Source organism: Pseudophryne corroboree, chromosome 12, assembly GCF_028390025.1.
Source record: "Pseudophryne corroboree isolate aPseCor3 chromosome 12, aPseCor3.hap2, whole genome shotgun sequence".
NCBI classification, from domain to species: Eukaryota; Metazoa; Chordata; class Amphibia; order Anura; family Myobatrachidae; genus Pseudophryne; species Pseudophryne corroboree.
Window position 1 is genome coordinate 132,263,404 of NC_086455.1, and position 287,319 is coordinate 132,550,722.

A 287,319-nucleotide genomic window follows, 5' to 3' on the forward strand; every position below is an offset into this window, starting at 1 on the left:
GATTGGGCCTATGTAACTAGGGGCGAGGGGGCTTATGTAACAAGGGGCGAGGGGGCTTATGTAACAAGGGGTGATGGGGCCTATGTAACAAGGAGCGAGGGGGCCTATGTAACAAGGGGCGAGGGGGCCTATGTAACAAGGGGCGTTGGGGCCTATGTAACAAGGGGCGAGGGGGCCACTGTAACAAGGGGCAAGGGGGCCTATGTAACAAGGGGCGAAGGAGCCTATGTTACAAGGGGCGAAGGAGCCTATGTAACAAGGGGCGAGGGGGCCTATGTAACAAGGTACTTTTCAGTTACAAATTTCTAGAGAACATCATTTACTAAACAAGCAACACATACTACAAGACCCTAAACAACAAATGATATACTGTACATATTGGATATTACTGTATATTTCAGAGCCAAACACTTTGGAGAAGAGTTTATCTACATAAACTAAAACAGATTGTCGCACTGTGAAGGTTTAATTTAGACTTCATTCAAATCAACAATTTTTTTCCTATTTGGGTTCTTCATTTAAGCTGCACCACCACCCTATGGAAAATATTTAACTAAAGTCCCCTCTACACAACCAAAGCCTCAGGCCTATTACATGCAGCAGTTTTTTTCCGCATCTCTTCCATTCCTCTTACTGCCCACAACACAAAATGAGCAGCTTAGAACGCAGCTTGAGATTCCTTTTGCCAGTTTAGTATTGCAGAAACAGCAGTCATTAGGGGTCATTCAGATCTGATCGCTGGGCTGCTAATTTAGCTGTCCTGCGTTCAGATAGCAGCCGCCGCCATCGGGAGTGTATATTCGCCGTGCAAGTGTGCATTCATGTGTGTACGCCGAGCTGCTAAAATTCACTGTGTGCAGTCTCTGCGCAGCCCAGGACTTACTCCTACAGTTCGATGAGAACGGGCTGATCGGGGCCGGAGTTGACGTCAGACACCCTCCCTGAAAATGCTTGGGCACGCCTGCGTTTTTCCGGACACTCCCTGTAAATGCTCAGTTGCCACCCACAAAGGTCTCTTCCTGTCAATCATCGTGCGAACGCCCTTGCGATCGGATTTTTCCGACCATCCTGACGCTGATCGGCGATGTCTGTTGCTGTTGTCCGACGCGCGTGCGCATTGCGGTGCATACGCATGCGCAGTTAGGACCTGATCGTCCGCTGTGCAAAAATGCACATCAGTGATCAGATCTGAATGACCCCCATTGTTCACAGAACTAAGGGGAAAGCATAGGTGGTAGTACAGCTTTAAATATTTGCTGTTCTATTTTAGAAATAATTCTCAGAGAATTGTATAACATTGTTAAATTTTGACTTGTTCTTTGTAAAATCAACATTGCATTATCTTAAGCCCCCATAACTGATCCTTATTAGGATAAAGTTTGCATTATGTTAGGTTCATTCTGGATACAACTGGTTGATCATTTCTCTGCAACACAGAGTTGCTACAACAAAATGAAAACAAACCTGTTTTTTTGTTTTATTTTAATATGTAATTTTCTGGTTAAGATTCCTGTTAGTCCACAATCTCATGTTGCAAAAGGGTGTTTTTAGACTCTTCTACATTACAGGTCTTGGCATGTAGCAGTGGCATACTTGCCTACGCTCCCTCATTCTGAAGGAGACTCCCTGAAATAAAAGCAATCTCCCTGACTCCCTGAATAGTCCAGCAATCTCCCTGATTGCACCTTAACCTGCAGCTGTTACATTCTCGGGGGGGATAATTCACAGATACATACATTCAAATGGTATCAATGCCATTTCCCTGCATTGCTTATAAGACACAATGATCCCTATGGCCGCTACATGCATTTTAAATAAAGTTTCTCATGGCCACTTACAGTATATGGAACCACAATACACGAACAAATTCTGAAAAACTATAAGTCTTTTCTTCATCAAGTAGATCTTACTAACTTTGGGGCTTATTTACATTTGGATGTAAGTAATTTTTATGACACGCCTCTCAGATGTAGCCGTACACGTCCGCGCTGATAGGTGTTACTTTCACAATCTCCCTGAAATGCTTTTTCAAAAGTAGGCAAGTATTCGGCAGTGGTCCTTCCAGGATACTAGTATGTAACCTGGTTTATATTTTGCTGTACCCTGTAAATGTCCTGACAAATAACATGGTGAATATGTACTACTGTATGTAAAGAGGCATATTTAATTGTTTGTATTGATGATTTCTCTTACGTCCTAGAGGATGCTGGGGACTCTGTAAGGACCATGGGGATAGACGGGCTACGCAGGAGACATGGGCACTTTAAGAAAGACTTTAGGATTTGGGTGTGCACTGGCTCCTCCCTCTATGCCCCTCCTCCAGACCTCAGTTGATTACTGTGCCCAGAGGAGACTGGGTGCTTTTCAGAAGCTCTCCTGAGTTTCTGACAGAAAGTATTTTGTTAGGTTTTTTATTTTCAGGGAGCCTGCTGGCAACAGACTTCCTGCATCGTGGGACTGAGGAGAGAGAAGCACACCTACGTCTGTGAGTTGAAAGGCTCTGCTTCTTAGGCTACTGGACACCATTAGCTCCAGAGGGATCGGTACGCAGGTCTCATCCTCGCCGTCTGTCCCGGAGCCGCGCCGCCGTCCTCCTCACAGAGCCTGAAGGTAGAAGCCACGTGAGTATGAGAAGTTAGAAGACATCAGAGGCGGCAGAAGACTACACTGTTCTTCACTGAGGTAACGCACAGCACTGCAGCTGTGCGCCATTGCTCCCATTCACCTCACATACTGTGTCACTGTAAGGGTGCAGGGCGCGGGGGGGGGACACGCCCTGGACAGCAAATAAACCTCTCCTGGCAAAAGATGGGTATATACAGCCGGCCACTGTATATACCTACGAGCCCCCGCCAAAGTTTTGTATTTTAGAGCGGGACAGAAGCCCGCCGCCGAGGGGGCGGAGCTTCTCCCTCAGCACTCACCCGCGCCATTTTTTCTCCACAGCACCGCTGAGAGGAAGCTCCGCGGACTCTCCCCTGCTTAGATCACGGTGACAAGAGGGTTTTAAAGTAGAGGGGGGGCACATAATTGGTGAATTGAGTATAAAAGCGCTATCTGGGTAAACATACATATTGTGTTTTTGTCCTGGGTTATTATAGCGCTGGGTGTGTGCTGGCATACTCTCTCTCTGTCTCTCCTTAGGGCCTTGTGGGGGAACTGTCCTCAGATAAGAGGGTTCCCTGAGTGTGTGGTGTGTCGATACGTGTGTGTCGACATGTCTGAGGTAGAAGGCTTTTCGAGGGAGGAGGAGGAGCAAATGAATGTGGTATCGCCGTCGACGGCGCCGACACCTGACTGGATGGATATGTGGAATGTTTTAACTGCCAATGTAAATTTATTACACAAAAGGTTGGATAAAGCTGAAGCTAGGGAACAGTCAGGGAGTCAACCCATGCCTGTACCTATGTCGCAGGGACCTTCGGGGTCCCAAAAGCGCCCACTATCCCAAATAGTTGACACGGATACTGACATGGATTCTGACTCCAGTGTCGAATATGATGATGCAAAATTACAGCCAAAGGTGGCTAAATGTATTCGATATATGATTATTGCAATCAAAGATGTTTTGCATATCACAGAGGAACCCCCTGTCCCTGACACGCGGGTACACATGTATAAGGGAAAGAAAACTGAGATAAATTTCCCCCCCTCTCATGAGCTGAACGAGTTATGTGAAAAAGCTTGGGAATCTCCAGACAAGAAACTGCAGATCCCCAAAAGGATTCTTATGGCGTATCCTTTCCCGCCAACGGACAGGATACGGTGGGAATCATCCCCTAGGGTGGACAAAGCTTTGACACGCTTATCCAAAAAATTAGTGCTGCCTTCCCAAGATACGGCTACCCTCAGGGATCCTGCTGATCGCAAGCAGGAGGTTACCCTGAAGTCCATTTATACACATTCAGGTACCTTACTCAGACCAGCGATTGCGTCGGCATGGGTGTGTAGTGCTGTAGCAGCATGGACAAATACCTTAGCAGCGGAAATTGATACCCTGGATAAGGATTCCATCCTATTGACCCTAGGACATATAAAAGATGCTGTCTTATATATGAGGGATGCACAAAGAGACATTGCTCTATTGGGTTCGAGAATCAACGCTATGTCGATCTCGGCTAGAAGAGTCCTTTGGACCCGCCAATGGACAGGTGATGCTGACTCAAAAAGGCATATGGAGGTTTTACCTAAAAAGGGTGAGGAATTGTTTGGAGAAGGTCTCTCGGACCTGGTCTCCACTGCTACAGCAGGCAATTCTAATTTCTCTATCGTCCTAAGTGGATGCTGGGGTTCCTGAAAGGACCATGGGGAATAGCGGCTCCGCAGGAGACAGGGCACAAAAGTAAAGCTTTTACAGGTCAGGTGGTGTGTACTGGCTCCTCCCCCCATGACCCTCCTCCAGACTCCAGTTAGATTTTTGTGCCCGGCCGAGAAGGGTGCAATTCTAGGTGGCTCTCATAAAGAGCTGCTTAGAGAGTTTAGCTTAGGTTTTTTATTTTACAGTGAGTCCTGCTGGCAACAGGATCACTGCAACGAGGGACAGAGGGGAGAAGAAGTGAACTCACCTGCGTGCAGGATGGATTGGCTTCTTGGCTACTGGACATGAAGCTCCAGAGGGACGATCACAGGTACAGCCTGGATGGTCACCGGAGCCACGCCGCCGGCCCCCTCACAGATGCTGAAGCAAGAAGAGGTCCAGAATCGGCGGCTGAAGACTCCTGCAGTCTTCTTAAGGTAGCGCACAGCACTGCAGCTGTGCGCCATTTTCCTCTCAGCACACTTCACACGGCAGTCACTGAGGGTGCAGGGCGCTGGGGGGGGGCGCCCTGGGAGGCAAATGAAAACCTTTAAAAAGGCTAAAAATACCTCACATATAGCCCCAGAGGCTATATGGAGATATTTACCCCTGCCTAAATGTACTAAATAGCGGGAGACGAGCCCGCCGAAAAAGGGGCGGGGCCTATCTCCTCAGCACACGGCGCCATTTTCTGTCACAGCTCCGCTGGTCAGGAAGGCTCCCAGGTCTCTCCCCTGCACTGCACTACAGAAACAGGGTATAACAGAGAGGGGGGGCAAAATAAATGGCAATATATTAATATAAAAGCAGCTATAAGGGAGCACTTAATCATAAGGCTATCCCTGTCATATATAGCGCTTTTTGGTGTGTGCTGGCAGACTCTCCCTCTGTCTCCCCAAAGGGCTAGTGGGTCCTGTCTTCGTATAGAGCATTCCCTGTGTGTCTGCTGTGTGTCGACATGTATGAGGACGTTATTGGTGTGGAGGCGGAGCAATTGCCAAATATGAGGATGTCACCTCCTAGGGGGTCGACACCAGAATGGATGCCTTTATTTGTGGAATTACGGGATAGCGTCAACTCGCTTAAGCAATCGTTTGCCGACATGAGGCGGCCGGACACTCAATTAGTGCCTGTCCAGGCGCCTCAAACACCGTCAGGGGCTGTAAAACGCCCCTTGCCTCAGTCGGTCGACACAGACCCAGACACAGGCACTGATTCCGGTGGTGAAGGTGACGAATCAACCGTATTTTCCAGTAGGGCCACACGTTATATGATTTTGGCAATAAAGGAGATGTTACATTTAGCTGATACTACAGGTACCACTAAACAGGGTATTATGTGGGGTGTGAAAAAAAAAAAAACTACCAGTAGTTTTTACCGAATCAGAAGAATTAAATGACGTGTGTGATGAAGCGTGGGGTGCCCCGATAAAAAGCTGATAATTTCAAAGAAGTTATTGGCTTTATACCCTTTCCCGCCAGAGGTTAGGGAGCGCTGGGAAACACCTCCTAGGGTGGACAAAGCGCTAACACGCTTATCAAAACAAGTGGCGTTACCCTCTCCTGAGACGGCCGCACTTAAAGATCCATCAGATAGGAGGATGGAAAATATCCAAAAAGGTATATACACACATGCAGGTGTTATACTACGACCAGCTATTGCGACTGCCTGGATGTGCAGTGCTGGGGTAGTTTGGTCAGAGTCCCTGATCGAAAATATTGATACCCTGGACAGGGACAATATTTTACTGTCGTTAGAACAAATAAAGGATGCATTTCTTTATATGCGTGATGCACAGAGAGATATCTGCACACTGGCATCACGGGTAAGTGCTATGTCCATTTCGGCAGAAGAGCTTTATGGACACGACAGTGGACAGGCGATGCGTAGAGGAGTTATTTGGGGTCGGTCTATCGGATTTGGTGGCCACGGCTACGGCCGGGAAATCCACCTTTCTACCTCAAGTCACTCCCCAACAGAAAAAGGCACCGACCTTTCAACCGCAGCCCTTTCGTTCCTTTAAAAATAAGAGAGCAAAGGGCTATTCATATCTGCCACGAGGCAGAGGACGAGGGAAGAGACAGCAACAGGCAGCTCCTTCCCAGGAACAGAAGCCCTCCCCGGCTTCTACAAAAGCCTCAGCATGACGCTGGGGCTTCGCAAGCGGACTCGGGGGCGGTAGGCGGTCGTCTCAAGAATTACAGCGCGCAGTGGGCTCACTCGCAGGTAAATCCCTGGATCCTGCAGATAATATCTCAGGGGTACAGGTTGAAATTAGAGACAGAGCCACCTCGCCGTTTCCTGAAGTCTGCTTTACCAACGTCCCCCTCAGAAAGGGAGACGGTTTTGGAAGCCATTCACAAGCTGTATTCTCAGCAGGTGATAGTCAAGGTACCTCTTCTACAACAAGGGAAGGGGTATTATTCCACTCTTTTTGTGGTACCGAAGCCGGATGGCTCGGTAAGGCCTATTCTAAATCTGAAGTCCTTGAACCTGTACATAAAGAAGTTCAAGTTCAAGATGGAGTCACTCAGAGCAGTGATAGCGAACCTGGAAGAAGGGGACTTTATGGTATCCTTGGACATCAAGGATGCGTATCTCCACGTTCAAATTACCCCTCACACCAGGAGGACCTCAGGTTCGTTGTACAAAACTGTCACTATCAGTTTCAGTCGCTGCCGTTTGGTTTGTCCACGGCACCTCGGGTCTTTACAAAGGTAATGGCCGAGATAATATTTCTTCTTCGAAGAAAAGGCGTATTAATTATCCCATACTTGGACGATCTCCTAATAAGGGCAAGGTCCAGAGAACAGCTAGAGATGGGTTTAGCACTATCTCAAGAGGTGCTAAAGCAGCACGGATGGATTCTGAATATTCCAAAATCCCAATTAATGCCGACAACTCGTCTGCTGTTCCTGGGGATGATTCTGGACACAGTTCAGAAAAAGGTTTTTCTTCCCGAAGAAAAAGCCAAGGAGTTATCTGACCTGGTCAGGAACCTCCTAAAACCAGGAAAGGTGTCTGTACATCAATGCACAAGAGTCCTGGGAAAAAATGGTAGCTTCTTACGAAGCAATCCCTTTCGGCAGATTCCATGCAAAGGGATCTGTTGGACAAATGGTCAGGGTCGCATCTTCAGATGCACCTGCGGATAACCCTGTCGCCGAGGACAAGGGTATCCCTTCTGTGGTGGTTGCAGGAGGCTCATCTATTGGAGGGCCGCAGATTCGGCATGCAGGATTGGATCCTGGTGACCACGGATGCCAGCCTGAGAGGCTGGGGAGCAGTCACACAGGGAAGAAATTTCCAGGGAGTGTGGTCGAGCCTGAAAAAGTCTCTTCACATAAGCATTCTGGAACTAAGAGCAATCTACAATGCTCTAAGCCAGGCGGAACCTCTGCTTCAAGGAAGACCGGTGTTGATCCAGTCGGACAACATCACGGCAGTCGCCCATGTAAACAGACAGGGCGGCACAAGAAGCAGGAGGGCAATGGCAGAAGCTGCCAGGATCCTTCGCTGGGCGGAGAATCACGTGATAGCACTGTCAGCAGTATTCATCCCGGGCGTGGACAACTGGGAAGCAGACTTCCTCAGCAGACACGATCTTCACCCGGGAGAGTGGGGACTTCATCCAGAAGTTTTCCACATGCTATTAAACCGTTGGGTAAAACCAATGGTGGACATGATGGCGTCTCGCCTCAACAAAACACTGGACAGGTATTGCGCCAGGTCAAGAGATCCGCAGGCAATAGCTGTGGACGCGCTGGTAACACCTTGGGTGTACCAGTCGGTATATGTGTTTCCTCCTCTGCCTCTCATACCAAAGGTATTGAGGATTATACGGCAAAGAGGAGTAAGACTAGTGGCTCCGGATTGGCCAAGAAGGGCTTGGTACCCGGAACTTCAAGAGATGGTCACGGACGATCCGTGGCCTCTACTTCTGAGAAGGGACCTGCTTCAGCAGGGTCCTTGTTTTTTTCAAGACTTACCGCGGCTGCGTTTGACGGCATGGCGTTTGAATGCCAGATCCTAAAAGGAAAAGGCATTCCAGAAGAAGTCATTCCTACCTTGATAAAGGCGAGGAAGGAAGTCACCGCGAAGCATTATCGCCGTATTTGGCGAAAATATGTTGCGTGGTGCGAGCAGCGGAGTGCTCCGATGGAGGAATTTCAACTGGGTCGTTTTCCTACATTTCCTGCAATCAGGATTGTCTATGGGTCTCAAATTGGGATCTATTAAGGTTCAAATTTCGGCCCTATCAATATTCTTCCAAAAAGAATTGGCCTCAGTCCCTGAGGTCCAGATTTTTATCAAAGGAGTACTGCATATACAGCCTCCTGTGGTGCCTAAGGTGGCACCGTGGGATCTAAATGTAGTTTTAGATTTCCTCAAATCCAATTGGTTTGAACCACTAAAGAATGTGGATTTGAAATATCTCACATGGAAAGTGACTATGTTACTGGCCCTGGCTTCGGCCGGGAGAGTATCTGAACTGGCGGCTTTGTTTTATAAAAGCCCTTATTTAATTTTCCATTCGACATAGGGCAGAGCTGCGGACGCGTCCGCATTTTCTCCCTAAGGTGGTATCAGCGTTTCACCTGAACCAGCCTATTGTAGTGCCTGCGGCTACAGACGACTTGAAGGACTCCAAGTTGTTGGACGTTGTCAGAGCCTTAAAAATATACATTTAAAGGACGGCTGGAGTCAGCAAATCTGACTCGCTGTTTATACTGTATGCACCCAACAAGTTGGGTGCACCTGCTTCTAAGCAGTCGATTGCTCGTTGGATTTGTAACAAAATTCAACTTGTACATTCTGTGGCAGGCCTGCCACAGCCTAATTCTGTTAAGGCCCATTCCGCAAGGAAGGTGGGCTCATCTTGGGCGGCTGCCCGAGGGGTCTCGGCATTACAACTCTGCCGAGCAGCTACGTGGTCAGGGGAGAACACGTTTGTAAATTTTTACAAATTTGATACCCTGGCAAAGGAGGACCTGGAGTTCTCTCATTCGGTGCTGCAGAGTCATCCGCACTCTCCCGCCCGTTTGGGAGCTTTGGTATAATCCCCATGGTCCTTTCAGGAACCCCAGCATCCACTTAGGACGATAGAGAAAATAAGAATTTACTTACCGATAATTCTATTTCTCGGAGTCCGTAGTGGATGCTGGGCGCCCATCCCAAGTGCGGATTATCTGCAATACTTGTACATAGTTATTGTTAACTAATTCGGGTTATTGTTTAGGAAGCCATCTTTCAGAGGCTCCTCTGTTATCATACTGTTAACTGGGTTTAGATCACAAGTTGTACGGTGTGATTGGTGTGGCTGGTATGAGTCTTACCCGGGATTCAAAATCCTCCCTTATTGTGTACGCTCGTCCGGGCACAGTACCTAACTGGAGTCTGGAGGAGGGTCATGGGGGGAGGAGCCAGTACACACCACCTGACCTGTAAAAGCTTTACTTTTGTGCCCTGTCTCCTGCGGAGCCGCTATTCCCCATGGTCCTTTCAGGAACCCCAGCATCCACTACGGACTCCGAGAAATAGAATTATCGGTAAGTAAATTCTTATTTTTTTGTCTTATATTCCCTCACAACCTAAAAAAGTACTGCATTATCAAATGCAGTCCTTTCGATCAAATAGAAACAAGAAAGGCCGTGGATTGTCCTTTCTTGCCAGAGGTAAGGGTAGAGGGAAAAAGCTGCACAACACAGCTAGTTCCCCTGAATAGAAGTCCTCCCCGGCCTCTGCAAAATCCACCACATGACGCTGGGGCTCCACTAAGGGAGTCCGCCCCAGTGGGGGCACGTCTTCGAATGTTCAGCCACATCTGGGCCCACTCACAGGTGGATCCCTGGGCAATAGAAATTGTTTCCCTTGGTTACGAACTGGAATTCGAAGAGGTGCCTCTTTGCCGGTTTTTCAAATTGGCTCTGCCAACGTCTCCTCAAGAACGGGAGATAGTGTTAAATGCAATCGAAAAATTGTATCTTCAACAGGTGGTGGTCAAGGTTCCCCCGCTTCAACAGGGCAGGGGATATTACTCAACCCTGTTTGTGGTCCCGAAACCGGACGGTTCGGTCAGACCCATTTTAAATTTAAAATCCCTGAACCTATACTTGAAAAGGTTCAAATTCAAGATGGAATCGCTCAGGGCGGTTATCGCCAGCCTGGAAGGGGGAGATTTTATGGTATCTCTGGACATAAAGGATGCATACCTTCATGTTCCCATATATCCCCCTCATCAGGCGTACCTGAGATTTGCGGTACAGGATTGTCATTACCAATTTCAGACGTTGCCGTTTGGGCTTTCCACGGCCCCGAGAATCTTCACCAAGGTAATGGCGGAAATGATGGTGCTCCTGCGCAAGCAAGGTGTCACAATTATCCCGTACTTGGACGATCTCCTCATAAAAGCGAGATCAAGAGAACAATTACTGAACAGCGTGTCACTTTCACTGAAGGTGTTACAGCAACACGGCTGGATTCTCAATATCCCGAAGTCGCAGCTGATTCCTACGACTCGTCTACCCTTCTTGGGCATGATTCTGGATACGGACCAGAAAAGGGTGTATCTGCCGATAGAAAAGGCTCAAGAACTTTGGTTTACGTAATGCCCCAGCAGTCTTTCAAAACTTAGTTAATGAAATCTTCAGAGATATTCTGTACAAGTTTGTGGTTGTCTACTTGGATATCTTAATCTTCTTCCAAGATCTTTTTACTCACCATCAACAAGTCCGGGAGATGCTGAGATGTTGCCGAAGAAATTGTCTCTATGGGAAGCTCTCCAAATGAACCTTCAAAGTCTTTACAATACCCTTCCATGGCTATATCATTTACAGTACTGAACTTCGAATGGATCCAGAGAAGCTCGAGTCTATTAACGGTTGGTGTCTTCCTATGACCCTGAAAGCTATATGATTTATTGGGTTTGCAAATTATTATAGGAAGCTCATATGAGAGTTCTCCTCACTCATAGGTGCCAATCCGTCTCAGTGGTCTGAAGAAGCACTTTCTGCATTGCATTTCCCCAAACAAGCCTACATCTCCGCTCCAGTGTTACATCAGCCCAATATTAACAAGCCATATATTCTTGAGGTGGATGCTTCCACGGTCGGAGTTGGTGCGGTATTATCTCAGATGTTTGAAGATGGAAAACTCCATCCATGTGGGTTCTATGCTCGCAAATTCTTGCCTACCGAGAAAAACTTTTCTGTCTGTGATCAGGAACTTCAAGCTATAAAGTTGGCACTGAAGGAGTGGAGGTATCTCTTTGAGGGTGCACATTTTCCAAAAACTATTTATACAGACCACAAAATTCTGCTTTATTTAAAGTTTGCTCAGTGCCTGAATCCACGGCAAGCCCACTAGGCCCTGTTTTTCTGTAAAATTGTCTTCCGACCTGATTCCCAGAATGTGAAAGCAGATACCTTATCCAGATCCATGGTAGAAGAGGATGAGTCTTCTATCCCAGAAAAACTGACCTATTATTGGGGGTGATTCCGAGTTGTTCGCTCGTTGCCGATTTTCACTATACTGCGATTATCTGCTAACTGCGCATGCGCAATGTTCGCAGAGCGCATGCGCTTAGTTATTTTACACAAAAGTTAGATATTTTACTCACGGCATAACAAAGCTTTTTCATCGCTGTGGTGATCGTAGTGTGATTGACAGGAAGTGGGTGTTTCTGGGCGGAAACTGGACGTTTTATGGGAGTGTGCGGAAAAACGCAGGCGTTCGAGTTCCAAAACGCTGGAGTGGCTGGATAAACGGGGGAGTGGCTGGGCGAACGCTGGGTGTGTTTGTGACGTCAAACCAGGAACGAAAAGGACTGAGCTGGTCGCAATGGCTGAGTAAGTCTGGAGCTACTCAGAAACTGCGGGGTAATCGTTACGAGAAAATTAGCGAAGCTTTCGTTCGCAATTCTGCTATGCTAAGATACACTCCCAGTAGGCGGCTTAGCGTGTGCAATGCTGCTAAAAGCAGCTAGCGAGCGAACAACTTGGAATCACCCCCATTAGTCCTACTGATTTTGCTGCAACCCAAGTTTCTCCAGAACCTCCGCTTGGAATTTTTATTTTTATTTTTTAAAGGTTTTATTGGGCGATTTACAGCAATACACAAAATCGGTATGTTTCACCGGAACAGAAACAAAAGATTATAGTATATGAATATATACAACAAATAAACATTACAGCAATCAAATGAGTAAATCTATTTTTGTTTTTTAAGCAAGGTGACAGAAGTAGAGTGAGAGAAAAGAAAAAGTCCCCTAGACCAATGGTGTGGCCAACCAGCCCAGGGGGATGGGAGAGCAGGAAAAAAGATACAGAAAGTAAAAGGAACAAGAGTGCGGGCAGAAAGGGGGACAAAAAGAAGAGAAGGAGGGGTCCAAGTGGCGGGACCCAGGCAGCCGATACAAAAAGGAGGGTACATAACTTAATTAGCTATAGAATGGGGAGGGGGCATTTTGAGAGGCGAGCCAGGGTGTCCATACTTTATCGAATGCCCTGGCAGATTGCCTAATGAGACTGGTCATATATTCCATCTTATAGACATACCAAATGTAGGCGATGACGGATTGCAAAGATGGTGGGGATGGCAGCCTCCAGGCCTTTGCAATCTGGCATGTCGTAGCAGTAGCTACATGACGTAATAGCTTGTTCTGGTGTTTAGTTAAAGTCGGGAGATATAAAGGTAATAAGAAATATTTAGGATCCAGGGGGATTGGAATAGTGAATAAAAGCGAGAGAAGTTGAACAACATCCTTCCATAAAGGTATTAATTTCGGGCAAGTCCACCAAATATGCATGTACGTCCCCTCAGCAGCACAACCCCTCCAGCAACGGTCTGTAACATCAGGGTACATCGCCTTTAAGCGAGAGGGTACATAATACCAACGGTACAACAGTTTATACACATTTTCCTTTATCCTTACACAGATAGAGCTGGAGTTCGCATTACTCCATATTTCTCCCCATTCCTCCTCATCTAGAGTTGCACCTAGGTCTCTCTCCCAGGCCAATTCTCTGTGATCCTTGGGAGGGGCAGAGCCTTGCAATAGCAGAGCATAGAGGTCAGAAATAAGACCTTTCGTAGGAGAGCGTCTCATACATATATTTTCAAGAGTGGTGAGAGGCCTAGAAGAGAGAGTAGTATGAACCCCGGAGTGGAAGTGCCTGAGTTGGAGGTATCGGAAGAATTCACTATGAGGGAGAGTGTATTGTGTCTAAATCTGAGTAAACAAAGGAAAAGATGAACTAGAGGTGATATCATTGAGATACGCTCCCTCGTTTCCAGAGTAAGAAAGCAGATCTAACCACTCCCGGAGGAAAGGCAGGGTTATGGAACAGCGGTATGAGGGGGGACGGATTAGGGGCCAGCTGATGTTTTCTCACTACAAGGTCCCAAGTATACAAAGAGCGTGCCACCACAGGGTGAGATGAGGTAGCACGAGGGCAGACGGATCTCGGAAGCCATAAGAGGGAAGAAAGCGTAGAGAGTCCCAACTCACCGGTTTCAATAGTTATCCAAACCCTGTCCGTCCCCGAGCCACACCACTGAACACAGGAAGCCATCTGAGCTGCATAGTAATAATACTTAAAATTGGGTATGCCTAAACCTCCACACCAGGAAGGTCGTTGTAACAATGAGAGTTTAATTCTGGGGTGTTTATTGGCCCAAACGAAACGGGAGGTTTGATGCTGTAGGAATTTAAACACGTAGATGGGAATATAGATCGGGGGCGTTTGGAAAAGATATAAAATCCTAGGGAGAACGTTCATCTTTACGGAGTTGGCACGTCCGATCCATGAAATGAAATAAGAGGACCAAGTTTGAGGATCCGCGTGAATTTGGTCCAAAAGTCGTGGGAAATTCGCTTGAAAGAGTTGATGGTGTCTGTGGGTGAAGTAAATACCTAGATATTTGAGTTTTCGGTTATGCCAGGAGAATGGGAAAAGTTGTGTCCTAGACGCAAGGGTAATGTAAAAATCTAGTACTTCTGTCTTAGTAGTATTAATCTTATAACCTGAGTATTGCGAGTAAAGGTCTATCTCAGATAGGAGAGGAGGAAGTGACGATGCTGGGTTAGTAAGAGAAATTAATACATCGTCAGCGTAAAGTGCAATTTTGTGTTCTGTGTGGCCAATTTGAATTCCTTTAATATTCGGGTTGAGACGAACCCTAGCCGCTAAAGGTTCCATAACGAGGGCAAAAATCAAGGGCGAGAGTGGACATCCTTGCCTGGTACCATTAGATATCTCAAAACTTGGGGAGGTGATCCCATTGACCGAGACCCGCGCCGAGGGATTGCGATATGAAGCAGAGACACCATCATAAAACTTACCGGAAAAGCCCATGCGTTGGAGAACAGAGAAGGCGAAAGGCCACGAAATGCGATCAAACGCCTTCTCCGCGTCCAAGGCTAATAACAGGGAAGGGGATTTTCGCTGATGGATAGAGTGGATAACATCAATGGCCCTCCTGGTGTTATCAGAGGCCTGTCGGCCAGGGATAAATCCAACCTGATCGGGATGTGCCAGTTCAGTAAGGAGGGGGGCCAGTCTCAGAGCCAAAATTTTTGCATAAATTTTCAAATCGACATTTAGCAATGAGATAGGCCTATAATTGCCGCACTGGGTGGGGTCTCTGTCAGGTTTAGGGATCACCACAATATCAGCTTGGGTAGTTGCTGGAGCAAAGGATGCGCCCCCTAAGATCTGGTTAAAGAGGACAGTAAGGTGAGGGGCTAATATTTTAGCAAAGTGTTTATAATATTGCGCCGTGAAACAGTCAGGGCCGGGAGCAGCGGAGGACCGCATGGATTTCACGGCTGTTAATGTCTCCTCTACTGAGATATCCTGATTCAGAGTGTCTAATTGAGCTGTGGAAATGTTTGGCAGTGGGGTCGAGGACAGGTAGGAATGTAACTTCTCCGGGTCGAGGGAGGGGGAGTGCACCGAAGTCATCAAGTTATAAAGAGAGCTATAATAGTCCCTAAACTCTTCGACCATATGTTTAGGGTCATAAGTAAAATCATTCAAAGTTCGGGAATACAGTTTGTCAATTGTGCTATTCGCTTGTTTACGTCACAATTTGTTCGCCAGTAGGGAATCTAATTTGTCCGCTTTGTCATAAAATTTCTGATTCAACTTTCGAAGACTAAGGGCCGCACGACGAGACAAAAGCGCATTCAGTTGGCCTTGTAAATTAGTCATTTGCGTAAGTAAAGCAGGGCAGGGAGTTAGCTTATGCTGGGTGGCCAAGGAAGCTATTTGAGATTCTAATAAGTGTATCTCCTGTGTTGCTCTTTTGCGAAGCAAGGAGGTCCGTGCCATAAGAAGACCCCTCAAGGTGGCCTTATGAGCCTCCCAAATTATACCAGAAGAGACATCAGGTGTGTTATTCTCCGTAAAATATTGTTCTATCGCCAGTTGTATTTCCGCGGAAACTGACGGGTTAAGCAACAGGGACTCGTCAAATCGCCATTTGCGAGCAGCGTGTGCAGAATGATATAGATCAATAAGCACATAGACAGCGGAATGGTCAGTCCAAGTGAAGGGGGTTATTCCTGCGTCAGCGATTCTAGAAGCAATGGAGGATGAGATGTGTAACATATCAATCCGGGTGTAGTCAGAAAATAGATAGACAGTCACAATTGCGCACACGTGGCTGCTTTTCTTAGTAGAGGGAATGAAGTTCCACCAACACTTCACAGATATAGATGAACAAAAATAGAATAGAAACCCTCCACATAGAATAGCGCACACATAAAAATACTTATTGATTTGATGGATCTTTCAAAGTCTCGTGTGACCTCAAAAATACAAAAAAGAATGCATATAGTGTTATATCTTTAAAGGATTTCTACTAAGTCTTTATGGGGAAACTCGTACCCTTAACTTTGTCTATCGGATTAATGATAGACAAAAAAGCGTCTGAAACTCCAATTGATCACACAGGGTCCCTCCTCTTAAAGAATCCTCCTTCTGAGACTTTCAACCGTGCCTCCTCAGGATGTTACATGTGAAAACAGAGATTCGCCACCATAGTGTAAAACCATAAATTTATTTTCACAAACAAAGATAAAAATTAGCCTCCCACCCTTATAGGTGGTCTACTAATCGACAAGTAGACAAAACAGTTAAAAACAGCCAAGTTATGACATCTGCAAATATCGGACTCCTACCAGATGGAGTGGTCTATTCTGAAAAATAGACTTTTTCGCAGGATTAATGAAGAGACCTCAGGCGTCCCTGGAAACAGTCCTTCGTCCTGGGTAGTGGTCCTCCGTTCGCAGAGCCCCTCCTCACCAACGCGTTTCAATACACAAGGGTATCTTTCTCAAGGTGTATGGAGGACAAACATCCCAGGGTTTTTATACCCATCTCCTAAAACCTAATAATATCCCTAAAACTAGACATGGATCTCCTACACTTTCCCTATCTCTATACTTCTAATGGTGCGAATCCTCTCCACTAAGTCCGTTACAGTTTTTATAAGTGTTCAGTTTTCCCGCTTTCCGTCCTCCGGTGATGTGTATACATCGCGTCACTGACCGGAAGTGACGTTCCGCAACTCCCGCAACGTCACATCCTTAACCGGAAGTGAGTCGCGCATCTCCGGAGAATGCTCCCCGTCTCTCTCTGCTCATTCTTCACAGTTCCACACTGAAGTTGAGTCTCTTAACATATTGCGGGGGACGATCTCCATAAGGACTGAGTCCATTATTCTATTTCGGAACCGGGATAGTTAGATGTTCCTTAAATGTATAAACACACTGATTACAAACAAAATCATTTCCAGGTTTATATGAAAAATAATTAAATATATCTAAATCCACAAAATTTATATAAATGAATAAAAAGAATAAAAATGAAAAATCAAAGGGAAAGGAAAAAGGAACAGGAACAAAAAGATAGTCGAAGCCACCATTAGCTCCCTTACAGGAACCATTTTAATTCGAAATCCTTGTTAATTCCCTTTGGTACAAGGGTTTCGAATTGATGTATCATCCGCATCTCATTTTTTGCTAATTTCTTGTTGATATCACTATTTCTGGGATCACAGGTGATTTTTCTTAGGCCAAAAAAATTCTTTATATGGTTAACATCACAATTGTGTTTCTCTTTAAAGTGGCTGGAGAGAGCATGTGTCTCTACCCCCTTCTTGATGTTCCGTAGGTGTTCTCCTATCCTTACTTTTAATTGCCTACTTGTTCTACCAATATAAAAGAGATTACACGAACATTCTATACCATAGATTATGTTAGTTGAATTACATGTTATAAATTCCCTGATGTTACATTCTTTTCCATTAATATTGACCTTCTCTTTTTTATTTCCAAAATTATTTTTTACATTCCTACAGCCTATACAATTTGCACATCTGTAAAAACCTTTTGATAGGATTGTAGATGTTTTTGGAGAGCTAGGGTGGAGACTTTTTACTAACTCTGTTTTTAAATTGGGTGCCCTCCGGAATATACATACAGGTGAATCGGGGAGGTCATTTCCAATTACCGGGTCTTTCTTCAATAGATACCAGTGCTTTTTTAAGATCTTTTCTACTTTTTTGTGTTGTGTTGTATACTGGGTGATAAACGCCCATTTAAATTTATCATCATTTCTCTCTTTTGGTCCTCTTTTTTCGAGTAAAGTGTTTCTACTAACTCCGACCACAGTCTCTAAGGAATGTGAAACCTTCTCTTCTTCATACCCACATTTCAGAAAATTACTTTTCATTTCATTAGCTTGTTCCAAAAAGACATCATCATTAGTACAATTACGTCTAAGTCTTTTGAACTGCCCTAATGGTATGCCGTTCAACCAGTTTTGATGGTGACAGCTATTTTTATGTATATATGACCTAGAGTCTGTGTCTTTTACATAATTTCTTGTTTTTATATGTCCTCCTTCAATATATATACTCAAATCAAGAAAGTTAACCTCCTGAGCACTGATATTGAAACTGAGAGAAATATTCTGTTCATTGGTATTGAGATACATACAGAAATCATCCAGGAGGGATCTCTCTCCTCTCCAGACGAAAATAATGTCGTCTATGTACCGTCGCCATGACACCAGGCTCGCCCCGAATGGGTTGTTTGACCATACTTTTTCTTCCTCCCATACGCCCATGAATATATTTTTCAGAATAGACCACTCCATCTGGTAGGAGTCCGATATTTGCAGATGTCATAACTTGGCTGTTTTTAACTGTTTTGTCTACTTGTCGATTAGTAGACCACCTATAAGGGTGGGAGGCTAATTTTTATCTTTGTTTGTGAAAATAAATTTATGGTTTTACACTATGGTGGCGAATCTCTGTTTTCACATGTAACATCCTGAGGAGGCACGGTTGAAAGTCTCAGAAGGAGGATTCTTTAAGAGGAGGGACCCTGTGTGATCAATTGGAGTTTCAGACGCTTTTTTGTCTATCATTAATCCGATAGACAAAGTTAAGGGTACGAGTTTCCCCATAAAGACTTAGTAGAAATGCTTTAAAGATATAACACTATATGCATTCTTTTTTGTTTTTTTGAGGTCACACGAGACTTTGAAAGATCCATCAAATCAATAAGTATTTTTATGTGTGCGCTATTCTATGTGGAGGGTTTCTATTCTATTTTTGTTAATCCGGGTGTAGTGTTGATGTGGGGCTGAGTAGTGAGTATAATCTCTGGCAACAGAGTGACAGAGATGCCACGAGTCCCGTAGGTCATGAAATTTAAGGGAGGCTGCAAGCGTGCATGAAGCTCTAGAGGCTAGGGGGGGACCAGTCCTATCTAATAGGGGGTCAAGAATAGTGTTAAAATCCCCGCCCAATACAATGTGACCCTGTGCAACCCTGCCAATGTGACAAAAGAGGGAGTGAAAAAATTGGGGTTGATCCTGGTTAGGAGCATAGACAGAGATAAGTGTTAAGACTTCAGAGTGGAGGGTACCAATAACCATCAAATACCGACCATCTGAATCCGCTATAGTTTTGGTATGTATAAATGGAATATGGCGATTAATTAAGATTGCAACCCCACGTTTTTTACAATCCGCTGAAGCAAAAAAAGTCTGCGCAAATTGCCTACCACGGAGTTGGGTGTGGGAGCCTGTAAGGTGAGTTTCATGGAGAAAAACTACATCCGCTTTCTCACATCTACAAGCGCCCAGGAGCACCGTCCGTTTTTTGGGGGAGTTGAGGCCGTTTACATTAACGGATAATATCTTTAGGGGCATGGTGGCCTAAGGAGCAGTATCTCATTTAAAATCATGAAAAAGGGGATGCAAAAACAGAGGCCCTCCAGGGCCAAACTGGCCATAAAAAAAGAAGAGCAAGTGAAAGGGCTACCCGGAACCCACCCCAGGGACCAAGAGAGTAGAGAGAATGGGGGGAAAAGAAGGCCACAGAAGGAAAGCAGAGAAAAGCAAGAAGAGAGGAGAAAAAGCCCACTAGGGCAGAAACCCTGTGGAAATGGGGTCCATATCAGGACCGCCAAACAAAGGAAAAACATAATCAATAAAGTCATCAAAGAAGGGAGCATGGGGGTAGGGGTGCGAACCAACATATCAGGCTGTGCGGCCTGACCGAGAACAAATTGGCCGAGACTAGAGATGTATACAACATGGAGATAGAACCTGTGTCAAGAAAGAAGGGAAGGGGGAGGGAGGGGGGGCAGGAAGGAGGTTGATAGGAGGGGGACATCAAAAGGGAATAACGTAATAACATATGGTCCATATATCAGAATAAGGAGCGTAGGACCAAACTGCTAAACAACATTGTGTAACAAAGGACATATAGGCACAGTGTATAATGACATATGTAACAGGTGGAGCCTCTGAAGAACTATCATACAGAGTACCTGAGTTAAACCAAGGGGGTCCACGGAACTGGGACCGAATCAACCAAATCCGCGGAGGTCCCCTAGTAGTAAAAAACAAAACAAAAAAAACAACACACTATTGTCAAGGTATATAGAACATTATGCACAAAATATCAAATCAACCTCTAGGAAGGAACGAAGGAAGTCTGGAAAGCAAAGGATAGTCAATCCAGTCCAGGGGGGATCTCCAGCAAACAAATGCAAAGGCACAGTGAAATCGAAAGAAGGGAGGAGGGCGGAAGATCAGGGGGGGGGGCATCATCACCATCCCTATGGCCAGACACTCTCGACCAGTCCGGCTGTGGCGGGCGGGATCGTTGAGGTTTTGGTGAAGCAGCTGGGTCGGCAGAAGAGGACGTAGATTCCGGGAGAAGATCAAGCTTGTGAAGCAATTCTTGTCCTTGTGCCAGGGTCTTAATAACGTAGTTGTTGCCATTAAAAGTAAGCTGCAACTGGAAGGGGAATCCCCAGCGGTATCAGATTTGGTGTTGGCGTAGAAGCCTAGTAATCGGTTGAAGGTCCCCCCGTTTCTTAATGGTCGAGGGCGCCAAGTCCTGGTAAATTTGCAATTGCATACCCCGGAAGGTTATGTCGGAGGAATCCCGGACAGAAGCAATTATTTTTTCCTTCGAGCGGAAATAATGGAGCCGGGCTATAATGTCCCGAGGAGGTTGTGATGTAGAAGGTTTGGCCCGCAAGGCTCTATGCGCTCTGTCAAAAAGGCAGTCTTCATCAGATAAGTCCGGGACCAAGTGCTGGAAAAGATCTTTCAAGAAGGAGGGCAACGTAGAGTTCTGGACTGACTCCGCCACGTTACGTATTCGCAAGTTATTGTGACGGGACCGGTTCTCTTTATCTTCCTGGCGCTCCTTCAGCGTCTCAACTTCAGTGTGAAGCCTCGAGAGCTCGTGGTCTAAACGCAGTTGTGAGCGACATAAATCATCGGTCTTCGTCTCCAAAGTATCTGTACGGTGTCCAAGCGAGGCAATCTCCCTTTTGAATTCCGAAACAGCATTGGACAATTCCTGTTTGAAGGCTGTTTGCACGCCCTCTAGGAGGCCGGACATTACTGCCTGTATCTGAGGGTCAATACCTAATTCTGAAGAACGTGGGGACGAAGGAGACTCCGGGGAGTGCGCCAAGTTCTGGGAACCCTTAGCCTTGCTGCCGAAGAAGTTTGTGGGAGCCTGAGGGGCCTTCTTGTTCCTTTGTGACATAATGAGGGCCGGTAGGGGAGAGGTCTACCTTTTCCAGTAAAGTTGCAATAGAGAGGGGAAGGGAGTGGCAAGGTAGGGAGAGGTAATGGACACAGGTGAGTTATGAGGCGGTCAGGCCGGCCATGATATATTATTCATCCAGAGACCATTGCACCCACAAGGAGCACCGGGGGCCAGGCTGAGTAGGTAGCTATAACGAAGAGAGTATACCGCAGCAGTGGGTAACAGTGACCACCGGAGGGGGCACTGTATCAAAAATAAACAAGCAGAATACACGCAGGGAAGGTTAATCACTGATCACTGTAGCAAAATAATTATATAACTTGTGCATCTTGGCAGAGGACTGGCATCCCTCCATGGTTTTCCTACAGATGAAAGCCCAATAACCCACAGATGATGAGGAATCGCTTGCTAACGGCAGGCAGTGGGTGTGCAGGAGAAAGGATGGGTTTTCACAGACAGTGGTGCGTTTTATTCAGACCCTGGGACCTCCAGGCCACCCTCTGCCAGGCCAATCAGACAACACTGTGTGGAGTGTGGACACTGTTATATTATATCTGTGCCAGCAAGTGTGGGCACTATTGTAATATCCCCATCTCCAGTGAGCAGTGATCCAGGCTGGGCAGCTCCGGGTGGGGAGGAAGCCAACCCGCACGTCTGTGCAGGCAGGCAGTGAGACCCGTCTCCCAGCGCCGCCTCGCACCCTGACGCTGCGTGCTCAGTACCTTTGATGCCACAGCAGGAGCTTCTGTAGGCGGGGAGCCGAGGGCCGCGGCTCGTCGTGTCCTCCGATGCTCCGATCCAGGTGAGAGGCGGTGAGGGAGCTCGCAGAGAGGCAGGGGGGGAGCCGTAGGCAGCAGCCGCCGCGCGTAAGGTCCCCGGGTCCGTGCAGTGCAAGCACCGCGGCTCCGGCGGGGACCGGGACGCTGCTCGGGCGAGGGTGCACGATACCCGTGACTAGGCACAACGGTGTCAGGCGCAACCCGGGCCCTCTAACGGCCGCTTCCGGTCCGGCTCTGGCGGCAATCGAGGTCCCGGCTGGAGGTAGACGGGAGGGCCGCAACCCGCAGAGGGACAGGAGGTCTCTCCCGGCTCCGCGGACACCTATCCCGATAGCACAACAGGCAGCACCAGGGAGGGGGCACTATATGGGGTGAGACTGGCAGCAGTAAAGGGGTCTAGAGGAGCCTAATTTGCCGGGTGGATACAGAGCCTCAGCGAGAGACATCCAGTCGTGATGGCTGCCAAGCCACGCCCCTCCCGCTTGGAAATTTTTTTGAAGTTCCAGAGCCAAAAGAAATTGCTGACCTGGGCTCATGTCTCTAAGTTTTCCGGTCAAATATCCAGGTTTCCTTAAGACATATATGTTTATCCAGTGAACGTTTTGGTGGTCCAGCATGAAATCAGATGTAAAAGAATTTGTGGCTTCATGTCATAAGTGTGCCCAACATAAAGTCTTCCATCAAGCACCTGCAGGGGATCTACAGTCTCTGTCAATTTCCAGTCGTCCATATTCCCTCGTGTCCATGGACTTCATTACAGACTTACTGCTTTCAAGGGTATTGTACAATCTAGGTGATCATTGATAGATTCTCCAAGATTACCTATTTCATACCTCTCAAAGGGGATGCCACCAGCAGCCCAAGTTATCTCAAGTCTTCCTCTGTGAGATTTTCAGACTGCATGGCCTACCTACACAGATAGTTTCTGATAGGGGTGACCAAGTAGTGGATAGATTCTGGAAAGCCCTATGCTCCGCCTTACAAGTCCAGCTAAAGTTGTCCTCCACATACCAACCCAATCCAATGGGCAATTATGATTATTATAATAAATAGTATTATTTTTATTATTATTAGTAGTAATAGTATTAAATCTACATATACATAATTAGAGATGAGCGGGTTCGGTTCTCTGAGAACCGAACCCTACCGAACATCACGTCCCGAGCCCGTATCCGAGTCCGACTCGGGACTTCCCACCAGACTTGGAAACCAGAACGAGGCAAAATGTCATCATCCCTCTGTCGGATTCTCGCGGGTTTTGGATTCCATATAAGGAGCCGCGCGTCGCCACCATTTTCACTCCAGTCCTGGAGAGTGTAGCAAGAGGATGGTGCTGTGTTGTCCTGCATCAGTCCAGTGGTGGTGTCCCTGTGCTGCTGTATAAGTCAAGTGATACTTCCGTATAAGTCCAGTGATACTGCCATATAAGTCCAGTGATACTGCCGTATATGTCCAGTGGTACTGCCATATAAGTACAGTTATACTGCCATATAAATCCAGTCCAATGGTACTGCCATATAAGTCCAGTAATACTGCAGTATATGTCCAGTGGTACTGCCGTGTAAGTCCAGTCCAGTGGTACTGCTGTATAAGTCCAGTGGTACTGCCATATAAGTCCAGTGATACTGCCATATAAATCCAGTCCAGTGGTACTGCCATATAAGTCCAGTGGTACTGCCGTATAAGTCCAGTGATACTGCCACATATGTACAGTGGTACTGCCATATAAGTCCAGTGATACTGCCATATAAGTCCAGTGATACTGCTATATAAATCCATTCCAGTGGTACTTCCATAAAAGGTACTGCCATAAAAGTTCAGTGGTACTGCCGTATATGTCCAGTGGTACTGCCATATAAGTCCAGTGGTACTGCCGTATAAGTCAGTGATACTGGCGTATATGTCCAGTGATACTGCTGTATATGTCCAGTGGTACTGCCATATAAGTCCAGTGATACTGCCGTATATGTCCAGTGGTACTGCCATATAAGTCCAGTGATACTGCCGTATATGTCCAGTGGTACTGTCGTATAAGTCCAGTCCAGTGGTACTGCCGTATAAGTCCAGTGATGCTGCCGTATATGTCCAGTGGTACTGCCATATAAGTCCAGTGATACTGCCGTATAAGTCCAGTGATACTGCCATATAAGTCCAGTCCAGTGGCGCTGCCATATAAATTCAGTGGTGCTGTCATGTGCTGTACATTATTTACTCCAAATAAAGGGGTTATTAATATTTAATCCTAATAATTTTTACAGGGTTTGCTCTGTGTGGTATAGAAGTACACTCCTCTGTGCTGCATATTGTTATATAACTCCAGAAAAATAATGGAGAACAAAAATTTGAAGGATAAAATAGGGAAAGATCAAGAACTACGTCCTCCTACTGCTGCTGCTGCCACTGCTTTTGTTGCTGCTGGGAGTCGATCGTCATCCCAGAGGGGAAGTTGGAAGACCACATGTACTACTTCAACTAAGCATTTGACTATCCAAAAGTCCTTTGCGAGGATGATGAAATATGACAGCAGTCATCCTGTTGCAAAGCGGATAACTGAGGCCTTGACAGCTATGTTGGTGTTAGATGTGCGTCTGGTATCCGCCATTAGCGCAGTGGGATTTAGACAATTGATGGAGGTAGTGTGTCCTCTGTGCCAAATCCCACCTAGATTCCACTTCACTAGGAAAGCGATTCCCGTACTGTACAGGGACATTAAGAAAAGTGTCCCGAAAAATGCGGTTGTACCCAGTGTCCACTTAACCACGGACATGTGGACAAGTGGAGCAGTGCAAACTAAGGACTACATGACTGTGACAGCCCACTGGGTAGATGTATTGCTTCCCGCAGCAACAACAGCAGTGGCACCAGGAGCAGCATCTTACAAATGCCAACTCGTTCCTAGACAGGCTATGCTGTGTATCACCGGTTTCCGTAAGAGGCACACCGCTGGCAAACTATTACGGAAAGTGTGGGACATCATCGCACGATGGCTTACCCCACTTTGACTCTCCTGGGGATTTGTGGTATCGGACACACCACCAATATTGTGCGTGCATTACATCTGGGCAAATTCCAGCACGTCCCATATTTTGCACATACAATTAATTTGGTGGTGCAGAATTTTTTGAGAAATGACAGGAGAGTGCAGGAGATGCTGTCGGTGGCCCGAAAAATTGCAGGCCACTTTCGACATTCAGCCACTGCGTGCCACTCCTAGAAGGGCCAGGTGTTTGTGCCGCACACTTGTGTCGCTTAGCTTAGTCATACAGCAACCTCGGTGAACCTCTTTTTTACTTCTTTGCATGATGTTCTGTTTGGGGACTAGTTTTTTTAAGTGTCACCCTGTCTGCTACTGCAGTGCCACTCCTAGATGGGCCAGGTGTTTGTGCAGCACACTTGTGTCACTTAGCTTAGTCATACAGCGACTTTGGTGCAACTTTTAGGCCTAAAAACAATATTGTGAGGTGTGAGGTGTTCAGAATACACTGGAAATGAGTGGAAATGAATGTTATTGAGGTTAATAATACTGTAGGATCAAACTTACCCCCAAATTCTGTGATTTTAGCTATTTTTATGTTTTTTTTCCAAAAATCATCCAGATCCAAAACCAAAACCCAAAAAGGTGGTTTTGTTAAAACCTATCCAGATCCAAAACACGAGCGGGGATCCAGATTCAAAACCAAAACACAAAAAGTGCCCGCCGCACATCCATACTTGCCTACTCTCCCGGAATGGACAGGAGGCTCCCGAAAATCGGGTGACCCTCCCGGCCCCACGGAAGAGCAGACAAGTCTCCCGGTTTTTAAGTTAGCCCCTGCCCGGCCACCCACTTTGAGAGTAAAGTGGGCGGTCTGGACAGTAGATGACGCGATTCAACAAGAATCGTGTCATCATAGTCACGCCCCTGCTGTAAAATGCCGGTTATAGCGGCATTACAGAGCGGGGGGCGTGGTTTAATGGTGTAACTCTGCAACCCCGCCCTCGTTCCGCCTCTGCCCCTCCTCCGCCAAGCCCCGTTCCGCCTCCTCCCCGCCCCCTCCTCTCGTCATTTTCCAGCCCAGCCCCTCCATTGAGCCGTCCTGGCAGCTCTCTCCCGGAGAGAGCTGCCAGAAAGTAGGTAAGTATGCGCACATCTCTATACATAATTAACTACGAGTTTGAAAATGTATTTTAAGGGGAGTAATTACCGCAGGGTAATTGATCCCCCTGGGCTTTTCAGTGAGTCCCTGAAGGCAGGCCACAGGCTGCACTAAACTGGGATTTCATTTTGTGTCTGACCTGAAAAGAAATCCCTGATAAATAGCCTGTTTTCGAGTGCCGCGCCAGTGTTAACACAAGGATTGTTATTGCCCGAAAACAGATTAACAGGTGAGAAAAAGGGGCTCTAATTAAATAGGCATTTAAGTTCATGGCTACCTCCCTTTTGCCCCCACTGTTAAATTGATGGGGCTAATTGAATTCCCCCCTATGAGTCTTTGCAGTAAACATACAGACAAAATCATCTTTATTGCCAAGTATATCAGTAAATAATACACAAGGAAATTGTTTCCGATAACCACAGCTCTCAGACAGAAAAAAAAAGAGGAAAAGAAGAAAAGAAAATACAACGTGACATAAACGGGTGGTCTTCAGTATGCCGACTAACGGGATCCCGGCGCGCAGTATACCGGCGCCGGAATCCCGACAGCCGGCATACCGACACTTATTCTCCCTCGTGGGGGTCCACGACCCCCCTGGAGGGAGAATAAAATAGCAGCATGGCGAGCGCAGCGAGCCCGCCAGGGGCTCATTTGCGCTCGCCACACTGTTGGTAAGCCGGCGGTCGGGCTCCCGAGCCCGACATACCATACTGAACCCGACATAAACATAGAGAAGGGAACATAATGGATGCTTGAATACATTGTTCGAGTGCGAAAATTAGTAGACTAAGCAAGTGTCGAGTTGACCAAGATAGTCGCTTGGGGAAAGAAACTGTTCCTGTGTCTAGCAGTTCTCACGAGTGGCAGGCTGTACCGTCTTCCTGATGGCAGCTGCCGAAACAAGTCATGAGTGGGGTGGGAGTGGTCATTAAGTAATAGCCAGACAGATCTTTTATAATCAGTAATAATTAATAAATAATATATAAAAAATAGTCATAAAGTCACAATAATGTCCTTCAATCCAAAACAATAAAATATCAGAATAAAAACAAAAATTAAAAATAAATTCCTTCTGAAATAAATAGCAGTCTGGTTCCTTTAATAACTGGTCCCTTAAATCCTGTTTTCATCACGTGAGTCCCTCCAGTGTCAGCAACACCTCCGAATAGACTGTAAGAAGAGAGATACCATAGTGTAAAACCTGTAAGATTTCTTAAGTAAACAAATAACAAATGTAAACATGGAAAACAAAGGTACAATAGTCTGGTACTGCTAATAACCTTCTTAGAAACGCACAATGATGAGCATGCAGAGGTCTACCCCTATAAAGCAATATCACCTTCCATTCAGTGATGTTATCTACTTACACAGGTGGTAAAAAGCAGCAGCAGAGCCCACACCAACTCGTTTCAACTTTCAACTGTGGGGTCGTTATCATGGTGTACCTGCGTTTAAGGAACCAGATACCTGTATTTATAGGGGTCATTCCGAGTTGTTCGCTCGCTAGCAGTTTTTAGCAGCCGTGGAAACGCTATGCCGCCTCCCTCTGGGAGTGTATTTTAGCTTAGCAGAAGTGCAAACGAAAGGATCGCAGAGTGACTACAAAAAAAGATTGTGCAGTTTTAGAGTAGCTCCAGACCTACTCCTAGCTTGCGATCACTTCAGACTGTTTAGTTCCGGATTTGACGTCACAAACGCCCTGCGTTCTCCCAGCCACGCCTGCGTTTTTCCTGGCACGCCTGCGTTTTTTCGAACACTCCCTGAAAACGGTCAGTTGACACCCAGAAACGACCACTTCATGTCAATCACTCTGCGGCCAGAAGTGCGACTGAAAAGCTTCGTTAGACCTATTGTAAAACTGCTTCGGCCGTTGTGAAAGTACGTTGCGCAAGCGCATTGCGCTGCATACGCATGCGCAGTAGTGCCAGTTTTTTGCTTCATCGGTGCGCAGCGAACATTTTCAGCTAGCGATCAACTCGGAATGACCCCCCTAGTGTAGTCCATTATCTCATCATACATAAAAACGGGATCCGGTCTGAAGATCGACAGTATCTAGGTCGACAATGTTTAGGTCGACCACTATAGGTCGACAGTCACTAGGTCGACATGGATGGAAGGTCGACAGGGTTTCTAGGTCGACAGGTCTAAAGGTCGACATGAGTTTTTCACATTTTTTTCTTTTTTTAAATTTTTTCATACTTAACGATCCACGTGGACTACGATTGGAATGGTAATCTGTGCCGAGCGAAGCGAAGGCACCATGCCCGAAGCATGGCGAGCGAAGCGAGCCATGCGAGGGGACGCGGTGCACTAATTTGGGATCCCGGTCACTCTACGAAGAAAACGACACCAAAAATAAATAAATCCTCATGTCGACCTTTAGACCTGTCGACCTAGCACATGTCGACCTAGAAACCCTGTCGACCTTCCATCCATGTCGACCTATTGACTGTCAACCTATAGTGGTCGACCTAAACATTGTCGACCTAGATACTGTCGATTTGATGAACCACACCACATAAAAACATACAATTTGGCCCTCATTCCGAGTTGTTCGCTCGGTATTTTTCATCGCATCGCAGTGAAAATCCGCTTAGTACGCATGCGCAATGTTCGCACTGCGACTGCGCCAAGTAACTTTACTATGAAGAAAGTATTTTTACTCACGGCTTTTTCCTCGCTCCGGCGATCGTAATGTGATTGACAGGAAATGGGTGTTACTGGGCGGAAACACGGCGTTTCAGGGGCGTGTGGCTGAAAACGCTACCGTTTCCGGAAAAAACGCAGGAGTGGCCGGTGAAATGGTGGGAGTGCCTGGGCGAACGCTGGGTGTGTTTGTGACGTCAACCAGGAACGACAAGCACTGAAATGATCGCACAGGCAGAGTAAGTCTGGAGCTACTCAAACTGCTAACTCGTTTGTAATCGCAATATTGCGCGTACGTCGGTCGCAATTTTAAGAAGCTAAGATTCACTCCCAGTAGGCGGCGGCTTAGCGTGTGTAACTCTGCTACATTCGCCTTGCGAGCGATCAACTCGGAATGAGGGCCTTTGATCTTTTTAATGATTTTATAAGTAATCTTTTTGAAGGTCCATGAATAATAAATCAACAATATATGTAAATATATGTAAGACAGGGTTAAGAAAAGAGACCATAAATGGCTGGAAGCGCTCATGCGTTCCACCTATTTGGAATAGATGCCGGTTCCGCCAGAAGTCACATGTTCCGGTAACATTTTCCTATTGATTCTCTGCACCTTCTGACCAGAAGTCATCATGGGTTTCACGACTTCCGCCGGAGGAGGGAGGCGCAGAGCATCTATATGAATATTATAGAGGAACATGAAGCAGCATGCAATCCAAGTACAGTAGGTGGAACGCAGGAACGATTCCAGACATTTTTAATCTCTAAAAAAACAGTTTTCTTCACTATTACTGATTATAAAAGATCCGTCTGACTATTCCTTACCCTAGTGAGAGAGCGCTTGATTCTAGTTATCTGTATGGCCAATGTAATAGACAAAACCAGTGCTTCTGGCTTCCAATTTCCAATCATAAACTATGTGAACAAGCAGAAGCAAATCCTAACCCTCACCACATAACTGAACCTAAGGATGACATATAAAGACAATTCACTTAATTTAATATGGTTTTCTGAATTTCACAATAAGAAACATTTGGCCTAGTAGTGCCATGCAAAAAATTCTTATACCCTAGTGCGCCATGGTACCAAAAAGTTTTGGAACCAGTGGCATAACACCAGGAAAACTGCAAGTCACAAATTAGTTTGCTAATCTAGATCTTTGAGCCCATTGTGGTGTCTGTGGTTTTCCTATTACCGGAAGTATTTCTGTAGCAAAGTTATGTTAAAGATATGTTTAAAGACATTAAGCTTCTACAGTATGTGATTCTATCAGTGTAACTACTGACTGTTTATTTAGATTTGTATAACACCCCCTGTGGCATACCTTGGTGAATGTCATAAACCTAGTGAAGCACGAGGAGGGTATCACCTTGTGTATACCTCTGTGACGGGACGGATGGGAGGAGCTCTAATATATGTATTTTATTTGTGCTGAACACTTGCGAAGACGCCCGCGCAAGTGGAATACCTCTCACACACCCAACAAATCATGCCGGAAGTCACCAATGCAAGATAGCAAGATGATCCTCCAAAATCTGGTAAGTGTTACCTCAATCCAGGAGGTCCATCAAAGCCTGTAATGAACTGTTGTGCTCCCAAACTGAGTAACACTACATAGTTTATAGTACCAAAGTTGAACTGGTCCAAAGGGTTACAGGGGGAAACCCTCGTTGGGCCCCACTGCCTGGGGCCCCAACTCCTCCTCTAGGGATCAGGTTCCAGACTGTGCACTTGAAGCATACATTATACATAAAATTTATGTAACCTTATGTTGCACAGGACTATGGTGTATTCTGTACAGGACATTGCTGTTTTTAATCTGGTACATTATCACGCATGCACTAGCAGTATTTACTATATATATTTATCAAAGCGCCCAACCCATGCTCTCTCTAATGGCTAGCCAAGCCTCTGTGGCAGCTGGCCACACCTCCTCTGGTGACTGGCCACACCCCTAAACTTGACCACTGCATCCCCCTGGTGGGCCCTTCATGCCCCAGTCCAACACTGTATAGTACCATAGTACACTTCAGCCAAGATACAGTTTTAGATATTGGATGGAGAGTTGCGGTGTCGGATAGGGATGTTAGTCCACACACAACGGCACATAACCAGGATTATTGGTTTATGCATATAACAGAGATAACAGCTTGTAGTATATAGAAGATCCTTACACAACCTATTCAGGCGCTAGTATATAAGCACTTTTCTTAAAATGCTTGTATTTAGGAATGGAGACAGACAGCAGAGTGTCCACTGTCTAACAGGTTATTCTTTAACGTCTTCATCTCTGGCGCTGTTTTTTATATATTTAACAACTTTGTCATTGCATGCAATTACAAACATAGGGGGTAATTCTGAGTTGATCGCAGCAGCAAGTTTGTTAGCAATTGGGCAAAACCATGTGCACTGCAGGGGGGGCAGATATAACATGTGCACAGAGAGTTAGATTTCGGTGCGGTATTTTGTTTCTGTGCAGGGTAAATACTGGCTGCTTTATTTTTCACTGCAATCTCCACCCAAATCTAACTCTCTCTGCAAATGTTATATCTCCCCCCCCTTCCCCCTTCAGTGCATATGGTTTTGCCCATTAGCTATCAAATTTGCTGCTGCGATCAGATCTAAAGGTCATACACACTGGGTGATTTTGAGCTGAAAGCAGCTTACTTTTGGTGTGTTGAGCTGCTTTCAGCTCAAAGCCGCCCAGTGTGTATGCATAAGCGATGAGCGCTGATGCGCGCTCCCGCTTCATCGCTGGCGAGGTGAGCGGCTTTCCATAGCGTCCTGCTATGGAAAGCCGCTCACCCCCGCTGACATCGCTGGGCAGGGGTGAAAAGCGCTCAGCGTGTATGCACCTTAAATTAGGCCCAAAGTCTTTCTGTATGAGTGCTTCATTTATTTTAGTGTTCTATGCTTTGGCTCTGGCTGCCTGCTTCAGACCGTATATACTCCTCCGGAGTTTGCACACTAGGAGGGTAGTTCAGAGATGAACGTAGCCATGCGTCTGTATGCAGCTGCTGCATCCATCTGGTCTCGTGCGTGACCCTTCTCCTTGCGGTCGCATCCTGGAGGGATGCAGCCGCAAGGTTATTGACAGCAGTGGGCGTTTGGAGGGGTGGCGTTTTGGCAAGTTGTGGGTGTAGCAGGCCAAATGGGGGCATGTCAGCAGTGTTTTCATGGTTGACCCCTGCCTGCACAGCCTGGCTGCGCTGAAAGGCGGTCCAGCGCCATTTTTGAATGATGTCACGCAGCTGCTCCGAAACAAAAATGCATGTTTTAAGAGGCACTCAGGCTGCTGATGTGCTATGATGTTAGTGATGTTTCTGCAATCATGCGGCGCCATACGCAAATGATGCAATCGCGATGGGCGTCCTTTTGCACGGGTTAGCTTCTGCCCAGAAAATCGCATATAATCACATATAATTGCAATTGCATACAGCAAATCATTGCAACGGGAGTAGAAAGGACAACCCCACCTGAATGACCTTCGCAATGCTACTGCATCTCCTGCTGTCTTGCATTCATCTCTGAATCAGGTCCTCCAAGGTCATACTGAGGGTAGTGTCTGCCTCTAGCTTGTGGGATGCCTGGAAAGGAACCAAATGCGTCCCCAGCTTCCGGCCACAGCAGAAGTGCCATGGTACTGCACTATGGGGGTAATTCAGGGGTGTGGTTCATCAAATCGACAGTGTCTAGGTCGACAATGTTTAGGTCGACCACTATAGGTCGACAGTAACTAGGTCGACATGGATGGAAGGTCGACAGGGTTTCTAGGTCGACATGTGCTAGGTCGACAGGTCTAAAGGTCGTCATGAGGATTTTTTTTTTTTTTGGGTGTCGTTTTCTTCGTAGAGTGACCGGGATCCCAAATTAGTGCACCGCGTCCCCTCGCATGGCTCGCTTCACTCGCCATGCTTCGGGCATGGTGCCTTCGCTCCGCTACTGCTTCGCTCGGCACACTTTACCGTTCCAACCGTAGTCCACGTGGATCGTTAAGTATGAAAAAATCGCCCCCCCCAAAAAAAGTGAAAAACTCATGTCGACCTTTAGACCTGTCGACCTAGCACATGTTGACCTAGAAACCCTGTCGACCTTCCATCCATGTCGACCTAGTGACTGTCGACCTATGGTGGTCGACCTAAACATTGTCGACCTAGACACTGTCGATCTTCAGACCGGATCCCGTAATTCAGACCTGATCGCTGTTGTGCGAATTTGCAAGGAGGCTGATTATCGTTCGAATGCGCATGCGTACGGATCATAATACGCAAGCGCAAGGCCAAACTGCAAAAAAAATCCTGCATCTTTTTTGATCGCTAGGCGTACGCAAGTTGATAGACAGGAAGCCGGCGTTTGTGGGTGGTAACTGGCTGTTTTCTGGGAATGTAAGGAAAAACGCAGGTGTTCCCAAGCATTTTCAGGGAGGGTGTGTGAGCTCCGGCTCCAATCAGCCTGTTTCTTTTACACTGTAGGAGTAGGTCCTGGGCTACGCACAGACTGCACAGACTGGAAAAATCATTAGATGGCGAGTTAGTTGCGAATGGATTTGCAGCTGCCCGGCGTTTGCAAAGCTTTTCGCACGGGGTGAGTATTCACTCTGTCTGGGTGGTCACTATCTGATCGCAGACCTCTGCAAATTCACAGAGGAGCGGTCAGGTCTGAATCAGGCCCTCTGTACAGTATGTCCTTGAGAAGTGTCTCATAAATATATGAAAAATGTGTTCTGATCTCAAAACATAATTTGTCTATTAAATCGATTGGTATAAACAGCCTGAGGTAGCAGGCAATTTACCTGTGAAACGCGTTACACTATTGTTTATGCATGGCCTATACTGATGAGCCGTATGTGAATTGATGGCCATCTTTTCGTGTTAGAAAGAAGAAAATTCCCCGCGCTCACTATAAACAAAGTCAGAGCATGTATGTATGTATGTATATATAAATAAATAAATTTATTGTAAATATTTTTCAAAATATAAAAAATATATATAAAAAGAATAGTATGTGTATATAGTAAGTAAAGGTCCTAATACCGGTATACAAAACAAACACACACACTGAGGGTGGTCTTCAGAATGCCGACTGACGGGATCCCGGCGCACAGTATACCGGCGGCGGAATCCCGACAGTCGGCATACCGACACTTATTCTCCCTCGTGGGGGTCCACGACCCCCCTGGAGGGAGAATAAAATAGCGTGACGCCCGTAGCGCGCCACCGTGCCCGTAGCGTGGCGAGCGCAGCGAGCCCGCAAGGGGCTCATTTGCACTCGCCACACTGTCGGTAAGCCGGCGGTCGGGCTCCCGGCGCCGGTATGCTGGTCGCCGGGAGCCCGACCGCCGGCATACCATAGTGAACCCATACACTAACAATACAAAACAACATATAATAGATGATTGCCGGACAGATACGCATCAGCGTTTTACTCTGTCTATGAATTTTATGCTCCTATATCCCAAGTACACTGTTTCCAGTGCTTCTGTTGTTTAAGCGTGGCAATACATGCTGAAAACAAAGTCTCCTCAGTGGCATGACAGAAGAGTCCTTATTGGGAAGGGGAAGTCCTTTCAAAGAAGGATGTCTGCCAGCAGACTGATCAGCTGTTAGTGACGGCGGTAGGTCATAGCATGCTCACTTGCAAGAGAGTCCTGCTAGGCTGATGGCCAGATGAGGCCGGTGATTCTTTTTTTGTCATTACAACTTGTTTTTTTTTATTTTGTATCAGGTGTGGGAGGAGGGGCCAATGGTCAGTAAATTGTGGCGGTGGAGGGGGGCTGAGGTTAGTACTGCTTTGGCAGTCAGGAGGCCCTAACATGACGGGGGCAGTGTGTCACGCTTGGCGTAAGTTGGGGTTCCGACAACCGAGTTTTGACTGAAGGGACAGCTACCTGTGAGGAGAGTAAACGAGGTGGCTGAATGTAATTCCTCCTCATGGGGTGGAAGCCAAACTAAGTGTTAACGTTGGCCGGAGGGCGTAAAGAAAAGGAGGACTTCGTAGGAAGATAACTGTAGTTTTAATGAATAATCAGGCTGTACACAAATATTAGAGAAATAGAAGAAACTGGAAGAATTGGTTAAATGACTTGAAGAGTGAAGCTGACAAGAAGAACTGAAGACTGTGTTTTATGATTAAAAGACGAGACTGAAGTACTTGGACTTTGAAGAAATGAAGACGTGGTTTATGATTAAAAGACGAGACTGAAGTACTTGGACTTTGAAGAAATTAAGACGTGGTTTATGATTAAAAGACGAGGCTGAAGTACTTGGACTTTGAAGAAATGAAGACGTGGTTTGTGATTGAAAGATGAGGCTGAAGAACTTGGACTTTGAAGAAATGAAGACTGTGGTTTGTGATTGAAAGACAAGGCTGAAGAACTTGGACTTTGAAGAAATGAAGACTGTGGTTTGTGATTGAAAGACAAGGCTGAAGAACTTGGACTTTGAAGAAATAAAGACCGTGGTTTGTGATTGAAAGACGAGGCTGAAGAACTTGGACTTTGAAGAAATGAAGACGTCTGCGGGAACCGCCGTTAGTACCTGGAGCTCCTCTACGACCTGGGACCCCGTGAGTGCTTCCACGAGTGGCAACGGACTTAGACAGCAGGACTGCAGCAGCGTTTAGGTAACCGATGGATGAGAGCAACCAGAGCAACCAGGACTAGGGAACCAGAAGTAACCTGGGTGTCACGATCCGGGTATCTGGACGCCATTTCTTACCCATCAGATGCCTCCTAAGGCTGGCTCAGCGCTCCAGGACCGGATCCCATCTGTTATCCTGATGTGTACATTCCTGTATCCTCTCCTGTCACTCTGGGACGCTGTCACAGTAAACGCCATATTACACCTGGCATGGCGTCTCCCGCGGCCTCCGCCGCCGTCCCTGAACTTCTGCATGCAGAGTGTCTGAGTGGCGATTACGTCAGCCGCGGCCTCCGCTGTGTCCGCGTGGTTAGATGTGCATCTGTCAGCCTGGCGCCTCCTGTCTCCGGTGGCCGGCGCCGCCATTACTGTTTTCATTACCACATGGATTACAAACCAAACTTCCCTCCAAGTGTCTGCATGGGCGCAGCCATCTTGGATTCTGTCAGCTGATCATTTCCACCAATCTGTTCTCAGTATTGATAATCTGCATAATTGCCTAGCCAATCCCTTCCTTGCTGCAGGTATAAATACACTGTGCCTGAGCAAGGAAGGCGTCAGTGCTTTGGTTGTCAAACCTAGTTCCTGTTTGTCTCTCTCCTGTGATTGTCTTCCAGGTTCCAGCTCCTGTCTCAAGACTTCCACCATAGAGACCCGCACCAGCATTCCACCTGCGGTGTAGCCTGACTCTCCAATCCATTGTGGATTCATCTGTTTCCAGCTACAATATTACCTGCTTCCAGCTCAGCTTCCAGCAGAGTACAGCTTCCCTTAAAGGGCCGGTGTCCTTTCTACACTTTACCACTCTCCACCGGTATTATTATTTCTCCGCTCTCAAGTTCTACATTTCAGTTCATATTTCATCGCTCCCAAGTTCATTTATTATTTAACTGGTTCCAGCCAGTATCCACTCCGTGCTAACAACAGTCTGGTTCCAGCCAGTATCCACAGCAGCTGTTTTATCTTCAGCAACCCAGCTTTTCCTGGAACACCAGCTGGCACAATCCTGGGTTATCTCCATTGCTACAGTCGGGCCTGGTAAGGACTTTCCATCTAGAAGATCATAAGAACTATCTCACACTACCAGTGCCCTGTGGCTCCTGCCATCCTGTAGTACCCAGGAACTGTATTTATTCTTTGCTGACTTTTACGTTTTCTTTTACTGCTGCTGTGTTGCGGAGTTGTCATAATAAACATCATTGACTTTTATCCAAGTTGTCGTGGTCACGCCTTCGGGCAGTTATTATTCATGTTACTTACATGTCCAGGGGTCTGATACAACCTCCCAGGTTCCGGTACATCTCAGCCCCTACAACTGAGGCTGCCTCCCGTCAGCTCAGGCCCTCAGTTGTGACAGTAAGCACTGACCTAATGAATCCAGCCGGAGACCAGGATCAAGCGGCCAGTCCGATGCAAGAACTGGCAGCCCGACTAGAACATCAGGAGGCTGCACAGGGCCACATCATCCGCTGTCTCCAGGATCTCTCTACTCGGCTGGATGGGATTCAGACAACTCTCCGTGGATCAGGCGCGTCTGGTGCGTCAACCACAGTGACTCCAGCTATAACCCCACCCACCTTACCCATTTCTGCTCCACGTCTTCATCTTCCAACGCCAGCAAAATTTGACGGATCTCCAAGATTCTGCAGGGGATTTCTCAACCAGTGTGAGATTCAGTTTGAGCTACAACCTGGCAATTTTCCCAGTGACCGTACAAAAATTGCCTACATTATTTCTCTTCTCAGTGGCTCAGCCCTTGATTGGGCATCACCGTTATGGGAGAGGTCCGACACCCTGCTATCTTCCTACACTGCCTTCGTGTCAACATTCAGGCGCATCTTCGACGAGCCAGGCCGGGTAACCTCAGCTTCATCCGAGATTCTCCGTTTACGCCAGGGGTCACGTACTGTAGGACAATATCTGATACAGTTCCAGATCCTGGCATCCGAACTGGCATGGAACGACGAGGCCCTGTATGCTGCATTCTGGCATGGCTTATCTGAGCGTATTAAAGATGAGTTAGCAACCAGAGACTTACCTTCTAAGTTAGATGAGCTAATCTCACTCTGCACGAAAGTTGATTTACGTTTCAGAGAGAGAGCAACTGAGCGTGGAAGATCATCTGCTCCAAAATCTTCTGCTCCTCCTCCTCGTCAACTGTCACCATCTAAAGATGAGCCCATGCAACTTGGCCGTTCCCGTTTAACTCCTGCTGAGCGCCGAAGACGTCTCTCCGAGTTTCTCTGTCTCTATTGTGCAGCTCCGTCTCACACCATTAATGCCTGTCCCAAACGTCCGGGAAACTCCAAATCCTAGCTCGCCAAGGAGAGGGCCGGCTAGGAGTAATGATCTCCTCTCCATCTCCTCAAGATTGTAATCTCCCAGTCTCGCTTCAAGTTGCTCAACGTTATCGGAACGTCATTGCCCTCCTTGATTCCGGAGCAGCTGGGAACTTTATTACCGAAGCCTATGTTAAACGGTGGTCCCTACCCACCGAGAGACTTCCTTCGTCCATTTCTTTAACTGCCGTGGATGGCAGCAAAATTTTTGATGCAGTTATTTCTTTAAGGACTCTACCAGTTCGTCTGAGAGTGGGAGTTCTTCATTCCGAACTTATTTCTTTTTTAGTGATTCCAAGAGCCACACATCCTGTGGTCCTGGGCCTTCCATGGCTCCGTCTTCACAATCCTACAATTGATTGGACGACTACGCAAATCCTGGCATGGGGTTCCTCCTGTGCTGAGACATGTTTGTTTAAAGTATTGCCTGTCTGTTCTTCCTCCCCCAGGTCGTCTGATGTTCCACCTCCTCCATATCAAGATTTCACGGATGTGTTCAGTAAAGCTTCTGCAGATATCCTTCCTCCTCATAGAGAATGGGACTGTCCGATTGATCTCGTTCCAGGGAAGGTTCCACCTCGAGGCCGAACTTATCCGTTGTCTCTGCCTGAGACGCATTCTATGGAGGAATATATTAAAGAGAACCTAGCAAAGGGGTTCATTCGACCTTCTTCTTCTCCAGCCGGCGCAGGCTTCTTTTTTGTAAAAAAGAAAGATGGTGGTCTGCGGCCGTGCATCGACTACAGAGGTTTGAACGACATTACCATCAAGAACCGTTATCCTTTACCCCTGATTACTGAGCTCTTTGACAGAGTTAGCGGAGCTACCATCTTTTCAAAGCTGGACTTGCGAGGTGCATACAATCTCATCCGGATCCGTGAGGGTGACGAGTGGAAGACCGCCTTTAACACCCGTGACGGACATTATGAGTACCTCGTCATGCCCTTCGGATTGAGCAATGCTCCAGCTGTCTTCCAGCATTTTGTCAATGAGATCTTCAGAGACATTCTATACCGTCATGTCGTGGTCTATCTAGACGATATCCTCATTTTTGCCAACGATTTAGAGGAACATCGTTTTTGGGTTAAAGAGGTTCTGTACCGTCTCCGTGTCAATCATCTCTATTGCAAATTAGAAAAATGCGTCTTTGAAGTCAAGTCCATTCCGTTTCTAGGGTACATTGTGTCCGGTTCCGGACTAGAGATGGATCCTGAGAAACTACAAGCAATCCAAAATTGGCCGGTACCCTTAACCCTCAAAGGGGTCCAGAGGTTCTTAGGGTTCGCCAACTATTACCGAAAGTTTATACGAGACTTTTCCACCATTGTGGCGCCTATTACTGCTTTCACTAAGAAGGGTGCTAACCCGTCCAAGTGGTCTGAAGAAGCCATGCAAGCATTTCATCTTTTAAAACAAAGGTTCATCTCTGCGCCTGTTCTGAAACAGCCTGACATCGACTCTCCTTTCATCTTAGAGGTGGATACCTCCTCCGTTGGAGTAGGAGCGGTGTTATCTCAGAGGGCTAAAGATGGCCATTTACATCCTTGCAGTTTCTTCTCCCGGAAGTTCTCCCCAGCTGAGCGCAACTATGCCATTGGCGACCAGGAGTTGCTAGCCATCAAGCTCGCTCTAGAAGAGTGGAGGTATCTGTTGGAGGGAGCTTCTCATTCAATCACCATACTTACAGACCACAAGAACCTTTTATACCTGAAGGGCGCACAATGTCTCAACCCTCGTCAGGCCAGATGGGCACTTTTCTTTTCCAGGTTCGACTTTAAACTCCAGTTCTGTCCGGGCTCTCAGAATCGCAAGGCCGATGCCCTTTCCCGCTCATGGGAGCAAGAAAATGAGTCAGAGTCTTCAGACAAGCATCCTATTATAAATCCGTTGGCATTCTCCACAGTAGGGATGGACTCTACGCCCCCATCAGGGAAAAGTTTTGTGAAGCCGATGCTAAGGAAGAAGCTCATGCATTGGGCCCATGCTTCCCGTTTTGCCGGACATACAGGTATCCAAAAAACCCTGGAGTTTATCTCTAGGTCCTATTGGTGGCCAACTCTGAAAAAGGACGTCTTGGAGTTTATTGCATCTTGCCCAAAGTGTGCCCAACATAAAGTATCCCGCCAGTCGCCTGCGGGGCAACTGGTTCCACTATCCGTTCCCCGTCGACCATGGACCCACTTGTCGATGGATTTCATTACAGACTTACCCATGTGCAACAAGTTCAATACCATCTGGGTGGTAGTTGACCGGTTCACCAAGATGGCACACTTCATTCCTCTCACCGGTCTTCCGTCAGCTTCCAAGTTGGCTCAAGTATTCATACAAGAGATCTTCCGACTCCACGGTCTTCCTGAAGAAATTATCTCAGATCGAGGAGTTCAATTCACAGCCAAATTCTGGCGAAGTTTATGTCAAGTCCTCCAAGTCAAGCTAAAGTTTTCCACGGCTTACCATCCTCAGACCAATGGTCAAACCGAGAGGGTGAATCAGGACTTGGAGGCCTTCCTCCGCATCTATGTGTCCTCCTCTCAAGATGACTGGGTTCAATTACTTCCCTGGGCCGAGTTCTGTCATAACAACCAGTATCATTCTTCATCTGCTTCAACACCATTCTTCACTAACTTTGGATTCCACCCTAAAGTTCCTGAGTTCCAACCGCTTCCAGCAACTTCTGTTCCCGCAGTGGATATCACCTTGCATCAGTTTGCCAATATCTGGAAGAGCGTACGATCAGCTCTGCTCAAGGCATCGTTCAGGTACAAGAAGTTTGCGGATAAGAAGCGTCGAGCAGTTCCTGCTCTCAAGGTGGGTGATCGGGTATGGTTATCCACGAAGAATTTGAGGTTAAGAGTTCCCAGTATGAAGTTTGCACCTCGCTATATCGGTCCTTTCAAGATTGAACAAGTCATCAATCCTGTTGCTTACAGACTCCAGTTGCCTCCCTTCTTAAAAATACCCAGGACATTCCATGTTTCCCTGTTGAAACCGCTGATTTTGAATCGGTTTCATTCCTCACTTCCTCCAACTCCGAAAGTCCAAACTCAACGAGGCGTTGAGTATGAAGTGGCCAAGATCCTGGACTCACGTCACCGTTACGGTCAACTACAATATCTTATTGACTGGAAGGGTTATGGTCCTGAGGAACGTTCATGGACCAATGCTTCTGATGTCCATGCTCCTGCCTTGGTCCGGAGATTCCATTCCAAGTTTCCTCAAAAGCCAAAGAAGTGTCCTGGGGCCACTCCTAAAGGGGGGGGTGCTGTCACGATCCGGGTATCTGGACGCCATTTCTTACCCATCAGATGCCTCCTAAGGCTGGCTCAGCGCTCCAGGACCGGATCCCATCTGTTATCCTGATGTGTACATTCCTGTATCCTCTCCTGTCACTCTGGGACGCTGTCACAGTAAACGCCATATTACACCTGGCATGGCGTCTCCCGCGGCCTCCGCCGCCGTCCCTGAACTTCTGCATGCAGAGTGTCTGAGTGGCGATTACGTCAGCCGCGGCCTCCGCTGTGTCCGCGTGGTTAGATGTGCATCTGTCAGCCTGGCGCCTCCTGTCTCCGGTGGCCGGCGCCGCCATTACTGTTTTCATTACCACATGGATTACAAACCAAACTTCCCTCCAAGTGTCTGCATGGGCGCAGCCATCTTGGATTCTGTCAGCTGATCATTTCCACCAATCTGTTCTCAGTATTGATAATCTGCATAATTGCCTAGCCAATCCCTTCCTTGCTGCAGGTATAAATACACTGTGCCTGAGCAAGGAAGGCGTCAGTGCTTTGGTTGTCAAACCTAGTTCCTGTTTGTTTCTCTCCTGTGATTGTCTTCCAGGTTCCAGCTCCTGTCTCAAGACTTCCACCATAGAGACCCGCACCAGCATTCCACCTGCGGTGTAGCCTGACTCTCCAATCCATTGTGGATTCATCTGTTTCCAGCTACAATATTACCTGCTTCCAGCTCAGCTTCCAGCAGAGTACAGCTTCCCTTAAAGGGCCGGTGTCCTTTCTACACTTTACCACTCTCCACCGGTATTATTATTTCTCCGCTCTCAAGTTCTACATTTCAGTTCATATTTCATCGCTCCCAAGTTAATTTATTATTTAACTGGTTCCAGCCAGTATCCACTCCGTGCTAACAACAGTCTGGTTCCAGCCAGTATCCACAGCAGCTGTTTTATCTTCAGCAACCCAGCTTTTCCTGGAACACCAGCTGGCACAATCCTGGGTTATCTCCATTGCTACAGTCGGGCCTGGTAAGGACTTTCCATCTAGAAGATCATAAGAACTATCTCACACTACCAGTGCCCTGTGGCTCCTGCCATCCTGTAGTACCCAGGAACTGTATTTATTCTTTGCTGACTTTTACGTTTTCTTTTACTGCTGCTGTGTTGCGGAGTTGTCATAATAAACATCATTGACTTTTATCCAAGTTGTCGTGGTCACGCCTTCGGGCAGTTATTATTCATGTTACTTACATGTCCAGGGGTCTGATACAACCTCCCAGGTTCCGGTACATCTCAGCCCCTACAACTGAGGCTGCCTCCCGTCAGCTCAGGCCCTCAGTTGTGACACTGGGAGCACAGAGCTGGAGAACCTTTCACAAGGAGGTAACTTGAAGCACTGGCACTCTCCCTCTTAGCCAGCCCCCTTTTGTAAGGGGAGCACACACAGGATTGGCTGGACACAGATTGGGAACTTCATTGGTAATACTCTGGTCTCCAACATGGCTGCCCCAGCACAGGAGACATACTTAGCTGTTAGCACATAGCTTTAGCCAGCTTCTGTCTCTGACACACTATACTGTGTCACCACTAGAGGACCTTACTGCAGCGATCCCCGCCACAGGAGGACCCGCCGCTAGCAGCTCCCTGCCGCCGCAGCCGCACCAACCAGCGGGACGGTAACCCGCGGGAGCACCCGCCGGAGGTAAGGCTCCGGAGCCTGACACAGTGACATGATGGGGGGCAACCAATAATGTTGTGCCTAGGGGCAGGCTGACCCCTTAATTCGAACCTGCTCATGCTAGCTTCCTCCTCTCACCTCATGCCAGCCTCCTCCACTCTCCTCCTGCTGTCCTCCTCTCCCATTCCCCTCATGCCAGCCTCCTCCTCTCTACTCCTGCTAGCCTCCTCTCTCACTCCCGGCATCCTCATTCTAGCCTCCTCCTCTCCCCTCATGTCAGCCTCATCTCCCACTTCCCTCATGCTAGCCTCCACAGCCCTCATATCACACTTATCACCAACTCCTCGTATGCCAGCTTCTGCCTCCTCACCCACTCCCCTCATTCCTTAGCCTACCGCAGGGCCGGCTCCAGGCACATTCCAATAGAGCGGCCGAACAGGGTGCCACACTTTATGGGCGCTGCTATCTTGCGCCGCCATATTGAAGCCAAGTCCCTACAGCAGCAGCAGTGCCGGTGCTACCCGCTCGGCAAAGTCTGCAAAGCAGGGAGGCGTCGGACTCATGCTCTGCCTCGGCTACTACACCTTGTTGCCGGCTGCCGCAGCCCACGCCTGTCACACTGTATAACAGGCAGCAGCAGCGCCGGCAGCATAAACAGAAGCTCTTCATTGTGATTTCTTATCAGGGCCCTCCCCCTTCCCTCTTATGCCGGCTCCTCCCCGCACCTCCTGTCAAGCTGAATATCAGGCAGACAGCAGCGTCACCCCCACCCCCTTCCCTCCCCCTGTCAGTATAGACACAGCAGTCTCAGCAGTGCCCGCCCCCTCCCCGATCCCCCTTCTCTCCCCTCCCATCAGTGTAATTTTTGGGGCCCGGCATTTTTACTTTTTAATTTGCAGCCACATGCTGTACTGTGGTCAGCCTCATAACAGAGATGGGCAGCCACCTCCCGACGCTGAGCCTGCTTCCTGGCATTAGACAGGAACAGGAAGTCATGTGGTGCACATATGACTGCAAGACTGGAGGAGCCTTCAGACATTAGAGGAGCAGCCCAGCCCGTCTAGCTGCCAGCCATGCCATACAGAGAAGCAGAGACTCAGGTACTTCTGCTAGTACACGGGGAAAGTGGTATATTATTGTGTGCTGGGGAGGGGTGGTGGTATGTTAGTGTGTGCTGGGGAGGGGGGGTGGTATATTAGCATGTGCTGGGGAGGGCGGGTGGTATATTATTGTGTGTTGGGGAGGGGGGTGGTATATTGTGTGTGGGAGAGGAGGTGGTATATTAGTGTGTGCTGGGGAGGGGGGGTGGTATATTGGGTGCGGAAGAGGAGGTGGTATTAGTGTGTGCTGGGGAGGGTGGTGGTATATTAGTGTGTGCTGGGGAGGGGGGTGGTATATTGGCGTGTGCTGGGTAGGGGTGGTGGTATTTTATTGTTTGCTGGGGACATATCATGTGTATCTTGCACTGCTGGGGGCATATCATGTGTATCTGGCACTGTGGGGGCATATCATGGTTTTGTTCATATGTTTGTAAATCCAGTCTTAAGGACACAGAGAAATGTGAGTTCACTGCTGTGCTGTTTATTCCATCACCAACTCCAGACACACTGCACACTGGACCACCCACTTCCCAGCATCCCCCTGGTCCTAGGGACCATCACTGAAGATTCAGGCTTACACAGATTAGTAAGGGAGTGTCTACAAATATTAAGCATTCTAATACACTAACATCACATCCTCTTTTCTTTAAAGATAAGCCCTATATGCTTCAATGCAACAATTAACGTCATATTAAGAACATCATCTAACACGTTTCAATGAGTCTCTCAGGTCTGCGTATTTCCCTTTTGGGTCTTTCATACACAGTCTGTGTTTCATCGACCATGTTGGAACTTTCTAGAATCGTGGTTGGTTCACCATTATCAGGATCATCATACATGTCATCATACATACTTGTTCACACTAAAAATTACAGGACTTTATCCGGGCTTCACCCACTCTGTGGAATGCCCTCCCACGCACAGTAAGACTCGCCTCTAGTCTCCAAACCTTTAAATGTTCCCTGAAAACTCACCTCTTCAGACAAGCCTATCAAATTCCAGACCCACCCACATAACCTTCAGTGCTTCCCTATCTAATTACATCCTCTGTAGAGTATTCATAACATCACATATCTTGTCTTTCTTTAGTCTCACACTCTCCTGACACTTGGCCAACTTTGTGGGGTATCATCATACAACCCATTAAGAACCTAGCAATCTGGTGGACCATTATGCAATAGGTAGCATCTATCCTTGTGTATCTATGCCTATTTCCCTATAGATTGTAAGCTTGCGAGCAGGGACTTCCTACCTCTATGTCTGTCTGTTTTTACCCAGTTTTGTTCTATTACTGTTGTTCTAATTGTAAAGCGCAACGGAATATGCTGCGCTATATAAGAAACTGTTAATAAATAAAAATAAATAAACATGTCAGATGAAGGGTATTCTTCAGTCATGTTGTCTTCATTATGGTTTGGTTGAGATCTTAAATCCTAGAATCGGTTGCACATTTTTATCCACAATCAGTAGAGATGTTTTAAACTGTTGTCCTTTATATTTCAGTGTCACTAAGCATGTACCTTTCACAGGAATTTCCTCCCCAGTGTACCCTGTAACTTTCACTTTGGCTGGATGAATTTTAGGTTTTACTCTAAAAGTCTTATAGTCTTGAAACGATATTAAATTCACCTGCACGCCAGTATCAAGCTTAAAAGGAATGACAATCTCGTTCACAGTTAAAGGGACAATCCATTCTTTCTTATCTGCACTGCAAAGTTCAATGCAATCCACAAAGAATTCCTCTGTTTGTTTATACAGCATGCACATTGGTTGTTTCCCTTTTCATTTTACAGCATTTGGCAAAATGATTAAGTCTACCACATTTCATGCAGGTTTTACCATAAGTAAGGGTACATTTTAGGATTGTGAGCATTTCCACATCTACTACACATTTCCTTATTAGACTGTGGCTTAGACTGCTTCATTCTTGAGAATGGAGGTTTGCTTGGCTCTGTGTTCTGCACTACATGGACAGCAGCATCAACTTCCTTGTGTAACTTTTTGGCTTGAAATCTAGTTATTTCTGCAGATCTGCACATAGTCACTGCCTTTTCTAGTGTTTGGTCTTGCTCTCTCAGCAATCTCTCTCTGAGTCCATTATCAGGTATTCCACAGACAATACGATCTCTAATCAGTGAATCCTTTAAATCACCAAACTCACAGGTTTTACTGAGTGATTGCAGCTCTGTAACATACTGATCAAATCCATCTCCAGACTTCTGATCACGTGTGAAAAACTTATATCTTTCATATGTCACATTTTTCCTTGGCACAAAGTAATCTTCAAACTTTTGCATTATAGAAGATAGCACCATATTCTGCCCCTCATCAAACTGAAAACTATTATAAATGTCCAGCACATCCTCTCCTATCACATGGAGGAAAATGGATGCCTTCGTTTTGTCAGCCTCTGTATCAGCTCCACATGCAGCAAGATATATATTAAACCTTTGCTTAAATCTTTTCCAGTTTTCAGACAAGTTATCAGACATCAGCATGCCGGTTGGAGGAGCTAGTTTATCCATGGTTACTCACTGAAGAGAGTAGCACACGGCATGCTTTGCAGACACTGAGTATCACAGCCTTACAGACTTCTGCAAGATTCTTTCACACTCTGAGAGCACTAGCAGTCCAAGTTAAACTTCTTCTGACACCATGTTTTGTTCATATGTTTGTAAATCCAGTCATAAGGACACAGAGAAATGTGAGTTCACTGCTGTGCTGTTTATTCCATCACCAACTCCAGACACACTGCACACTGGACCACCCACTTCCCAGCATCCCCCTGGTCCTAGGGACCATCACTGAAGATTCAGGCTTACACAGATTAGTAAGGGAGTGTCTACAAATATTAAGCATTCTAATACACTAACATCACAATAATGTGGATCTGGCACTGCTGGGGGCATATCATGTGGATCTGGCACTGCTGGGGGCATATCATGTGTATCTGGCACAGTGGAGGCATCTCATGTATCTGGCACTGCACTGGTGGGGGCATATCATGTGTATCTGGCACTGCACTGCTGGGGGCATATCATGTGTATCTGGCACTGCTGGGGGCATATCATGTGTATCTGGTACTGCACTGCTGGGGGCATATCATGTGTATCTGGCACTGCACTACTGGGGGGCATATTATGTGTATCTGGCACAGCACTACTGTGGGGGCATATCATGTGTATCTGGCTCTGTGGGGACATATAATGTTTATCTGGCACTGTGGGGGCATATAATGTGTATCTGGCACTACACTGTTGGGGGCATATGTGTATCTGGCACTGCTGTGGGCATATGTGTATTTGGCACTACTGGGGGCGTATGTGTATCTGGCACTGCACTACTGGGGTCATTATGAGTCTGACACTATACTGGAGACATGTGTAAGGAACACTACTGTGGGTGTTATGTGTAAGTCTGCTAATTGTATGTGTGTAAAGGGGTTGCGAAAATATATTTATTTATAGTTTGATTATATAAAGTTGCGAGGCCACATCCACTTTTCCAGAAGCGCAACGCGTCTCCACTCCCCCATGGGGGGGGGGGCACTTCCAAATTTTCTCACTCAATGCGTTAGTAGGTCTGGAGCCGGCCCTGGAATACAGCCTCCTTTCACCTTCTGCCAGCCACCTCTCCCATTTCCCTCATGCCAGCATCCTTCTCTCCCCTCATGCCAGCCTCAGCCTCCTCACCCACTCCGCTCATTCCAGCAGCATTCAGCCTCCTCTCCCACTCGACAGTCCTTATGTTGCAGGCACTACTCAGAAATACATTACTTACAGTGGCGCACCCAGGGGGGGTTTCCGAGTACCCAGAAACCCCCCTCCACTAAAAAAAAAAAAAAAAAAAAAAAAAAAAAAAATTTTTTTTTTTTTTTAGCTGCATGAGTATTATTAATGACTGTCTAGCGTCCTCTGCAGCCTGCTGTCTTCCTGGTGGCACTTGCAAGTGCAATAAAAGTTTACTTTTTTTTAATTATAGTACATATATATCCATGTGCCTACATATATACACATGTATATACATACATACATACGTACGTACGTACATACATACATATAAACACACACACACACACACACACACACACACATATGATATATATATATACATGTGTATATATATGTGTACTGTATGTGTGTATATATATATGTATGCATGTTTAATATGCTATGTATATGTGTATATGGATTCACTACGATCTCCCGGCGGCCGGCCTCCCAGCGACCAGCATACCGGTGCCGGGAGGCCGGCCGCCGGCTTACCAACAGTGTGGCGAGCGCAAATGAGACCCTTGCGGGCTCGCTGCGCTCGCCACGCTACGCGCGCCACACTATTCTATTCTACCTCCAGGGGGGTCGTGGACCCCCACGAGGTAGAATAAGTGTCGGTATGCCGGCGGTCAGGCTCCCGGCACCGGTATGCTGGTCGCCGGGAGCCTGACCGCCGGCATACTGAAGACCACCCGTGTATATGTATGTGTGTGTGTATGTGTGTATATATATATATATATATATGTGTGTGTGTAGATATATGTGTATATATATATATATATATATATATAGATCCCAAATAGGTCTGGCACTCTCCCGGCTGGCTTGAAGATACCCCGGTGCCCTCAGTAAAAGTTGTGCAGAAGTCCAAAAGACACAGCGGCACTCGAGGATTTTCGTGAAGTAAATGAGGTTATATTTCAAAAAAGTTACAGATAGCCAACGTTTCGGGGCTTACATGGCCCTTTGTCAAGGTGTATAACGTGAGTGTGTGCTAAAGCTTACCTTATATCCCCGTGGAGTTCATCGCGGTGCAGGTGTGTGAACGGAGCCGTCGGACTTCCGGTCGCGGCTCTGTGACGTCAAACGAGTAGTGCCGGTTGCTATGGTGACCGTGACGCTAATAGCTTCAATAGTGCCTATACGGCGTGTGCATGGAGGGCCGCGTTGCTATGACAACAAAGGCGCTTGTGGCTCGGTGCTTAGACCAGTGTCTCATGTGACCTCCGTGCTGTTGGAAAAAAGTGTGAAAGAATGAGTGCGCAGCGTGTGCTGTCTAGGTACCTGGGAACCACTACTCTGCCGTGGGGCTCGATGGGTGTCAGGTGCAGAGGGATAGATGGATATATCAGAACCTGGTGGACGCCAGAATACTCTAAATATGTCAAGACATGCAATTAGGGCTGATACAGAGTATAGAGAATGGCAATTAATGCCTACTATCTGGTAAAATGACCAGAAGTGCGAATCCCGGGAGGGATGTGGGTAAAAATCCCTTTAAATTGAAACATGCTTCCACCAGGTGCTGACAGCTACAGGAGTGTGGGTGAAATGACAATAAACTGGAGCTGCCACCTATCATCTATAATGTGGGGTAACTCTGGCTGACTGGGCAGGCCTGGGGCATAGATCTAAGTTATATGAAAATGTTCCATGAGAATTTTTCATTCAGCCCTCCTGGGCTGATAGTGCCCAGTTCGAAGATCCATTTGGATTCAATGTGCAGAAGTCTCCGATCTCTGTCTCCTCCTCTGATACTTCGGGGTACGTGATCGATGATCAGATGTCTCAAGTCATTCAGAGAGTGGCCCTTTAGGGCGAAGTGCCTTGCAACGGGTTGTTCAGATGGCTTACCTAATAGGGCCTGCTTAATCGCCGACCTATGGAGAGCCATCCTCTCTCTGAGCGTCCTGATGGATTTGCCCACATACATTAGGTGACACGGGCAAGTGAGTATATACACTATATGAGTAGTGGTGCATGTGACCACGTGCCTGATCTGATAGGACTTCTCTGTGTGCGGATGTTTAAAAGAAGACCCTGTGATCATATTGTTGCAAGTAGTGCATTTGGGGCACTTGTAACACCCTGGGGCCTTTGAGAATAATGTGGAAGGTCGTTGTAGTTCCCTTTGAAACCCCGTGATGTCTGAATGCACTATGATGTCTCTAATGCTTTTGCCTCTGGTGAAGCATAGCATCGGGCGTCTCTCCTTGAACGTGGGGAGTTTTGCGTCTGAGGCTACTATGGGCCACAGGGCTCTGGTCGCCCTCTGGATGACTGGGCTTGCTGTACTGAACTGATTCACGAACGGTATAACTGTCTGGTTCTTGCGTTCAGTAGGTTTTAATAATGTTTCCCTTGGTATCGCCATGATCTCAATCTTCTGTGCCTGGAGCTTTTGGTGGTTGTAACCCCGTTGGATAAATTTGTCAATCAGGACATCTAGTTCTCGGTCCAAGGTAGAGCGGTCACTGATGATCCTGGAGGCCCTGATCATCTGAGACCTAGGTAGCCCCTCCTTCAGTGGTCTAGGATGGTGACTGTTGGCCCTTAATAGAACATTCTTGTCTGTGGGTTTTGTGAACAGGCTGGTGCTTAGAGTTCCTTCCTTAATTGTTATCTCTAACGTCCAGATAGTTTACAGATTCACTACTTATGTTGTACGTATATTTGATGGTAGAGGGTCTCCTGTTGGTTTCCTCTATCACCGCGATGAACTCCACGGGGATATAAGGTAAGCTTTAGCACACACTCACGTTATACACCTTGACAAAGGGGCATGTAAGCCCCGAAACGTTGGCTATCTGTAACTTTTTTGAAATATAACCTCATTTACTTCACGAAAATCCTCGAGTGCCGCTGTGTCTTTTGGACTTCTATATATATATATATATATATGTGTAGATATATATATATATATATATATACACACACAGACACACTAGTTTTACGGACCCAGCATATACTGGGTCACCTCAGTCCCCACCCCCGTGATTGGCTCCGCCCAGTTCTGGAAACCCCCCCATGCAAATCCTGCATTTGCCACTGACTTATATACAGCATCTATCCAAACACCAAATTAATAAAGGTCTGATTGTGTAGACCAGTCATATCCAAACTGCGGCCCTCCAGCTGTTGAGAAACTACACATCCCAGCATGCCCTGACACAGCTTTAGCATTCTCTGACAGCAAAACTGTGTCAGGGCATGCTGGGATATGTAGTTTCACAACAGCTGGAGGGTTGCAGTTTGGACATGCCTGGTGTAGACTAAAAGGGAGTACAGGAGTGCCATAGGCAGCCCAGTGGCCCTGCTGAGTACCAGGGCTCCGTCATAGCTTGCCCTGATCAATTTTAGTTATCAATTGTTAATTTCCATCCCTAGGAACATGAAAAGTAGCAGTATGAGAAAATGGTATTTGCCAATAACAAATATGTGCAGTATGTATCAGGGGCGTTTCTACAGAGGAGGGGGCCCGTGTGCACCTCCGGGTGGGCCCCCTCCTCTGAACAGCGCGGTAGACTCCAGCAATGTGACGGAGGCTACTGCGCAGGTCTCCGGAAACATGGCGCCCGCCATGATCCGGAGACCAATTTGGCTACCGCGCATGCGCGGCGGCCATTTTGGTGGCGATTTCCGCTGCTGCGCCCGCCGCTGGACTCCGGTTAGGTAAGTATTTAAATGGGTGCAATGTGTGCGGTGTGGGCCCCCCCCTGGACCCAGGGGCCCGTGTGCACCGCACCCATTGCACCCATTATAGAAACGCCAATGGTATGTATACATATAAATATAGACAAATGAATAACAAAATGAAATAAAATTATTCAGTAATACAGTACAATAAATTAGCAGCCCTGAGCAAACGGTTCAGTCTAAATCCAAGTGGGCTAAAGGACTTTGCACAAATGTAACCCAAACCGCCCCCTGATGCTTAATCCTAACCTTTTCTCCCGAAGCTTGACCCTAACTACCCCCTAACCTTAAACCCCTCCTACAACCTAACTCCTACCTCCCCCTTAAACCTATCCTTCCGTCCTGCAGCCTAAACCTAACCTCCCTCTAACCCTAACCCCCCCTCTTGTAGCCTAACCCTAACCTCACCCCTACCCCCCCCCCCTTCCGCAGCCTAACCCTTACCACCCCCTGGTGCCTAATCCTAACACCCCCCCCTTCCCCACACCCAGTGCGCTGAATGCTCCCCCTAATGAGGAGGTGGTTCACATAGATGTGACATCATCAGGGGTCCTTTAGCCCACTTGTACTAAGTTCTACCCTGAGCTCACATCAGGCCAGGGGGTCAGTCAGAGTGGGTGCAGGTGGAGCTTAGACAACTCAGCTGATACTGCTACCTTTGCTCACATCAGGTAATTACTGCTGACTAATGCCCTGGAATAGTCTCTACCTGCTGAACACCAACCAATGTTAATTAATGTCCTGGCCTGCTTAATTAAAATTGCAGGTCAAATCGTTTCATCAACTTTAATATAAAACAAATGCAGCTTCCTATTTTGCAAAGCAAATAATAAAAAGTGAAAAGTGCAGCTACTCCTCTGGTCCTGCTCCTCTCAGGATGTCCTCAGTACTGAGCGCTGCTGCTGCCGGGCAGCAAAGCATATTTAGCTGCGGAAGGGCGGCATCGTACTCAGGGAATCATTCTGAGTTGATCGCTAGCTGCTTTCGTTCGCTGCGCAGCGATCAGGCAAAAAAACGGCACTTCCGCGCATGCATATTCGGCGCAATGCGCACGCACGTCGTACTATTACAACGAACGATGTAGTTTCACACAAGGTCTAGCGAAGCTTTTCAGTCGCACTGCTGGCCGCAGAGTGATTGACAGGAAGAGGGCGTTTCTGGGTGTCAACTGACCGTTTTCAGGGAGTGTTCAAAAAAACGCAGGCATGCCAGGAAAAACGCAGGCATGGCTGGGCGAACGCAGGGCGTGTTTGTGATGTCAAAACAGGAACTGAACAGTCTGAAGTGATCGCAAGCGCTGAGTAGGTCTGAAGCTACTCTGAAACTGCACAAAATTATTTTGTAGCCGCTCTGCGATCCTTTCATTCGCACTTCTGCTAAGCTAAAATACACTCCCAGTGGGTGGCGGCATAGCGTTTGCTCGGCTGCTAAAAACTGCTAGCGAGCGATCAACTCGGAATGACCACCTCAGTGTTATGGCCAGGCCCGCCCAGCAGCATCCTTAGCTGCCCGGTAGAGGGCTGACAGGTTGACTGTGTCATGAACCTGATTGTACTTCTCATGTTCTGTGGCTTACCTCAGCATATCATGTAACCCTACAGTTGCTTCAGCTCAGCATGCAAACTGCAATCTGTGTTACTTACTCCTGATTAGCCACCTGAGTAGTACATTTCTCTGTGAGTAATCAGCCAGATCCTTTGTGCAGCATTTTATTATCTACTGTGCTCAGCTTTCTGGTGTTTGGCCTAAAAGTCAGCATCCTCTGCTCATTTTTAAATGTTTAGGCTTCAGTGTTTTCAACAGCCTGCTAGGCATTAATCCACATCAGAGCCTAACTGGGAGTACTGCAGTGACAGGGTCTGATCATCTGACCATGAACTATCCAATCCTGTGCCAACCTGAGACTAAGAGAATCACCTGACTCTATTCACCAGTCTCCAAGCACCAAGAAATATAAGTAGAGAGACCTAAGATTCAGAAGCTGCCAGTTCCTTGAGTCACAGCTCAGTGTGAGCCTAGTAGTTGAGCTCCCTGGCTTCCTGAGCTACCTGAATAGCTGCTCAGCTTCCTCATCACAGCATATCCAGATTTACCGGTACAGCCAATCCCAGTGATCCTGAAGGGCTGCTCAGCTTCATCATCGCAGCATAGCCAAATTCACTGGTACAGCCAATCCCAGATATCCTGAAAGACTGCTCAACTTCATCATCGCAGCATATCCAAATTCAGTGGTACCAATCTGGTTGCTCTCAAGCCTGGTTCCAGTCCAATTGATCTCAAGTCTGGTTCCAGTCCGGTTGCTCTCAAGTCTGGTTCCAGTCTGGTTGCTTCTCAATTCCAGTTCCAGTCCGGTTGCTCTCAAGTCCAGTTCCAGTCCGGTTACCCTCAGCTGGTAGCCAGTTCAGTCCAGCTCATCTTCGGCCGGTAGCCAGTTTGGTCCAGCTCATCTTCGGCTGGTAGTCAGTCTGCTCCAGCTCATCCTCGGCCGGTAGCCAGTCCGGTGCAGCAGTGTATCTCCAGTTGAACCCTGGTCAACATTAATCCTGCTCATTCTCACCAAGTAAGGAGAGTGTAATACTATTATCTACTATATCCATCCAGTTCTCAGTTGGTTAATCCTCTGCTACACTCCTCCCTACTACAGTACATTCACCATCCTGTCATCAACACTAAAGTCCCTGGTGTTCCAGTGGTCAAGATATGGCTCCCTCTGCCGAGGCCCAGGTGTGTCTCCCGGTCAGGGATTGCTCCTTACATCTACATCTCACTGTTTCCCACAGACCAGCAAATTCTACACATAGTTCTCCAGTCACCAGTACAGACTTCACGTAGACTCCAGGTTCACAAAACAAACAGGTCTGACAGACTGACAGCCTTATACTGGTGGCGGGCAGCTGGATAGGTAGGTGTGTTGCTGCAGTTTAAAGAAAAAAAAAATCTCCTAAAGGACAGGGAGGGCACGTGCCTTGGTGACCCCCCCCCCCCCCCCCCCCCGAATCCGTCGCCGATGCCATATATTAATTATATTGAAATAATAATTTAGCTTTTTAATGGCCAAAATATACAGCTGGAAAAATATTCAATCGCCAAGACAGACATTACCAATTTATAGTTCACCTGCGTCTGAAAAGCAATATTTATCCATACTTGTTTATCATTTTACATTTTCAGATGCAGTCTGTGACAAGTAGTATTTTGTGGGTTGGATATGGGATACAGGCAGTAAGGATGTCGGCGGTCAGAATACCAACACCGGCATCCCGACTGCTTGGAATCCCGACAGTGGTGCAGGAGGCAGGTACAGATAATTATAACTCTCCCCCTAACTCTCCCCCCACAGCCTAACCCTCCCTTCACAGCCTATCCCTAACCCTCCCATGCAGCCTAACCCTAAACCTCCCCAGTATACTAACATTCGGGTTTCCCACAGTCGGACAGCGGTGTCGGCATCACTGGCGTGCGCAGCACATTTTATTAGGGGGTGCATGGTCTCAAAGGGTGTGTCTAGCACCGCCTTTTGGGCGTGTCTAGCACCATCTATTGATGGCCAACGCAATATAAAATATCCACCCTTGTACCAATCCTAATAAAGCAGATGCATTGTCAGATGTTGTGGTGTGCACCAAACAAACACCCCTGATGGCACTCACTGCAATTACACTGCTCCTCCTCAGCCTGGTCTGGCTCCCCCTCTCTTTCCCCTGCAAGCTGCAGCAGCTTACTTACAAGTCAGTCACTCACTGACAGTCGCAGACTAGTTCTGCTGCTGCTGGAAAAATGAGTAACGTGTCAATGCTGCTGCCGGCCGTCTGCCAGTATTGAATTTGTCTTCCTAAGAGGAACGCTGGCTGCATGCTGATCCTCATCAGTGGCTGGCGTTGGCATAGCATAGAAGGAGAGAGGTGGGCATGTGACAGGTGGGCATGCGAGCAGCATGACGTAATCACGTCACATCACACTGTTTTTGTACATGGAGTGGAGCTGGGAATTTGAAAGCCGGTGTCAGTGGCACCCTTGATTAACACAGGCGTCCGGTCAGTAATGCAGTCCTGACAGGGTGCAGCGCAGAGGGGACAGTGATCAGCCTGCTCTGATCGGGGTGCCAGACATTAGGGGGTGCCTGTGCGCACCAGGCACCCCCCCTGCGCACACCATTGGTCGGCATTCTGACATGTGTTGGGATTCCGGTGCTGGCATTCTGACTGCCAGGTTCCCAAATGCCGGGATCACAACTACATCCCGTATTTTGATACTTTAACGCTGATATGCTTCTAAAACCTTTGCATATATACAAGGTTGGTATATGTGCATACAGGGTGTACTACGTTATACCGACGTTCGATATCCTGGCGCTCAGCATACTGGCGGTATGCCGGTAGCGGGGCGAGCACAAAAGAGTCCCTTGCTGGCTTACTGCGCTCACTATGCTGCGGGCACGGTGACGCGCTACGAGCGCCACGCTATTTATTCTCCCTCCAGGGGCGTCGTGGACACCCCAAGAGGAAGAATAGTTGTCGGTATGCCGGCTGTCGGGATTCCGGTGGCAGTATGCTGAGCGCCGGGATTACGACAGCCGGCATATTGAATGCCTCCCATGCATACAGTATGTACTATTAGGTTTGTAAAGAGTAGAGATGAGCGGGTTCGGTTTCTCTGAATCCGAACCCGCCCGAACTTCATGGTTTTTTTCACGGGTCCGAGCAGACTCGGATCCTCCCGCCTTGCTCGGTTAACCCGAGCGCGCCCGAACGTCATCATGACGCTGTCGGATTCTCGCGAGACTCGGATTCTATATAAGGAGCCGCGCGTCGCCGCCATTTTCACACGTGCATTGAGATTGATAGGGAGAGGACGTGGCTGGCGTCCTCTCCATTTAGATTATAAGAGAGAGAGATTTACTGGAGCTTAGGACTAGGAGGAGTACTGTAGAAGTGTAGAGAGTGCAGAGAGTTTACTAGTGAGTGACCACCAGACAGTGCAGTTTATTTAATATATCCGTTCTCTGCCTGAAAAAAGCGATACACACAGTGACTCAGTCACATACCATATCTGTGTGCACTGCTCAGGCTCAGCCCAGTGTGCTGCATCATCTATATATATTATATATCTGTCTGACTGCTCAGCTCACACAGCTTATAATTGTGGGGGAGACTGGGGAGCACTGCAGTGCCAGTTATAGGTTATAGCAGGAGCCAGGAGTACATAATATTATATAGTGAGTGACCACCAGACAGTGCAGTTTATTTAATATATCCGTTCTCTGCCTGAAAAAAGCGATACACACAGTGACTCAGTCACATACCATATCTGTGTGCACTGCTCAGGCTCAGCCCAGTGTGCTGCATCATCTATATATATTATATATCTGTCTGACTGCTCAGCTCACACAGCTTATAATTGTGGGGGAGACTGGGGAGCACTGCAGTGCCAGTTATAGGTTATAGCAGGAGCCAGGAGTACATAATATTATATTAAAATTAAACAGTGCACACTTTTGCTGCAGGAGTGCCACTGCCAGTGTGACTGACCAGTGACCTGACCACACTGACCACCAGTATAGTTAGTAGTATACTTATATTGTGATTGCCTGAAAAAGTTAAACACTCGTCGTGTGACTTCACTTGTGTGTTGTTGTTTTTTTTATTCTATAAAAATAAAACTCATTCTGCTGACAGACAGTGTCCAGCAGGTCCGTCATTATATAATATATAATATATACCTGTCCGGCTGCAGTAGTGATATATATATATTTTTTATATCATTTATCATCCAGTCGCAGCAGACACAGTACGGTAGTTCACGGCTGTGGCTACCTCTGTGTCTGCACTCGGCAGGCAGTCCGTCCATAATTGTATACCACCTAACCGTGGTTTTTTTTTCTTCTTTATACATACATACTACTACGACATCTCTTTATCAACCAGTCTATATTAGCAGCAGACACAGTACAGTACGGTAGTTCACGGCTGTGGCTACCTCTGTGTCTGCACTCGGCAGGCAGTCCGTCCATAATTGTATACCACCTAACCGTGGTTTTTTTTTCTTTCTTCTTTATACATACATAGTTACATAGACATCTCTTTATCAACCAGTCTATATTAGCAGCAGACACAGTACAGTACGGTAGTTCACGGCTGTGGCTACCTCTGTGTCTGCACTCGGCAGGCAGTCCGTCCATAATTGTATACCACCTAACCGTGGTTTTTTTTTCTTTCTTCTTTATACATACATAGTTACATAGACATCTCTTTATCAACCAGTCTATATTAGCAGCAGACACAGTACAGTACGGTAGTTCACGGCTGTGGCTACCTCTGTGTCTGCACTCGGCAGGCAGTCCGTCCATAATTGTATACCACCTAACCGTGGTTTTTTTTTCTTTCTTCTTTATACATACATAGTTACATAGACATCTCTTTATCAACCAGTCTATATTAGCAGCAGACACAGTACAGTACGGTAGTTCACGGCTGTGGCTACCTCTGTGTCTGCACTCGGCAGGCAGTCCGTCCATAATTGTATACCACCTAACCGTGGTTTTTTTTTCTTTCTTCTTTATACATACATAGTTACATAGACATCTCTTTATCAACCAGTCTATATTAGCAGCAGACACAGTACAGTACGGTAGTTCACGGCTGTGGCTACCTCTGTGTCTGCACTCGGCAGGCAGTCCGTCCATAATTGTATACCACCTAACCGTGGTTTTTTTTTCTTTCTTCTTTATACATACATACTACTACGACATCTCTTTATCAACCAGTCTATATTATTAGCAGCAGACACAGTACAGTACGGTAGTTCACGGCTGTGGCTACCTCTGTGTCTGCACTCGGCAGGCAGTCCGTCCATAATTGTATACCACCTAACCGTGTTTTTTTTTTCTTTCTTCTTTATACATACATAGTTACATAGACATCTCTTTATCAACCAGTCTATATTAGCAGCAGACACAGTACAGTACGGTAGTTTACGGCTGTGGCTACCTCTGTGTCTGCACTCGGCAGGCAGTCCATAATTGTATACTAGTATCCATCTCCATTGTTTACCTGAGGTGCCTTTTAGTTGTGCCTATTAAAATATGGAGAACAAAAATGTTGAGGTTCCAAAATTAGGGAAAGATCAAGATCCACTTCCACCTCGTGCTGAAGCTGCTGCCACTAGTCATGGCCGAGACGATGAAATGCCAGCAACGTCGTCTGCCAAGGCCGATGCCCAATGTCATAGTACAGAGCATGTCAAATCCAAAACACCAAATATCAGAAAAAAAAGGACTCCAAAACCTAAAATAAAATTGTCGGAGGAGAAGCGTAAACTTGCCAATATGCCATTTACGACACGGAGTGGCAAGGAACGGCTGAGGCCCTGGCCTATGTTCATGGCTAGTGGTTCAGCTTCACATGAGGATGGAAGCACTCAGCCTCTCGCTAGAAAAATGAAAAGACTCAAGCTGGCAAAAGCAGCACAGCAAAGAACTGTGCATTCTTCGAAATCCCAAATCCACAAGGAGAGTCCAATTGTGTCGGTTGCGATGAATGACCTTCCCAACACTGGACGTGAAGAGCATGCGCCTTCCACCATTTGCACGCCCCCTGCAAGTGCTGGAAGGAGCACCCGCAGTCCAGTTCCTGATAGTCAGATTGAAGATGTCAGTGTTGAAGTACACCAGGATGAGGAGGATATGGGTGTTGCTGGCGCTGGGGAGGAAATTGACCAGGAGGATTCTGATGGTGAGGTGGTTTGTTTAAGTCAGGCACCCGGGGAGACACCTGTTGTCCGTGGGAGGAATATGGCCGTTGACATGCCAGGTGAAAATACCAAAAAAATCAGCTCTTCGGTGTGGAGGTATTTCAACAGAAATGCGGACAACAGGTGTCAAGCCGTGTGTTCCCTTTGTCAAGCTGTAATAAGTAGGGGTAAGGACGTTAACCACCTCGGAACATCCTCCCTTATACGTCACCTGCAGCGCATTCATAATAAGTCAGTGACAAGTTCAAAAACTTTGGGTGACAGCGGAAGCAGTCCACTGACCAGTAAATCCCTTCCTCTTGTAACCAAGCTCACGCAAACCACCCCACCAACTCCCTCAGTGTCAATTTCCTCCTTCCCCAGGAATGCCAATAGTCCTGCAGGCCATGTCACTGGCAATTCTGACGATTCCTCTCCTGCCTGGGATTCCTCCGATGCATCCTTGCGTGTAACGCCTACTGCTGCTGGCGCTGCTGTTGTTGCTGCTGGGAGTCGATGGTCATCCCAGAGGGGAAGTCGTAAGCCCACTTGTACTACTTCCAGTAAGCAATTGACTGTTCAACAGTCCTTTGCGAGGAAGATGAAATATCACAGCAGTCATCCTGCTGCAAAGCGGATAACTGAGGCCTTGACAACTATGTTGGTGTTAGACGTGGGTCCGGTATCCGCCGTTAGTTCACAGGGAACTAGACAATTTATTGAGGCAGTGTGCCCCCGTTACCAAATACCATCTAGGTTCCACTTCTCTAGGCAGGCGATACCGAGAATGTACACGGACGTCAGAAAAAGACTCACCAGTGTCCTAAAAAATGCAGTTGTACCCAATGTCCACTTAACCACGGACATGTGGACAAGTGGAGCAGGGCAGGGTCAGGACTATATGACTGTGACAGCCCACTGGGTAGATGTATGGACTCCCGCCGCAAGAACAGCAGCGGCGGCACCAGTAGCAGCATCTCGCAAACGCCAACTCTTTCCTAGGCAGGCTACGCTTTGTATCACCGCTTTCCAGAATACGCACACAGCTGAAAACCTCTTACGGCAACTGAGGAAGATCATCGCGGAATGGCTTACCCCAATTGGACTCTCCTGTGGATTTGTGGCATCGGACAACGCCAGCAATATTGTATGTGCATTAAATATGGGCAAATTCCAGCACGTCCCATGTTTTGCACATACCTTGAATTTGGTGGTGCAGAATTTTTTAAAAAACGACAGGGGCGTGCAAGAGATGCTGTCGGTGGCCAGAAGAATTGCGGGACACTTTCGGCGTACAGGCACCACGTACAGAAGACTGGAGCACCACCAAAAACTACTGAACCTGCCCTGCCATCATCTGAAGCAAGAAGTGGTAACGAGGTGGAATTCAACCCTCTATATGCTTCAGAGGTTGGAGGAGCAGCAAAAGGCCATTCAAGCCTATACAATTGAGCACGATATAGTAGGTGGAATGCACCTGTCTCAAGCGCAGTGGAGAATGATTTCAACGTTGTGCAAGGTTCTGATGCCCTTTGAACTTGCCACACGTGAAGTCAGTTCAGACACTGCCAGCCTGAGTCAGGTCATTCCCCTCATCAGGCTTTTGCAGAAGAAGCTGGAGACATTGAAGGAGGAGCTAACACAGAGCGATTCCGCTAGGCATGTGGGACTTGTGGATGGAGCCCTTAATTCGCTTAACAAGGATTCACGGGTGGTCAATCTGTTGAAATCAGAGCACTACATTTTGGCCACCCTGCTCGATCCTAGATTTAAAGCCTACCTTGGATCTCTCTTTCCGGCAGACACAAGTCTGCTGGGGTTGAAAGACCTGCTGTTGACAAAATTGTCAAGTCAAGCGGAACGCGACCTGTCAACATCTCCTCCTTCACATTCTCCCGCAACTGGGGGTGCGAGGAAAAGGCTCAGAATTCCGAGCCCACCCGCTGGCGGTGATGCAGGGCAGTCTGGAGCGACTGCTGATGCTGACATCTGGTCCGGACTGAAGGACCTGACAACGATTACGGACATGTCGTCTACTGTCACTGCATATGATTCTCTCAACATTGATAGAATGGTGGAGGATTATATGAGTGACCGCATCCAAGTAGGCACGTCACACAGTCCGTACTTATACTGGCAGGAAAAAGAGGCAATTTGGAGGCCCTTGCACAAACTGGCTTTATTCTACCTAAGTTGCCCTCCCACAAGTGTGTACTCCGAAAGAGTGTTTAGTGCCGCCGCTCACCTTGTCAGCAATCGGCGTACGAGGTTACATCCAGAAAATGTGGAGAAGATGATGTTCATTAAAATGAATTATAATCAATTCCTCCGCGGAGACATTGACCAGCAGCAATTGCCTCCACAAAGTACACAGGGAGCTGAGATGGTGGATTCCAGTGGGGACGAATTGATAATCTGTGAGGAGGGGGATGTACACGGTGATATATCGGAGGGTGATGATGAGGTGGACATCTTGCCTCTGTAGAGCCAGTTTGTGCAAGGAGAGATTAATTGCTTCTTTTTTGGGGGGGGTCCAAACCAACCCGTCATATCAGTCACAGTCGTGTGGCAGACCCTGTCACTGAAATGATGGGTTGGTTAAAGTGTGCATGTCCTGTTTTGTTTATACAACATAAGGGTGGGTGGGAGGGCCCAAGGACAATTCCATCTTGCACCTCTTTTTTCTTTTCTTTTTCTTTGCATCATGTGCTGATTGGGGAGGGTTTTTTGGAAGGGACATCCTGCGTGACACTGCAGTGCCACTCCTAAATGGGCCCGGTGTTTGTGTCGGCCACTAGGGTCGCTAATCTTACTCACACAGTCAGCTACCTCATTGCGCCTCTTTTTTTCTTTGCGTCATGTGCTGTTTGGGGAGGGTTTTTTGGAAGGGACATCCTGCGTGACACTGCAGTGCCACTCCTAGATGGGCCCGGTGTTTGTGTCGGCCACTAGGGTCGCTAATCTTACTCACACAGCTACCTCATTGCGCCTCTTTTTTTCTTTGCGTCATGTGCTGTTTGGGGAGGGTTTTTTGGAAGGGCCATCCTGCGTGACACTGCAGTGCCACTCCTAGATGGGCCCGGTGTTTGTGTCGGCCACTAGGGTCGCTAATCTTACTCACACAGCTACCTCATTGCGCCTCTTTTTTTCTTTGCGTCATGTGCTGTTTGGGGAGGGTTTTTTGGAAGGGACATCCTGCGTGACACTGCAGTGCCACTCCTAGATGGGCCCGGTGTTTGTGTCGGCCACTAGGGTCGCTTATCTTACTCACACAGCGACCTCGGTGCAAATTTTAGGACTAAAAATAATATTGTGAGGTGTGAGATATTCAGAATAGACTGAAAATGAGTGTAAATTATGGTTTTTGAGGTTAATAATACTTTGGGATCAAAATGACCCCCAAATTCTATGATTTAAGCTGTTTTTTAGTGTTTTTTGAAAAAAACACCCGAATCCAAAACACACCCGAATCCGACAAAAAAAATTCGGTGAGGTTTTGCCAAAACGCGTTCGAACCCAAAACACGGCCGCGGAACCGAACCCAAAACCAAAACACAAAACCCGAAAAATTTCAGGCGCTCATCTCTAGTAAAGAGTTGATAAAAACAAAACGCTTCTTTACAAAAAGTACATTTTAGGTTTACGTGTCCTTGTAAGCGTTAAAAGATCTGCAGCTTCAACAGAGTTGAAATCTGTGGGAATTGGACAGCAATTTCTCTGGACTCCACCAGCATTTCCAGTTCTGCGACTTGTTGTTATGGAGTTCATGTTGGCAGTGGTTAGTGCTCGGATGTGGGAATCACATGTTGATAGCACCCACACACTCTATTCCCACACAAAGCCTTTTAAACAAACTGGCTTTCAATGTGAATTACTGTGCAGTATAAAATCAAATTGCAAGGACAGAATGCCTCATTATTATTTACGAATCCTGTGGTTCATCTCTGACAGTCATGTCTGATACTTTCTCTTCATCTATTATGGGTCAGAAAAAAGTCAGATCACTGCATGCTGGGCTGTCTGCTGAGTGGTGAGATGCAATGGACTAGAATAGGCAGCGGCAGGACTGCACTGCACACAACATGGGCTGTGTTTTGCATGATCACTAACTGGTCCTGCGGTCAGAGCCGGCCCTAACCAATATGATGCCCTAGGCAAGATTTTGGCTGGTGCCCCCTAGCACCACCGCTAGTTCCGCCTCTGACCCTGCACCCCTTTCCCAGCACCATCACCCCCCACCCATAACAGTCCTTTTTTTTTTTTTTTTCTACCCCCTGTAATTTAAATAAGAACAGTGTGCACATTTGGCCTTACACATATGCCGTACATTATTAGTGCCCTTATACACATAATGACACACATAGTGCCCCTTACACATATGTTACACATTATTAATGCCCTTATACACATAATGACACATGTAGTTCCCAGCGTGAGTCAACTGGCAGCTCTGCTAACGTCGGGTGCCTATTTTTTTATGAAAATGCATCTTATTTGCATTGCTATGTGGCTAGGATACACAAGCAGCTTCTGCTGATTAAAATGATATGTGGCATGCCTATATACTGTGTGCGACTGTGGCTGTATGTGCGTACGAAATGCTACACACAGAATATAGGCATGCCGCATATCATTTTAATCAGCAGAAGCTGCTGGTGCCCCTAGGCATACCAGATGCCCTAGGCAATTGCCTAGTTTGCCTATACCTAGGGCCGGCTCTGCCTGCGGTTGCTCTAGGTTACTAGATTAAGCTACTATAGAAGGAATTCTGGGTAATAGATTGATATGTTTATCTGTCATATCTTTTTTGGCAACACTAATAAATCCTTTAATTTCTTTCTCAGAGAAGAGAAACACAAAGAAAAAAAACACTAATACAATGTCTAGTCATACAGGACCTGTTGTTTCCACAGGTCCAACATCTCATTAAAACACTTTTAAGGAATCTATTGTGTAACTTTGCTTATTTGAGCCTAAGGGGGTCATTCTGACCCAATCGCTCGCTGCAGTTTCTCGCAGCGCAGCGATCGGGTCGAACTGCGCATGTGCCGCAGTGCACCGGCGCATGTCAGCCGCCGTTGCCTAGCGATCGCCTCTGAGACAGATGCAGCCGCTGGGCAGGAGGGGGCTGGACGGCAGCGTTAAGCCGCCATTTAGGAAGGCGCGGTCCAGGCAACGAAGGCGTGGCCGGACCATTGGGGGGGTCCGCGGCGGCTGCGTGATGTCACACGCAGCCGCTGCGGGCCGGGGAGCGACGGGTAGCTCCTGGCCAGCACGCTAAAGGTGCGCTGGTCGGGAGCTTCTCTTGAAGTGCAATGGCATCGTTGCTGTGTGATGCCTTTGTACTTCTGTGGGTGGGTGGTGGTGGGGGGGTGTCACTGACATGTGGGGCGCACTAGCCCTGTTCTGGGCGTCCCCCCGCATGTCAGTGTGAATGATCGTAGCTGTGCTAAATTTAGCACAGCTACGATCAACTCGGAATGACCCCCCAGGTTGTATATTATTAATAAAAATAATAATCATCATCATCATCATAATAATAATACAGAATTGAAATAGATAATAAACAAAGTTTTCTCATACAATCTGAAGAATTATAGCTTTCGAATTTCATGTTTAAAAAAGGGATCAAGGGGTTTTCAATATGTGGGTATGATGGACCTTTAATCACATTTTCTAATGACCAATATAAATTAAATATACTCTACCTTACTTGCACAATCTCCTGAAATGTTTGGGAAAGTCTCTCGGGCCCAGGGAAAGTGGACAAGTCTCCTGCATCCATATGCTTTTCGGGTAAAGTTGGCAGGACAGGGGGCTTAATGAAACTATGAATTGCGTCATTGCTTCTACAGACACTCAGAGTGGGCATCTAAGTCCTTGCACATTCATAGGCACAGAATGTACACCAGGGAAGGACTTTGTAACCGCATTTGCATTAGGTCCTAGACGGGGGTGGTCTTCAGTATTCCGAATGTCGGGATCCCGGCGCACAGTATACCAACGCCAGGATCCCGACACCCGGCATACCGACAGCTATTCTCCCTCATGGGGGTCCACGACCCCCCTGGAGGGAGACTAAAATAGCGTGGCGCGCATCTAGGGGTGTACCATACTACACCCCTAGACGGGCTACCACGAAAAGGCACAGACCCTGCTGAAACAATGTCCACCTGAATGAAGCTCTGAATGAATGACATTTTATCAGTCATTCACAGTTGTAATATATCACTGGTGCCACCACACTAATCACTTGTTGCTGACATGCAACTTCTTAGCTGTGCCGGCTGGTGGTCCTCCATGTCTGCGATGCACCAGGAACCTGGCACATACCTAGAATGTCACATCACTTTTGTCATCTGGCGTTCTAGCTTTCTGTTTGAAAATGCTGTCAAAGGAGATCACTTCAGGGCAACTACAGCTAGGACTCATATATTAGAAGGCCCAATGCAAGGTTTACATTGATAGTCACAAAACTTGAGGAGTAACATGAAATTCTGGTTTCCGAGGGAGGGATAGTTTATAACTTGAGCAGGGGAGCAGACAGCCACGCAGTGCCCAGGTAATGAACAGGGCATGACCTAAAAATGATTGTGGGGTGCCATTCTAATGCAGGGGGCGTGTGGGGGAGGGCACCTGTTTCCTACCTTGCTTGTGGGAAGCGGGTCTCTCCTCCTCAGCCGACGCCATCTTTTCAGTGATATTTGGGAAGATGGCGCATGTGCACAGAGTCTTTGCTTTCCATGTGCGGACGCCATCTTACCGAAGATATCACTGGGTAGATAGTGCCGGTCGTAGGTATAGGTTCCCCGGGAGGAGTGCAGCAGACCCAGGCCCCCGTTGGGCCCATCCAGCAGCCCAGACCCAGGTAATTAGTACCCACTCCCCCACCTCTTGGCACCACTGGGCTTGAGCTATGTTTATGGTTAGCTTTATGTTTGTATTAGAGTCTCAGACCATCCACTGGGTACAATATTCTCTGGTCCTGGACTTCCCACTTAATTTATGATTGCAGTCACCTGTGTTGAACTAATTTACATGGATAACTGCAATTGTGCATTAAGTGGGAAATCCAAGAACAGAGCAGTTTGTACTTGGTGCAAGCTGTGAAGTTGGAGGGTCAGGACTGGAGATTGCACTTAAATGAAGGCTTGTATAATTTATTTTCTTTTTTTAACTCAGTAAGTTATTATTGAAGAAAAAATGGCAGTACATTTTATAGAAAACATTGGCCCTCACTCCGAGTTGATCGCACCAAGCAACTTTTTGTTGCTGGTGCGATCAACTAATCTCCGCCTTTGGGGGGAGTGTATTTTATAGACAATACGCTCATGGAGTTTGGAGGCAAAAGGGAGAAGAGAGATGGGTCGGTAGTTGGAGAGAGGGTTTGGATCAAGGGTAGCTAATGATACTGAACCTGTACATCCTTTTGATGACTGTGAACGCCCTTTAGGGGTAACCATGAGGGTGAGGATAGCAGGAGGAGGCACAGAAAATACACGAGGAGGGGGCAACAATGCAAAAGGAAAGGGACGTGGTGGCAGGCCACCGAAGCAGACCAAAAGTAGTTATCAATTTATCTACACATGAACTATCGACATTAGAGACTTCTATCTAAAGGTCTCTCTTATGTGCCCACCACTTTGATTGATCCGTTTCAGTGGTAGATGTATAAGTTGCGTATACATAGACAGTTAAAACTTAAAGAACATTTTGCAAAAGTCCCTAGTACGATGGAGACTGGTCAAAGCAAATATGTACTTCCACAAGCATTGGCAAAGATACAACCTAGATCAACCTTCGAGCCACAATCATTCAATGCCACCATTAAAATCTTCATGAGAATACTCGAGGTAGAAGTGAAGGACACTCTTGATACACCACAAGCAGGATGACATAATTTCAATAAAGAGGAACACCAAGCCTTGCGCAGATTGGCCAACAGTGATTCCCTTGTATTCCGTTCGGCGTACAAGGGTGGTGCCCTTGTCATCCAGGATAAAATAGAATATATAACAGAAATTCAACGTCAATTGAGTGATACAGTTACATACCCACCACTACCCCAGGATCCCACTAGTTTATTTAAACAAAGGCTTGTTAACATTCTTAAGCAGGCAGTGGATATGGAATTTATCCCGCAGAAATGAATGGATGCTTTGATCCCGTCAAATCCTATAACGCCTATGTTTTATACAGCTCCCAAGTTGCACAAAACTTTGCACAATCCCCCTGGGTGCCCTATAATAGCCTCTACCAAGTCTCTTTTCCAACCAACAGCCATATATTTGGACATATTATTTCAACCGTGCATCTAGGACCATCCTAGGTATTTGTGAGACACCACTGTACTTCTTAATCAACTACAAGAGATTACAGTGGATGGTAGTGAGCTTTGGTTATGTAGTATAGATGTGACCTCACTCTATACGGTCAAACTTCATGACTTGGGACTTCTGGCTGTCGAAGAGTTTATAACGGACCATCCTAAATATGATGGTCCTAATGTGGAATTATGTCTTGAGCTACGAAATTTGATTTTGAACAACAATTTCTTCTTGTCTGACAAGTTTTTCCTGCAGTGTGTTGGCTGTGCGATGGGGTCCAGTGTGGCCCCATCGTACGCCAACATATTCATGTTTGCTTTTGAGCAGGATATATTTTTTTCTGATGATGTAATTTCTAGTCGGATTGTGTACTACACTCGTTTTATAGATGATCTACTTATATTTTGGCGTGGTAGTAAGGAGATGTTTATGTCGGTTATTGAATCACATAATGCCAGAGACCATCCAGTAAAACTAACGTATTCCATCAGCAATGAAAGTATTTTCTGGATGTCCAAATTAAAATTTGCAATCAGCAGATTGTCACTACGTTGTATAGTGAGCCAACAGACAGGAATAATTTATTGCACATGCAGAGTGCCCACTCCACTGCATTTAAAAAGGGACTCCCATACTCTCAGTTTCTGAGAGTGATGAGAGTTACTTCTGACAGAGAGATAGCTATAGTACAGATGAATACCATGGAGCAGAAATTTATTTGTAGGGGATATAATCCCAAATTACTTAGGGATGCTAAGAACAAGGCCCTTAAGCAGGATAGACAAAAACTACTCAAACAAGGCACTGCAAAAAAACGTTTATAGTAAGATGCCATGGGTTACCCGCTACCATAGTGCAAGTGATAGCATTAATAAAATATCTAAAAGCCTGTGGCCTATGATTCAAATTCAAAGCGTCCCTGATTTTAGGATGAAGAACACCCAATTTTTAGCCAGCTATAGAAATGGGTGTAGTCTTAGAGATTACTTAGTAAAAACTAATATTACACAGGATTCGGTGGGCAGTTCATCTAACGCTTTGTCTAGCAAGAAAAGTTGCTTGAGATGTGTATGTACGACCTGCAGCTTTATGATCTCTACGAATAAATTTTTTTTCACTTCACTCGTTATGAAATTAGACATACACTTACGTGAAATACTAGGTTCGTTGTATATCAGATCATATGCCCCTGTGGGCTGTCATACATAGGCAAGACTGAATGTATGTTCAAAGAACGTATGACAGCCCACAGGTCGCTCATTAGGGCAGCTCTTTCTTAAGGAACTAGCGAGCAGCCGGTTGCCAGGCATTTTTGTCCTACCACACATCCACTGACCACACTGAGGTACCGCATGATCGACCATGTCCTCCCCTCTATTCGAGGTGGTGATCAGTCCTTGCGGTTGCTTCAGTGTGAAAGCAGATGGATATATAGGTTGGGCACATTGTCCCCTATGGGACTGAATGAACAGTTAGAGGTCTATTTACTAAGACTTGGATGGAGATAGTCGCTGGAGATAAAGTATCAGCCAATCGGCTCCTGTCATCTTTCAAACACAGCCTGTGGCATGGCAGCTAGGAGCCGATTGGCATCGACTTTATCTACATCCAAGGCTTAGTAATTAGACCCATTAGAGCTATCACACTTTTTATAGCAAACCCCTTGCCGATGCCTGTAGCTACAGTATGTACTGTAGGTACATTTATATATTGCCACGTTACTGCAGTATGATATATTTGCTTTTGGCTATTTGTCTTCTGGTTGGCAATATGTTTCATATTACCTCATCCTGCACTTAGTACTGTGTAATCTTATTTATTTGTATATGCTCATATACCCTTCTACGTGTGAGCATTATATGTATATCATTTTTAGCCAGTGTAGTGTGTATACTGATCTATAGTTACTGTTGTTGAGGAATGTCACCGCATATGGCTGGGTTTACATTATTGGTGTTATATGGTATGCTCCGTTTTTACAGATTTGCATAGAGCAGTAGCAATCCATTGCTATGGTGATGGGAGCACAATAGTGAGTCACAGCTAGTGACGTCACTAACATTGCGCAGCCGGCCAGGTGTTCAGTCCCGCCTCCGGAGACGGCGTTCACATGGTGGAAAGTTTAAAAGGTAAGCTTATTTTTGTATTTTGTTTAGCTTGATGACAGTACAATAAACTAAGCACTGATACGTTGCTGACTATTACTGCTGTAAGAGTCGTTTTTCTGTGTCTGGAGTGCCACACCAACGGATCTTGTATGTATGCTAGTAATTGTGGGGGCACCCGATTTATTGTGGATACAAGGTGGAGAGCCAGACTTTTCTGCATAATTATATACTGTAAGTATGTATATATACTGTGCAAATCGGACTGGTACTCTTCTGGAACTGGGTGCAATTGCTCTGGTGCCCTCTGGAGTTTTGATCTAAATCCCAATGTAAACACTCGGAGACTTGTTTCAAAACAGTAAAAGTGTATTCACATCATACAAAAAGGAACCCAACATTTCGGGCTCACCTGCCCCTTTGTCAAGGTGTGTAACAAATAACAGTAAATCGAAACATACCTTTATAGAAGGTCAGAAACCCGCCAGTGAACCCACGCTGGAGCGTAGGTGCGGTCGTTGTGTCCTGCTTCCGGACCATGATTGGTAACCGTGATGCTGGGCTCAGAGACTGACGGAGCTCTGGGGTCAAATGTGTGTAGTGCTATAAACAAAGAACGAGAATAGAAAAGTGTGCACTCCTAAAACATACAGTCCCTCGCCACAAAGTAGGGCCTCTCAGTATATTTGTAAAGCCGGCTATACATATCGAGGACGAAGTTGACTTAAATAAATAAAGAACTAAAAGTGTGACTGCCAGGAGTTGAATCAAGTGTGTAAAAATGTGAATGAAAAAGTCTGAAAAAATGAACAGGTGTATGAACAGAGTTCCATAGTGTTTTATGGGTATATGCAATTGCGGTCGAATTCCTGAAATTATCGAATTTCGGGACTTTTTCGCCAAAAAAAAAAATTCGACAATGCAATCCAGTACTTTACGCCAAAAAACGGACATTCAAAATTCGACTTTTGGAAATTCGACTTTTGTCAAATTCGACTTTTTTTTACAATGGTACAAATGCTGCAATTCGACCAAAGTCTATTCAATGGAAGTTTGGAAATTCGACAACAGTGCTTTTAGACAGCAAATTCGACATTTTCAATCCGCCACACTTTGGTGGGTGAAACTAATAAAAAAAATTTAAAACATGTTTTTGTGTTTTTTTTATTGATAATAGCATATCTATTTATATTAGGAGGGATTAGGTACTAGGTTTGTATTTTTTGGAGGCACAAGTATTATTTATATATTTTTTAATTTTTTTTTTTTTTGAGAAATAGTAAAATTCTGTCCCCCCCCCCATCCAATGGCTGCGGATGGGGGGCTGATAGCCTTGAGAAAATTGAAAGAATATTGTTTTTTTCCAGTAGTACTACAAGTCCCAGCAAGCCTCCCCCGCAAGCTGGTATTTGGAGAACCACAAGTACCAGCATGCGGGAGAAAAACGGGACCGCTTGTACCTGTAGTACTACTGGGGAAAAAATACCCAAATAAAAACAGGAGACACAACACCGTGAAAGTATAACTTTATTACACAACTGCCAACACACACATACTTACCTATGTTGACCCGCCGACTGACACAGTCTCCGTCGATCCAGGGTACCTGTGAAATAAATAACACTCACCTGATCTCTAGTGTCCAGAGATAAATCCACGTACTTGGCAAAAAAATAACACGACAAACCCGGACCAGCGGACTGAAAGGGGACCCATGTTTACACATGGACCCCTTTCCCCGAATGCAGAGACCCCTTTGTGACTGCTGTCACTGAAAGGTCTCTTAAGCCAATCAGCGTGCACAACGTCCTTGCACTCTGCTGATTGGCTGCACTTCTGAGCTGTCAGACAGCGCATCACAATGCCTCTCCATTATATTCAATGGTGGGAACTTTGCAGTTAGCGGTGAGGTCACCTGGCGAAGGTTTGCGGCATGGTAAATGCATGTTGTATTTTACACAACATGTTTCGCAAACCATTTGCCGATGACTCTTTGTCGCAGTGCTTTAGGATGCGGGAAATGTTCTTCTGCTCTGTTGGTGGGTATGGACGAAGATGATTCCTGGTGGACAGTGTTCCAAAACTTTTTTACTGTTGCCTGTGAGTATACATTTGTATTATCGTGTAAACATAATTGTAATATTCAAAAAAAACAACATCTCTATTCATGTATTTCAGAGTTTTCCGTCCTGTTGATGTACCTTCCCAGGCCTGTTTTTAAAGTTTAGTCCTGTTGACAACTCGTCACCCCGTTTTCTCCTGTTGTTGAGTTTCTGCAAATATTGGACCCTTTTATCCAACTCTACCATGGGCAACCTACTTGTGATGTGGACCTGAGCCTCCGCCATGTAGCAGACAACCCCCCTCAGGTGAGATGTATTGCCCAAAACTTCCTCGTGTCCCAAGTCACCCCGGCATGTCCAAAGTGCAGCCCTCCGGCATTTGCAAAACTGCAAATCCAATCATTCCCTGATACACCAATGCTGGTCAGGAAATGTTTGGATGTGTAGTGACGCAAGTGCCGGGGGATTGCATTTGGGCCCACTGTAACCTGCTTGTGTCGTGTTGATTGTGTACCTCTTCTTTTCAGTACCAGGGTGACACTTTACCATTAGCTGGAACCTCATACTGTTCTCTTCCACAGGTCTTGCTGTGTTTCCTTCCCAAGTGGCGTGGATGTGAAGAGACACACAGTTCCCCTGATGTTCCAAGGGCGACCAACTTCTATACAATTCAACTTTATATCAAATATTTTTTAATAAAAACCACAGAAAACTTCTCTTTTTAAAAATTTATTGAAGAAAAATTGTATTTGATTATTGAAATAAAAATTGAAAGGTAATATAACAAAAAAGTAGTTTGTTATTCTTTATATTCTTTTCTTGTGTAGATAGATATCTGTGGGGAAAAGAAAAAAAGTATATTAAGTAAAGACACTAAAGTCATGTTCATTTCTTTCCCAAGAACATTTGTGGAACCACATAGCCCAGCATGCTGGGCTGTGTGGTTCCACAAAGGCAGGCGGTCCAAAGTGGAATAGTGGCGTGAGTGGTCAGCACTTTGACACGCTAACATTTGTGGAACCACACAGCCCAGCATGACCCATTGCTGGGCTGTGTGGTTCCACAAAGGCAGGCGGTCCAAAGTGGAATAGTGGCGTGAGTGGTCAGCACTTTGACACGCTAACATTTGTGGAACCACACAGCCCAGCATGACCCATTGCTGGGCTGTGTGGTTCCACAAAGGCAGGCGGTCCAAAGTGGAATAGTGGCGTCAGTGGTCAGCACTTTGACACGCTAACATTTGTGGAACCACACAGCCCAGCATGACCCATTGCTGGGCTGTGTGGTTTCACAAAGGTAGGCGGTCCAAAGTTTCTAGAATATATACATTGAAACATTGCTCTACTCACCTTGGTACGCACAACACGAACTTATGCCGTCCACTTCAATTTTCCACCCAATTCTATGAATAAGCCAAAAACACACACTAGTGAATAGTAAATTCACACAACAGTGAAAGCCTATTGTACACCATTACAAAAAGGATTTTTTGGGTAAAAGAGTGGTATCAGAATTGCTCTTTGGCCCATCATACATGTAGCCACAAGGAGCTTTCATCCGTTACCACACGCGCCCGCATACATGCCCGCGCATGTATGCCTACACAAAGCTCCTTGGTAGTACCCGGTCACGGGTGGGGAAGCCCAACAAAGAAAAAACAATAGTAAGAAAAAAAAAAAAACTAATGGGAGGGGTAGAAAGGGATACATGAAAAACATATGAAGTAAATAAAACAATACGACCGGGCTTATGGTGGAAGTCTGTCCGGATCCTGGTGTTCCTCCTGAGTGTGGGGTGTCGATGTCCTGGGAGGCTGGGTAGTACGTTGACTGGGCCTCTGTGCCCATGCGGCTGTAGATGTGGCGGCCGGTGGTGGAGGCATCTGGTGGGTGGGGTACATCCCTGTATATCCCTGGTACATCTGTGACTGTCTGTACTGGGATGGTAGTTGAGGAAGGGTACGAGGCGTCCTTGTGGCTTGTGACGGCGGAAATGGTGGATCACCAGCGTGTTGATGAGCTGGTTCTGGGAGCTTGTCATAGATCATCTGCAGTGTGGTTGCGATGAGCTGTTGGCTGGATGAGGATTGTCGATGGCTCTCCGACATGTTGGTATTGCTGTGTGCCAGACATGTTGTGTTCTCCACGAGCCGGCTCATGGATTCGGCCAGAATGTGAAGGACGTCCATATTCTCCCTATGATCTTCCATTCTGACCTGTAGCATTGTGGCCGTGCTGTCGGCAAGAGCCTTCTGCATTTCAAGCAGACTGTTTGACATCTTCTCCATTGTCCTCTCAATGTTGTCCAGTCTGCTTCCAACAACATTTGTGTAGGTATCCTGGCGGGAAGTAATCTCCGATGCCAGGGTGTGAACCCTCTGAACAGTTGAGGGATTCTGCCCTTCCTGGGCGTCTGCCACCACTTGCATTTGGGTAGCTGAAAAGAAAATTAGAAAATTTAATACACATTCATCATACATTTGTTTGAAGGCTCACAATTCTATTTACTCACACAGGGATGTAGCAACTGCAGCCTGCTGCACTTCCACCTCGTCATCCTCTGACGACTCCTGTAGGAGGAGATCCGGCCTGTAGTAGGAACCAATTCCCGAAGCTAGTCCGCTGCTGGTCCGTGGCACCACTGTTTGCAAAATAAATTTTTGTTTAAGTTAATAAACTATACAAAACTGCACCCCCCCCCCCCACACCCCCAAAAATTAAATACAAACCTTCTCCATCCTGTGGTGCCGCTGCTCCAGGAGCTTCACTTGTCCTCGTATCTGAAGACTTTTCAAGGGTCTGGCTGGATACGTCTGCACGGCTGTCCTCAAACCCAAGAAAAGTCTCATCTGTTAACCCTGTAGACTCAAACAGATCGGGTGATGGGTCCACAAGGGTTGTGTCTTAAGGCTCTTCAGTCACAGTCCCTGAGCTCCTGGAGAGACGACGATCTGGTGATGACCTGCGCGCAGGAGCTGTAGTTTGGCGCCCATCTTGTGGTGTGGTCGCCGACGGTGTATGGCGCACAGGTGAAGTTCTGTGCGCTGATGTCTGGCGCACAGGTGATAGTCTGCGCGCCGACGTCGTCTGGTGCACAGGTGACAAACTGTGCGATGACGATCTGTGGCGCACAGGTGAAGATCTGCGCGCTCCTGATGCTTGCTGCGCAGGTGTCGGCCCGCGCGCTGCTGTCGATGCCTGCTGCGCAGGTGTCGGTCCGCGCGCTGGCGATGTCCTGCGCGCAGGTGATGTCCTCTGGGCAGGCCTGTCTGATAAAAAAATAATCACATTAGCAAGTCCAAAACAATTTTTTCGTTAATACAGCTCATCTGAATTTATTCTTACCATCAGGCCTCCTTTTGGACTGCTTATCTCCCGCCTTCTTCCGTCTTCTGGGCGGTTCTTCCTCCTCGGGAAAGCCAGCAGGACGGCTAGAGTCCACACCTCCGCGAACTCCTTCGACCATGGCAGGGTTCATGTGCCTTCTAATAACATTCTCCCAGGGTAGACACTTCAGGTTGAGAGCCGGTCCACCTCCAATCCCCATCTTCTTTTTGGTCTGTCTGCGGCAATCACTGTACCGCTTCATGCAGTTTCTGGTGCTCCGGCGGTTTCCAGATACTGCAGTGACTTGGCTCGCGATGGCATCCCAGATGCTTCGCTTTGTCCTAGCTGCTGTGGTCTGTGCCCTTGGTCCATACAGAACGTCGTAGGACCTGTCGACACCATCCACTAGAGCACAGTTTTCCGCCTCAGTGTATCTGGGGCCACGCGGCTTTTTCGGTCCTGCATCTTCACCAGAGGCTTCCTCCTCCGACTGCTCCTCTGGCTGGCTTCTTGCCTTTAGGGATTGAAAAAACAAAAAACATGCATTTAATAAGATCGGTATGTATCTGTGAGTGTCAGTATCCCTGGCATTGCGCACATATACCTGTAGGTGTGCATGGCAGTGCGCAAACTAGGGTGGGTCAAGTTGGATGCTATTTGTGTCTGCAGGTGTTGTCAGTACCTTTCTACTAGGCTTTTTCTTAGTCTTCTCATGGGCCCTTGACGACCGCGGCTGGTCACTGCATGCCTGGTCGGTCGTATCCCCCTTCTGGGTCGGCTCCCACTCCTCGTTGCTATGCAGGGATAGATCCGAGTGGGTGGAGGAAAGGGGGGATCGGGGCTGCTTGTCCCTTGACATCTCTGTTTTAAAAAGACAATAATAATAATAATTTATATATATTTAAAAATGTAACACATTACATAATTAAATGCAATCACATCATGCTGCTGGGACCCCAGTTCTCAAGCAGGACCAAAGCACAAAACCAAAAAAAAAAAACCCTGTACAAGCATCCCTGCACATACTGGAAATCAACCATGGCTGACACCCAAAATGGCTGACACACCCAAAATGGCTGACACACCCAAAATGGCTGACACACACTAGCCAAAAAGCATCCCTGCACACTCAGGAGGTACACCAGAGCTAAAAGGGGAGAAAAAAAACATGTTTGGCATACAACCGACACCACATGTCGGCCGCATGGCCGACCAAACTTGCTCCAAATCACCCCAAACTAACCGAAAAGCATCCCTGCACACTCTGGAGGTACACCAGAGCTAAAAGGGGAGGAAAAAACATGTTTGGCATACAACCGACACCACATGTCGGCCGCATGGCCGACCAAACTTGCTCCAAATCACCCCAAACTAACCGAAAAGCATCCCTGCACACTCAGGAGGTACACCAGAGCTAAAAGGGGAGGAAAAAAACATGTTTGGCATACAACCGACACCACATGTCGGCCGCATGGCCGACCAAACTTGCTCCAAATCACCCCAAACTAACCGAAAAGCATCCCTGCACACTCAGGAGGTACACCAGAGCTAAAAGGGGAGGAAAAAAACATGTTTGGCATACAACCGACACCACATGTCGGCCGCATGGCCGACCAAACTTGCTCCAAATCACCCCAAACTAACCGAAAAGCATCCCTGCACACTCAGGAGGTACACCAGAGCTAAAAGGGGAGGAAAAAAACATGTTTGGCATACAACCGACACCACATGTCGGCCGCATGGCCGACCAAACTTGCTCCAAATCACCCCAAACTAACCGAAAAGCATCCCTGCACACTCAGGAGGTACACCAGAGCTAAAAGGGGAGGAAAAAAACATGTTTGGCATACAACCGACACCACATGTCGGCCGCATGGCCGACCAAACTTGCTCCAAATCACCCCAAACTAACCGAAAAGCATCCCTGCACACTCAGGAGGTACACCAGAGCTAAAAGGGGAGGAAAAAAACATGTTTGGCATACAACCGACACCACATGTCGGCCGCATGGCCGACCAAACTTGCTCCATATCACCCCAAACTAACCGAAAAGCATCCCTGCACACTCAGGAGGTACACCAGAGCTAAAAGGGGAGGAAAAAAACATGTTTGGCATACAACCGACACCACATGTCGGCCGCATGGCCGACCAAACTTGCTCCAAATCACCCCAAACTAACCGAAAAGCATCCCTGCACACTCAGGAGGTACACCAGAGCTAAAAGGGGAGGAAAAAAACATGTTTGGCATACAACCGACACCACATGTCGGCCGCATGGCCGACCAAACTTGCTCCAAATCACCCCAAACTAACCGAAAAGCATCCCTGCACACTCAGGAGGTACACCAGAGCTAAAAGGGGAGGGAAAAAACATGTTTGGCATACAACCGACACCACATGTCGGCCGCATGGCCAACCAAACTTGCTCCAAATCACCCCAAACTAACCGAAAAGCATCCCTGCACACTCAGGAGGTACACCAGAGCTAAAAGGGGAGGAAAAAAACATGTTTGGCATACAACCGACACCACATGTCGGCCGCATGGCCGACCAAACTTGCTCCAAATCACCCCAAACTAACCGAAAAGCATCCCTGCACACTCAGGAGGTACACCAGAGCTAAAAGGGGAGGAAAAAAACATGTTTGGCATACAACCGACACCACATGTCGGCCGCATGGCCGACCAAACTTGCTCCAAATCACCCCAAACTAACCGAAAAGCATCCCTGCACACTCAGGAGGTACACCAGAGCTAAAAGGGGAGGAAAAAAACATGTTTGGCATACAACCGACACCACATGTCGGCCGCATGGCCGACCAAACTTGCTCCAAATCACCCCAAACTAACCGAAAAGCATCCCTGCACACTCAGGAGGTACACCAGAGCTAAAAGGGGAGGAAAAAAACATGTTTGGCATACAACCGACACCACATGTCGGCCGCATGGCCGACCAAACTTGCTCCAAATCACCCCAAACTAACCGAAAAGCATCCCTGCACACTCAGGAGGTACACCAGAGCTAAAAGGGGAGGAAAAAAACATGTTTGGCATACAACCGACACCACATGTCGGCCGCATGGCCGACCAAACTTGCTCCAAATCACCCCAAACTAACCGAAAAGCATCCCTGCACACTCAGGAGGTACACCAGAGCTAAAAGGGGAGGAAAAAAACATGTTTGGCATACAACCGACACCACATGTCGATCGCATGGCCGACCAAACTTGCTCCAAATCACCCCAAACTAACCGAAAAGCATCCCTGCACACTCAGGAGGTACACCAGAGCTAAAAGGGGAGGAAAAAAACATGTTTGGCATACAACCGACACCACATGTCGGCCGCATGGCCGACCAAACTTGCTCCATATCACCCCAAACTAACCGAAAAGCATCCCTGCACACTCAGGAGGTACACCAGAGCTAAAAGAGGAGGGAAGAAACATGTTTGACAAACAAACACCACCACATGTCGACCGCATTGCTACCGACACACACTAAAATCAGCCCAAACTAGCCAAAAATCAATCCTGCACATGCTGGAGGTACACCAATGTAAAAGCAAGACCCAAAAAGTAATTTTAAGAAGAAAAAAAAACGTGAAAAACTACTCCAAAACACAAAAATCCACAAAAAAAATGCAGCAAAACAAGCAGGAGCTATACACATACCCAAACACCCCATGTACACCTCATGGCAACCCCCACTACACAAACACATACATGCAACACCAGACCCACATGTGGTACTTACCTACAAATGCTGTAAAAGCTCCGAAAACGTCTCTCCTCCGGGGTAACAGGTATCCTCCTGTCTGTCCTGGAATAAAGCCTGCTGGGGTGTCCAAACGATACCACAGCAAACAACCAATTTGCTAGCTCTGCACCTCCTCACACCTCTCTGCAGGTTCACAAAATGGCTGCAGAGCACGCAGCAAACAAGCCCTAATAAAGGGCTGCTTTCGGCGGGAAGTCGAATTCGGGACGCCCACTACTCGCCGATTGGGCCGTTATCCGCCAAGGAGTGTGTCGAATCCGTTATGCATTGCATATGGTGAATTCATGGTCCCGGCGGCAGGGCTGTGGCTGTCGAGTGCTGCCGAATTTTTAAACGGGCGGAAAAAAGGCGCGATTCGCCCGGGATTGCATATACCCCTTAGTGTTTGTTGCAAAAGAGGCATTAAGAATGTGGTGAAACAAAGTGAAGTACAATTAATATAGATAGCCTAGTGGCATAAAACCACTGGTGTCAACTAAAAAGAAGTGTGTCAATTACTGCAGTACAGTGACGTGCAGTGAGGTCAGTGACTGGTGAGGCACTGACTGATGGTGGCGGCACCCCCCCCCCACACACACACACACACTCTCTCACACACCTATACCCCAGCCCTGCACCTAGCATCCTCCCTCATGAACCCATACTTGCACCCAGCAACCTTGCTCACACACAGGGCTGTTTCTAGCCGATTTGGCTCCCAGTGCGAGATTTAAAAATGCGCCCCCCCCCCCCCATAGAAAAAAAAAGAAAAAGCATGCGCGCGCGCTCCCGGCAAGGGTGTGTGGCCTCATTACAATGGGCGTGGCCTCATCACAGCCACCACATGAAGAAAAAAGGCCCAATTTTACACGGTACGGCAGGCACGAGTCCCCATTTTACACATTACGGCAGGAAAGAGTCCCCATTTTACACAGTACTGCAGGCAAGTGTCCCCATTTTACACAGTACGGCAGGCACGAGTCCCCATTTTACACAGTACGGCAGGCAAGAGTCCCCATTTTACACAGTACGGCAGGCAAGAGTCCCCATTTTACACATTACGGCAGGCACGTGTCCCCATTTTACACAGTACGGCAGGCACGAGTCCCCATTTTACACAGTACGGCAGGCAAGAGTCCCCATTTTACACAGTACGGCAGGCAAGAGTCCCCATTTTACACATTACGGCAGGCACGTGTCCCCATTTTACACAGTACGGAAGGCAAGAGTCCCCATTTTACACATTACGGCAGGAAAGAGTCCCCATTTTACACAGTACGGCAGGCAAGTGTCAAGTGGGGGGGAAGGAAGGGAGAGGGAGGGGGGGGGAGAGAGAGAGACTACTTACATACGAAGAGGATCTTCCCGCTCTTCGGCCCGCCTCTCCTTCCTCGCGCCGGCCGCCTCCTCCTTCCAGCTTGGCTCCCCCCTCCTCTTGTCGTCGGTACTCCTGTTCGGGGAGCGGAGTTTCGCGGGATGACGCGATTGTGTCGTGACGACACGACACAACCGCGTCATTCCGCGAAACTCCGCCCCCCGAGCAGGAGTACTCGGGAAGAGGGGGGGGGGAAGGACCTGAAAAGTGCCGCGGCGGGCGCCCTGAGCGGTTGCACGGCTCGCCCGCTGCAAGAAACGGCACTGCTCACACAGTATACCCCAGCCCTGCACCCAGCAACCTCCCTCATGCACCCATACCTGCACCCAGCAACCTCCCTCACACAATATACCCCAGCCCTGCACACCTGTACCCAAGCCCTACCCCAGTCACCTTTCTCCTCTGTTTCAGCAGTGGGTCTGTCTGGGTCCCGTTCTGACTGAGCAGGAGCAAAGTGTGCATGTCTGCATGAGCGCTGGAAGGGGGCTGCGGCTGCCAGACGAAGAAGAGCCAGCTACATGAGGAGCAGGCAGGGCCGCTGACAGGCCGCCCGGCATAGTTGGGGGCGTGGCCTAATCACGGCCCGTGGCCACGCCCACTTTCCCCCCTTTTCATTTTTTTTTTAATGTAAACCACTGCAGCAGGTACCGCAAGCCTGCAGAGCAGAAACTACGGGACCGGACCAGCGGTATTTCATCCCCGCCAGATCAATCCGCCCCTGGCTGACACTATGACTCCCAGTACAGCACTGACAGTGACAGTCGGATGCAGGTCACGTCAGTGTTGATCTGGTGCCCAATCACATCTGCTTTCAGTGACAGGGGCGTGCTTTCATATGGGCTGAAAGCACGTCCCTGCACTGAGGCACTTGTAAAGGTGCCGCTTACAGTGATTTTTTAATGGGCTTTCTCTATCGTCCTAAGTGGATGCTGGGGTTCCTGAAAGGACCATGGGGAATAGCGGCTCCGCAGGAGACAGGGCACAAAAAAGTAAAGCTTTACTAGGTCAGGTGGTGTGCACTGGCTCCTCCCCCTATGACCCTCCTCCAGACTCCAGTTAGATTTTGTGCCCGAACGAGAAGGGTGCAATCTAGGTGGCTCTCCTAAAGAGCTGCTTAGAGAAAGTTTAGTTTAGGTTTTTTTCTTTACAGTGAGTCCTGCTGGCAACAGGATCACTGCAACGTGGGACTTAGGGGGAAAGTAGTAAACTCACCTGCATGCAGAGTGGATTTGCTGCTTGGCTACTGGACACCATTAGCTCCAGAGGGATCGAACACAGGCCCAGCCGTGGAGTCCGGTCCCGGAGCCGCGCCGCCGACCCCCTTGCAGATGCTGAAGCGTGAAGAGGTCCGGAAACCGGCGGCTGAAGACTCCTCAGTCTTCATAAGGTAGCGCACAGCACTGCAGCTGTGCGCCATTTTCCTCTCAGCACACTTCACTGGGCAGTCACTGAGGGTGCAGAGCGCTGGGGGGGGGCGCTCTGAGAGGCAAATATAAACCTTATACAAGGCTAAAAATACCTCACATATAGCCCATAGGGGCTATATGGAGATATTTAACCCCTGCCTGACTGGAAAAATAGCGGGAGAAGAACCCGCCGAAAAAGGGGCGGGGCCTATCTCCTCAGCACACGGCGCCATTTTCTGTCACAGCTCCGCTGGTCAGGACGGCTCCCAGGTCTCTCCCCTGCACTGCACTACAGAAACAGGGTAAAACAGAGAGGGGGGGCACATTAATGGCTATATATATATATATATTATATATTAAAGCAGCTATAAGGGAGCACTTAATATAAGGATATCCCTTGTATATATAGCGCTTTGTGGTGTGTGCTGGCAGACTCTCCCTCTGTCTCCCCAAAAGGGCTAGTGGGTCCTGTCTTCATTAGAGCATTCCCTGTGAGTTTGCGGTGTGTGTCGGTACGGGGTGTCGACATGTATGAGGACGATATTGGTGTGGAGGCGGAGCAATTGCCAAATATGCAGATGTCACCCCCCAGGGGGTCGACACCAGAATGGATGCCTTTATTTGTGGAATTACGTGATGGTTTATCTTCCCTTAAACAGTCAGTTGAGGACATGAGGCGGCCGGACAATCAATTAATGCCTGTCCAGGCGCCTCAAACACCGTCAGGGGCTGTAAAACGCCCTTTGCCTCAGTCGGTCGACACAGACCCAGACACAGGCACTGATTCCAGTGACGACGGTAGAAATTCAAACGTATTTTCCAGTAGGGCCACACGTTATATGATTTTGGCAATGAAGGAGACGTTACATTTAGCTGATACTACAGATACCGTAAAACAGGGTATTATGTATGGTGTGAAAAAACTACAAACAGTTTTTCCTGAATCAGAAGAATTAAATGACGTGTGTGATGAAGCGTGGGTTGCTCCTGATAAAAAGTTGATAATTTCAAAAAAGTTATTGGCATTATACCCTTTCCCGCCAGAGGTTAGGGCGCGCTGGGAAACACCCCCTAAGGTGGACAAGGCGCTCACACGCTTATCTAAACAAGTGGCGTTACCCTCTCCTGAGACGGCCGCACTTAAGGATCCATCAGATAGAAAGATGGAAGTTATTCAAAAGAATATATACACACATGCAGGTGTTATACTACGACCAGCTATAGCAACTGCCTGGATGTGCAGTGCTGGAGTAGTTTGGTCAGAATCCCTGATTGAAAATATTGATACCCTAGATAGGGACAATGTTTTACTGTCGTTAGAACAAATAAAGGATGCATTTATCTATATGCGTGATGCACAGAGGGATATTTGCACACTGGCATCTCGGGTGAGTGCTATGTCCATTTCAGCCAGAAGAGCCTTATGGACACGACAGTGGACAGGCGATGCGGATTCAAAACGTCACATGGAGGTTTTGCCGTATAAAGGGGAGGAGTTATTTGGAGTTGGTCTATCAGACTTGGTGGCCACGGCTACTGCCGGGAAATCCACTTTTTTACCTCAAGTCACTCCCCAACAGAGAAAGGCACCGACCTTTCAACCGCAGCCTTTTCGCTCCTACAAAAATAAGAGAGCAAAGGGTTTGTCGTACCTGCCACGAGGCAGAGGAAGAGGGAAGAGACACCAACAGGCAGCTCCTTCCCAGGAACAGAAGCCCTCCCCGGCTCCTGCAAAAACCTCAGCATGACGCTGGGGCCTCTCAAGCGGACTCGGGGACAGTGGGCGGCCGTCTCAAAAATTACAGCGCGCAGTGGGCTCACTCGCAGGTAGACCCCTGGATCCTGCAGATAATATCTCAGGGGTACAGGTTGGAATTAGAGACGGATCCTCCTCATCGTTTCCTGAAGTCTGCTTTACCAACCGTCTCTTCCGAAAGGGAGAGGGTGTTGGAAGCCATTCACAAGCTGTACGCTCAGCAGGTGATAGTCAAAGTACCCCTATTACAACAAGGAAAGGGGTATTATTCCACTCTATTTGTGGTACCGAAGCCGGATGGCTCGGTAAGGCCTATTCTAAATCTGAAGTCCTTGAACCTCTACATAAAAAAGTTCAAGTTCAAGATGGAGTCACTCAGAGCAGTGATAGCGAACCTGGAAGAAGGAGACTTTATGGTATCCTTGGACATCAAGGATGCGTATCTACACGTTCCGATTTACCCCGCACACCAGGGGTACCTCAGGTTCATTGTTCAAAACTGTCACTATCAGTTTCAGACGCTGCCGTTCGGATTGTCCACGGCGCCTCGGGTCTTTACCAAGGTAATGGCCGAGATGATGATTCTTCTTCGAAGAAAAGGCGTATTAGTTATCCCATACTTGGACGATCTCCTAATAAGGGCAAGGTCCAGAGAACAGCTGGAGACAGCTTTAGCACTATCTCAAGAGGTGCTAAGACAACACGGGTGGATTCTGAATATTCCAAAATCCCATTTAATCCCGACAACTCGTCTGCTGTTCCTAGGAATGATTCTGGACACGGTTCAGAAAAAGGTTTTCCTTCCAGAGGAAAAAGCCAAGGAGTTATCCGATCTGGTCAGGAACCTCCTAAAACCAGGAAAGGTGTCAGTACATCAATGCACAAGAGTCCTGGGAAAAATGGTGGCTTCTTACGAAGCAATTCCATTCGGCAGATTCCATGCAAGAATATTCCAAAGGGATCTGTTGGACAAATGGTCAGGGTCGCATCTGCAGATGCACCTGCGAATAACCCTGTCACCAAAGACAAGGGTGTCACTTCTGTGGTGGTTGCAGAAGGCTCACCTATTAGAAGGCCGCAGATTCGGCATTCAGGATTGGATCCTGGTGACCACGGACGCCAGCCTGAGAGGCTGGGGAGCAGTCACACAAGGAAGAAACTTCCAGGGAGTATGGACGAGTCTGGAAAAGTCTCTTCACATAAACATTCTGGAACTAAGAGCAATCTACAATGCTCTAAGCCAGGCGGAACTTCTCCTGAAAGGAAAGCCGGTGTTGATTCAGTCGGACAACATCACGGCGGTCGCCCATGTAAACAGGCAGGGCGGCACAAGAAGCAGGAGTGCAATGGCAGAAGCTGCCAAGATTCTTCGCTGGGCGGAGAATCACGTGATAGCACTGTCAGCAGTGTTCATCCCGGGCGTGGACAACTGGGAAGCAGACTTCCTCAGCAGACACGATCTTCATCCGGGAGAGTGGGGTCTACATCCAGAAGTCTTCAACATGTTAATAGACCGTTGGGAAAGACCAATTGTAGACATGATGGCGTCTCGCCTCAACAAGAAACTGGACAAATATTGCGCCAGGTCAAGAGATCCACAGGCAATAGCTGTGGACGCACTGGTAACTCTTTGGGTGTACCAGTCAGTGTATGTGTTTCCTCCTCTGCCGCTCATACCAAAGGTATTGAAGATCATACGGCAAAGAAGAGTAAGAACAATACTAGTGGTTCCGGATTGGCCGAGAAGGACTTGGTATCCGGAACTTCAAGAGATGCTCACGGACGAACCGTGGCCTCTACCTCTGAGAAGGGACCTGCTACAGCAGGGTCCCTGTCTTTTTCAAGACTTACCGCGGCTGCGTTTGACGGCATGGCGGTTGAACGCCAGATCCTAAAAGGGAAAGGCATTCCAGAAGAAGTCATTCCTACCTTGATTAAGGCACGGAAGGAAGTCACCGTGAAACATTATCACCGCATTTGGCGAAAATATGTAGCGTGGTGCGAGGATCGGAGTGTTCCGACGGAGGAATTCCAACTGGGTCGTTTCCTACATTTCCTGCAATCAGGATTATCTATGGGTCTCAAATTGGGATCCATTAAGGTTCAAATTTCGGCCCTGTCAATATTCTTCCAAAAAGAATTGGCCTCTGTCCCTGAGGTCCAGACTTTTGTCAAGGGAGTACTGCATATACAGCCTCCTGTGGTGCCTCCGGTGGCACCGTGGGATCTAAATGTAGTTTTAGATTTCCTCAAATCCCATTGGTTTGAACCATTGAAAAAGGTGGATTTGAAATATCTCACATTGAAAGTGACTATGTTACTAGCCCTGGCCTCTGCCAGGAGAGTATCTGAATTGGCGGCTTTATCTTATAAAAGTCCTTATCTAATCTTCCATTCGGATAGGGCAGAACTGCGGACTCGTCCGCATTTTCTCCCTAAAGTGGTATCAGCATTTCATCTGAACCAACCTATTGTGGTGCCTGCGGCCACTAGCGACTTGGAGGACTCCAAGTTGTTGGACGTTGTCAGAGCCTTACAAATATACATTTCAAGGACGGCTGGAGTCAGAAAATCTGACTCGCTGTTTATATTGTATGCACCCAACAAGTTGGGCGCACCTGCTTCTAAGCAGTCGATTGCTCGTTGGATTTGTAACACAATTCAACTTGCACATTCTGTGGCAGGCCTGCCACAGCCTAAAACTGTAAAAGCCCACTCCACAAGGAAGGTGGGCTCATCTTGGGCGGCTGCCCGAGGGGTCTCGGCATTACAACTCTGCCGAGCAGCTACGTGGTCGGGGGAGAACACGTTTGTAAAATTTTACAAATTTGATACCCTGGCAAAGGAGGACCTGGAGTTCTCTCATTCGGTGCTGCAGAGTCATCCGCACTCTCCCGCCCGTTTGGGAGCTTTGGTATAATCCCCATGGTCCTTTCAGGAACCCCAGCATCCACTTAGGACGATAGAGAAAATAAGAATTTACTTACCGATAATTCTATTTCTCGGAGTCCGTAGTGGATGCTGGGCGCCCATCCCAAGTGCGGATTATCTGCAATACTTGTACATAGTTATTGTTAACTAATTCGGGTTATTGTTAAGGAGCCATCTTTAAGAGGCCCTTTCTGTTATCATACTGTTAACTGGGTTTAGATCACAAGTTGTACGGTGTGATTGGTGTGGCTGGTATGAGTCTTACCCGGGATTCAAAATGCCTCCCTTATTGTGTATGCTCGTCCGGGCACAGTACCTAACTGGAGTCTGGAGGAGGGTCATAGGGGGAGGAGCCAGTGCACACCACCTGACCTAGTAAAGCTTTACTTTTTTGTGCCCTGTCTCCTGCGGAGCCGCTATTCCCCATGGTCCTTTCAGGAACCCCAGCATCCACTACGGACTCCGAGAAATAGAATTATCGGTAAGTAAATTCTTATTTTTACAGCCCGCTTCTTGGCCCCGCCCCCTGCCCACCCCCTGCTTCCGGCAACTTGCAATTGGCAGCGGGAGGCACTGCTCTCGGTGCCTCCGAAATCACTTTAAACAGGTATTTTCTCTGAAAATGAATACCATAATATAAAGAAGATACTTATAACACAGAATATGTGTCATAAGTATCTTCTTTGTATTATTTTAATCACTAATGACAGGGGAGGCACTGCCTCCCCTGCCTCCCCTGACTGCACGTCCCTGCTGCAGTAAGTGTTAGTGCCAAAGAGATGTAAATCCAAAAAACACAAAAGTGAAGGATGAATAAAGGCTCAATATAGCCCGGCTCAAAATTACATTTCCTATAAATAATTTAAAAGTGAATCGACCTTGATATCATAGTCCCTATGCGTCATTTATTGTCTTTTTTTTAAATCTTTTTTGCGTATTCCCTCACTCTTTTCTTTCTTATTTAAAGGGGACCACTCAACATCTTGTACAGTCAGTTAGATATGTATTTTCATGGACACTGGTTTGATTCAGTGTACCCATGGCCATTTGTTCTAATTTTCAGCTTATGGACAGTTGCCCTAAAATTTGGTCAAATATGACATTAGGGGGGAGATTCAAATGTTTGAAAAGTCAGTTGGGAGTCTTTTTTTTCCTATCTAATAGACAGGAAAAAACAGACGCCCAACCGACTTTTCAAACATTTGAATCTCCCCCTAGGAATTAGCAACAGTCCGATACTTTGTCAATAACATTATTTTGCCGCCTTTTTTAATACACTCATGACACACAGGGACAGGGGGGTTGCGGTCGTTAGGTCGACATGCATAAAGTCGACAAGCATTGGGTCGACCACTAGAGGTCGACATGCACTAGGTCGACAGGTTCATTATGTCGACATGTGCAAGGTCGACAGGTCAAAAGTTCGACATGAGTTTTTCACGATTTTTTTCTTCTTAATTTTTTTACCTTTTTCATACTTTACAAACCACGTGGACTACTAATGGGAACGGTAATCTGTGCTGAGCGCAGCGAGGAACCTTGCCCGAAGCATGGCGAGTGAAGCGGTGCACTAATTGGGGTTCCCCGTCACTCTACGAAGAAAACTACACCAAAAAAAGTACAAAAAAGTCGACATTTTGACCTGTAGACCTTGCACTTGTCGACCTAATGACCCTGTCGACCTAGCCACCCTGTCGACCTTTAGTGGTCGACTGAATGCATGTGGACCTAATGTGTGTCGATCCAAAGACCCATACCCGGGACAGGGGCATGGCAGCATGATTTATGTCATCAAGCTCCCACCCAAATCACTAAGTGGGGCAGGGTGGGGTGGGCGGTATGCGGGAGGTTGATTTTTTTCTTGCTGGAGATTGGGAGAATTTCTCAAAATTCTCAAAACTTTGGAATCTCTCCTGGACATTTCAGATGAGATGGCAAGTATGTAATAATATAAAGTCCTTTCACATATGCCAGAAAGAACAGACAGACAAAAATTCAGATTTTTTTTTTTCATCTCCATAGTTCATGAATAGTCCTTAGAAGTATTTTTCGAAAAAACAGACACAACGCTTACAGCTTATTATATGTGTAGATACCAATGTCAGAATTTCCTATTGAAGGTTTTCAGAATGGTTTTAGACATATACATTTTTTTTGGCTTAGAAAAGTTAATGTTGAGAAGGCCCTTCATTTATTATTGGTAGTGGCTAGAGAGCACTTTCTTGTTCATGACCATTTGCGTCTCTCAGCGTGTTTACCTCACATTATGCATCATTGCAGTTTTCACCTTTGTTGCTCATACCATGTGCAATAGTAAAATAATACGTTTCTGCTGATTTTTCCACTCTATCTCATTGCATGAGCTTGATGTTATGTGGTTTTCATTTATATGAACTACTGTTTTCCCTCCAGGTTCACAAACTAGATCATGTGGAAAGTGTTTTATTTAGCACTAGTCTTGGCTTTTAAAGCAGGTAACTTCCTGCTGTTCCTTCCACCAAATTCTCCACTTCTCTTTATCTATAGAGATCACTATTGGGTATCACTCAGATGAAAGATACTGTATATATACGTTAGTATGTCAGGAAAAAAGACTCTGCTTCACCTCACCGCGCGTCACTTGTTTATATTGATACAGTATGTATAGTGTAAATATAAATATATACAGATGGAACCACGCTGCTACATAGCAGACAGGGGCGTGCCTAGGCCCACGTGCGCCTGGCCTCGCCAGCCAGCATAAAGAGATGTTCCCATTCACTTTGAATGGGGCACATGCGCGTCTACAAAGCACGTGCGTTCCACTCGTTCCTGGGAGTCGCGCCTCGCCAGGCGCACTGAGTCGCAGACGGAGCCACTATTAGCGTGGCTCCATCTATACGTACTGTTCTCTTCTTTGACCTACAGATGTAGCCATGTTTATCTTACGGCTATGCGGCGTATTGCATCACGGCATGCTGCATGGGGTGTCAGGCTGCAAATATTTGCAGCTGCATGCCATGTTGCAGCAAGCCGTGTTGCAGCATGATGCATCGCAGCAAAGATAAGCATGGCTACATCTCACTGGTGTATCAATAATGGGTGCAGAATGTGCAGTACATATAGGCCTCTGAGCCCAGGGGGGCCCGCACCGCACACACTGCACCCATTTTTTTTAATACTCACCCCTCCGGATTTCCATGCCGCTATCACTGCACCGTTAAAACCCAGTGAAAATGGCCCAGCCGTCATTTTCACGGAGTTCTGTGTATGCGCAGTAGAGAAATCGCTGGGAAAATGGCCGCCACGCCATTTTCCTAGAGATCTGCGCATGCGCAGTAGAGTCTGCACCCTCTAGTGACCAGACTACTGCGCTCTTGGCGGAGAGGAGGGGGCCCGAACGGAGGAGGAACCATTACAGATGGTTTATTCCAAATTTTGCCATCACAGAAGTTTTTTTTTATCAGACCATACCAAGATAAACAATAAAATATTGGCCCTCATTCCGAGTTGTTCGCTCGCAAGCTGCTTTTAGCAGCTTTGCACACGCTAAGCCGCCGCCTACTGGGAGTGAATCTTAGTATAGTAAAATTGCGAACTAAAGATTCTCAAAATTGCGATTACACACCTCTTAGCAGTTTCTGAGTAGCTTCAAACTTACTCGGCATCTGCGATCAGTTCAGTGCTTGTCGTTCCTGGTTTGACGTCACAAACACACCCAGCGTTCGCCCAGACACTCCTCCGTTTCTTCAGCCACTCCCGCGTTTTTCCCAGAAACGGTAGCGTTTTTTCACACACACCCATAAAACGGCCAGTTTCCGCCCAGAAACACCCACTTCCTGTCAATCACATTACGATCACCAGAACGAAGAAAAAACCGTGAGTAAAATTCCTAACTGCATAGCAAATTTACTTGGCGCAGTCGCACTGCGGACATTGCGCATGCGCATTCGCGACTAATCGCTCCGTTGCGAAAAAAAAATTACGAGCGAACAACTCGAATGACCCCCATGGTGAAGTGGAACCTTGAGGCAGAAAAAGCATTTCAGTGACAAGATTACTGGTAGTGGTAATTTCCCCCAGGTTGCTTATCTATGTGTTTTAAAACCCCAGGGATATTGTGTTGGTTCTGCTGAGAGCTTTTGATAAGAACCAGATTAGGGTTCTGGGGTTGGATGTGAGAAGAGAGGACTCCATCCATTTAGGCCCAGTTCGAGTCTTTGGGCTATTAGCCTCACAGAAGACTAATTATGACTTCCAGCTGTAGGAGTGTGTTAAAAGGCGGTCAGCCTGATCATCTGTCTCTCGCACTGCTTGAGGAAAAGGAAAGGCTCTGTTAGAGAAACCTGCTCTTGAAATCCAGTGCCTGGAAAAAAACTTCTTGTATTGTTTTGTTTGTTTGTTTTTTTCTTTTGTAGTGACCTAGGATATCCTGTGTATAGTTAGCTCTGGACGGCAAGGTATCTATTTTGATGTTTACTTCTATTTTTTTTGCACAATAATACTTGTTGAGGCCAACTGCAACAAACCAGCAGACTTGTATGATCTGTCAGCTGCTGCATCCTGCCACCTACCCTACCCCAGGAGATGGTTCCTGTTCCCCTGACCCTGTTACTATATATATGGTGTCATAAAAAAAGGAGACTATATGTGTAAGATATAAAAAATATTACATCAATTTATTTTACAGAACGAAGCACTAAAACAAAATATCACTAGGTAAAAATAGGCTGTTAGATATCGAATATGCATATAAAACCAGAAGCTTAAAAATACAAAAAATGGAGAAAAAAAAAAAAAAAATATATATATATATAAGAGCACGGAGAGTATATTAAAAAAACAAAAAGAGATCAATATCTTAACTTATGAGGATGAGTTAGATCAAGTGGCACCCGATGATTGTTTTAGTGCTATGTTCTGTAAAGTAAATTGTTGTAATATTTTTATATCTTACACATATAGGTGGTCATTCCGAGTTGTTCGCTCGCTAGCTGCTTTTAGCAGCATTGCAAACGCTAGGCCGCCGCCCTCTGGGAGTGTATCTTACCTTAGCAGAATAGCGACCGAAAGAATAGCAGAATTGCTACTAGAAATTTTCAAGCAGTTTCTGAGTAGCTCCAGACCTACTCCTAGACTGCGATCACCTCAGTCCGTTTAGTTCCTGGTTTGACGTCACAAACACGCCCTGCGTTCAGCCAGCCACTCCCCCGTTTCCCCAGCCACTCCCGCGTTTTTGCCTGACACGCCTGCGTTTTTTAGCACACTCCCGGAAAACGCTCAGTTACCACCCAGAAACGCCCCTTTCCTGTCAATCACTCACCGATCAGCAGTGCGACTGAAAAGCGCCGCACGAACAACAGCAAAACTGATAAGTTTTTAGTTAAATAACTAAGCGCATGCGCGCTGCGTACCATGCGCATTTAGCAGCAAATCGCAGCATAACGAAAATCGGCAACAAGCGAACAACTCGTAATGACCACCATAGTCTCCTATTTTTTATGACACCATTGGTCGCCTAATACCACCTTATCCCCCCCTTTCCAAAATCTATTTTAAGCACCTGTACCAGTGCTTAGTTAATTTAAGTCGTAGCAGACACCGTTTGTTACAGAGGGAGTGTCAACAAGGAGATAATATTTATTATAGTCTGTGGTCCAACTACTAGTTTTTAGTGGATACTGCATCTTGGCGCTGTTGGCTTCCTTTGTACACACACACACACACACACACACACACACACACACACACACACACACATTTTATTTATTTATATATATATATATATATATAATGTGAGAAAATAGAATACCGCGCCACTTGTGAGGTAAAAGAAATATTAGTATAAAAATAATCTATATGACTAAAAGGGTGTAGTACGGCTGACCGGCGGTTAGGAAACCGCTGGTCAGCTTACCGACGCCGGGATCCCGGCAGCATACTGATGCCGGGATCCCAGCGGGGAGGGGCGAGTGCAGCAAGCCCTTGCAGGCTCGCTGCGCTCGCCACGCTGCGGGCTCGGTGGCGACCTACGGTCGCCACGGGTTCTATTCCCACTCTATGGGTGTCGTGAACACCCACGAGTGGAAATAGTCCCTGTTGGTCGGCATGCCGACCATCGGGATAGTGAGCCATCGGGATGGTGGAGGAGGTCATGTGACTGTCGGTCAGCTGACCGCCGGTCACATGAATACCACCCGACTAAAATACCATAAAACACACATCACAATAATATTTGGGTGTCAGCCAACCCCTAAGAAGTACAGTGCAGGTGTAATACTGTGATGTGCATAGAGAAAAAGGGGGATAGGGGTAACGGTGACCCGTGTTGTTTAAAAATATACTATAATAATATAGTTAAAAATACGGAACCTTTAAGAGACAATATTAGTATAAAAAATATAACAATTTTAATATATAACAGTACAGAATAAAAAAATACAAGTAGCAATAAAAAAATTTTTAAAAAATCATCATGGTATATTGCAGGAGGTCAAACTTATCTTAGTATCAATGGAGGTCAGATAAGGGAACTCAACGCATTTCGTCCTTCAGGACTTCATCAAGGGATCACACAGTTGTAGCCCTGGCATGTTAGTTACCAATATTCACGTTCAGTTATATGCACTTATCCTTTTGAAAATGTAATTGTTACAATTATGGGATCATACAAGACTTTTCTATTTTCAACTTTGGAGAAGTTCTGATTCTATCAGTTCACGTACTGTAAGTTGTGAATGTTATTTTTGTCAACACAGTTCTCTAAATGCACATGTGACAGAACTGCACTCTTCCTGCTGATATAAATCTCCAGTCAGTTCTCACCTGTACAGTTGTTGTGAAATGTATGTGAGATTGTGCTGAAAACACTGCATATTTGCATATAGCGATGATGATTTATCTTTAACCCTTTCCTCATAACAGTGGCTCATAGTTAAATTGAAAGTACTAATAATTGTGGCATTATTTTTTATTATTATCATCATCATCATCATCAATAGCCTGTAATGCAGTGGATACTTTAATTGGGAATGAAAATATCCCTGCAAGGTTTCCGAGCGCCCTAGGCAACATTTCGGCCACCACCCCTGCTCCCTCCAATTAATATTATGTCACACATTTGTACCTCAAATTTACTGTATGCCACATTGTGTGAATTATACCATACAACGCCCCCAAAACATTTTTATGCTACATATCTGTGCCCGAATAAGTGTTAGCACACCTACCCTGTCAGGACTCATTAACACACTCATTGCCAGTACTCATTAACCCATACCCACAAGCCCTGCCAGAACTCGTTAAAACCTTACACACACACTGGGGGGAATTCAAATGTTTGAAAAGTCAGTTGGGTGTCTTTTTTCCCCCTGTCTATTAGATAGGAAAAAACAGACTCCCAACTGACTTTTCAAACAACTGAATATCCCCCACTGTCTCACCCTGTCAGCACTCAATGGGGAATATTCAATTGCTTGAAAAGTCAGTTGGGAGTCTGTTTTTTCCTATCTAATAGACAGGAAAAAACAGACACCCAACCAACTTCTCTAACATTTGAATTCCTCCCCAAGAAATCCACCATACCCCCTTCCCCCCCCCCCCCTCCCACATACACACACACTGACCCTGCCAGGTCACATTGACCCCCCCACACCGACTCACCCTGTCAGCACTGAAATACTCCCCCCCACACACTGACTCTGCCAGCACTCAGCTGGCTGGCCTGCGCTTCCGAGATCTGTAAGCTGGAACCAAGGCAGTGCTTCCCCAGTTAAAGCTTGCGGCGCCTGTGAATTAAGCTGCGGCCGCCGTCCCTGAAGTCCCACTGTTTACTTTAATATTGTCTGGCTGTCCCGTCCGGAGCCGTCACTGGTGGATGCAGCTCACTGTGCCAGATACACAAATGCCCCCATAGTGCCAGATATACATTGCCTCACATTGCCAGATACACAAATGCCCCCACTGTGTCAGATATACATTGCCCACCCCCCCCCCAGTGCCAGATACAGAAATGCCCCCACAGTACCAGATATGCCCCCAGTGCCAGATACAGAAATGCCCTCAGTGCCAGATACACATGTCCCCCCAGTGCCAGATACAGAAATGTTCCCACAATGCCAGATATGCTCCCAGTGCCAGATACACATGTCCCCACAATGCCAGATATGCTCCCAGTGCCAGATACACATGTCCCCACAGTGCCAGATATGCCCCCAGTGCCAGATACATATGTCCCCTCAGGGTTGGTTCTATTTCGGAGTGGGAGAAGGGACCTTCTGATGTTTCAAGGGGAGGAGCTACGTCATCATTGGGAGGAGCTACGGCCGAACAGGGTGCCCGAACAGTACCCTCGCGGGCTCGGTGGCTCGCTCCGCTCGCCACCTGATTACTAAAGGTAATAGTTGGTGGCGTGGACAGTAGAGCAACTATCCCGCTGTCCTAGCTCCTCCCTCTTGTGTCGTGGCTCCTCCCCCTGACAGAAAAAGGTCCCTTACTCCCCTTGGATCTAGCATCTACCGTCCCCTCAGTGCCAGATATGCCCCCAGTAGCAGATACACATGTCCCCCCAGTGCCAGATATGCCCCCAGTGCCAGCTACACATGTCCCCACAGTCCCAGATACAGAAATGCCCCCAGTGCCAGATACACATGTCCCCCCAGTGCCAGATATGCCCCCAGTGCCAGATACACATGTCCCCTCAGTGCCAGATATGCCCCCAGTGCCAGATACACATGTCCCCTCAGTGCCAGATATGCCACTAGTGCCAGATACAGAAATGTCCTCACAGTACCAGATATGCCCCCAGTGCCAGATACAGAAATGCCCCCAGTGCCAGATACACATGTCCCCCCCAGTGCCAGATATGCCCCCAGTGCCAGATACAGAAATGTCCCCACAGTGCCAGATATGCTCCCAGTGCCAGATACACATGTCCCCTCAGTGCCAGATATGCCCCCAGTGCCAGATACACATGTCCCCCCACTGCCAGATATGCCCCTAGTGCCAGATACAGATGTTCCCCAAGTGCCATATATGCCCCCAGTGACAGATACACATATCCCCCCAGTGCCAGATAGGCCCCCAGTGCCCCCCTTCCCCTGCTGCTTACCGCTGCTGCTGTCCTGTGTGTGAAGGGAGGAGAGCACAGCGTGCGCCTCTCCTGCCCCTCAGTCTCCAGCGGCGGTGCGGGTGTCTACCTTCAATTCAGAGCCGATCCGTGAGACAATCAAAGCTCGTGGTCCGGTAGCCAATCAGGAGCCTTGGCTGTTGGTCCGCTATCTCTGATTGGCCCATGGGCCGACGCTGACTTGAAGGGAGACACTGAGGGGTAGGAGAGGCGCAAACTGCGCTGTCCTCCCTCAACCAGCAGCGGCGGTGAGCAGCAGCAGAGGGAAGGAGGGAGTTGCGGCCCGTCGACAGTGGGTACGGCGTATCCACAGCTAAATTCTTAAGGGTACGCTGTACCCACCTGTACCTACCCACTTGCACCGCTGCTAAACCCGGTCTGTTTGGGCAGGACATGTGCGATATGCATGAGCGCCCAAACATCAATTGATCCCTGACAATTGTTTGGGCGTCTAAACAGTCCCGTTTAGATGGGATTTTTAGACAGCCAAAACAACGGAATTTCCCCTAGTGTTTTCTGTGGGGGCAATGTATTTTTATTCCTGTGGTGGCTAATGTGTTTTTTTTTTTATTTCTACAGGGGTCAGTGTGTTTATTTTTTTTCATGATGGTGGTCAGTTTGTTTATTTTTATTCTTGTTAAAGCCATTATGTGTATTTTTTTTTCCTGTGTAGGGCCAATGTGCATGTGTCTGTTTTCTTGTTGGGGCTAAAGTGTCGTATTGTTTTCTGTATAGGCCAATGTGTGTGTGTGTGTTTTTCCTGTGGGGGGTAATGCTTGTTTAATTTCCTGTGTGGGCCAGTGTTTTTTAATTGTTCTCTGTAGGGGGCAATGATTTTTATTGTTTCCTGTGGGGGCCAATGTATGTTTTTTTTCCCTATAGGGGCAAATGTGTTTTTAATCTCTGTATGAGTCTGCGTTGTACTGCGCATGTGTCCTGATGTTGTTCGTACAGAGTTAAATTACAGATTCAGATGCACGCACCAAGAAGTGTATTAGAAATGTGTTTGGCTTCCCTTGGCAGTTACCAGACTGGTTGGCTAACCAGACACAGAGGTAACGTAGTATGGGTGTGTTGCTGATAGTGGCTGTGTACAGAAATGCTGAATCACTCGTATTGGCGGCCATACTCAGATGATCTGCACCTAGCATAGGGCTGGTGAAAGTTGCACAAAGCATAATTGCAGCATCTGTGGACACTGACAGTAGATGTCTCAATCCTTGCATATTTGGATGCACGATTGTACACCAGGGAAGTGCACTGTAGCGTCATTAGTATAAATGCACATATGCAACTGGAGCAAAAGACGCAAAGAAGGCCACAACTGTATCCAACTCAGAATCAGACCCTATAAGGGGGGATCTCGCCACCCTTGACAGATCCCACCCCCTTGACAGACCCCGCCCCTATTAGGGCTGCTTACAACAATTTCCCGGCTGGTTTTCCATCCACCCCTGCTGAAATCTATAGTGCACAATGGAAAAAGCCGGATCCACAATGCAATTCAGAAAATCATAACCTACAGTAGACAGCTTGAGCTGATTAATGGGATTTCTCCTAGCCAATGTAACCAGCATTGTAACTCCGCTCAGCACTAGTGGCAGTGCTAAACTAGGGCTTGAAAGGACCACCAGGGTACATGATCCGCTGTACTTTCATACATGCATGTGCATCTATCTATCATGTCGCATCAACTGGGCACATTAGGCCTGATTCAGATCCCGACATTCAGTGGTGTAACCTGGCGCAAACACCCCCCACCCCCTTGTCATTAGAAAAAGGGGCATGGGGTGTGGCTTCACTGCAAGGGGCGCAGCATTGCAGGAAAAGACTACTTTATACCCCAGTTTTGCGACCTGCACGCCCAAACACTGGTCACAACAGGAAAAAAGTAATCCTGCCCCTTACATTATTTGTCATTTTTCCTCCTTATAGTAACGCCCCTTACACATTATGCCACACACCGCAATGTCCCTGACACACTACACCACACACCGCAATGCCCATTAATCATTATGCAACACATTGTAATGCCGAGTTGGGTATATGTGATCGCCGGTCAGTAGACTGACGGTCATAATACCGATGGTGTGATCCCGGCTGCTAGATGGGGGAGTCGAGTGGACCGAAGCCCCTTGCGGGCTCGCTGGGCTCACCACGCATCGGGCTCGGTGGCTCGCTACGCTTGCCACAGGTTCTATTCCCACTCTATGGGTGTCATGGACACCCACAAGTGGGAATAGTCCCTGTTGGTCGGCATGTCGATCGGTGGTATTTTTACATGCCGGGATCCCGGCATCGGTATTGTGACTGCCGGTCACATAAACGCCACCCGTGATGCCCCTTACACATTATGCCACAAACCGCAATGGTCCTTAAACATTGTGCCACATACCATAATGCCCATTACACAAAATGCCACACACTATAATGCCCCTGACACATTATGCCACACACCATAATATATGTGATACATTATGCCACATAGAGTACATAATGCCCCTGAAACATTATACTACATACAGCAATGCCCGTGATACAGTATGCCACACACCGTAATACCTGTGACCCATTATGTCACACACCGCAATGCCCATTATACATTATGCCACACACCACAATGCCCATTATACATAATGCCACACATCGGAATACCTGCCATACATTTTGCCAAACACCACAATGCTCCTGAGACATTATACTACATACTGCAATGCCCGTGATACAGTATACCACACAGTGATGCCTTTGACACATTATGCCACACACCGCAATGCCCATTATACATTATGCCACACACTGCAATGCCCCTGAGATATTATACTACATACCACAATGCCTGTGATACAGTATACCACACACCATAATGCCTGTGACACATTATGCCACACCGCAATGCACAATATACATTATGCCACACAACGCAATGTCAGTGATACAGTAGACCACACACGGTAATGCCTGTGACACATTATGCCACACACCGCATTGCTCATTATACATTATGCCACACACCGCAATGTCAGTGATTCATTATGCCACAAACTGCAATGCCCCTAAGATATTATACTACATACCACAATGCCTGTGATACAGTATGCCACACACCGTAATGCCTGTGACCCATTATGCCACACCGCAATGCCCAATATACATTATGCCACACACCGCAATGTCAGTAATACAGTGTACCACACACTGTAATGCCTGTGACACATTATGCCACACACCACAATGGCCATTATACATTATGCCACGCACCGCAATGTCAATGATATATTATGCCATACAGCGCAATGCCCCTGAGACATTATACCACAATGCCCATGATACATTATGCCACACACCACAATGCCCGAGACGGACGGTGTAATGGTTAGCATTACTGCCTCACAGTACTGAGGTCATGGGTTCGATTCCTACCATGGCCCTAACTGTGCGGAGTTTATGTATTCTCCCCATACTTGCATGGGTTTCCTCCGGGTACTCCGGTTTCCTCCCACAATCCAAAAATATACTGGTAGGTTAATTGGCTCCCAACAAAATGAACCCTAGTGAATGTGTCTGTGTGTACATGTGATAGGGAATCTAGATTGTAAACTCCACTGGGGCAGGGACTGATGTGAATGGGCAAATATTCTTTGTAAAGCGCTGCGTAAATATGTGTGCGCTATGTAAATAACTGGTAATAAATAAATACAGCAATGTCAGTGATACAGTATAAAACACCGTAATGCCTGTGACACATTATGCAACACACCACTATGTCCATTATACATTATGCCACACACCTCAATGTCCGTGATACGTTATGCCACACACTGCAATGCCCATTACACATTATGCCCCACAGTAAGGCTTCTAATAACTTTTACATTACCAGCTCGTTGACAGTGGTTTCATGCTCTTGGTTCCTTGTTCGTTGCCAGGGGGTAATGCTTGTTCTCAGGGGTTTCATGCTCATTTCCAGGGGGTAATGCTTGTTGCCAGGAGTTTCATGTGCTGGATGTCATGCTCATTGCCAGGGGATAATGCTTGTTGCCAGGGGTTTCATGCACTGGGTGTCATGCTCATTGCCAGTTGGTAATACTTTTTGCCAAGGTTTTCATGCACTGGGTGTCATGCTTGTTGCCATGGGGTAATGCTTGTTGACAGGGGTTTCATGCGCTGGGTGTCATGCTCATCACCAAGGGGTTTTCATGCTCGTTGCCAAGGGTGTAAGGCTGCTGCGGCCGTCAACGCTACCCAATGCTATGCGCTCCCGGATTCTGGCTCTGTCAGACGCTAGAGGTCAAGTATGACCTCTAGCATCTGTCTCCTCTCCAGCAGCAGTGGTGAGCCACTCTGGCAGTCTTAGTTACTTGCCATTAGGCAAGGATATTTTTTAAAACTATCTATGTTTCTATATATATATATAAAATAACATTTGTAAAGCCCCCTAAAAAAATCATGTGTTTGACCCCATGACAGACAGGTAGTGCTGAAAAACATGCTGAATTACTAATGTCCCCTGATAATAGAAGCTGTTTAAAATTACCCAAATATTTCCTTTTATGTCATTGAGAATATACATTGTAAATACCAAATTGCTTTCTAACTAATATTTAAAATGCCCGCTCTAATATATACTCTAGACGCCTGCACATCTTATTACCATGTGCCATGAATGTGCGCTATACATCGCAAAGCACTGCATCCCATAAGAGTAAACAATACACCCACACATTATCTGAGTTCCAAAGCTCATTGATGTATATATTTGTTATTAAAAGGATATGTATTCAATAATGTGCTATCTAGTTTGGGGGAGTGTACACATCTAGTCTAAGCGAGGGAACTTTCTCATTCATGATGAGTCACTGGTCAATTCATATGCAAACCAGGTTCAGCCTTGAAGACATCAAAAGGGCTGGCCTGAGTTCCCTGTCCACTACCTGCTTGGCATGTCCATTGTTCTAATAAGAGTGACTTTAGCTTTCATACATTTAATCATAACTACTCATAGCAATGTCCTACAACTTAATAACAAGCATCATATGAATCTACACATTAATCTGGTTACTGTAATACCAAACACGACATGTCTATCTTGCTCTGCTCCAATAATACACATACATGACTTTACTCCATTAAATACATTTTAAAACAGTATGATGTCTGGCGCTTAATATGTTATAATTATGTGCTGTATGAAATATGTGTCGAATCTATCTCTGTGGCATGTCTGTGTAAATGCGTATGTGACCATACATTGCTGTGCTCGCTGCGCATATTTGCAAGCATTGCGACTCATATGTGTGGAGTCTGTATGTTCTCTCTATGTAATATTTTTGACTTTGACAGTCCACAATTTGGCAGTAAACAATAACTGCCAGAAATTATTAACATAAGAAAAATATTTCAGACAATAATCGGTGACCTAGACACAAGTATGTATTCATTTCAGATGTTTGACCATATTTGGGGAAGACAGGGAGGAGGACGAGACATCCTCTATATGCACTCGGCGGTCAAGGGACCACTGGTTGGGTGTGGGACAACATTCAACCTATAGAGTATGCTGGGACAGTGCTTTGGCCTATAATGTCTGATTTGGACGAACATTTCACACATACATGTACCTACGTCTTTGTACACTGATGTTTGGATTCGATTGAGGTTCTGCTGGGTAGATGAAGAAGACACAAACAAATCGTGAAAGTGACATATAAAATTTTCATGATCTACATATTCCTATCATTTTCTGAACATTGTTTCCATTTCTGGAACGTATTCTAGGTCTGTTTAATCATTGAACAAGGGTTATAAGTAGTGTCCTTCCTAGATAACATAAACCTTCGGAGTTCGGGGAGAGTCACTCATAAAACTTTCTTCCACATATATTAATGAGCTCTTTATCTGCTATGTGTGAATAGCCATTCTCTGATTGTTCCTGATTACCTCCCAATTTCCTGAAATTGGTGAGATTTAAACATATTAAGGATTTATCTATGGTACTGGAGGATCTAAAGGCTAGGGGGCCTAGTTATATTATATTCTTTGTCCACCAGTCCCCTCCCCCTTCCGTGTAATTCAAGTACCTCAGCTAACTCTAAAAAAAAATGGCCTAATCCTGAATCTTTTCATCTTAGAGGTACCTGTGAGCACATCCAACATTCCGTTTGGTTTAAGACCTTTACCCACTAGTGAGTGGTAATCACTCAAGGGATGTCTGTCACCTTATTGCTAGACTGACATCTCTGGATGCACTCATCTTCAAATATGGTGTCACAATAACTACAAAATACAGTATTCCTCAGACAATAGCCTATCACGTTACCGCCGAACTCCATAACTACTAGACCTTTGATTTTTCTCTGGCTTTAACAAACTGATCGGTTAATCCTGGGATCCTATAAGGAAATCACTCCTTCCTCCAGAACCAGTTCCAGTCCCACACTCGACTCCTCATAAAAAAAACCTTGCAAAAATAGAATGTCCTGAAAAAAAAATGTTTGTCAGCGGGAAAAGAGAGAAAAGAGAAATAGAACAAAACAACTCTTGTTCATAACAAATCAATTACAATGACTGGTCTTTCTGCAATCCTTTCGTACGCTCAGGTAGTGTTCAACAGTGCCACCTCTCAGTCTTCAAGAAACAGAGTCTCTGGTGATACTTTTGCGATCTCACTCCATTTATGAGTTCCTTCCGGACTACCGACTTTCCTGCAATAGAAATCGTGGACCAAGTCTCTCTCTCGGCTACTTTCACTGGGATAGTGCTGTCAACAAAACTTGATACGGTCCTTCCCACCTGTCTATTAGGCAACCTGAGCGTAAGAACAATCCACAGTCTCTTGGTTCACAATCAAGACAGTTAGTATTTGGCATACCAGCAATCAACAGTTTCAAGTTCTTTTGTCAAGTTCTCAAATGCTGGCTCATCTCGATAAAGTACTGTACTGTCACCTCATTGGTGTATTTCTGATCATTGTGTGGATCAATCATGACATGAGGTTGTCTTCCAAAAAACCCCCAAAAAGACACAAATACCAAAACAAAAACAAAAACAAATTTCAAAGAGGGTGATTCGTTAAGTGAAGATCTGGGAGTGGTTCAGATGCTACATAATACAAGTGGCAGTATCTATGATCACAATAGTACAATTTCAAGCTTTGCTCCTACTTCTAGGGGTACCATTATCTACACCAGTGATTTTCAACCTTTTTTTAGTCACTGCACGCCGAATAATATTTTAAAATTCCCAGGGCACACCATCAGTTCCCCACAGAAAAAAACAAAACAAAACACACATTGGCCCTCACAGTAAAGAAAAATCCACACATACATTGGCCTACACAGTTGCTCCCCACATAAATCATGTTGCTCACACATAAATCAATCACATTTCTCCCCACATAAATCGTATTGCTCCCCACATTAATTATTCACATTGTTCCCCCCCATAAATCCATATAAATCCTTATTCTCCCCACATAAATCTTATTGTTCCCCACAGGAGAAATAAAATAACAAATATTAGCCCCTACCGGTCAGCTGTCCTCCTCCCTGTCCCTCGGTTGCGGGCGTTCATAGTGGAGTGCTGCAAATACTGAGCAGGGGGCGGTTGGGCAGGTGTGGATGTGGGTTGGCAAGGAAAGCTGTGTATGCAGGCGGGAACTGGAAGATGTGTAAGCAGGCAAGTGGGCTGGCTGGGTGGTAGACGCGGCAGCAGTGACCTATGATATCACACCGCCACGTCTTCAAGTCATAGGTCACGGCCGGAGCATAACTGATCCTCTAAAAAGAGCCCGGGCCAACAGTTCACTCTGAAGGTGCAGGACACTGCTCTGGCTCCGCGGCACACCTTGCAACTGGTCGCGGCACACTAGTGTGCCACGGCACACTGGTTGAAAAAGCCAGATCTACACACAAATTTCTGCGCAATTTTTTTCTTTGCGGTAAACACAGCAGTGGCAGGAAATACCTCTACCCAGTTTGAGAAAACATCAGTGCACACCAATACATAACAATAATTCCTAAAGGGTGTTAACTGTACGAAGTCGTTGTGTGTTTGCAATGTAGAGTACCATGAGCATAACTCAAAAATAAATAAATAAGATTTTAAACCTACCGGTAAATCTTTTTCTCCTAGTCCGTAGAGGATGCTGGGGACTCAGTAAGAACCATGGGGGTATAGACGGGCTCCGCAGGAGACATGGGCACTCTAAAGACTTTAGATGGGTGTGCACTGGCTCCTCCCTCTATGCCCCTCCTCCAGACCTCAGTTAGTATCTGTGCCCGGCCAGAGCTGGATGCACCCTAGGGGCTCTCCTGAGCTTCCTAGAAAAGAAAGTATTTGTTAGGTTTTTTATTTTCAGTGAGATCTGCTGGCAACAGACTCACTGCTATGTGGGACTGAGGGGAGAGAAGCGAACCTACCTGCTTGCAGCTAGCTTGGGCTTCTAAGGCTACTGGACACCATTAGCTCCAGAGGGATCGAACACAGGCCCAGTCCTCGGTCGTCTGGTCCCAGAGCCGCGCCGCCGGCCCCCTTGCAGAGCCAGAAGAACGAAGAGAAGTTGAAAATCGGCGGCTGAAGACTCCGGTCTTCATTAAGGTAGCGCACAGCACTGCAGCTGTGCGTCATTGCTCCCTTAGCACACCACACACTCCGGTCACTGATGGGTGCAGAGCGCTGGGGGGCGGCGCCCTGGGCAGCAATTAGATTACCTTACTTGGCGAAAAGCACATAATACAGTCTGATAAACTGTATATGTGCATTAACCCCCACCATTAAAGTACATAAAAGGACAGAAGCCCGCCGCTGAGAGCGCCGGGCCTTCTTCCTCAGCACACCGGCGCCATTTTCTCTTCACAGCTCAGCTGGAAGGAAGCTCCCCAGGCTCTCCCCTGCAGTATCCTGGTACACAAAGGGTAAAAAAGAGAGGGGGGGCACATAAATTTAGGCGCAAAACTGTGTATATAAGCTGCTATAGGGGAAAAATCACTCAGTATAGTGTACATCCCTGTATTATATAGCGCTGTGGTGTGTGCTGGCATACTCTCTCTCTGTCTCTCCAAAGGGCCTGGTGGGGGAACTGTCTTCAAATAGAGCATCCCCTGTGTGTGTGGTGTGTCGGTACGCGTGTGTCGACATGTCTGAGGTAAAAGGCTCCTCTAAGGAGGTGATAGAGCGGATATGTGTGTGGGAGGGTGTCTCCGTCGACAACGCCGACACCTGTTTGGATATGTGTAAGTGCTGAGGTAAAATTATTGCACAAAAGGTTAGGGAACAGAAAGGAAATCTACCCTGGTCTGTCCCTATGTCACAGAGACCTTCAGAGTCTCTCTATGTTCACTATCCAAAATAACAAAGTATCGACACAGAGTTTAACTCCACTGTCGACTACGATAATGCAAAGTTACAGCCAAGAGGGCTAAAAGATATTCAATATATGATTATTGGAATAAAAGCAGATTTGCATATCACTGATGACTCATCTGTCCCTGACACGAGAGTACACATGTTAAGGGGAAGAATGCTGAGGTAAATTTCCCTCCTCTCATGAGGAAAAAGAGCGGGAATCTCCAGACAAGAGACGGCAGCTTCCCACAAGAGAATTCTCAGGCTGTATCCTTTCCCCACTAGGGCCAGGATGTGTTGAGAATCTTCCCCTTGGGTGTCCTGTTTGCACTAGCTATTCTCAGGGATCCTGCAGATAGTCTGCACATTCTAGTATACTACCCAGACCGGCGATTGTATCGGCATGGGTTTATAGCGCTGTGGCAGCGTGGACAGGTACCTTATCAGCAGAGATTGAGACCCTAGTATGCAGGGTACTCCGGCCAGGGGTGACTAGTTGGGTATGTAATGCCAGGGCCGCAGGGACCAGTATAAAAGTGTCCCCCGGCTGTGGCATTATGTACCTGGCTAGTGGAGCCCGGTGCTGGTTTCAAAAATACGGGGGACCCCTACGCTTTTTGTCCCCCGTATTTTTGGAACCAGGACCAGGTGCAGAGCCCGGTGCTGGTTGATGAAATATGGGGGAACCCCTGTCATTTTTCCCCCAATATTTTGACAACCAGGACCGGCTCAAAGACCCCGAGGCTGGTTATGCTTAGGAGGGGGGACCCCACGCAATTTTTTTTAAAGTTTTAACACTAAACAGACCCTTTCCCATAGATAACCATGCACAGATCTCACTGATCCGTGCATGGTTATCCAAACTCGACTGGAAAAAGCAGGTCTATTTTTTTGCTGCTTTTTTTAACGAATCGAAAAAAAACAGACCCGCACTTGAGCACTCAGAGACTAACACCCAAATACGAATGAATAGTGAATGCCCGTATTGTATGAAATAACAGCCGTGTTTGACCGATGGTCTATTCATTCGTATTTCTGAACTTTGCTAATCAAACCATTATGAATAGTCCAAACACTGCCGAGATTGGTGCTTAGTGAATTCCCGGATTGGGACTTAGAAAAAAAACACAAATCGGACAAACTCGAATTCTTAGTAAATTTTGGCCTATGTGTTTAATAATGTGGCTTGTGTTTTCTGTCTAGGGGGTCTATATTGACTATGTGTCCTACTACTCCTACAATCTCTGGCAAAATGCCCTTCCTTCCTACAGGTGTAACATATTATTGACCTTGACTTACCATTAGGGATCTGGGGTTTGGACTGATGGGTCTTTCCTGTATGTGCCAGTATACCTACCGTCCTCAACCTCTCCACCTGTTGTTCTCTGCGCCTAGCACTATTCTTGTGATGTTCAATAGCACACTCTCTAAGATTAGCTACTGTGACCCCTTTCCAATTTTGCAAAGAAGTCTGCACCCTGACCCTCAATGCCTTATTGAGCCCGTCCATTTGCACAGAGACAGCCACCTCCCATTTGCTGAATTAGTGTTTACCAGTGATCTTATCCAGACGGAGAGTTTTCTATTACTGCAAAAGACAACAAAAAAAAAGTTTAACAAGCTTCTAGGTCATGCAAAGTATTCATTCAATCCTTCTCATCCCGTATTAAGGGTCTGTACATGGTCCAACAAACATTTCCGAGCTCATCTTGACTAGGGGCATTACTAGGAATGAATACTTCTTATATGGTAACTAAAAGAAATACCCGGGGGTTACCCTGTCTCTGTCCGCTTTCCTACTGGCAAATACTAATGTGCGGACAGGTTTTTCTCCATTTCTGACGTTAATTTGTTGATTTTTGTTTTATTTTTGGGTTTTACTATGTACACGAATGATACCATACTTACCAGTTCCACTGGTCTCAGCCACTTCCCCCGCAGGCTACTGCTCTTCTTTTACCGGTTGGGTACTCCTCTGTTTTCAGCCATTTCTCATGCACTCAATCAGGTCACCTTCTCCTCCTAAATAAAACTTCAACATTCATTAGTACATATATAGGTTACAGTCATATTTTTCATATTTTTATTATTTTCTATAGTTTGTATGCTGGCCGTAACTGCTTCCACATCTACATATGGCGGTGTACTTGCATTCTCTTTTTTCTTCCTACTTGTTTATTGTTGCTACAAGTTCAAACAGTTCTTATATTTCCATTCTTGTCTTATATGACTTTGGTTAGACATACCACCTGCAATACCTTAGGACAGAGGTTCCCAAACTGTGTGCCGTGGCTCCCTGGGGTGCCTCAGGACACTTGCAGGGGTGCCCTGGGTTGGTGGTCCAGGACCAATTAAAATTATTCATGGACAATATAATAGGCAAAACCAGTGCTGGAGGCTGCCAGTCATAGAATATATGGCCAAACAGAAGCAAATCTTGTCCCTCACCACACAACTAACCCTAAGGATGACATATAAACGTGATCTACTTAATGTAATATTTCTTTCTAAATTTCTCAATAAGAAATTTTTGGCCTAGGGGTGCCGTGAAAAAAAAATCTGATATTCTAGGGCGCAGTGATTCAAAAAAGTTTGGAAACCACTGCCTTAGGATCAAACTCCCCAACCCCTCTTGCTGCCACAGGTTTAAACAATTTGTATGTCTGACCCTTTGTTTTCTGGATTTTAATCAGACATATTCTAATCTTTACGTTCTGCAGTACCTCTGGCTCAAAGCGGCCCACCCTAGGGAATGATACCCTATCTTTGTCAGTCATACGTACCCACTCATTGCAAAAAACTTCCATGTGTGAACCATATTTTTCACACATGATAAACCTTGCTGACCCTTTTGGTCTTTCTTCTTCAGCCTGAACCCTGCACAAACGTCTCTCACTTGAGCAACTGGCTCCCATATTTGTGGGTCTTTTTAATAACTAAAAATTCCCACAAACACCAAAATACTCAATTCAAGTAGACGGTGAAAGTTCTTAGAGCGCTTTCACCCACTCTCGCCCACGTTGGCCGGTACTGCGATACACTGTTGATAGCGGAAAGCAATGTACCCAACTTAGGGCTCCTATCAGACCTTACAGCACCGTAATTTCTTTCGGTGGAGGTTCTGTTGGAATATTTTCCTGAGAGAGGCAGCGAAAAATTCCTTTTCGGTATCTTCCCACTGTCATTTTTTGTAGGGTGAAAAACAGAGAAATTAGATAACTATTGTTCACCCTTTCTAGTGGAAGCCCACCAGGGAGATTTCCCGACGTTATCAAAGAAAAACCCCTTTGTCTATACAATCACGTCTGCGTATGCTTTTCCACAGCGCATATGACACAATGGTATCACGTTGTGCTGTGTAGAACATACGGACATGCGATGCAATCGCACAGCCTATAGATACTAGCAGGGCCGGTTCTTGGGCTTCTAGCGCCCTGGGCGGCCAATAGGGGCGTGCCTTCATACAGGGGGCGTGGTCAGTTACGCCCCCAGTACAGTAGTAGCGCTGCTGAAATGGTCCTCTCCACGAAGGGAAACTAGACGCTACGTGTCTAGTTCCCTTCACAGCGGGGGGCAGCGGCAATGGGACAGAGTGGGCAGCGGGGGGCACAGCAGCAGCGGATCTTGCCATGGTGCGGCGCCCTCCGGAAGGCGGCACCCCGGGCAAAAGTCCTGCTTGCCCGTGGCAAGATCCGCTACTGGATACTAGTTATCTGTATGCCCTATGATTGCTGTAGACCACCTGAAACACCTAGAGATCACTTAGTTGTATGGTACACCTAGACCACTCCAGATCACCTAGACCACCTAGTTCTGATCACGCAAGGTAGCGAACCCTACGCCACCGGGCCTCTACTAACCCAGTGTTTCATGACGGGATCCCGAATTCCCAGGTTCAGCTCCACTCACTCCGCTTTCACTCACTCAAATACACCTTCTTTTTCTGTACAGAAAATTGTTTTACTCCCCTAAGTCAGCAGCTTTATTCCAGAGGTGCTTACAGTTTTTTTAAACTAAATTTAGAGTAACCTGCTTTTGAAATCGGATAGTTATGTGCAATTGTATTAAATGTCTACTATCCCACCTTAATTGAACAAATATCGTGTGCTTTGTACTTAGCGTCCGTATTCTTATGCAACCTTGCGTAACCATGCTACCAGCGTGCCTTTTAATCTCTCACAAGCACAACCCACGCTTGTTCTGTGTAACCCTTTATGACTGGGCCAGACCTGCGTTTTTTTTTCTTTCTTATAATTACTCCCTTAAATACATTTATTTCAAATTTATCTGTATAGCAAACAAATGTTTCCGATTTCACACAGATCTATAATGACTTCTATAATCTATAATTTAAATGATATGATTCAGATTGGATAGCTATCTTGCAGAACATACACTGATATAAATATACACATAATTATAATAATATTATATATATATGTATAATTCACTGGCCTCCTATGAGACACGTTACCTCTTCACTGCCTCTAATTTGCATCTCAAAGATATGTGCTTTTCACTGCTAAAAAAAAAATAGTTACACAGGTTAATTTGCATTTCAATGGCTATACTCCCTAGTAAGCAGACTCTACAAGTCTTGGAAGAAAAGAGAAAAAAAAACAAAACCCAAAACCTCTTTCTCTTTTCTATCTGTGTGCAACCCCCCAGTTGATGTAAGATAATTACGCACAGACAAGAAGGGGAAAACCCCCCCACTTATCTCACCATTTACTCTCACTAGGCCCAATTGAAACTATTTGTAATTGACTATGGCACGGGTTAAATAAATGCATTGGTAACTCATAAATGGTGCTATGAATGTGACAAAGGAAACTGATTGTTCTGAGCAGACTGAAAATCAGCTATTTAGAAAGTGACCTTCCTAAAATGGCCACTGCTCCTCCCCCTTCCACATCCATGAGGTTTACACAAGATGGTGGACAGGCCATGTGGTTAGACCAAAATGGAGGACAAACCATGCGGCTCCTATGTCACAAAGAAATCACAAATTATACAAGCACCAGAAGTTACTTTAGGCCTGAGTTTAAAAAAAAGCTATATCAAGGCTATGCAGCAACTTTTAAATGTATTTTTAAATCTACTTAACAGATAAATAATCCAATCTGAATCAAACACAATATGACTTATTTGAACTTTGTTTTGCAACAATAAAAATACGCTTTAGCATCTTAAATATTATGAGAAACACATTATCCCTTGAATTTCATATCAGCGGCTTACTGATAACACAACAGAACACACGGACATGATTTGTCAGCGTCACGATGCGTCCACCATAAGCTGATCGACCACAGCGTCGCGTTTGTAATGTACAGTGCATCATTAAGACCGTGATATCGCGGACGCAGCCCCCATCTGTAAATACCAAATTGCTTTCTAACAAATATTTAAAATGCCCGCTCTAATATATACTGTAGACACCTGCACATCTTATTACCATGTGCCATGAATGTGCGCTATACATCGCAAAACACTGCATCCCATAAGAGAAAACAATACACCCACACATTATCTGAGTTCCAAAGCTCATTGATGTATATATTTGTTATTAAAAGGATGTGTATTCAATATATCACAATGTACAGTATACATATAGTTACATGGTTACAATTTATACAGTAAGCAGTTAATACAAACTAAATCAAATACATACAGTTACAGGCCAGCAAATACATCACCATATCTTTCTCATATAAATTCTTCCCTCCATATCACTCTTTCTCTCTCTGTAAATAAATACAGGAACTGGTCTGGCAACATCTCCACCATCGTCTGGGACAAAACAGCAACTCCTGTGTGTCTGATCAGCAATGTGCTATCTAGTTTGGGGGAGTGCACACATCTAGTCTAAGGGAGGGAACTTTCTCATTCATGATGAGTCACTGGTCAATTCATATGCAAACCAGGTTCAGCCTTGAAGACATCAAAAGGGCTGGCATGAGTTTCCTGTCCACTACCTGCTTGGAATGTCCATTGTTCTAATAAGAGTGACTTTAGCTTTCATACATTTAATCATAACTACTCATAGCAATGTCCTACAACTTAATAACAAGCATCAAATGAATCTACACATTAATCTGGTTACGGTAATACCAAACATGACATGTCTATCTTGCTCTGCTCCAATAATACACATACATGACGTTACTCCATTAAATACATTTTAAAACCGTATGATGTCTGGCGCTTGATATGTTATAATTATGTGCTGTATGAAATATGTGTCGAATCTAACTCTGTGGCATGTCTGTGTAAATGCGTATGTTACCATATATTGCTGTGCTCGCTGCGCGTATTTGCAAGCATAGCGACTCATATGTGTGGAGTCTGTATGTTCTCTCTATGTAATATTTTTGACTTTGACAACATTTATGAGTCTTTTAAATGATGGTGGAGAATGAAATGAAAACAATACAAATTCTAAAATAAAATAGTAAATCTTCTATATTATGTCAAATTGTAAAACTGATTTTACTCCTAAAACATTTTTGGCTCCATATTATTATGGAGCCCAAAAAGCACCAACAAAAAAATTGGGTTACAGTGATATTAGTTTGTGAACTTTCTCTCCCACCCACCAAATAAATAAATAAATAAATAAATAAATAAACTCAGATGTATCTCAAATAACCTCACAAGAAAGTTTATCTAAAAATAAATAAGTTCTTGTCCTTTCAGTGTAAATAACTGACAATACACAGATTAGCGCAGGACCATCTTTTTGTATGGGCTCAATGGGCACTTGCCCAAGGGCCCCAGGAGTATAAGGGCCCTCGGCTGATAGCTGAGGGTCCCCTCTTTCCAGGGATAACAGATTTTTGACAATCGGCCCTGGGGAACCAGAGATATCCGACTTCATAGCAGTGGTCCCCATCCAAGCCTGTTAATTGCTCTTCCCAGACAAATATCTTGGATTCTGTCTGACTTAGAGTTTTTCTGAGGGTATACTCCAAAAGCTGGGACTCTCCTCTTTTGGAGAACACTGGCAGCTTGTCTCTACTATGTCCAGAACCAAAGATATCAGCCTTCAAGCATCTGGTCCTGCTCCAGTACCAAATGCCTAATATGCAGTTTTATATTTTCGTTGACGGATTGCTCTGGCTCCTGAACTCTGATCCCCAGGTCCTCAGCACCTCCTGATGGGTAGGACTCTCTAGTTTTTTTTGATCCTATTCAAAGCTAAGAAATCTATTTCCAGGAACTGAAGATATCGGCGGTCAAGCAAGAAAATGTTGAATATTAAGCCCACTCCACTGTCCATCCCTCCCCTACGTTTTAAGCGCCCCCTACCACCCTGAAAGTCATGTACTAGGACCCCTTCATTCAGTCCAATGCTCCCTTCTATAGTTTAGTGTTCTCCCTCCCGCCCCATCTGTGCAGTGATGGAGTAATTCGCAGAAATTACTGCTCCAGGTCCTACATGCTGGGCAGAAGATACAGCACCCCTATCGCCCGCAGGACATCAAAGCTCCCACTGATAGCACCCCCACCACTACCACGAGGATGGGTAGGGGGCCCAGTGCACTGCTGTGTCCAGGGGCAAACACTGCTGTTAAGACGGCCCTGGATAAGCCATCACATTAAAACCACCTGCCCAATATTGTGTAGGTCTCCCTCGTGCCACCAAAACAGCCCTGACCCCTCGAGGCATAGACTCTACAAGACATCAAAAAGGTGTCCTGTGTATTTGGCACCAAGACGTTAGCAGTAGATCTTTTACGTCCTATCATTTTCAATAGGTGCCTCCACGGCTCGGACTAGGTTTTCCAGCACATACCACAGATGTGATCTGAAAAACACCTTAAATTGTTTGACATGTTCCTCAAACCGTTCCTGAACAAATTTTGCAGTGTGGCAGGGTGCGTTTTCCTGCTGAAACCACTGCTATCACTGAATACTATCACCAAGAAGGGGTGTACTTGGTCGGCAACAATGTTTACATAGGGTGGAATGTGTCAAAATCAAATCCACATGAATGGCAGGACCCCAGTTTCCCAGCAGGACATTGGCCAGAGCATCACACTGCCTCTGCAGGCTTGCCTTCTTCCCATAGTGTATCCTGGTGCCATCTCTTTCCCAGGTAAATAATGCACACGCACACGGCCGTCTACATGATGTAAAAGAAAACGTGATTAATCAGACCAGGCCACCTTCTTGCATTGCTCCACTGTCCAGTTCTGCTGATTACGTGTCCATTGTAGGCACTTTCGGTGGTGGACAGGAGAAGTTATAAAATACTACTAGTGATAAAAATGTCATAAGTGGAAGGTGGTTGGTGCGTTATCACCTTCCACTTATCACTTCTTTATCACTACTCCAGGCTTTATACATACATGTACATATTACTGACCTTCTTCAAAGTCACTGGTGACATAAACCTTTGGTTTCTGTAGCTGACTGTCAGTGGTGCAAGTAGAAATATTTTCTTAGTGGTACTGAGTGCAGAAAATGGGCGTGGTCATGTGTTGTGAGGGGGCGTGACCACATGCTGCTAGTGGGAGTGGCTACATGATACTAGCGGCGTGGCCACACGACAGCCCCCCTTCTTTTTTACTCTGGAGGCAAGGCTAAACATATATAGTAATGCCTCCAGTATAATAGAAATAAATAGTGATACCTCCAGTATAACAGAAATATATAGTAATGCCCACAATTTAATAACAATATATAGTAATGCCTCCATTATAACAGGAAAATACAGCCACTGTCCCACTCCCAGTAACCCTGACAAAGTGGGAGGAGCCGTCATGCTACCAAGCACAATGGTCTTGTTGCTTTGTGGCACATTATAATTCTGGTAATGTCAAAGTGTGTGGCAGGTGGTACTGAGTACCCGCTGCCAAATTCTTATGGGTACTCCGTACCTGAGCGTACCTGCCTACTTGCACCGCTGCTGACTGTACATCTCTGGGTGGTGGTGGTGTGCCTTCGCTTTCACCTATCTCTGGAGATCCTCATTTTTGCTACACAAGTCTACGGTAATTAAATTAGTCCTTTTAATCTTTTCTCTCTACGCAGAATCTATTTACAAAGTTCTTTTATGGATTTCACTTTACCTGGAAACCCCAAAGCTAACACTTTGTAATTGCTGAGTTACCACTCTTTTAGATCATTTCCATTCTGTCCCACATGGTTCTCACACGTCCAGCTTCTGCATTAATGATTCATTAGTAGGTCAGGCTGACAGCACCTGGATTACATGTGGCTTCTGTTCCTGCACTGCAATTAGCTGTGCTTACACTTACAATTCTCTCTCTGCACCTCACTGGCTTTCAGATCCCTCTCTTGAGTTATAACTCAGGGGATAATTCAGAGTTGATCACAGCAGCAAATTTGTTAGCAGTTGGGGGTCATTCTGAGTTGATCGCTCGCTAGCAACTTTTTGCTGTGCTGCGATCAGATAGTCGCCGCCTATGGGGGAGTGTATTTTTTTCGCTTTGCAAGTGTGCGAACGCTTTTGCAGCCGACGGCACAAAAAAGTTTGTTGCAGTTTCTGAGTAGCTCTGGACTCAGCCGCTGCGATCTCTTCAGACTTTTTGGTCCCGGAATTGACGTCAGACACCCGCCCTGCAAATGCTTGTACACGCCTGCGATTTTCCAAACACTCCCAGAAAACGGTCAGTTGACACCCATAAACGCCCTCTTTCTGTCAATCACCTTGCGATCGTCTGTGCCAATGGATTGTTCGTTAAATCCATTGCCCACCACCGATCCTCTTTGTACATGTACGACGCGCCTGCGCATTGCGGTGCAAACACATGCGCAGTTTTGCCGAGTTTTAACCTGATCGCAGCGCTGCAAAAAGTTGCTAGCGATCGATCAACTCGGAATGACCCCCCCATGTGCACTGCAGGGGGGCAGATATAACATGTGCAGAGAGAGTTAGATTTGGGTGGGGTGTGTTCAAACTGAAATCTAAATTGCAGTGTAAAAATAAAGCAGACCGTATTTACCCTGCACAGAAACAAAATAACCCACCCAAATCCAATAGGCCCGACACACTGGGCGATATCACTCAAAGATATGAACGATCTTGTTCATTAATGAACAAGATACCGTTCATATCTTTGAGTGTGGAGGCTCCAGCGATGAACGATGTCCGGCCCCGCGCTCGTTCATCACTGGTGCCCCGTCGGCTGTGCATGCAGGCCAATATGGACGATCTCGTCCATATTTGCCTGCACTTCTACGGAGCTGTGTGACGGGGGGAGTGAAGTATCCGCCGTCGGGCAGCTCGGCGGCGGATATTTAAATGTGTAGGGCACTTAACACTCCCTGCAAATGTTATATCTGCCCCCCACTGCAGTGCCCAGCTGCTAACAAATTTGCTGCTGCAATCAACTCTGAATTAGGCCCTCAGTGCTGTAGGGGGACTATAAAAAGCACAACCTAATTTAGAGTTGTATAGGGTGCATGAACAAACTGAAGTCTCAAATGCAGTGTAAAAATAAAACAACCCAGTATGTTTGCGCAGCATATGCCCTTCGTGCAAACAAAAACCATTTGTACACCTTTTAGGGAACCATGATTTTGCTCAGCTACAGACTCAGCACCCAGGTAAAATGTGCGCCTAACTCTGATTTAGACTGCTAGAACTTCCTGCTCACACTGACACCACTTTCACACTGATGCTCGATTGTGGGCTGACCATATTATCCCTTTAACCTGGGACAGTCATGAATTACACAGGTTCTGTGGCTGGCTGACTATAAGCCTGCCTTTCACCTGGTTTTAAGCAGCCACAGAACCTGTGTAATTCATGAATGTCCCAGGTTAAAGGGATAATTTGGTCAGCCTAGTTGGGGTTGTTGGTGGGCAACTTCTCCACTGGCTCACTTCTCCACACTTTTCACTGCTTCATGAATAGACCCGTGAATCTGCCCCAATTTGTACCCAGAGAGGGGACTATGGCCCTCATTCTGAGTTGATCGCATGTAGCAACTTTGTGCTGCTTGTGCGATCAACTTGCTGCCGCCTACGGGGGAGTGTATTTTAGCATAGCAGGGCTGCGATCGCTTGTGCAGCCCTGCTATGCATAAAAAGTTTCCTGCAAAACAAGACCAGGGTAAGAGTTACTTACCCTGTGCGACGGATCCAGCGACGAAGGTCCCGGGATTGATGTCAGTCATCCGCCCTCCAAACGCCTGGATCCACCTCACCACGCCTGGAAAATGGTCAGTTGACGCCCCCCGGAACGCCCCCGCCTGTCAGTCTTCATGCGACCACCACTGCGATCAATTTCTGCACTGGCGGCATCGCCGGGCAACGACGTGGTGCGCATTGCAGGCATCGCGCAGCCGCAGTCCCAACCCGTTCGCACCGCAGCGAAGAACCAATGCGTGCGAACAGGTCGGAATGACCCACTATAACTGTCACAAATAGTGTGGCAACTTTGGGTCCAGCAGTGAGGGGCTTATCTATCCACTATGCCGGCTACCTCCCAACATTTCCTGAGTGTAAATTAGAATGGGGGTTGTAGACATTTCAAACTGGGGGTGTCACTGTTAGTGTGACATCCACTGACTGGCATTGTTGCTGCAGTCTAGGGATGGCCATCGGAAAGGCTGGTTTCAACCTTCCCCTTGTGTACTTGCATGCAATGGAATGTGTAAGCCCTGAGACACCCACTTTCAATGGCCATGGATGGTTTAATACTGCCGGCTGTGGTAAATACTCCACCATTGGAGCACAATCGCTCTTATCGTTCTATAAAAGGCACTGTGTCTCCTCTTCAACTCCAGCTATATAAGGCCTCCATCTGACAATGCTGCTGCATTTGTGCATTACACACACCCATGAAATGGCCTCTTTATATTGCGTTCACTGCAGGCCACCTCCCAGTCATTACCCAGGAATGCCCATGACTTTAGCTTGCTGTTCCTAAAGCCAGCAATTCTGTACTCAGCAGAGTCGCACAGTAAGGGAAACGCATGCACATTGGTACTTTCTGGATTTTTTGTGCATGCACAGTTGCAAATAACTGCTCAACTGTGGCATTGTATCCCATTTCTACATCGGCATTGTATCCCATTTCTACATCGGCATTGTATCCCATTTCTGATTCAGGCCCAGAGTTTCTTCTTTGTGGTGAACACAGCTAGAGCGATATCGGCAAACAGCGAAAAGCTTCCAACAAAACCAGTGCAGTCCTGTAACCGAATGGCAAAATCGTCATGATCAGTGCATTTCCATCTTGATGCATCTTTAGACACCACCATCGGTGACTATCAAAACTTGCACCACCCATACGGCAGCTGCAGTTTCTCCATCTGATCTCTTGTGAGAGCCGATGTGCTTATTCAGACGCAGTTGCTTACAGTGGTATGCCCGCATCTGCTTTGCCACCCTCCCCGTTACCTCCCAGAAATGAATTTTGTCCCTGCAACCAAATCTGTTCTGTGTCTCTGAGCACTAACAATCAGGACACAATCGCTGTGGGTAGCATGAACAGACTTAATACTGAGTGTGACATCGACACCTCATGTGACCGGTCTCTGCGTGTGCCAGCCCACAACTATCACACATGCTTGGAGAGACTAGAGAACTACTGCCACCCCCCCATTTATTAATGGAGCCCAACAACTATGTGAAAAGCGGCGTAAGCCCAGGAGGTGTGTGGTATTGAAGGTCGACAGTGTCTAGTTCGACCACTATTGGTTGACAGTAACTAGGTCAACAGGGATTCTAGGTCGACAGGTCAAAAGATTTTTATTTTATTTTTTGGTGTCGTTTTCGCCGTACAGTGACCGGGAACCCCAATAATTGCACCGTGTTCCCTTGCATGGCTCGCCATGCTTCGGGCAAGGTGCCTCACTATGCTACCACTGCGCTGGGCACAGATTACCATTCCCAATCGTAGTCCACGTGGATCGTAAAATATGAAAAAGTTCATTTTTTTTTTAAATTCATGTCGACCTTTTGACCTGCCGACCTAGAGACCCTGCATACCCTCCAACATTTTATACATAAAAATCGGTACAAATTAGAAATGAGGGCGTGACCACAGGTAAAGGGGCGTGGCCACATACCTTTTCCTATACTTTCAATGGAAATTTGGAGAGCCAAGTCGGTACAGACCTTAAAAAAAAAAAAAAAAAGGTACTGTACCTGCCAAAAAGGTACAGTTGGAGGGTATGATCCTGTCGACCTAGTTACTGACGACCAATTGTGGTCAACCTAGACACTGTCGACCTAAGTCTTGTTGACCTAGAGACCGGATACCGCACAGAGGGTAAATTTACTAAGATGGGAGTTCTATTTGAGATGGGATGTTGCCCATAGCAACCAGAGTCCAGGTATTTTAGAAGGTGCTAGATAAATGAGAAGTAGAATCTGATTGGTTGCTATGGGCAACATCCCATTTTAAATAGAACTCCCATCTTAGTAAATTTACCCCCGGGAGTATAACGCTCAGCACTACACGGTAAACTTTCAGATTAAAAGTAAACTAACAGTTATGCCGCAACAAAGACTGCACAGCAATACAAGTAATACAATGAATGTAGGTTTCACGCACATCGTTTCAAAACCTCAATAACCACAGAGTTAAAGGAAAACAGAACAGGGTAACTGGGGTCCAAAGGGATCTCCTGTAACTGCTCAGTCGGGGAGGGAGACATCAGTGCGGAGTGGTGGTCAGAGGAATCCAAGAGAAGAAACCGGATGTGTATGAGGCTGAGCAGCATAAAGTCAGGAGCCTGACACGGCGTGTGTGTGTGAATGGGTTTAGTATAGATGCATTGTGTGTATGTGGGAGGAGTGTGTGTGTGAGAGAGAAGGGGGACGCTGCTGCTGGTGCTGCTGCTGGGAACTTGTCAGAAGTAGCAGGAAGAAATGAAGTGCAATGTTCCAATGTTCTCCGCATTACGAATGATGAATTCTCCTCTAGGGCTGTAATAAGGCAGCGGAGTGCGGGCAGCGCCTGCAGCGTGTCACCTGCTGCACCGACACTTCCACCATGTGTGTGACGGGAGGCACAGGTACGTGGACAGCCGGCCACTGGGAGGTGTGTTTGGGTGGAGACCAGTGAACGGCTCCAGGCTGCTCTCCGTTCCAGGATGGGATACAGGCAGAGTACTGGGACAGCAGATCACTCTGACAGCGGCAGCATCTTCATCATGGGGACCGTTGGCAAGAAGAAAGGGATCCAGTAAGTGTACAGTGTCTTGTAACACATGTCCACACACTGGCACTGCACCAGGCAACACAGGACCACACACTGCACCAGGTAACGCAGGACTACACACTGCACCAGGTAACACAGGACCACACACTGCACCAGGTAACACAGGACCACACACTGCACCAGGTAACACAGGACCACACACTGCACCAGGTAACACAGGACCACACACTGCACCAGGTAACACAGGACCACACACTGCACCAGGTAACACAGGACCACACACTGCACCAGGTAACACAGGACCACACACTGCACCAGGCAACACAGGACCACACACTGCACCAGGCAACACAGGACCACACACTGCACCAGGTAACACAGGACCACACACTGCACCAGGTAATGCAGGACTACACACTGCACCAGGTAACACAGGACCACACACTGCACCAGGTAACACAGGACCACACACTGCACCAGGCAACACAGGACTACACACTGCACCAGGTAATGCAGGACCACACACTGCACCAGGTAACACAGGACCACACACTGCACCAGGTAATGCAGGACTACACACTGCACCAGGTAACACAGGACCACACACTGCACCAAGCAACACAGGACTACACACTGCACCAGGTAATGCAGGACTACACACTGCACCAGGTAACACAGTATCATACACTGCACTATGCAACAGTATCCGTTCACATGGTCGACCATGTCATGGTCGACAGTCATTAGGTCGACCACTATTGGTCGACATTGACATGGTCGACATGGACACATGGTCGACACATGAAAATTGTCGACACATGAAAGGTCGACACATGAAAAGGTCGACATGAGTTTTTTAACTTTTTTTTTTTCTTTTGGGGAACTTTTCCATACTTTACGATCCACGTGGACTACGATTAGAACGGTAATCTGTGCCGAGCGAAGCGGTAGCGGAGCGAAGGCACCATGCCCGAAGCATGGCGAGCGAAGCGAGCCATGCGAGGGGACGCGGTGCACTAATTGGGGTTCCCAGTCACTTTACGCAAAAAACGACACAAAAACTAATGTCGACCTTTTCATGTGTCGACCTTTCATGTGTCGACCATGTGTCAATGACGACCATGTCAATGTCGACCAATAGTGGTCGACCTAATGACTGTCGACCATAACATGGTCGACCATTCATACCGGAACCCTATGCAACACAGGACCACACACTGCATCACGTAGCACAGGACCACACACTGCACCAGGTAGCACAGGACCACACACTGCACCAGGTAGAACGGGACCACACACTGCACCACGTAACACAGGACCACACCAGGTAGAACAGGACCACGCACTGCACCAGGTAGAACAGGACCACGCACGGCACCAGGTAGAACAGGACCACGCACGGCACCATGTAGCACAGGACCACGCACGGCACCAAGTAGCACTGGTCCACACACTGCACCATGTACCACAGATCCACACACTGCACCATGTACCACAGATCCACACACTGCACCAGATACCGCAGGTTCACACACTGTACCAGGTAACGCAGGACCATAAACTGCACTATGTAGCACAGGACCACACACTGCACCAGGTAACACAGGACCACACGGTGCACCAGGTAACGTAGGTCTACACGCTGCACCCCACTGTAACATATTATTATCACACACTGCACCAGGTAGCGCAGGGCCACACACTGCATCATGTAGCACAGGACCACACAGTGCACCAGGTAGCACAGGATCACACACTGCACCATGTAACACGAGACCACACACTGCACCAAGTAGCACCGGACCACACACTGCTCCAGGTAGCGCAGGACCACACACTGCTCCAGGTAGCGCAGGACCACACACTGCTCCAGGTAGCGCAGGACCACACACTGCTCCAGGTAGCGCAGGACCACACACTGCTCCAGGTAGCGCAGGACCACACACTGCTCCAGGTAGCGCAGGACCACACACTGCTCCAGGTAGCGCAGGACCACATACTGCTCCAGGTAACACATTACCACACACTGCACCAGGTAGCGTAGGACCACACTCTGCACCAGGTAACATATTACCACACACTGCACCATGTAGCACAGGACCACACACTGCACCACGAAACATATTACCATAACACTGCGCCAGGTGGCACAGGATCACACACTGCACCAGGTAACACAGGACCACACTGCACCAGGTAACATAGGTCCACACACTGACTGTACCAGGCAACATATTACCACACACATGATACAAGCAACATAGGATGACGCACACCATCAGGCAACATAGGATCACACATTGCACCAAGTAACAAAGGTTCACACACCGCACCAGCCAACATAGCTGCACACACCGCACCAGCCAACATATGTGCACACGCTGAACTATGTAACACAGGTAGAGTTGCACTGCAGCCCCTTCTTAGTGTGTATGGCTGTGCGGCAGTAGTTACATGGAAAGAAATGTTTTTGCTCTGATTGTTCTCTTACATGTTAATGGGAATACATTTTCACAATAGCAAATACATATGAAATCTCTGTACTACACTGAGTGATGTTCCTGTAACTGTAGAGTTTTACTAACAACGTTAAAGTAATAATGTATTTCAATATCCGTAGATGACCAAGTGAAGCTGTGACTAGGTGGGCACCAGTGCGGTCCTCTATAAGCTCCTATTAGCAGGCTTTTACATAAATCACTGTGGTTTTGTTGAAATATAAAGTGACATATCTATTTGTTATACCATCTGGGGTGCATAAATCAGGGTTTAGTTGCCTGAAACGATGACGTTGATGGATTTGGGGAGATATGAGGCAGAATTGGGGCTGAGACCTGAGCTGGACATATCTATGCAATGAAGTAAGTGGGTCAGATGGTTAGGGGGAGCTGTGGGTCGGTAGAGGTGACTAAATTAGGATATGCCAGATACCAATGCATAACATGGAATATGATAGACTATAAAATGTTAATAATATCAGAGTATGTTGTGAGAGTAATATGAGTATTAGATAGGGCATAACATGCATTAAATGAAATTACTCTGGGGAAAGTCGCTCTAGATGGAGACCTTGATAATATAATTTGCAGTGCTCAAGATGAAGACTATATTGTTTTGGGGAACGGTGCTTGCAATATAATTATTTATTTAGGATAATGGTCAGGGTCTGTGTAGAACCAAATATTTATATTTGAATTGATTAACATTTAATTATTATTACCCTTTATTTACATAGACCCACAAAGTATCAGCAGAGCCATATAGAGAGCTAATGCAAACAAAGAAGGATACGGAGTGCATAACATTAGGACACACACAAGCTATATAATTATGCACATACCGTCATAATAACAATAGAGTCAGTGCTGGCTGAGACCTGTACCCTAGCTGATGGGTGTAGCAGACAGCTGCAGGGCCACATGGGGGAGGAAGTGAGGAAAGGATGAGGGAAGAGGATTCTGGTGGGGAGAGAGCTTGCACTCTATAAGGGGGCAGGGTGGAGGTGAATATGTCATGGGGAGTTACATAGCTAATAAATGATGAGATGCCCAAATGCACTGGGAAATATAACCAAGTCCAGTCCATGCTCATTATTTATATTGAGGTCTGAGTCTCTGATTTGTCTGTGAGCACTAGAACTTTCATGATGGTGTGTCGGCCTCTTCATGTACAGCAGGCATGTCCAAGCTGCGGCCCTCCAGCTGTTGTGAAACTACGCATCCCAGCATGCCCTGACACAGCTTTAGCATTCTCTGACAGCAAAACTGTGTCAGGGCATGCTGGGATATGTAGTTTCACAACAGCTGGAGGGCCGCAGTTTGGACATGCTTGATGTACAGTATGTGCTCTTATGTACACAGCAGTGTATTGAGTTTTGTGTTGTGAAGATCAAGTTGTATATGAAAGCAGGAAAGTGAGGTTGTGTTATACAATACATTGAGTGTTGATTAGTGCCATCTAGGGCTTGTTTCCAAAAGCAACATTTCTGTGTGATTCATCTGTGCTTACAAGAACTGTGCATGTAATATTATCTCGCATAAATGCTCTTAAGGGGTTCGTGTTCTTTTCATATATGATTTTGTATTGCCTTGTTTATGAGGGCAATATAAAACATGTTTGCAACTTTTATCAAGGTTGCGGTGCATAAGCTTTTTTTTGGCATGTTGGGAGGTTTTTACTCTCTGTCAATACTGATTGCAAAATGTACCTTTTTAGTTTTGCTTTTGGTCTATTATAAGCCTGTGTCTATCAAACTATTGTTTTTGTTTATTTTCATGTGTTTTATACTTGCGTTAATTGCTTATTTTATATGGTCTTTTACAGTCATTTTATGTCTAAATTATAGAACAGATGCTGTATATAAGTATTTTTTTCCTTGTATTTAGAAAACAAAACACAAGCATAAACAGCAAAAGTTTTTTAATTGCCAGTGAAAACAACTTGGTAGAAACCAAAGATTTAAACCATGAACTACTTTATATTTACGAAGCAGCTGCTTCTGTAAGCAGCAGGTTCTGTGTGTGTTTTATGTCTAAGTTTAAAGCTACACTCGCATTAAGGGGTCAATCTTATTAGGTGGCACTTGCAGAATGTGAGTTGTGATTTGCTGTTTTCTCTGCAAGTTCACATTTTGCAATCCTATTAGAAACTCACATTCAACCAGGCAGAGTTAACTCTGGAATCCCTTGGACACCATCCTAATGATGAATTAGACAATTGGAAGTTTCCAGTTAGCTTAATTAGTCCAATAATTAATTTCCCCCAAATCAACTTTTTTGTTGCTTTGTGTACCTCAAATTTAAATACAGTATTTTTTTTTTAATAATTGCTTTCTATATTTTCTTTTAAACATTTTTTTGAAAGTCAAGTGTGCTGAGCTAGATCGCTCAGCACACATCTCCCCCGTGTGTACGGCCCTATAGTTGTTGGTTCAATTATCTGGATCTTATCCGGACCTCATGGATTTTATACACAGTCCTATGGTCCGGTGGGTGTAGTATGGCTGACCGACGCCAGGATCCCAGCAGTATACCGACGCCGGGATCCCGGCGGGGAGAGGCGAGTGCAGCAAGCCCCTTGCGGGCTCGCTGCGCTCGCCACGCTGCGGGCTCGGTGGCGATCTACGGTCGCCACGGGTTCTATTCCCACTCTATGGGTGTCGTGGACACCCACGAGTGGAAATAGTCCCTGTTGGTCGGCATGCCGACCATCGGGATAGTGGGTGTCGGGAAGCTGCAGGAGGTCATGTGACCGTCGGTCTCCCGACCGTCGGTCACATGAATACCACCCGGTCCGGTACCACGAGTGAGCCATATAACTGCAATTAAAATTTTCGAGGAAAAAAAGTATTGCCTGTTTATGCTCTTCAATTTTTTTCCTTTTATATAAGGATACATATGTACTTAGTCATGACAGAAAATAAGGAGCAACAATGACCATGTACAATGTGGACCCAACATTATGAACTGTTGCAAAGCTTGGTACAAAGACAGACTAACAAACAAAGGAAAGGGGGAGGGGTGCAGAAAACAGGAAGAGGAAGAAATGGCGGAAGGCAGGTCTCCATCTGACAAAATACTGTTCAACCAGAAAATGTGTCGTGTTCTTCATTTTTTTTTTTTTTCATGAAGAATTGAAAAAGCACCTTAAAATTCATATGATTAGCCTGTTTTCTACTACGTTGACAAGGTTGATGTCATGAATGACCATAAAATGCAGCATAAAAATACACACATTAAACATATTGGGGAGAAAAAATGTAAGAAAGCAGACCAAATATGGACTAAAATTAAAGTGATTGCAGATTTATTGTGAGATAATAAAACATGCATGTACTGTGTACCTCAAAAAGAACACACATTTAATCACGTTTAGGTTTCCACAACTCCGTTATTCTACATTAGCATTTTTCTCTAGAATGTAAGGTTTTTTGAATTGTAAAAATCGAATTTAAAATGTAGCTTTCATTTTTTACTCGCCTTAATTTGTCAAAATACTGCATATGTAATGGTGGATTTATGTGCTGATCTCTATGCTGCATTTACAGGTATTTCTAATATAAAAAGATTGAATTGTTAATTCCCTGCTGACTTTAGCTCACGTGGGCTTTGGCTCCCCTCTCAGCTTTACAAGTGAAATCTCCTTCCCAGCCCCTCAACCCCTTTGTATATTTTCAAATATGGCACTTTCTTAGCTCCTTACCACAGGCCGCACTCCATGATTTCACCCCTTTTCAGCGCCTTGGTAAATATCACCTCATGTCCAAAGGGATGATATCTGACATTTGTGACATCCTCATTTATGCTGCTCTTGACAGTGTTTAAGTTGACAGGTAAAGGCAATGGTCGATACACAAACGGTTGACACAAGGTTTTTTTTTTTGGGGTGGGGGGGGGGGGGTGTCTTTGTTTTTCCAGCTTTTGCTTGTTATGTTATCCACGTAGACTACTATTGGGAACAGTACCCTTGCCCGAAGTGTGGTGAGCAAAAGTGAGCCTGTGAGGGTACACGTGTCCACTTACTGTGCTTAGATATGGTTAAACATGCAAAATGACACCCAAAAAAGTCAAACACTTGTCCAGCCTTTTGACCCTGCTGACCTTTTGTACCTGTCAACCGTACCCACTGTTTACCTTTTACCTGTTGTCCTTTGACCTTGTCACCCTAATGCATGTTGACCATATGGGATCAACCTAATGACTGTCTATGTAGACAGTGTAAATCCAGTGGCGCACCCAGGGGGGGGGGGCATCCAGAAACCCCCCTCCACCAAAAAAAAATAATAATATATATATATATATTTTTTTTTTTTTTTAGCTGCATGAGTATTATTTATGGCTGTCTAGCGTCCTCTGCCTCTGTCTTCCTGGTGGCACTTGTAAGTGCTTAATAAAAGTTTACTTTATTTTAATTATAGTACATATATATCCATGTACATACAAATAGACACTGTAGTACAATCAGCGGCACTCAGAGACTGACACAGCTGGAAACAGGTAAATAAAGTACTGGTGCTTTTAATCCATAATAACGGCTGGGTGATCCATGTACATACATATATACACACATGTACATACATATAAACACACACACACATGATATATATATACATGCATATATACGTGTACTGTATGTATGTGTGCGTGTATGTATATTTATATATATATATATATATATATATATGTATGCATGTTTAATATGGTGTGTGTGTATATATATATATATATATATATATATATGTGTGTGTGTGTGTATATACGGTATATATATATATGTGTGTAGATAGAGATATATATATATATATATATATATACACACGCACACACAGACACTCTAGTTTTACGGACCCAGCAAATACTGGGTCACCTCAGTCCCCACCCCCGTGCTTGGCTCCAACCAGTTCTGGAACCCCCCCATGCAAATCCTGCGTTTGCCACTGAAATCTTCTATCATATACTCTCAAATCCTCCTGGGAAGTGGACCTCGACCCTCCCTCTCCCCTCCCCCCCCCCCCCCCCCCCCCCTCCCCCACATCCTGACCAAGAGTCACAGGGCTGAAATGTGAAGCAAATTTCATACAGGGTTAGTGTTTTCTTACAGTGATATTACAGTGTCTGGAGGCATTTATTCAACAGAAACATAACCACCAGCAGAGGAAATGGATTTACAGTTTTGCACATTAAGGGGTAAATTTACTAAAGATGGGATGTTGCCCGTAGCAACCAATCAGATTCTATTTCTCATTTATCTAGCACCTTGTAGAATATAATATCTGGAATCTGATTGATTGGTTGTTATAGGCAACATCCCATCTTAAATAGAACTACCATCTTTAGTAAATTTACCTATAAGGCTCCATTCTCAGTCAAATGCATGCAAGTGCGGACGTCCATGGTAGTGAGATTTACTACCTTATGGCAAAGCTGCATCTACATAGCTTCATAAATGTAGTCGCACCACCCACTGTACTGTATTTCTGTCCTCATTAGCTGCGTGGGTCTGGTTCACGGGGATCTGCTTCCAGTCCATTTATGCAGGGACAATGTTTAGAGACAGCGGTTCTCTGCACAGACACCTGCAATCACCTGCGATGTTGGTAGTGGGTATAAAGAGACGGGGGCTTCTAAACATTGTCCTGGCATAAATGGTCTGGAAGCGGATCCCCGGTCAGCCAGTCCAATGCTGCTTATTAGTATTGTCACTTACACCTACCTCATGCTGGGTGCAAAATTTCAGCTAGAACAGGCCACACCCACAACGTACAAAAGCACAGAAGTCTGGCTGCATTCACAAGACAACCACCTAGTTGACACCCGGCAATGCCCATGTAACAGACCGAGAGAACCAACTGAGCACGGAGCCTTTGTTGCTGTGCATATGCATGGTGCATCACTAGATGTGTCTGCTTTTGGGTTTGCATGCGACTTTAGGATCTAAACATCTGTCTATTCACAGTAGAATATGCAGACATTGCCTTGGTGTAAGGAATATATACAATGTATACTATTTGAGTATATGGAAGGGGGCACACCTTAAAGGGTGTGTTTATATGCTACAAGCAAAGTGGTTTTTAGAAACAGCATTTTCAAGCAGGAGAGGTCTCGGAAAAGGATAGGTACAGACGAAGTTCCTTCCGGGGCTGGAGTAGGTAGAGCAAGAAAACAGCTCAGTAATAAACCGAGCCTTTGGGAATGTTTCTGTCACTACCACTGATACCCCTTTTCCACCCGAGCACCGGGTCTAATCCAGGATGTTTAACCCGGCTACAACCCATGTTGGCCACGCCGTTTCCACTGCACTTCGACACGGGTTATTCCCGGGTCGGATCTGTTTCCACTTAACCCGGGTAAGCTCTGTAAAAGCTATTGATGTCACTCGGGTCTGAAAACACGGGTAATGACCGTTTCCACTGCACTATTACCCGGGTCATTACCGTGTTCAACCCAGGTAGCTACACGGGTAGGATTCCAGGGTCACTTAACCTGTGTTGAGCCATTTCCACTTACTAAAAACCCGTGTTGATGCGTGCCCCCGTGCAAAAACACGGGTAAATGTAATAATAATTTTATTTATATAGCGCTCTTTCTCCAATTGGACTCCAGGTGCTTAACAGATGCATAGCATAATATAGTACAGAAAATAATAAAGTACAGAAAAGCTTTTCATAAAATACAGAAGCATGAAGATACTAAAGGGACAATTATGGGAATGCTTGAGTAAAAAGGAAAGTCTTGAGTCTACTTTTGAAGGATTCTATAGTTGGGGCCTCTCGCACTGTGCGGAGAAGTGAGTTCCAGAGAGTCGGAGCCGCATGACTAAAAGTTCGACTCCCAGATGAATTATGGGAGATTCTAGGTATTGCTAAAAGTCCTTCATCTACAGATCGCAGTAATCGAGTGGGGCAGTATGGGGTCAGAAGATGCTTCAGGTAACTTGGGCCCTGGTCATGTAGTGTTTTGAAACTCAGTAAGCCAATCTTAAAGATGATTCGCCATCTTACAGGCAGCCAGTGAGGGGAGTAGAGTATGGGTGTAATGTGGCTAGAACGGGGCTGGTTGGTTAACAGCCTGGCAGCTGTGTTTTGCACCAGCTGTAAGCGGTGCAATTCTTTTGCTGGGAGACCAAGGTAGAGGGCATTACAGTAGTCTAATTGAGATGATACAAATGCATGGATGACTTTTGGCAGATCATCTGAGGGAATTAAGTGCTTGATTCTGGCAATGATCCTCAGGTGAAAGAATGAGGATTTGATTGTGGCTGATATCTGATGTCAAGCCACAATCCAGGACAGCACCAAGATTCCGCACACGATCAGTGGTTTGTAATTCTGAATCCCCGAGTGTAAGTTCAGTTGGTTGGCTATGCTGCAATGCTGCAGTCTTGTCCTTGGATGTTGCGGTCCTATCATGAGGACCTCTGTTTTATATGGGTTCAGTCGCAGCCAAATAGCACTCATCCACTCCTGGAGTTCAGCTAGACAGCCATTTAGGGTTGCTATTGGGTTATCAGTGCCTGGAGCAAAGGACAAGTACAGTTGTGTATCATCTGCATAGCAGTGGTAGACCAGCCCATGGCGCCTGATTATTTCACCCAGCGGGAGCATGTATACTGCAAAAAGCATGGGGGATAGTATAGAACCTTGTGGGACACCGCATGGCGATGGCACTGGTGGTGATGAGTATAATCCAAACGATACTCTCTGTGACCTGCCTGTGAGAAATGATTTGAACCAGCTTAGGACTGTGCCATCCAGTCCTCAAAAACGTATCAGTCGCTCAATCAGAAGCCCATGGTACACGGTATCAAATGCTGCAGAGAGATCCAAAAGGATTAATATTGAACAGTCACCTCTGTCTCTTGCCATCAGAAGATCATTTAACACACACACCAGGGCTGTTTCAGTGCTATGTCTTCTCCTGAATCCTGATTGGAATGGATCATAAATATCATGGGTTGTCAGGCGGGTTTCCAGTTGAATTGCAACCACTTTGTCAATAACCTTTCCTAGAAAAGGAAGGTTTGATACCGGTCTGTAGTTGGTCATGCAGTCGGGATCTAAATTAGGTTTTTTAAGAAGAGGTCTAAATTTAGCTAGTGGAAAAGGGGTATAAGTGCCAGTGTTTGTCTCTGCAAGGGAATGATGGTGATGCCATATTTTTGAGCCTATAATGAATGTAATTTTACATAAAATAAAGGGCAAAGCTTAATTGAATGCAGCTTGAGAGTCTAGGAAGGCAGCAGTGGAGAAATGTATATCATAGGAGACAAAAAGACTGAGAAATTATGTTTTTTGTTTCACAAGTTTTTGGTTTGTATAGCACGGACTCCCTGATTCCATAGAGCTAGACATTACAATTTTCCAGCTTATGTAAACCAGTGTTTCATAAAGTGACTATTCGTTCTACAATACTTATTACAACGAGGTCTTCTATGATTGTGCCTCTCTATGGATAGATGAGATCAGGCCATTTTGCATGGGTTCTCCAATGTAAGCAAAGATCTGCTTTTATTGACTTGTTTGTTTGCTAAAAGGAAAAAAAGATCTGCTGTATAAAATAAAGGCTGATGTCAGACAAGTTTGTTACAGGAAGGAACAAAAGAGATATCATCCAGAGTAATGTAAAGCTTGATGCCTGCCTTGTCACACCCTTCCTGGTTTTATTTTAGCATTTATCATAACATTACATACCCTCCAACATTTTACACGAAAAAATCGGTACAAATTAGAAAAGAGGACATAACCACGGGTAAAGGCCTATACTTTCAATGGAAGTTTAGTGAGCCAAAAATCGGTACAGACCATAAAAAAAGGTACTGTATACCTCCCAAAATGACCCTCTCCAGGAGGGACAGAATGCTCTGCTCCTGGACTTTTCTCTTAATGGTGCAGATGTATTAACCTGGAGAAGGCATAAGGAAGTGATAAACCAGGGATAAGTGCAAGGTGATAAACGCTCCAGCCAATCAGCTTCTGACTGTTAATTTACATGGTGGAGCTGATTGGCTGGTGCAATTATCACCTTGCGCTTATCACTGGTTTATCACTTCCTTATGCCTTCTCCAGGTTAATACATCTGCCCCAATGTATGATTGCCAACACCTGTTTTGAACAGGTAAATGGATAAGAACGGTGTTTCAGCACAGGTGAGGGCAATCATACATTAAGAGGGAAGTCCAGTAATACCCCTTTCACACCGCAGCTTGTACCCGGTAATTTGCCGTTTTTACTGGCTTCCTAAACGGTTCGAGCTGCGATGTGAAAGGGTCACCTTCAATTTACCGTTTACAAAATACCGGTATTTTGAAACAGTAAAAAAGCAGGGTCCTACCCATTTCAGACCCGTTTAATTGTGCAGTGTGAAAGGGTCTGAAACGGTATTTGCAAGCCCCAGAAGGTGATAGGCTGTCTCCATGTGTGATGTCACCAGGCAGAAGCAGGAAATAAACATTTAAAATGACAACCACTGTTTTGTATGGGTGAAACGGGTTCAGTGTGAAAGGTACCAAAACGGTAATGAAATGGTAATATACTGGTTACAACATGCGATGTGAAGGGGGTTTAACTGCTCAGACCCGTTTTAAGAACCGTTTAAAGAACCGTTTCAAAAGCAGGTTTTGCGATGTGAAAGCAGCATAACAGAGCATTCTGTCCCTCCTGGAGAGGGTCATGTTGGGAGGTATGGTACTGTACCAGGGACGTGCAGTCAGGGGAGGCAGTGCCTCCCCTGTCATTAATGATTAAGATAATACAAAGAAGATGCATATGACATATATTCTGTGTCATATGTATCCTCTTAATATTATTCTTATCATTGCTCCTCTCTTTATGCGTTTGGGAGGCACCGATCGTGGTGCCTCCCGTTGTCTCTGGGGAAAGGTATGGGAGTGGGGGGCGGGCATGGGCGGGGACTAGCCATGGGCAGTAAAAGCCCATTGAAAATATATGGGAAAGCGGCACCATTAGAGGTGCCGCTTTCATACAGGGACGTGCTTTCAACCTATGAAAGCACGTCCCTGTCAGTGAGGCCACAGTGATTGGCCAGCGGATCCGTCACTGGATCCGCTGTCAATCACTGTGTGGGCGACGCTGGCGGAGGAGGTGCGGGCGGATGGATGCGGCGGTGGTGCGGGCGGCGGGATGCGGCGGTGGTGCGGGCGGCGGTGGTGCAGGCAGCGGGTTGCGGCGGCGGTGCGGGCGGCGGAAGTTTACCTTTAGCCTGCAGAGTTTGGCAGCGGAGCAGTACTAGTTTAAAAAATGGCGCCTCAGCGTCATTTTTTAAATTCAAGATGGTCGCCGCGAGCCAATCACGGCTCGCCGCGTCATCGCCCCGCCCCCTCCGGCTGACTTATATAAGTCAGCGCGAGGCAGAGGAGCGTCAGTCCGACGGCGGAGGAGGAGCTGTGAAGAGCTCCTGAAGAAAGAAGACTCCGGAAGTCCTGGATGGGCGGCGGCTATGCAAAAGAGCTTAGCAACCGCCGCCCACCAGGTGAAGACGCTGGAAGCCCTGGGGATGTGGCGCCCCCCAGGTGAAGACGCAGGAAGCCCTGGGAAGGCGGCGGCCACACAAAAGAGCTTAAAGGCCGCCGCCCCCAGGTGAAGATCCAGTTTAATAAAACTTATTTTTAAGACGTGTTGGTGTTTTATTTTAATATTTTCTTTACAGGTGGACTACAGGTGCCAGCGGGCCCTTTATGTCCGGGCATGCTGGCACTTGTGGTTCTCCAAGTGCCAGCATGCTGGGACCTGTAGGCCACCTGGAAAGAACAATATTAACATACAATGAACCCCGCACCCACCGCCACCAGGGGTGCGGATCATAGCACTGGGCTATCAGCCCAGTGCTGGTTATTGCTCGGGAGGGGGGACCCCATTTTTATTTTTTGGGGTTCCCACTTTCCGAGGAGTTCCAACCCCGGGCTGACTGGCTCGGGGGGATGATTAATGTTATGGCAGGGGGACCCCACACTGAGTGTCTCCCCTGCTATGGCATTACTCCCCCTGGCTGGTTCTGCCTAGTGCTGGTTTTACTGATGTGTCGGGGGACCACACTTTTTTTTTTTTTTCGGGGGGGGGGGGGGGCTTGATAGCTGCCAGTGCCTCCCCAACCGTACAGTTGGAGGGTATGACATTATATACTGGACCTTTTCAATGAACCAGATTCACACCCGTGATGGTAGATTTCCTAAAGCTTCTAAAAGAGATTAGTAGTGGTATTGCCTGTAGTAACCAATCAGATTCTGTCTGTCATTTTCTAGACTGCAGTAGAGCAATGATAGCTAGAATCTGTTTGGTTATAACACTTGTCTGTTTTAGAATCTTGAGTAAATCTACCGTCAGTGTCATTTTAAAACAAGATTCCTCTTCTAATCCAAAGAAGCTCCTGTGTTTAAAGACATGTTTACTATAAACTAGATGTTTTCCTAAACCCATTGTGGGTGGGTAACAATGGCGATTTAATGCACATAGCTTTGTTGTTGCACATCAGTTAGTGATAATGGGCCATATTTATCACAATCCACAATTTTAATACAGATGTGATAAATATTTTTCATGCTAATTCGCATTGTGAAAATTTAATATTCCACATGAATGTTCTAAAATCCTCTTGCCAGGGGACAGGCTGTGATAAGGTCCCGTCCTGGTGTAGAGCTGGAAGCACTATGATAGAATAACTCCGTCACGCTGATTTCTGGTACGGGTCCCTGGCAGTCAATGTGCATGTGCAGCCTTCAGCCGGTGCCTGCGTCACCCATAGGCTACTATATCTGGAGATGGTGTTATCTTACTGGGGCCAAACTCCTGAATGCTTTTCATTCTGGAGCTTGGTAAATCCAGCAGCATTGCAGTATATGGGCGCTATCTGCTGCGATCCTGCCATAGTACATCTGGGTTTTGCTAAATATTTGGGGTTGCTCCCCCAAAAATCTGTTTTTGTGGAATATCCTGCTAATATGTAATGATAAATAGGCTCCAAAGTGAGTGTTGCACCTAAAGTCTTAAGGGCCCCACGTCCCATACACTAGAACGATAATGCCCGATTTCATCTGATTTCGACCTTTCGGGGCAATAAATCGGATGAAAAGTGCCAAATCGGATGTGTTTTACATCCGATCCGATGCACGGTCCTGTGAGCATTGGATCGAAGCCCCTAGGTCGTTAGTGCTGCACTCGTGATATGTCGGACCCCGCAGGCATGGCTGGGATCGCATAAGATACATTGTATGCAAAAGGACAGCATACGATGTATCGTATGCGATCCTGCCGCTCGGGAAGCTGCCGGGCGGTTCAAGGGAAATCGCATCTGATTTTAGCTTCCGACATGTCGCTGTAGCGTATGGGGCCCTTTAAACTGGCCATACACCTAAAGATTTATGTGTCAGATCTGGCTGTTCAATTGTCATTTGCTCTCATCCAATACCAGATTTTCATTCTAAAGGTGCATACACACTGAGCGCTTTTCCCCCCTGCCCAGCGATGTCAGCGGGGGTGAGCGGCTTTCCATAGCAGGACGCTATGGAAAGCCGCTCACCCCGCCGTTCATCTACTGGTAATACCAGCAGATGAACGGCGGCCGCCAGCGATGAAGCGGGAGTGCGCATCAGCGCTCATCGTCTGGATATACACACTGGGTGGCTTTGAGCTGAAAGCAGCTCAACACACCAAAAGTGACCCTGCTTTCAGCTCAACATCGCCCAGTGTGTATGGACCTTTAATCAGCCAGATCTGACAGATAAATCTTTAGGTGTATGGCCAGCTCTACAGTGGCTTTGACAAAATGTGGGCAATTTTTAGCACAAAATTGCTTAACTATTTATTTACCAATGTTCACAGTGAGGTTGGTGCTTTTAAAGCAGTAATATCAGCTAAGCTATCTCTATGACAAGCTAGAAACAATAGTCACTGTGTTTTTATAGACTTGCTGCTCTATGCTTTAGTCAGACTTCCTGCTCATGATTAATTCTTCAGCTCGCCGACAAGGAAGTGATACCTACTGTAGCTACTTACTGGATCCTGCACACACAGGTGTGGTGTTTTACAGAAATACTCTGAAACTGCACTGTAATTAAGATCATTATATCATAATGTAATACATTGTAATATCTCATACGCAAAGCATGGGAAAGCCTATTTGTCAAGGCCCATGTGCACGAAAACAAAATAGTCTTTTCTGTGTTTCGGGAGCTTGATATGTTTAGAGCAATTTTTGTATTTTGGATGATATTTCAATTAGCTACATAAGCAACATAACTGATAATGGGGGAATTCAGAGTTGATCGTAGCAGCAAATTTGTTAGCAGTTGGGCAAAACCATGTGCACTGCAAGTGGGGCAGATATAACATGTGCAGAGAGAGTTAGATTTGGGTGAGTCATTTTGTTTCTGTGCAGGGTAAATACTGGCTGCTTTATTTTTACACTGCAAATCAGATTTCAGTTTGAACACACCCCACCCAAATCTAACTCTCTCTGCACATGTTGTATCTGACCCCCACCTCCCCCCGCAGTGCACATGGTTTTGCCCAACTGCTAACAAATTTGCTGCTGTGATCAACTCTGAATTAGGCCCAAGGGCGGTCATTCCGACCCGTTCGCACGCAGCGGTTTGTTGCTGCGGTGCGAACGGGTCCGGAATGCGCATGCGCAGTTGCCCGGCGACAGGTGTCGCCGGGTTACGATGCGGATTACGAAGAAAGCGGCCACAGCGGCGGCCGCAAGAAGATTGACAGAAAGAAGGCGTTCCTGAGCGTCACCAGACCGTTGGCGGCCGTTTTCAGGGAGTGGTGGAGAAAACGCAGGCGTGGTCAAAAGAACGGAGGGCGGATGTCTGACGTCAAAGCCGGGACCTGCATCGCTGGAGCCGTCGCACAGGGTAAGTAGGTCTTAGGCTGGTCTTCTTTTACACACAACTTTTTTAGCTAAGCAGGGCTGCACAAGCGTTCGCAGCTCTGCTAAGCTAAAATGCACTCCCCCATAGGCGTGGACTAGTTGATCGCACCAGCAGCAAAAAGTTGCTGGGTGCAATCAACTCGTAGTGACCACCAAAGTGCATTCATTTCAGACAACCTGGACAACTCCATACATAACCATTATGAATAAACCCACCAACACAGTAGTAGTGTTTCACTGAAAGTTGTATGCTAAGGTTAAATAAAAGGACATTTGGGGTCATTCTGAGTTGATCGCTCGTTAGCTACTTTTAGCAGCCGTGCAAACGAATAGTCGCCGCCCACGGGGGAGTGTATTTTCGCTTTGCAAGTGAGCAAACGCATGTGCAGCCCAGTGGGACAAAAAAAAAACTTTTTTTTTGCGGTTTCTGAGTAGCTCTGGACTTACTCAGCCCTTGTGATCACTTCAGTCTTTTTGGTCCCGGAATTGACGTCAGACACCCGCCCTGCGAATACCTACGTTTTTCCAAACGCCCTCTTCCTGTCAATCTCCTTGCAATCGGCTGTGTGAATGGATTCTTTGTTAAATCCATCGCCTGCCAACGATTCACTTTGTACCCATACGGCGCACCTGCGCATTGCGGTGCATATTCATGCGCTGTAGTAACCTGTTCGCTGCGCTGCAAAAAATGGCAGCGAGCGATCAACTCGGAATGACCCCCATTGTTTGGTGAAAATGTTTCCTTTTTTTTATTATTAGATGTATTTCGGTGGAATTGTATCTTCTGCTTCTTTTGTTTGAAAGTGAAACTTCCTCTTACATGAGAGTCACACATAGGTGGCAGATTACTTCTCTTGTGAGAAATATGTCACTGAAAGGGTAAGTATACTTAAGTCGAATATGTTACTTTAAAACCCCCCAAAAAACATTTGGGCACAAGGCACCCTTGCAGAAAGGACCCCATTTATCAACATATTTTCTCTATCGTCCTAGTGGATGCTGGGGTTCCTGAAAGGACCATGGGGAATAGCGGCTCCGCAGGAGACAGGGCACAAAAAGTAAAGCTTTTCCAGATCAGGTGGTGTGCACTGGCTCCTCCCCCTATGACCCTCCTCCAGACTCTAGTTAGATTTTTGTGCCCGGCCGAGAAGGGTGCAATCTAGGTGGCTCTCCTAAAGAGCTGCTTAGAGAAAGTTTAGCTTAGGTTTTTTATTTTACAGTGAGTCCTGCTGGCAACAGGATCACTGCAACTAGGGACTGAGGGGAGAAGAAGTGAACTCACCTGCGTGCAGGATGGATTGGCTTCTTGGCTACTGGACATTAGCTCCAGAGGGACGATCACAGGTACAGCCTGGATGGTCACCGGAGCCGCGCCGCCGGCCCCCTTGCAGATGCTGAAGTTAGAAGAGGTCCAGAATCGGCGGCTGAAGACTCTGACAGTCTTCTAAAGGTAGCGCACAGCACTGCAGCTGTGCGCCATTTTCCTCTCAGCACACTTCACACGCTGTCACTGAGGGTGCAGGGCGCTGGGGGGGGGCGCCCTGGGAGGCAAATGTAAACCTATATACTGGCTAAAAATACCTCACATATAGCCCCCAGAGGCTATATGGAGATATTTAACCCCTGCCAAACTTCACTAAAGAGCGGGAGACGAGCCCGCCGTAAAAGGGGCGGGGCCTATCTCCTCAGCACACAGCGCCATTTTTTCTCTCACAGAAAGACTGGAGAGAAGGCTCCCAGGCTCTCCCCTGCACTGCACTACAGAAACAGGGTTTAAACAGAGAGGGGGGACACAAATTGGCGATATAAATATATATATAAAGATGCTATTAGGGAGAAACACTTATATAAGGTTGTCCCTATGTAATTATAGCGTTTTTTGGTGTGTGCTGGCAAACTCTCCCTCTGTCTCTCCAAAGGGCTAGTGGGGTCCTGTCCTCTGTCAGAGCATTCCAGGTGTGTGTGCTGTGTGTCGGTACGTGTGTGTCGACATGTATGAGGACGATGCTGGAGGAGGCGGAGAAATTGCCTGTAATGGTGATGTCACTCTCTAGGGAGTCGACACCGGAATGGATGGCTTATTTAGGGAATTACGTGAGAATGTCAACACGCTGCAAGGTCGGTTGACGACATGAGACGGCCGACAAACAATTAGTAACGGTCCAGGCGTCTCAGAAACACCGTCAGGGTTTTTTTATAAAAAACGCCCATTTACCTCAGTCGGTCGACACAGACACAGACACGGACACTGAATCCAGTGTCGACGGTGAATAAACAAACGTATTCCTCATTAGGGCCACACGTTAAGGGCAATGAAGGAGCTGTTACATATTTCTGATACTACAAGTACCACAAAAAAGGGTATTCTGTGGAAGTGAAAAAACTACCTGTAGTTTTTCCTGAATCAGATAAAATAAAATGAAGTGTGTGATGATGCGTGGGTTTACCCCGATAGCAAATATTGGCGTTATACCTTTTCCCGCCAGAAGTTAGGGCGCGTTGGGAAACACCCATTAGGGTGGATACGGCGCTCACACGCTTATCAAGTGGTGTTACCGTCTCCAAATACGGTCGCCCTCAAGGAGCCAGCTGATAGGCAGCTGGAAAAATATCCTAAAAAGTATATACACACAGACGGTGGTTATACTGCGACCAGCGATCGCCATCAGCCTGGAGATGCAGTGCTGGGTTGGCTTGGTCGAATTCCCTGACTAAAAATATTTTATTGATATAGAGCATTTAATAGGATGCATTCTATATATATGTATGCGAGATGCACAGAGGGATATTTGCACTCTGGCATCAAGATAAGTGCGTTGTCCATATCTCCCAGAAGATGTCATGGACACGACAGTGGTCAGGTGATACAGATCCCATACGGCACATGGAAGTATTGCCGTATAAAGGGAAGGAGTTATTTGGGGTCGGTCCGTCGGACCTGGGGGCCACGGCCACAGCTGGGAAATCCAACCTTTTTACCCCAAGTTACATCTCAGCAGAAAAAGACACTGTCTTTTCAGCCTCAATCCTTCCTTTCCCATGTGGGCAAGCGGGCAAAAAGCCAGTCATATCTGCCCAGACATAGAGGAAAGGGAAGTAGACTGCAGCAGGCAGCCCCTTCCCAGGAAAAGAAGCCCTCCACCAGTGGGGGGGTAGTCTCAAGAGTCTCAGCGCGCAGTGGGATCACTCGCAAGTTGACCCCTAGATCATACAAGTATTATCCCAGGGGTACAGATTGGAGAGTCGAGACATTTTTTCCTCGCAGGTTCCTGAAGCCTGCTTTACCAACGGCTCCTTCCGACAAGGAGGCAGTATTGGGAAAAAAATTCACAAGCTGTATTTCCAGCAGGTGATAATCAAAGTACCCCTCCTACAACAAGGAAAAGGGTATTAGTCCTCCACACTATATTGTGGTACTGAAGCCAGACGGCTTGGTGAGACATAGTCTAAATCTGAAATCTTTGAACACTTACATAAAAAGGTTCAAATCAAGATGGAGTCACTCAGAGCAGTGATAGAGAACCGGAAAAAAGGGGACTATATGGTGTCCCTGGACATCAAGGATTACCTCCATGTCCAAATTTGCCCTTCTCAACAAGGGTACCTCTGGTTCGTGATACAGAACTGTCAATATCAGTTTCAGACGCTGCCGTTGAATTATCCACGGCACCCCGGGCCTTTACCAAGGTAATGGCCGAAAAGATGATTCTTAAAAGAAGAAAGGCATCTAAATTATCCCTTACTTGGACGATATCCTGAAAGGGACAAGTTTCCAGAGAACAGTTGGAGGTCGGAAAAGAACTATCTAAAGTAGTTCTACGACAGCACGAGTGGATTCTAAATATTCCAAAAATCGCAGCTGTTTTCCGATGATACGTCTGCTGTTCCTAGGAATGATTCTGGGCATAGTCCAGAAAGAGGTATTTCTCCTGGAGGGGAAAGCCAGGGAGTTATCCGACCTAGTCAGAAACCTCCTAAATCCAGGCCAAGTATCAGTGCATCAATGCACAGGAGTCCTGGGAAAAATGGTGGCTTCTTACGAAGCGATTCCATTCGGCAGATCTCACGCAAAAACTTTTCAGGGGGATTTGCTGGACGAATGGTCCGGATCGCATCTTCAGATGCATCAGCGGATAACCCTGTCTCCAAGGACAAGGGTGTCTCTTCTGTGGGGGCTGCAGAGTGCTCATCTTCTAGAGGGCAGCACATTCAGCATTCAGGACTGTGTTCTGGTGACCACGGATGCCAGCCTGAGAGGCTGGGGAACAGTCACACAAGGAAGAAATTTCCAAGGAAGTGTGGTCAAGTCTGGAGATTTCTCTCCACATGAATATACTGGAGCTAAGGGCAATTTACGATGCTCTGAGCCTAGGAAGACCTCTGCTTCAAAGTCAACCGGTGCTGATCCAGTAGGACATCATCATGGCAGTCGCCCACGTAAACAGACGGGGCGGCACAAGAAGCAGGAGGGCAATGACAGCAAGGATTCTTCGCTGGGCGAAAGATCATGTGATAACACTGTCAGCAGTGTTCATTCCGGGAGTGGACAACTAGGAAGATTTCCTCAGCATAAATGAATTCCACCCGGAAAAGTGGGAACTTCATCTGGAAGTTTCCACATGTTTGTAAACCGTTGGGAAAGACCAAAGGTGGTTATGATGGCGTCCCACATGAAGCGCCAGGTCTAGAGACCCTCAGGCAATAGCTGGGACGCTCTGGTAACACCGTGGGTGTACCAGTCGGTGTATGTGTTCCCTCCTCTGCCTTTCATACCCAGTGTATGGAGAATGATAGGAAGGAGAGGAGTAAGAACTATACTCGTGGTTCCGGTTTGGGCCAAGAAGAACTTGGTACCCGGAACTTCAAGAGATACTAGAAAGGATCTTGATTCAGCAAGAATCATGTCTGTTCCATGACTTACCGCAGCTGCGTTGACGCCAGGGCGGGTGAACGCCGGATCCTAAGGGAAAAAGGCATTCCGGAAGAGGTCATCCCTACCCTGGTCAGAGCCAGGAAGGAGGTGACCGCACAACATTATCACCGCTTAGGTGAAAATATGTTCCATGGTGTGAGGCCAGGAAGGCTCCACGGAAGAATTTCAACTAGGTTAATTCCTACATTTCCTGCAAGCAGGAGTGTATATGGGTCTCAAATTGGGGTCCATTAAGGTTCAAATTTCGACCGGTCGATTTTCTTCCAGAAAGAAATTGGCTTCAGTTCCTGAAGTCCAGAAGTTGTTAAGGGAGTACTGCATATACAACCCCTTTTTGATGTCTCCAGTGGCACTGGGCGATCTCAACGTAGTTTGGGATTCCTAAAATCACATTGTTTTAAACAACTCAAATCTGTGGATTTGATATATCTCACATGGAAAGTGACCATGCTGTTGGTCCTGGCCTCGGCCAGGCGAGTGTCAGAATTGGCGGCTTTATCTCACAAAGCCATATCTGATTGTCCATTCGGACAGAGCAAAGCTGTGGACTCGTCCCCAGTTTCTCCCTAAGGTGGTGTCAGCGTTTCACCTGAACCAGCTTATTGTGGTGCCTGCGGCTACTAGGGACTTGGAGGACTCCAAGTTGCTGGATGTTGTCAGGGCCCTGAAAATATAGTTTCCAGGTCGGCTGGAGTCAGGAAATCTGACTTGCTGTTTATCCTGTATGCACCCAACAAGCTGGGTGCTCCTGCTTCTAAGCAGACTATTGCTCGTTGGATTTGTAGTACACTTCAGCTTGCACATTCTGTGGCAGGCTTGCCACAGCCAAAAATATGTGAATGCCCATTCCACAAGGAAGGTGGGCTCATCTTGGGCGGCTGCCCGAGGGGTCTCGGCATTACAACTCTGCCGAGCAGCTACGTGGTCGGGGGAGAACACGTTTGTAAAATTTTACAAATTTGATACCCTGGCAAAAGAGGACCTGGAGTTCTCTCATTCGGTGCTGCAGAGTCATCCGCACTCTCCCGCCCGTTTGGGAGCTTTGGTATAATCCCCATGGTCCTTTCAGGAACCCCAGCATCCACTAGGACGATAGAGAAAATAAGAATTTACTTACCGATAATTCTATTTCTCGGAGTCCGTAGTGGATGCTGGGCGCCCATCCCAAGTGCGGATTATTCTGCAATACTTGTACATAGTTATTGTTACAAAAATCGGGTTATTGTTGTAGGAAGCCGTCTTTCAGAGGCTCCTTTTGTTATCATACTGTTAACTGGGTTTAGATCACAAGTTGTACGGTGTGATTGGTGTGGCTGGTATGAGTCTTACCCGGGATTCAAAATCCTCCCTTATTGTGTACGCTCGTCCGGGCACAGTACCTAACTGGAGTCTGGAGGAGGGTCATAGGGGGAGGAGCCAGTGCACACCACCTGATCTGGAAAAGCTTTACTTTTTGTGCCCTGTCTCCTGCGGAGCCGCTATTCCCCATGGTCCTTTCAGGAACCCCAGCATCCACTACGGACTCCGAGAAATAGAATTATCGGTAAGTAAATTCTTATTTTCATTCATTTATATATAGATTGCACGCACATGACTCTGCCCATTATTCAGAGTTGGCAAACCAAAAAAGCACACTAATGGGCAAAACCAAGTGCTGTGCAGGCGGGGCAGATGTAACATGTGCAGAGAGAGTTAGATTTGGGTGGGGTGTGTTCAAACTGAAATATAAATTGCAGTGTAAAAATAAAGCAGCCAGTATTTACCCTGCACAGAAATTAAATAACCCACCCAAATCTAACTCTCTGCACATGTTACATCTGCCCCACCTGCAGCACAACATGGTTTTGCCCAACTGCTAACTTTTTTGGTTTTCTAACAACTCTGAATAACACCCATAGTTCTCTAGCTCCAGGTGTCGGCTGTTTCCAGCACTGTTCCTGAGGGTTCCGGTATGAATGGTAGACCATGTTATGGTCGACAGTCATTAGGTCGACCACTATTGGTCGACATTGACATGGTCTACATGGACACATGGTCGACACATGAAAATGGTCGACACATTAAAGGTCGACACATGAAAAGGTCGACATGAGTTTTTTAACTTTTTTTTGGTGTCGTTTTTTGCGTAAAGTGACTGGGAACCCCAATTAGTGCACCGCGTCCCCTCGCATGGCTCGCTTCGCTCGCCATGCTTCGGGCATGGTGCCTTCGCTCCGCTACCGCTTCGCTCGGCACAGATTACCGTTCCAATCGTAGTCCACTTGGATCGTAAAGTATGGAAAAGTTCCCCAAAAGAAAAAAAAAGTTAAAAAACTCATGTCGACCTTTTCATGTGTCGACCTTTCATGTGTCGACCATTTCCATGTGCCCATGTCGACCATGTCAATGTCGACCAATAGTGGTCGACCTAATGACTGTCGACCATAACATGGTCGACCATGTGAACGGATACCGTTCCTGAGTTATCAGCAAGTATCCTGCATACTTCCAGTGCAAGTGTCATCTGCAAAAAATCCTATGTTCTCCTATTGCCTACAACTATTATCAGTGGTCTCCAGTCTCCTGCAAGCGCTCCCGAGTCATACTTGCCGACTTTGCGGCTGCCCCCTCGTCAAAACAAGGGGGGTGGCTTCAGCATATGTGGGCGCACTGCCGAGGTGTGAACTCTTCGTCATGGCCCCACCACCCGCTATAAAATACACAGATTACAGGCTTTGTAAAAGGGATGGGGGGGGGGGGGGGGCTACGGTGCGCGATTTAGCGCAAATTGCATCGCCACCACACCCACTGACTTGGTAAGCGGGCGTGCATCTGCGGGGGAGGGGTGCGGAAAAGTGGATGCCGGCTACGGAAGACTTGCCCTTTTCCCCCCAGAGAGTAGGCAAGTATGTTGTGAGTTCACCTGCAAGCGCTCCTGTTTGTCTATAACTTCTCCTTTCATCTGCAAACACTCATGTGGCTCTACTGGTACTCCAGCTAGTTCCACCTTTACTGCTGCTGTTGCTTTGCAAGGATTCCATGTTTCCATCTAGTGGCTCTCCTCCAGCAAGGGCTCTGCATTACCATTCTGCATCTATCCTCCGCAGTGCTCTGCTACCATCTAACACCTGTTCCACTACTGCCGCCACCATACTGGTACACCAGGTGGATCCAGGCGATTAGGAGACCAATGCCAGAATTCCGACAGCCGGAATACCAGAAGCAAGCTGGTTCCACACAGCAATAATATACAGCAATAACCCTGAGTCACGATGGGTGAGACACGTGGCTTAGTAAGCAGGGATTTCCATAAAAAGGAGTCAGGCTCAGCAGGCTTATCTTATATGCTAGAGGCGGCTACTGCTGGGAAAATACCTTTATAGGAATATACCATACTTTTTTATGTAAGCATAAATGTGAGCTTCTCATTCTTTATGCCACACTGTAGGTACCTAACAGTGGTTCGGATGGGCTGTTTCACACTTGTTTGACTATAGAAACCATTTGTAAATTCACAATCATACTGGTTGGATTTATGCCTTTTTTACTTTTTTTTTTTTTTTATATAAACCATACTGAGGATTCATTGGACTGATCCACACTGCAGAGGAAAAAAGTTTGACGTAACCACTAAATCCCAAATATTTGGAACAAGTTTGGCGCAGAATATAATTACCCTTTATTTGTAACATATGCTATTTCTATCAAGCTGTTGGTGACTTGGGTGGGGTGTTTTTTGCTGCCTTTCACAGTGATAAAGCACCAACCAACCAGCTCCTAGCTGTCATTTTTCAAACCCAGCTTGTAAAGTGTCAGTTAGGAGCTGATTGGTAATTTATCACTGTGAAATGTATCATTTTCTGCAGCGGGGTACATTGGTTTCCACAGGGAAACATCGGGGTGTAGAGTTGGATCTTGATCCAGGCACCAACAGGCTAAAGTTTTAGACTGTCCCAGGATGCATTGGGGCCTCCTCTATAACCCCGCCTCCAGGCACTGTGAGCTCAGTTTTGAGTTGGTGCCTGCAGAAGCAGGTCACTTAACAGGGGGGCTGCACTGGGCAGCCCTGAAAAAACTTTTAGAAGACTTCAAGAGCTGCAACACTTAAATGTCAGGGTGACATTCTGTGCTGAGGCTCCGTCACCCCTCCATCGGCGTTGCATACTCCCGCTAGCTCTGTTCCCGGGTACTTACGGCGGAGATGCTCCGGCTTAGGCACACGGTCACTGACACTCTCCTGGTTTGCGTGGCTGCTACAGAAGGGATGAGGTAAGAGGGTCCCCCAGGCGGGACCCGCCATTAAATCGCATTCCGATCGCAGTCTAAGGAGACGGACTGCGATGCTGGCGTGGCCACTGTAACCGAGCAGGGACCCCACTATATCCACCAGGGCATAGGAGTACAGGTCGGGTGTACTAATGCCCACTTTAATATGACTCCATAGTACCAGGTGGTGAGGCACAGCATAGGGGAGAAGGCGCTTGACCTGTCGCCCCTCCCCCAGTTCCGGCCGCCATCTACTGATGGTGTTCCCGCCCTGGAGCTGCCTCATACTCTCCCTCACTCCCTGACTGAGATGCTGGGTGCCATCTTTTAAGAATAGCTGCGACTGGTCTCCGGGACTGCAGGGCAAGGTCTCCTTTGTGAACCCGCCTATACATCAGCGCCGTAGTTTTACAAGCACTTAAGTAGTCTACATGCCGATAATAAGACAGCGTTAGTTAAGAACAAGTGTATCTGTGCCAGAATATATTGTACAAGTATTCTGATATATACATCCGGTCTCAGACCGTGCATTGTTTTATACACACACACACACACACACACACACACACACACACACACACACACACACACACACACACACACACATTTACTAGTCCAGTGCAGTTTTATTGTCTTACTAAAATAATTATCTGCATCGTCACTGTGACTGTGTGTGCCTGTATCTGCTGTGCGAATTTCACTTTCAGTGTATCCCAGCTTTAGCTATCACTGTATTCTGTACCCTAAGGGACTAAGGGGGGGTCATTCCGAGTTCATCGGTCGCTAGCAACTTTTTGCAGCGCTGCAATCAGGTTAAATCTCTGCAAAACTGCGTATGCACCGCAGTGCGCAGGTGCGTCATATGGGTACAAAGAGGATCGGCGCTGGGCGATGGATTTAACAAATAATCCATTCGCACAGCCGATCGCAAGGTGATTGACAGAGGGCATTTGTGGTTGTCAACTGACCATTTTCTGGGAGTGTTTGGAAAAACGCAGGCGTGTCCAAGCATTTGCAGGGTGGGTGTCTGATGTCAATTCTGGGACCAAAAAGACTGAAGTGATCGCAGCGGCTGAGTAAGTCCAGAGCTACTCAGAAACTGCAAAAAACGTTATTGTGCCGTCGGCTGCAAAAGTTCCGGGACCATCAACGCTGGATTCATCGCACAGGCTAAGTAACTCATACCCTGGTCTTGTTCTGCACAAAACTTTTTTTGCATAGCAGGGCTGCACAAGCGATCGCAGCCTTGCTATGCAAAAAAACACTCCCCCCATAGGCGGCGTCTAGTTGATCGCATGGGCTGCAAAAAGTTGCAGCATGCTATCAACTCGGAATGACCCCCACAAAGCGGATCGTTGCTGAGCGATGGATTTTAGTAAGAATCCATTTGCACAGCCTATCGCAAGGAGATTGACAAGAGCAGGGCATTTGTGGGTGTCAACTGACCGTTTTCTGGGAGTGCTTGGAAAAACGCAGACGTGTCGAAGCTTTTGCAGGGCGAGTGTCTGACGTCAATTCCGGCCCCGGACAGGCTGAAGTGATCGCAAGGGCTGAGTAAGTTCAGAGCTACTCAGAAACTGCACAAAATGTTTTTGTACAGCTCGGCTGCACATGCAATCGCAGGCTTGCAAGGCTAAAATACACTCCTCTATAAGCGGCGACTATCTGTTCGCAGCGCTGCAAAAAACAGCTAGCGAGCGATCAACTCGGAATGACCCCCTTAGTCGCTGGTGTTGTGTACTGTGTGCACTGTCACATACTAGGGGATTTATTCGCAAGTATTGTTCTCTGTCTGGCTGTATCGTACTCCTACGCTCTGCGGTTACATTCACTGAAAATGTCTAACACAAAGGGCAGTAAATCCGTGGATGCTCTTGTATCATGCAGAGCATGCACCAAGGATTTGCATTAGGGGAAGTTTTGTATGACGGTCTGTGTACTATGTGCCATACATCTCCCAGTCAGTCCGCAGCTCCTGTAATCAATCAGGAGCCACCTTGGGCGACGTTCTCATCTATGTTAAATACGCTTGTGACACGCCTTACGCTCCCTATGGGACCTCCTGTGCCATTACAGTCACATATTGTCCCGATGGTAAATCTGCCTTGGGCAGATAATTTGTCTACCCAGTTGTTGCAACTGAATCAATCCTTGGTTATACATAAACCTGCCCCAAGTCACTCTCGTGTCACGGGGTCATATAAGCGGGCTACTTCCTCCTCACAATCCACTAATCTCCCAGAAGATTCTTCTGATGAGGATGGGGAGTATACTGTCCCGTCAAACACTGACACAGTTCCTTCTGACGAGGAATCAATAAAATTGTGATTGACTTAGCGGCTGCTAAGACTGCCTTTCTCCCAAATACTAATACTTCTGCACAGAAGGCAAAAGGTACCACTTTTTTCGCTCCTTTCGACCTCAAGGCAAACCAAAAGGTCAGGCATACCTGAGACAATCTTGTGCTCCCAAAACCACTAAGCCCAAGGCAAAACAATCCTGGACAGCCCGTCGGCCTGCTTCTAAACATGACAAGCCTGCTGCATGATGGGGCGGGCCTCCCCCTGCGGGGCCCCAGGGTGGGAGGCCGACGTCTGCGATTCACCCAGGTCTGTTTGAAGACCACTTCAGACGCATGGGGGCGAGGAAGTTGTCTCTCACAGGTACGCAGTCTCTCTCAAGAGACGTCCCCCTCGCCAGTTCTGCACAACGGTTATCCCTTCGGATCCGTTGAAGGCGCAAGCTCTCCAACTGGTTGTGCGTTCTCTCCTGGATACAGGAGTGGTGGTGCTGGTACCTCTGTCCCAGAGAGGCAGAGGATACCACTCAACCCTGTTTCTAGTTCCGAAACCCAATGGGTCTTTCTGGCCTATACTCGCCCTCAAATCACTGAACAAGTTTGTGAGAGTATTCAAGTTCCGTATAGAAACACTGCGCTCAATTGTACTGGTCATGGAACCCGGAGACTACATGGTATTCCTGGATATACAAGATGCTTAGCTGCATATACCTACTGCCATATCGCATCAGCAATATCTGCGGTTTGCTATTGGCATCCTTCACTATCAATTCCAGGCTCTGCCGTTTGGACTGACAACGGCCCCATGGATCTTCACCAAGGTTATAGCCATGATGACGGCGCATCTGCGTCGCCAGGGAGTCAGGATCCTGCCGTATCTGGATGACTTGCTGATTCTGGCAAACTACCACGATGTCCTCCTCCGTCATCTACAACTGACAGTAAACTTCCATCAAGCCCACGGGTGGCTCATCAACTGGAAGAAATCCTTGCTGGTCCCTGCATGGAGCATGGTGTACCTGGAGGCACTGCTGGACACACACAGTTAACGGCTGTTTCTGTCTCCAGAGAAGGTCCTGAAACTTCAGGACAGAATCGGATACTTCCCCTCCCGCCCAAGAGTGTCGATACACTCAGCGATGCAAGTACTAGGCCTCATGGTGTCGGCGTTCGACATGGTGGAGTACGGTCAATTTCATTCCCGCCCTCTGCAGAGGTTAATCCTTTCCAAGTGTGGCGGCCTACCTCATCGGATCAGGTCTCACATGATCTCCTTGACTTCGGAGGTTCATCTCTCGCTGACTTGGTGGCTACAGGACCAGCAGTTGAGCAGGGGCTGTCCCTTCTGAATCCCCGACTGTGTCCTACTGACTACGGACACCAGTCAGAGGGGTTGGGGTGTGGTGTTGGAGCAACACTCTTTCCAGGGTCGGTGGACCATGGAGGAATCACTCCTCCCGATAAACATTCTGGAATTCCGGGCAGTGTTCAATGCTTTGTCTCTCGCCTTGCCTCTGATACAAATAGGCGTGTTCAAGTACTGTCAGACAACGCCACCACGGTGGCATACATAAACCATCAAGACGGCACTCGAAGTCGCATGGCAATGATGGAAGTGTAAAAAATCCTTTGTTGGGTGGAACGCCATCTGCCGGCAATATCGGCAGTGTTCATTCCGGGAGTCCTCAACTGGGAAGTGGATTTCCTCAGTCGGTAGGACGTACACGCCGGAAAGTGGAATCTTCACTAGTAATAAAAAACAAACCAATTCCTGGCGCTGTAATTGTACAGATTTGTATGCAGCTCTCTCAGGGGAAATTGTTTTTTTGACCCCTTATATTGAAAATTAGAAAAGAAGAACCGAGAAAGCGCTATTCAAATCTGATGTAGATTTTATTTTTATCAATATTACTTAACACACTTGTGTTTAATGCCGGCCGGCACCACATAAAAACACAATACAAATAACAATATTAAACTACAAATATAAAATATTATCTAAAAAGGTGTATATATATGTATGTATATATCTGTTTTTAGCTCTTTCCCTTCTTTTTCCCAAATGCCAACACACGGCTTATAATACCTCAAAGGGACAACAGATTATATATACATATCATACAGGTTTGCTAATAATGGCTCTCACACTTTAATGGTGCTGCACACTGGCCTCATAAACCCCTAATGGATTTTACACATGCATGTTGTTCTCATATACTGCTAAAGTCCATAAGTCCATTTGTCTGGTTAGTAAGGCATATGTTAGTAGCAATATATTAAGCAAAGCCTTGCTTACAGCTTTTATATGGTGTTAAAGCAGTTCATGCAATAATGCTTAATAGCAACAGTCACTGTCCTGCAGTACTCTAAGCAGATAATGAAATGGTATACCATACAGATGCCTCTGTTTAGTTCACAGCGTGATGATCCTCGGCTAGTGCTCCCACCATTCGCCTTTTTTGGAGTAAATCATATATCTGCTGAAACCACAGTGTTTGTGCTCGTCCTCCCGGCCGGTGCTCTCGCCAACAGCCTTATCTGGAGTCCATGGGCAGGTAATTTCACACGCGTTCCCTTGCTTCTGGGGTGTGTAACAGCCAGCCAGCTGATAAGAATTGTTCCGCTGCAGTCTGTTAATGGAGATAATGACAGGAAGTCTTTCAACTCCTAGTGGCAAGTGGGGCTTACCAGATGTAGACCTGATGGCGTGTCGACACAATCACAAAGTTCCGGTCTTCGGATCAAGAACTAGGGATCCTCAAGCAGCCTTCAAGGATGCACTGGCAATTCCATGGAACTTTCGGGTGCCATACGTGTTCCCTCCAGTGTCACTCCTGCCCAGGGTACTGCGGAAGTTCAAACAAGGAGGAATACTACTTCTAGTTGCTCCAGCGTGGCCAAGACAGCATTGGTTCTCAGACCTGCAGGGTCTATCGATAGAGCGTCCTCTTCTACTTCCTCAACGCCCAGACCTCCTCCTCGTTCAGGGCCCTTGTGTCTACCTGGACCTGGCCAGACTGGTTTTGACGGCGTGGCTCTTGAAGCTTCACTCCTAAGGGCCAAAGGAGTCTCCGAGGCGGTTATCGAAACCATGCTGAAGGCCCGCAAACCGGCATCTGCGCGGATTTATTACAGGGTCTGCAATTCTTACTTCACCTGTGTTACGCACACCAGTGCTAACAGGAGTATACCGGTGTATGAACAGAGAGGGAAGCGAAGCAAACAAGCTCACAGACAGTATAACATAACATACAAAGGAGGTGATGGAATAACTAATAAACACAAAGTGAACGGAGAAGCCCAAAGGCTCAGGAATTGGGTGTCTCCCTAGTGTCAGAAATGCTCAGATGGAATAGAGCGGACAATGAAGCGATGTGTAGTGATTTCACATGTGGAGCACCTGAAATGATGTTGCTAAGAGCAACAGGAAAAACCCCAAAGGGTTACCAACGGGTGTGGGAATAAACTCCTTGGTCAGAGATAGAAATATAGACACAAGGAGAGTATCCACAATCCTAACCCCCACTTGCAGGGCACAGGTTCAGCTTACTGCCACCAAACTGACACCTGGACGCCCTGCACAGTGAGGGAGGATTAAGCAAGCAGGTCTGAGAGTACAGCCGCAAACCTGCTGGGTTCACAGAATAGCAAAAGAACCCCAGCAGGTCAAACAACTGACTCCAGTCTTACTGCTAGGTCCGGATTGGCTGAATGAAGTACCGAATCCCAAGGCCTATTCGCAGTAAGCAACAAGTAAATACAAAGTCACACAGTACTAGCTAACTCTCTGGAACTGACTAACAAACAAAGATTCAGCAGCATTTGCCTAGCCTGAGAGGATGGTTTATATAGCAGGTGCTGTCCACGCCCCACTCAGACCTCACAGACTGTGAGCACAAAACCAGCGCCGGATTCCCTGCCGTGCACAGAGCCTGTAACCACTACACAGTAAAAACCCGGACCGGAGTATCAGCTGCGCTCAGGTTACTTCGCTAACACTTGCCTCCCGGTTGCCATGGCGACGTGGCAGCACAGAGCAGGGGATCCTAACAGTACCCCCCCTCTGACGAGGGGTCAAAGAACCCCTACCACCGGGTTTATCGGGGAACTGCGAGAAGAAAGAGCGTATCAGTCTGGGGGCATGAAGATCACAACTGCGCACCCACGACCGCTCCTCCGGGCCATACCCCTTCCAGTGCACCAAAAATGACAGCCGACCCCGAACCATCTTGGAGTCAAGAACCCTTTCAACCACAAACTCCCTCTGACCCCGTATCAGAAGAGGAGAAGGTCTTCCACTGGAAGAAGGATTACTAACCGCCAGTTTTAAAAGGGAACAATGAAATGTTTTATTGATACCCAATGAATGGGGCAGATCTAACTGAAATGCCACCGGATTGATAACCCTGGTGATCTTATAAGGGCCGATGAACCGGGGGCCTAACTTATGAGATGGCTGTCTCAACTTCAAATTCTTGGTGGACAACCAGACGAAGTCTCCTAATTTGAAGCTGCAGGGTCTTCTCCGCTTATCAAAAACCCTTTTGGTCACTAATGACACAGACACAAGGGCTTTCTTCACTTTCCTCCAAATACCCCTAAGGACCGAAACAACAGAGGAACCACCAGGCGTGGAATCCAGGGGGTCAAAAGAATTGGCCTTAGGATGATGCCCATACACACAAAGGAAGGGAGAGATCCTTGTAGCAGAGTGAGCCGCGTTGTTATAGGCAAACTCCGCCATGGACAGATGAGCAACCCAGTCAGTATGACACTTGGAGACATAACACCTGAGGAACTGCTCCAAGGACTGGTTCACCCTCTCAGTCTGCCCATTAGACTGTGGATGGTAGCCTGACGACAAGCTCACAGAAATCTGGAGATCAGAACAAAATGCCCTCCAGAATTTGGTCACAAACTGGGATCCACGGTCAGAGACCACATCAAGTGGCAACCCGTGGAGGCGCACAACATGCTGCATAAATAACTCAGACAGGCGTCTGGCCGATGGCAACCCAACCAGTGGAACGAAATGCGCCATCTTCGAAAACCTGTCAACGACAACCCAAATGGCTGTCATCCCCGAGGATTTGGGCAAGTCCACCACAAAATCCATGGAAATGTGGGTCCATGGCTTAGACGGAATAGAGAGTGGATGTAATGGGCCGACAGGAACCCCTCTAGGAGTTTTATTTCGGGCACAAACGTCACATGCCCGAACCCACTGATCCACATCCCTAGCCACTGAGGGCCACCACACCGCCCTAGACAGCAACTCCCGAGTTCTGGCAATACCCGGATGCCCTGCCGATCTCTTGGCATGGAATTCCAGGAACACTCGCTGTCTTAACCTAGGAGGCACAAACAAGAGACCTACCGGAAGGTCTGGAGGAGCCTGCTCCTGTGCTCTAAGGAATAATGACAAGAGGTCCTGGGTAATGCCCACTTTAATACATGATGGGGACACAATGGGCAATGGCTCCTCAGTGGTCTCTTGAACTGGAGCAAAACTCTGCGAGAGCGCATCAGCCTTGATGTTTTTTGACCCAGGGCGATATGTTATCAAAAAATTAAAGCGAGCAAAAAACAAAGCCCATCGTGCCTGCCTGGCATTGAGCCGCTTCGCTGACTCTAAATATGCCAGATTCTTATGGTCGGTGAGAATTGAGACCACAGACTTAGCCCCCTCAAGCCAGTGTCTCCACTCCCCGAGTGCATCCTTTATAGCCAACAATTCCCAGTTACCCACATCATAATTCATCTCGGCAGACGAAAATTTACGGGAAAAGTAAGCACAGGGATGAAGGCGATTATCAGACACCCCCATCTGAGAGAGCACTGCCCCAATACCTATCTCAGAGGCATCCACTTCTACCACAAAAAAACGCTCTGGATCTGGGTGTCGCAGCACCTTGGCCGAGACAAATGCCCTTTTGAGACGGGCAAAGGCCGCTTTGGCCTCACAAGACCAGTGAGCAACATCCGCCCCTTTCTTAGTGAGTGCCACCAAGGGGGCCACTATAGACGAAAATCCAGCGATAAACCGTCTATAAAAATTTGCAAAGCCCAGAAAACGCTGAAGCGCCTTCAAACTAGTGGGCTGCACCCAATCCAGGACTGCCTGTACATTAGAACCCCCCATTTGGAAACCTTCTGAGGAGATAATATACCCTAGAAATGCGATTTGCTGGACTTCAAACTCGCACTTCTCCAGCTTCGCCCCAAGCTGGTGGTCTCTGAGTTTCTGGAGGACTAAGCGTACGTGCTTCCGATGTTCCTCCAGGGAATGAGAGAAGATTAGGATGTCATCTAGATAAACAACTAAGAATCTATCCAAATATTCCCTGAGCACATCGTTCATGAATTCCTGGAAGACTGCCGGGGCATTAGAGAGCCCAAAAGGCATCACCAAATATTCATAATGCCCTGAGTGGGTATTAAAGGCAGTCTTCCATTCATCCCCCTCTCTTATTCGGATTAGATTGTAAGCACCGCGTAGGTCAATCTTAGAAAAAATGGTGGCAGTGCGAAGCTGGTCAAACAAAACCGAAATGAGAGGCAGTGGGTACGAGTTTTTAATCGTGATACGGTTCAATTCCCTGAAGTCGATGCAGGGTCGCAACAAACCGTCCTTTTTACCCACGAAAAAGAACCCCGACCCAACTGGGGACTGTGAGGGTCTGATAAATCCCTTAGCCAAGTTCTCCCGAATGTACTCTGCCATAGCCTGAGTCTCAGGACGTGACAGGGAGTACAACCTGCTCTTGGGAAGCTTAGCATCCGGCAACAAATCAATGGCACAGTCATAGGGGCGATGGGGAGGTAGTACCTCCGCAACTTTTTTGGAGAACACATCCGCAAAATCTGCATAACATCCTGGCAATCCTGGCAAATTTAGCTGCGAGAGCCTGACTGGAAGGCTCAAGCAACTCCTGAAACAATCACTACCCCAACTAAGAATCTCCCCAGAGACCCAGTCAAATTGAGGGTTATGGGCCCTTAACCAGGATAACCCCAAAACCAATGGGGCAAAAGAACAGACAGTCACATAAAAAGACAATTTTTCAGAGTGTGTGGCTCCAATAAACAAAGGAATTTGGCTGGTGCAGGAGGTAATTTTACCCTGGGACAATGGTTCCCCGTTTAACCCACAGATCTCAATCTCTGATGCCAAAGGTACTGAGGGAACAGAGTGTTCCAGGGCGAATTGACGGTCCATAAAAACCCCATCGGCCCCACTGTCAACAAAGGCCTCAGTCTTGACAGTTTGACCGAGGATCTCCAAAGTCACCGGAATGAGAAAAGTCTTTTTGGGAAATTCTGACTTCTGGCCTGACAGGATATTTCCCATCACCCTCAGGCCCTGAAGTTTTCCGGTTTTTCTGGGCATGATACTACAACATGACCTTTATTCCCACAGTACAAACACAAACCCTGCTGTCTCCTCCGCGTCTTCTCACGCGAGGAGAGGCGGGTAGCCCCAATCTGCATAGGCTCCTCGGAATATTCCTCAGAGTCTGAGGTTCCCTTGGGAAAAAAGGAAACTGCGGTCTCCCTTTCAAGCCTACGCTCTCTCAGCCGTCTATCCACCCGGATGGATAACTGCATGAGCTGATCTAAGCTATCAGGCGAGGGATATTGTACCAGTTGGTCCTTTATCTGGTCAGAAAGGCCCCTTCGGTACTGGTTTCTCAGGGCTGGGTCATTCCACTGGGTATCATGAGCCAACCTCCGAAACTCCGTACTATAAACCTCAGCTGGCCGTCGCCCTTGCTTAAGAACCGTAATCTGAGCCTCGGCTGAAGCCATCTTGTCAGGGTCATCATACAAAATGCCCAGTGCCGTAAAAAAAGCATCAACACTTTTAAGCGACGGACAGTCAGGCTGTAACCCATATGCCCAGACCTGTGGGTCTCCTTGTAGCAAGGAAATCACCATGCCCACCCGCTGAATCTCCGACCCAGAAGACTGGGGCCTAAGCCTGAAATATAGCTTACAGCTCTCCTTGAAACAAAAGAACTGCGAGCGATCTCCAGAAAAACGATCCGGGAGATTTACTTTCGGCTCCTTAACCCCTGAACTTGCCGCTGCTGCTGCGGGAGCTCCGCTAGCGGCCTGCGGGGTGTTCATTTTAATGGACATCTCATTAAATTGTCGAGTCAGGACCTGCACCTGATCGACCACCTGTTGCAAAGTATTTTGAGGGATATGCTCCATATTCCCACAAAATTTCAACAGGAGTAGGGCTGCTGAATATGTTACGCACACCAGTGCTAACAGGAGTATACCGGTGTATGTACAGAGAGGGAAGCGAAGCAAACGAACTCACAGACAGTATAACATAACATACAAAGGAGGTGATGGAATAACTAATAAACACAAAGTGAACGGAGAAGCCCAAAGGCTCAGGAATTGGGTGTCTCCCTAGTGTCAGGAATGCTCAGATGGAATAGAGCGGACAATGAAGCGATGTGTAGTGATTTCACATGTGGAGCACCTGAAATGATGTTGCTAAGAGCAACAGGAAAAACCCCAAAGGGTTACCAACGGGTGTGGGAATAAACTCCTTGGTCAGAGATAGAAATATAGACACAAGGAGAGTATCCACAATCCTAACCCCCACTTGCAGGGCACAGGTTCAGCTTACTGCCACTAAACTGACACCTGGACGCCCTGCACAGTGAGGGAGGATTAAGCAAGCAGGTCTGAGAGTACAGCCGCAAACCTGCTGGGTTCACAGAATAGCAAAAGAACCCCAGCAGGTCAAACAACTGACTCCAGTCTTATTGCTAGGTCCGGATTGGCAGAATGAAGTACCGAATCCCAAGGCCTATTCGCAGTAAGCAACAAGTAAATACAAAGTCACACAGTACTAGCTAACTCTCTGGAACTGACTAACAAACAAAGATTCAGCAGCATTTGCCTAGCCTGAGAGGATGGTTTATATAGCAGGTGCTGTCCACGCCCCACTCAGACCTCACAGACTGTGAGCACAAAACCAGCGCCGGATTCCCTGCCGTGCACAGAGCCTGTAACCACTACACAGTAAAAACCCGGACCGGAGTATCAGCTGCGCTCAGGTTACTTCGCTAACACTTGCCTCCCGGTTGCCATGGCGACGTGGCAGCACAGAGCAGGGGATCCTAACAGTACCCCCCCTCTGACGAGGGGTCAAAGGACCCCTACCACCGGGTTTATCGGGGAACTGCGAGAAGAAAGAGCGTATCAGTCTGGGGGCATGAAGATCACAACTGCGCACCCACGACCGCTCCTCCGGGCCATACCCCTTCCAGTGCACCAAAAATGACAGCCGACCCCGAACCATCTTGGAGTCAAGAACCCTTTCAACCACAAACTCCCTCTGACCCCGTATCAGAAGAGGAGAAGGTCTTCCACTGGAAGAAGGATTACTAACCGCCAGTTTTAAAAGGGAACAATGAAATGTTTTATTGATACCCAATGAACGGGGCAGATCTAACTGAAATGCCACCGGATTGATAACCCTGGTGATCTTATAAGGGCCGATGAACCGGGGGCCTAACTTATGAGATGGCTGTCTCAACTTCAAATTCTTGGTGGACAACCAGACGAAGTCTCCTAATTTGAAGCTGCAGGGTCTTCTCCGCTTATCAAAAACCCTTTTGGTCACTAATGACACAGACACAAGGGCTTTCTTCACTTTCCTCCAAATACCCCTAAGGACCGAAACAACAGAGGAACCACCAGGCGTGGAATCCAGGGGGTCAAAAGAATTGGCCTTAGGATGATGCCCATACACACAAAGGAAGGGAGAGATCCCTGTAGCAGAGTGAGCCGCGTTGTTATAGGCAAACTCCGCCATGGACAGATGAGCAACCCAGTCAGTATGACGCTTGGAGACATAACACCTGAGGAACTGCTCCAAGGACTGGTTCACCCTCTCAGTCTGCCCATTAGACTGTGGATGGTAGCCTGACGACAAGCTCACAGAAATCTGGAGATCAGAACAAAATGCCCTCCAGAATTTGGTCACAAACTGGGATCCACGGTCAGAGACCACATCAAGTGGCAACCCGTGGAGGCGCACAACATGCTGCATAAATAACTCAGACAGGCGTCTGGCCGATGGCAACCCAACCAGTGGAACGAAATGCGCCATCTTCGAAAACCTGTCAACGACAACCCAAATGGCTGTCATCCCCAAGGATTTGGGCAAGTCCACCACAAAATCCATGGAAATGTGGGTCCATGGCTTAGACGGAATAGAGAGTGGATGTAATGGGCCGACAGGAACCCCTCTAGGAGTTTTATTTCGGGCACAAACGTCACATGCCCGAACCCACTGATCCACATCCCTAGCCACTGAGGGCCACCACACCGCCCTAGACAGCAACTCCCGAGTTCTGGCAATACCCGGATGCCCTGCCGATCTCTTGGCATGGAATTCCAGGAACACTCGCTGTCTTAACCTAGGAGGCACAAACAAGAGACCTACCGGAAGGTCTGGAGGAGCCTGCTCCTGTGCTCTAAGGAATAATGACAAGAGGTCCTGGGTAATGCCCACTTTAATACATGATGGGGACACAATGGGCAATGGCTCCTCGGTGGTCTCTTGAACTGGAGCAAAACTCCGCGAGAGCGCATCAGCCTTGATGTTTTTTGACCCAGGGCGATATGTTATCAAAAAATTAAAGCGAGCAAAAAACAAAGCCCATCGTGCCTGCCTGGCATTGAGCCGCTTCGCTGACTCTAAATATGCCAGATTATTATGGTCGGTGAGAATTGAGACCACAAACTTAGCCCCCTCAAGCCAGTGTCTCCACTCCCCGAGTGCATCCTTTATAGCCAACAATTCCCGGTTACCCACATCATAATTCATCTCGGCAGACGAAAATTTACGGGAAAAGTAAGCACAGGGATGAAGGCGATTATCAGACACCCCCATCTGAGAGAGCACTGCCCCAATACCTATCTCAGAGGCATCCACTTCTACCACAAAAGGACGCTCTGGATCTGGGTGTCGCAGCACCTTGGCCGAGACAAATGCCCTTTTGAGACGGGCAAAGGCCGCTTTGGCCTCACAAGACCAGTGAGCAACATCCGCCAAGGGGGCCACTATAGACGAAAATCCAGCGATAAACAGTCTATAAAAATTTGCAAAGCCCAGAAAACGCTGAAGCGCCTTCAAACTAGTGGGCTGCACCCAATCCAGGACTGCCTGTACCTTAGAACCCCCCATTTGGAAACCTTCTGAGGAGATAATATACCCTAGAAATGCGATTTGCTGGACTTCAAACTCGCACTTCTCCAGCTTCGCCCCAAGCTGGTGGTCTCTGAGTTTCTGGAGGACTAAGCGTACGTGCTTCCGATGTTCCTCCAGGGAATGAGAGAAGATTAGGATGTCATCTAGATAAACAACTAAGAATCTATCCAAATATTCCCTGAGCACATCGTTCATGAATTCCTGGAAGACTGCCGGGGCATTAGAGAGCCCAAAAGGCATCACCAAATATTCATAATGCCCTGAGTGGGTATTAAAGGCAGTCTTCCATTCATCCCCCTCTCTTATTCGGATTAGGGCCCTCATTCCGAGTTGTTCGCTCGGTATTTTTCATCGCATCGCAATGAAAATCCGCTTAGTACGCATGCGCAATGTTCGCACTGCGACTGCGCCAAGTAACTTTGCTATGTAGAAAGTAATTTTACTCACGGCTTTTTCATCGCTCCGGCGATCGTAATGTGATTGACAGGAAATGGGTGTTACTGGGCGGAAACACGGCGTTTTAGGGGCGTGTGGCTGAAAACGCTACCGTTTACGGAAAAAACGCAGGAGTGGCCGGAGAAACGGTGGGAGTGCCTGGGCGAACGCTGGGTGTGTTTGTGACGTCAACCAGGAACGACAAGCACTGAACTGATCGCACAGGCAGAGTAAGTCTGAAGCTACTCCAAAACTGCTACGAGGTTTGTGATCGCAATATTGCGATTACTTCGGTCGCACTTTTAAGAAGCTAAGATACACTCCCAGTAGGCGGCGGCTTAGCGTGTGTAACTCTGCTACATTCGCATTGCGACCGATCAACTCGGAATGAGGGCCTAGATTGTAAGCACCGCGTAGGTCAATCTTAGAAAAAATGGTGGCAGTACGAAGCTGGTCAAACAAAACCGAAATGAGAGGCAGTGGGTACGAGTTTTTAATCGTGATACGGTTCAATTCCCTGAAGTCGATGCAGGGTCGCAACGAACCGTCCTTTTTACCCACGAAAAAGAACCCCGACCCAACTGGGGACTGTGAGGGTCTGATAAATCCCTTAGCCAAGTTCTCCCGAATGTACTCTGCCATAGCCTGAGTCTCAGGACGTGACAGGGAGTACAACCTGCTCTTGGGAAACTTAGCATCCGGCAACAAATCAATGGCACAGTCATAGGGGCGATGGGGAGGTAGTACCTCCGCAACTTTTTTGGAGAACACATCCGCAAAATCTGCATAACATCTTGGCAATCCTGGCAAATTTAGCTGCGAGAGCCTGACTGGAAGGCTCAAGCAACTCCTGAAACAATCACTACCCCAACTAAGAATCTCCCCAGAGACCCAGTCAAATTGAGGGTTATGGGCCCTTAACCAGGGTAACCCCAAAACCAATGGGGCAAAAGAACAGACAGTCACATAAAAAGACAATTTTTCAGAGTGTGTGGCTCCAATAAACAAAGGAATTTGGCTGGTGCAGGAGGTAATTTTACCCTGGGACAATGGTTCCCCGTTTAACCCACAGATCTCAATCTCTGATGCCAAAGGTACTGAGGGAACAGAGTGTTCCAGGGCGAATTGACGGTCCATAAAAACCCCATCGGCCCCACTGTCAACAAAGGCCTCAGTCTTGACAGTTTGACCGAGGATCTCCAAAGTCACCGGAATGAGAAAATAAGAATTTACTTACCGATAATTCTATTTCTCGGAGTCCGTAGTGGATGCTGGGGTTCCTGAAAGGACCATGGGGAATAGCGGCTCCGCAGGAGACAGGGCACAAAAAAGTAAAGCTTTACTAGGTCAGGTGGTGTGCACTGGCTCCTCCCCCTATGACCCTCCTCCAGACTCCAGTTAGGTACTGTGCCCGGACGAGCATACACAATAAGGGAGGCATTTTGAATCCCGGGTAAGACTCATACCAGCCACACCAATCACACCGTACAACTTGTGATCTAAACCCAGTTAACAGTATGACAACAGAAAGGGCCTCTTAAAGATGGCTCCTTAACAATAACCCGAATTAGTTAACAATAACTATGTACAAGTATTGCAGATAATCCGCACTTGGGATGGGCGCCCAGCATCCACTACGGACTCCGAGAAATAGAATTATCGGTAAGTAAATTCTTATTTTCTCTATCGTCCTAAGTGGATGCTGGGGTTCCTGAAAGGACCATGGGGATTATACCAAAGCTCCCAAACGGGCGGGAGAGTGCGGATGACTCTGCAGCACCGAATGAGAGAACTCCAGGTCCTCCTTTGCCAGGGTATCAAATTTGTAAAATTTTACAAACGTGTTCTCCCCCGACCACGTAGCTGCTCGGCAGAGTTGTAATGCCGAGACCCCTCGGGCAGCCGCCCAAGATGAGCCCACCTTCCTTGTGGAGTGGGCTTTTACAGTTTTAGGCTGTGGCAGGCCTGCCACAGAATGTGCAAGTTGAATTGTGTTACAAATCCAACGAGCAATCGACTGCTTAGAAGCAGGTGCGCCCAACTTGTTGGGTGCATACAATATAAACAGCGAGTCAGATTTTCTGACTCCAGCCGTTCTTGCAATGTATATTTTTAAGGCTCTGACAACGTCCAACAACTTGGAGTCCTCCAAGTCGCTAGTGGCCGCAGGCACCACAATAGGTTGGTTCAGATGAAATGCTGATACCACTTTAGGGAGAAAATGCGGACGAGTCCGCAGTTCTGCCCTATCCGAATGGAAGATTAGATAAGGACTTTTATAAGATAAAGCCGCCAATTCAGATACTCTCCTGGCAGAGGCCAGGGCTAGTAACATAGTCACTTTCAATGTGAGATATTTCAAATCCACCTTTTTCAATGGTTCAAACCAATGGGATTTGAGGAAATCTAAAACTACATTTAGATCCCACGGTGCCACCGGAGGCACCACAGGAGGCTGTATATGCAGTACTCCCTTGACAAAAGTCTGGACCTCAGGGACAGAGGCCAATTCTTTTTGGAAGAATATTGACAGGGCCGAAATTTGAACCTTAATGGATCCCAATTTGAGACCCATAGATAATCCTGATTGCAGGAAATGTAGGAAACGACCCAGTTGGAATTCCTCCGTCGGAACCCTCCGATCCTCGCACCACGCTACATATTTTCGCCAAATGCGGTGATAATGTTTCACGGTGACTTCCTTCCGTGCCTTAATCAAGGTAGGAATGACTTCTTCTGGAATGCCTTTCCCTTTTAGGATCTGGCGTTCAACCGCCATGCCGTCAAACGCAGCCGCGGTAAGTCTTGAAAAAGACAGGGACCCTGCTGTAGCAGGTCCCTTCTCAGAGGTAGAGGCCACGGTTCGTCCGTGAGCATCTCTTGAAGTTCCGGATACCAAGTCCTTCTCGGCCAATCCGGAACCACTAGTATTGTTCTTACTCTTCTTTGCCGTATGATCTTCAATACCTTTGGTATGAGCGGCAGAGGAGGAAACACATACACTGACTGGTACACCCAAGGAGTTACCAGTGCGTCCACAGCTATTGCCTGTGGATCTCTTGACCTGGCGCAATATTTGTCCAGTTTCTTGTTGAGGCGAGACGCCATCATGTCTACAATTGGTCTTTCCCAACGGTCTATTAACATGTTGAAGACTTCTGGATGTAGACCCCACTCTCCCGGATGAAGATCGTGTCTGCTGAGGAAGTCTGCTTCCCAGTTGTCCACGCCCGGGATGAACACTGCTGACAGTGCTATCACGTGATTCTCCGCCCAGCGAAGAATCTTGGCAGCTTCTGCCATTGCACTCCTGCTTCTTGTGCCGCCCTGCCTGTTTACATGGGCGACCGCCGTGATGTTGTCCGACTGAATCAACACCGGCTTTCCTTGCAGGAGAAGTTCCGCCTGGCTTAGAGCATTGTAGATTGCTCTTAGTTCCAGAATGTTTATGTGAAGAGACTTTTCCAGACTCGTCCATACTCCCTGGAAGTTTCTTCCTTGTGTGACTGCTCCCCAGCCTCTCAGGCTGGCGTCCGTGGTCACCAGGATCCAATCCTGAATGCCGAATCTGCGGCCTTCTAATAGGTGAGCCTTCTGCAACCACCACAGAAGTGACACCCTTGTCTTTGGTGACAGGGTTATTCGCAGGTGCATCTGCAGATGCGACCCTGACCATTTGTCCAACAGATCCCTTTGGAATATTCTTGCATGGAATCTGCCGAATGGAATTGCTTCGTAAGAAGCCACCATTTTTCCCAGGACTCTTGTGCATTGATGTACTGACACTTTTCCTGGTTTTAGGAGGTTCCTGACCAGATCGGATAACTCCTTGGCTTTTTCCTCTGGAAGGAAAACCTTTTTCTGAACCGTGTCCAGAATCATTCCTAGGAACAGCAGACGAGTTGTCGGGATTAAATGGGATTTTGGAATATTCAGAATCCACCCGTGTTGTCTTAGCACCTCTTGAGATAGTGCTAAAGCTGTCTCCAGCTGTTCTCTGGACCTTGCCCTTATTAGGAGATCGTCCAAGTATGGGATAACTAATACGCCTTTTCTTCGAAGAAGAATCATCATCTCGGCCATTACCTTGGTAAAGACCCGAGGCGCCGTGGACAATCCGAACGGCAGCGTCTGAAACTGATAGTGACAGTTTTGAACAATGAACCTGAGGTACCCCTGGTGTGCGGGGTAAATCGGAACGTGTAGATACGCATCCTTGATGTCCAAGGCTACCATAAAGTCCCCTTCTTCCAGGTTCGCTATCACTGCTCTGAGTGACTCCATCTTGAACTTGAACTTTTTTATGTAGAGGTTCAAGGACTTCAGATTTAGAATAGGCCTTACCGAGCCATCCGGCTTCGGTACCACAAATAGAGTGGAATAATACCCCTTTCCTTGTTGTAATAGGGGTACTTTGACTATCACCTGCTGAGCGTACAGCTTGTGAATGGCTTCCAACACCCTCTCCCTTTCGGAAGAGACGGTTGGTAAGGCAGACTTCAGGAAACGATGAGGAGGATCCGTCTCTAATTCCAACCTGTACCCCTGAGATATTATCTGCAGGATCCAGGGGTCTACCTGCGAGTGAGCCCACTGCGCGCTGTAATTTTTGAGACGGCCCCCCACTGTCCCCGAGTCCGCTTGAGAGGCCCCAGCGTCATGCTGAGGTTTTTGCAGGAGCCGGGGAGGGCTTCTGTTCCTGGGAAGGAGCTGCCTGTTGGTGTCTCTTCCCTCTTCCTCTGCCTCGTGGCAGGTACGACAAGCCCTTTGCTCTCTTATTTTTGTAGGAGCGAAAAGGCTGCGGTTGAAAGGTCGGTGCCTTTCTCTGTTGGGGAGTGACTTGAGGTAAAAAAGTGGATTTCCCGGCAGTAGCCGTGGCCACCAAGTCTGATAGACCAACTCCAAATAACTCCTCCCCTTTATACGGCAAAACCTCCATGTGACGTTTTGAATCCGCATCGCCTGTCCACTGTCGTGTCCATAAGGCTCTTCTGGCTGAAATGGACATAGCACTCATCCGAGATGCCAGTGTGCAAATATCCCTCTGTGCATCACGCATATAGATAAATGCATCCTTTATTTGTTCTAACGACAGTAAAACATTGTCCCTATCTAGGGTATCAATATTTTCAATCAGGGATTCTGACCAAACTACTCCAGCACTGCACATCCAGGCAGTTGCTATAGCTGGTCGTAGTATAACACCTGCATGTGTGTATATATTCTTTTGAATAACTTCCATCTTTCTATCTGATGGATCCTTAAGTGCGGCCGTCTCAGGAGAGGGTAACGCCACTTGTTTGGATAAGCGTGTGAGCGCCTTGTCCACCTTAGGGGGTGTTTCCCAGCGCGCCCTAACCTCTGGCGGGAAAGGGTATAATGCCAATAACTTTTTTGAAATTATCAACTTTTTATCAGGAGCAACCCACGCTTCATCACACACGTCATTTAATTCTTCTGATTCAGGAAAAACTGTTTGTAGTTTTTTCACACCATACATAATACCCTGTTTTACGGTATCTGTAGTATCAGCTAAATGTAACGTCTCCTTCATTGCCAAAATCATATAACGTGTGGCCCTACTGGAAAATACGTTTGAATTTCTACCGTCGTCACTGGAATCAGTGCCCGTGTCTGGGTCTGTGTCGACCGACTGAGGCAAAGGGCGTTTTACAGCCCCTGACGGTGTTTGAGGCGCCTGTACAGGCATTAATTGATTGTCCGGCCGCCTCATGTCCTCAACTGACTGTTTAAGGGAAGATAAACCATCACGTAATTCCACAAATAAAGGCATCCATTCTGGTGTCGACCCCCTGGGGGGTGACATCTGCATATTTGGCAATTGCTCCGCCTCCACACCAATATCGTCCTCATACATGTCGACACCACGTACCGACACACACCGCAAACTCACAGGGAATGCTCTAATGAAGACAGGACCCACTAGCCCTTTTGGGGAGACAGAGGGAGAGTCTGCCAGCACACACCACAAAGCGCTATATATACAAGGGATATCCTTATATTAAGTGCTCCCTTATAGCTGCTTTAATATATATATATATAGCCATTAATGTGCCCCCCCTCTCTGTTTTACCCTGTTTCTGTAGTGCAGTGCAGGGGAGAGACCTGGGAGCCGTTCTGACCAGCGGAGCTGTGACAGAAAATGGCGCCGTGTGCTGAGGAGATAGGCCCCGCCCCTTTTTCGGCGGGTTCTTCTCCCGCTATTTTTCCAGTCAGGCAGGGGTTAAATATCTCCATATAGCCCCTATGGGCTATATGTGAGGTATTTTTAGCCTTGTATAAGGTTTATATTTTTGCCTCTCAGAGCGCCCCCCCCCAGCGCTCTGCACCCTCAGTGACTGCCCAGTGAAGTGTGCTGAGAGGAAAATGGCGCACAGCTGCAGTGCTGTGCGCTACCTTATGAAGACTGAGGAGTCTTCAGCCGCCGGTTTCCGGACCTCTTCACGCTTCAGCATCTGCAAGGGGGTCGGCGGCGCGGCTCCGGGACCGGACTCCACGGCTGGGCCTGTGTTCGATCCCTCTGGAGCTAATGGTGTCCAGTAGCCAAGCAGCAAATCCACTCTGCATGCAGGTGAGTTTACTACTTTCCCCCTAAGTCCCACGTTGCAGTGATCCTGTTGCCAGCAGGACTCACTGTAAAGAAAAAAACCTAAACTAAACTTTCTCTAAGCAGCTCTTTAGGAGAGCCACCTAGATTGCACCCTTCTCGTTCGGGCACAAAATCTAACTGGAGTCTGGAGGAGGGTCATAGGGGGAGGAGCCAGTGCACACCACCTGACCTAGTAAAGCTTTACTTTTTTGTGCCCTGTCTCCTGCGGAGCCGCTATTCCCCATGGTCCTTTCAGGAACCCCAGCATCCACTTAGGACGATAGAGAAAAGTCTTTTTGGGAAATTCTGACTTCTGGCCTGACAGGATATTTCCCATCACCCTCAGGCCCTGAAGTTTTCCGGTTTTTCTGGGCATGATACTACAACATGACCTTTATTCCCACAGTACAAACACAAACCCTGCTGTCTCCTCCGCGTCTTCTCACGCGAGGAGAGGCGGGTAGCCCCAATCTGCATAGGCTCCTCGGAATATTCCTCAGAGTCTGAGGTTCCCTTGGGAAAAAAGGAAACTGCGGTCTCCCTTTCAAGCCTACGCTCTCTCAGCCGTCTATCCACCCGGATGGATAACTGCATGAGCTGATCTAAGCTATCAGGCGAGGGATATTGTACCAGTTGGTCCTTTATCTGGTCAGAAAGGCCCCTTCGGTACTGGTTTCTCAGGGCTGGGTCATTCCACTGGGTATCATGAGCCAACCTCCGAAACTCCGTACAATAAACCTCAGCTGGCCGTCGCCCTTGCTTAAGAACCGTAATCTGAGCCTCGGCTGAAGCCATCTTGTCAGGGTCATCATACAAAATGCCCAGTGCCGTAAAAAAAGCATCAACACTTTTAAGCGACGGACAGTCAGGCTGTAACCCATATGCCCAGACCTGTGGGTCTCCTTGTAGCAAGGAAATCACCATGCCCACCCGCTGAATCTCCGACCCAGAAGACTGGGGCCTAAGCCTGAAATATAGCTTACAGCTCTCCTTGAAACAAAAGAACTGCGAGCGATCTCCAGAAAAACGATCCGGGAGATTTACTTTCGGCTCCTTAACCCCTGAACTTGCCGCTGCTGCTGCGGGAGCTCCGCTAGCGGCCTGCGGGGTGTTCATTTTAATGGACATCTCATTAAATTGTCGAGTCAGGACCTGCACCTGATCGACCACCTGTTGCAAAGTATTTTGAGGGATATGCTCCATATTCCCACAAAATTTCAACAGGAGTAGGGCTGCTGAATATGTTACGCACACCAGTGCTAACAGGAGTATACCGGTGTATGTACAGAGAGGGAAGCGAAGCAAATGAACTCACAGACAGTATAACATAACATACAAAGGAGGTGATGGAATAACTAATAAACACAAAGTGAACGGAGAAGCCCAAAGGCTCAGGAATTGGGTGTCTCCCTAGTGTCAGGAATGCTCAGATGGAATAGAGCGGACAATGAAGCGATGTGTAGTGATTTCACATGTGGAGCACCTGAAATGATGTTGCTAAGAGCAACAGGAAAAACCCCAAAGGGTTACCAACGGGTGTGGGAATAAACTCCTAGGTCAGAGATAGAAATATAGACACAAGGAGAGTATCCACAATCCTAACCCCCACTTGCAGGGCACAGGTTCAGCTTACTGCCACTAAACTGACACCTGGACGCCCTGCACAGTGAGGGAGGATTAAGCAAGCAGGTCTGAGAGTACAGCCGCAAACCTGCTGGGTTCACAGAATAGCAAAAGAACCCCAGCAGGTCAAACAACTGACTCCAGTCTTACTGCTAGGTCCGGATTGGCAGAATGAAGTACCGAATCCCAAGGCCTATTCGCAGTCAGCAACAAGTAAATACAAAGTCACACAGTACTAGCTAACTCTCTGGAACTGACTAACAAACAAAGATTCAGCAGCATTTGCCTAGCCTGAGAGGATGGTTTATATAGCAGGTGCTGTCCACGCCCCACTCAGACCTCACAGACTGTGAGCACAAAACCAGCGCCGGATTCCCTGCCGTGCACAGAGCCTGTAACCACTACACAGTAAAAACCCGGACCGGAGTATCAGCTGCGCTCAGGTTACTTCGCTAACACTTGCCTCCCGGTTGCCATGGCGACGTGGCAGCACAGAGCAGGGGATCCTAACAACCTGGTGTGCTGCTAAGAATTACAATGCTTACAAATTCAGTACTTCCAGACTCCTGGCTTTTCTACAACAAGACCTGGATTTAGGCCTTTGTCTGGCCTCCCTCAAGGTTCATATCTCTGTCTTGTCGGTGTGGTTTCAGAGAAAAATTGTGTCTATTCCTGACATACATACTTTCACTCAGGCTGTTTTACGGATTCAGACTCCCTATGTCCCTCCTGTGGCTCCATGGGATCTCTCTGTTGTCCTGAATGCCCTGCAAGAGTCTCCATTTGAACCTCTTGTGTCAGTGGACCTTAAATGGCTCATGGTCAAGGTCCAGTTCCTACTGGCTATTGCCTCTGCTAGAAGGGTGTCAGACCTAGGAGCTTTGTCCTGTTGTCCACCCTTTCTGATATTTCACCGTCCCCAGGCAGTTCTTAGAACTCACCCTGGTTTTTTGTCTAAGGTGGTGTCATCTTTTTACCTTAACCAAGAGATTGTGATTCCTGCCTTTATCTCTTCGGACTTGTCCTCCAAAGAGCTGTCTTTGGATGTGGTACAGGCTCTCCATATTTATGTGGAGAGTACTGCCTCTATCAGAAGGTCAGATGCCCTTTTTGTACTTTTTGGTTTTCACAAACGTGGCTGGCCTGTGAATAAGCAAACCTTGGCCAGATTAGAATGATGATTGCACAAGCCTATGCGCAGGCTGGACTCCCAGCTCCTGCTGCTACCAAAGCCCATTCTACTCAGTCTGTTGGACCTCCTTGGGCGGCCCGCCGTGGCGCGTCCGCTGAACAATTGTGCAAGGCGGCTACGTGGTCCTCAGTGAACATGTTCATTCTATGACTTCAATTCTTCTGCATCCCAGGATGCTTCCTATGGACGCCGGGTTCTTATACCCGCTACGGCGCATCCCCTCCCATGAGGAACTGCTTTAGGACATCCCCAATGTTTCCCTGTGGAAACCAATGTACTTCGCTGCAGAAAAGGAGATTTATGGTAGACTTACCATGGTTAAATCTCTTTCTGCGAGGTACATTGGTTCCACAGGGCGCCCACCCTGACGCACTTAGCTTCTATGGGTTTGTATGGCATTAGCCGCTATTCCCTTCTCCTGTCGTGAGAATGTGGTTCTATGTGACTAACATCTACCTTCTCTTTTACCTGCCCCTGCATTGGACTGGTTAACGAAATTGAGCTCACAGTGCCTGGAGTCGGGATTATAGAGGAGGTCCCAATGCATCCTGGGACAGTCTATAGCTTTAGCCTGTTGGTGCCTGGATCAAGATCCATCTTTACAACCCGATGTTTCCCTGTGGAACCAATGTACCTTGCAGAAACAGATTTAACCATGGTAAGTCCACAATAAATCTCCTTTTTGAAGCTTAGTACATTTCTCCCATAGCATTCTGGGTGCAAGGTGCAGTGCAGGGCCTCCCTTGACCCAGGGACACATGTGCACTGCACAACCTGCACCCATTATAGATATGCGAATGCTTGTGGGCCTCCCCCACTGTGCTTTCAAAAGAGTAGAACACAGGTGTCTTCTAAGCATGCGTGTTGCAGTGCATGCTTGCTCACAAGAGGCCTCCTCTCTTCTCTTTTGTGGTTTCAGTAGGAGGTGGGGATCGACCCAGCATCGCCAGGTATCCCTTACCTCCAGGCACGTAGGCCGAAATACCCTTTGTAGTTCTACACTTGAACTTTCTACCATTATGGGTGGCATAATTCCTTGAAGACCACTTTTGGCCAGACTTATCTGAACAGTAGATGGGTGTATCTGGGTCCCACTGGTTTCTGCCAGTTCTGAGCTGATGGCACAGCTGGATATCTTCCGATTTCAAAGGGAAGTAAGCATGATGTGTCTTTCATCTAATGCACTAAGTTTTCTTGTCCAACTACTGCGTCTACTGTCCTCAACGTTGCTCGTTTCTTTGTGCTTAAATGCTGAGAAATACAGGCAGGTACTTATCCATCATGCAATACCATCAGGGAGGCGTCTGATTGGCTACAAATTTATTCTGCAGCAGGACCTCAAACATACAGCTAATGTCATTGAGAACTATCTTTAGCATAAAGAAGAACAAGGAGTCCTTGAAGTGATGGTATAGCCCACACAGAGCTCTTATCTCAACAGCAACGAAGGCTAGATGTAGTAGTGTGCTCTTGTGGGTGACCTCAATTAACCCTGCAGTCTACTACAGTCCGCAGGATTCCCACCATAGAGTATAATGGAGAGTGCGCTCCTCCATTATACACTATAGCCTCCGCTTGACTGACAGGCCAGGAGTGCTCAGCCAATCAGAAGTGCGCTATGACGTGGCGCTCCCTGATTGGCTGCCGGGTCCTTTAGTGACAGGAGTCACGGGAGGGGTCCCGGCATTCGGGGAAAGAGAAACCATGTGCGTTGGACCGGGTTTCTCTCTCTCTCTTTTTTTTTTTTTAACCCCTGGGATGCCTACAGGGAAGGAAAGAAGAGGACTAGAGAGACAAGGGGTAGGTGAGTATTTTTTTATTTTTATTTTACAGCGATCGTGGATGCTACAGGACTAGTGGATGTGAATGGCTACATTGGATGTAGGTAAGTATGTTTTATTAAAGTTTTACTGACATGGTGTCTGTATGTTTACTGTAATATTTCTTTTGTTGTGGAACTGCAGGTACCAGCGGGCCCTTTAATGCCCCGCATGCTGGTACTTGTGGTTCTCTAAGTACAATCATGTGGTGAAGGCTTGCTTGGACCTGTAGTTCCACAGCAAAAGACAGTATTATTTCTCTAACGTCCTAGTGGATGCTGGGGACTCCGTAAGGACCATGGGGAATAGACAGGCTACGCAGGAGACTGGGCACTCTAAGAAAGATTTAGTACTACTGGTGTGCACTGGCTCCTCCCTCTATGCCCCTCCTCCAGACCTCAGTTACAATCTGTGCCCGGAAGGAGCTGGGTGCATTTTAGTGAGCTCTCCTGAGCTTGCTAATAAGAAAGTATTTTAGTTAGGTTTTTTATTTTCAGAGAGATCTGCTGGCAACAGACTCTCTGCTACGTGGGACTGAGGGGAGAGAAGCAAACCTACTAACTGCGGCTAGGTTGCGCTTCTTAGGCTACTGGACACCATTAGCTCCAGAGGGTTCGAACACAGGAACTTAACCTTGGTCGTCCGTTCCCGGAGCCGCGCCGCCGTCCCCCTCGCAGAGCCAGAAGACAGAAGCCGGCGGGTTGAAGCAAGAAGACGTCAAAATCGTCGGCAGAAGACTCCTGTCTTCATATGAGGTAGCGTACAGCACTGCAGCTGTGCGCCATTGCTCCCACACTAACCCACACACTCCGGTCACTGTAGGGTGCAGGGCGCAGGGGGGGGCGCCCTGGGCAGCAATTGAGTACCTCCTGGCAAAAAGCAGCATATATACAGCTGGGCACTGTAATATGCATGAGCCCTCGCCATTATTTTTACACAAAATCGCGGGACAGAAGCCCGCCGCTGAGGGGGCGGGGCTTCTTCCTCAGCACTCACCAGCGACATTTTCTCTCCACAGCTCCGCTGAGAGGAAGCTCCCCAGGCTCTCCCCTGCAGACTCACGGTAGAAAGAGGGTAAAAAGAGAGGGGGGGCACATAAATTTAGCGCATTATTCATATATACAGCAGCTACTGGGTAAACACTAAGTTACTGTGTGATTCCTGGGTCATATAGCGCTGGGGTGTGTGCTGGCATACTCTCTCTCTGTCTCCCCAAAAGGCCTTGTGGGGGTCCTGTCCTCATATAGAGCATCCCCTGTGTGTGTGGTGTGTCGGTACGCTTGTGTCGACATGTTTGACGAGGAGGGCTATGTGGAGGCAGAACAGGTGCAAATAAATGACGTGTCTCCGCCGATGGCGCCGACACCTGATTGGATGGATATGTGGAAGGTGTTAAATGATAATGTAAGCTCCTTGCATAAAAGGTTGGATAAAGCTGAAACCTTGGGACAGTCGGGGTCTCAGCCCATGCCTGATCCTACAGCGCAGAGGCCGTCAGGGTCTCAGAAGCGCCCACTATCCCAAATTGTTGACACAGATATCGACACGGATTCTGACTCCAGTGTCGATGGCGATGATGCAAAATTGCAGCCTAAAATGGCTAAAGCCATCCGCTACATGATTATAGCAATGAAGGATGTATTGCACATATCAGAGGTAAACCCTGTCCCTGACAAGAGGGTTTATATGTTTGGGGAGAAAAAGCAAGAGGTGACTTTTCCCCCTTCACATGAGTTAAATGAGTTATGTGAAAAAGCGTGGGATTCCCCCGATAGGAAAGTGCTGATTTCCAAAAGGTTACTTATGGCGTACCCTTTCCCGCCAACGGACAGGATGCGCTGGGAATCCTCCCCTAGGGTAGACATAGCTCTGACACGCTTATCTAAGAAGGTGGCCCTGCCGTCACAGGATACGGCCTCCCTAAAGGATCCTGCGGATAGGAAGCAGGAAAGTATCCTGAAGTCTGTTTATACACATTCAGGTACTCTACTGAGGCCGGCAATTGCGTCGGCCTGGATGTGTAGTGCTGTAGCAGCATGGACAGATAATCTGTCTGAGGAACTGGATACCTTGGACAAGGATACTATTTTACTGACCCTGGGGCATATAAAAGACGCTGTCCTATATATGAGGGATGCCCAGAGGGACATTTGCCTACTGGGCTCTAGAATAAATGCAATATCAATTTCTGCCAGAAGGGTCCTGTGGACTCGGCAATGGACAGGTGATGCCGACTCCAAAAAGCACATGGAGGTTTTACCTTACAAGGGTGAGGAATTGTTTGGGGACGGTCTCTCAGACCTAGTTTCCACAGCTACGGCTGGGAAGTCAAATTTTTTGCCATATATTCCCTCACAGCCTAAGAAAGCACCGTATTACCAAATGCAGTCCTTTCGGTCACAAAAAAGCAAGAAAGTCAGAGGTGCATCCTTTCTTGCCAGAGGCAGGGGTAGAGGAAAGAAGCTGCACCATACAGCTAGTTCCCAGGAACAGAAGTCCTCCCCGGCTTCCACCAAATCCACCGCATGATGCTGGGGCTCCACAAGTGGATCCAGGAGCGGTGGGGGCGCGTCTCCGAAATTTCAGCCACCAGTAAGTTCGCTCACAGGTGGATCCCTGGGCTATACAGATTGTGTCTCAGGGATACAAGCTGGAATTCGAAGTGATGCCTCCTCACCGTTACCTCAAATCGGCCCTGCCAGCTTCCCCCATGGAAAGGGAGGTAGTGTTAGCGGCAGTTCACAAGTTATATCTCCAGCAGGTGGTGGTAAAGGTTCCCCTCCTTCAACAGGGAAGGGGATACTATTCCACAATGTTTGTGGTACCGAAACCGGACGGTTCGGTCAGACCCATATTGAATTTAAAGTCCCTGAACATTTATCTGAAAAGATTCAAGTTCAAAATGGAATCGCTCAGAGCGGTCATTGCAAGCCTGGAAGAGGGGGATTTTATGGTGTCTCTGGACATCAAGGATGCTTACTTGCATGTCCCCATTTATCCACCTCATCAGGAGTACCTCAGATTTGTGGTACAGGACTGTCATTACCAATTCCAGACGTTGCCGTTTGGGCTCTCCACGGCACCGAGAATATTTACCAAGGTAATGGCGGAAATGATGGTGCTCCTGAGAAAGCAAGGAGTCACAATTATCCCATACTTGGACGATCTCCTCATAAAGGCGAGGTCCAGAGAGCAGTTGCTGGTCAGCGTAGCACACTCTCAGGAAGTGTTGCAACAGCACGGCTGGATTCTGAATATCCCAAAGTCGCAGCTGATTCCTACGACGCGTCTGCCCTTTCTGGGCATGATTCTGGACACAGACCAGAAGAAGGTGTTTCTCCCGGCGGAGAAGGCTCAGGAGCTCGTGACTCTAGTCAGAGACCTCTTAAAACCGAAACAGGTGTCGGTACATCACTGCACGCGAGTCCTGGGAAAGATGGTGGCATCATACGAAGCCATTCCCTTCGGCAGGTTCCATGCGAGGATCTTTCAGTGGGATCTGTTGGACAAGTGGTCCGGATCGCATCTTCAGATGCATCGGCTGATCACCCTGTCCCCCAGGGTCAGGGTGTCTCTTCTGTGGTGGCTGCAGAGTGCTCACCTTCTAGAGGGCCACAGGTTCGGCATACAGGACTGGGTCCTGGTGACCACAGATGCAAGCCTCCGAGGATGGGGGGCAGTCACTCAGGGAAGAAACTTCCAAGGGCTGTGGTCAAGTCAGGAGGCTTGTCTGCACATCAATATCCTGGAACTAAGGGCCATATGCAACGCCCTGAGTCAAGCGGAGCCTCTGCTTCGCGACCAACCGGTGCTGATTCAGTCAGACAACATCACCGCAGTGGCTCATGTAAACCGCCAGGGCGGCACAAGAAGCAGGGTGGCGATGGCGGAAGCCGCCAGGATTCTTCGTTGGGCGGAGAATCACGTGCAAGCACTGTCAGCAGTGTTCATTCCGGGAGTGGACAACTGGGAAGCAGACTTCCTCAGCAGGCACGACCTCCACCCGGGAAAGTGGGGACTTCATCAAGAAGTCTTCACGCAGATTGAAAATCGATGGGAACTGCCACAGGTGGACATGATGGCGTCCCGCCTCAACAAAAAGCTAAAAAGGTATTGCACCAGGTCAAGGGACCCTCAGGCGATAGTCGTGGACGCACTAGTGACACCGTGGGTGTTCCAGTCGGTCTATGTATTTCCTCCTCTTCCTCTCATACCCAAGGTGCTGAGAATCGTAAGGAAAAGAGGAGTGAGAACAATACTCATTGTTCCGGATTGGCCAAGAAGGACTTGGTACCCGGAACTGCAAGAAATGCTCAAAGAGGACCCATGGCCTCTGCCTCTCAGACAGGACCTGTTGCAACAGGGGCCCTGTCTGTTCCAATACTTACCGCGGCTGCGTTTGACGGCATGGCGGTTGAACGCTGGATCCTAGCGGAAAAAGGCATTCCGGATGAAGTTATTCCTACGCTAATAAAGGCTAGGAAGGACGTGACAGCAAAACACTATCACCGTATATGGCGAAAATATGTTGCCTGGTGTGAGGCCAGGAAGGCTCCTACAGAGGAATTCCAGCTGGGCCGGTTCCTGCACTTCCTACAGTCTGGAGTGACTATGGGCTTGAAGTTGGGGTCCATAAAGGTCCAGATTTCAGCCCTATCCATTTTCTTTCAAAAAGAACTGGCTTCTCTTCCTGAGGTTCAGACGTTTGTTAAAGGAGTGCTGCATATTCAGCCCCCTTTTGTGCCACCAGTGGCACCTTGGGATCTCAATGTGGTGTTGGGTTTCCTGAAATCCCACTGGTTTGAGCCACTTAAGACCGTGGAGCTAAAGTATCTCACGTGGAAGGTGGTCATGCTATTGGCCTTAGCTTCGGCTAGGCGTGTGTCAGAATTGGCGGCTTTGTCATGTAAAAGCCCCTATCTGGTTTTCCATGTGAACAGGGCAGAATTGCGGACTCGTCCACAATTTCTGCCGAAGGTGGTGTCATCTTTTCATTTGAACCAACCTATTGTGGTGCCTACGGCTACTCGTGACTTGGAGGATTCCAAGTTGCTGGATGTAGTCAGGGCTTTGAAGATTTATGTGGCCAGAACGGCTGGAGTCAGGAAAACTGACTCGCTGTTTATCCTGTATGCATCCAAAAAGCTGGGTGCTCCTGCTTCAAAGCAAACTATTGCTCGCTGGATCTGTAACACGATTCAGCAGGCTCATTCTGCGGCTGGATTGCCACATCCAAAATCGATAAAAGCCCATTCCACAAGGAAAGTGGGCTCTTCTTGGGCGGCTGCCCGAGGGGTCTCGGCATTACAGCTTTGCCGAGCAGCTACTTGGTCGGGTTCAAACACGTTTGCAAAATTCTACAAGTTTGATACCCTGGCTGAGGAGGACCTTGTGTTTGCCCATTCGGTGCTGCAGAGTCATCCGCACTCTCCCGCCCGTTTGGGGGCTTTGGTATAATCCCCATGGTCCTTACGGAGTCCCCAGCATCCACTAGGACGTTAGAGAAAACAAAATTTTACTCACTGGTAAATCTATTTCTCGTAGTCCGTAGTGGATGCTGGGTGCCCGTCCCAAGTGCGGACTTTCTGCAATACGTGTATATAGTTATTGCTTAATAAAGGGTTATGTCATGTTGGCATCCGTGGTTGATGCTTTGTTGTTGTTCATACTGTTAACTGGGTATGTTATCACAAGTTATACGGTGTGATTGGTGTGGCTGGTATGAGTCTTACCCTGGATTCCAAAATCCTTTCCTTGTAATGTCAGCTCTTCCGGGCACAGTTTCCTTAACTGAGGTCTGGAGGAGGGGCATATAGGGAGGAGCCAGTGCACACCAGTAGTACTAAATCTTTCTTAGAGTGCCCAGTCTCCTGCGGAGCCCGTCTATTCCCCATGGTCCTTACGGAGTCCCCAGCTCCACTACGGACTACGAGAAATAGATTTACTGGTGAGTAAAATTTTATTTTTTAACACTTTCCTGGCTATCAGCCCGGCATCCACCGCCCAGGGGTGCTGAGGACAGCCCTGGGCTTCATCTCTGGCCCTTGGGTGCCTGGAGAGGGAGGGGGCCTTTATTTTAGGGGTCCCAACTCCCCCAAGGGAACCCCGGCCAGGGGTGACTAGTTGGGGGGAGTGATGCTTTGGCCGCAGGGACCTATATAAAAGTGTCCCCTGGCTATGGCATCACCTCCCTGGCTAGTGGAGCCCGGTGCTGGTTTAAAAAAATACGGGAGACCTCTACTTCTTTTGTCCCTCGTATTTTTGGAACCAGGACTGGTGCAAGAGTCCGGTGCTGGTTGTTTAAATACGGTGAACCCCCAATCAATTTTTCCCCCCTGTATTTTTGCAACCAAGAACAGCTCAAAGAGCCCAGGGCTGGTTATGCTTTTGGGGGGGAACCTGCACATCGATTTTTTTATTATATTTTAACACTTTCTTTACTTTCATAGACAGAAGCATGCACGGATCTCACTGATCTGTGCATGTTTTTCCAAAAATCGCCAGTTTAAACCTGGTCTATTATTCTGGCGATTTTTGGTAAGGTTTTGTGTGCAAGTAAAAAAAATCGCATCCTGTTACATTTGCGATTTTCAATGGGAAAACATCTGGATACAATTTTCCACTTGCGATTTTTGGTATACGTTAAAAACTTGCGATTTTTGGGAAAACATGTGAATTTGCGGTAAAAATCGCACGTTTTCCGAAATCACACCCTATTACATTTAGCCTCGAGTGTGTCTGGGATTACATAAAGAGACAGAAGGATTTGAGCAAACCTACATCTACAGAAGATCTGTGGTTAGTTCTCCAAGATGTTTGGAACAACAACCTCCCTGCCGAGTTCCTTCAAAAACTGTGTGCAAGTGTACCTAGTAGAATTGATGCTGTTTTGAACGCAAAGCGTGGTCACATCAAATATTGATTTGATTTAGATTTCTCTTCTGTTCATTCACTTTGCATTTTGTTAATTGATCAAAATAAACTATTAACACTTCTATTTTTTAAAGCATTCTTAGTACACTCGCCTAAAACTTTTCCACAGTACTGTGTGTGTGTGTATGTATATATATATTAGGTCAATAAAGAGTTTTAGATCAGTGCGCTTCTCTATAGTAGGTCCTTTACTTATAAGGTCCAGTCCACGGACCACCGTCCGTTATTCAGGTCCAAATACACCTTCCTTTTTTCTTTAGGCGGCCGCTCAGTTCCACAAAGGCACTCAGGTATAAAGCCCGAAAATCTGTAGACGAAAGGAAAGAAGGGAACAAGCGCCTATGGTGTAGTATTTCCAGGAAGGGGTGGTGATATTTTACCCACAATAAACTGCGTACCAGATAAAAGCTTGTAATCAGGGCACATCAATTCACTGTCTTGTAATCCTCATATGTTGCCGGAATCTACAAGTCAGAGAAAGGAAACTCTATGGTGTAGTAATTTTAGCTCTGCGCATTTAGGGGGTCGTTCTGAGTTGATCGCTCGTTAGCTGTTTTTAGCAGCCGTGCAAATGCTATGCCGCCTCCCACTGGGAGTGTATTTTAGCTTAGCAGAAGTGCGAACGAAAGGATCGCACAGCGGCTACAAAATAATTTTGTGCAGTTTCAGAGTAGCTCCCGACCTACTCAGCGCTTGCGATCACTTCAGACCATTCAGTTCCGGATTTGACATCACAAACATGCCCTGCGGTCGGCCAGCCGCGCCTGCGTTTTTCCTGGCACGCCTGCGTTTTTTGGAACACTTCCAGAAAACGGTCAGTTGACACCCAGAAACGCCCCGTTCCTGTCAATCACTCTGAGGCTGCCATTGCGACTGAAAAGCGTCGCTAGACCTTGTGTAAAAATACATTGCCCGTTGTGGAAGTACGTCGCGCGTGCGCACTGCGCCGCATGCGCAGAAGTGCCGCTTTTTCACTTAATCACTGCAAACATTTTTCACTAGCGATCAACTCGGAATGACCCCCTAAGTGACATTTTATCCACATAAACTGCGTACCAGATAGTAGTTTGACCATCAAATCACTGTCTTGTCTTTCTCGTACAATACCGGGATCTACTGTAGTTGGGACAGCAATGTCTTATGGCAGCAGGGTTTCCCACACTCGGTCATCAAGGCACCTGACTGTCAGGTTACAGGCGTGCCCTTGAGGATGCGTAGGATCCCCCCTTAGGGATGGCACTGATAACATGATGTGTGAGGGCTAGTTCCTCTGACTGTTACAATGTGGATAAACTGTTTTCCTGAGAAATTCATCAATTATACATTGAGCTGAATGTTCATGCCGTTCGGGCTTTTTGGTGATGTTTAACTGAGACAAGGGGGGTGTATTAAAAATCTGTGCACATCTTCATTGGGAGAATCAGATTTCCTAGCGAGTAACGACCGGCAGGTTTGCAATCAATGTGGAATAGCAGAGACTTGAGTACAAAAAAACATGTTAAAACAAATCTGTGGCATTCTAAGTTACCTAATATTTGATATTTGTTATCCTATGAAAAGAACTGTGAATACTGGGTTGTGTTTGGCATGGGAGGAGGAGGTATAGGAAGAGGGAGGTGCTGTTCCATCATCTAGTACTGCACTGTATAGATCCTGACATTTCCATGCTGTGGCCAATAATATGTGTGGAACTGTCAATGTGATTTTAAGTTGCTGTTCCTGTCTTCCTCAGCAGACCGGCTCATGGCTGTACCACTCTCCCCAGACTTGCCTTGGAGTTAAAACAAATCATCCACTGCACCTCTCACCCCAAACTCCCCCAGGTTACTCCCATACGGATGATGATGCCTCTGGGACAGCTGATTAAAGGAGCCACCTTGGAAGAACTCATACAGATGTGCATTCAAACTTTTGGTGAGTTATCAAAACTGTTTCACTATTGTCCTCTTTATCCTTAAATGAAATGAAATGATTTAATTTCCCTTTGGAGAACAATATGCCCTGTACTTCTGTTTTTAAAAGTAATAGTCCTGTGTCTGCTTCTCAGTGATTGCAGCATGTTTAAATGGAGGTGATAGCTTCAGTCTGTGACAGCCAGCCATAGCACTGGATTTATTTTGACTTGTTTGTGTGAACAGAATATTCCCCAATACAGGACTGGTATTCCCCGATGAGTGACTGCGCTGTCTGCCATTACACAGTTGTATTGTTAGGTGTTTAATCCACTGGGATACCGCTGTGTCTATCCCGAGTTCCTTTGTATTCTCTACCTGGATCCTGCTAATAAGTTTGTAACTGTTTATTTCTTAAAATATATGTACTGTGAATATAATGTAAGATAGAAGGAATAGGCAGTCATCACCATCCCTATGGTAAATGCCGGAGCAAAGGTAGCTTGCAGCCTTTTATAATTAAGTAAAGATTGTTGTGTTGCTTGGAATAGTAAACATGATCTTGCTCCAGTATATCTATTGGGATCCGGACTGAAAGTCGACAGTAACTAGGTCGACAATGTCTAGGTCGACCACTATTGGTCGACAGTAGGTCGACAGGGTGTCTAGGTCGACAGGGTCTTTAGGTCGACATGTTCTAGGTCGACAGGTCAAAAGGTCGACATGAGTTTTTCTCAATTTTTTTCTTTTTCTGAACCTTTTCATACTTAACGATCCACGTGGACTACGATTGGAACGGTAATCTGTGCCGAGCGAAGCGGTAGCGGAGCGAAGGCACCATGCCCGAAGCATGGCGAGTGAAGCGGTGCACTAATTGGGGTTCCCGGTCACTCTACGAAGAAAACGACACCAAAATAACATTAAAAACTCATGTCGACCTTTTGACATGTCGACCTATAACATGTCGACCTAAAGACCCTGTCGACCTAGACACCCTGTCGACCTAGTTACTGTCGACCAATAGTGGTCGACCTAGACATTGTCGACCTAGTTACTGTCGACTTTCAATACCACACCCATATCTATTTACATGGTTTTTTACTTCAGTTTGTGTTCTCCTTCTAAGTTTCATACAATGATAAGGCTACATCAACGCATATGGTTTCCTGTATATTTTTGTATCGTGTTTTCTCTTTCCTGGCAAAAAGCACTGTCTCTGTGGTACATTAGCACCAATAGTCATGCAGTTTCAGCCATCACTTGCAATATAAGCCAATCTTTTCTGTAGCGGGGGACAAAAATAAATGATATATGGAAATGGTTTTTGTTAAAGGATGTGAGGTTACACATAATTGTTCAGACTAGTTCATCTGCTCAGTACAGTTTAGTTTATAGTGTCTGGAACATATGGACACATAACTTGTCCAAGATTACAAGGAACTAGAGGTTGGTGTAAGTCTGTAGATGTCATTTCTCTTAACCGCAGACCTGCTTCTATCGTAATATTACTTCCTTTTTATAGGGCACTACAAGCTGTGCCACTTGTCACTCACACGCACAAATTATATAATTGTGACATTTACGTCAAATCAGTGCTTTTCTCTTGTCCAGTATAATCTAGTCCATTGAATTTGTATCTCCACTTGGTGGATACCCCCCCAGCAGTGTGCTGTGCTCCTGATGGAAAGTGGAAGCATTTCTGCAAACGTTTGGCAGGGAAGAAATATTGATTAAACAAAGAGAAATGACCGTTTAGAAAGAAAATAAATAGTATGGAAAGTGACACAAAGCTAAGCAGAAAGCTTGGTTTGTTATAGACTGCAGATGTCCGGATATCTGGTGCCGTAAGGAGATAAGTAGTGTGTCTGCTTTGAATGATTACCAGTGAGGTAGTCTTGTTGTCTGCTGAGGGCAAATAATTCCACTTGGTGATCAATGCAGCAGATTAGGGCATATCCTCTAAAACAGTGATTGCGGACCTGTTTGATGGGACACATGTGGTTGCTGGAAGTGTTGCACGAATTAGGAGTGATAGGTGAAAATGCATCTTCAAGGTCCGCTTATCTTAAAAAAAGAAATAGACAGCAGATTATAAAAACATTCACAAATATAGAAGACCTTTAGCAGGGGCATCAGAACATTTATAGGTTAGGGGAGGCAAGAAAGATCCTCATTTTGGCGCCACCGGGGAGGAGGAGGCAGTACTACCGGGACAAAAAAGAGGCCACACCACGGTGGGAAGGATACATCTCTATGCAACACCCCACCGCAACCCCCGCACCCACACATCACTCCCTGACACTGTCACTACAATGCCACTTAGGGGAGCAGGAGAGGGAGTGAGAGAGAAACAAAGAGGGTGTCAGGCAGAGAGGGGGGGGGAGTGAGCGCGAGAGAGAAAGAGGGGAGAATGAAAGAGAGGTTATCAGGGAGCAAGAGAGGAGCGAGAGACAAAGACTGTCAGGGTGAGAGAGAGGGTGTCCAAGGGGGATCCGGTTGAGAGCCTAGCAGTCAGAATACCGATGCCGGAATCCCAAAACTATTCGGAATGCCGACACTGGCATCCTGAATAGAGTCTCCAGCCCGGCCCTGGAATCCCGACAGCAGGATCCAGAAAGCTCATCCACCGCTTCGCCGGAGAGGTAAGCCGTAGGGCAAGAGGTTAGGTTGCGCTCTGGGGTGGTTAGGTTTAGGCTGCGGAGAGGCGGGGTTAGGTTTGGCCGCTACCAGGGAGGGTTAGGGTTAGGCTGCGGGGGGGGGGGGGGGGGGTTTAGGCTATGCATAGGGTGGGTTAGAGGGCATGGGGGGGAAGGTAAGTAAATTCCAACTATCGGGATGCCGCAGTCTGACCACTAGCACAGGCCCAGGCACAGACGGAGTCACGATTAGCATGGCTCCATCTGTAGGAACAGATAGAGGCAACAGGGATGTAGGGACAGAGTGAGGGGCAGCAGGGACGTATGGACAGAGGGAGGAGCAGCAGAGATGTAAGGAGAGAGAGAGGGACAGTAGGGACAGAGAGAGGCAGCAAGGACGTAGGGACAGAGAGAGGCAGCAAGGACGTAGGGACAGAGAGAGGCCATAGGGACAGATAGAGGCAACAGGGATGTAGGGACAGAGTGAGGGGCAGCAGGGACGTAAGGACAGAGGGAGGAGCAGCAGAGACGTAAGGAGAGAGAGAGGGGCAGTAGGGACAGAGAGGGCCAGCAGGGATGTAGGGACAGAGAGAGGCAGCAAGGACGTAGGAACAGAGAGAGGCCATAGGGACAGAGAGAGGCAACAGGGATGTAGGGACAGAGTGAGGGGCAGCAGGGACGTATGGACAGAGGGAGGAGCAGCAGAGACGTAAGGAGAGAGAGAGGGGCAGTAGGGACAGAGAGGGCCAGCAGGGATGTAGGGACAGAGAGAGGCAGCAAGGACGTAGGGACAGATAGAGGCAGCAGGGTTGTAGGGACATAGAGAGGCAGCAAGGACGTAGGGAGAGATAGAGACAGCAAGGACATAGACAGAGAGAGGCTGTAGGGACAGATAGAGGCAGCTGGGGATTAGGGACAGAGAGAGGGGTAGCAGGGTCGTAGGGACAGACAGGAAAAAAACACACACACACACACACACACACACACACACACACACACACACACACACACACACACACACACACACACACATTGGCCTCACTGGGAAAAAAACACATACATTGGATTCCACAGGGGGAAAAAAACACATACACTGACCTCCACAGAAAAAAACAAATACATATACATTGGCCTCCACAGAAAACCCCCCACATAAATTTGTGTCCATAAACAAACACACATTACTCCCCACAGGAAAATAAATCACATTGCTCCCTACAGGGAAACAAATCACATTGCTCCCCACAATGAAAACAAAATCACATTGCTCCCCACAGTGAAAAAAAAAATTGCTCCCCACAGTGAGAAAAAACAAACAAACCATTGCTCCCCATAGTGCAAAGAAAAATCACATTGCTCCCCACAGGGAAAGAAAATCACATTGGCACCACGGGTTGGGATTGTTTTGCCAGCGGTCGGGATCCTGAAGGTCAGCAAACTGACCCCAGGATCCCGGCTGCCTGAATGCCGGCGTGGGGGGGCAAGCGCAACGGAGCCCCTTGCGGGCTTGGTGGCTTGCCACAGGTTCTATTACCACTCTACGGGTGTCGTGGACACCCACGAGTGGGAATAGTCCCTGTGTGTCGGCATGCCGCGGGTAGGGGGGGGGAGGACAGTACAGGAGTACTGGTGTGTGTGGGAGAGGGGGTGCCATGGATGGGGGGGGTTGGAGTTCGGAGCCATGAGGGGGGAGAGATTACAGGAGTTCTGGTGCTGTGGGGGGGGGGCATCCATGAGAGGGGATAGGGAACAGGAAGGGTGTACTGAGGGTGGAGACTGGAGAGGGGAGAAGAGAAGTGGGCAGAGAGTGATAGATCTGGGGAGGGGCCAGTCCCAGACTGGATCAAACATTGAATAAGTAGTGAGGCGACCTGCACATCTGGCTCCACCCCTGCCGGCTTGGGAGGCGGCCGCTGTGGAGGGCAGGGAGGGAGAGTGGATCGCACCCACTACCCCTGCGGGGGGAGGGACTGAGCTGCCACTGCTCATTCCCTGCATTGCACGGAGGTTGTGATGTGTTTTCTTTCAACAGACCGCACATCGCTCCTACTGCACGTTGGCGCCTCTCATGTTTGGGGGGGAAGCAAGCTGCCCCCTTGCCCCCCCTGTTCCGACGTCTCTGATCTTTAGTACAAATATCATCAGAACTGAAAATATCTGAGTAATGTTGTGATCATGATAGGTATTTTCCCTATACTAGGAACGCTTCCGCTCATAAAGGGGCAGGGCAGTACGGATGGTGCAGTACGGATGTTAGCAGTACTGCCTCACAGCACTGAGGTCATGGGTTCGATACCCCCATGACCTTAACTGTGTGGAGTTTGTATATTCTCCCCATACTTGCAGTGGGTTTCCTCTGGGTGCTCCGATTTCCTCCCAAAATCCAAAAATATACTGGTAGGTTAATTGGATCCCAACAAAAATTAACCCTAGCGTGAATGTGTGTGCGTGTACATGTGGTGTACAATATAGAGTGTAAGCTCCACTGGAACAGGGACTGATGTGAATGGCCAAATATTTTCTGTAAAGCGCTGCGGAATATGTGTAACTGGTAATTAAATAATAATAAATAAAGCAATTTGTGCTTTTTACAATATGTAATTGTAACTACCTGTCAGTTGTTATCACCTGTGTATGAACTATTGTTTAGTGTGGCAGATTTTAGGACATTGGCCCTCATTCCGAGTTGATCGGTCGCAAGGCGAATTTAGCAGAGTTACACACGCTAAGCCGCCGCCTACTGGGAGTGAATCTTAGCTTCTTAAAATTGCGACCGATGTATTCGCAATATTGCGATTACTAACTACTTAGCAGTTTCAGAGTAGCTCCAGACTTACTCTGCCTGTGCGATCATTTCAGTGCTTGTCATTCCTGGTTGACGTCACAAACACACCCAGCGTTCGCCCAGGCACTCCCACCGTTTCCCCGGCCACTCCTGCGTTTTTTCCGGAAACGGTAGCGTTTTCAGCCACACGCCCCTGAAACGCCGTGTTTCCGCCCAGTAACACCCATTTCCTGTCAATCACATTACGATCGCCGGAGCGAAGAAAAAGCCGTGAGTAAAAATACTTTCTTCATAGTAAAGTTACTTGGCGCAGTCGCAGTGCGAACATTGCGCATGCGTACTAAGCGGATTTTCACTGCGATGCGATGAAAAATACCGAGCGAACAACTCGGAATGAGGGCCATTATTCTGGTCTGGTTCTTATTTAGCCTGACACAGAGAAAATTTATTTTTTTGATCAGCTGGCCTGTTGGATCAGATGTGGCCTGTTTCTTAAACCCCTTTCAGACATGAGCCAGGGCTCTGACTCAGATTTTTGAACACTGCTTAACCCGTGTCTAAGCCAGGGACCCCCTTTCACACTACACCTTGGACCCAGGAAACTCCTTGGTTGAACTTGTTCATACTGAATCCGTGTCTTCCCTGGCATTCACTGTGAATCATTGCTCTAATTGTGCTCTGGCTTCTGCAGAGGAGGTCATCTGCAGGAACTCCAAACAGCCAATCAAGTACTGTCAGTGCAATATGGGTGTGAGAAAGGGGTGGTCTTCAGTTTGCCGGCTGTCGGGATCCCGGCGCACAGTATACCGGCGCCGGAATCCCGACAGCCGGCATACTGACACTTTTTCTCCCTCTTGGGGGTCCACGACCCCCCTGGAGGGAGAATAGATAGCGTGGCGCGCCACCGTGCCCGCAGCGTGGCGAGCATAGCGAGCCTGCAAGGGGCTCATTTGCGCTCGCCTAGCTGTCGGTATGCCGGCGGTCGGAATTCCGGCGCCGGTATGCTGGTCGCCGGGAGCCCGGCCACCGGCATACCCTACTACACCCTCTGCAGGAACCCCAAACAGCCAATCAAGTACTGTCAGTGCAATATGGGTGTGAGAAAGATTATACTTCACTACACAGCAAATGGGAATCAATATATAATTTTACTTATCCTTATTCTATCTAGCTAAGAAAATCAAGTACTATCAGTGCAACATGGGTCTAAAAACTAGAGCTGCACCATTCACACTAGAGGCGACCCAGGTCTGTTCACACATAGCCGAGACCCCTGGCGAGCCGCAAACCCCAGCAATATCCTGGGTTGAAAGGCTGTGTCTGAAAGGGGTATTAATAAGTGACTTAAACTCCTATCTAGTTCTACTATTGAAATGCTGTGAACGCTGCCAAACACACGCATTTCCAATCAACCATCTCTGCTTATGTTTTTAATCAAAACTCCATTTTATTATAATCAAGGGGGTAATTCTGAGTTGATCGCAGCAAGAACTTTGTTAGCAGTTGGGCAACACCATGTGCACTGCAGCGGAGGCAGATATAACATGTGCAGAGAGAGTTAGATTTGGGTGGGGTGTGTTCAATCTGCAAACTAAATTGCAGTGTAAAAATAAAGCAGCCAGTATTTACCCTGCACAGAAACAAAATAACCCACCCAAATCTAACTCTCTCTGCACATGTTATATCTGTCCCCCCTGCAGTGCACATGGTTTTGCCCAAATGCTAACAAAGTTCCTGCTGCTAACAACTCAGAATTACCCTCCAAATCTCTTCTCAAACCCTCCCACAACAAACCCACTTAGTACAATCTGTGCAAAAGATTTTACTTCCTACTTCAAGAACAAGATCAGTAAGATCTGTTAGGAAACGGATATCTTCTTCCTCAGCAAGCAACCTGTTCAATTCCTTTCCTGTACCCTCTGTCTCCTGATTTGGTCTCACAAATTTGATGAAGTATGCACACTCTCTTCCTTCTCCACTACCTCTCCTGTTTATCCTATACCCTCACAAATTACTTGACCCCTGTCTTCTGTGCTCATCCCAACCTTAACTAAAATCTGTAATCTCGCTTATCTCTCAACTAGTATCTTGCATACTTGCCTACTCTCCCGGAATGGCCGGGAGGCTCCCGAAAATCGGGTGACCCTCCCGGCCCCCCGGAAGAGCAGGCAAGTCTCCCGATTTGCGGGGTCCCCCCTGCCCGTCCGCCCACTTAGTGTGTAAAGTGGGCGGTCCGGGCAGTTGATGACGCGATTCTTGCTGAATCGCGTCATCATAGCCACGCTCCCTGCAGTGTAATGCCGGTGATCGCGGCATTACAGAGCGGGGGGCGTGGCTTAAAGGAGGCGTCACTGTGACCCCACCCTTGCTCCGCCCCCATCCCACCTCCGGTCCACCCCCTCCTCTACGTCACAACCTCCCCCGCCCGCCCTTTGAGCCGACCTGGCTGCTCTCTCCCGCAGAGAGCAGACAGAATGTCGGTAAGCATGGTATCTTATCATTGTAAGTGTTCGTGATTACTCCTGTTCTGAAAACCCCCCACAATCCTGACCCAAACTCTTTATCAAACTACAGTCCCATCTCACAGCTTCTTAAGGAGCCTACAAACACCTCACATACTTTTTGTGCCACACCTAACCTCATAGAACTTCTTCAGTCTGGCTAATCAGCTCTTTCAGATTTCAGCATTGTCTATATGCAGGAATATATCCAAATTTACCTGTAATCTCCAGATCACTCACCATTCATATTCAATCTGCAGCCATGTCCTTTTATATACATCTAAGAAACATTTCAGGAATATGCACATATCATAGGCAAGCCACTGCAAATATATTTATTCATGCACTCATTATATCCTGCATTGATATTGCAACCGTCTCCTTACTGGCCTTCTTCTAAACAGGCTTTCATCAATGCTGCGTCTGTACTGAATTTCCTCATAAAACATTTTTCTGCTGCTGATCCACTTTGTCAGTCACCATGGGGGTAATTCTGAGTTGATCGCAGTAGCAAGTTTGTTAGCAATTGGGCAAAACCATGTGCACTGCAGGGGAGGCAGATATAACATGTGCAGAGAGAGAGAGATATGGGTGTGGTGAGTTAAATCTGCAATCTAAATTGCAGTGTAAAAGTAAAGCAGCCAGTATTTACCCTGCACAGAAACAAAATAACCCACCCAAATCTAACTCTCTCTGCACATGTTATATCTGCCTCCCCTGCAGTGCACATGGTTTTGCCCAACTTCTAAAAAATTTCCTGCTGCGATTAACTTGGAATTACCCCCTATATTGGTTACTTGTTTGTTATACAGTACAGTACAAAATACTCACACTAATATCCAAGGCTATCAACAAAACAGCAGCCCACTAAGCACTATTTACTCTTGCAGACTGGCTAGACCTATATGTATTATGTGCTCTGTAACTCCGTGGGGCAGATTCAATTAGCAGAGAGTTTTACCTGCAGCTAATTGCTCTGCCATTAGCTGTCCAACTGAGTGCCAACACCGCAGCTATTGAGCCCCAGAGGATGCACTCATTCCCAGGAGCTGTGTTTAAATGCACCCTCTGGGGCTTAATGCGCCGGGTAACCCATAAATTCTATCGGTTAACTCACATTTTTGCGGATGTACCATGCAGGGTAAATGCATAATAATTAAATAGCTCTGGGCGTTAAACCCAGAGCTTTACCCGCATGGTAAACTTCTCGGCTAATTGAATCTGCCCCTATGTATTAAACTCCCCTAATCCTAGAGGTTGCATGCTTGCGGATATGGCTCTTACATTTTCGGCTGTGTGTTAATACCCAGTCTTGTTTGTTACTGTTTTGTTTCCAGTTGTAAAGCGGAGGAACAAATACACAGGATGTAGCTACCATGTGTGAGAAAGATTCTTCTTCACTACACAGCAAATGGGAATCAATATATCATTTTATTTATCCTTATTCTGTCTAGCTAACCAAACATTTCAGTATATGTCTGAATGTTAATAGAAGATCTTGTATACCGGCAACTTTTCAATTTTAGTCATCTGTACTGTATACAGAGGAAATTAACCTTATAGAACTTCCCCTTTTTTAGTCTGTCCTCCACACCCTTCTTCAGTACGTTATCATACCTCCCAACTGTCTTGATTTCAGCGGGACAGTCCCGCTATTCGGACACTATCCCGCTGTCCCAACCGCGGGTCACAGTGTCCCGCGGGAGGGGGGCAGTTGGGAGAGCCAGTGATCACCGCTGCTCTGCTATGATGTTGTTATAATGAATTATCATTAAAAAAAATCTTTCATTCTTAAAATAAGAATCCGTTTTAGTTGACTGCTCTCTCTGGTTATTGTATTAACCAACTATTACTAATTCTAGTTGGTTAATAGCCTGGCAGCTTCATGTTCCCTTACTTCTGCTCTTGACTCTATTGCTCCACCAACCACTATTCACCCTCGCAAATTAACACCTCAACCCTGGCACACCAAATGCACCAGATATCTGCAAAAATGCTCACGTACTGCTGAGCGACACTGGAGGAAATCACGCTCTAAGGCAGACTTCCTCCATTTCAAACTTATGCTCTCATCCTTCAGTGCTGCCCTTTCTCTTGCTAAACAGTCATACTTCAAGAACCTCATCTCCTCCCAGTCTTCCAACCCCCGGCGCCTCTTTGCCACTCTCAACTCACTCCTCTGCCCACCTCCACCTCGTCTCCCTTCCTCACTCTCTGCTCTTTACTTTTCCACTTACTTCACATCCAAAATTGACTCCATACGTCAGGACATCACATCACACCAGACCATCAGTAACCAGCCTTCTCCCATCCCTTACCAACCCTCCCCATCCCTCGCACCAACTCTGTCATCTTTCTCCCATGCATCTGGAGAGGAAGTCATGGCCCTCATTCGTTCCTGTCCCCTCACCACTCCCCACTTGACCCTATCCCCTCCTGCCTCCTCTGCTACCTCTCTCCTTCTGCTTGTTCCCATCTTTCCCACCTTCTCAATCTATCCCTCTCATCAGGCACTGTCCCCTCTGCCTTCAAGCATGCACTCATCTCTCCTATTCTTAAAAAACCTACCCTTGATCCAAATACTCTCTCCAACTACCGACCCATCTCTCTCCTCCCTTTTGCCTCCAAACTCCTTGAGCGCATTGTCTACAACCGCCTTACTTCCTTTCTTTCCTCACACTCACTGCTTGACCCTTTCCAGTCTGGCTTCCGTCCTCTCCACTCCACTGAAACTGCCCTTACAAAAGTATGCAATGACCTCCATACTGCTAAATCTAAGGGACACTACTCTCTACTTATTCTACTCTCTCTCTGCTGCTTTTGACACTGTGGACCATCCTCTCCTACTGCAAATCCTTCACTCCATTGGTCTCCGTGACACTGCCCTCTCTTGGTTGTCTTCCTACCTTTCTGACCGTTCATTCTCTGTCTCCTCTCATGACTCCACCTCCCCCTCACTTCCACTAACTGTAGGGGTACCCTAAGGTTCTGTCCTTGGTCCTCTTCTCTTCTCTCTCTATACGTCCTCACTAGGTAAGCTCATTAGTTCTTTTGGTTTCCAATATCATCTCTATGCTGATGACACTCAAATCTATCTTTCCTCTCCAGACCTCTACCCTGCTCTCCTCACTCGTATCTCCAGCTGTCTCTCTGCTACCTCTTCCTGGATGTCCCAGCGTTTTCTTAAACTTAACATGTCTAAGACCGAGCTGATCATCTTCCCTCCCTCCCGCATAACCTCACCTCCTACAATCTCATTATCTATTGATGGCACTACTATCTCCTCTACCCCCCAAGTGCGCTGTCTTGGAGTAATCCTTGACTCCTCCCTCTCCTTCAAACCACACATTCAGCACCTCTCACAAACCTGCCGTTTTCATCTAAAAAATATTTCTAGGATCAGACCCTTTCTGACCCAGGATGCTACTAAGATTCTTATCCACTCACTGGTCATCTCCAGACTGGACTACTGTAATCTCCTCCTGACTGGCATTCCTGACAAATACCTCTCTCCACTCCAATCTATCCTCAGTGCTGCTGCCCGGCTCATTTTCCTCACCAAACGCACTACGTCCACCTCTCCTCTCTTACTAGACCTTCACTGGCTCCCCTTCCCTTTCAGAATCCATTTCAAGCTTCTCACACTTGGCTTACAAAGCCCTCACCCACTCCTCTCCCATCTACATCTCTGACCTTATCTCGCTTTACACTCCCACCCGTCCTCTTCACTCTGCTAATGCACGCCGAATCTCCTGCCTACGGATTACTTCCTTCCACTCCTACCTCCAAGATTTTTAACGTGCTGCACCACTTCTCTGGAATTCCCTACCTCTCCCCCTCAGACTCTCCACCTCTCTACAAAACTTCAAACGGGCTCTCAAGACCCACTTCTTCACCAAACCCAGCCAAATCTCATACTAACCCTCTGTTCCACGCTCTCTATGTACCCCATCTGTCTCACCCCTGTCTGTCTACCCCTCCCCTTTAGAATGTAAGCTCTCACGAGCACGGCCCTCTTCCCTCATGTGCTTACCCTTTTCTTACTTTAATAATCTTCAGCTGCACCAAATCCAGCAGTCTTCTGCCACCTGATACTTATTCCAGTGTCATCTGCTGATGTAGCTATGTTTATTTACCCTGTACTTGTCCTATATTGTCGTCAACTGTAAGTTGCTGTTTTCCTGTTTGATTATTTGTTTATGTACTCTGTAATTGGGCGCTGCGGAACCCTTGTGGCGCCATATAAATAAAGGATGATAATAATAATAATAATAATAATGTTGTATCAGCTGAAAGCAGTGCGCTTCTTTTGCTGGGAGCACATAAGGAATCCCATTAATCTGTATCGGAGGAGACTGCGCCCATCTCCCATCAGCTTGTGCAAACAATGCTATTTTGCTTCGCAAACCTAAGCTCTCTAACAGGAATCTCATCGTACTTGGGAGAATGAAGCACCCAAGCTGGTTCTGCTCTGCAGGGCAGATGCTTTCTTTTTTATAAATAGGCTTGCCAAAATATCCCTTTAATCCAGGACACCTATGATTTACACCGGTTTTGTAGCTGATTAAACCAGGTGAAATGCAGGCTTGAATTTAGCCAGCCACAGAACCTGTGTAATACCCGTTTCACACTTAACTTGTAGCCCGGGTTATTGCTATGGTGTGAAAGAGTCTACTTGGGTTGTGTTACCCGGGAATCCGTCCCTGGTAGCTACCAGGATCGAATTCGACACCAAACCGGGTAGCCTGTGGTGTAAAAGGTTTGTCACTTAAGGGCTAGATGTATCATCGTGTGGAGAGAGAGAAAAAGCACCAGCTCCTAACTGCCATGTCACAGGTCCTGTTTGAAAAATGACAGTCAGGAGCTGATTGGCTGGTCATTTATCACTTTCCATTTTATCACTCTCCAAGCGATGATGCATCTAGCCCTAAAAGTTTACAAAGAGCCAGATCACCTGCACTTGGAGATGAAGGAAGACTTGGCAATAACCTGAGTCCAGCCTGCGGTATGAATGTGGTCTCAAGCAGCTGGACACAGGTTAAACAATGTTCAATAACCCAGGTCAGACCAATGGATTTTTAGTGTAAAAAGGGTATAAATCATGGGTGCCCCAGATTAAAGAGTTATTATGGCAACCCTATTTATAATTTACCTCATCTGCTGTCAGTCCCTGCACAGAGCTAATTATTTTTTGCTACACAATTTATTAAAGTTATTCCACTGCGCTTAAGTACTCCCAGTTATAATCAGGTGCTCTAATCTTTCCACAATAAAAACAACACAGGACTTGTTATAAAAAATTATTCCTTTTACTTGGTTTATTCATATATATAAAAACTAATTAATCACATAGACATATTCAAAAACATTTTTATACCATATATATCTTTCTTACGGCGCTGTTATAGCTTATAATATCTTTGTAAAGTGGCTTATTAGTGGAGCGTTACTGATTCCAAGGTACACAGTAACTTGATCAACCACGATTGGTCGACAGGGTCTGTAGGTCGACAGGTCAAAAGGTCGACATGGATTTTTTATGGGGTTTTTTGTGTTGTTTTCTCCGTACAGTGACAGGGAACCATAATTAGTGCACCGTGTCCCCTCGCATGGCAAGCGAACTTCGGTCAAGGTACATCGCTGCACTCGGCACAGGTTACTATCCCCAATCGTAGTCCGCGTGGATTGTTAAGTATGAAAAAAAAAAGAAACAAAATTGTGAAAAACTCATGTCGACCTTTTGACCTGTCGACCTAGAGACCCTCCAGCACACTAAAAATTACCTGCAACCATACCTGGACCTATCCGGCAATAGAAATTCAGATAATTAGTCACACATGTTTGCAAACGCATGTTTAGCTGCTGAGCCACTTCACGGCTTCTCCGATTTCAGCAGTCCTAACACTATATAATAGCAGTGCCCACATAGGGCCATGTAATTTGTCTACTGTAAGCCTCATGATAAAGGCTATTACTAAAACACATCCAGATAGAGAGCTAACTTACCCAGGAGCAACCCCCAGGATCTCCCATTGGCACTACAAGGAACAGCATGCCTTCCAAATACTGCTCCCATTCAATGCCTCTCACTGCTGATATCGGAGAAGCCGTGAAGTGGCTCAGCAGCTAAACATGCGTTTGCAAACGTGCGACTAATTCTCTGAATTTCTATTGCCGGATAGGTTCAGGTACGGTTGCAGGTAATTTTTAGTGCACTGAGGGGATGCCCAGGGGTGGGGAATTGCAAACCCCCCCCCCCCCCCCCTTCCTCTCTGTCTGTTGTTCGTCTGTGACCCCTCCCCCTTTCTAGCACCTGATATATAATTATCTCCAGGAATGACCGAGCAACTGCCATTTTTTGTCGACCTAGAGACCCTGTTGACCTAGTTACTGTCGACCAATAGTGGTAGACCTAGTTACTGTCGACCTAGAGACCAGATCCTCCTCTTCCACTAGCTGCTAAAATATCCATATACATTAATCAATTTAGAATTAAGGGCCTAATTCAGACCTGATTGCAGCAGCAAATTTGTTAGCAGATAGGCAAATCCATGGCCCTCATTCCAAGTTGTTCGCTCGCAAGCTGCTTTTAGCAGCTTTGCACACGCTAAGCCGCCGCCTACTGGGAGTGAATCTTAGCTTATCAAAATAGCGAACGAAAGATTCGCAATATTGCGAAAAGACTTCTCTGTGCAGTTTCTGAGTAGCTCGAGACTTACTCTGCCAGTGCGATCAGTTCAGTGCTTGTCGTTCCTGGTTTGACGTCACAAACACACCCAGCGTTCGCCCAGACACTCCTCCGTTTCTCCAGCCACTCCCGCGTTTTTCCCAGAAACGGTAGCGTTTTTTCAAACACTCCCATAAAACGGCCAGTTTCCGCCCAGAAACACCCACTTCCTGTCAATCACATTACGATCACCAGAACGAAGAAAAAACCTCGTAATGCCGTGAGTAAAATACCTAACTGCATAGCAAATTTACTTGGCGCAGTCACACTGCGGACATTGCGCATGCGCATTAGCGACTATTCGCTCCGTTGCGAAAAAAAAATAACGAGCGAACAACTCTGAATGACCCCCCATGTGCACTGCAGTAGGGCAGATATAACGTGCAGAGAGATTTGGGTGGGTTATATTTTTTCTGTGCAGGGTAAATACTGGCTGCTTTATCTTTACACTGCAATTTAGAGTTCAGTTTGAACGCACCCCACCCAAATCTAACTCTCTCTGCACATGTTACATCTGCCCCCCCTCCCCCTTCCCCTTCCTGCAGTGCACATGGTTTTGGCCAACTGCTAACAAATTTGCTGCTACGATCAGGTCTGAATTGGGCCCTAAGACCTGCACCAAGGTTTTATGGCTAGTGGTTCTTTCACCAGCCTTTATTACACAGTTATCCCAAGTAAATGTATTTGCAGATTGTTAAATGGAGACACTTGAGGGGACCCTAATGGTGTAAAATTCACTGTAAAATGAAAGCTCCTCTCCTAAGAGTCTCCTAAGAGTCGGAGTGTAGGGCATGTGTTCTGTCGGCTCAGAGCTCTCACAGCAGAGAGCTGAAATGTCAGGGCCACAACACCAGTCAGAGGGTGTTTGATGTGAGGAGCTCCCGCTATGTCCAATCAATAAAGAATTACATCAGGACACTTTGTTGCTGTTCGCTTGAACCAGTTAACTGTTTCTTTGAGGAAGAAAATTATTAGCATGTTACAAACAGCAGTTTTGAAGAAATACTAGAATAAAAGATTGTTTTGTTTCAGATACTGACCTCTAAATTAGGACACAATTACTTTTTTTTCCTTCCAATCGGGTATTCCTTAGCAATATTTTATGAACTATACAACAAAGAAAATAACAAAAACCTAATAAAAAACAACCACTAACTGCCAGGTAATAAAAGAAGGGACAGATAGTCGAGCAACAACACACTGTACAGTAGTGTAAAAGGATGCACAGTACACTATAGATCTCTGTTTATACATAGAAACTAAAAGCTGGTATACACGGGAGAGATGTGTGCTGAGCGATGCGGGGGAGGACGGGGGGGGGGGGCGCACATTTCACCCAGCAGGTGAAATGAGCGACGTTCTAGATTGGCTTGCATGCAGGCTTAATCTAGCACCAGCGATAATCGCTATCACTGTGGGGGGTACACACGAGTGATCTGTGCTTAAAGTCTAAGCAATCTAATCAGATTGCTTAGATTTTAAGCATGGATCTCTCCGTGAGTTACCCCTATAGAATTGGGTGGCAGATAAGAAACTTCTGACCTTTCTAGTCTACCCTTTTTCTTTTATCCTTATGGTAACTTCAACCCTGTTTGTTCCTTCGTTCTCTGTAAGTATATTCTTATGTCTTTCCCAAGCATGTTTAAATTGCTCTACTGTCTTAAGGGGGGTACACACGGAGAGATCCGTGCTTAAAATCTAAGCAATCTTGCTAGATTGCTTAGATTTTAAGCACGGATCTGCCGTGTGTATGCCCCCCAGCGATAGCGATGCGCGGCCCCGCGCATCGCTATCGCCGGTGCTAGATTGAGCCTGCATGCAGGCTCAATCTAGCGGGTCGCTCACTTCACCGTTGTGTGAAGTGAGCGGCCCCCCGTCGGCTTTCCCCCTCGCTCAGCACATCGCGCTGTGCTGAGCGGGGTGAGAGATGTGTGCTGAGCGGTCTGTGTTAAGATCGCTCAGCACACATCTCTCCCGTGAGTACCCCCCTTTAGGGGGACATTTACTAAGCAGTGATAAGAGCGGAGAAGTGAGCCAGTGGAGAAGTGGCCACATCAACCAATCAGCAGCTCTGTATCATTTTATAGTATGCAAATTCTAGATGTTACTAAAGTTCTGATTGGTTGCCATGGGCAACTTCTCCACTGGCTCACTTCTCTGCTCTTATCACTGCTTAGTACATGTCCCCCTTAGCCTCTTTCACCTATGATGAGAGGCTCCTCCACTTATCCACTACTCCTTGTGGAAGTCTTTTTTTTTTTTTTTTTTTTTTCAGATTTCCCCTGAACCTCCCTCCCTCCAGTTTCAGTGCATTTTATTCATGTTCTACTCTCTCTTCCTTTGAAGAATGTATATTCCAGAGTACTGGTCTCAATCCTAGGTTTTATGGGTGGATTTTGTGTGCAGAATAGTGCTGCATACAATGTGGTCAGTTTCCCACCCAGTTGTCACTCAGGAAATCTACTAATAAATGTTTTTAGCTTGGCTAAATTTGGGGTAAATGCTTTACTTTTTGTAATTTGTATTTGTGCTATACCTAATTATTGTTTCTCCTTCGTGCACCTGAGACTTTACCCATTAACGTTTATTGATGAAATCATTCTGAATTTAGTGCTGCACAGATGGTGAATAACGGGACATTTTAAACCCTGGACATTTGTAGTTTTGTGTGTTTTCTGCAAGTATTGACACATTCCGATAGGTTAAGGAGTGTCAGCACCAAATTAAGCAATTTGCATGTCAGACTCGTTATATGTTGTGTATTGCATACAGGGCCGGTGCTAGGGCGTTCGGCGTCCCCCTGCAAACTATACATTTGCGCCCTACCGCCCATAGATAACAAAGGGTCAGTGTGCAGCAAAGGTGCGCACCGCAAAAATAGAGTGCCGGACCCCTTGCTATGAAATATATATACACACACAGCTATGAGATATATATACACACTACTGATCGCTGAGGGCATCGGCTACACTCCACTGATCCCATCTTCTGCACACTAGCACTATGTCAAGTGGAGCCAATATAATGTGTCCCAATCGTAACCACCAGGAGACACACATCGGCATTGGAGAACCATGCAGTTTTGACAGGTGTTCCTGGGAGGTGATTGGAGGGAGTCTAATGGCAGTAGGCGTGTCAATGTCAGGGACTGCGTCAAAAGACGCAGTTCCACTGGCACTGGCAGCTATGATACAATGGACATTCTGAGCACCACAGGGATGCTTTAATGTCTCATGGTGCGACGGCTGTTTGGTCGATGGCCTGTCTTCATGTGCACATCGACAGATTTGCATTACAGCCGGTGGACAACATATCAGGACGCCCACTGGCTGCAGCATTAGCATAAAGACATAGAACCAGCTGCTGCAGTTATTGCAGATCCGCCTACCTTTAAATCAGGCCCAGAATTAATACAACCTCCACCCCAACACCCACATAGCAGTAATATACCCCCATAATATTAACACGCTCCCACCCCACCACCCAGATATCGGTAATATACCGCAATAATATTAAAACACCCGCCCACCACCCAGATAGCAGTAATATACCCCAATAATATTAATACACCCCCACCCCAATACCAATAATATCCCCCCATATGTTACTGCAACTCCATCCTCTTAACATAACCCCCACAGATAACATTAATACACTCCCCTACAGTTTCCCATATACTTACCTCAGCATGAAGGAGGCTGCCTGGTCTCAGCAGACTGCGGAGCTGGAGTTCAGGGGGAGAAGCCGAGGAGAGACAGCCACAGACAGGGTAAGGAGGGGAGAGGAAGGGGTGGAGGCTAGGGTAGGATAAGCTGAGACATAGGGTAGATGAGAGAAAGGGACGGGGCTTCACGGAGCATAGGGGGCGGAGTCTGAGCTGGGACGGAGTAGAGGCATCCTCTCTGCAGCCCTTTGGTGGCAGTGAGAGATTAGCAGTTCGTTATCAGCTGCTGCGTGACCGCAGAGCCAGGGACAAAACTCTTGTGCCACTCATTTGTGGTGTCCCTGCCTGGTGGAGCCTGGTGACCTGGGGGGGGGGGGAGGGGGTACTGTTTTTCTTCCTCTGCAACCTTAGTTCCGGCGCCTGCTGCTGCTGGGAGGAGGGATGAGCTAGACTGACCCTTTCCCTGCCTGCACCACATGAGAGCAGCTCTCGGGATTACAGTGTAAGGCCAAGTGGGGATATTCTTCCCCACCCCAGCTTCACACTGCCGGCGCCGCTGCCTGTCATACAGTGTGACAAGCACAGCGGCAGCCGGCAGCAACACTGGGCTGGACAACAGCGGGGATGCAGAGCAGGGAGAGCGCCTCTCCCATCAGGCGCCTACCTGCTTTGCATCCCTTTGCTGAGCGGGTTCCGCCGGCTCTGATTGCATACTATTTATGAACACACATAACATTGTTTTTATTACTGTGTTTTGAAAAATTAAAGCATTTACCCCAAATTTATCCATTTATTAGTAGTATTCCTGAGTGACAACGGGGTGGGAAACTGACCACATTGTATGCAACACTATTCTACACACAAAATCCATCCATAAAACCTAGGATTGAGTGCAGTACTCTGGAATATACATTTTACTATATTTAGGTTGGTCACCTATATAGTACAGCTGCTTGTCTCAGCAAGACAGACGCTCAGTGCGCAGATAACAAAATTAACCTTCCTTTGAAGAATGTTTCCCTCCTGGACCTTGTTAAAACCCTGGATATATTTTAAAGTTTCTATCATGTTCCCTATTTCCCTTCTCTGCTCCAAACTATACATGTTAAGATCTTTTAGTCTTTACAGGTAAGTTTTGTGATGTTGGTCATGTGCCATTTTAGCTGCCCTTCTTTGTACAGTGGCTAATGTATTTATATCCTTCTGGAGATATGGCCTTCAGAACTGCACACAGTATTCTAGATGAGGCTGTACCAATGACCTATACAGTGACATTATTATTATTACTTCTTTCTTCTGCTACTCATTACTCTTCCTATGCAACCAAGCATCTGACTCATTTCTCATTGCTTTGTTACATTGCTTACAGTACCTGCCTTCAAATCATCTGAAATGGTGACTCCTAAATCCCTTTCCTCCTCAGTAGTTTCCATTATACTGCTTTTGCCTTATACTTGCCTTTGGGTTTCTGAGACCCAAATACATGATTTAGCATTTTTTCACACTAAACTGTAGTTGACATGTTCTTTCCCATTCCTCTAGTCTACCTAGACCCTCAATCATTTGTTTACCCCTCCTGGTATGTCTACCCCGTTGCGTACCTTTTGTGTCATCTGCAAAAATGCATACTTTCCCTTCAATACCATTGTCACCAACCAAGATATTGAAAAGCACCAGCCCAAGTACAGATACCTTGGGTACTCCACTGGTAACCTTTAACACAACTTTCTGTTTTCTATCCTGCACCCAAGTTCTTATCCATTCAACCATCTTAGAATCCAGTCCAAAGCTTTTCAGTTTATTTCGTAGTTGGTGATGTGGGGGCCATGTCAAAAGACTCCCTGAAATCTAAATAAACTACGGCTACAGCCCTCCCTTGATCTATTACTTTAGTCACCAAGTCAAAAAGGTCCGTAAGATTTGTTTGGCATGATTTTACCCCAGTAAATCTATGCTGTTTGGGATCCTGTAATTGCTGGATTTGCGATATTCCACATCTATTTTTATTTAATAGTGTTTCCATTATTTTCCCTACTACTGATGTAAATCCACTGGTCGGTAGTTACTTGCTTCTTCCTTGCTTCCACTTTTGTGCAGTGGTACTACCTTCATTCTTTTCCACTCCTCTAATTTCTCCTGTAGCTAGTGACTGGTTGAATAATTATTTTTAATGGTGTTAACAACATCCCTTTTAAACTCTTTTAGTATCCTTGGATGCATCCTATCAGATTTATCCATTTTAACTTTTGAGAGTTCTGTTAGGACCTTCTCCTCTGTAAATGTACCGTATATACTCGAGTATAAGTCGACCCGAATATAAGCCGAGGCACCTAATTTTACCACAAAAACCTGGGAAAACTTATTGACTCGAGTATAAGCCTAGGGTGGAAAATGCAGCTCTAGCCGTACACAGCCCTCACACTGCCAGATATGCCCCCCATCATAGTGCCAGATATGCCCCCTCATAGTGCCAGATATGCCCCCCACAGTGCCAGATATGCCCCCCACAGTGCCAGATATGCCCCCCACAGTGCCAGATATGCCCTCATAGTGCCAGATATGCCCTCATAGTGCCAGATATGCCCTCATAGTGCCAGATATGCCCTCACAGTGCCAGATATGCCCTCACAGTGCCAGATATGCCCCCAGTGGCAGATATGCCCCCCTCATAGTGCCAGATATTCCCCCCTCATAGTGCCAGATATGCCCTCACAGTGCCAGATATGCCCCCCTCATAGTGCCAGATATGCCCCCTCATAGTGCCAGATATGCCCCCTCATAGTGCCAGATATGCCCCCTCATAGTGCCAGATATGCGCCCCCCCAAGTGCCAAATATGCTCCCCCAGTGCCAGTTACTTACCTTCTGCCTCTCCCGCGCTGTCTTGTGAAGGAGGAACACGGAGGGCACAGCGCGCACCTCTCCTGTGTCCCTCCTGCGTCTCCGGCGGCCGCGGCGGGGCTGTTAAATGAAGTGCCGGTGCGTGAGCCAATCAGAGCTCACGAACGGGTACTTCCTTTAATAGACCCACCGCTGCCGCCGGAGACGCAGGAGGGACACAGGAGAGGCGCGCACTGTGCCCTCCGTGTGCCTCCTTCACACTGCACTGACTGCCCTCCGTGTCCCCACTCCTTCCCTGCACTGACTCGAGTATAAGCCGAGGTGGCTTTTTCAGCACAAAAAAAAGTGCTGAAAAAGTCGGCTTATACTCGAGTATATACGGTACTTGTATCAACCTCATTAAATTGCAACCCGTTTCTCCCGTTCCCTCTCTGTGTACGGGCGGCGCTTGGAGATCGTGTGACCTCCAAGCGCCGCCCCCAGCTGAGTCGCCACTGACGCCAATAACCCCGGCAATATGCTGGGTTGCAGACAGCGGCAGCGGGTTGCCTGAGTCGGATCACACACTGGGAGCTCCCGTGTCAGGCTCTCATGTGCGACCCGTCTCAGGTGGTCTGAAAGGGGTATCATTCACCTCTGTCTTTACATGAGCTGCCGCTTTCCAAGTAGTGCAAGTACAGAGGCATATGTTCAGATTAGTGTGGATGAAGATCAGGAAAGAAAACACACACAAAATAACTGTCATTCTGCACCAGCTGCCCTGCTCATGGTGCTTGACAGCCAGGGGTCTGCTGGTTACAGGGATCTGTGCCTACCCTCTTCCCAAATCTCTCACAAGGACAGACAGTAATTGTAGTGTGGCTTGTGCATGTGCAGGCAGGATGGAGGCACGTTGGAGCTACAGTATATTGTTGTATAACATAGCCTTGGTGATAAATTACTGCGCTTTTACAATTGTAAAACATAATAAAGGCAACATGCCAAATCCGCTGTTCTTTTATAATATCCTTGTTGAGAACAATGCAAACGTGAAATCTCCAAATGTGAATATCATTGGTAATGACTGCGTCTAACTACAGAATCTCTTTTCAAGATGAGAATAATAAAGAACTGACTAACAATAACAATGAATCAGTCGCCTTTCAAGGCTCACATTAATCAATATTGAACAGGATATACTGCATGAAGAAAGCTTCAAAGATGTCATTAAAATCTTTGCCTGTTAGAAAGTTTGGGACAATGCTTTGCTTTAGTTTAATAAAATAAACTAAATAAGATTACTTTTGTTTTATGATGAGATATGTTAAATTACTGAAGGGAAGGGTATTGTCTTGTGCCCTTGCTGTATACAACCTTCAACTTTGTAAATAACAATTGTTATTGTTTTCATTTTCAAACAACTTATCTGTCTGTAGGGATTGGGAAAATAAACACTATGGGGTCGATTCTATTCGGCAACTTAAGAATAGCGCCGGGAAATAGCTCCCGACGCTATTCAATTCAGCTGCTAGTGACCCGCAATTGTCGGGAATTCTTCTCTCATCCCCGGGGGATGAGAGAAGAAACCCGACAAAAGTGCTGCCTCGTGGCCGGCGCGAGGCTGATTCTGTCAGGAATCAGCCTCGTGCCGGGGAGTTAAGTCGGAGAATGCCCGTTCTCCCGACAATTCAACCTGTTTAGTCGGCGAGAACGGGACATCGCCGACTTAACTGGAGCTGAATTGAATAGCGTCGGGAGCTAATTCCCGGCGCTATTCTTAAGTTGCCGAATAGAATTGACCCCTATGTATCCTATTAGCTCTGATGCTCTTTCGGCAGGTAAAAACGTGCGTTTCTCGCAATGTTTGACCGATGGGCATTATCGCGGTATACAATAAGAGGCCGAAATTGGACCCACGATTGTGGGATAACACATGGGATCAGGGATAAGTCCCCATCCAATGTGTTTTCCCGACCCTGGCAGCTCATTATTGCGGATTATGCTTTGGGTGCCTTGCGATCCTATTGGCAGCGGGAAAGTACCGCTGCTAATAGGATGCCGCCCTATGGGGTCAATTTAGTTAGGGGTGAAGGGGGCTGATCTCACCCCAGATTCACTAATATGGGGCTGCAAACAAAAATCAGCGAGTTTGGAGCTACCATAAGTGCAGCATATAGCCTCACACACTCACAGGGTCAAAAACATCACCCCTAATTGAATTGACCACTTTGGATTGAAAGTAATAGGGTACAAGTTTGTCAGAATGTCATTAAAAATATTAATGCTTTAAATCCTATTGCAAAAATCTGTGCTTTCACAAACTTGTACCCTTTTACATTTACCTCTGTGTTGGTTGACACATTAAAAGAGTAACACTGGGCTATCTAGAACACAACCAGGCCCAGCGCTACCCGCTCAGCGAAGGGATGCAGTGCAGGGAGGCGCTGGGACGGAGAGGCGCTGTCCCTGCCCTGCATCCCTTCCATGCTGCTTCGCCGTCCTGTCTCCCCTGCTGCTGCTGCCAGCTGCTGTGCCTGTCACTGTATGACAGGCAGCGGCGCTGGCAGCATGAAAAGCCTTCTCCCCTCCCCTCACCTGTGTGACAGCGTCTGTGTACATATCAGAGGAGGGGGCGGAGCTACATGGACCGGAAGGGGAGGAGCTAAATGGGCCATAAGGGGTGGCGCTACATGGACCAGGCTGCTGTACAGAGGGAGACTGGAGAGTAATTACAGTGGCCGCCAGCCAGACTTCGGTAAATGGAGGGTGAGAGAGAAATGTATGTGTGTATGTATGGTGGGTGTGTGTGTATGGTAGGTGTGTATGCGTGTATATATGTGTGAATTGTGTGTGTGAGGTATGTCTGTGTGCGCACGCATTATGGGGGGGCATTACGTATAACAACGCTATTACTAGGGGGACATTACATGTAAGTACGCAACTACTACTGGGGGGGCATTACGTATAAGGACGCTACTACTGGGGGCATTACGTATAAGGACGCTACTATTACTGGGGGGGGCATTACGTATAATGATGCTACTACTATTGGGAGGGGGGCATTACGTATAAGGTAGCTACTACTGGGGGCATTACGTATAAGGACGCTACTATTACTGGGGGGGCATTACGTATAATGATGCTACTACTAATGGGAGGGGGGCATTACGTATAAGGTAGCTACTACTACTTGGGGGCATTACGTATAAGGACGCTACTCTTACGGGTGTGTCATTACGTATAAGGACGCTACTACTACTAGGGGGGAATTACGTATAAGGACGCTTCTGCTTCTGGGGGTGCACTACGTATAAGAACGCTACTACTGCTGGGGGGGGCATTACGTATAAGGCCGCTACTACTACTGTGGGTGCATTATGTATAAGGATGCTGCTGCTACTACTGGGGTGCATTACATGGGTGTGGTATGGACGGTAGGTCGACAGTGTCTAGGCCGACAGGTCAAAAGGTCGACATGAGTTTTTTTTTTTTTTGGGTGTAGTTTTCTCCGTACAGTGACGGGGAACCCCAGTTAGTGCACCGTGTCCCCTCGCATGGCTCGCTTCGCTTGCAGGTTACCGTTCCAATCGTAGTCCACGTGGACCGTTAAGTAATAAAAAGTTTAAAAAAAGAAATAAAATTGTGAAAAACTCATGTCGACCTTTTGACCTGTCGACCTAGAAACCCTGTCGACCTAGATATTGTCGACCTAGTTACTGCCGACCTAGAGACCGGATCCCGCATTACATATAAGGACGCTACTACTACGGATGGGACATTACGTATAAGATGAATAAGATTGTGCTACTGTGTGGCGTAATTTTAAATGGGGGTACTGTTGTGTGGCCATGCCCCTTACTTGTGAGGCCACACCCCTTTTACCGGCGCGCGCTGACCGTTTGTTGAATATGGGAGGGCACAAAGCGGGTAATTCTGGGTTGATCGCAGCAGCAAGTTTGTTAGCAGTTGGGCATAAGCATGTGCACTGCAGGGGGGCAGATATAACATGTGCAGAGAGAGTTAGATTTGGGTGGGTTATTTTGTTTCTGTGCAGGGTAAATACTGGCTGCTTTATTTTTACACTGCAATTTAGATTTCAGTTTGAATACACCCCATTTATCTCCGTCCACTTTATCTCCATTCAAGGCTTAGTAAATAGACCCCTAAGTTGTTTGGGCGTAAACTCTGGTCAGCCAGCAATCAGAACATTGGGGGTCATTCTGAGTTGATCGCTCGTTGCTGATTTTCGCAACGGAGCGATTAAGGCTAAAATGCGCATGGTACGCAGTGCGCATGCGCTAAGTATTTTAACACAAAACTTAGTAGATTACTCACGTCCGAACGAAGAATTTTCATCGTTGAAGTGATCGGAGTGTGATTGACAGGAAGTGGGTGTTTATGGGCGGAAACTGGCCGTTTTCTGGGAGTGTGCGGAAAAACGCAGGCGTGGCAGGATAAAACGCGGGAGTGTCTGGAGAAACGGGGGAGTGGCTGGCCGAACGCAGGGCGTGTTTGTGACGTCAAACCAGGAACGAAACGGGCTGAGCTGATCGCAGTGTAGGAGTAAGTCTCGAGCTACTCAGAAACTGCTAAGAAATTTCTATTCGCAATCCTGCTAATCTTTCGTTCGCTATTCTGCTAAGCGAAGATACACTCCCAGAGGGCGGCGGCCTAGCGTGTGCAATGCTGCTAAAATCTGCTAGCGAGCGATCAACTCGGAATGACCCCCATTGTGTTTTGTGTGATGATATAATAAAAATATGATACAATATGTCCAGATCTGTTGTTGTCCAGTTAATGCAGATCATATTATGTATGTAACAAAGAAAATTAACCAGGGTTGGTGCTCGGGCGCAAATAGGGTTACTGTTCTAATGCTGCTGCTATGAAAACAGGATTAGTCAATCCTGATACCTAAAACATAAATACAATAAAGAAAGAATAGCAGCGCTAAATTTGTGTACTAAAAAAGTGAGATGGATTGGATGAAAACAGGTTAAAACATTTATTTATAGCTCTAATAAAATACCAATTAAAAGTCAGTATGATCACCGGCAGATTTTTAGATCAAAAATGTCCGTTCCTTTTTAGTGATAACTGGACAACAGTTTAGACAGGCTAGTGAGGGCTTAGGAGCTGGTTGCACAGTCCCAAAATAAAATTAGTTCCCGCTTAATTGTGCCGCTGTAGGGAGAAAGTCCTATTTGGAAGTTCTTCAATTAGGAGTTGGTATCATATTCTCAATCCTCACCAGTGTGCGGAGCTTTGCTTGCGGAATGGGTCCCTAATATTATTATTATTATCCTTTATTTATATGGCGCCACAAGGGTTCCGCAGCGCCCAATTACAGAGTACATGAATAATCAAACAGGAAAACAGCAACTTACAGTTGACGACAATATAGGACAAGTACAGGGTAAATAAACATAGTTACATCAGCAGATGACACTGGAATAAGTATCAGGTGGCAGTAGACTGCTGGAGTTGATGCAGTTGAAGATTATTAAAGTAAGAAAGGATAAGCACATGAGGGAAGAATGCCCTGCTCGTGAGAGCTTACATGCCTGTTACATCCACCAAATTGTAGAGTCTGAACGTCCAGTCTGGTCCGGGCATTGATCCTGTAGCAAATGGTCGGTGATCAGGATGGCAGCTGACGCGTTTCGCTGCAGGTCCTGCAGCTTTTTCAAATTCAAATTCATATTATGTATGTGTAGTCTGGTTTGGTTTAAATATCAAATAATTTTGAGCATGGGATGGAAAGAAGGTAAAGAATCTGTATCACTTTGTACACTCCATTAGCAATGTTCCTTCTAAGGCAGCGGCAGGTAATATTATACTCTGCTGTGGCCACTAGCCTTCAAAAAAGCCATACATTTCCTTACTCTCAGTAATATGTTAGAACATGACATTTAATCAAAGACAGTGGGGCCTATGTATTAAAATTTGTGGCAGTGACATGTTTTGTTTTTTAGTCCATGTTGTGACAGACTTTTACAATGTGAACTAAAGTGGGTGTGGTTCATCAAATCGACAGTGTTTAGGTCGACCACTATAGGTCGACAGTCACTAGGTCGACATGGATGGAAGGTCGACAGGGTCTCTAGGTCGACATGTGCTAGGTCGACAGGTCTAAAGGTCGACATGAGGATTTTTTGTCGTTTTCTTCGTAGAGTGACCGGGATCCCAAATTAGTGCACCGCGTCCCCTCGCATGGCTCGCTTCGCTCGCCATGCTTCGGGCATGGTGACTTCGCTTCGCTCTGCACACTTTACCGTTCCAATCGTAGTCCACGTGGATCGTTAAGTATGAAAAAAATTCAAAAAAATAAAAAAAATGTGAAAAACTCATGTCGACCTTTAGACCTGTCGACCTAGCACATGTCAACCTAGAAACCCTGTCGACCTTCCATCCATGTCGACCTAGTGACTGTCAACCTATAGTGGTCGACCTAAACATTGTCGACCTAGACACTGTCGATTTGATGAACCACACCCACTTTAGTCAACCTAGACACTGTCGATCTTCAGACCGGATCCCAACTAAAGTATCCAGCCAAAAGTAAATGGCAAGGACTGTAGTTTCAATAGCAGCTGTCCCTTCGAGGTGTATCCTGGGCACATCAGAGCAGCCCATTGCATTTTCAAAACAGCGCTCCTAAGATTCTGACAGTTCCTGTCGCTGGTCTGAGCCATAAAACGTTTACAGTCATCTGACTCCAAAGGGGTGGTCCAGCGAGCCTCTAGGCCGTAATGTGCAATTCCAGCAATGTACATTGTGACCAGAAGCATCATAAGATTTTCCTCGTACTTCATAGAGGTGCACAGGGAAACATGCGACGGTGAGGCTATCATAATGGGCAAATAGCTATAAAGCCAGACATGTTCTAATGTTTGCCAGTTCATTGACCCTAATTTAATTGCCCCCCCCCCCCCAAGTGTCCCCCACTCTGCAAAAGGGGTTAAATAATACTTACACAGTAGTTGTAGTTAGCTTAATCGACATTCAGAATGTCAACAGTGAAAAGGGGGACAGCTGTCTATCGAACCCAGTATGCCGACATGTTAGTAATGTCATGTTACACTTGAGGAAGGGGCCGTTGTTGCCTTTTTAAGATGTGACCGTATACATGTACAACTTGTTATATAAATAAAAGGCTCATATGAGCTATTGTTTTTAATAATTAAAATTGTAGACGTATCCTTCACTTATAATGGACATCAGCGCAATATACAACATCGTAACCACATGGGCTTTAGAACCCTAAACATGATGGTTTACCAACATGTTCTAAAGTAGACACAGATGTGCTGTATGACGATTCCAACATAATGCTGAATGTCAATCAGACATACCCATCCTGTTTCAGGAGATGCAGGGAGGGATGGGTCCATGTGCGAGAGGTGAGGGCTGGGCACCATGAATTGCATCGTTATACCCCCCCCCCCCCTTCCCTGCCTACTTCATTGGAGAGGAGGATGGGATGAGAACTCCCACTCCCCTGTATGCTGGGAAGAAATCACCCAAAGTTGTGAGGTTGCCAGAAATTTTGGGAGCATAGGCAAATATGAGCTCCCAATCTAGAATGGCATCATACTATTATTTGTTACATTTATTTTATTAACAGTTTCTTATATAGCGCAGCGAGTTCCATTGTGCTTTACAATTGAAAACAACAATGATAACAGAACTGGGTAATGACAGTCATAGAGGTAGGAAGGCATGTTATCTTTCCCATCCTTATAAGGAAGCACCAGGACTAGATCATATTTAGTACTATGGGGGTCATTCTGACCTGATCGCACGCTGCACTTTATCACAGCGGTGCGATCGGGTCAGAACTGCACATACTGATTGACAGGCAGAGGCGGTCGCTGGGCGGGGGAAGGCGGAACAGCGGCGTTTGGCCGCCGTTTCGTGGGCGCGGTCTGGCCAGTGCAGGCGTGGCCGGACTGAATGGGGGGCGGGCCAAAGCAGCTGCGTGACGTCACTCTCAGCCACTTTGGGCTGGGAAGCGATGAGTAGCTTCCGGCCAGCACGCTACAGCTGCGCTGGTTGCGATGCCTTTGCACTTCTGGGCGGGTGGGGGGGTGGGGGGCGGCACTGACACGCGGGGCTGGATAGCCCTGTGCTGGGCGTCCCCCCTCATGTCAGTGTGATTGATCGTAGCACTACGATCATCTCGGAATGATCCCCCATTTTCAACATGAGTTGAGCGTCATGCATCAAGTTGAGCGTTTTTTGTTTCTTTTTTTGCAACTGCGCATGCATAAAAATGTCTGAAATCTCAGACGTGGCATGGGTCAGCGGCGGCGGGTCAGCCGGTGGGTCAGTCAGGTGTGTACCCAGTCTAAGATGCATTTGTGCCAAAAAAGATATCCAACGTTAGCAGAGTCTCAGGGGACCTGACAGTTTTTTCACCAGTTTTCAATAGGTTGTGCAGTGCCATCTTATAGCTTGTAGGAGTCACTGTTTCTATAAGTCTCTATGAAGGTGACAAATTGCTACTTGAAATAACAACAGATTCCGCATACAGCTTATAATAATGCATCTACCAGCCGTGATTATAGAAAACTTGTAACCTCATTTTAGCTGCCACTAAGTGTTGCCTCCTAGCAGGGGGCTGCTCTGTGTGTTACCTGGAAACCCCCAGGGACTGATTCTTTTGTTAATGTTCCTCCCACATTTCCCAGCACAGAAATTCTATTGTTTGTCACTGGAGGAAAATGGAGGAAGATTGCAATCACATTAGCATTAATACAACAACTTTCCCTGAATGGAAACGCGGCAGGAAATCTTCTGCTAACCTGCAAGAATACAAGATGAAATGGAGGAACAGCCTTTCTCATTTACTTGTATTTTCCATGACGTGATCCTTAGAGTAAATGACAGATTATGTGCTGAAGTGGTTCCTTATATACTCAAAGTGATCTTAGGAATCAACGTGCCATGCTGTATAACAATCCTGAGTACTTCTGCATGCTATTTCTTATGTAACGAGGACAAAGACACAGGCTGGTGTAATATGTGGCATGCTGGGCTTTGCACATAATAACCTATTAACCCTTGTCTGGCGGTACATCCACACCTGAATCTATGGGATGGAATTGTGTGGTCAGTGAGATGCATGCAGCTGGTATTTTACTGTGCTCATCTCAATAATGTCTCCTGAAAGCACTTCTGGAACTGCATAGAAAAGAGATCCAGGGAGGAAGTATGAAGCGGGCTGTGAGAGACAGGAAAGAGACTGGTAACTTCCTGTAGGGCAAGTATATGTGCAAGGAGCATAAGGGGCACTGAGGGGGTTATGCAGTGCAATGCGATGCGCCACTGGAAAGTCCGGCTGCACACATCACCCCCCGTTATTTGCTCACTTTGCCTCACTTCTATGGGAAAGTCAGCGGAGAGACTGCTTGCAAAGTAACAATGGCCGACCACTCTTGTGGCACTTTGCAGGCAGTGCACCAAACTGACTCCTCCCCCCAAAAGAAAAATTAACATTCAACTGCACCCAAAAGATCTTTTTTTTTTTTTTAATCTCTACCCCCACTGTAAATGCCCAGAGTTGGGGGAGGGGTGCCAGTAATTCCAGCCAGCTCACCTCCGTGGTGAACTGACTATCACTGTCACCATCTGTGTGAAAGCAACATTGCTGGATCTATCCAGTAGCTATAAGGTGCACCAGAATGCATATTAGTCATGACAGCCCCAGCCGGAGCCAAGCAGAACATTGTAATATCGGTACCACACATAGAAAACAAAACAAAGGCTGAGTGAAAGCTTATATATAGTTATATATAGTTGCTTTAAAACTGCAGCCGAGGTCACAGAACTTTAGCTGCTTCGCACAATTCTCATCTGAAAGTGTGTAACTCTGCAACATACAGCAACACTTATAATCATTGTCTGTCTTTTGTGATTTCCAGATTCTGATGGGAATGTTTGTCAGAGCAGCGAGCTAGTGCAGATTATGCTGACCATGCATGGGTTCCTGATTCCCTCGGCGGACCTGCTGAACAAGCTCAGGAAACTATATCCTTTGCGTAATGCATACACAGAACACATTATTTCAGACCTGCGGTGCTGGGTCATTTAACCCTGACCTTCTAATGAAAAAAGAAATGATATGCAGGGTTTGGTTTATAAACTCCACAAAGTGTAATGACAGAAATATACTCAATACACAGTGCATTTATAGAACAGCCTGTCATACACGGATTCTCTTTATAAAGGTAGAAAATAGGATTATTTTGGAGCAGTTGGTCCTGAAAAAACTGAGCAGTCCCAGTGACAAATCTTTGGAATCTGCAACTGTCTGAAAGCTGTGTCCCCTAATGGGATGAGAGAGATGGGCGACAGACCGACGTTGTAGCAGGGTCTAGAACAGTGTGTGGTGCCACATGTAAGATCTTATTATCCACCTTGTGTTCTAATCTAGATGTAGTGGCTTCAGCACATGCAGGTACATGTGCCTAAGGCAGTACATCATGGCAGGTGTTTTATACATGTGATCAAGAGCGATCCAATAACACGTTTTCTAAAATGGAATATCAAGGAAATGTGTCGACTCTTGATAGACCCTTTACACACAAAGAGCTGAGCATGTGTGTCACTGATGGCAGGCGTGTGCTGCTGTAGCTGTATGTATCTAAGATTCCCGTGGGAGAAGCGGAGCCTGGCAACAGAGAAATTACGTTCAGTGCTTGTTTATGTACAACCTACTTAATCCTCGTCATCTCCCAGAGAACAGGCGATGTGTGTGTTACAGTATAGCTAACACTCTACATCGCATCTAAAGCTATGGCTAATATTATTTTAATCAGAGGTCAGTATACCAAAGCTACTAATTATCAATAAAATTGCCGCTAAGTTTATATTCCAGACTTGCGTAAATCTTGCTGTCGGTCAGCCATCTTGACCCAGTTACGCTTTAGTCATGTCAATTTATCTACATAGTCTTCTATTGCTTTACCTTAACTGACCGTTCTAACATATGAGGAGTCTCTGCAGAAGCACTCTTCAATGTTCTGCCTTAAGATCTGCTACTTTGTAAGGTAAAATGGCTCCTTTGTGTTTCACAGTATGTCACCACTCAGCAGTCTCACACATAAAGACTGAGCTTTCTCCCTATGGTCCTGAGTGTTCCATGGTCTTTCCTCCACTCTACCTTGTCCTTAGGTACTGGATCACAGAACTCTGGACTATGTTCAAGGTGGACTCGCGTCTCACTCAGACCATGGAGGAGTTCCAGGAGATGGTGCAAGCGCAAGGGGAGGAGTCACACTGGCGTCTCCTTGACACTGCTCAGATGTGAGTGATCAGGAAATGGGCATGTGAAGTGTAGCGTCCTTAATGATTGCAACTTTTTTTTATTATTTTACTGTTGTTGTTTTTTTCTTCTTTAAATCAAACCTAGTAACTCTCGGGAGTGGTCTCGCAAACTGACACAGAGAATAAAACCCAACTGCAGTAAAAAAAGGAAAGTGTCGCTTCTGTTTGACCACCTGGAGCCACAGGAACTAGCGGAACACCTGACTTACCTAGAATTCAAATCATTCCGCAGAATTTCTGTAAGTCACGCAGGTTTACCGACTACATCTTTTACTGCCATTACTGTCCCTCACTTCTGTCAGTGTTTCCTGTGATTGATTAATGTTCAAAATTGCCTTTTAACAGTATATTTGTCTGTAAAGCTGGGTGTACACTATACAATATAGTGGATGATGTTGCAAACCGTGACAGACCGCAACAACCATCGTGTAATGTGTACCCTCAAATCCACTTGATTCATCATTTGGAAAATTGGGCGGTTGAATCGTCCCATCTGATGTGCTGCATATCAGATGTGACGATGCCGCAGGATTGTAACATTATGCATGTAACGATATTACACGTCGTCATACAGTGGATCATGTAGTGTATACGGCGATGTGGTACATCATTATATTGCATCCCTGGGTCGCACAATCATTCAGATGTGTACCCAGCTTTAGATCTGAGACAGGCTTTACCTGGTCTGGTCTTATTATTGTGGAAATCTAAGGCAATGCTGGTGGCTCGCTGCAGCCATTGCTGTTGTAAGTTTGATTGTAGCTGTGAGCACTGTTTAAAAGAAACCCCGGCCGATAAGCTCTTGCTGATCTTAAAACACTTCAATTGGCGTTGGACTTTCAATTCTTTATCTGATTATTATTATTTTTTAATGTACCAGTAATATTGTATTCACTAAACTGGAGTTTTCCCAAATTTGCTGTTACAGTCAAAGTTTAAGGATATCCATGCTTAGGTCCAGATGGGTAAATCAAATTGACAGAGGTGCTAAGTCACCTGTGCTCAAGCATGGATCTCCTTTAAAACCTGGACTGTAATGGCAGAGTTTGGGAAGCTGTACTAAACTGGTCTTTGTCTTGTGTCTTTTTTTATTATTTTGTTTAGTATATACATAGTTCACATCTGTTTCACAGTTACTGAAGCCATAACCCAAATCAGTATTTGATATATGGACTTAATCAGGGATGTAACTAGAAACCACTTTGTCACGACTTGTGACTCAGGATTACCTGCTGATGGCTTCAGCATGGACTTTGTGGACATCAGAACTGGAATGGAGCAAAGAGGTTGAATATAGCTCGTTGGGTGGTGGCACTGAAAACTATCTTGTAATGTTTAAGCTCAAGGAATCTCTGAAAAGATGTTGCAATTGGTGGTATTAGAGATGCTGGAAAACTTGTTAAGAGGTTCCAAGCTGAACTGGATTAATACCGGACTGGAGTGCTGTTCGGGCTGGAACCGGGATGAGGACACTTGGGATGAGACTTCGGTAAAACTGGACTGGAACCGGTGAGGTGTAGTAGAACCGGACTGGAACGGTGAGGTGTAGTAGAACCGGACTGAAACCGAGGAGGCGTAGCAGAACTGGAATGGGACCAGGGAGGCGTAGTAGAAGCGGACTGGTACCGGGGAAGCGTAGCAGAAGCGGACTGGGACCGGGGAGGAGTAGCAGAAGCGGACTGGGACCGGGGAGGCGTAGCAGAAGCGGACTGGGACCGGGGAGGCGTAGCGGAACTGGACTGGGACCGGGGAGGTGCAGTAGAACCGGACTGGGAGCGGAGTGGTGCAGTAGAACCGGACTGGGACCGGTAAGGCTAGTAGAACCAGACTTGAACCGGTAAGGCCGGGCTGGAATCAGTGAGAGGCTGGTGCATAGATGGTGAACGCAGTAACTCAGGAAGTAGAATTTCTGTAGTCACAGTAGGGCTGTGACTGAGTTGCTCAGATCCATAATGCGGCAGCCAGACTTCCTTTAACCCCCCCCCCCCCCCCCCCCCCGCCAGGCTGTGATTGGCTCCTGGGAAGCTGGCTGGCCGGACTGAGGCTTAGATTGGTGAAGTGGAGATCAGCTGCAAATCATGAAGTTCAGCAATGTCAGAGAATATTGCAGTTCTGCACACAGGAACTTGATTAAACTTCATGCACACAAATAGTTACCAGCTGGAGTCTGTGCACCTGTGCAGGCAGTCTGGCAAGGTGCTGCAGCTTGAAAACTAGTATGCACAGTAAACACTGGAGTCAGAGAATGAAGCAAGGCTGAGCAAACTCTGGGATACTGCAGGAAATACTGGCCTGTTGGACAGTAGGCTGAGGTAAAAGACTGGGCTGCTTGCAATAACATAGGGAGATTAAAGTCAGGTTCATGACACACAGGAACTAAAATTATGCAGGTGCTCCCATAATCCAGTATTAACCCTCCGTCAGGCGCACCTCTGGGACTCCCGAGTTCAGGCGCCTGTTAGAACATTAGCACCTAATTAACTCAATTCTAACGCTCTTAAAGTGAACAGTGACCTTCATTAGGACGTACAAAGAGAGAAATCGTAGGTTTAATGGGCCATTTCAGCAGCAAATCTGAAGCAAAAAAGAGAAACCACGAACATGAGCATAAGTTTGGGCGCAGTGTTCCTGAGAGGCCACCCTGGACATTCCTACATATTTCCGCAAAATTTTCATTCATAAAATGAGCAAAATAAACAATTAATAGATGAAAATAAAAGGTAAAAAAGAACCTTCAAAAGTCAGAGGAGTTTGGGCGCAGTGTGCCTGAGAGGCCAGGAGGCACTCCACGCAGGTGGCGGGAAAACTGATTAGGGGGATTTCGAACAGCACCTAGAAATAGGAAGGTACTAGGAGGGACAGGCCCCTGCACTCCATTGGGGTGGAGAGGGGAGCAAGAACAACTTTGCGGCGTTTGTCAGGCCAGCTGCGCCTGACTGAGGGTTAATACCCTGCCCCCCCCCCTTCCCACAGGAACTGCTTACCATTCTGGATTCTCATTCGAGCATTCAGTTCCAACAGAAAGCCGAAACAGACCCCCGCTGAAGTTACCCGAAGGAGCAGAGCACTGTGCCCCCTTCCGCCTTTCCTCCTTACCATTAACATAGGCTGTTGTGCCAGAAATGACACTTTTGTAGGTAATGTAGTAACTGGGATTGGGACCATATATTACAGTATTTATACATTTGTTTCAATCTGTTCCTCTCACTATGCACTTCTCTACTAGGAAAACTAAATATATGTATATTTTTAGTCATTAAAATAATAAAAAGTATTTATTATATCTATGGTACCAAAGGTATATTGTCTATTCTGTATTACACACCTGCCTAGGTTACCACTGCCGAATGGGGCGGCATAAACTTGGTTTTGTGTTACGGTATTTATCTACCTCCAACATGTAAAAGCAGGTTACCTATGTAGGGCTATTTACTAAGTTAGAGACTTTCTATTCACACTCATGAAAACATTTCACTCACAACTTCAGTCATATTTTTTTCTATTGATGTGTCTGTCACCTGAACGCTTGGCTTAAGCTGAGATATATAAGAAATGTTGGAACAGTGTAAATGTTGGTTCCATTCTATCCTTGATTTGTTTCCTTCAGTTTTGTGACTACCAGAACTACATTGTGAATGGTTGTTTAAAAGATAACCCCACTATGGAACGTTCAATCACCCTCTGCAATGGAGTTTCTCAGTGGGTCCAGCTGATGGTTCTGAGCCGTCCGACTCCACAGCTCCGAGCGGAAGTTCTGACCAAGTTCATTCATGTGGCTCAGGTGAGCATCACTTTCATGGAACACATCCCTGGTCATATTCTGTGATAAGGTGCATACACACGGTGAGATTCGGGCTAAGCCCAATTCTCACTATGCGACAGGGGCTAGGTTAGCATCGCAAGCACATACTGACTATGTGCGATTTTGGCTAAGTGTCAATTTTGACTATCTCTTCTATAGAGATAGTCAAAATTGACTTGCCTGCACAGTCTATCTAGGCTTGCGATGCCGACCGCGCGGGACTGAGCATCGGCATTGAATCGGGATCGCAAGGTGACTTTCACCTTGTGATCTGCACTAACTTTTCTTACGATTTTGACTATATAGTCAAAATCGTAAGTAAATATCTCACTGTGTGTACACACCAATAGTGGTAACACATATGCAGTTTATTATACTATGTTCATGTCTTGTCCCAACAGAAACTTCAGCAGCTGCAGAACTTCAATACACTAATGGCGATTATTGGAGGTCTCTGTCACAGCGCTATTTCCAGACTCAAGGATACCAGTTCCCATGTGTCTCATGATGTCCACAAAGTAAATAAAATTCTACATTATTTTATAAACAATCTTTTTTTCTTGCAGTTTCAATGACTGATCCATTGTGCCAAAATTAAATATATTATTTGGAACTTAAAACTGGTCTCTTCATGACCTTAAATTATGGATACAAGTCATATATTTTATGTCGTGAGACCTGACATTTGGATTGATCAAAGGTCCTTAATTATGTTATAGAAACAAGTTCTTGTATGAAAACTCACAGGCTATAGGGCATCATATGGAGTTAAGCTATTGGTCATTATATGGAGTAAGGCAGGTGGCCATCATATGGAGTTAGGTTATTAGCCGTCATATGGAGTTAGGCTTTTGAGTATCATATGGAGTTAGGCTGTTGGGCGTCATATGGCGTTAGGCTGTTGAGCAGCATATGGAGTTAGGCTGTTGAGCAGCATATGGAGTTAGGCTATTGGCCAGCATATGGAGTTAGGCTATTGGTCATTATAGCCACATATGGAGTTAGGCTATTGGCCATCATGTGGATTTAGGCTATTGGCCATCATATGGAGTTAGGCTATAGGACATTATATGGAGTTAGGCTATTGCCCATCAGATGGAGTTAGGCTATTGCCCATCAGATGGAGTTAGACTTCATAGCAACAAGTGTCCTCTAGTTCTACGCATAACTTACAGACTGTGTTAATAGCTGTAAACCATGTTCTTTTCTTACTCATTGCAGGTCCTTAATGAGATGACGGACCTCCTATCCTCCTGCAGGAACTATGATAATTACCGTAGAGTATACAATGAGTGCAGCAACTTCAAGATTCCCATTCTTGGGGTGCACCTGAAAGATCTGATTTCTCTTCACGAGGCCATGCCAGACTTTGTGGAGGAGAAGAAAATTAATGTCCCCAAGCTGCACTCCATGTTCAACCACATAAATGAGCTCATCCAATTACAGAATATAGCTCCGCCTCTGGATGCCAATATGGACCTTGTACATCTCCTGACGGTGAGTCATAGCCCTAGACAATACGGAAGGCATGTCTGCTCTGTGGTATGATCTCACGATTTTTTAGCAATTGTGCAGGTGTCAGAGCTGGGAGCTGTAATCTACAAGCCATTCAGAGTCAGGTGTATCTCAGATGCATCTCAGTTATGGCTGAATAGGCGTAACTGGGTTACAACTTGGAGTTTGTACGTAGGCGTTGTGATTTGAAGCCATGTTGTGGGTGCGCAGACGGAATTGCAGGCAGCTCAGATGTAAGCTTGTGCAGAGATCTGTCTCATGCCGTAAGGATAGAGCTGGTGGACGGGCCTTTTAAAATTAGTGACAGGTACTTTCACAAGTGTAAAGATGTGAGCAGTGCGGCCGCATAGGTGCGTGCATCTCTGAATACTGGCAATGATCCCCATTTATTTCTGAGCCCACAATTGCGTGTGGCTCACTATCAGCCCTTACATACTTACCTCTCGGCAGGTTCATTGTAATTTCCAGGCGTAGCACATTCCTACTTCTCCAATAGCCAGACCAGCCCTCATGTGACCATTCTCTTATAAATACTGTCTCATTCTTTCTCTGGGGGAACTTTCAGTACTTCGTTTTATGTCATTTAAACCCTCTTCTCTGTTGTATTTTGCAGCTCTCCCTTGATTTATATTACACGGAGGATGAAATGTATGAGCTATCGTATGCGCGGGAGCCAAGAAATCATCGGGCACCAGTAAGAAACTTAAAACGTTCATTTCTTAGCGGTCTATTTACTATGCCTGGGACAGAGAAAAAGTGGATGGAGATAAATCAGCTCCTAACTGTCATTTTTCAAACAGTCTGTGACATGGCAGTTAGGAGCTGATTGGCTGGTGCTTTATCTCCATCCAAGGCTTAGTAAATAGACCCCAAAGTCTAATTATGTCTTGCCCATAAACGCACATTACTAACTAGACATGTAAGAGAGAGTCACGGCCGGGACTCTTACTATGCAGAAGCTGATCTACGTTTCAGGAGCCTTGGAAGCTAGCATCAAACGTATTATTTATTCTGTTTTGTCATTCCTTGCCTTCTCAACTTAGAATACACAGGGGGAGATGTATTAAGCCTTGGAGAGAGATAAAGCAGATAGAGATAAGGGGGGTCATTCCGAGTTGTTCGCTCGCTAGCTGCTTTTAGCAGCATTGCACACTCTAAGCCGCCGCCTACTGGGAGTGAATCTTAGCTTCTTAAAATTGCGAACGAAAGATTCTCATTATTGCGAAAATACATCTGAGTAGCTCGAGACTTACTCGGCATCAGCGATCAGTTCAGTGCTTGTCGTTCCTGGTTTGACGTCACAAACACACCCAGCGTTCGCCCAGACACTCCTCCGTTTCTCCAGCCACTCCCGCGTTTTTCCCAGAAACGGTAGCGTTTTTACCCACACACCCATAAAACGGCCTGTTTCCGCCCAGAAACACCCACTTCCTGTCAATCACATTACGATCGCCAGAACGAAGAAAAAAACGTGAGTAAAATTCCTAACTGCATAGCAAATTTACTTGGCGCAGTCGCAGTGCGGACATTGCGCATGCGCACTAAGCGGAAAATCGCTGCGATGCGAAAAAATTTACCGAGCGAACAACTCGGAATGACCACCAAAGTACCAACCGGTCAGCTCCTAACTGTCATGTTACAGGCTGTGTTTGAAAAATGACGGTTAGGAGCTGATTGGCCGGTACTTTATTTGCATCCACTTTATATCTCTCCAAGGCTTAGTAAATAGACCAGAGGTTCCCAAACACGGTCCCCAAGACACCCTAACAATACAGATTTTAAAGCTATCCATGTCTCAGCACAGATGGTTAAATCAAGTTAACGAGGTACTAATTAAGTTACCTGTGTCCAAACATGGATATACTTAAAACCTGGACTGATAGGGTGCCTTGAGGACCGCATTTGGGAACTTTTGACATGGTTTAAAAAAAATGACAGGAGCTGATTGGCTGGTACTTTATCACTCTCCAAGGACCCACAAGCTGATAACATGGTGGCCATGTGACTCTAGGAAGCAGATACTGTAGGTTGTCAGGTACATGAACGTTTTATGGATGGTAGCACAATGTGGGGTATGTTTTACTAAAACTTCTAAAAATGAAAAGTGTGTTGTCCATAGCAGATTCCAGCCATGATTTCTCTGTTGCATCGATACAAATGATATACAGAATCTGATTGGTTGCTCTGGCCAACCTTTTCATGTGTTCTAGAAGCTGCAGTAAGCCTATACCTTTTTCTTGAAACTGGATATACACTTTCAGCAGATGTACATGGTCACAAGCAGAGCTTGATTATATGATTTCTTATTTAGGTCAACTGGCAATTAGGATACAAGTTCTTTATCACTGCATACATTAGAGCTATCAGTTCTGTAACACTCATTATGTTCTTGCATAAGCAAATACCCAGCTGAAATGTGATTCACGTTATTCCGTAGCCTACATGTATCAGATAATGTGTTAAATCTTCCATTTAAATAAATATAGCTGCTGACTTATATGTTAGTTTTAGTCGTACGTTACATCCTTACAGAATGCTCATTTTGTTCCCTAACTGTGTCTATGATACGTATGCCGTATGTGGTGGGAAATGTTACTGGGATGGCTGAAAATGAAGTGCAGCCTGGGTGTAAAAGAAGACCTAAATAGCAGTAGAATGTCACCAGTGACACCTCACCTGCGTGCACACACACATATTATCTGTGAACCCTGAAGGGGGATTGCAGTGCTGTCATTGGATGAGAACTGCAGAGTGTTCCGCAAAGCATACACAGCTCTCACAGTACAGTGTAAACGTTAAGCATTGCCTGCATGTAACAATAGGGAACATATTCCTCCTGTGCTGGGACTTATTGCATTAGGATTTTAAAAGGGTAAAAATACATATGCTTAATCGAATATTGGAATCCGTTAAAAAAAAAAAAAAAAAAAAGTTGCCTAAGTTCTAAGCTTAGTGCTTTGTTTGTATTATTTTTATATTTGTTTTGTTATTTATTTGATCAGTAATTCTACATATATGTTTAGTTATGTTATTACATAGTGGAGTCATGTTATGATGCTATTATATAAGTACATTCTGTTTGTTTTTTATGGATATTCAACCTGAGCTGTCTCTCTCTCTCTCTCTCTCTCTCTCTCTCTCGCTACAGCCTGTCACACCGTCCAAGCCTCCCGTTGTTGCAGACTGGGCATCCGGTGTTTCTCCTAAGCCAGACCCAAAAACCATCAGCAAACACGTGCAGAGGATGGTAGATGTAAGTAAGATTTCCAGCTTTGTGTCTACATTTAACTTGGTGTTCTGCTGAGAATTCTATGTTTAATCAGGAGTCACATCTGATTTATCTGCTTTCTCTTAGGTCCTAGTGGATACTGGGGTCTTTTACTTTAGTATCATGGGGTATAGATCGGGTCCACTGGAGCCTGGCACTTTTAGTGTGTGTATGTTTGTGCTGGCTCTTCCCCTCTATGCCCCTCCTACCAGAGTCAGTTTAGAAAAATGTGCCCAAGGAGCCGGGTGCACTTCTCTGGAGCTCCAGAGATTTTTTCTTTAAATTGAATTTCGTTTTTATTTTCAGGTAGCTCTGCTTGGCAGACAGACTACCTGCTTCGTGGGACTTAGAGGAGGGGCCTAACCAACCTTCTGAGGGTTAATGGTTCGTAATCCCAGCTGACAGGGCACTGAGCTCCTGAGGTGCTGATCACTCATCGTCAGTTTGTGTGCCCACGCCAGCAGCTAGCTGCCACCGTCTAATAGATGCCGAAGACCAGGTGCGGTGAGTGTAACACCGGGGCCTCTGTTAGCGGGTCTCCGGTGCAGTTTGGCGGCATGTCACACGGCGGTCACGGGCCCGGGGCTTCGGTGCCCGCCGCGGACGAAACTGGCTCAGGGCTATTAGCCCCGCAGTGCTCACTGTCATCTAAGGTTTTGTGTGGACTGTTGAAGACATTTCTGCTGTGTTTTACACTTGTGGCCAGTATAATCTTGTGAGGGAACGAGCGCCATTGCAAGGGGCGGGGCTTCCCGGAGCGGGACCAGTGGTGGGAAGATGCCATTTTCTGCTGCTGTGGATCATCAAGGCTGCATGCATGCTGCTCCTCCAGGACCCACGCTGTTACAGACGGTTTAAACTGGTAATGGGGCCATAGTCAGGGGGGAGCACGCCAACGGTAGCGTCGCTGCACTGATATTGCATACACTTATTTTCACACATTGTGCGGCTGTGTTCTGTGTGCTGGGTCCGCTCCTCAATGTCACTCCAAGGGCTCTCTAGGGTGTGTGTGGGGTGTTGGACAACGGGGCTGCGCTGTGGTTTTCCTGCATACTGTCTGGATGCTGCTTGTAATTCTACCCCATCTTCAGAGGGGTCACTCATGTTTGAGCAATGTTCCTCATCTCCTCAGGGGCCCAGCTCACAGGCACCTGACTGGTTAGATAGCTGTAAGAGCATGATTCAAAATGTAAATTCTGAACTAGCTGTAGCTAAAAGAGAGAGACAGGTGTTGAAACACTCCATTGATTGTGTGACTAAAGGTCCATACACACTTGACGATGCACACGTCATTAACGACTTCCCTTGAACAGCTGAGCAAACGACATGAGCATACACACTACCAACGACCAAAGACCAAAGACCATAGACCATTCATCGTTGAAGCATCCAAGCTGAACAGTTTATTAAAATAATGATCAGGGAACAGGGCTGGTGAACAGTGGCTTGGTCGTTGGTCTTTCGTCGTTCACACCATACACATTCAACGACGTCTCTGGTCGGTAACGACCATAGTGGAAATTGAGCATACATGCTCCACAGATAAGCGAGGGTCGTTAACGTCCCGCAGGGCCGCGCATCGGTGGTCGTCGGATGCATACACACTTGACGATATAATGAGCGACGTCGTTGATGAGGGCTGAAATGAACGACGTCGTTCATTTTATCGTCAAGTGTGTATGGGCCTTAAGGCATCAGATTCCAGGAAGGCTTCTAGCCATCTAGTGGCTTCCCAAAAACGGTCACTGCAACAGGTTTTCCAGTCTGATTCTGACTCTAATCAGCCAGATGTGGATGATATGGACGAGGACAGCTCTCTGTCCCCTGGGGTGGAGGCTCTCATTTTTGCTGTAAGGGAAATCCTCCACAAAATGGATCAGGAGGCGGAACCAGATGAGGAGTTATACTTTAATGTTAGACCCAGGAGTTCAGCTACCTTTCTCTATCGTCCTAAGTGGATGCTGGGGTTCCTGAAAGGACCATGGGGAATAGCGGCTCCGCAGGAGACAGGGCACAAAAAAGTAAAGCTTTACTAGGTCAGGTGGTGTGCACTGGCTCCTCCCCCTATGACCCTCCTCCAGACTCCAGTTAGATTTTGTGCCCGAACGAGAAGGGTGCAATCTAGGTGGCTCTCCTAAAGAGCTGCTTAGAGAAAGTTTAGTTTAGGTTTTTTTTCTTTACAGTGAGTCCTGCTGGCAACAGGATCACTGCAACGTGGGACTTAGGGGGAAAGTAGTAAACTCACCTGCATGCAGAGTGGATTTGCTGCTTGGCTACTGGACACCATTAGCTCCAGAGGGATCGAACACAGGCCCAGCCGTGGAGTCCGGTCCCGGAGCCGCGCCGCCGACCCCCTTGCAGATGCTGAAGCGTGAAGAGGTCCGGAAACCGGCGGCTGAAGACTCCTCAGTCTTCATAAGGTAGCGCACAGCACTGCAGCTGTGCGCCATTTTCCTCTCAGCACACTTCACTGGGCAGTCACTGAGGGTGCAGAGCGCTGGGGGGGGGCGCTCTGAGAGGCAAATATAAACCTTATACAAGGCTAAAAATACCTCACATATAGCCCATAGGGGCTATATGGAGATATTTAACCCCTGCCTGACTGGAAAAATAGCGGGAGAAGAACCCGCCGAAAAAGGGGCGGGGCCTATCTCCTCAGCACACGGCGCCATTTTCTGTCACAGCTCCGCTGGTCAGAACGGCTCCCAGGTCTCTCCCCTGCACTGCACTACAGAAACAGGGTAAAACAGAGAGGGGGGGCACATTAATGGCTATATATATATATATTAAAGCAGCTATAAGGGAGCACTTAATATAAGGATATCCCTTGTATATATAGCGCTTTGTGGTGTGTGCTGGCAGACTCTCCCTCTGTCTCCCCAAAAGGGCTAGTGGGTCCTGTCTTCATTAGAGCATTCCCTGTGAGTTTGCGGTGTGTGTCGGTACGTGGTGTCGACATGTATGAGGACGATATTGGTGTGGAGGCGGAGCAATTGACAAATATGCAGATGTCACCCCCCAGGGGGTCGACACCAGAATGGATGCCTTTATTTGTGGAATTACGTGATGGTTTATCTTCCCTTAAACAGTCAGTTGAGGACATGAGGCGGCCGGACAATCAATTAATGCCTGTCCAGGCGCCTCAAACACCGTCAGGGGCTGTAAAACGCCCTTTGCCTCAGTCGGTCGACACAGACCCAGACACGGGCACTGATTCCAGTGACGACGGTAGAAATTCAAACGTATTTTCCAGTAGGGCCACACGTTATATGATTTTGGCAATGAAGGAGACGTTACATTTAGCTGATACTACAGATACCGTAAAACAGGGTATTATGTATGGTGTGAAAAAACTACAAACAGTTTTTCCTGAATCAGAAGAATTAAATGACGTGTGTGATGAAGCGTGGGTTGCTCCTGATAAAAAGTTGATAATTTCAAAAAAGTTATTGGCATTATACCCTTTCCCGCCAGAGGTTAGGGCGCGCTGGGAAACACCCCCTAAGGTGGACAAGGCGCTCACACGCTTATCCAAACAAGTGGCGTTACCCTCTCCTGAGACGGCCGCACTTAAGGATCCATCAGATAGAAAGATGGAAGTTATTCAAAAGAATATATACACACATGCAGGTGTTATACTACGACCAGCTATAGCAACTGCCTGGATGTGCAGTGCTGGAGTAGTTTGGTCAGAATCCCTGATTGAAAATATTGATACCCTAGATAGGGACAATGTTTTACTGTCGTTAGAACAAATAAAGGATGCATTTATCTATATGCGTGATGCACAGAGGGATATTTGCACACTGGCATCTCGGATGAGTGCTATGTCCATTTCAGCCAGAAGAGCCTTATGGACACGACAGTGGACAGGCGATGCGGATTCAAAACGTCACATGGAGGTTTTGCCGTATAAAGGGGAGGAGTTATTTGGAGTTGGTCTATCAGACTTGGTGGCCACGGCTACTGCCGGGAAATCCACTTTTTTACCTCAAGTCACTCCCCAACAGAGAAAGGCACCGACCTTTCAACCGCAGCCTTTTCGCTCCTACAAAAATAAGAGAGCAAAGGGCTTGTCGTATCTGCCACGAGGCAGAGGAAGAGGGAAGAGACACCAACAGGCAGCTCCTTCCCAGGAACAGAAGCCCTCCCCGGCTCCTGCAAAAACCTCAGCATGACGCTGGGGCCTCTCAAGCGGACTCGGGGACAGTGGGGGGCCGTCTCAAAAATTACAGCGCGCAGTGGGCTCACTCGCAGGTAGACCCCTGGATCCTGCAGATAATATCTCAGGGGTACAGGTTGGAATTAGAGACGGATCCTCCTCATCGTTTCCTGAAGTCTGCCTTACCAACCGTCTCTTCCGAAAGGGAGAGGGTGTTGGAAGCCATTCACAAGCTGTACGCTCAGCAGGTGATAGTCAAAGTACCCCTATTACAACAAGGAAAGGGGTATTATTCCACTCTATTTGTGGTACCGAAGCCGGATGGCTCGGTAAGGCCTATTCTAAATCTGAAGTCCTTGAACCTCTACATAAAAAAGTTCAAGTTCAAGATGGAGTCACTCAGAGCAGTGATAGCGAACCTGGAAGAAGGGGACTTTATGGTATCCTTGGACATCAAGGATGCGTATCTACACGTTCCGATTTACCCCGCACACCAGGGGTACCTCAGGTTCATTGTTCAAAACTGTCACTATCAGTTTCAGACGCTGCCGTTCGGATTGTCCACGGCGCCTCGGGTCTTTACCAAGGTAATGGCCGAGATGATGATTCTTCTTCGAAGAAAAGGCGTATTAGTTATCCCATACTTGGACGATCTCCTAATAAGGGCAAGGTCCAGAGAACAGCTGGAGACAGCTTTAGCACTATCTCAAGAGGTGCTAAGACAACACGGGTGGATTCTGAATATTCCAAAATCCCATTTAATCCCGACAACTCGTCTGCTGTTCCTAGGAATGATTCTGGACACGGTTCAGAAAAAGGTTTTCCTTCCAGAGGAAAAAGCCAAGGAGTTATCCGATCTGGTCAGGAACCTCCTAAAACCAGGAAAAGTGTCAGTACATCAATGCACAAGAGTCCTGGGAAAAATGGTGGCTTCTTACGAAGCAATTCCATTCGGCAGATTCCATGCAAGAATATTCCAAAGGGATCTGTTGGACAAATGGTCAGGGTCGCATCTGCAGATGCACCTGCGAATAACCCTGTCACCAAAGACAAGGGTGTCACTTCTGTGGTGGTTGCAGAAGGCTCACCTATTAGAAGGCCGCAGATTCGGCATTCAGGATTGGATCCTGGTGACCACGGACGCCAGCCTGAGAGGCTGGGGAGCAGTCACACAAGGAAGAAACTTCCAGGGAGTATGGACGAGTCTGGAAAAGTCTCTTCACATAAACATTCTGGAACTAAGAGCAATCTACAATGCTCTAAGCCAGGCGGAACTTCTCCTGCAAGGAAAGCCGGTGTTGATTCAGTCGGACAACATCACGGCGGTCGCCCATGTAAACAGGCAGGGCGGCACAAGAAGCAGGAGTGCAATGGCAGAAGCTGCCAAGATTCTTCGCTGGGCGGAGAATCACGTGATAGCACTGTCAGCAGTGTTCATCCCGGGCGTGGACAACTGGGAAGCAGACTTCCTCAGCAGACACGATCTTCATCCGGGAGAGTGGGGTCTACATCCAGAAGTCTTCAACATGTTAATAGACCGTTGGGAAAGACCAATTGTAGACATGATGGCGTCTCGCCTCAACAAGAAACTGGACAAATATTGCGCCAGGTCAAGAGATCCACAGGCAATAGCTGTGGACGCACTGGTAACTCCTTGGGTGTACCAGTCAGTGTATGTGTTTCCTCCTCTGCCGCTCATACCAAAGGTATTGAAGATCATACGGCAAAGAAGAGTAAGAACAATACTAGTGGTTCCGGATTGGCCGAGAAGGACTTGGTATCCGGAACTTCAAGAGATGCTCACGGACGAACCGTGGCCTCTACCTCTGAGAAGGGACCTGCTACAGCAGGGTCCCTGTCTTTTTCAAGACTTACCGCGGCTGCGTTTGACGGCATGGCGGTTGAACGCCAGATCCTAAAAGGGAAAGGCATTCCAGAAGAAGTCATTCCTACCTTGATTAAGGCACGGAAGGAAGTCACCGTGAAACATTATCACCGCATTTGGCGAAAATATGTAGCGTGGTGCGAGGATCGGAGGGTTCCGACGGAGGAATTCCAACTGGGTCGTTTCCTACATTTCCTGCAATCAGGATTATCTATGGGTCTCAAATTGGGATCCATTAAGGTTCAAATTTCGGCCCTGTCAATATTCTTCCAAAAAGAATTGGCCTCTGTCCCTGAGGTCCAGACTTTTGTCAAGGGAGTACTGCATATACAGCCTCCTGTGGTGCCTCCGGTGGCACCGTGGGATCTAAATGTAGTTTTAGATTTCCTCAAATCCCATTGGTTTGAACCATTGAAAAAGGTGGATTTGAAATATCTCACATTGAAAGTGACTATGTTACTAGCCCTGGCCTCTGCCAGGAGAGTATCTGAATTGGCGGCTTTATCTTATAAAAGTCCTTATCTAATCTTCCATTCGGATAGGGCAGAACTGCGGACTCGTCCGCATTTTCTCCCTAAAGTGGTATCAGCATTTCATCTGAACCAACCTATTGTGGTGCCTGCGGCCACTAGCGACTTGGAGGACTCCAAGTTGTTGGACGTTGTCAGAGCCTTAAAAATATACAAGGACGGCTGGAGTCAGAAAATCTGACTCGCTGTTTATATTGTATGCACCCAACAAGTTGGGCGCACCTGCTTCTAAGCAGTCGATTGCTCGTTGGATTTGTAACACAATTCAACTTGCACATTCTGTGGCAGGCCTGCCACAGCCTAAAACTGTAAAAGCCCACTCCACAAGGAAGGTGGGCTCATCTTGGGCGGCTGCCCGAGGAGTCTCGGCATTACAACTCTGCCGAGCAGCTACGTGGTCGGGGGAGAACACGTTTGTAAAATTTTACAAATTTGATACCCTGGCAAAGGAGGACCTGGAGTTCTCTCATTCGGTGCTGCAGAGTCATCCGCACTCTCCCGCCCGTTTGGGAGCTTTGGTATAATCCCCATGGTCCTTTCAGGAACCCCAGCATCCACTTAGGACGATAGAGAAAATAAGAATTTACTTACCGATAATTCTATTTCTCGGAGTCCGTAGTGGATGCTGGGCGCCCATCCCAAGTGCGGATTATCTGCAATACTTGTACATAGTTATTGTTAACTAATTCGGGTTATTGTTAAGGAGCCATCTTAAGAGGCCCTTTCTGTTGTCATACTGTTAACTGGGTTTAGATCACAAGTTGTACGGTGTGATTGGTGTGGCTGGTATGAGTCTTACCCGGGATTCAAAATGCCTCCCTTATTGTGTATGCTCGTCCGGGCACAGTACCTAACTGGAGTCTGGAGGAGGGTCATAGGGGGAGGAGCCAGTGCACACCACCTGACCTAGTAAAGCTTTACTTTTTTGTGCCCTGTCTCCTGCGGAGCCGCTATTCCCCATGGTCCTTTCAGGAACCCCAGCATCCACTACGGACTCCGAGAAATAGAATTATCGGTAAGTAAATTCTTATTTTCTGGTGTCTAAAGAGTTTAACTCCCTGGCCAGGGAGGCCTGGTTAAACCCTGATAAAAAAAAAAAATTAAGTTTCCTCAGAGGTTTTTATCTACATTTCCCCTTCCAGCTGAGGGTAGGAAGGTCTGGGAAAACCCCCCATCGGTCGATACATCTGTATCTAGACTGTCTAAGAAATTTGTACTACTTGTATCCCTGAAGGAGCCAGCTGACCGTAAAATTGAGACAACGCTCAAGACAATTTATACGGCAGCAGGCGCAGCACGGTGCCCCACAATAGTTTGTGGGTGGATCTCCAGGGCTGTGGTAAAGTGGTCTGATAATGTTATTGATGGTTTAGACTCTCTACCCTCTTTTGCAACATATACAGGATGCTGCAAATTTTATGAGCGAAGCTGTTAAGCAGTTGTGTAAGATAAATGGCCGCACTACTGCTATGGCTGTCTCAGCATGCAGAGCTCTGTGGTTACGTCAATGGGCGGCGGACGCTGATTCCAAAACGGGTATAGAAAATCTTCCCTTTACAGGTGATGCCTTGTTTGGAGACAAATTAAATAAGTGGATCTCCCAAGCAATGCGGGTAAGTCTACCTTTAATGCCGTCGGCTGCGCCACTTGCTAGACGTTTTTACACCAGATCCTCCTTGTAGTCCTTTTGTGTGGCAAGGTTCAGAGGCAGGCGCCGAGGGGTCTCCACCACTTCCAGTGGAGCTCGTGGTAAGTCCCATAAACCTGCACCTGCCGTCTCCCTGGATCAGACCACCGGATCCCCTGCCGCTTAGCCTTCCACGTGACGGTTGGCCCCAGTAGCAAGGCGACTTTCAGGTAGGTGCTTGCCTTCAACACTTCGCCCACGTGTGGGCAGAGTCCTGCCGGGATCCTTGGGTGAGGGACCTCGCTTTCCACGGATACCGGCTGGAATTTCAAACACTCCCTCCTCTCAGGTTTTTCAAGTCGGGCTTACCAGCTTTATCCGCAGCAAAAGTTGCCTTACAAGGGGCTATTCAAAAACTTTTGCAGACAGGGGTGGTAATTCCTGTACCACCTTCGTTACGCTAAAGGGGGTTTTACTCCAGTCTTTTTGTCGTTCCCAAGCCAGGCGGTTCGGTGCACCCCATCTTGAATCTGAAGTCTCTCAACCCGTATTTGCGGGTGTTCAAATTTAAGATGGAGTCTCTGAGGGCGGTGGTAACCGCTCTGGAGGGGGAGTCCCTGGTGTCTCTGGGTGTCAAGGATGCTTACCTACACATTTTCATGTGGCCCTCTCATCAAGATTACCTCAGGTTCGCCATCTTGGATGACCATTTCCAGTTTCAGGCCTTACCCTTTGGATTATCCACATCTCCGAAGGTATTCACCAACGTCATGGCGGAGATGATGCTGCAACTGCGCATGATGGGTGTGAACATAGTCCCCTATTTGGACAATCTCCTAATAAAGGCTGTGTCCAGGGAGCGTCTACTGCACAGCATCGATCTGCCTACTCACGGATCATGGGTGGATCCTAAATTTTTAGAAATCTCACCTGGCACTGACCCAACGTCTTCAGTTCTTGGGAAAGATAATGGATACGGTATCTCAAAAGGTGTTTTTCCCGATGGACAAGGCCTTGACTATCCAGGCTATGGTCCGCTCAATACTCAGTCCTCGCAGGGTGTCTATACATCTTTGCATCAAATTACTGGGCAAGATGGTGGCTGCTTACGAGGCAATCCAATACGGCAGGATTCATGCCCGCCCGTTTCAGCTGGATCTGCTGGACAAATGGTCGGGTTCTCACCTGCATATGCATCAGGAAGTGACCCTATCTCTGAAAGTCCGTATTTTTCTATTATGGTGGCTTCAAATTCCTCACCTGGTAGAGGGCAGAGGTTTCAATATCCTCTCGTGGATTCTACTGACAATGGATGCCATCCTCCGGGGTTGGGGAGCGGTGACCCAAGTGGCCCAGTTCCAAGGGCTATGGTCAGTTCAGGAATCGGCTTTACTGATAAACATCCTGGAACTCGGGGCAGTTTACAATGCTCTTCTACAAGCCTCCCATCTCCTGAAGGGTCAGGCGATCCAGGTTCAATCGGACAATGCCACGGCGGTGGCGTACATAAACCGACAAGGGGGAACGATAAACAGAGTGGCGATGCGAGAGGTGTCAAAAATACTCCTCTGGGCAGAGGCCAACGCAAGGGCCCTTTGAGCCATATTCATTCCAGGAGTGGACAACTGGGAAGCAGACTTCCTCAGCAGGCACGACCTCCATCTGGGTGAATGGGGCCTACATCCCCAGGTGTTTCAACAGCTAATTCACCGGTGGGGCTGTCCGCAGATAGATCTGATGGCTTCTCATCTCAACAAGAAGCTATGCCGTTACTGTTCCAGAACGAGGGATCCGTAGGCTGTAGCAGTGGACGCGCTGATGACACCGTGGACGTACCAGTTTGTGTACCTGTTCCCTCCTCTACCACTGATCCCAAGGGTGCTAAAAAGGCTAAGAAGGGAAAGCATTCTGGCAATTGTAATTGCTCCGGATTGGCCTCGACGGGCGTGGTACCCTGATCTCCTGGCCATGGCTCTGGAGGATCCCTGGCCTCTGCCACTCCAAGATGATCTTCAGCAATGTCTGTTCGTCTATCCAGACTTACAGTGGCTACGTTTGACGGCTTGGAAGTTGAGAGGGAGATTCTAGCAAGAAAGGGTCTTCCCTCCCAGGTTATTTCCACCATGGTCCAAGCCAGGAAGATGATTATGTTGAAACATTATCATCGTATCTGGAAAAAGTATGTTTCCTGGTGTGAAAGTAGGAAGGTTTCTCCTGTGGAATTTAGGATTGGTCATTTTCTACTTTCCTGCAAGTGGGAGTGGATATGGGACTACGTTTAGGCTCCATCAAGTCCAGATTTCGGCGCTCTCTATTTTCTTCCAGAAACAAATTGCCATGTTGCCTGAAGTACAGACTTTCCTGAAGGGTGTTCTGCATATGCAACCGCTCTTTGTACCTCCCACGGCTCCGTGGGACCTCAATGTGGTTCTGTCCTTTCTCCAATCGGATTGGTTTGAACCCTTACATAGGGTGGAGTTAAAATTTCTCACCTGGAAGACGGTGATGTTATTGGCTTTGGCTTCTTCCAGACGTGTCTCTGAATTAGGGACCTTATCCTGTAAGAACCCTTATTTGATTTTTCATGTAGATAGGGCGGAACTTAGGAACCGTCCTCCGTTTTTGCCGAAAATGGTGTCAGCTTTTTATGTGAACCAGCCTATTGTGATTCTGGTGTTGTCTGACGCTTTCGTTGGTCCTGAATCCTTGGATGTGGTCAGGGCTCTGAAGATTCATGTCAAAAGGACGGCCCGTCATCGGAAATCTGACTCGCTGTTTGTCCTTTATGATGCCTCCAAGATTGGTCGGCCAGCTTCTAAGCAATCTATTGCTCATTGGCTCCGGTTGACCATTCAACAGACCTATGTTTTGACAGCTCTGCCTTTGCCGACATCTATTCAGGCCCACTTGACGAGGTCAGTGGGCTCTTCCTGGGCGGCTGCCCGGGGTGTATCGGCCCTACAGTTGTGCCGAGCTGCGACGTGGTCTGGTTCAAACACATTTGTTAAGTTCTATCGGTTCGATACCTTGGCCAAGGATGACCTTCAGTTTGGTCATGTTGTCCTAGCACTCTCCCACTCGTTTGGGAGCTTTGGGACTTCCCCGTGGCACTAAAGTACAAGACCCCAGTATCCACTAGGACGTAAGAGAAAATAGGAATATAATACCTACCGGTAATTCCTTTTCTCCTAGTCCGTAGGGGATACTGGGTTCCCGCCTCGGTGCTTCATTCCTGCTTTCCTGTGTAAGTATTTGGTTGGACCAGCATTGTGGTCCCTTTATGTTGTTGGGATAGCCATGCTATCCGGGTTAAGTTGGTGTTGCTACCCTCTGTTCTGGTTAGCGCCCTCCTTACGTTCATGGTTGTGTGTTGGCTTGTTGCCTCACCGCAGTTGTATTGTTCTTCTCTCATGGTATGTCCATCTCCTCTCGGGCACAGTTTTCCTAGACTGAGCTTGTTAGGAGGAGCATAGAGGGGAGGAACCAGCACACACATACACACACTAAAAGTTTTAAAGTGCCAGGCTCCAGTGGACCCGATCTATACTCCATGGTACTAAAGTACAAGACCCCAGTATCCACTACGGTCTAGGAGAAAAGGAATTACTGGTAGGTATTAAATTCCTATTTTGTATGCCATCTCCTTGCACACAGCTAAGGTGTTTGTGGTTACAGTCACATGTCCACGATGAATTACTTCTGGTTGTAGTTTTGTAGAATGAACGTTCTCTCCTTTAATACTTTTAGTCTGTATTTAAAAATTACGATCTGGACCAAGATGGATATATATCCCAAGACGAATTTGAGAAGATCGCCACCAGCTTCCCATTCTCATTCTGCGTCATGGATAAGGACAGGTGAGCAGACCTCGTGAAATGCCACCAGGTATACATGATATGATATTGTAGTACAATATATGAAATACAGTGTACAGAACGAACATTGCATAATACACAGTAACACTATTTACATTGCTATTTAGGATACTACTTGTTTTTGTAACTAAAAGTATGGTATCTATTAGCTGGAATTCAGGGGCGTTTCTAGACAATTTGTACCAATGCACCCCCCACAACCATATACATATAACAAAAAAAATCAACATTTATGCTAGTCCTCCAAAAGGGTGTGTGGCCTAACTATTAACCAATAATGTGGAGATTATTGGAAGTAGGACTGTGCTACGCCTGTAAATGTCAATGAACCTGCCGAGAGGTACTTTTCATTGACATAGTGTCCCTTACACCATATTATGCCCCACACAGTAATGCCTCTTGCACCATATTAAGCCACAGTAATGACCCTGTCACCATATTATGCCCCCACTGTAATGCCCCTGACAGCTTTGGTATAGCTAGGAGAAACAGGTTCTTAAATATGCTAAAAGATCACTACCTGTCTCAAGTAATTGAGGAACCAACTAGATTTAGGACTATACTGGACCTAGTATTAACCAATAATGTGGAGATTATATCAAATACTAGAGATCGGGAGACCTTGGGAAATAGCAATCACATTCGATATTAGTTTTCAAAAACATCACTATAAGGGTTCAACTAAGACTTTTAACTTTAGAAAAGCAAATTTCAAAATGCTGAGACAAGCGCTAAAGGACATACCTTGGGAAACTGTGGTTCATGGTAAGAACACTGCTGAAATGTGGGATACTTTTAAAATTTTGCTTAATAAGTATACTCAGAAATTCATTCCCATGAGCAGTAAACACATGCGTAATAAATTCAAACCGATGTGGCTTAATAAGAAGGTTAAGGATGAAATGGCTTTAAAAGAGGTGTTCTTTCACAGCATTTAAATCCAATGGGAAGGCGGAATCATTCCAGTACTACAAGGAATGTAACAAAAAATGCAAAATGGAAATCAGGGCAGCTAAGAAAAATTAAAAGCAAATCCCTAAGAAAAGTAAAACTAACCCCAAACATTTTTGGAAAGTATAGAAATGGTAAAAGGTTAAAAAAAGACAAATAGGAGTCTTGTTTAATGATGACAAAAGTAAGCAGAAATATTTAACAAATTTCTTTCATCAGTGTTTACTAGAAAGGACCAGATGGTGGGAGTAGTGCACAACAAAAGCAAGGATAACATCCTGGTGCTGAGTAGTTGTTTAAGTGAGGAAGTAGTCCGGGAGAGACTAAGCAAAATTAAGATACATAAATCTCCTGGTCCGGATGGACTTCACCCAAGGGTTCTTATGGAGCTTAACTTAGAACTAGCAAGGCCTTTATATTTGATTTTCTGGGCTTCAGTTACATCAGGCATGGTTCCAACAGACTGGCGTATTGCAGAGGTAGTCCCAATTTTTAAAAAGGAAATTAAACTCATCCTGGTAACTATCGACCAGTAAGCTTGACATCCATAGTGGGGAAAATATTGGAAGGTATAAAAAGGGATAGCATACAGGAGTACTTGGAAACCACCAAGGTTATTAATAGGAACTGGCATGGTTTTGTGAGGAATAGGTCATGTCAAACTAACTTAATTAGCTTCTACAAGACAGTGAGTGATAATCTTGGCCAGGGAAAAGGAGTGGATGTGGTATATTTAGATTTTGCTAAAGCCTTCGACACAGTACCACACATGAGACTGATTTTTAAATTAAGAGAGCTTGGTTTGGGGAACACTATTTGTATTTGGGTAAGCAATTGGCTTGAAAACCGGGAGCAGCGAGTGGTGGTTAATGGGACGGTTCCCAACTGTGCCTCAGTATACAGTGGAATACCAGAAGGGTCCGTACTCAGGACACTGATCTTCAACATATTTATTAGTGACCTAGTAGTAGGTCTGGAAAGCACAGTGTCAATTTTTGCAGATGATACTAAACTGTGTTGGGTAATTAATTCAGACATGGATGTGGAGTCTCTTCAGAACGACTTATTCAAACTGGAAATTTGGGCAGATAAATGGAGAATGAAGTTCAACATAGAAAATGTAAAGTCTTGCACTTTGGGATTAAAAATAAACATGCTACCTACAAATTAAATGAGAAAAATGTAAAGGAACGGTAGTTGAAAAAGACTTGGGGTACTCATTGATAATAGATTTAGTAGCAGTACCCAATGTCAAAGTGCAGCAACAAAGGCAAATAAGGTGTTAGCATGCATAAAATGGAGAATTGAGACAAGGGGTGAGAATGTAATCTTACCACTATCATTGGTACGGCCACACCTTGAATATTGTGTACAGTTCTGGGTACCGCACTGTAAAAAAAATATCTTGGAACTTTTTTTGGAAGGTTTCAGAGATGAGAGACAAAATTGATTAAGGGGTTAGAGGCACTGGATTATGAGGAAATGCTTTCTAGGTTAGATATGTTTATACTAGAAAAGGGGCGTCTAAGAGGAGACATTATTAATATTTACACATATATATATATAAAGGGACCATATATGGAGCGATCAGGTGAATTGTTTACTGAAAATCCTCTACTCAGGACATGTGGACATCCTCTGAGGTTAGAGGAGAGAACATTTCATACCCAACGAAGAAAGGGTTCTTCGCAGTAAGGATTTGGAAAACTCTGCCAGGGAAGGTAGCAATGGTGAACACAGTCAATAAGTTTAAAAATGGATTACATACATTTCTAATTGAAAAAGATATCCAAGGATATAACATTTAAAATGCATTTAAAATTTTAGATACAGCATGAATTATAGTTGATAACTTCATCTGGTCATTATGGTTAAACTATAGTTACATACAGAATAGTGTAATAATTATAATACAGGTTGAACTCGATGGACCACCATCTTATGCCTTATCTTATCTCTGCAGTCCCGGTGGGGACCGCTGTTCGCCCCCAGTTCAAAATATTGAAAAATATTGAAAATTCAAAATGGCCACCGCCTCCTCTAGCATCCTTAATAACTGTCTTCTATGAAGCAGTGGCCATTTTGGGAGGGACATTTTCAATAGTATTCCAGATGGAATACTGTAACATGCGGTTGCTGTGTCCGCGGCGCCCCGTGCTCGCCTGGCCTTACAAGCGGCACTGCTAGAATTATTAGGATTCTATCTTGTCCTTCTGAGCGCATTGCCTAATGTACAGGATATTACATTTATTAATTATCCCTGCCTCTCACCAGTCACTCCAGCATGCCCCTCTTGATTAAAAGCATTAGAAGTGCTCCTCACAGTGTAACGAGGAACAGCAATCATTTCCTTTCCTTGTGGTATTTTTTAGAACACTTTAATTTGACACCCACATACTGAAAATAGTGTATTAAATGTTTCAGGTAATTGTCTACATCCGTGTTTATAGTGTTGTGCACCCCTGGTACTATCTCACTTCACATTTGATCTCCTCTCCTAATAGGGAGGGTCAGATCAGCAGACAAGAGATCACGGCCTATTTCATGCGAGCCAGCTCCATATGTTCCAAACTTGGTTTAGGCTTCCTCCATAACTTCCAGGAGACCACCTACCTGCGCCCCACCTTTTGTGACAACTGTGCTGGATTTGTGAGTAACTCGGTTAACAACTCTTATTAATATGACCTGATGGTAAATCTCTGGGATAACCTAAATAAGGTGCCTGAGCAGGAAAGGGATACAATCTGTCCTGGCCGAGCACTTCAGGAAGTCAGTTGGGGTGTCCTTTAAAGCAGTGATAATTGGTTACGTTGTTAAATAATTTGCATAATTATACCCAATTATATTACATGTCATTACTGAAAAACGTTGATCCACAATCATACCTTACAAAGAGCGACAACCAAATCTATCTTTGGTGTAATAACTGTGGGCCTAATTCAGACCTGATCGCAGCAGCAAACTTTTTCTCTAATGGGCAAAACCATGTGCAGTGCAGGTGGGGCAGAGGTAACCTGTGCAGAGAGAGATAGATTTGGGTGCGGTGTATTGAAACTGAAATCTAAATTGCAGAGTAAAAATAAAGGAGCCGGTATTTACCCTGCACAGAAACAAAATAACCGCCCCAAATCTAACTCTCTCTGCAAATGTTATATCTGCCTCCCCTGCAGTGCACATGGCTTTGCCCATTAGAGAAAGATTTTGCTGCTGCGATCAGGTCTGAATTAGGCCCTATTTGTGAAATGAGCCACTGTGACTGTTCCGAAATAAGGACTTTGCTGTTATCAGTTACCTCATTGGTGTCAGCATTGATTACAAGCTGGGGAAAATGTGCTTAAGATACAGGTTAAACTGGGATGCCCAAGTAAAATTGAGTTCAAGTTTGAGATTTACTGTCATTTCCATGCTAACTTCACTTTCATGTGGAATCATCCGCACCCTACTTGAATCTCAATGTCCTGAGTGGTTACAGCGCCGTAGCGATCTTGGGAAGCTTTAAAGCACCTCTCACGTTTAACAGACTCATACAAAATGACCATACTAAGCCGTTTCAATGCCCTTACTTGTTTTCATTTTTTAACATATGTATGTTGTAAAATTTCTATTTTAATAGACTTAGAGAAACATGTATGAAAATCATGTACATAGACCAGTGGTTCCCAATTGCGGTTCTTAAGGCACCCCAACAGTCCAGGTTTTAGGGATATCCCTTCTTGTGTGCAGATGGTATAATCAAACTGACTGAGGTACTAATTAAGTTACCTGTGCCTAAGCATGGATATCCTTAAAACCTGGACTGTTGGGGTGTCTTGAGGACCGTAATTTGGTACCACGGACATAGGCAACCAAAAAAAATGGAAACGCCAATAAATACCGTATTCACTTCATGGCGATTTGACGAACCACTTGTGTCCACTTTGGGCCTGTATGTACAGTTGCATTGATTTGCCAGTGTCGCAGTTGTGCAGAAGAGATACAGCAGCACAACAAGGGCTCTTAACTGGAGCCTGTTTGATGTGACTGTAGTGTGACGTAGTGACTGTTCCTTTTCAGGGAATGATTGTACCAAACCATACCAGAAAAACAGTTCCTCACAATACTACCGAGCCACCAGAACACTTCACTGTTGGAAACAACCAAGCTCCATTATATTTGGTTGACAGATGAGAGCTCTTAGTGCTTGTGGGCTTGTTCCTGTTCTTTGAATGAATATTTGGACAATCACTTCCCAGTGCCGTCGCTTGCGCCCTCTGTTCCCCTTTGCTGATTGTTTTCCCTCTGAGTGGTATCACATTAGTTAGATACCATCCCTCGTTAAACATTAGCAATTTATACTATTCAGGTGACAGAAGCTCCAGTCAAACACAGGCCTCCTTTTGCAAATACTGTATGTTGGCATACTTATAGCAGCCAGGGCAGTGTAGCAATTTTATAAATGCCCATGGCCGTGCACGGATGATAAGTAACCCCTGTGTGGACACACTTGTTTTCCATAATGCTGGTGTCCCTCGTTTGGCCAGGTGTTTCCATGTTTTTTTGTCAGTTATCTATAAGTTAAAGCAGAGAGTTGTTCACCAGTGGCATTGTAAGGGTACACTAATAAATTCAGCTGCCATATAGTGGTTAGGGCAGAGGTTCCCAAACTGTGTGCCGTGGCTCCCTGGGGTGCCTCGGGACACTTGCAGGGGTCCCCTGGGTTGGTGGTCCAGGACCAATTCAAATTATTCATGGTGAATATAATAGGCAAAACCAGTGCTGGTGGCTGCCAGTCATAAAATATGTGGCCAAACAGAAGCAAATCTTGTCCCTTACCACCCAAACTGACCCTAAGGATGACATATATTATAAACGCGATCTACTTAATGTAATATTTCTTTCTAAATTTCTCAATAAGAAATTTTTGGCCTAGGGGTGCCGTGAAAAAAATTCTGATATTCTAGGGCGCCGTGATTCAAAAATGTTTGGAAACCACTGGGTTAGGGCCTTTACTCCAAACAATATGGAAAAGTTTATTTAGAAAACCAAAATGCTAACCATATGGCTATACAAATAGGTTCAGTATGAAATGCCGGCTTACGGGATCCCGGCGGTCATAATACCAACGCTGGGATCCCGATGAGTGAAAGCACGACAGGGGTGAGTGTGGGCTGTTTTCCCATATCCCCTCCCCGCAGGCTGGCCTATCCTCCTCATATTGGTAAACTTAAAATGATTTACAAAGATCCAAGGCTCTGTCTTTGTGTCTCTGCTGCGTCCGGTGGGCTTGAGGTGGTCTCCCCACATCTGTTTGCCCAAGCTGTGTAACTGTTGAAACATAATCGTGACACTGAAGCCCTGAAGTCTTCTTCTTGAGAGCTGATTGTCAGATGTGTAAGACCAGCGAGGATTATGCTGATGTAGCTCAGGGAGTGAAGTAGTTTAGCTTGCGGAGCACGCCTGGTCTGGCAATAAGGCAGAAGGCTAAACGCGTTTCTCTGCCTCTCAAAGGCACTTTTTGTCAGAAGCAAAGATGATGTACAGCTGCAAGGAGTACTGTATATATATACTATGATATGTAAAGCTTCTGGTCAATCAATACGTATAACCCTGTTGGATAAATTTCATATCAATTAATCAGCAATCTGCAGTGTAAGAAATGATAGTTCAGCACCGTGGGGAACAGAGTACGTTAAGTGGGCATTCTCTGTGTTAATATGGTTGTGTTTAGCTTTCTGCAAACTCCATAGAAGCGGCACAAATATGCTTATTCTGTTGAGTGTGGACAGGCTGATAATTCAGGCTGAATGATGCAAACTTTATATTTTCCAGCTGTGGGGTGTGATCAAGCAAGGATACCGCTGCAAAGGTAAACACTATATATTCCTTTTTATCTTCATCACTGAAATCCACACAGATTGTCTAGCTGGATATTGATCACAGTTACCCGCCAACTTGTGCACTGAACCATTATCTATGAGAACATGACTTTACAGTGATCGGATTAACTGAGGCATGAGGCACTAGGAGACAAAGTGATGTCTGACTGTATTCTCACGAGTATTGGTTGACCCACAAAATGTGTGCTGTTTGTAAGCAACAGGTACACATTAAAGTTCCCCATAATGATAGTATATCAGCTGTGCCAATGCCGGAATGTTCTGAGCACACCTACAGTCTGTAGGTAGGTATCTTATAATTATGGCTACCCCATAACATTAGCACCATATCCACATAACATTAATTACCCCTCTTACCTATCCTATAAAGCTCTGGGAGACATCCAAGTGTGCAGAGTGGAGGGTGGGAGGTCAGGGGAGAGGAGAGGGGGGAAGTAGGAGAAGATGCCACCGTTGAGTCAGAATCTGGGTCCTCACTTAGGGGTCTATTCATGAAGCAGTGAAAAGAGCGGAGAAACAGACCAATGGAGAAGTTTCTCATAGCAACCAATTAGCATCTCCCTTACATTTTCTAGAATGTACTTGATGAAGGCTTCCTTGAAAGCTGATTGGTTGCCATAGACCATTTCTCCACTGGTCCTTTTCTCCACTCTTTTCACTGCTTCATGAATAGACTCCTCAGACTGAGTGATGCACTTGGTGTAGTGTGAAAAAAACATCAGGCAGGTGGTTAAAGCACCCATGAAATGCTTATGACATGTCAACTCTGTGTATTAACCTGCAACCAATGCTCTTATGGCATTATTATTATGTGTGTTACCTAATAACAATTCTGCAAGGTTCTCCACTGTGTTTGTGTCACAGACTGCGGGATGAACTGCCACAAACAGTGTAAAGAGCTGGTGGTGTTTGAATGTAAGAAAAGGTCTAAATGCGCCATGGGGGACAGCAGTCTATCTCCCGACTCTGGACACAACGATGTCTTCTTAGCAGGCAGCAAAGAGACAACAAATGGTGAGTATCTGACCCTCAATAGCCACAAATGTTGTTACTGTTTATAGGCTGGGTACACGGTCCCTATTTTTAATGCCTTTCCATCTAATTTATCTAATGGAGTTATAAAAGAAAATAATAATATATAAACAAATGTAATGTTCATTATATCTGTGACCGTGCCAGATACATGAAAGTATATGAGAATCCCTCTTGAAGCACCTTCATTGTTCTTGTTGTCTCTCCAGATACAGCCTTCTCCTCCTGTGTTTGCTAACACAAGAAGGTTGTAGCTCTATGGGGGTGATTAAGAGTTGATCGTAGCTGTGCTAAATTTAGCACAGCTACGATCAGGCACACTGACATGCGAGGGACGCCCAACACAGGGCTATCCCTCCCCGCATGTCAGTCGCTGCCCCATCGCAGAAGTACAAAAGTATCGCACAGCGACGATGCTTTTGTACTTCAGAAGTAGCTCCCTGCCAGCGCAGCTCCTACGCGCTGGCCGGGAGCTATTCATCACTGCCCGAGTCGCAGCGGCTGTGTGTGACGTCACACAGCTGCCGCGGCCCGACCCCCACACGGTCCGGGCAACGCAACCGCGCCTCTTAAACGGCAGCTTAACGCCGCCATCCCGCCCCCTCCCGCCCAGTGACCGCCTCTGCCTGTCAATCAGGCAGAGGTGATCGCTAGCTAAAGACAGCCGTTGGCTGTCTGGCATGCGCCGGCGCACTGCAGCGCCGGCGCACTGCGACACCGGCGCAGTTCAGGCCTGAACGCTGCTGTGTGAGCACGCACAGCACCGAGCAGGTCTGAATTAGCCCCTATATACGCCCCTTTCCCAACCATAGATAGAACTGCTGCACAGATAATTGCTTTCTGAAGTTGGGAAGAGAAGTGATGTGGAGGAAGCATAAGACACCACTGCTGGCTGTGTCTACACAAACTTCCTATCTTCTCCAGCATTGTCTTTATCCATACATAGATTCTATATTTACTTTCTTGCAGATAATAAAAATAAAGAGAAATAATGATTTTAGTGCCCTGTTCATTATTTACTAGGAATGTAACATAATAATATAAATCTATGCCGGGTCCATGGCTCAGAGCTGTATTACTCCAACACTTCTCTGGAATTCTTTACCTCTCCCCCTCAGACTCTCCACCTCTCTACAAAACTTCAAACGGGCTCTTAAGACCCATTTCTTTACCAAATGTAGCCAAATCTCAACATAACCCTCTGTTCCACGCTCTCTATGTACCCCATCTGTGTCATCCCTGTCTGTCTACCCCTCCCCTTAGAATGTAAGCTCTCACGAGTAGGGCCCTCTTCCCTCATGTGCTTATACTTTTCTTACTTTAATAATCCTCAACCACCCAGATCCCACAGTTTTTTGACCACCTGGAACTTATCTCTATGTTTACTGGTGTAGTTATGCTTAGCTGCCCTGTACTTGTCCTATATTGTATTCAACTGTAAGTCACTGTTTTCCTATTTTTATGTGCATTTGTACTCTGTAATCGGGCGCTGCGGAACCCTTGTGGCGCCATATAAATAAAGGATAATAATAATAATAATAATAACACTGTGTGTGCTGACTTGCTGCATGGATGCCCCCTAGTGGCTGCATAATGTTGTGCAACCAGCTGAAAGCTGAATTTCAAATAAACTGGCACTTACGTTAATGCGAAAAAAGGGATACAAATGTATTTCCTCAGTTGTATGTTGCTGCAGAAAATGTGATATTTTATAAATGAATGTTATAATGGTAATACAGTATATATGTTGGCTAAAGTCCATTGAAAACAGTAATTTAGTGCTTCTGTTTCTCAGACTACTTAGCTGACGAGGACCCATTTAGTTACACGAATGGAGAAGAAAATGAACATACGGCGATCAGCAAAGACAGAACTATCATGTTGATGGGCAGCTCGGCACAGAAGATCTCTGTACGGTTACAGACCGCAGTCAGACACCGCAGCACACAGACAGATGGCAGCCCTCCAAGTCCTGCTTTACAGATACCCTCCCCGCACCACAGCCGCAGCCCATCACCCTGCCCCAGTCCCATTCTAATCAGACGGCGGGCGTATGCCAGGTGGGAGAATAAGGACTCCATACGCAAAGCAAGAGAGGAGAGACGGGGCATTAAACCCCCATCACAAGAGCTGGAAAAGGTAAAGACAATTTCCATATACTGTTTATGTCTTGTAGTCAGTGTACGCATGGGATGTGCTGCCAGTTGGGCAAATTCCCAAGCACTGGTCTTCCAGACTGACTTTCCTCTGCAGTCCTTAGGTGTGCTCATACCTGACTTTTCTTCACTGTGTGGGCGGATCCCTCCTGCTGCACATACAATACATGCATCAGTAATGCAATTTACCTTCATACTGCCACAGCTGCTTCTGACCTGAAGGTGAAAATGTTAGACACATTAAGGAAGCAGCTCACACAGTTTCACTCCATCATTTGCTGGAGCTTTTACTTTTGTTTGGCCGTATCATTAAATAGTACAGTTTCTGGAACTTCTGAGTACAGAGCCAACAGCGCTAACAATCCACTCCTTTCCTTTCATTATAGGAAAGATCATTCCTGAAGGAGGAGAACACAAATCTACGGATCCAGCTTAAAGATGCTCAGAGACGAATTGAAGCTTTGCGTGCAGAACTCAGAAAGTATGTTTTGGACAGTGAGCCCGTTGGGAAGGGATCATAGCAGTAGGACCTGCTGGATCTTTTTCCATGCCACGGATTGTATACAAAGCAGCCACTGCTGCCATACAGGATGATGGACACACTTGCAGGATTCCTGCCACTGGAGTACAGTGTGATAAATCCATGTTACTGATCTGTGTCTATCCGTTGCACAGCAGGACCCACTGGTGGTTGTGCAAAGTTACACATACACACAGTATTCACAGTGCTACCCTGAAGGGTACTTGATAAATGCACCAGTTGTCAGGCTCTATCACACGTCGTCGTTTAGAGAGCCTCCCACATAATTATTTATTGTGCATAGATTCGGGGTGTTGATCAGCTCGAGAGGGTGTGTAACAGTGTTTCGTCTGCTCTACTTGGACAAACATAATGTGTCTCTTTAGATATCTGTGCACACTGTATGTTGTGTTTTGTTACCCTGCCCTGTTGGCAGCGTTTGATGAAGGGTGGCACCTAACACACCTACAGAACTTCTGCCACGGTGCGCACACTTCATATCTGCATCTCAGAACTGGCAGCTGAACAAAGCAGCTCTGTGCATTTCGGGCGTTGCGCCCCAGCTCGTCTTCAGCAGCTGCAGATCACAATAGCTAAAACGTATTAGATCTGGGTGACGGGTGTATAATGATATAATGAACAGCGTGCTGCAGCAAGAACACATTCCTGGAAACAAATTAGTCTAATGTAACACGGAAGATGATTCAGTGTGAGCAGGACCACGGTATCCTTATTTAGTAATCACTGTAAAAAATATATATTTTATTACATTGTAGAATATTGGATCCAATTAAACATTGCAGTATTTGTCATGTAATTGGTTTGGATCAGTCCGTTTCGTGTTTCGCCTATTAGCACACTATGGGGGTTATTCAGGTTTGTTAGCAAAGCACTCTAATGGGCAAAACCATGTGCACTGCAGGTGGGGCAGAAATCACACGCGCAGAGAGAGTTAGATTTGGGTGGGTTATATTGTTTCTGCGCAGGGTAAATACTGGCTGCTTTATTTCTACACTGCAGTTTAGATTTCAGTTTGCACACACCCCACCCAAATCTAACTCTCTCTCTGTGGTTTGCTAACAAACCTGTATAAGGCCCTATAGCCACATTTGTTTTCTCTGTTGAAGAAAACCTTGCATGCAGGAGTATGGAAAACAAGCGCATCCTCACTTACCCCACTAACATATTCAAATCTAAAGATTTAAAGTATTTTAGATATACCTAAAACATCTCTGTGAACGTACTCTAGACCAGTGATGGGGAACCTCTGGCACTCCAGCTATTGTTGAATTACACATTCCAGCATGCCCTGCTACAGTTTTAGCATGGCCAAATAACCAGGGCAGGGCTTGCTGGGATGTGTAGTTCAACAACAACTGGAGTGCCAAAGGTTCCCCATCACTGCTCTAGACCAATGTTGTAGAGCGTATAGGGGTCTTCTACTACGGCAGTGGCTACAAAAAGCATTTCCGCCAATGGATGGACTTCCTTGGTAAAGATCAGATGTAGGTAACCCATGATCATCCAGGCATTGTGGAACTACAAGCCATTTGGGGATGTACATCTACAACCATTGCCAGTCTGGCCATCTGGCAAATGCCAGAAGGGCCGATGGCATATAACAAAGGAACGTACTGTCATCACAATACAAAACGAGAGGGTAAGGAGTCAAGAAGTAGTATTTGAAAACACAGTGATTACTCTATTCATGTAAGGCCAGGGTATGGTCTTCTGTGTGTGTAAGTCGGGAGTTGTCCACAGAGAAGTTGGGATGTAAGAAAGAGTGGCTGAGCAAATGAAATACAAAATTCAAAGTATGGAAAGAAACAAAACATTTGCTAAACTATTGTCATTGTGAAAAGTTTGCTGCAAATAATTAAATGTAATCCATTCTGTAGGCTCGTTTAATCCAGAACTCTACATGGAAAACTCCATCATCTATTAAAGGTTTCGGATCCAGGAGCTCTGAAAGATTGCAGTGCCCTTTATTAGTTACGTCATTATCCCACATCTTTATATCTAGTTTAGTGTTGTCCAGAGAAAAACGTATGTTCCTCTAGACCAGGGGTGGGCAATTATTTCAGCTGGTGGGCCGCTTAACACTTCCAGTGAATATTCGAGGGCCACACACAAAATACTCAAAAAGAGTCCCCTTTTTACACATTACGGCAGACAGCGTGCCCTTTTTTTTACACATTACGGCAGATAGCGTCCCCCTTTTTACACATTACGGAAGACAGCGTCCCCTCTTTACACATTACAGCAGACAGCGTCCCCTTTTTACACATTACAGCAGACAGCGCCCCCGTTTTTACACATTACGGCAGACAGTGCCCCCTTTTTACACATTACGGCAGACATCGTCCCCCTTTTACACATAACGGCAGACATCGTCCCCCTTTTTACACATTACGGCAGACAGTGCCCCCGTTTTTACACATTACGGCAGACAACGTCCCCCTTTTTACACATTACGGCAGACATCGTCCCCCTTTTTACACATTACGGCAGACATCGTCCCCCTTTTTACACATTACGGCAGACATCGTCCCCCTTTTTACACATTACGGCAGACATTGTCCCCCTTTTTACACATTACGGCGGACATCGTCCCCCTTTTTACACATTACGGCAGACATCGTCCCCCTTTTTACACATTACGGCAGACAGTGCCCCCGTTTTTACACATTACGGCAGACATCGTCCCCCTTTTTACACATTACGGCAGACATCGTCCCCCTTTTTACACATTACGGCAGACATCGTCCCCCTTTTTACACATTACGGCAGACATCGTCCCCCTTTTTACACATTACGGCAGACATCGTCCCCCTTTTTACACATTACGGCAGACAGTGCCCCCGTTTTTACACATTACGGCAGACATCGTCCCCCTTTTGACACATTACGGCAGACAGCGTCCCACTTTTTTACATATTATGGCAGACAGTCCCTTCCCCCCTCCCCTTAACCCATATTGCAGATTTTAACTCCGCGGCCTCCCCACCCCTAAACCTATATGGCAGCTGAAGCGCTGATCCAGGGGCTGGCTGGACAGGGGGTTTACCTGTTTGTCACAGTGGCAGACGATCCCCACTGTCCGATGATCCGCGCTGCTGCTGCTGCCGCCTGGAGTCGCTGCTGATGTGGCCTCTCCTGCTCCCGCTCGCTGGCAACCGCTTCTTCTCCTGACTCAGCCGCCGCTCCTGCTCACTGCAGTGCCCGCCCCCCGTGCCGCCCAGCGCGCACATGGTAACAGAGGAAATCCCGGTCAGCTGACCCTGTGACGTGACCGGGATTTCCTCAGCGGCGCCGCGTCTGAGAGCAGTGCAATGACAAGCGGCCTGTCGGGCCGCTTGTCATTGCACCCTGGTGGGGCACAGCGGGCCAGGCACGATCGGTCCGCGGGCCGCATGTTGCCCACCCCTACTCTAGACACATCTATTTACCCATTTACCCTGTTGCCCAGGTTCTAACACACATAGCAGAGGGGTTAAGGAATTACGTTTATCTTGACACTTGAGAAGACAAAAGTGAGACATAACCCTGATCGATTTTTAAGTGTGTACCTCTCTGAGATGTGCAGAAACCCACAACTAGAATGAGCAAAACGAATTCCATCTTGGTTGTTGTATATTGGGCCTAATTCTGAGTTGATCGCAGCAGCAATTTTGTTAGCAGTTGGGCAAAACCATGTGCACTGCAGGGGCAGATATAACATGTGCAGAGAGAGTTACATTTGGATTTGATGTGTTCAAACTGAAATCTAAATTGCAGTGTAAAAATAAAGCAGCCAGTATTTACCCTGCACATAAACAAAATAACCCACCCAAATCTAACTCTCTCTGCAAATGTTATATCTGCCCCCCCCCCCCCCCCTCAGTGCACATGGTTTTGCCCAATTGCTAACACACTTGCTGCTGCGATCAACTCAGAATTACCCCCATTATTGGACATTTGCAGTTGAAGGGTGCTTAATGACTAAGGACTAAGGACATCTGAACATCTTGTGTGTGCAGAACTGATCTACTTTGTGTTATGAATAACGCCACAGTTTAGGGTGGAAGGGTCGCAAAACAGGTCTTATGCTGGGTATACACCTGGTCGATGGTTCTGATCATTGGTAAGTGCATACCCGCTTACCAATCGTCCACCCAATGTGCCACAACATTTAAATGTGCCCACCTAGTTGAGCTGTCAGTCCCTACAGCAAGTTTACCGGTGGTCGGCAGCCCCCCCGTACATATAGCCAGCTGCGCCGATATATTGGCTGCTTGAACTTAACAAGACAAGATATATTAACCAGTGTGTACCCAGCTTGACAGATGGCACCAAACAATGCACACTCACATATTTTCTCTAACGTCCTAGTGGATACTGGGGAATGTACTTTAGTACCGTGGGGTATAGATCAGGTCCATTGGAGCCTGGGCACTTTAAGAAATTGATAGTGTGTGCTGGCTCCTCCCCTCTATGCCCCTCCTAGCAGACTATAGTTTAGAAAAATGAGCTGGGTGCATTGTTACAGAGCTCCAAGAGTTTACTTCAGATTTTGATTTAGTTTATTATTTTCAGGTAGTACTGGTTGGCAACCAGTCTACCTGCGTCGTGGGACTTCCTGAGGCGTAATCCCGCTGACAGGACACTGAGCTCCTGACGTGCTGTTTCACACACCACACTGTGTGTGCACATGCCAGCAGCATGCCACCACCCCCTAACAGATGCCGAAGAGACGCCAGGTGCAGTGAGTGTTTATACCAGGGTCCCGGCTAGCGGGTCCCCGGTGCCTTGTGGCGGCTGAAGGGTGCTGCAGTCACGGGCTACGGTACCCGCCGTGGACCCCACACTGGCACCAATGTTAAGGGGGTTATTAAACTTCCTTTTAATAATGTTTCTCCTTCATCCACTAGGGGCCACTGGAGCATAGTTACAATGGGGAAATAGTAGGCAGTAATTGGAAGCTGGCACTTTAAAATTCTAACACTGTGCAGGGCCGAAACTAGGATTTACGGCACCCGGGACAAGGCAGGAATTTAGCGCCCCCCCCTCCCGAAAAAATAATAATACAAAAAATAATAAATAATAATGAATAAATAAATAAAATAATAAAAAAAATAGATAAAAAAATACAATAAAATAGGAAATTAAAAAGACCGACAAAATTCAAAACTATGCCACCCAATGCAACCTTGTTCTCATTACCAAGCATAGCAATACCCCTCATTAACAGAGGAGAGGTGGAGAGATATGGAAGAAAGGAGGAGAGAGAATATGCTTCATAATAACCCTCAGACAGGCAGACCCCAGTAAAACACACACAGTGTGTATATATATATATATATAAAAGTGTGTATGTATATATATATATATATATATATATATATATATATATATACATATATATATATATATATATATATATATATATATACACACACACACACACATATATATATATATAACACATTTTAAATATATATATATATATATATATATATATATATAAAATCTGTAGCTGTCACAGTGGTAGAAATAAACAGTCTCAGCATGATATATTCAGTGTGTGTGTATGTGTATATATATATATATATATATATATATATATACTTAAATAAACTACTTTAAATGAGCTGCAGGGGTTAACACCAGTCAGGGTGAGGGAGTGTGTGTGCCTGTGTGTTTTACCTCTCCAGTCCTCTCACTAATCAGATGGAGGTGAAGGGTGCTGGTCTGCTTCGATCAATCACTGCTGGTGTCAGCGACTCAGCAGCGGGGCTGAATGTAGGGCTGCGTGGGGCTGGAGAAAGCTCAGCAAGTCACAGGGCGGGTGGCTTGCCGCTCAGGATATCCGACTTCTGCAGCTCCAGCGGCGGCCAGCTCTCTGCAGGGTGAAATGCCTCATGGGATTTGTAGTCTCTCTGTTACAGCTCCAAGTGTAACCAGTAAGAGACATGACTACAAATCCCATGTGACTCCACTTCTCTGCTGTATCAGACGCAGACGGATCCCAGCGCCCTATCCAGTCCCGCGCCCAGGTCACATGCCCCCCTAGCCCCTCCCTAGTTTCGACCCTGCACTGTGGCTAGCTCCTCCCCTACTATCTCCCCTCCAAGCCAGTCTTAGTTAGTGCCCGAGGGAGCTGGTTCACTTGGGTTTTAGCTGAAGAATTTTTTCTTTTTTCTTTCTTTTTCTTTTTCTTTCTTACACACACAGACTGACAGCTCTGCCACTGCCAGTCTGCACCGCGGGAGTTGCCGGCGGGGTCCCATCGCAGCTGCGTGCGGCTTGGGATGGGCCTCGGCTGAGGGAGACACTGAGCTCTCCTGAGTTGGCCGGACACCGCTGCATGCGGCGCGTGTCGGGGCCGCTCCACCAGCAGAAGATTCCGGCAGCAGGGCAGCGGTAAGTCTCAAAAGTGACCGGACACGGGGGTGTGGCTTGGCCGAGCATGGAGTAAGGAGCTAGGAGTTAGAGCTCCGTCTATCCTGCTTTCTTTATCCTGATTCCCCCGCTGGTGGCTGCTACTGACCTGGCTCACCCGTTGTGTCTTTTAACCCTGCTCATTTTGAGGGGTCTGCGGGACTGTGTTTCTGCCCTGGGGAGCCGCTGGACGAATCGCGGCCTACACCGCTCGGCCTCACTCCTTCCGCCCGGCGCCATCTTGGGAACTAACAGCGGAGGCCGGAGCAGCGCTGGGACGGAGCTCCCTTCACTCGCACCCTCTGCTGTTTTTTGCTGGACCGGAGGTCGGTGTGTGTCCCTGTCTCCTTCCACCTTGCGTCTGGCGGGCTGAATGTCCCTGTGTGGCGGTGATAGTTACTGACGGCGCGGGGGTACATCTGTCTGCACGGACCGTCCCTCCTCACGTCCCCTGCCTCCCTGCACTGCTGGTCGGAGCCTCCCAGTCTGCACTACTCTGCCTGCGGGGCTGCCTGGATACCTGCAGCTATCCTGCTCTACCTACACTGCTGGGTGACGCTTCCATATCTACACTACTCTCCAGGAGGGTCCACTCAAAAGCCTGCTGTTGATTATACTGCCTGACTACTGTCACTAAAGATTTCCTTTTCCTTGCCTGGGCTCATTCACCTGCGTGAGACTCTGGAGGCCTGGGGATTTTACAGCCTGTGGTGAGCACGTATTGTTTGTTCTATATCATTGCTTAGGGAGTCCTCTTTCTGCACCCGTGTTCCACCCGTGTCCCATCATGGTGCGTGGGGGCAGTGCTGCTGCTGCTACCGCTGCTGCTAAGCTTGAAAAATATGCTAGAGGCTCTCAATCCTCCTCCCAACCCACCCGGGGTGCTGCTCCCCCATCCCCCCCTTCCCCCTCGGGGTCTCCTCCTCGAGAAGACGACACGTCTCAGTCGACGCAGCAAATTCTCTTAGCCATATCCACGTCCGAACACAGAGTCATGGATAAAATCGGCCAAGTACAGGTGGATATCACTTTAATCAGACATGACATGCAAAAGATTCGTGAACGGGTGGGGGAGGCGGAGCACCGTATCTCCGACCTAGAAGACGTCACCAATCCTCTTAAAGATACAGTTTCCAACCTCACAACCCAGATGTCAGCAGTTAAGGTGAAGCTTTCCGATATTGAAGGAAGACTGCGTCGTAATAACGTTCGCTTTGTGGGCCTCCCGGAGAGAGCGGAGGGCTCCTCCCCAGAATCGTTCCTCGAAACATGGCTTCTCCGATTATTTCAACGCGATGACTTTGGTCCTCAGTTTTCTGTGGAGAGGGCCCACCGATTGCCTGCCAGGGCTCCTCCCCCGGGCGCACCTGCACGCACTTTCATAGCCCGTTTTCTACATTACAGGGACCGGGATGCGGTCCTGCGGCTGACCCGCACACAGGGTCCTTTGAAATTTGACAACCATGATATTTCTGTTTATCCGGACTTTGTCGTAGATGTCCAGAAGTCGCGTACGCAGTTCCTTCAGGTCAAAAGAAAGCTTCGTGACCATCAAATTCAATATGCCATGTTGTTTCCGGCACGTTTAAGGGTGGTGTATGATGGCTCCACACACTTCTTCAATACCCCTCAAGAGGCGGAGGCCTGGCTGGAGCGCAGACCCCGGCCCCCTATCTAAGGACTGTTTCTCCCTCAGAGGTCGCATTGTCTGCTGGGTTTTGTACTCCTCCTAACCATGTAGCGGGGATGATCTTTATTTCTAGGAGCTGAATGCTAGGATATAGCCTTTTTGTAGAGGCAATAGTTGTCTCTACTCCCTAGGGTTGTTATAGGTTTTCAGCCTTAGTTTAGTTAGGGTTTTTTCGGGATCCAGGCGTGTCTAGTTTGGGATGGATATGCAGGGAGGGGGGGGGGGGGTTTGGGATGTTCTTTTTTTTTGTATATGTATTGCTCCATGTGTCACTGTGCTATTTTTTTTCTTGAACTGTAATGTGTCCATGATTTTTTCTATGTATGCCTTCTGGTCTCCGGATGCTCTGCCTGTGTGCTGGCGGGGGGCCGTAGTGATCCCTTTGCTCCTTCCCCCTCTACATTATGGGTTCCTCTCTTTTGCGTGCCCTGCTTGCCTTGGTTTTCCCTCTTCTCCTGCCTCTCCATATTTGCCCCTTGCTTCTTTTCTCCTTCTGTCCTTTCTCTCTTGTACCCATGGCGGCAGGGGTTGATGGACTCCGCATACTCGGCTGGAATGTGAGGGGCCTGAACGACCGCATTAAGCGGGCTTTGGTTTTATCTCAGGTGAGAAAGTATAGGGCAGATGTCATATGCCTCTCCGAAACGCACTTAGTTGGTACTAGAACCTTGGCTCTCAGGAAACCCTGGGTGGGTCTCTCCTATCATTCCACCTTCTCTGCTAACTCCAGGGGGGTTTCAGTTTTGGTGCGGAAGTCGGTTAATTTCCATTTAGTTCATAGCCAAATTGACCAATATGGCAGGTATGTATTTCTTAGGGCCTATGTTAACCGTACACTTTTGCACATACTTGCTGTTTATGTCCCTCCCCCCTACAATAATGAAGTACTCGGGCAGGGAATGTCGTTTATTGCTACTTCTCCCTCAGCTCCGGTCCTTTGCATCGGAGACTTCAATAATGTTTTAGATAAAGTTTTAGATAGGTGGGCTGAACTTCCCCCTTCTCTACCCTCTGCTTCCCCGTCCCCCACACCGTTTGCGAGGTTGGTTTCCGAGCTTGGACTCCTGGATATTTGGAGGTTGAGACACCCCAAACAACTCCAATACTCCTGCCACTCGGCCAGCTTTCACTCGTTCTCGAGAATAGATTTGGCCCTCGTCTCCCCTGATCTCACTGCTAGAATACTGGATGTCCAGTACCTTCAGAGGGGAATCTCGGACCACTCACCTTTGCTAGTGGTCCTGGATTCTGTACCTGTCTGTGGGGCTAAACTCTGGAAATTGAATCCCTTCTCGTTGACCTTGCTGACTGACCACGAGGCCTTGATTAGTGAATGGAGTGATTTTGGAGTTCATAATGCGTCCTGTTCTGATCAACTGGTTAAGCATGACGCATTTAAAGCTTCACTACGGGGCTCCTTCATACGACAAATAGCTAATGTCAAGAAATCTAGTAGGGAGGAGGAGGTGCGCCTGGAGCTTACCTGTTCCCAATCCGAGTCTGCTTACCTTACTACTAGGACCCTTGGTGATCGAGTAAGATGGGATTTGGCCAGGAAAGCCTGGTCTGACCACTTGCTTGATAAATCAAGGCGCAAATAACTTTTCTCCCAGCACACCTTCTATTCACAATCGGACACGGGGGGTAGTTACTTGGCCTTTCTGGCTTGGGGAGAGAGAACTGGGGGTTCCATTCAGCAGATCTGTGATACTCAGGGTGAAATGGTATATGCCACTCCTGAAATAGCCCAGGTTTTCCAGTCCTTTTATTCTTCGTTGTATGCCTCTAAAGTCACCTATACCCCCACTCAACTACAGCAATATCTTTCAGACATTGCCCTGCCGCAGCTGTCCCAACAATCTGTAGATATTTTAGATGCTAATATCACTCCAGAGGAGGTTGAGGCTGCTATTGCCTCCTTCCCTAATAAAAAGGCCCCGGGTTGCGACGGTATACCGGTTGAAGTCTATAGTCAATATCGTGCATACTTTGTCCCCTATCTTTTGACTCTCTTTAATGCCTTGCTGGAGGGTGCTCGTCTACCTCCCTCTCTGTCCGAAGCCATTATCGTGGTGATCCTCAAACCGGGTAAAGACCCTACGGCCCCGGAGTCCTACCGCCCAATCTCATTGCTACCTACTGATGTCAAGATTTTGGCCAAAATTCTGGCACTTAGACTCAATAGTGTTATCACCTCGATCATTCATGATGATCAGACAGGATTTATGCCAGGCAAGTCCACCCTCCAAAATTTGAGGCGACTGTTTTGTCACCTGCAGATGGGGGACCGGCCCGAGTCGGGGGCTGTGGTGGTTTCCTTGGATGCTGCCAAGGCCTTCGACTCTGTAGAATGGGAGTATTTGTGGGAAGTCCTTAGATGGTTTGCTTTTGGCCCCAAATTCATACGCTGGGTACAATTACTCTATTCCTCCCCCGTGGCTCGAATATCTGTCAATGGCTATGTGACGTCCCCATTTGCTTTGTCCCGTGGTACTAGACAGGGCTGCCCACTCTCCCCTGCCCTTTTTGCCCTGGCTGTAGAGCCATTGGCATGTTTCATCAGAGCGTCCCCTGATGTTAGGGGCATCACTATTGACGGACATGAGGATGTTATTGCATTATATGCCGATGACATGCTCTTGTTCCTCAGGGACCCTGATGCTTCCCTGACCTCCCTCCTGGGTATTGTTGATACATTTGGCCTTTACTCCGGCCTGACTATCAACTGGAATAAATCTAATGTCTTTCCCATATCTGGTATTCTTCCTGACCCGTTGCCAGATGTGTCCTCCTTGGCCTGGACCCTTCGCTTTCAGTATCTTGGTGTCTGGATCACTCCTAATGTTAAGTCTTTTGTACATCAAAACATTGACCAGGTCACGGTAGATCTGAAACGACGGATTCATGTATGGAAGAAGCTTCCCCTTACTGTCACGGGTCGCATTAACCTGATCAAGATGGTGATGCAACCAAAATATCTTTATCTATTGCAGCACTCTCCTACCTATATCCCCAAGAAAATTTTCACTAACATTGATAGTGTGCTTTCCTCCTTTGTTTGGGGCGACAAAACGCCTAGGGTTGCCCTGAGAGCTCTGGTTAGGGCAAAATTGGATGGAGGTTTGGGCTTTCCCAATCTCCGGGCCTATTATCTAGCTGCTCAACTTGCACATTTGTCTAATTGGATTCTCAGTAGGGATAGTCCCACGTTTGAGAGATTCTTTGCCGAGTGTGTGGGGTCTCATTTATCCCCTCTCCAGTTCCTTCTTTCTGCCTCTTCTACTGCTGGTCTTCCTCCTTTACTCCGTCAGTCGCTACTTGTGTGGCGTCAAGCTCACTCCTACTATACATGGCAAGGCACAGACTCTGACACGCCACTTTGGTTCAACCCAGGGTATAGGGAGTTGTTGCAGCTCTCACAGGACAACATATGGATTGGGGCGGGCCTTACCACAGTTTCGCAACTGTATGATAACGGTGTTTTCAAATCTTTCACACAACTGAAGGAGGAGCTTGAAATATCCAATAGATCCTTTTATCGCTATCTACAGCTCCGCCATGCGGTGCAGGCACAGTTTGGGACCTCGCCCCGTCCATTTCTGACTCCCTGATTTAAAGATATGGTTAGAAATTTGGGTGCAAGACACCAAGTTTCCATTTTATATGGTAGTCTTAATGCCCACATCTGTCCGAATATATTTGACCAACTTAAACTTAAATGGGAACAAGACATTGGCTCAATTACAGATGACCAGTGGCTACAGGTGTTGAGCTCACTTAAATATTCTACTCAGTGTATCAAATATCTGCAAGCCTAAACAACCTCAGCCAAAGCCTTAATGTGTTGGCATCACACCAACTAAGCTCTAGCTCGGGAACAACTACACCAAGCCAGACCCCAGTTACCTCCCCAGTTAGACGCTCCAGCAGAACCCGGACCAACGAACCAGGGCAATCCTCTGCACCCAGCACACACACACAAAAAATAATGACGCCTGCAGCAAATAGTTTGTTACAAATAATGTTTTTTGATTTGTTACACAAAAAATGCCTGTGTTCAAGGTAATAAATTATTCACATGGAATATGTGTTTTGTTTAATTTGCTACACAAACCACCTGCACATTAGTGGATTGGCCCAGATGTCTATTGGTATAAATATATTGCCTGCTCCTAGGTGGTCTCAGCTCAACGTGTGTGCAATCTATGGCACCCAGCACATTGGGCATGCCAGCAAGCTCAGAGAAAGCTACCCTGACTGCATGCCACTGCGACTCCTGGGTAGGGAAGCAGATAGAGGCATCTATGTGGGCATCCAAGACATCCAAAACCTGAGTGGACAGTACAAAATTTAAGGTGAGTGTCATGACCTGTAATCAGTACAATACTGTGTTATATTACATAACAGAAGCACCACTTAGACATAGACGTGTATGTATGTTTTAACTCACCTGAATTAAATATTTAGAAAAGGTGGCCTGTGAGATACTAATTACATCGCCAGTCACAGGCTGGAAGCTGGCAGTAGCCATAAAGTGCAACACAGCCAGGAGTTTGTGCAGGCCTGAGACAGAGCGAGAGCGTGCTGTCTCAGGGTCTAGGTTCAGTTTGACAAGGTCATACAGACGGAAAATGTTTTATCTATTTAGCCGGACCATCTGTATAACCTGGTCATCGGGCAATTTGTTCAAGTTTAAACGCCCCCTAAAAAAACCAAGCCTGGCCAGCCTACGCGGAACCTGTACAACCTGCTGACCAGGTTCAGTTTCCTGGCCTTGGTTTATTGTTGCCTCATGGAGCAGTCTCAGGTATCCCCCAGCAAACAAGAAATCAGTACTACACACGGTAGCAGCCATTTTAGAGTGAGAGATGTTACAAATGTGCTTGGGTCCCTTTTAAAGGTCCAAAAATTCAGGTGTGAGTAATGTAGAATTGGAAACACATGTAAACACGCTTCTCAAAAGCAGGTCTACTTATTTTTAGGCTTTTTTTATGATTTGCATTTTTTCCCGGCCGCGCATGCATTTTCATGGTAGAGATTTCAAATACGAATGCATAGTAAATGACCGAGTTCTATACCTAAACAGCCGCGTTTGACCGATGGTGTATTCATTCGTATTTCTCTATCGTCCTAAGTGGATGCTGGGGTTCCTGAAAGGACCATGGGGAATAGCGGCTCCGCAGGAGACAGGGCACAAAAGTAAAGCTTTTACAGGTCAGGTGGTGTGTACTGGCTCCTCCCCCTATGACCCTCCTCCAGACTCCAGTTAGATTTTTGTGCCCGGCCGAGAAGGGTGCAATTCTAGGTGGCTCTCATAAAGAGCTGCTTAGAGAGTTTAGCTTAGGTTTTTTATTTTACAGTGATTCCTGCTGGCAACAGGATCACTGCAACGAGGGACAGAGGGGAGAAGAAGTGAACTCACCTGCGTGCAGGATGGATTGGCTTCTTGGCTACTGGACATGAAGCTCCAGAGGGACGATCACAGGTACAGCCTGGATGGTCACCGGAGCCACGCCGCCGGCCCCCTCACAGATGCTGAAGCAAGAAGAGGTCCAGAATCGGCGGCTGAAGACTCCTGCAGTCTTCTTAAGGTAGCGCACAGCACTGCAGCTGTGCGCCATTTTCCTCTCAGCACACTTCACACGGCAGTCACTGAGGGTGCAGGGCGCTGGGGGGGGGGCGCCCTGGGAGGCAAATGAAAACCTTTAAAAAGGCTAAAAATACCTCACATATAGCCCCAGAGGCTATATGGAGATATTTACCCCTGCCTAAATGTACTAAATAGCGGGAGACGAGCCCGCCGGAAAAGGGGCGGGGCCTATCTCCTCAGCACACGGCGCCATTTTCTGTCACAGCTCCGCTGGTCAGGAAGGCTCCCAGGTCTCTCCCCTGCACTGCACTACAGAAACAGGGTATAACAGAGAGGGGGGGCAAAATAAATGGCTATATATATATATATTAATATAAAAGCAGCTATAAGGGAGCACTTAATCATAAGGCTATCCCTGTCATATATAGCGCTTTTTGGTGTGTGCTGGCAGACTCTCCCTCTGTCTCCCCAAGGGGCTAGTGGGTCCTGTCTTCGTATAGAGCATTCCCTGTGTGTCTGCTGTGTGTCGGTACGTGTGTGTCGACATGTATGAGGACGTTATTGGTGTGGAGGCGGAGCAATTGCCAAATATGAGGATGTCACCTCCTAGGGGGTCGACACCAGAATGGATGCCTTTATTTGTGGAATTACGGGATAGCGTCAACTCGCTTAAGCAGTCGTTTGCCGACATGAGGCGGCCGGACACTCAATTAGTGCCTGTCCAGGCGCCTCAAACACCGTCAGGGGCTGTAAAACGCCCCTTGCCTCAGTCGGTCGACACAGACCCAGACACAGGCACTGATTCCGGTGGTGAAGGTGACGAATCAACCGTATTTTCCAGTAGGGCCACACGTTATATGATTTTGGCAATAAAGGAGATGTTACATTTAGCTGATACTACAGGTACCACTAAACAGGGTATTATGTGGGGTGTGAAAAAACTACCAGTAGTTTTTACCGAATCAGAAGAATTAAATGACGTGTGTGATGAAGTGTGGGGTGCCCCGATAAAAAACTGCTAATTTCAAAGAAGTTATTGGCTTTATACCCTTTCCCGCCAGAGGTTATGGAGCGCTGGGAAACACCTCCTAGGGTGGACAAAGCGCTAACACGCTTATCAAAACAAGTGGCGTTACCCTCTCCTGAGACGGCCGCACTTAAAGATCCATCAGATAGGAGGATGGAAAATATCCAAAAAGGTATATACACACATGCAGGTGTTATACTACGACCAGCTATTGCGACTGCCTGGATGTGCAGTGCTGGGGTAGTTTGGTCAGAGTCCCTGATCGAAAATATTGATACCCTGGACAGGGACAATATTTTACTGTCGTTAGAACAAATAAAGGATGCATTTCTTTATATGCGTGATGCACAGAGAGATATCTGCACACTGGCATCACGGGTAAGTGCTATGTCCATTTCGGCCAGAAGAGCTTTATGGACACGACAGTGGACAGGCGATGCGTAGAGGAGTTATTTGGGGTCGGTCTATCGGATTTGGTGGCCACGGCTACGGCCGGGAAATCCACCTTTCTACCTCAAGTCACTCTCCAACAGAAAAAGGCACCGACCTTTCAACCGCAGCCCTTTCGTTCCTTTAAAAATAAGAAGGCAAAGGGCTATTCATATCTGCCACGAGGCAGAGGACGAGGGAAGAGACAGCAACAGGCAGCTCCTTCCCAGGAACAGAAGCCCTCCCCGGCTTCTACAAAAGCCTCAGCATGACGCTGGGGCTTCGCAAGCGGACTCGGGGGCGGTAGGCGGTCGTCTCAAGAATTACAGCGCGCAGTGGGCTCACTCGCAGGTAAATCCCTGGATCCTGCAGATAATATCTCAGGGGTACAGGTTGAAATTAGAGACAGAGCCACCTCGCCGTTTTCCTGAAGTCTGCTTTACCAACGTCCCCCTCAGAAAGGGAGACGGTTTTGGAAGCCATTCACAAGCTGTATTCTCAGCAGGTGATAGTCAAGGTACCTCTTCTACAACAAGGGAAGGGGTATTATTCCACTCTTTTTGTGGTACCGAAGCCGGATGGCTCGGTAAGGCCTATTCTAAATCTGAAGTCCTTGAACCTGTACATAAAGAAGTTCAAGTTCAAGATGGAGTCACTCAGAGCAGTGATAGCGAACCTGGAAGAAGGGGACTTTATGGTATCCTTGGACATCAAGGATGCGTATCTCCACATTCCAATTACCCCTCACACCAGGGGTACCTCAGGTTCGTTGTACAAAACTGTCACTATCAGTTTCAGACGCTGCCGTTTGGTTTGTCCACGGCACCTCGGGTCTTTACAAAGGTAATGGCCGAGATAATATTTCTTCTTCGAAGAAAAGGCGTATTAATTATCCCATACTTGGACGATCTCCTAATAAGGGCAAGGTCCAGAGAACAGCTAGAGATGGGTTTAGCACTATCTCAAGAGGTGCTAAAGCAGCACGGATGGATTCTGAATATTCCAAAATCCCAATTAATGCCGACAACTCGTCTGCTGTTCCTGGGGATGATTCTGGACACAGTTCAGAAAAAGGTTTTTCTTCCCGAAGAAAAAGCCAAGGAGTTATCTGACCTGGTCAGGAACCTCCTAAAACCAGGAAAGGTGTCTGTACATCAATGCACAAGAGTCCTGGGAAAAAATGGTAGCTTCTTACGAAGCAATCCCTTTCGGCAGATTCCATGCAAAGGGATCTGCTGGACAAATGGTCAGGGTCGCATCTTCAGATGCACCTGCGGATAACCCTGTCGCCGAGGACAAGGGTATCCCTTCTGTGGTGGTTGCAGGAGGCTCATCTATTGGAGGGCCGCAGATTCGGCATGCAGGATTGGATCCTGGTGACCACGGATGCCAGCCTGAGAGGCTGGGGAGCAGTCACACAGGGAAAAAATTTCCAGGGAGTGTGGTCGAGCCTGAAAAAGTCTCTTCACATAAGCATTCTGGAACTAAGAGCAATCTACAATGCTCTAAGCCAGGCGGAACCTCTGCTTCAAGGAAGACCGGTGTTGATCCAGTCGGACAACATCACGGCAGTCGCCCATGTAAACAGACAGGGCGGCACAAGAAGCAGGAGGGCAATGGCAGAAGCTGCCAGGATCTTTCGCTGGGCGGAGAATCACGTGATAGCACTGTCAGCAGTATTCATCCCGGGCGTGGACAACTGGGAAGCAGACTTCCTCAGCAGACACGACCTTCACCCGGGAGAGTGGGGACTTCATCCAGAAGTTTTCCACATGCTATTAAACCATTGGGTAAAACCAATGGTGGACATGATGGCGTCTCGCCTCAACAAAACACTGGACAGGTATTGCGCCAGGTCAAGAGATCCGCAGGCAATAGCTGTGGACGCGCTGGTAACACCTTGGGTGTACCAGTCGGTATATGTGTTTCCTCCTCTGCCTCTCATACCAAAGGTATTGAGAATTATACGGCAAAGAGGAGTAAGACTAGTGGCTCCGGATTGGCCAAGAAGGACTTGGTACCCGGAACTTCAAGAGATGGTCACGGACGATCCGTGGCCTCTACTTCTGAGAAGGGACCTGCTTCAGCAGGGTCCTTGTCTTTTTCAAGACTTATCGCGGCTGCGTTTGACGGCATGGCGTTTGAATGCCAGATCCTAAAAGGAAAAGGCATTCCAGAAGAAGTCATTCCTACCTTGATAAAGGCAAGGTAGGAAGTCACCGCGAAGCATTATCGCCGTATTGGGCGAAAATATGTTGCGTGGTGCGAGCAGCGGAGTGCTCCGATGGAGGAATTTCAACTGGGTCGTTTTCCTACATTTCCTGCAATCAGGATTGTCTATGGGTCTCAAATTGGGATCTATTAAGGTTCAAATTTCGGCCCTATCAATATTCTTCCAAAAAGAATTGGCCTCGGTCCCTGAGGTCCAGATTTTTATCAAAGGAGTACTGCATATACAGCCTCCTGTGGTGCCTAAGGTGACACCGTGGGATCTAAATGTAGTTTTAGATTTCCTCAAATCCAATTGGTTTGAACCACTAAAGAATGTGGATTTGAAATATCTCACATGGAAAGTGACTATGTTACTGGCCCTGGCTTCGGCCGGGAGAGTATCTGAACTGGCGGCTTTATTTTATAAAAGCACTTATTTAATTTTCCATTCGACATAGGGCAGAGCTGCGGACGCGTCCGCATTTTCTCCCTAAGGTGGTATCAGCGTTTCACCTGAACCAGCCTATTGTAGTGCCTGCGGCTACAGACGACTTGAAGGACTCCAAGTTGTTGGACGTTGTCAGAGCCTTAAAAATATACATTTAAAGGACAGCTGGAGTCAGAAAATCTGACTCGCTGTTTATACTGTATGCACCCAACAAGTTGGGTGCACCTGCTTCTAAGCAGTCGATTGCTCGTTGGATTTGTAACAAAATTCAACTTGTACATTCTGTGGCAGGCCTGCCACAGCCTAAATCTGTTAAGGCCCATTCCGCAAGGAAGGTGGGCTCATCTTGGGCGGCTGCCCGAGGGGTCTCGGCATTACAACTCTGCCGAGCAGCTACGTGGTCAGGGGAGAACACGTTTGTAAATTTTTGCAAATTTGATACCCTGGCAAAGGAGGACCTGGAGTTCTCTCATTCGGTGCTGCAGAGTCATCCGCACTCTCCCGCCCGTTTGGGAGCTTTGGTATAATCCCCATGGTCCTTTCAGGAACCCCAGCATCCACTTAGGACGATAGAGAAAATAAGAATTTACTTACCGATAATTCTATTTCTCGTAGTCCGTAGTGGATGCTGGGCGCCCATCCCAAGTGCGGATTATCTGCAATACTTGTACATAGTTATTGTTAACTAATTCGGGTTATTGTTGTTGTGAGCCATCTTTCAGAGGCTCCTCTGTTATCATACTGTTAACTGGGTTTAGATCACAAGTTGTACGGTGTGATTGGTGTGGCTGGTATGAGTCTTACCCGGGATTCAAAATCCTCCCTTATTGTGTACGCTCGTCCGGGCACAGTACCTAACTGGAGTCTGGAGGAGGGTCATAGGGGGAGGAGCCAGTACACACCACCTGACCTGTAAAAGCTTTACTTTTGTGCCCTGTCTCCTGCGGAGCCGCTATTCCCCATGGTCCTTTCAGGAACCCCAGCATCCACTACGGACTCCGAGAAATAGAATTATCGGTAAGTAAATTCTTATTTTTTAAAACACAGCCGTAAAAAAATACGAATGCCCTCATCACTGCCGAGATTTGAGTTTAGTAAATTCCCGAGATGACACTTTGAAGAAAAAACACCATCTCGGTCAAAATCGGGAGCTTAGTAAATATACCCCAATGTCTGTTCAAAACGGATGATTTTTACTCACAGATTCCCCGTAGTCAGAAGTGCTTTGTCCTTATTAGTCCAGGGAACCCTCTACGTCTGGCTGGATGCCGTTGTTTGTGACGTGTTGGAGGTCAAAACGTTCTCCTTGGCGTCTCCAGACTCTGTCACATCTGTCACGTGCTCAGTGAGAACCTGCTTTCATCTGTGAAGAGCCTGCAATCATACAGGAGGTCCTCTGTATTCAGCTTTCATCTGTGAAGAGCACAGGGCGACAGTGGCGAATTTGCCAATATTGGTGTTTTCTGGCAAATGCCAAACGTCCTGCACGGTGTTGGGCTGTAAGCACAACCCCCACCTGTGGACGTCGGGCCCTCATACCACCCTCATGGAGTCTGTTTCTGATCATTTGAGTAGACACATGCACATTTGTGGCTTGCTAGAGGTCATTTTGAAGGCTCTGCCAGTGCTCCTCCTGTTCCTCCTTGCACAAAGGCGGAGGTAGCGGTCCTGCTGCTGGGTTGTTGCCCTCCTACGGCCTCCTCCACGTCTCCTGATGTACTGGCCTGTCTCCTGGTAGCGCCTCCATGCTCTGGACACTACGCTGACAGACACAGCAAACCTTCTTGCCACAGCTCGCATTGATGTGCCATCCTGGATGAGCTGCACTACCTGAGCCACTTGTGTGGGTTGTAGGGAGGTCATACAGGCACGTGGAGGCCACACACATTACTGAGCCCCATTTTGACTTGTCTTAAGGACATTACATCAAAGTTGGATCAGCCTGTAGTGTGTTTTTCCACTTTAATTTTGAGTGTGACTCCAAATTCAGACCTCCATGGGTTAATAAATTTGATTTCCATTGATAATTTTTGTGTGATTTTGTTGTCAGCACATTCAACTATGTAAAGAACAAAGTATTTAATAAGAATATTTCATTCATTCAGATCTAGGATGTGTTGATTGTTCCCTTTATTTTTTTGAGCAGTGTGTGTGTGTGTGTGTGTATATATATATATATATATACACACACACACACACACATACACACATACACACATACACACATACACACATACATACATACACACACACACACACAGTTGTGCTCATAAGTTTACATACCCTAGCAGAATTTGTGATTTTCTGGCCATTTGTCAGAGAATATGAATGATTACTCACAAACTTTTCTTTCACTCATGGTTAGTGGTTGGGTGAAGCCATTTATTGTCAAACAACTGTGTTTACTCTTTTTAAATCATAATGACAACATAAACTACCCAAATGACCCTGATCAAAAGTTTACATACCCCAGTTCTTAATACCGTGTATTGCCCTCTTTAACATCAATGACAGCTTGAAGTCTTTTGTGGTAGTTGTGGATGAGGCTCTGTATTTTCTTAGATGGTAAAGCTGCCCATTCTTCTTGGCAAAAAGCCTCCAGTTCATGTAAAGTCTTGGGCTGTCTTGCATGAACTGCACGTTTGAGATCTCCCCAGAGTGGCTCAATGATATTGAGGTCAGGAGACTGAGATGGCCACTCCAGAACCTTCAGTTTAATCTGCTGTAGCCAATGACAGGTCGACTTGGCCTTGTGTTTTGGATCATTGTCATGTTGGAACGTCCAAGTACGTCCCATGCGCAGCTTCCGGGCTGATGAGTGCAAATCTTCCTCCAGTATTTAATGATAACATGCTGCATTCATCTTGCCATCAATTTTGGCCAAGTTTCCAGTGCGTTTGTAGCTCACACATCCCCAAATCATCAGCGATCCACCTCTGTGTTTCTCAGTAGGAATGGTGTACCTTTCATCATAGGCCTTGTTGACTCCTCTCCAAATGTAACATTTATGGTTGTGGCCAAAAAGTTAAATTTTGGTCTCATCTCTCCAAATGACTTTGTTCCAGAAGTTTTGAGGCTTGTCTCTGTGCTGTTTGCAGTATTGTAAGCGGGATGCTTTGTGGCATTTGCGTAGTAATGGCTTTCTTCTGGCGACTCGACCATGCAGCCCATTTTTCTTCAAATGCCTCCTTATTGTGCATCTTGAAACAACCACACCACCTTTTTTTCAGAGAGTCCTGTATTTCAGCTGAAGTTATTTGTGGATTTTTCTTTGTATCCCGAACAATTTTCCTGGCAGTTATGGCTGAAATTTTTGTTGGTCTACCTGTCCGTGATTTGGTTTTCACAGAATCCCTCATTTTCCACTTCTTAATTATAGTTTGAACACTGCTGATTGGCATTCTCAATTGCTTGGATATCTTTTTATATCCCTTTCCTGTTTTATACAGTTCAATGACCTTTTCCCGCAGATCCTTTGACAATTCTTTTGCTTTCCCCATGACTCAGAATCCAGACACGTCAGTGCAGCACTGGATGAAAGATGCAAGGGTCTTTCAGGATTCCAGAAACTCACTGACCTTTTATACACACACACTGATTACAAGCAAACAGATCACAGGTGAGGATGGTTACCTTTAGTAGCCATTCAAACCTGTTTGTGTCAACTTGTGTGCATGTTATCAGGCCAAAATCTCCAGGGTATGTAAACTTTTGATCAGGGTCATTTGCGTAGTTTCTGTTGTCATTATGATTTAAAAAGAGTAAACACAGTTGTTTGACAATAAATGGCTTCATCCAACCACTAATCATGAGTGAAAGAAAAGTTTGTGAGTTATCATTCATATTCTGTGACAAATGGCCAGAAAATCACAAATTCTGCTAGGGTATGTAAACTTATGAGCACAACTGTGTGTGTGTATATATATATATAAGATTTTAAACCTACCGGTAAATCTATTTCTCCTAGTCCGTAGAGGATGCTGGGGACTCCGTAAGGACCATGGGGTATAGACGGGCTCCGCAGGAGATAGGGCACCTAAAAAGAACTTTGACTATGGGTGTGCACTGGCTCCTCCTTCTATGCCCCTCCTCCAGACCTCAGTTAGAGAACTGTGCCCAGAGGAGATGGACAATACAAGGCAGGATTTAGAAATCCAAGGGCAAGATTCATACCAGCCCACATCAATCATACCATGTAACCTGGATCATACATAACCAGTTAACCGTATGAACAACAACAGTAACGGTCCAAGACCGATTTCAACTGTAACATAACCCTTATGTAAGCAACAACTATATACAAGTCTTGCAGAGTTTCCGCACTGGGACGGGCGCCCAGCATCCTCTACGGACTAGAAGAAATAGATTTACCGGTAGGTTTAAAATCTTATTTTCTCTTACGTCCTAGAGGATGCTGGGGACTCCGTAAGGACCATGGGGTTTATACCAAAGCATCCAATCGGGCGGGAGAGTGCGTACGCTAGGTCCTCATCAGCCAGGGTATCAAACTTGTAGAATTTAGCAAAAGTGTTTGACCCCGACCAAGTCGCCGCTCGGCAAAGTCGTAATGCCGAGACGCCTCGGGCAGCCACCCAAGAAGAGCCCACCTTCCTAGTGGAATGGGCCTTAACCGAATTCGGTACCGGCAATCCAGCCGTAGAATGAGCCTGCTGAATCGTATTACAGATCCAGCGAGCAATAGTCTGCTTCGAAGCAGGTGCGCCAATCTTATTGGCCGCATACAGGACAAACAGAGCCTCTGTTTTCCTAATTCTAGCCGTCCTGGCTACATAAATCTTTAAGGCCCTGACTACGTCCAGGGATCTGGAATCCTCCAGGTCACTTGTAGCCACAGGCACCACAATAGGTTGATTCACATGGAATGAAGAAACCACCTTAGGCAAAAATTGCGGACGTGTCCTCAATTCAGCTCGATCCACATGAAAAATCAAGTAGGGGCTTTTGTGTGACAAAGCCGCCAATTCTGATACTCGCCTTGCCGATGTCAAGGCCAACAACATGACCACCTTCCAAGTAAGAAATTTCAACTCAACCTTGTTAAGCGGTTCAAACCAGTGTGATTTTAGGAACTGCAACACCACGTTGAGGTCCCACGGTGCCACTGGAGGCACAAAAGGAGGCTGGATGTGTAGCACTCCCTTTACAAACGTCTGGACTTCTGGAAGAGAAGCCAATTCCTTCTGAAAGAAAATCGAGAGGGCCGAAATCTGAACCTTAACAGAGCCTAATTTCAGGCCCATATCCACTCCTGTCTGTAGGAAGTGGAGAAAACAACCCAGATGAAAATCTTCCGTAGGTGCATTCTTGGTCTCACACCAAGACACATACTTTCGCCAGATACGGTGATAATGCTTAACCGTCACCTCCTTCCTAGCCTTTATTAAAGTAGGGATGACCTCTTCCGGAATCCCCTTTTTTGCTAGGATTCGGCGTTCAGCCGCCATGCCGTCAAACGTAACCACGGTAAGACCTGAAATACACAGGGCCCCTGTTGCAACAGGTCTTCCCTCAGAGGAAGAGGCCAGGGATCTCCTGTGAGCATCTCTTGTAGATCTGAGTACCAGGCCCTTCGAGGCAAGTCTGGGACAACGAGTATCGTCTGCACTCATCTTTGCCTTATGATCCTCAACACTTTTGTGATGAGACGAAGAGGAGGAAACACGTAGACCGATTTGAACACCCACGGTGTTATCAGAGCGTCTACTGCCACTGCCTGAGGGTCCCGAGACCTGGCACAATACCTCCGAAGCTTTTTGTTGAGGTGTGACGCCATCATGTCTATTTGAGGAGTTCCCCAAAGACGTGTTATGTCTGCAAAGACTTCTTGATGAAGTCCCCACTCTCCTGGATGGAGATCGTGTCTGCTGAGGAAGTCTGCTTCCCAGTTGTCCACTCCCGGAATGAAGACAGCCCGCAGAGCGCTTACATGATTTTCCGCCCAGCGAAGAATCCTGGTGGCTTCCGCCATCGCGACTCTGCTTCTTGTCCCACCTTGGCGGTTCACATGAGCCACTGCTGTGACATTGTCGGATTGAATCAGAACCGGTAGGTTTCGAAGAAGACTCTCCGCTTGTCGAAGGCCGTTGTAAATGGCCCTGAGTTCCAACACATTGATGTGTAGACAGGACTCCTGGTCTGACCAAAGTCCCTGAAAGTTTTTTCCCTGTGTGACCGCTCCCCATCCTCGGAGGCTTGCGTCTGTGGTAACCAGGATCCAGTCCTGAATTCCGAACCGGCGACCCTCCAGGAGGTGAGCATTTTGCAACCACCACAGGAGAGACACTCTGGCCCCTGGGGACAGTTATTTTCCGATGTAAGTGCAGATGGGACCCGGACCACTTGTCCAGAAGGTCCCATTGAAAAATCCTTGCATGGAACCTTCCGAAGGGAATGGCCTCGTAGACCGCCACCATTTTTCCCAGAACTCGAGTGCATTGGTGAACTGACACCCTTTTCGGTTTTAGCAGGTCTCTGACCATGTTCTGGATGTCCTGGGCTTTCTCTATTGGGAGGAAGACCTTCATTTGTTCCGTATCCAGTATCATACCTAGGAACGGTAGTCGAGTTGTCGGAATCAACTGTGACTTCGGTAGATTTAGAATCCAACCGTGTTGCTGGAGCACTCTCAGAGAGAGTGCCACACTGCTCAGCAATTTCTCCCTTGATCTCGCTTTTATCAGGAGATCGTCCAAGTATGGGATAATTGTGACTCCATGCTTGCGCAGGACCACCATCATTTCCGCCATTATCTTGGTGAAAATCCTCGGGGCCGTGGAAAGTACAAACGGCAACGTCTGAAATTGGTAATGACAATCCTGTACAGCGAATCTCAGGTATTCCTGATGGGGGGCATATATGGGGACATGAAGGTACGCATCCTTTATGTCCAGAGACACCATAAACTCCCCCTCCTCCATGTTGACTATTATCGCTCTGATTGATTCCATTTTGAATTTGAATCTTTTTATGTACAGGTTTAGGGATTTCAGATTCAAAATAGGTCTGACCGAACCGTCCGGTTTCGGGACCACAAATAGGGTTGAGTAGTAACCTCTTCCCTGCTGGTGCAGGGGAACCTTGATTATCACTTGCTGTATACACAGCGTTTGAATTGCAGCTAACACTACATCCCTTTCCGATGTGGAAGCTGGTAAGGCCGATTTGAAAAATCGGCTTGGGGGCACCTCCTCGAATTCCAGTTTGTACCCCTAGGAAACTATTTCCAACACCCAGGGATTCAGGTCTGATCTGACCCAGGCCTGACTGAAAAGTCGAAGACGTGCCCCCACCGGTGCGGACTTCCTCAGGGGAGCCCCAGCGTCATGCTGTGGGTTTTGGAGCAGCCGGGGAGGACTTTTGGTCCTGGGCACCTGCCGAAGCAGGTGCTCTTTTGCCTCTTCCCTTACCTCTGGCGAGGAAAGAGGATCCCCGACCTCTTCTGAACTTGTGCGACCGAAAGGACTGCATCTGATAGGGTGTTACTTTCTTTTGCTGTTGGGGAATATATGGTAAAAAATTTGATTTACCTGCTGTAGCTGTGGAAACCAGGTCCGTCAGCCCATCCCCAAACAATACCTCACCCTTATAGGGTAGTACTTCCATATGTTTTTTGGAATCCACATCACCCGTCCATTGGCGAGTCCATAAGGATCTTCTCGCCGAGATAGACATGGCATTGGCCCTAGTAGCTAGCAGTCCAATGTCCCTTTGAGCATCCCTCATAAATAAGACTGCGTCTTTAATATGGGCTAGAGTTAAGAATATAGTATCCTTATCCATATTTTCAAATTGATCTGTCAGCTCATCTGTCCAAGCTGCAATTGCGCTACACACCCATGCCGACGCAATTGTCGGTCTTAGCCCAGCACCCGTATGAGAATAAATACACTTTAAGGTAGTTTCTTGCCTGCGATCTGCAGGGTCCTTAAGGGCCGCTGTGTCAGGAGACGGTAGCGCCACTTTCTTGGACAAGCGCGTCAGGGCCTGGTCCACAGTGGGGGGTGATTCCCAAATCTCCCTGTCCTGCTTAGGGAAGGGGTATGCCATATAAATTCTTTTGGGGATCTGCGGTCTCTTTTCCGGAGTCTCCCAAGCTTTTCCAAAGAAATCATTTAATTCATGAGATGTGGGAAAATTAATAATCGGTTTCTTTTCCTTAAACATGTGTACCCTTGTGTCGGGGACAGAGGGTTCATCCTCAATATGCAACACATCCCTTGTTGCCACAATCATACACTGAATGGTTTTAGTCACCCTAGGGTGAAATTTTACTTCGTCATAGTCGACACTGGAATCAGAATCCGTGTCGGTAGTAGTGTCTTGTGTTAAGGGACGCTTTTGAGACCCCGACGGGCCCTGTGAGTCGGTCCAATCCGAGGATTGATCCCCTGATGTCCCCCCTAATTCAGCCTTATCAAGCCTTTTATGTAAAGATGCCACACTTGCATTCAACATATGCCACATGTCCATTCATTCCGGAGTCGGCACAACCGACGGGGACACACCACTCATTTGCTCCACCTCCTCCTTGGAGAAGCCTTCCGCTTCAGACATGTCGACACCACGTACCGACACCCCACACACACAGGGATTAACCTACAAGGGGACAAAACCCCAACCAGGCCCTTAGGAGAGACAGAGAGAGAGAGTATGCCAGCACACACCCAGCGCTTAATAACACTGTGGAAAAATATGACCAGATAGCGCTTTTTTATATAATAATATTCCAATTCCCACTCACTGCGTCGCCAATGTGCCCCCCTCCACTTTTTTCCAGCCTGTGAAGTTCAGCAGGGGAGAGACCAGGGAGCCAGCGTTCAGCATGCAGCTTTTGTGGAGAAAATGGTGCTGAGGATCAAGCCCCGCCCACCCGACGGCGGGCTTCGGTCCCAGTGCTTTTTTATTAAAATGGCGGGGGATTCTTGGATTTACTGCCTCCGCAGCCTAATCCATCTTAACATGCCCAGAAGTGAGGAATATTGCTGCCCAGGGCGCCCCCCCAGCGCCCTGCACCCTTCAGTGCTGCTCTGTGTGTGTATAGTGGGAGCAATGGCGCGCAGCGGTGAGCTGCGCGCCTTACCTCATGAAGATCTGATGTCTTCTGCCTTCTCATACTCACCCGGCTTCTATCTTCGGTATCTGTGAGGAGAACGGCGGCGCGGCTCCGGGACGAACCCCAGGTGAGACCTGTGTTCCGACACCCTCTGGAGCTAATGGTGTCCAATAGCCTAGAAACAGAGCCCAACCGTAAAGCCAGCCCTGCTTCTCTCTCCTCAGTCCCACGATGCAGGGAGCCTGTTGCCAACAGGACTCCCTGAAAATAAAAAACCTAACAAAATTCTTTTAAAACAGAAAACTCTGGAGAGCTCTCTGCAGTGTACCCTTTCTCCTCTGGGCACAGAATCTAACTGAGGTCTGGAGGAGGGGCATAGAGGGAGGAGCCAGTGCACACCCATAGTCAAAGTTCTTTTTAGGTGCCCTATCTCCTGCGGAGCCCGTCTATAGCCCATGGTCCTTACGGAGTCCCCAGCATCCTCTAGGACGTAAGAGAAATATATATATATACACACACACACACACACACACACACACACACACACACACACACACACACACACAGTTTTCTTGTGTGTACTCAATAAAAATAACCTTACCTATGTAGCAGGTATCTCACAATATGTAGCAGGTAGTTAGAACCTCCGAAGAACTTGATCCTCCCTGGGCAGGCAGTGTCTTCAGTCAGTATTCACTATTCATTGTTCAAGAGATGGCTGTTTGTGTAGGAACATAACCAATGTCATCATACGCAAACAAAGCTTTAAACCAGACTTGTGCTCGTGACCCTCCAGCCTCCTGTGTCCCTCGAGCCCTGTAACTCCTGTCCCGTTAATCCAGAATCCTGCATCTTTTCTTCAGACCATCACACCAGCTTCCTGCCCTGTCACTCTAACCTTCTGCCTCCTGTGTCACTCCATCCCCTATCACTTGCTGGCACAGTATGGACAATATTTAATTCTTTTCACCCCCTTCCACACCTGTTGTGTTTCTAATAATAGGCGTGGTATAATCATTTCAGCTCGCTACCCCCGGGGTAGCGAGGGTGCCCAACCTTTTACGCAGCTAAACCTGATTCCCATGGGCGCAATATGCGCGATAACAGGGATCACTTTAGAAAGGAGATTGGGCATGAAATATCATTTGAATACCGCCCTATGGGGGTCATTCCGAGTTGTTCGCTCGTTATTTTTTTCTCGCAACGGAGCGATTAGTCGCTAATGCGCATGCGCAATGTCCGCAGTGCGACTGCGCCAAGTAAATCTGCTATGCAGTTAGGTATTTTACTCACGGCATTACAAGGTTTTTTCTTCGTTCTGGTGATCGTAGTGTGATTGACAGGAAGTGGGTGTTTTTGGGCGGAAACTGGACGTTTTATGGGAGTGTGTGAAAAAACGCTACCGTTTCTGGGAAAAACGCGGGAGTGGCTGGAGAAACGGAGGAGTGTCTGGGCGAATGCTGGGTGTGTTTGTGACGTCAAACCAGGAACGACAAGCACTGAACTGATCGCACTGGAAGAGTAAGTCTCGAGCTACTCAGAAACTGCACAGAGAAGTCTTTTCGCAATATTGCGAATCTTTCGTTCGCAATTTTGATAAGCTAAGATTCACTCCCAGTAGGCGGCGGCTTAGCGTGTGCAAAGCTGCTAAAAGCAGCTTGCGAGCGAACAACTCGGAATGACCCCCTATGTTTATGTTTTTCAGTGAGGCTCGTCCTAGTCAGTAATCAAGAATTCTCTCAGAATAGAATGTGCAATTGTAACACAGAGTAGGAGACATCTTACACCTTGTTTGTCACTGTGTCGACAACGAACATGGAAATTAATCACTTGTGTTACAGAATTTTCTTTTGTGAAGAACACAGCAGAGAAATATAAGGTGGTTTTAGCTGTGGATGCAATGTGTTCCACTACATCCTGCACCATCATTCTTATATTTCTATGGAATGTGTGTTTGAAATTGACTCGAAAATGCTTTCAAGAGTCCAACATTGATTCCAAGATGTACATTGATTCCAAGATGTATTTATGAAATACTTGACAATTCATTTTTCGCAAATGAAAGTGATGTCTCCAATAAGAGAAACAGGTTTTCCACTTTTTGTGCAGCTTCATACAGAAGAAGGTATGCACAACAAAGTGCTTGACATTTATGAAGACAGCAATGAAACTTTAGATGCAACGGCAGCCTATGGGGCTGATTCAGAGGTGAACGCTAATGGCACTGTACAAAGAAGCAGCGGCTGTGGAAAAATATAGCATCTTGTGTAAAAAAGATGCTCCTCTATGGCTTCTCAGATCTGCTGCTGCGACCATAGAGGCAGCATTGGATCAACAGTTTACTCAGGATGTCAGGCTACCGGGGCCAGTCAGAGTGTCAGAGGATGCAGTCACTGGCCTCACCATGCCAAGAAAACGGGGCAGACACGGGACTGTTTTCTACAACACTCTCCTGTCCCCAAAACGCCTGTAGTCTGCAGCGTCCAGGGCAATGAAATCTGAACCGCGGCACCATCACTGCACAAACGCAGTACGCCTCTAGCTCATGCAATGTCCTGGGAAACATTAGTCAATTGCTTCGCTCGCCATGCTTCGGGCAAGGTGCCTCGCTCCACTACCGTTGTGCTCGTCACAGGTTACCGTTCCCAATTGTAGTATACGTGGATCGTAAAGCCAATCGGCTCCTGTCATTTTTTAGCCCCAGCCTGTGACATGTCAGTTAGGAGCCGATTGGCTGGGACTTTATCTCCACCGACTTTATCTCCATCCGAGGCTTAGTAGATAGACCTCGAGGGAAAATCCCAATGTAATCCATGCAAGTTGCAACTGCCCATTGTGTACAATACAGCGAAACAAGGTGGAGAAGGTCTTGGCGATGTGGATGTTAGGGTTTACAATAAATTCTTAGCCTCAGCTAAGAATGTGGCTCTTCTCAAGGAGCACTGTATATATTGCATCATTTGTTATAGGGGCTGATCTCTATGGAATGTTATTTCCCCACTAGGTGCGTTCAGCAGGTACCAGTGAATAAAGTGGTTCTCCTCTAGCCATATTGATATCTCTGGCCATGTTAAGCAGGTCTGACATTGCTAAGGATGATGGTTGATTCTGGGAAAAAACAAAAAGAGAGAGGCCTTTTGCAATTTGCTCTATTATTCATCTTTTCCTTTTTATTTTAGATTAACCTATCCATAGATGTTATATTGCTGTCACCATTGTCTTAATACTGTAATTCTATGCCTCTGAATTCAGCCTTTTATTTTCTCCACCTGGATGTTATACTTTTACGAGTTGCACATCCTGCCAGATGTAACCTATGCAGCGAGCCCAAGATGGCTGCCTTGGAAGTTACCGTCATGGACGGAATGAACAACATGTGGCTCTTACCATGCAGTGCATATCACACCATGTTACAGTAATCCTTTTTTGTTCGTTGTATGGCTTATCTCACATACTGTAACCTTCGCAGTGTGCCCAAGATGGCTGCCTCACCTGGTACACCCGTGGTATGTAAAAAACATGTCTCTGCTCTTAGCTTTAGTACATGCAAATTCCCCATTTTGTGTTATATCTTCTAGGCGTTGCCTATTGAACAAAGGATAACCTGTGTAGTGCGCCCAAAATGGCTGCCTCATCTGGTACCCTTTGCAACTGGGATATAAAACCCGTGGAAGTTACTACCCGAAATGACTGCACCAATCACTGTATTATGTCCATTGTACCAGTTATGTTCATTGTTTTTGGTTTGTTTACTTCATTCTGTAATAGTAAACCCCTGTGCTTTGTTTTTGATGATGTAAAGTGACTGAGGGCCTAATTCAGACCTGATCGCTAGGCTGCGTTTTCGTACAGTGGGCGATCAGGTCTAAACTGCGCATGCATATGCACCGCAATGCGCAGGCGCGTCGCACGGGTACAAAGCAGATCGCCGCTCAGCAATGGGTTTGTGCAAAGAATCCATTTGCACGGGCATTCGCAAGGAGATTGACAGGAAGTAGCCACTTGTGGGTGTCAACTGACCGTTTTCTGGGAGTAGTTTGAAAAACGCAGGCATGTCCATGCGTTTGCAAGGAGGGTTGCTGACGTCAATTCCAGTCCCGGACAGGCTGAAGTGTTCGCAGCGGCTGTGTAAGTCCTGGGCTACGCAGAGACTGCATAAAATCTATTTGTACAGCTCTGCTACACATGCGTTCGCATACTTGCAAAGCGAACACGGGATTTTAATTACCTACCGGTAAATCCTTTTCTCGTAGTCCGTAGAGGATACCATTTAGTACCATGGGGTCCAGTAGGAGCCATGGGCACTTTAAGAATTTGATAGTGTGGGCTGGCTCCTCCCTCTATGCCCCTCCTACCAGACAGTCTAGGAAACTGTGCCCGAGGAGACGGACATACTTTGAGAGGATAGATAAGTATAGTGGTGAGATTCCGAACCAGCACACACAACAAGAGGAAAGCCAAGCTAGCCAAACTTGAAACAGGAATAGCAACCAAATTTACTTAACCAAATAACAGTGCAGGAAGAACAAAGCACTGGGCAGGCGCCCAGTATCCTCTACGGACTACGAGAAAAGGATTTACCGGTAGGTAATTAAAATTCTATTTTCTCTTACGTCCTAGAGGATACTGGGGTCCATTTAGTACCATGGGGATGTACCAAAGCTCCCAAACCGGGTGGGAGAGTGCTGAGGGTTCTGCAGAACTGAAGGTCCACAGAGGCCAAAGTATCGAACTTGTAGAACTTAGCAAACATGTTCGAACCTGACAAAGTAGCTGCTCGGCAGAGCTGTAAAGCAGACACACCTCGGACAGCTGCCCACCGACCTAGTAGAGTGGGCCTGTACAGATTTTGGACATGGCAAACTTGTCGTGGAATAAGCATGCTGGATAGTAAGTTTGATCCAGCGTGCAATAATCTGCTTGGAAGCAGGACAACCAATCTTATTGGGATCATAAAGAACAAACAGCGAGTCCATCTTTCTGTTACGAACTGTTCTTTTCACATACACCTTCAAAGCCCTTACTACATCCAAAGACTTTGAAGTAGCAGAGGTGTCGGTGACAACCAGAACCACAATAGGTTGGTTGATGTGAAACGCAGACACCACCTTAGGAAGAAATTGCTGACGAGGTCTGAGTTCAGCTCTGTCCTCATGGAAAATTAAATAGGGACTTTTGTGAGACAAAGCCCCCAGCTCTGACAAACATCTTGCCGAAACCAAGGGCAACAGTGTGACAGTCTTCCATGTAAGATATTTTACGTCCACCTCCAGTAACGGCTCAAACCAGTCCAATTGGAGGAAATGCAAGATCCCAAGGTGCCATAGGAGGCACGAAGGGAGGTTGGAATTGCAAAACACCTTTCAAGAACGTCTGGACCTCATGGAGAGAAGCCAATTGTTTCTGAAAGAAAATGGACATGGTCGAAATCTGGACTTTTATGGAACCCAGACGTAGGCCCACATCCACTCCAGCTTGTAGAAAAAGCAGGAAACATCCTAGATGGAATTCCACCGCAGACAATTTTCTGCTCTCACACCAAGAGACGTATTTCTTCCAAAAACGATGGTAATGCTTAGACGTTACCCCTTTCCTGGCTTGGATCATAGTTGGGATAACCTTGTTAGGGAACCCACTCCTGGCTAGAGTCAGCTGTTCAACTTCCATACCATCAAACGTAGCCACAGTAAGTCCTGATAGACGAATGGGCCCTGTTGCAGAAGATCCTTGCGAAGAGGTAGAGGCCACGGATCTTCAAGGAGCATCTCCAGAAGGTTTGCGTACCTTCTTGGCCAGTCCGGAGCAATTAAAATTGCTTGAAACTTTTCCCTTTTTATTCTTTTTAGAATTATTGGGATCAGAGGAAGTGGAGGAAACACGTACACCATCTGATAGACCTATGGTGTCGTCAGGGCGTCTACCGCCACTGCCTGTGGGTCTTTCGACCTGGAACAAACACAGCTTGAGCTTCTTGTTGAGACGAGAGACCATCATGTGGATCTGTGGATATCCCCATTGACTTGTCAAACACCTGAACACTTCCGGGTGAAGTCCCAACTCCCCCAAGTGCAGGTTGTGTCTGCTGAGGAAGTCTGCTTCCCAGTTGTCTACTCCCGGAATGAAGACCGCTGACAACGCCACAGCATTTCTCTTTGCCCAGAGGAGAATTCTTGACACCTCTGATATTGCTGCTCTGCTTTTTGTTCCGCCCTGTCAGTTTATGTACGTTACTGCCGTCACATTGTCCGACTGGACCTGAATGGCCTGATCTTGAAGAAGATGAGAGGCCTGCAGAAGGGCGTTGTATACAGCCCTGAGTTTCAGAATGTTAATTGGACGGATGACTTCCTGACTTGACCGTCTTCCTTGAAACTGCACCCCCTGAGTGACTGCTCCCCAACCCCTGAGGCTTGCATTTGTGGTAAGCAGAATCCAGTTCTGAATTCCGAACCTCCGACCCTCGACGAGGTGAGAAGTCTGTAGCCACTACAGAAGGGAGATCCTGGCTTTTGGCAACAGACGGATCCTCTGGTGCATGTGAAGATGCGATCCGGACCATTTGTTCAACAGATCGAGCTGGAAGGGTCTTCCGTTAAACCTTCCGTATTGAAGAGCCTCGTAAGAGGCCACCATTTTCCCCAGAAGGCGAATGAACAGATGCACCGATATCCGGGTTGGCTTCAGGACATCCCGAACCATCGACCGGATTACTAATGTTTTTTCCAATGGAAGGAACACCTTCTGCGACTCCATATCCAGTATCATTCCCAGGAATGGAAGCCTCCGTGTTGAACTAGGTGAGATTTCGGAATGTTCAGAATACACCCATGATCCTGGAAAAGTTTGGTTGAGAGAGCAATGCTGTCAAGCAACCTTTCCCTGGACGGTGCTTTTATCAGGAGATCGTCCAGGTACGGAATTATGTTCACTCCCCGTTTGCGGAGTAGAAACATCATCTCTGTCATCACCTTGGTGAACACCCTTGGTGCCATGGAGAGACCAAATGGCAGGGCCCGGAACTGGTAGTGACAGTCCTGCAGTGCAAACCGTAGATAAGCCTGATGAGGCCAGATCAGAATATGAATGTACGCATCCTTGATATCCAGAGACACTAGGAATTCCCCCTCCTCCAGACTCCATCTTGAATTTGAACACTCGCAAGTACAGGTTCAACGACTTGAGGTTCAAAATTGGTCTTACTGAACCGTCCGGTTTCGGCACTACAAACAAGTTGGAATAGTACCCCTTGTTTAACTGATGAGGTGGAACTGAAACAATGACGTGAATCTGTACCACTTTTTGGATGGCATGTTGTAAAGTTACACTTGCCTCTTGTGAAACTGGCATGCCTGATTTGAAGAATCTGTGAGGTGAGAGCTCTTGAAACTCCAGTCTGTAGAACTGGGAAATAAGATTTATGACCCAGGGATCCTGGCACGAATTTGACCAGATCTAACTGAAGAATTGTAGGCGTGCTCCCACCTGACAGCCTTCCAGGCATTGCTGTCCACCGTCATGCTGAAGTCTTTGAGGAAGCAGAGCCTGAGCTCTGTTCCTGAGCACCTGCTGTTGCTGGTTTGCGTGGTTTAAAATTGTGTCGCTGGAGGATGTAGAAGCACCTCTGGATTTGCCCTTGAACTTGGCCGTCCGAAAAGACTGTAACTTAGAAGCTGAATAAGTCTTCTTTGTTGGGGGGGCTGCGGAAGGAAGATACGTAGACTTACCCGCAGTAGCTGTGGAGATCCATTTGTCTAATTCATCTCTGAACAAGGCCTCTCCTGTGAACGGTAGGCCTTCCATGCCTTTCCTGGAATCCGCGTCAGCAGTCCACTGGCGTAGCCATAAGCCCCTGTGTGCCGACACTGCCATAGCAGTGGTGCATGAGTTAAGCACTCCTATTTCCTTTTGGTTTCCACCATAAAGTTTGCAGAGTCCTGTATATGCTGCAGGAGTAAAACATCCCCCCCTAGATAAGGAATCTAACCCCTCAATTAGGTTACCTTACAATTTAGCAATGGCTTTAGTGATCCACGCACATGCAATAGTGGGTATTTGGGCCACCCCAGCAGCTGTGTACAATGGTTTGAGTGTAGTCTCAATTTTACGATCAGCCGTATCTTTCAGGGAGGCTGCACCAGGAACAGGCAATACAATTTTACGCGACAGCCTAGAGCCTGATGCGTCCACTATCCGTGGATTTTCCCATTTTTTCCTATCCTCGAACAGGGTATTCAATTCCTTTGATGCAGGAAAAGTGACTGAGGACTTCTTTTTTACATTAAAATAAGATTCCTCACACTCCTCTGACACCTTAACAAGAATATGCAGAACATCTCTGATAGCCTCTATAAGAGTCTCTATTCCCTGTGACAGAGCTGTATCCCCCCCCCCCTCCTGAGTCCACCTCTCTCTCTCCTCCATGTCTGACCTGTCCGCGTCAGAGTCAGACTGCAGGATATGGGCCAGAGATCGTTTTTGCGGACAAATGGGAGGGGACCGAGACGCTGTTTTTAGAGTCTCTGTTCATAAACTCTCTTGCTCATTGCGGGACAATTTAGTAGAAAGAGTTGAGATCATTCCCTTAAGAGAACTTACCCATTCCGGTTCAGCCCCGCTAGCCTGTGAACCCTGAGTACCAAGCAGTGAGCCCCCTGGTGTAGAGGAACACTCTGCGGTACAAGACACACTCTCTGCCTGACATAATGTAATGTGACAACACACACACACACACACACGAAAAGGTTAAGCACAATTAACCCACAAAGAGCCCTTCAGGGAGACAGAGTTGTTTGGAGCCAGCCCCCACCGCGCCCTTATCGCTAATGCCAAGCTTAACCGGGTCACAGACTAAGTACCCTGATAGGGGACCTAGTACACTAATAGTCGCTCCCCCCTGCTATGACCCCCTGGTACCGCTGAGGTAATTTGGAGTCACACTGGAGGAGCTGCGTGTCCCTGTCCTGTCAGCATCTGTGTCCACTGCAGAGGGAAAATGGCGCTGGTGAGCTGCTGGATCCTCTCATAGTGAAGCCCTGCCCCTTCAATGGCGCGCGGCCTTCCCGCTTTTTTTTATACTGGTTCTTAAAATGGAGAAAACCGATTTAAGGCTGGTGTGCCAGCATGGGTACTGTGTACAGTGTACGGGGATGCAGTCGTGTACTGTGTCCAGAGACTCATTCTGCCCTGTGCAGAAGCTGTGCGTCTGCGTACCCTCATGCCGCCATAATGGCCGGCGCCCTGCTAGCCGAGGCGCCGGCTCAGTACTCACCACTCTTCTGGATCTGTTAGGGGTGGTGGTGTGCTGCGGGACTTTACGCTCGCCATGGTGGGCATGCAAATAGGTCCCTCAGGAGCTCAGTGTCCTGTCAGCGGGGAACGGGACCATTAACCCTTCAAGAGGTTGGAAGTCCCACGAAGCAGGCAGGCTGGTGCCAACCAGCCCTGCCTGAAAATAACAAACATAAAAAATAAATGCAGAAAACTCTTTAGGAGCTTCCTTCAGCATGACCGGCTCCTCGGGGCACATTTTCTAAACTGAGTCTGGTAGGAGGGGCATAGAGGGAGGAGCCAGCCCACACTATCAAATTCTTAAAGTGCCCATGGCTCCTAGTGGACCCGTCTATACCCCATGGTACTAAATGGACCCCTATGGGCGGCGACTATGCGAACGCAGGACTGCAAAAAAAACAACCTAGCGAATTAGGCCCCGAGTTTATTATTATTATTAATAGAAATTGTCTTCGCAACACCAACATTTACTATACTTTTTGCAAGACTGTATTGTAAAAGCTGTACTATGTAACACTCTGAGAACACACTTTCTCATGATGTACTAATGACATAAGGAAGTCAACCTAGGATCAGGGTCATCGAGAGCGATGCGGGCCCCTGTAAGAAGGGCGTGGCTTAATAAAGTGGGCATGACTATGCCCTTTAATATAAAATTATTTTAAAAATAAAATAATTGCGCTCCACAAGGGGAGCCCTGTTTTAACACAGGGGGGGGGGGGCGCAGGGAGGGCACCTGCTTCCTACCTTCCTTATTTGTTCTGGTAGCGGGTCCCTCCTCCACGACCAGCGCCATCTTCTCAGTGATATTTGGGAAGATGACGCTGGTCACTAGAGATGTGTGGCGCCATCTTCCAGAAGATGGCACCGCCATTGGGTGGTTACAGCTCTGCACAGGCGGACTCGAGCCACCCCCCGGGCCTGGGTAATTTGTTCCCGCCCCCTCCTCGATGCCACTGCCTAGGGTACAAACCAGGCTTAGCATACTACAGGAGAAAGGTATTTGTAACCTTCAGACATTACATATAGCTATGATCCAACAAGAAACCTGAAGAATGTGCTAAACAATGGATGCTACTAGTCTTGGGAATCATAAGTAAAGTCCAAGTTCAGCATTGCCCTGCCCGACAAGGGGACAGAGAAGGCAAATATTCAATCACGTACAGATGAATCAAGGGAAACCAGCCTGGGAAATTAATGGAAGCAGCCCTAATGGGCGTGTGGTCTGATGAGGGGGCAGGATCTGTTGATGGGGATGGGATCTGGCCTCATAGAGCATGATTGTATGCAATTGCAGCCTTCCTTGCGTCTTTTGCTGCAGTTGTGTCTGAGACCAGGGGCTGATTGGGAACTTGTAGAAGTGGCCTGACATGGGCAGCACAAGAAGTATAATATACAGTGTAGCCATGGCAGCATCACTGGATGGCAGAGTTGCTCTACTGCAGAGATGGTATAACAGAATGGGGATAATGCAGTGTACTGAGTGTGCTGGGCTGCTTATCATGTGGGGGGTGCGGCCACATGACAACACGCAAAACATGCCCCACAGACATGTCAGCCTACCAGGAATCTTCTTGGTGAGCCCTACCTGTACATGTGTAAGTATTAGGCAACAAGATAAACACTCTCTGCCTTATCCTAATCACGGAAACCTCTTGCAGATTCACACATCAACCACTCAATACTCATCCAATTCCAATAGGTCATTGGGGGCAATAATATGACCCCAAAAAGATAAGATGCAACAAATAATATCGCACCCACTATATCCCGTCTAAAGTGACAGGAGATAGAGGGGTGATATTCAAATGTGCCCCGCGATCGCGCTCATCCCAGCCTGGTTTAGGCGCGTCAAGCACCTAAACCTGACTAAAGTAATGGGCGCGATCGTTAAGAGACGCACGTGGACGCCCAACAGGCCTCTTAACACACATTTCAGCTCGCTACCTCCTGAGCAAATTGAGCTGTTGCGCCTGTCGGCAGTAACATTAAAACACAGCCGGAGGGAGATGGAACGGAAGATTTGAACTCTGCCCAATGAATAGTAGTTTAATAGAAAACGTTAGACAATTGTACCCACTGTTGGTTGTGCTTGCGTACTGGACATACAAAGTAGTTTAGGCAAGTAAGAGGTTACCAGATGAGATGCCCGTCGAGACGTTTTTTCGTTCAGACCTTGTCCCTCTGTTCTTATATCCAGCTAGCACGCACTCCTCTGATCCACTCCAATGCGTTCCAATCCAGTCTACATACCCAACACCCCTGTCAGTCATGCGTTATCCTGTCACCACCCGACATATTTACATAACTGCTGAAAGTACATGTGTGAAAAAAATTGGTTTACAGAAGACTCTTGTGTGGGTGCACTCGCTCTGTCTTATGCATAACAACCCCAATTCCGACACAATGCCGGCATAACACTATATGCTGACACTTGATACAGTCAAGTTACTAGTTCCTTTGTTGTTTTTTCTATTTTTCCCATCTATTTATATCCGCGGACTCTCATCTATGATCCACGGGCTAATCCTGTGCCTAACGTAGACAGCAGATGCGCCATTTTTTCTTTCCGCCTTCTAATTCTTCCTTAGGTGCACTCTCATTGGTAAGTCGGCTAAAGTGGGCTCGAGAGATTACTACCATACCCCACCGACAAAGCCCGATCTCGTCCGATCTTGGAAGCTAAACGGTGGTGGGCTGGGTCAGTATCTGTGACGGGGACCCCCAGAGAATACTCGGTGTTGTAATTCATGACCTGTTTCGACTATACACCAACAGCAGGATCACCACATTTTTTCTTTAATCATCTCTTTAACTCATCTTCTTACCTCTATATTGGATGTTTCTCTGAAGTACCGTTTTTCCTGATACTTTGAAAATTTGACAAGTTTTATTACCATTAACAAGGATCTATACTCCCAACAACAGTCCAGTCCATTGACCCATTGAGGTCTCATTAACACAAGCTGTGCTTGTGCTGGTTGGATAGGATCAGGGTGTAGAGCCATAGTGTCTGCATCCCCCTACAAGACTATTAGCATAGACTAACCAGAACATTTCCAACTTTTTTTCAATCAATTGATTGGTTTATCTTTTATACTTGCTCTAGTTTTTCCACTCATATTTAGTCAGTCCTACTATTACTAATACGGTACCCTTCAGAGACGTATGTGAGTTGATCCATATGTGTGTACACAGATACCATTATACTATACTTTACTGATTAACTGTGGTGGAATATGAAAGTGTGGATCTTTTCTTAAAATAATTAGATAATAAAAATAAGAATTTACTTACCGATAATTCTATTTCTCGGAGTCCGTAGTGGATGCTGGGGTTCCTGAAAGGACCATGGGGAATAGCGGCTCCGCAGGAGACAGGGCACAAAAGTAAAGCTTTCCGATCAGGTGGTGTGCACTGGCTCCTCCCCCTATGACCCTCCTCCAAGCCAGTTAGGTACTGTGCCCGGACGAGCGTACACAATAAGGGAGGAATTTTGAATCCCGGGTAAGACTCATACCAGCCACACCAATCACACCGTACAACTTGTGATCTAAACCCAGTTAACAGTATGATAACAGCGGAGCCTCTGAAAAGATGGCTCACAACAATAATAACCCGATTTTTGTAACTATGTACAAGTATTGCAGATAATCCGCACTTGGGATGGGCGCCCAGCATCCACTACGGACTCCGAGAAATAGAATTATCGGTAAGTAAATTCTTATTTTCTCTATCGTCCTAGTGGATGCTGGGGTTCCTGAAAGGACCATGGGGATTATACCAAAGCTCCCAAACGGGCGGGAGAGTGCGGATGACTCTGCAGCACCGAATGAGAGAACTCCAGGTCCTCCTTAGCCAGGGTATCAAATTTGTAGAATTTAGCAAACGTGTTTGCCCCTGACCAAGTAGCTGCTCGGCAAAGTTGTAAAGCCGAGACCCCTCGGGCAGCCGCCCAAGATGAGCCCACCTTCCTTGTGGAATGGGCATTTACATATTTTGGCTGTGGCAGGCCTGCCACAGAATGTGCAAGCTGAATTGTATTACACATCCAACTAGCAATAGTCTGCTTAGAAGCAAGAGCACCCAGTTTGTTGGGTGCATACAGGATAACAGCAAGTCAGTTTTCCTGACTCCAGCCGTCCTGGAACATATTTTCAGGGCCCTGACAACATCTAGCAACTTGGAGTCCTCCAAGTCCCTAGTAGGTGCAAGGCACCACAATAAGCTGGTTCAGGTGAAACACTGACACCACCTTAGGGAGAGAACTGGGGACGAGTCCGCAGCTCTGCCCTGTCCGAATGGACAAACAGATATGGGCTTTTTTGAGAAAAAACCACCAATTTGACACTCGCCTGGTCCAGGCCAGGGCCAAGAGCATGGTCACTTTTCATGTGAGATGCTTCAAATCCACAGATTTGACTGGTTTTAAACCAATGTGATTTGAGGAATCCCAGAACTACGTTGAGATCCCACAGTGCCACTGGAGGCACAAAAGGGGGTTGTATATGCAATACTCCCTTGACAAACTTCTGGACTTCAGGAACTGAAGCCAATTCTTTCTGGAAGAAAATCGACAGGGCCGAAATTTGAACCTTAATGGACCCCAATTTGAGGCCCATAGACACTCCTGTTTGCAGGAAATGCAGGAAACGACCGAGTTGAAATTTCTTTGTGGGGCCTTCCTGGCCTCACACCACGCAACATATTTTCGCCACATGTGGTGATAATGTTGTGCGGTCACCTCCTTTCTGGCTTTGACCAGGGTAGGAATGACCTCTTCCGGAATGCCTTTTTCCCTTAGGATCCGGCTTTCCACCGCCATGCCGACAAACGCAGCTGCGGTAAGTCTTGGAACAGACATGGTACTTGCTGAAGCAAGTCCCTTCTTAGCGGCAGAGGCCATAAGACCTCTGTAAGCATCTCTTGAAGTTCCGGGTACCAAGTCCTTCTTGGCCAATCCGGAGCCATGAGTATAGTTCTTACTCCTCTACGTCTTATAATTCTCAGCACCTTAGGTATGAGAAGCAGAGGAGGGAACACATACACCGACTGGTACACCCACGGTGTTACCAGAACGTCCACAGCTATTGCCTGAGGGTCTCTTGACCTGGCGCAATACCTGTCCCGTTTTTTGTTCAGACGGGACGCCATCATGTCCACCTTTGGTATTTCCCAACGGTTTACAATCATGTGGAAAAAACTTCCCGATGAAGTTTCCACTCTCCCGGGTGGAGGTCGTGCCTGCTGAGGAAGTCTGCTTCCCAGTTTCCATTCCCGGGATGAAACACTTCTGACAGTGCTATCACATGATTTTCCGCCCAGCGAAAAGTCCTTGCAGTTTTTGCCATTGCCCTCCTGCTTCTTGTGTCGCCCTGTCTGTTTACGTGGGCGACTGCCGTGATGTTTTTCCCACTGGATCAATACCGGCTGACCTTGAAGCAGAGGTCTTGCTAAGCTTAGAGCATTATAAATTTACCCTTAGCTCCAGTATATTTATGTGGAGAAAAGTCTCCAGACTTGATCACACTCCCTGGAAATTTTTTCCTTGTGTGACTGCTCCCCAGCCTCTCGGGCTGGGCTCCGTGGTCACCAGCATCCAATCCTGAATGCCGAATCTGCGGCCCTCTAGAAGATGAGCACTCTATAACCACCACAGGAGAGACACCCTTGTCCTTGGATATAGGGTTATCCGCTGATGCATCTGAAGATGCGATCCGGACCATTTGTCCAGCAGATCCCACTGAAAAGTTCTTGCGTGAAATCTGCCGAATGGAATTGCTTCGTAGGAAGCCACCATTTTTACCAGGACCCTTGTGCAATGATGCACTGTTTTTAGGAGGTTCCTGACTAGCTCGGATAACTCCCTGGCTTTCTCTTCCGGGAGAAACACCTTTTTCTGGACTGTGTCCAGAATCATCCCTAGGCACAGCAGACGTGTCGTCGGGATCAGCTGCGATTTTGGAATATTTAGAATCCACCCGTGCTGTTGTAGCAGTATCCGAGATAGTGCTACTCCGACCTCCAACTGTTCCCTGGACTATGCCCTTATCAGGAGATCGTCCAAGTAAGGGATAATTAAGACGCCTTTTCTTCGAAGAAGAATCATCATTTCGGCCATTACCTTGGTAAAGACCCGGGGTGCCGTGGACAATCCAAACGGCAGCGTCTGAAACTGATAGTGACAGTTCTGCACCACGAACCTGAGGTACCCTTAGTGAGAAGGGCAAATTTGGGACATAGAGGTAAGCATCCCTGATGTCCCGGGACACTATATAGTCCCCTTCTTCCTGGTTCGTTATCACTGCTCTGAGTGACTCCATCTTGATTTGAACCTTTGTAAGTGTTCAAAAATTTTTTTAGAATAAGTCTCACCTAGCCTTCTGGCTTCAGTACCACAATATAGTGTGGAATAATACCCCTTTTCTTGTAGTAGGAGGGGTAATTTAATTATCACCTGCTGGGAATACAGCTTGTGAATTTTTTCCCATACTGCCTCCTTGTCGGAGGGAGACCTTGGTAAAGCAGACTTCAGGAGCCTGCGAAGGGGAAACGTCTCGACATTCCAATCTGTACCCCTGGGATACTACTTGTAGGATCCAGGGGTCCTGTACGGTCTCAGCGCCATGCTGAGAACTTGTCAGAAGCGGTGGAACGCTTCTGTTCCTGGGAATGGGCTGCCTGCTGCAGTCTTCTTCCCTTTCCTCTATCCCTGGGCAGATATGATCTTATAGGGACGAAAGGACTGAGGCTGAAAAGACGGTGTCTTTTTCTGCAGAGATGTGACTTAGGGTAAAAACGGCGGATTTTCCAGCAGTTGCCGTGGCCACCAGGTCCGATGGACCGACCCCAAATAACTCCTCTTCCTTTATACGGCAATACACCTTTGTGCCGTTTGGAATCTGCATCACCTGACCACTGTCGTGTCCATAACATCTTCTGGCAGATATGGACATCGCATTTACTCTTGATGCCAGAGTGCAAATATCCCTCTGTGCATCTCGCATATATAGAAATGCATCCTTTAAATGCTCTATAGTCAATAAAATACTGTCCCTGTCAAGGGTATCAATATTTTTAGTCAGGGAATCCGACCAAGCCACCCCAGCTCTGCACATCCAGGCTGAGGCGATCGCTGGTCGCAGTATAACACCAGTATGTGTGTATATACTTTTTATGATATTTTCCAGCCTCCTGTCAGATGGTCCTTGAGGACGGCCCTATCTATAGACGGTACCGCCACTTGTTTTGATAAGCGTGTGAGCGCCTTATCCACCCTAAGGGGTGTTTCCCAACGCGCCCTAACTTCTGGCGGGAAAGGGTATACCGCCCATAATTTTCTATCGGGGGGAACCCACGCATCATCACACACTTTATTTAATTTATCTGATTCAGGAAAAACTACGGTAGTTTTTTCACATCCCACATAATACCCTCTTTTGTGGTACTTGTAGTATCAGAAATATGTAACACCTCCTTCATTGCCTTTAACGTGTGGCCCTAATAAGGAATACGTTTGTTTATTCACCGTCGACACTGGATTCAGTGTCCCTGTCTGTGTCGACCGACTAAAGTAAACGGGCGTTTTAAAACCCCTGACGGTGTTTTTGAGACGTCTGGACCGGTACTAATTGTTTGTCGGCCGTCTCATGTCGTCAACCGACCTTGCAGCGTGTTGACATTATCACGTAATTCCCTAAATAAGCCATCCATTCCGGTGTCGACTCCCTAGAGAGTGACATCACCATTACAGGCAATTGCTCCGCCTCCTCACCAACATCGTCCTCATACATGTCGACACACACGTACCGACACACAGCACACACACAGGGAATGCTCTGATAGAGGACAGGACCCACTAGCCCTTTGGAGAGACAGAGGGAGAGTTTACCAGCACACACCAAAAACGCTATAATTATATAGGGACAACCTTATATAAGTGTTTTCCCTTATAGCATCTTTTTTATATATTTCTAACGCCAAATTAGTGCCCCCCCTCTCTGTTTTAACCCTGTTTCTGTAGTGCAGTGCAGTGCAGGGGAGAGCCTGGGTGCCTTCCCTCCAGCCTTTCTGTGAGGGAAAATGGCGCTGTGTGCTGAGGAGATAGGCCCCGCCCCTTTTTCGGCGGCCTCGTCTCCCGCTCTTAACGGATTCTGGCAGGGGTTAAATATCTCCATATAGCCTCCGGAGGCTATATGTGAGGTATTTTTAGCCAAAATAGGTATTCATTTGCCTCCCAGGGCGCCCCCCTCCCAGCGCCCTGCACCCTCAGTGACTGCCGTGTGAAGTGTGCTGAGAGGAAAATGGCGCACAGCTGCAGTGCTGTGCGCTACCTTTAGAAGACTGAGGAGTCTTCTGCCGCCGATTCTGGACCTCTTCTTACTTCAGCATCTGCAAGGGGGCCGGCGGCAAGGCTCCGGTGACCATCCAGGCTGTACCTGTGATCGTCCCTCTGGAGCTGATGTCCAGTAGCCAAGAAGCCAATCCATCCTGCACGCAGGTGAGTTCACTTCTTCTCCCCTAAGTCCCTCGTTGCAGTGATCCTGTTGCCAGCAGGACTCACTGTAAAATAAAAAACCTAAGCTAAACTTTTCTAAGCAGCTCTTTAGGAGAGCCACCTAGATTGCACCCTTCTCGGCCGGGCACAAAAATCTAACTGGCTTGGAGGAGGGTCATAGGGGGAGTAGCCAGTGCACACCACCTGATCGGAAAGCTTTACTTTTGTGCCCTGTCTCCTGCGGAGCCGCTATTCCCCATGGTCCTTTCAGGAACCCCAGCATCCACTAGGACGATAGAGAAAGTTACGTTTTAATATTCTCATATAACAAATCAATACAAGAGTGCACCCACACAAGAGTCTTCAGTAAACCAATTTTCTTCCAAGTTTTTTCTGACTTTGGGTGCACCACCAGGTATAAATAATAGGAATTGTTCCTGTACATTGTATTCTATTCTGGTACTATACAATTTTGTCTGAACCTTTTGGACTGGTGCGGAATCATACCCTTCTTTCTGAAAATACATGTGTCTCAGTTAGAATGATGGCAACCGTACTACCTATGCAGCACACACTATTCTGGGGACTATATTTACTGTGTACAG

General features: G+C 46.9%; 2 protein-coding genes across 6 annotated transcripts; one reads left to right on the forward strand and one right to left on the reverse strand.

Moving 5' to 3' along the window:
• Positions 1 to 72,368: 72,368 nt before the first annotated feature.
• Positions 72,369 to 74,525, reverse strand: LOC134980979 (uncharacterized). Its single transcript, XM_063948042.1, has 4 exons — positions 74,351 to 74,525; positions 74,134 to 74,262; positions 72,972 to 74,058; positions 72,369 to 72,457 (listed from the first exon to the last, which is right to left on the reverse strand). Exon 3 carries the CDS (start codon positions 74,048 to 74,050, stop codon positions 73,370 to 73,372), a length of 681 nt encoding a protein of 226 aa, XP_063804112.1. The 5' UTR covers positions 74,051 to 74,058; positions 74,134 to 74,262; positions 74,351 to 74,525; the 3' UTR covers positions 72,369 to 72,457; positions 72,972 to 73,369.
• Positions 74,526 to 90,470: 15,945 nt separating this feature from the next.
• RASGRP1 (RAS guanyl releasing protein 1) lies at positions 90,471 to 242,858 on the forward strand. 5 transcript variants are annotated; one of them, XM_063948040.1, is made up of 17 exons: positions 90,471 to 90,612; positions 178,220 to 178,401; positions 209,438 to 209,543; positions 210,503 to 210,565; positions 210,690 to 210,821; positions 210,928 to 211,081; positions 214,450 to 214,623; positions 215,046 to 215,162; positions 215,866 to 216,141; positions 216,773 to 216,853; positions 219,308 to 219,412; positions 231,379 to 231,488; positions 234,962 to 235,106; positions 238,266 to 238,302; positions 239,198 to 239,347; positions 241,161 to 241,504; positions 241,908 to 242,858. In XM_063948040.1, exons 2-17 carry the CDS (start codon positions 178,326 to 178,328, stop codon positions 242,040 to 242,042), a joined length of 2,205 nt encoding a protein of 734 aa, XP_063804110.1. In that variant the 5' UTR covers positions 90,471 to 90,612; positions 178,220 to 178,325; the 3' UTR covers positions 242,043 to 242,858. The 5 variants fall into 5 exon arrangements, with proteins under 5 accessions (XP_063804110.1, XP_063804111.1, XP_063804108.1 ...); XM_063948041.1 differs by having other exon boundaries at positions 178,223 to 178,401; XM_063948038.1 differs by lacking the exon at positions 90,471 to 90,612 and adding an exon at positions 118,283 to 118,794 and having other exon boundaries at positions 178,223 to 178,401.
• The last annotated feature ends 44,461 nt before the right edge of the window (positions 242,859 to 287,319 follow it).

Excerpts from the sequence above, each read along its gene's own strand:
- LOC134980979 (XM_063948042.1), bottom strand. The coding sequence starts at position 74,050 with ATGCAAGTGGTGGCAGACGCCCAGGAAGGGCAGAATCCCTCAACTGTT.
- RASGRP1 (XM_063948037.1), top strand. The coding sequence starts at position 118,703 with ATGGGATACAGGCAGAGTACTGGGACAGCAGATCACTCTGACAGCGGC. Across the intron at positions 210,566-210,689 it reads AAGATCTGCTACTTTGTAAG|GTACTGGATCACAGAACTCT; the intron begins GTAAAATGGCTC and ends CCTTGTCCTTAG. Across the intron at positions 214,624-215,045 it reads AGTTCATTCATGTGGCTCAG|AAACTTCAGCAGCTGCAGAA; the intron begins GTGAGCATCACT and ends TTGTCCCAACAG.